The sequence below is a fragment of the Macaca nemestrina genome, chromosome 5 (genome assembly GCF_043159975.1).
Source record: "Macaca nemestrina isolate mMacNem1 chromosome 5, mMacNem.hap1, whole genome shotgun sequence".
Lineage (NCBI taxonomy): Eukaryota > Metazoa > Chordata > Mammalia > Primates > Cercopithecidae > Macaca > Macaca nemestrina.
Window position 1 is genome coordinate 97,851,621 of NC_092129.1, and position 288,358 is coordinate 98,139,978.

Consider the following 288,358-nt stretch of genomic DNA (forward strand, 5'->3'; position numbering starts at 1 on the left):
ACTCATTCCTGGGACCTTTTTCAGCCCCTCAGTTTTGTCTCCCCCTTCATGGTTAAAGCAGTTATTCTTTTCAACCACTGGATGGCAGTGACTCAGCATATCTGTGATACTTGGTTGGTTTGTAGGTTTGTGGAGATAGTAGCTGAGCAAACTTTATTCCCAATATAAAAAAAAAATCTATTTCTAGCAAATTCAAAACAATTTAGAACCAGTCAACTTTCAGCTAGCTGTAAATATGTATCTACAGATTATCTTATATCAAAGAAACCCAAATGGGTACTTGCTCATCAAAAGGCCTTTCTGTTCTTATGGTTCTTTAGCAAGTCCAACAACTTTAAGGATCATTTACAGTGGGAAAGATCTTTATATTTCGGGAATTCCTTCTTCATAAGCTGGACTTAATTTTGGGAGATCATCTCCAGCTTTCTCCTTTGAATATTTGAGATTATCTGCTTTTAAAACTGAAATTATATCAATGTTATGAAATCTATCGCTGTTTTTCTATTTCTTCTGCTTCATTTGATAGCTTGACCCAAAAAGGAATGGTACATATCAAGACAAGCTGTCTCTCCAAGATCTGGTTTCTAATATTATCTTGAAAAACTTCATGTGAAGTCATCCCCAAATGTTTTACTTCTCTGTTTACCAGCCTTGCTTTGAACTCAGTGGAATGAGTCACTAACCTTAGCCCTCCTGGGAAACAACAAACCAGGAGTATCACTGGATTCTTATGATCAAATTACCCCAAACAATACATAAAATTTATATTATCTGAAAAGAGTAGGAATAAATACCGTTTTCTCTATACTAACAACTACATTGTTTGATACAATGAAAGCACAGAATTTGTGTCCTAAATTTCTCTTACTCTATAACAGGACTCAGCAAACTTTTTCCATTAAGGGACAAACAATAAATATTTAGGTTTTGTGCATCATATGGTCTTTGTAATGACTATTCAACTTTGCTGCTATAGTGCAAAAATAACCCCAGACAATACATAAATGAATGAGTAGAGCTGTCTCCCAATAAACCTTTATTTACAAAAACAGGCTGTGGGCCAGTTTGGGCCTGTGGATCGTAGTTTTCTAATCCTTGCTTTATAGTAAAGTTGTTCAATGGAACTCTGAGGATGTGTTGGACTTAAGTGAATAGGGTCAGAGAATAGGTCCTTGGCTAGTGAAATCAGAGAATGGATCTGGGGGTACATCAGGACCCACAGAGTAGGTGTTTGTGGAAGACAGCCCATGTTTCAACTTAGAGAAGCGACTATAAAAATGGAACTAAAACCTAAGAGCAAGAAGGGAAGAGACAGGGGCATGGTGCTGGTTTAGATTCCTTATCTGATTTCCTTGTAGCTGTGAGAATCACACTGCTAATTATAGTGTCTTGAAACTATTCTCAATCCCACTCTTTCCCTGGGAATAATGGATTATGCATAGTGCAAAAAAGTGCATTTTGTCCAGTCAGTGTTTCCCGAGGGACACTCCCCAAAGGAACTACCACCAGAGAATTGGAGTGTGACAGTTTCTTCTCATTAGAGATTCCTAAAGGCCTTGGAATAATCTGCTGTTTATAGTCACTGTTAACCTTTTCACTACATTGAGGGATCCTAATGGGCCTTTCTTCTTTGGGTAGAAGGAGAAAGAGAAGGATATATTAGCCTCTGACACAAAGAGACAAAGGGAGGGTCAGAGGCAAGGGGAGCCAGCATATGGCTCCATGGCTCTCTGGAGTATCGGGGCAGGGATTGCTTAGCCTCATCACTTTTGCATCTCTAGGCCCTGGGTCAATGCTGGCACACAGTGTGTGCTGAACACTGCTTATAGAATGAATGAATGAGTTTGTTCTCAATGGATAAAGAAAAGAGTTAATCGGATCATCCATTTTCTTCTTATGTTCTACAGTAGAGTGAAAAAGAAGGACTTAAGATCAATGATTATACAGGAATTCATTCTCAAAGAATTTTGGGGTCCAGGCCATATCCTTCCTGTAACATACAGACTTCCCTTTCCACTTAGCCCATTAGGAACCCTCTGTCCTTGGAAACGGCTCAGCACTGATTACTCATCTGGCTTTTTTGTGTACTATGCAAGTGTTCAGTTTAGCTTCCTTTTTTTTTTTTTTTTTGGAGCCAGGTCCAAGAGGGACAGAGTTGAATAAAACCGTCTCCACCCTCAAGGAACTCATGGTATGACACTCCTATATTATGTGTCTATGTCTTTTCTCCTCTATGAAGATTATAAACTCCTTAATGTCAAGTACCCCTTCTTTTGAATCTGTCCAGTTACTACTATGAGGCAGAGGATTCAGCTTAATGAATATTTGCTAAATCTATAATATATATACTTATCAGGCCATGTCCTGGGGATAGTTCTGAACCAAACTGGATTATTTGAAAATGGCCCACTCAAGCTGGAAGCAAACTGTAGTCAGAGCAGGATGATTCCAAGTATATGTTCCAAGTGTAAGTTCTACTCTCACTCTCAGCTTTACCTTCAGGTCATCCTCCAGCTCAAAGTGACTTCAACACTCCTCTCTCATCTCTGTTCCTTCACATGAAAGATGGGAATACATGAACCCTGACACCATGTAGTTTTCCCAGTGCTCTGAAATCCCTATATGAAAGGGTTTAGGCAAAATATGAGCACATTCATATGTGAGCGCTATAAGCTTTCATCTCAAAGCCTTCTCAGTCTAGAGTTTCGATTGGGAAATAAAACCACTTCAGGGACAGAGAACTTTTGGCTCCCAGCAAAGTTAAGAATAAGGGAAGTTTTACTTTTGGTGCCTCCTCTTATTGAACTCTTTCTCTACCCAGTCTCCCAATGGAAACTTGTTCTCAGCTAACTGTTGCACTGAAAATTAACATATGCATTTATTACAATTTTAGTCAGGGTTCAATAGGATGTTTTTTGGAGGGGGTGGGCAGAGAGAAGCGAATAGATACACTAATTTTTAAGTTTATATCATAGAATAAAATGGGAAAATTATCAAGGAAATTTTGAAAATTAATAGCTAGGTGAACTTGCCTTAATAAAAATTAAATTATATAGTGATTGAAATAAAAACAGAATAATACTATGATGTAGTTATAGACAAATTGGTCATTGGAAGAGAACAGATAAACAAATCTAAGCGTATTTAAGGAATTTGATGTATAATAAAGGAGGCATTTCATTTTAGTGGGAAAATAATGGACTATTTAATAACTGGTACTGAAAAAACTGGCTATGCATTTGAATAAAAGGATTTTATATTTACCCACGTATTTACCATTTGTGACACTCTTCATTCCTTTGTGCAGATTCTAATTTCCATCTGGTATAATTTTTCTTCTGCCAGAAGAACTTTAACATTTTTGTTAAAGACCTGTTGGTGATAAATTCTCTCTGCTTTTATTTGCCTGAAAAATCCTTTATTTCATCTTCGCTTTTGAAATGAAGAATAGTAATCCCTAACAGACAGGAACCAAACTAGGTGAAACTTACTATTGCTTTAGTTTACTGCCTTGAGTTTTCAGGCCACAGCATGGGGAGGGTAACTCAAGCAGAGCCCAGAGGTGTCCAGAATTGAAGTCCAGGGAGATCACCGTGGCTGGAATGCACAGGACTAGGCCAAAGCCTTGAAGGAGGGAGTTGTACAGAGAGAGCTTCAGAGATGTGTAGACGGGCCTCTAGAGTCTTCAAAAGAGCACTGACCAGCACATGAATTTGAGAAAACAACCCGAGGCCTGAAAGAAAGCACCCAAAAGGATTCTTGAGAATAATGGCCATTGCACACTGTTGCTGTAAACCAGCTTGCAAACCCCCATAATTCATGGGCATTGGGCAGAGTACTCAGAGGGGTCTTGCCTTGGCTGTGGAAGTTTATTAGCCCTAGATTAAATGCTACTCTGAACCCACTTGACGAGTCTTAAGAGTAAGAGCCAAAAGGATCAAATAGTTTCCAAGGAACTTAACTGCATTCCAGAACAAAGCTGCTGAAGAATATTTATAGGAATATAAAAATATACAGTACTCAAATAGGTTTAATTCATAATCTTTGATACCCAGTTAGATATTAGTAAACTTGCAAAGATGCAAGAAAACACAACCCATAATGAGGAGGAAAAGACTCAACTAAGCAAAATGGAGAACGGACGCAAATGGTAAAATCAGCACACAGAGACGTTAAAAACAGTTATTATAACTGTAATCCAGATGTTCGAAATATTAACTGTGGTCATGAAATACATAAAAGAGACCCAAATTAAATTTTTTTTTTGAGACCTTTTTGTTTTTTCTGCCCGGGCTGGAGTGCAGTGGTGTGATCTCACCTCCTCCTCCTGTGTTCAAGCAATTCTCCTGCCTCAGTGTCCTGAGTAGAGTAGTTCTAGAGATGAGAACTACAATGTCTGGGATGAAAAATACATAAGAACTATAACGTCTGGAATGAAAAATACTCTGGATTGAATTAGATTAGACATTGCAGAAGAAAAAATTAGTGAACTTGAAGACATAGCAATAGAGACTATCCAAAATGAAACACACAGAGAAAAAAAACGATTACAATAATTAAAAGAGCATTAGTGAGCTATGGTACAATATCAAGCAGCCGAATATATGTATACCTAGAGTCCTGAAGGAGTGGGGAGAACAGACCAAAAAAATAATGGAAGAAATAATGGCAGAAACATTTCCAGACTTGATGAAAACTGTAAACCCAGAGATCCAAAAAGGTCAGCGAACTCTAAGCATAAGAAACATTAAAAAAACTAAACCAAGGCACATAATATTCTAATTACTCAAAATTGCCAGAAATGAAGATAAGTCATACACAAAGGAATAAAAGTTAAGGATAACAGTGGTTTTCTCACCAGAAACAAAACAGTTGCACAACATCTTTAAAGGACAGAGAGAAAAAACCCTGTCACACCAGAATTCTATAGCCATACAAATGATCAACAAACAATTGAAACACATGCTTAATTTCAAGAATTGTTGGGAGAACATTTAAAACAGTAATTAAATATTTTCCCCGTCTTTATTTCCTAAATTTATAATCAGCAGGGAAGCAAAGCAAAAGAGAGACAGAAATCAATATTGAACTTTTTTTCTCCTCTGTCGCCCAGGCTAGAGTGCAGTGGCGCGATCTCACTTCCACCTCCTGGGTTCAAGCAATTTGCCTGCCTCAGTGTCCTGAGTAGCTGGGATTACAGACACCTGCCGCCATGCCTGGCTAATTTTTGCATTTTTAGTAGAGACAGATTTTACCATGTTGGCCAGGCTGGTCTTGAACTTCTGACCTCAAGTGATCCACCCGCCTCGGTGTCCCAAAGTTCTGGGATTATAAGTGTGAGCCGCTGTACCTGGCCCAACATTGAACTTTCTTATTGATAAAGTTCATTAGAGAATTAAAGAAGGCCTTAGATTCATGACCTGATTAGATTAAGTAGTAATCCTTAACCTCTGAATGAGACAACTTACTTGTGCAGTAACAGATACATCTTGCTTTGATGACTGCCACAGGGTTGCACATAACAGAAAGAGACCCTCTCTGTAGGTGGACAGATCTGAAATGATAATGATAATGCCCAGATGAGACAGTTGAGCTAAACATTTTCAGTTCCTCTTCCTGAACTCACCAATCAGATAACTCATGTAAAGGTGTCAATGAGTGGCATAAGAATCTGGAAGTGTTTTTAAGTATCCTTCCACTTACGGAAACAGAAAGTTGGGGAATAAATGTTCTTCCAAATAATAATCAGTAGAAAAATCATTTAAAAGATTAAAACGTATGGTAGATATTAATTCACAGTCAAGACCTTGGCAGTCTTTGTTTTGGGCTACCTAGCAGACTGAAAGACAAAAGTTTGAGTATAAGGTTTTTTTTTGTTTGTTGTTTGTTTGTTTTTGAGACGGAATTTTGTACTATCGCCCAGGCTGGGGTGAAGTGGCATAATGTTGGCTCACTACAAACTCTGTCCTCTGGGTTCAAGTGATTCTTCTTCCTTGCCTCTCAAGTAGCTGGGACTACAGGTGCCCACCAGCACACCCAGCTACTTTTCGTATTTTTGGTAGACATGGGGTTCTGCCATGTTGGCCAGGCTGGTCTTGAACACCTGACCTCAGGTGATCCACTTGCCTCCACCTCCCAAAGTGCTAGGATTACAGACATGAGCCACCGTACCCAGCCTAAGTGGTTTGTATAGAAAGCAATCTCCGGAAATACTAGTAAGTCATGGGAGAAGTGAGATACAGAAAGGAAGGAAGGCCATATGGGCATTTCTTCAAGCAGTTTACCACTTTGGGCAACTGACATTTAATTCCACTAGAGAAATTTGAGAAACAGTCTAAAACTTACAGTTATCCTGTCTGAGAGGCAATGGAGCTGGGGTATTTATCCACTAGTCACTGGCTGGAGGTTGCTCCTCCAACCAATTATTTGTTTGGAACTTCAAAGGCTGGCCCTCCTATGAGCAGAGCTGACTCCAGCTGCCACAGAGAGTTCTTACAGACAGGCTTGGAGATTTTGGCATTTGGAAACTGGGCCAGTAAGCATGGAAGTCATAGGTGCTGACAATATTTCATTTTCTTTAAATGAGACTGAGTCTGACTCCAAGGTCACACCTAGCTAGGCTGGCAGAAGATTTACCATTGTTTATTATTAGTGCTCTTCCTGGCCCTTTTCAGGATGAGTGAAGGTTCCAGGAGAGTCCTGTAAAGCGAACTACTCAGGGAGCCCTAGGCATCACCCCGCCATTGTTTTCATTAGAGTGATTTGTTTCTGTCTGGAAGCTTTGCTGTGATTGGGAACTCCAGGTTGGATTTGCCTCCCAGGCACATCTTGCTTTTCCCTTTACCCCAGATTCAATCCAGGGCACTGGAAGGCAGTTGGCTATGGGTCTTCATTTGTTGGGACCTGAAAGTTTGTATCCCCTCCTCTCCTGCCAGATGCAGCTATCTTTCAAAGGAATTCTGACAACTCATCCTTAACCCTAATTCTAGTCCCCTCATTTAGTAATTATTAGGTTTTGGCAAACCAAAGCCAGGAAAACTGGCTGACGTCAGGCTACTTCTACAGTTCCTATTCCAATCTCCTCTGAAGCAAGTGCTAACAAAAGAATGTTAGATTAGACCTGTTAGATATTCTTAGATTGGAAGCAAGAGAGAAAAACATTGGAAGAACAAAACATAAATTAATAATGTTACCCGATTCTGCTACAGTGCGTTAGAATGGGCCAGAAATGTTCAGCTTTATGATATGTATGTTTACTGTGGTGTTGGTGGGCCTCTGTCACCCAACTAGAATGTCACCCTTCTGCTGAGGAAACCTCTGACCCAATGCATAATTGCATGATAGCTGGTAGCAAGGCAAAGGTAGCTCTCCTGGTGTATAATTAGAATCTTATCAGAAATCAAGATGACTTCATGCTATTAAAAAATCAGGACCTGGATTAATTATTCCAAAGGTCATTGAAGAACAAACCACATGAGCTTCCTGGATATAAAATGTCACAGCGTCTCGTTGTCTCAATCTATTTCATCATTTCTGTTTTGGTTATTATATATAAAAAGATTAATATACTGTAAAATTGACTTTTGCATGAGAATAGTTCTATAAGTGTAAACACATATATATTAATGTAAAAACAACCACAATTGGGATACAAAACAGTTCTATCACCCAAAAAAAAAATCCCTGGTACCCTTTTGCAGCCACAAACCCCCTCAACCACCACATCTGGGCAACCACTGATTCTCCATCACTGTAGTTTTGTCTTATCTGGAGTGGTGTATAAATGGAATCGTATGGTATGTCAACTTTTGAGACTGCTCTTTTGTCCAGCATAATGAATTAGAGACTTATCTTTGCCATTGTGTGTATCAATAGTTCATTCCTTTTTTATTCAAGCAATTCCTTTGCATAGGTGTAACACGTTGTGTTTATTAATTTACTCATTGAAAGACATTTAAATTGTTCTGAGTTTTTGGTGATTATGAATAAAATTGTGACAAATATTTGTGTGAACGTACATTTTTATTTCTCTAGGATAGATAGGTAGATGTGGGATATCTAGCAATGTAGTGCTGGTGGGATATCAGTACATCCTTACCAGCACTTAATGTTGTCAGTTTATTTTTTAGTCATTCTGATAGGTGCATAGTGGTATTTCATGTAGTTCTTTTTTTTTTTTAATTTATTTATTATTATTATACTTTAAGTTGTAGGGTACATGTGCATAACGTGCAGGTTTGTTACATATGTATACTTGTGCCTTGTTGGTGTGCTGCACCCATCAACTCGTCATTTACATCAGGTATAACTCCCAATGCAATCCCTCCCCCCTCCCCCCTCCCTATGATAGGCCCCGGTGTGTGATGTTCCCCTTCCTGAGTCCAAGTGATCTCATTGTTCAGTTCCCACCTATGAGTGAGAACATGCGGTGTTTGCTTTTCTGTTCTTGTGATAGTTTGCTAAGAATGATTGTTTCCAGCTGCATCCATGTCCCTACAAAGGACACAAACTCATCCTTTTTGATGGCTGCATAGTATTCCATGGTGTATATGTGCCACATTTTCTTAATCCAATCTGTCACTGATGGACATTTGGGTTGATTCCAAGACTTTGCTATTGTGAATAGTGCCGCAATAAACATACGTGTGCATGTGTCTTTATAGCAGCATAATTTATAATCCTTTGGGTATATACCCAGTAATGGGATGGCTGGGTCGTATGGTACATCTAGTTCTAGATCCTTGAGGAATCGCCATACTGTTTTCCATAATGGTTGAACTAGTTTACAATCCCACCAACAGTGTAAAAGTGTTCCTATTTCTCCACATCCTCTCCAGCACCTGTTGTTTCCTGACTTTTTAATGATCGCCATTCTAACTGGTGTGAGATGGTATCTCATTGTGGTTTTGATTTGCATTTCTCTGATGGCCAGTGATGATGAGCATTTTTTCATGTGTCTGTTGGCTGTATGAATGTCTTCTTTTGGGAAATGTCTGTTCATATCCTTTGCCCACTTTTTGATGGGGTTGTTTGTTTTTTTCTTGTAAATTTGTTTGAGTTCTTTGTAGGTTCTGGATATTAGCCCTTTGTCAGATGAGTAGATTGCAAATTTTTTCTCCCATTCTGTAGGTTGCCTGTTCACTCTGATGGTAGTTTCTTTTGCTGTGCAGAAGCTCTTTAGTTTAATGAGATCCCATTTGTCAATTTTGGCTTTTGCTGCTGTTGCTTTTGGTGTTTTAGACATGAAGTCTTTGCCCATGCCTATGTCCTGAATGGTACTACCTAGGTTTTCCTCTAGGGTTTTTATGGTATTAGGTCTAACATTTAAGTCTCTAATCCATCTTGAATTAATTTTCGTATAAGGAGTAAGGAAAGGATCCAGTTTCAGCTTTCTACTTATGGCTAGCCAATTTTCCCAGCACCATTTATTAAATAGGGAATCCTTTCCCCATTTCTTGTTTCTCTCAGGTTTGTCAAAGATCAGATGGCTGTAGATGTGTGGTATTATTTCTGAGGACTCTGTTCTGTTCCATTGGTCTATATCTCTGTTTTGGTACCAGTACCATGCTGTTTTGGTTACTGTAGCCTTGTAGTATAGTTTGAAGTCAGGTAGCGTGATGCCTCCAGCTTTGTTCTTTTGACTTAGGATTGTCTTGGAGATGCGGGCTCTTTTTTGGTTCCATATGAACTTTACAGCAGTTTTTTCCAATTCTGTGAAGAAACTCGTTGGTAGCTTGATGGGGATGGCATTGAATCTATAAATTACCTTGGGCAGTATGGCCATTTTCACGATATTGATTCTTCCTATCCATGAGCATGGTATGTTCTTCCATTTGTTTGTGTCCTCTTTGATTTCACTGAGCAGTGGTTTGTAGTTCTCCTTGAAGAGGTCCTTTACATCCCTTGTAAGTTGGATTCCTAGGTATTTGGTTCTCTTTGAAGCAATTGTGAATGCAAGTTCATTCTTGATTTGGCTCTCTGTTTGTCTGTTACTGGTGTATAAGAATGCTTGTGATTTTTGCACATTAATTTTGTATCCTGAGACTTTGCTGAAGTTGCTTATCAGCTTAAGGAGATTTTGGGCTGAGACAATGGGGTTTTCTAAATATACAATCATGTCATCTGCAAACAGGGACAATTTGACTTCTTCTTTTCCTAACTGAATACCCTTGATTTCTTTCTCTTGCCTAATTGCCCTAGCCAGAACTTCCAACACTATGTTGAATAGGAGTGGTGAGAGAGGGCATCCCTGTCTTGTGCCAGTTTTCAAAGGGAATTTTTCCAGTTTTTGCCCATTCAGTATGATATTGGCTGTGGGTCTGTCATAGATAGCTCTTATTATTTTGAGGTACGTTCCATCAATACCGAATTTATTGAGCGTTTTTAGCATGAAGGGCTGTTGAATTTTGTCAAAAGCCTTTTCTGCATCTATTGAGATAATCATGTGGTTCTTGTCTTTGGTTCTGTTTATATGCTGGATTATGTTTATTGATTTGCGAATGTTGAACCAGCCTTGCATCCCAGGGATGAAGCCCACTTGATCATGGTGGATAAGCTTTTTGATGTGTTGCTGAATCCGGTTTGCCAGTACTTTATTGAGGATTTTTGCATCGATGTTCATCAGGGATATTGGTCTAAAATTCTCTTTTTTTGTTGTGTCTCTGCCAGGCTTTGGTATCAGGATGATGTTGGCCTCATAAAATGAGTTAGGGAGGATTCCCTCTTTTTCTATTGATTGGAATAGTTTCAGAAGGAATGGTACCAACTCCTCCTTGTACCTCTGGTAGAATTCAGCTGTGAATCCATCTGGTCCTGGACTTTTTTTGGTTGGTAGGCTATTAATTATTGCCTCAATTTCAGAGCCTGCTATTGGTCTATTCAGGGATTCAACTTCTTCCTGGTTTAGTCTTGGAAGAGTGTAAGTGTCCAGGAAATTATCCATTTCTTCTAGATTTTCCAGTTTATTTGTGTAGAGGTGTTTGTAGTATTCTCTGATGGTAGTTTGTATTTCTGTGGGGTCAGTGGTGATATCCCCTTTATCATTTTTAATTGCGTCGATTTGATTCTTCTCTCTTTTCTTCTTTATTAGTCTTGCTAGCGGTCTGTCAATTTTGTTGATCTTTTCAAAAAACCAACTCCTGGATTCATTGATTTTTTGGAGGGTTTTTTGTGTTTCTATCTCCTTCAGTTCTGCTCTGATCTTAGTTATTTCTTGCCTTCTGCTAGCTTTCGAATGTGTTTGCTCTTGCTTCTCTAGTTCTTTTAATTGCAATGTTAGAGTGTCAATTTTAGATCTTTCCTGCTTTCTCTTGTGGGCATTTAGTGCTATAAATTTCCCTCTACACACTGCTTTAAATGTGTCCCAGAGATTCTGGTATGTTGTATCTTTGTTCTCATTGGTTTCAAAGAACATCTTTATTTCTGCCTTCATTTTGTTATGTACCCAGTAGTCATTTAGGAGCAGGTTGTTCAGTTTCCATGTAGTTGAGCGGTTTTGATTGAGTTTCTTAGTCCTGAGTTCTAGTTTGATTGCACTGTGGTCTGAGAGACAGTTTGTTATAATTTCTGTTCTTGTACATTTGCTGAGGAGTGCTTTACTTCCAATTACATGGTCAATTTTGGAGTAAGTACGATGTGGTGCTGAGAAGAATGTATATTCTGTTGATTTGGGGTGGAGAGTTCTATAGATGTCTATTAGGTCTGCTTGCTGCAGAGATGAGTTCAATTCCTGGATATCCTTGTTAACTTTCTGTCTCGTTGATCTGTCTAATGTTGACAGTGGGGTGTTGAAGTCTCCCATTATTATTGTATGGGAGTCTAAGTCTCTTTGTAAGTCTCTAAGGACTTGCTTTATGAATCTGGGTGCTCCTGTATTGGGTGCATATATATTTAGGATAGTTAGCTCTTCCTGTTGAATTGATCCCTTTACCATTATGTAATGGCCTTCTTTGTCTCTTTTGAACTTTGATGGTTTAAAGTCTGTTTTATCAGAGACTAGTATTGCAACCCCCGCTTTTTTTTGTTCTCCATTTGCTTGGTAAATCTTCCTCCATCCCTTTATTTTGAGTCTATGTATGTCTCTGCGTGTGAGATGGGTCTCCTGAATACAGCAGACTGATGGGTCTTGACTCTTTATCCAGTTTGCCAGTCTGTGTCTTTTAATTGGAGCATTTAGTCCATTTACATTTAAGGTTAAGATTGTTATGTGTGAACTTGATCCTGCCATTATGATATTAACTGGTTATTTTGCTCGTTAGTTGATGCAGTTTCTTCCTTGCCTCGATGGTCTTTACATTTTGGCATGTTTTTGCAATGGCTGGTACCGGTTGTTCCTTTCCATGTTTAGTGCTTCCTTCAGGATCTCTTGTAAGGCAGGCCTAGTGGTGACAAAATCTCTAAGCATTTGCTTATCTGTAAAGGATTATATTTCTCCTTCACTTATGAAACTTAGTTTGGCTGGATATGAAATTCTGGGTTGAAAATTCTTTTCTTTAAGAATGTTGAATATTGGCCCCCACTCTCTTCTGGCTTGGAGAGTTTCTGCCAAGAGATCTGCTGTTAGTCTGATGGGCTTCCCTTTGTGGGTAACCCGACCTTTCTCTCTGGCTGCCCTTAAGATTTTTTCCTTCATTTCAACTTTGGTGAATCTGGCAATTATGTGTCTTGGAGTTGCTCTTCTCGAGGAGTATCTTTGTGGCGTTCTCTGTATTTCCTGGATTTGAATGTTGGCCTGCCCTACTAGGTTGGGGAAGTTCTCCTGGATGATATCTTGAAGAGTGTTTTCCAACTTGGTTCCATTTTCCCCCTCACTTTCAGGCACCCCAATCAGACGTAGATTTGGTCTTTTTACATAATCCCATACTTCTTGCAGGCTTTGTTCATTTCTTTTTCTTCTTTTTTCTTTTGGTTTCTCTTCTCGCTTCATTTCATTCATTTGATCCTCAATCGCTGATACTCTTTCTTCCAGTTGATCGAGTCGGTTACTGAAGCTTGTGCATTTGTCACGTATTTCTCGTGTCATGGTTTTCATCTCTTTCATTTCGTTTAGGACCTTCTCTGCATTAATTACTCTAGCCATCAATTCTTCCACTTTTTTTTCAAGATTTTTAGTTTCTTTGCGCTGGGTACGTAATTCCTCCTTTAGTTCTGAGAAATTTGATGGACTGAAGCCTTCTTCTCTCATCTCGTCAAAGTCATTCTCCATCCAGCTTTGATCCGTTGTTGGCGATGAGCTGCGCTCCTTTGCCGGGGGAGATGCGCTCTTATTTTTTGAATTTCCAGCTTTTCTGCCCTGCTTTTTCCCCATCTTTGTGGTTTTATCTGCCTCTGGTCTTTGATGATGGTGATGTACTGATGGGGTTTTGGTGTAGGTGTCCTTCCTGTTTGATAGTTTTCCTTCTAACAGTCAGGACCCTCAGCTGTAGGTCTGTTGGAGATTGCTTGAGGTCCACTCCAGACCCTGTTTGCCTGGGTATCAGCAGCAGAGGCTGCAGAAGATAGAATATTTCTGAACAGCGAGTGTACCTGGCTGATTCTTGCTTTGGAAGCTTCCTCTCAGGGGTGTACTCCACCCTGTGAGGTGTGGGATGTCAGACTGCCCCTAGTGGGGGATGTCTCCCAGTTAGGCTGCTCAGGGGTCAGGGACCCACTTGAGCAGGGAGTCTGTCCCTTCTCAGATCTCAGCCTCCGTGTTGGGAGATCCACTGCTCTCTTCAAAGCTGTCAGACAGAGTTGTTTGCATCTGCAGAGTTTTCTGCTGCGTTTGTTATAGTTTACTGTGCCCTGTCCCCAGAGGTGGAGTCTACAGAGACAGGCAGGTTTCCTTGAGCTGCTGTGAGCTCCACCCAGTTCGAGCTTCCCAGCGGCTTTGTTTACCTACTTAAGCCTCAGCAATGGCGGGCGCCCCTCCCCCAGCCTCGCTGCTGCCTTGCCGGTAGATCACAGACTGCTGTGCTAGCAATGAGGGAGGCTCCGTGGGTGTGGGACCCTCCCGGCCAGGTGTGGGATATGATCTCCTGGTGTGCCTGTTTGCTTAAGGCGCAGTATTGGGGTGGGAGTTACCCGATTTTCCAGGTGTTGTGTGTCTCAGTTCCCCTGGCTAGGAAAAGGGATTCCCTTCCCCCTTGCGCTTCCCAGGTGAGGCAATGCCTCGCCCTGCTTCAGCTCTCGCTGGTCGGGCTGCAGCAGCTGACCAGCACCGATCGTCCGGCACTCCCCAGTGAGATGAACCCAGTACCTCAGTTGAAAATGCAGAAATCACCGGTCTTCTGTGTTGCTCGCGCTGGGAGTTGGAGACTGGGGCTGTTCCTATTTGGCCATCTTGCTCCGCCCCCCTTCATGTAGTTCTAATTTGTTCCTCTGCCAGTAAGTTGTCTTTTTCCTATGGCTGCCTGCAAGATAGTCTTCATCTTTGGTTTCCAGAAGTTTTAATAGGATAAACTCAGAGAAGTGTGTGTGTGTGTGTTTACATTTATTCTATTAGATGTTTTCTGAGATTTAAAAATTTGTAGTTAGCGTACGTCATTCATTTTAGAAAATTCTCAGCCCATTATATTCTTCAAGTCTTTCTTCTGCCCTATTTTTTCTATTTTCTACTTTTGGGATTCCAATTTTACCTCTGTTAGACCATTTGACATTATCTCATAGGTCTTGCATGTTGTGTTGCAGGCATTCTTTATGTATGTTACAATACTGTGGTTTTGATTTGATTTGATTTTGATTCTCCTGTATAGTTTCTCTCTGCTGAAATTATCTATGTGATCTTGCATGTCAGGTTTGAACCTTTAACATATCAGTCATTGTTATTTAAATTCTCTGTCTGATAATTCTACCATCTGTGTAATACATAAGTCTATTTCTGTTGATCATTTTGTCTCTTCAGAGTGTGTTTTTCCTTATCTTTTTGTATGTCATCTATATATATGTAAGCTTTTTTTCTCTCTACATATATTTATGAAAGCCATAAGTGAGTTATAGGACAAAAGATACTGAAATAATTATTATTATTTTTTGCTTGTAAATGAGTACATCTTTCCTTCTAGTGTGAGAGTTTGTGTTAATCTAGTCAGGAGTTGGGCTGAATTTGAAGTTTCTTGGGCTGGGTTACCCTTAGTATACCACAAGTTTCAAATTTCTCTCATGGTAACTTGTTTTTAGGATGTGGGCTACTACTTTTCCAGATGACTTTCCTGTTTCTACTCTCCAGAGACAGGCTGTCACCTGCACTTCTTTCAGTTGTATTCCACCGTTATTCTAACTTAGCGCTTGTTACTGTGGTATGGGGTGAAGGGTGTGTGTTGGGTTGTTCTCTGATGTTCTGATTTAGCGTCAGGTGTGGGTAGGCTCTGTGAGCCTGGGGGTTGGGGCTGTGGGCCTCACAAGTGTTCTTGCCCTTCCTCCACTGCTAGAACGTGAGTCTGCCATTCCCCCAGTGGGAGAGCTTTAAAAATTCTGTTCCCTTCTCACTGCTGCAGTCGGTTTCTACCATGATTTAGGTGTTCATTTTCATTGCTCTTCCTCCTGCGGATTAAAGCTTTCATCCACAGGGGAGATGAGGAAAATGGGCCTGGGTGAAATTTTATCAGTGGCCGCTATTCCCCTCTCTGAGCCAGCACCATGGATAGAGGCTTTTTCAGCATTCTCCTTGGCTTTCCCAGCAAGTGTCAGGCGAGGTTTGTAGAGTAAAACTGGCAAGAGGGTATGAACCCCTCTATGTGGGCACCAGGGCCTTCACACTGTCTCACTAGACAACACTCAGCCTTTAGTAACTTCTTAATATTTTAGCTAAATCTTATCAGCTTGTTTGCTATTTGGCCGCATATCGCCAGGTCAGCGAATGCTTGATTTCTCCCCGCACATGCATGTCTTTTCATATTTTAGGTTGGGCGTTTGCCCTGTCAGCTCAGTTCTCTGATGACTGCAGGAAAAGTTTCCATTTGTGTTTTATCCTAGTTTTTCTTGTTGTAAGTGTGGCTGGAATGCTCTCTCCAGCTCTCTGCATTTATAAGGTGGAATGAAAAGTATCCACTGTTTTTGGAGAGTTGTTGTATTTCCAAGCCATGATTTTAGGACAAGAAGTAAGGAAGAGGAGATTCTGTTCCCTTCTTTCCCTCCTCTCTTCTCATCCCCCTCAACACAAGGCATCTTTAGGTCAACTCTATCTATTTCCAGTCACTTTAATAATTCCCACTATCCCTTCTCTTTTCCTCATATCCTTGTTTTAATGTTTATTTACCCATATATGTTTCGTGGATTGGTGGAATCTGTGGGTGCATGTTCCTATCGGTTATCTTTGTTCCATCTTTTTTGTTAGTTATGTGTTGGGTGCCCAGGCACAGTGTACCACCTTCTCCATGAAGATTCTTGGCATTCATGAAAGGAGTTCTACTCCCTGGTGGCACAAAGGTCCCTGCTGCACAGCTGTGAGAGGAAAAAGAGGTGTTGACTGTTTCTCATGCACAGCCAGAGGAGTGCAGATGGAGAATTCACACTTCAGCATCTTGCAGATGGAAGGCAAGAGCCTTAAGTGGCACTGTTCTCTCTGTACTCCTTGCGTGCATATGTGCTTTCCATTGTGAGATATGCAAGTGCATGCACACACACCCAAACACACACATCTCTCCACAAATTGCAATTTCAGAATGACTTCCTGCTTCACATTGACAAAGTAGGAAGCAAAAATAAACTTGCTGTGCTCTTTTTTTAAAATAGAAAAATGTCTTTATTGATTTCTTCAAACTGCCGAAGTAATATAGGATCTTTGCCAAAAAAAAAAAAAAAAAAAAAAAAAAAAAAATCAAGGAAAACCAAAGTGTAGTAAGCGTCTGTTTTCTTTCTCTTCCCCTATTCCCAATCAGAACACCATCGTCCACATTTTGGTGTATATTCTTCCAGTTTTTTCTATTTTTATACAAAAAAGTATACATTCTCATTTTTAAAAAGTTAGGCTAACATAATTGATTAGTAGTTTTGAAGAAATGTATTAGTGGAGGTCACTTCCTTTCCTGTTGGCAGCTCAAGGCTTGCTACTGTGATGGGTGAAGCAAAAGACAGGAAGTCAATAGGAAACCATAACAGCTTTTCTGAAGAGAAAGAGTGTGCCGGAAGGCAAGAGCTAAAGTCATGAAATGAAAATGTGAGGAACTCAGGGAAAGGTTTGCCACCCTTGCATTGAGCAATGTGAGGTGCTTTGATGGCACAACCCTGTCAGCAGAGGGCAGGATCTCAGGACCAGCCCAGAGTCTGCAGGGACAGGCATATTCACTGGCGAGCACCTCTTGGTTCCACCAGCTTCTTTCCTCACTGTCTGGCATTCCCTGGATCTCTGCAAGCCCTGGCTGTCACATCACACAAGGACAACCACAGATCTTTCCAATTGCCTTGTTGCTAAAAGGTCATTTTGCTTCTGTTTTCTTCCCAGTGGTTCTGGATCCCCTGATGGTAGGAGTGCTGACCTTCACTTTGATCTGTAAACATGGTGGCTCCTTGGGGAGCCTTCATGTCAGTAGCAAATGTGTATTTGTGTCATGTCTGTCTGGATAAAGATGGTGCAGGTAAGATTGTCAAATGTCAGCACTCTAAATGTGGCAATTGTGTTCTCAACTGAAAATTACAGCAAGGGAGAGGGTTCTCAAATGTGTGCACTTGCAAAAGCATTCTTTCATAATTTAGAACCTTACTATTCAAAGATGGTCAGAACTCACACCAGTAAGAAATTTGAGATTTGACAAGAGGAGCGATACCTCTTTAAGCCAATCTATGGTCGAGTTCCTAACATTAACATCACACAGAGATCAGTTTGACCAGAAGTGCAGATCTTGAACAATGCCTGAGATGAACCAAGGTCCCTGAAACAAGCACAGATATCACTTTACTGGATTATCTCTGCTTCATTTATGAGGAGAAAATTGGTTTTAATGTTAATGCATTAACACCCTCTGCCATTAGTTATCCTTATACTGATTTCCATAGCAGACCTCTCTACTTTAATTCTTTAATGTGACTAATAATTATAGTGTTGATTCTATGTTCAGCAGCGCCTAGACCTCCAGCTTTCCATCTGGTGAGATTCACTCTGAGCTGGGAGCTCCTGCTGACTTGACTGCAAAAGAAAGAAGCAGCACCAGTGGAGATTAATCCTCCCATCAGCCTTGAGAGAAAGGGCTGCAGGCCCCTGTGGATTTGCTCAGCATGCTACTGACTTTATTAAACAACCTACCGGACAAAGGGAAACAAGGTCTCTCCCTCTTTCCAAAGAGCACTATGCCAAAAATGTGTATTAAATGGTCAAAGGCCACAGGGTCAGGTCCAAATGCAGCTTTTCTAGATACAATGAAGCACTTTCCTATGTTGCAGCTCAATCAAACGTAGTTTTTGTAAGCCAGGGAAATTCATGGGGAGGCTTGTGGTAGTTTAGCAATCGTTTTTCTTACTTCCCCTAGTTAATTTAGGAGGAGGTCACTTGTTTCCTTAACGAACATTGAGTTCTGTGCCAGAGGGTAAGCGAGGGCCCGGGAGCAGAGAGGTAAGAATGTGCTACACAGTCTCTGCCCCAGGGACTGCACGGGGTGGCGAGATGGGGTGTAGAGGCAGCAATCAAGTAAATCCACAGTTCCAGCATGTCAGTGGGAGCCTGGGTCTCGAATTGCATGCAGCGGACTTGGAGTAGATAAGATGTGCCTAGTCAGTCTAGGGAGGAATCAACCAGATTTCACAGAGGAGGTCAGCCTTTGAGGAGTCATTCGCTTATGTGTAAGTTATGGATCCATTTAGTAAATATTATGAAATGCTAATTTCATTTTATGCTAGGTGTCATGGGCTGAGTGGTGGCCACCCCACATCACCAGAATCTGTGTCCTAGTCTTCGGAGCCCGTGAATGTTATCTTCTGTGGTAATAGACATGATGAAGGGAAAGCCTTTGAGAGCAGGCCTTTGTTCTGGATTAACTGGATGGGCCCTAAATAGAGTCACAGGTATTCTGACAACAGAGGCAGAGGGAGTTTTAGACAAACACACACAGGAGAAGGCAATGTGAAGATGGAAATAGGAGTAATGGGACCACAAGCCAAAGAATGCCAAGGAATGCTGGATGTCACCAGAAACTAGGGGACAGGCATGGGACATAGGACAGATTCTACCCATCCCACATCCCAGTCTGGAGAGGGAGTGCATCCTGCTGACACTTGTTTCAAAACATCTGGGCCCTCCCTCAGGCAGCGAGGGTCTAGCGCAGGTGGCACACTGGGGGTGATGAGCGCCCAGGCCCTGTGGAGGCCACGGGTGACCTTGGTGAGCACAGCTACAAGGAAATGTGAGGCAGAAGCCAGAGGGCAGGGAAGGGGCAAGCAAACTGTGTCCACAGCAATGAAGGACCAATTTTGGAAACATGTCTGTCCCAGTATGTTTTGCCGAGGTCAATGCAGCAAATTCCTTTTTAAAAAATAATGTTGATATTATTTTCTGATTATGAAAGAATATATATACATTGAAGAAAATTGGAAAAATACAGGAAGATAGAACAGAAATAAAAATTGCCCATTCTCTCACTATGCAGAGATAATCCTTATGAACATTTGTGTGTATTTTGGTCAATGTTACTTCTGCATGGTTGTGACTGCCATCTCATATTTATGGGTGGGTGACATAGACTTTGGGGTCTAAGGAACAGAAATTCTCTCAGTCTGGAAAAGGGTTTGGGTTTCAAGATGTATTAGGTAGGAGAGCTGATGTTATGTTTCTGTAACCAAATAACCCTGAGCTCCCAAAGGTTCATTTCCTGAATACATTACATATTCGTTGTAAACTGCAGTGATGGTGATTGCTGGGGGACTCTGCTCATGGCTGTCACTCGGCATGTCTGGCAAGGGTGGAATGCCTTTGGCTATTAAGGCGGGGAAAGAGAATGGATGCCGCTCTGGGCTTTTCAGCTCTCCCCTGGAAGTGACACGCAGTATCATCTCCTCACAGCCCAGTAGCACAGCCATGCCTAACTGGAAATGGTTGGGAAGTGTAGAGGAGCAATGTTGTGTCCATTTTTGCACAGGGTGCCTTGGATTGCCCGTGTTCTCATTTAAACATTTGCCCATGACCTGAGGTGGCCAAGTGAAGGTTCTGTGCACCATAGCAGGGGTGATAGTTGGTCAAGTCAGTCAGGCTGCCACTTTCTGGGTCTGCGGAAAGGAACGAGAATGGCCAATGGGCTGCACGAGAGAAGTGAAGTAGGCATGACTACCACAGACCCACGAGAGCAGCCCTGAGGCAGCCACTGCTCCTGATGGCTCTTTGTGTCAACTGATGTCCATTCCACACACACTTTACTCTCTGTGGCAATGTTGGTACTGCTCTCCAAAAGTTGCTACTGCAAGAAACTCACTCTTTCCAAGCTGCCCTCAGCCCTGGCTCCACCAGTGGCTTTATGCCAACTGCCCTACCTCACCCCATAAGGTGATGGCCCACAGTGCTCTGTCTGCCACAAACAGAAGTCAGCACATAGAGAATGCGTTTGGGCTGCCACTCCCTATGTCACAGCACACCCCCTGACCAAAGTCCCAACATTCCTGGAGAGTGAAAAGAAATGTTTAGGTCTCCAAAATGTGTAAAAAAATAAAAAATAGGTGAACTATGCATATGAAATCAAGTACGTACGTTATGAAATATCTTCTATCTATCCTGTGAGGGGACAAATCACAACATTCCTGCCAGGCATTTTTTTTTTTTCATGGATATCTGATCTGACCATCAGCACTGACCAATCAACTGAACCACTGCAGCTTTCTTGTACCCCTACCTGCATTTTCCCTGAAGTCCCCTGTGGGTGTAGTAACCACTGTCTCTAGGGGTGGGGAATAGGGGCAGTTGCCCAGTCCAGACCCTCCTGTGGAAACAAGCTCAAGCTTCTGCCTCCAGTTCTGCTTCCCAGCTAGCAGGGTGGGCACAGACCACCACATGCTCCGGATGAGCTCACAGTGCCTCACTGCTTTCCCACGTGCTTGATAAAAGGTTCTGATTATCTGCCTCAATCTATAGATTGCCCGGAGTAGGAGGCTTTTGAGTGTCCTCAGGCGGGTCCTGAGCCCCATGGACTAGTGATTGCTGTGCTTCCCTCCTCAGAGGTAAACACTTTCAGTAACAAACACTCTAACACTCTGCCTATGCTGTTGCCCATTTGTGCTTTCACAGCTATATTTGATTTGTGATGAGGGCAACCAGAAGACAAGGGACTTTTCATCATAATATGAGTGTGCGTTCTGAAGTGTGCAAATCTGAAAGTGCCTGCATCACTGATAAAGTAGTATCAGTGGCCTCCCCATGCAGATCCTCCCTCAGCCGTCAACAAGGGGTGCTTCAGTGCTGCTTCTCCTGGTAACTCAGGCAGGCCAACCCCATAGGAGGAGACATCTACTTCCCTGAAATCACCTGTCCCTCTGTAGTCGAAGACCGGCAGGACTTGCTTTCTGGTCATAACCCTGATGACCAAAGCAGCATTATGGACCTGTCTGCTCCAGGCAGGATGAAGTGAAGAAATCTGAAGAAGCCAGCAGATGGTGATGTGGGTGCTCTCTGGCTGCTGTCATTACTCATTAGCATGGGACACTCACAATAGTGCCATCACAGTTTACAAATGCCATGGCAACAACCCAGAAATTACCACCCCTTTCCATGGCAATGATCTGGAAGTTACTAATCCTTTTCTAGAAGGTTCTAAATAATCTATTCCTTGATTTGCATTAACCCACCCCTTAATTTACATATAATTGGAAGCTGGTATAAGTGAGTATAAATACAGTTGCCAAGAGCCCTTACATTGCCAACTCTGGATGCACTGCCCATGAGTTTGCCCTGCTCTGCAAGGAGCAGTGCCATTCAATAAAAGATTGTTATCTAACACTTCTGGCTCACCCTTGAATTCTTTCCCGGGCAAAGCCAAGAAACCTCCTGGACTAAGCCCCATTTTAGGGGCTTGTCTGTCCTGTATCACCCCCACAAAGTGTGAGTCAAAACTTTGACTAGGCAAAACTCTCTCAAATACCAGTACTGGGAGGATTTTTGATTCAGACTTTAACCTGGTAGGAGGGTCTCAATTTGATAGCAAAGGGTGCTGTAGGAAAAAGTATTTTTTGGAGTCAAAGAAATAGGAGGAAGCTCATTAATAAAAGTGAATGTTAATTCTTACCTTATATTTGGGTTTCATTTATTTCAAGTTTTGGTGCATGCAAGTGAGTTTAGTTTTAGTACAATCAATATTAAACTAAAAATAAAAAATCATACATATAAAATAGAAAGGAAACCTGTAATCCTTTTACTAACCTTTGTTCTGTATAATACCTGAGTTAATTCTGCATAAAAACTTTCTTATTTGTAATGGTAAGAAATCCAACCTTGCTGAAATCGATTCTAACTTTAAGGAAACGTCATTGGTATATTCCCCCATGGCAAAGGAGGCCCTACTGAGTTCTAGACCCTGGAGTTTTCAGAATCAGGAGAAGATATCCTTGAATGCTCATATACCCGCGAGGGGAGCCTGGGCAATGAAGTGAGGCGAACTCAAATGTTTTCCAGAAGGGGATTAAATGGCTTTCGGAGCTCAGTAAAATTGCCACCTGCCCTTGCCTCCTGCAAGGGAATACAGAAAAGATTTGAGATTAAGCTTTAGCATTGTCTCCAGGAAAGCTGTCTTTGCAAAGGGGACTTTTATGCCAATTCTATTGAGAGCTCCATTTTGATCAGGCTGGGCTTGCGTACTTGCCTTGAGAGTAGGTATGTGATTACACTGGAGGTTTTGTGTTCTTCCCAGCACCCATGCAGGGTATTGTACATGAAAGGAAATTCTGGAATTCTCAAATTTCTAAAGGCTCCAGTCAAAAACTAGAGGATTCCTACTCATCATATCATTAATTGGGCCCCTGCTCTTGGTACTTTGGTAATGTGCTGCCCATGCGTTGGGCATTGTCATTAATGTTTCACAGGTGGGAAACCGAAGATGAGAGAGTTTAGGTAATTTCCTAAGGTCATGCAGTTTGTAAGGGGTGGAGCCACTATGAAAACCCCAAAGTATCAGGTTCCTAACTCATACTCTGTGTCTGCCAGACAAAAGCAAGCTTTGCTTTAAGTTTCTTCAAAGCTAAGATCAGAATGGGTACAGAGATCCAGAGGGAAGAAGAGTTAGGCTGACAATACAATGAAAGATAATTGCAAGATATCTTCAGAGAGAGGACAAATATGGGGAAAAGTGCAAAGGTTTGGGATGTAAGGTTTTTGTACATTTGACAAAAAATACCATTGAAAAGTGAATGATATAGTCTCCTGGGTGTTTGCTGCCATTTTGATAAAATTATTTGTCCATGTAACTAAAATTTCTATTTCTCTTCCCTCTGTGATCACAGAGCTTCATGTTGACAGCATATTTGGTGATACCTGATACTGGTGTTTTTGGTGTAACTCTATAGGAGGTCAAAGTAGAAAGGGCTTCCTGGCAAGTATATGTTTTTTTTCCGAGTTTTCGGTGTCAATAAATTGCGACACACATGGGGGCATGACAATTGGAGAAGGTGGGGTTGAGTTAAGTACTCTTCTCCACTTAGTCACATTTTCTAGTTTCTTCTTAAAAGTATATCTGACTGACGGGTTTTTATTTATGGCATCTTGACAGAATTTTAGCTTTTCTGGGACTCTTACAAGTTTACGTCATGGGAGAAGGTGATGATTGTAAATCGATAGCTTGTTAAATTGGATAATCCTGCTCCCACCTTCTGCAGCAAATTGTGGATTCCCTAATTTTACATCAGAATTACCTGGAATCTGGCAGGGAAAGAGCCATGATTGTGGCTTGGGATGTATGATGTAATCCCAGATTTTGTCTGCTTTGGGAGGCAGTGAGAGTGGTGAGGTATGGCCTGCATTCCTATAAAAATAAACTTCAGAGTAGGCCAACCTGGGGAAATTAACCCACATGATTTCCACAGTTACCAGAGCAATCCATTCCATATCAGCTACTAATATTAAAACCTATAAATATGTACGGTCATCATAAAATCACTAGGCATTTGAGGAGAATCAGGAGTTAGTATAAAAGATCTAGCTGGACCATCAGAGTCATTGCCTCAGGTAAAGAGAATCCGTGGTGGACATTAAGAAAATGAAAAGAAATCCAGGTAACATCGTCACTGGGTATTGAGAACATATGACCTTCATAAAATAAAGAGCAGGTTACCATGAAAAGGAAAAATAAGAGCAAGAAGGAGTCGTAAACATTACAAACATCCCAGAAATTAATAATATAAAAATATAAATTCACTAAAATCATTTTATTTCTTCTTTGTGCCTTTACTTACATGGTCATATTTTCTATAATGTAAATATATTTTTTAGTTAGGACATTCCAATAAAGGTTATTAAAAGATTTAAAGCCTTGGGTTTCATTTCTTTTCCAATTTGTTTTTTAAAATGTGTCTTTATTTTACATGTAGTTTAAATATTTCTGTTATTTAGCTTTCGATTAAAAAAACTCATCAAATGGCAAAAGTTATTTTACTTATCAATTACATTTTTGAATACTATAAAATGGTAAGATTTAGATACTGTAAAACTGTAACACCAAACTTGGCATTATGCATCAAAATGCTAAAAATAAAAACAATGTATAACTTTTTCTGACTCCAAATTCTTATGCCCTTTTATGTTTCTTCAGCTGAGTTGTCAGGAAACAATAGTGTTCTAGAACCAGATCCTGCAAATATTAAGAAATCTTCAGGGCCAGGAAATATGGGTATTCTATAATTCAATATATGGAATGAAACAACACTCTTGCTGTATTTGCTATTTTGAAGGCAAAGGAAATTTGATTCGGACCAAGTAACCACTACCAAAAGAATTATGGAGTAAGTAGCAGGTACATTGTTCACTTTTGAGAATAAGACAAGCTAAAAAAAGAGACTAGAGCTACCATCTTACATGATTTCACTTAGAATCTAAAAACAACCATTCTTAATATTTTTTTCTTTGCCAAGTAAGCAAGTAGAATGGAATCCAAGATGAAAAACTGCAGGATAACAGGAAAGACAGTGAAATGAATACTCTGTTGGGAATTGCAGATAATACAAGAATGACAGACAGGGATGGAGGGGTAGTCTGGAAGTTCAACATGAATCAATAATGTAGTCCTGTTACTATGACAGAGAATACAGTGTGAGGACAAATAAAAGTCTAGCAAGTAGAAATCAAGGGTTCTTTGTTCACTCCATGTGCCATACTTTAAAGCACTGTTTTTATTTATTTCATGGAATACCAAGGCCTTTTGTGGGGGTGGGTCGGAGGACTCTAAAAAGACCAACATAAACATGTTTTAGAAAATAAGAATATTGAAAAGATACGAAACTATTTACTGACTCAAAATCTAATTAGAATAAGGTAAGGGTGTAAAGAAGAAAAAATAAACAAAAATCCCCAAAGAAACAAAGAAAGAATTGTATTAATTCGATAGGAAAAAAGAAGGAAGGCTAATTTGCAAACCACAGGCAAACATATGGGAGTACCTAGAGCTTGTTACAGTGGCCAGTTTTCTCCACCTGAGAACTACAGGGAAGAAACTGAAGTGTAACAAGAGCAGATGTGGGCATGAAAAATCACTTTCCTCCGTGATGTTATGGTATTAGATACTGACGTGGGTCAGACAAGTGGATTGTAGAATTTTGTAAAGCGTCAAAGGAGGGGAGAGAAGAAGGAAAGGAGAGGGAGAGAGAGAGAGGAAGGGGAGAGAGAGTTATTAATGTCTGTGTTTGTCTGGGATAATTTCTTTTAACAAACCAGTTCCTCAAACAAAGGACTCACTCTGATGCTTTTTAGTAAAGAATCCACATACAAAGGACTAGCCTGTTAGGAAGCCAGCTCTTTGGGGATGGTTTAGAGGAGGATGAAGGTGAGCTCTTCGTGTGTGGTCATGTGTGTGCACATCTGAGTGTCCAATGCCCGCGGGAGCTGAGAGGAGCAGAGGGAGAGGAGTGAGGTGTAAAGAAAGGAACGGCTGCGATGAAGATAAAGAGCAGTGGGGAGCAAAGAGCAGCGTGCGTGAGGCCTGCAGCTGCCGGAGCTCAAACAGGGATCAGAGGAGGGCTGACTCCCCTGCCTCTGGGCCCCCCGTCTCCACACATCCTACCCCAATTCAAGAAACTCTAAACCTGGCAATGTGGACAGGGACCATCGTGTTTATCTTAGCATTCCTATTAATAATAGTACAAAGGATTGAGGATGGTAGAATAAAGGTATGAATGGATACATGGAAGGGGCTGCAGCCTCTCATTGTGTAGTGCAACGACATCCAACAGACACATAGTGACAAATGCAAATGCAAGATGAATACATAATTCTAAATTTTCTAGTAGCTACGTTGAGAAAGTAAAAAGAAGCAAGTGAAATTAATTTTAGTAATACAGTTTATTTAACCCAACGTATCAAATATCATTTCAATATGTAATCAATACAAAAGTTAGTAGTGGGCTATTTTATATTCTTTTTTTCATATCGTGTTTCAACTACAGCATGAATTTTGCAATTACATCACATGTTAATTCAGACTAGCCACACTTCAAGTTTTCAATAGCCTTGTGGGGCTAGTGGCTGCTGTAATGAACAATACAGCTCTTTATCTGCATTTATATTTTAATTTTTATAAATACATTGACTCAATAATGAAATTATGCTATTTCTGTCTCTCTCTTTTTTTTTTTTTCTTTTCTTTTTGAGACAGAGTCTTGCGCTGTCACCCAGGCTGGAGTGCAGTGGTGGGATCTCGGCTCACTGCAACCTCCGCCTCCTGGGTTCAAGCGATTCTGCTGCCTCAGCCTCCCGAGTGGCTGGGATTACAGGCACATGCCACCACACCTGGTTAATTTTTTTGTATTTTTAGTAGAGACGGAGTTTCACCGTGTTAGCCAGGATGGTCTCGATCTCCTGACCTCGTGATCTGCCCACCTTGGCCTCCCAAAGTGCTGGGATTACAGGCGTGAGCCACTGCCCCCGGCCAAAATTGTGCTATGTCTAACATGAACTAGCTAACACACTCTCTCATTATATGTCTGTTCTATTTCCCTTTTTAACTGTTTGAAGGTTGTTTTATATGTAAAACTAATAGCTTTCCCAATGATCAATTATTGCAAAATTTCAGTTTACAAAAATGAGTATAGGTACATTTGTATTTCAACTGATTGAATTTCAAGGGAGCAGGTTACTAAAAGGACCTTGCCCCAGCGGGATTCTAATCTAATCAAGTCTCCTTCTTGCTTTCATATATTAGGACAGTTCCAAAAGTAATTTGATTGGTCCCACTAATACTATGTTGTAGGTCATAACAATAATGATGAAAATCAACATTTATTTTTTGTTTTCTTTTTTCTTATTATGTATATATATTTTTATAATACTTTAAGTTCTAGGGTACATGTGAACAATGTGCAGGTTTGCTACACATGTATACATGTGCCATGTTGGTGTGCTGCACCCATTAACTCGTCATTTACATTAGGTATCTCTCCTAATGCTATCCCTCCCCTCTGTCCTCCACCCCATGACAGGCCCTGGTGTGTGATGTTCCCCGCCCTCTGTCCAGGTGATCTCAGTGTTCAATTCCCACCTATGAGTAAGAACATGTGGTGTCTGGTTTTCTGTTCTTGTGATAGTTTGCTCAGAATGATGGTTTCCAGCTACATCCATGTCCCTGCAAAGGACATGAACTCATCCTTTTTTATGGCTGCATAGTATTCCATGGTGTATATGTGCCAGATTTTCTTAATTCAGTCTATCATTGATGGACTTTTGGGTTGGTTCCAAGTCTTTGCTATTGTGAATAGTGCCACAGTAAACATACATGTGCATATGTCTTTATAGTAGCATGGAAAATCAACATTTATTAAGATATGCATTGAGCACGTACTTCTGTGTGCTGTGAACATTATTGCATCAGCTTTCACAATTACAATGTCAGGTAGGTATTGTTACCATCTCAGTTTTGGAGATTAGAAAATTATATAGTCAGTCAAGATTTCACAGATGGTAAAAAACAAAACAGAGCTGATCTAGCACTACAAATGTAGTGGTATAAAACAATAGAAATTTCTTCTCTCCCAGTTCTGGAGTCCAGAAGTCTGAAATCAAGGTGTCTGCAGGGCTGTACTCCCTCCAAAGACCCTAAGGGAGAATCTCTCCTTGCTTCTTCCAGCTTCTGGTGGCTCCAGCCATTTCTTGGCTTTTGGAGATATAAGAGATTGGAAAACCAAATGTTTTTTCCTACACTCACACATTCAACACAGAACACCTCCATGACCAGAGGTGTGTGTGGGAAGTGGGTTTCCCATATCAACTGAGTGTCCTATAATTTAACTCAATTTTGATACTATCTACCTGGAGATAGCAACAGATCTCAAAGAGTAGGCACTCAATCCCACAAGACTGCCCCCCAACTTCAGATGCCAATCACAATAGATTACCCCCAACTTCTGTTCCACCTGACTACAAATTGGAGGTTCCCATGACCCTCTCCTTGCATTTGACTAATTTGCTAGAGAGGTTCACAGAACTCAGGGAATCACTTATGCTCACCATTTTATTATATTAAAAAGGTTGTAATAAAGAATATGGATAAACAGCCAGATGAAGAGATACACAGAGTGAGGTCTGGCAGGATCTGAGTGTAGAAGCTTCTGTCCCTGTGAAGTTGGAGTGAGCCACCCTCACAGCACGTGGATGTGTTCACCAACCTGGGAGCTCTTTGAATCCTGCAGCTCAGTTATTTTTATAAAGGCTTCATCACATAGGCATAATTATTTATCAGTCTCCAGCCTCTCTTCTATTCCTGGAGGATGGGTGTGTTGGAGGCAGTTCTCACATGGCTGTGACAAAATACCTGAGACTGACTAATTTATAAAAAAAAGAGGTTTAATTGCCTCATGGTTCCACAGGCTGCACAGGAAGCATAGCGCCAGCATCTGCTTCTGGCGAGGCCACAGGGAGTAAGCCAATTATGGCAGAAGGCAAAGGAGGAGCAGGCGCCTCACATGGTGAAAGCAGCAGCAGGAGAGAAAATGGAAGGGGAGGTGCCAAACACTTTTAAATGACCAGATCTTGTAAGAATTCACTCACCATTCTGAGGACAGCACCAAGGGAATGGTGCTAATCCATTCACGAGAAATCCACCCGCATGATCCAATCACCTCCCACCAGGCCCCACCTCTAGCACTGGGAATTACAATTTGACATGAGATTTAGAGATGACACAGATACAAACTATATTCTGCCCCCAGCCCCTCAAGTCTCATGTCCTTCTCACATTGCAAAATACAGTCATGCCTTCCCAACAGTCTCCCAAAGACTTGACTCGTTCCAGAATTAACTCAAAAGTCCACACTCCAAAGTCTTATCTGAGACAAGGCAAGTCCTTTCCATTAATGAACCTGTAAAATAGAAAATGCGTTATTTACTTCCAAGATAAAATGGGGGTATAGGCACTGGGTAAACATGGACATTCCGAAAGGGAGAAATTGTCCATAAGAAAGTGGGTACAGGCCTCACGCAAGTCTGAAACCCAAACTTTGAAACCCAGGGCAGTCATTAAATGGTACAGCTCCAAAATGATCTCCATTGACTGCATGTCCCACAACCAGAACACACCAATACAAGGAGTCAGCTGTCAAGGCCTTGGGCAGTTATGCCCGGTGACTTTGCAGGGTTCAGCTCCCATGGCTGCTCTCACAAGTTGTTGAGTGCCTGTAGCTTTTCCAGGGGCATGGTGCAAGCTGCCAGTGGATCTACCATTCTGGGGTCTGGAGGACAGTGATTCCTTTCTCACAGCTCCACTAGGCAGTGCCCTAGTAAGGACTCCATGTGGGAACTCCAACCTCACATTTTCCCTCTGCACTGCCCTAGTTGAAACTCTTTGTGAGGTCTCTGACCTCCGCAGCAAGCTTCTGCTGGGCACCCAGGCTTTCTCATATACCCTCTGAAATTGAGGCAGAGGGTGCCAAGTCTCCTTCACTCCTGCCTTCTGTATGCCTGCAGGTTTAACACCACGTGGAAGCCACGAAGTCTTACGGCTTGCACCCTCTGGAACTGGAGCAGCAGCCTGAGCTGTACCTGAACCCCCTTGAGCCGAGGATGGGGCTGGAGCAGCCTGAATGTGGGAATAGTGTCCAAAGGCTACACAGGCAGGCCCTGGGCCTCGCCCACACAACTATTCTTTCCTCCTACACCTACGGGTCTGTGATGGAAGGGGCTGCCTTGAAGATCTCAGGAATGCTTTGACACCTTTTTTCCATTGTCTTGGCAATCAGCACTTGGCTCCTTTTAATTTTTTAAAATTATTTTTGCTTTTTTTTGCTTCTCCACAGGAGAAGTTCCAAGGCTCCTTTTTAGTTAGGCAAACTTCTCTAGCAAGTGGTTGCTCCATAGCCTGCTTGAATTCCTCTCCCGAAAAAGCTTTTTCTTTCTCAGCCTCATGGTCAGGCTGCGAATCTTCCACTTTTAAGTTCTGCTTCCAGTTTAAATATAAATCCCAACTGTAAGTCATTTATTTTCTCCTGCATTTCCTCCTTTAAGTCATTTATTTCCTCCCGTAGGTTGTTAGAAGCAACCAGGCCACATCTTGAACACTTTGCTGCTTAGAAATTTCTTCTGCCAGATACCCTAAATCATCACTCTAAAGTTCAAACTTCCACAGATTCCTAGGGCATGAACAGAATGCAGCCAAGTTCTTTGCTATGTTATACCTCCAGTTCCCAATAAGTTCTTCATTTCCATCTGAGACCCTGGCAGTGTGAACTGCATTGTCTATATCATTTGTTCACAATAATTTAATCAGTATCTAAAAAGTCCCAAACTTTCCCTCATCTTCCTGTCTTCTTCTGAGCCCTCCAAGTTCTTCCAACTTCTGCCAATTACACAGTTTCAAAGCTGCTTCCACATTTTCAGGTATCTTTATAGCAACACCCGACTTCCAGGTACCAATTTTCTGTGTTAAGCTGTTCTTGCGTTGCTATAAAGAAATACATGTGACCAGTAATTTATAAGAAAAGAGAGTTAATTGACTCATGGTTCTACAGGCTGAACAGCAAACATAGTAGCATCTGCTTCTAGGGAGGCCTCAAAAAGCTTACAATGGCCGAAGGTGGCCAGGGAGCAGGCACATCACATGGTGGACCCAGTAGCAAGAGAGAGACAGCAAGGTGTCACATGCTTTTAAACAGCCAGATATCCTAAGAAGTCACTCACTATCGCGAGGACAGCAACAAGAGGATGGTGCTAAACTATTCATGAGAAATTCACCCCCATGATCCAGTTGCCCCCACCAAGCCCCACCTCCAACACAGGTGATTATAATTTGACACGAGATTTAGAGGGGACACGTATTCAAACCCTGTCAATGGGGGATGGAGCTGAAACTTCCAAGTGTCTAATCATGGCTTGGTCTTTCTGGTGACAACCCCCACCCAGGCACCCCTACGAGTTGACTCACTAGAACAAAAGATGTTCATCCAAGAAATTCCAAGGAATTAGAATTTCTGTGTCAGGAACTGGGGAGGAAGACCAAAATATATATTTCTTAGTATAAATCGCAATATCCTAGTAGGCATAACTCAAACCTGCTTCTGTCTTCATGTGTCCTTTCCTCTTCTTATAAGGGCACCAGGGTGCCAGTCTTTAGATTTAGGATACCCTCTAAATCCACGGTGATTTCTTCACAAGATCCTTAACTAATTACATCTGTAAAGATCATATTTCCAAATAAGATTACATCCTGAGGTTCTGAGTAGATGTGGGTTTTTGGAGGACACCATTTGACTCATTCAGGGACACTTGTGCCATGCAGAAGCTCCTCATGGGGCTGCTATATTGTGCCCCCCAACTCAGTGATCAGCCTTTTAAAAAAACACCATTTTCCCATTGTGTCCTGGCATTCAGAAAGATAAAACAGCCGATGTGCCCTCAGATAGCTTCAGAACAGTAAAAAAAAAAAAAGAAAGTAAATAAAAATAAAAGAAAGCCAAAAAGTCCAGAGACCATGGATGGTTAACATGGAAGGAATAAGCAGCCCTCACCCCCTGGCCCACCATGTCTCGCACAGGACTCATCGCCCAGCCATGCTACCCTCTCACCAACAGGGACTGGAACTAAAACTTTACCTGCAAAAGATTAATTTCAAAGGAAACCTAATATAAATTCCATCTCCCTCAGAAAGACTTCACATAATATTCTTAGTAAAGTGTGTGCTGCCTCCTCTGGACTTCTGTAGTACTTTGTATCTCATTTTATTTTACTTTTTAAGTTAACAACAATTTATTGAGTACATACCATATACAAAACATTAAACTAAATAGGACTACAAGAAGATTGACTGGAAAGGGGAGACTTGGTGGTGGGGAGATATAAATATGACAAAAACACTGCTCTCAATTAAGTTTTCCATCTGGTGGGGGAAACAGGCATAGAAAATTATAGAAGAAGAGGCCAGGCGTGGTGGCTCACGCCTGTAGTCCCAGCACTTTGGGAGTCCAAGGCAGGCAGATCACCTGGGGTCATGACCAGCCTGGTCAACGTGGTGAAACTCCGTCTCAGAATTATCCGGGCATAGTGGCACACATACCTGTAATCCAAGCTACTTCAGAGACTGAGGCAGGAGAATCGCTTGAACCCAGGAGGCAGAGGTTGCAATGAGCCGAGATCGAGACACGGCACTCCAGCCTGGGCGACAGAGCCAGACTCTGTCTCTAAATAAATAAATAAATAAATAAACTGAAAAAGAGAGGGCACTGGGAGGGTTTGGTATGGAAGCAGCCACCTTCTGGCCCCTTATTGGAACTTGGCATTACATAGCACATGCTTCTTCCAAAAACATCTCTCAGAAACAGCCACTGGGGGGAGCACTTCTGGGCCTGAGGGCAAGAGAATCCTCTTGCAGTCTTTTCCCATTTCCACTTTTTACTGTAATCCTTTGAGTACTAGTCTTAGCTTTTCCCTTATTACTAGTTCTTAACAGAAATCATATTGGAATCACTGCGTATGCAGGTTTATCATGGACACACTGAGTTGAGACGCAGCTCCAAGTAATTCTGATTGCCTCCCCCATTCCCTTCACTGAGTACAAATGTGAATAGATGGGGACAAGGACCTTCTTAGCTGTTGTCTTTGCTGCCTCTGAGTGTATAACCCAAGGCATTGCCATGGAAGGCAATGCATAATATTTGCTGCATGAATGGACCAGTGGATAAACAGTATCATGATTCCAACTACAAGCAAATGTCCTGATGAATCTCCCTTAGTTATTGTGATTGGCAGACTCTAAGAGGCCCCACAGGTCTCTGCCTCCCACCCTACAGACCCTTGTGTCACCCCTTCTCCTTGAATGTGAGCCAAACTTATTGACTTGCTCTAATAAATAGAATTTGACAGAAGCAATGAAATGGCCTTCCAAGGTTTGGTTACAAAAAGGCTGTGGCTTATATTTTGGGCACCTTCTCTCTTTCCCGCTCTCTTTCAGAGCCGTCACTCTAGGGAAAGCCAGCTGCCATGTTTTGAGTAGCGCTATGGAGAAGCCCACATTGGAAGGAATAGATGTCTCTGGCCAGCAGCCAGCGAAGACCTGAGACCTTCTGTTCAACAATCCTTGGGGAACTAAATTCTGCCAACAGTCACATGAGTGAACTTAGAAGGGGATCCCCGTCCCCACCCTCGTTAAACCCTGAGATGACTACAGCCCTGGCCAAGAGCCTAATCAAAGCCTTGTGAGAGGCCCCAAGTCAGAGGCTGCCAGCAAAGAGGAGCCTGGATTCCTGATCCACAGAAATGACATTGCTCAAGCTGCTAATTTTAGGGTAAGTTGTTACGCAGTAATAGATAACTAACACGATTGCTGCTCATGCCTATGTCTAGTCCAAATGTCTTATATGAGAAACAGAATTTCTGACTAGATAGAGAAACTTAGAGTCTTTCCATCCAACCCCTTCATGGTCCAGATGAGAAGATTCAGGCTTAGAGAGGAAGCATGACCTGACCAAGGGTGCATGGTGAGGACGTGTAGCAGAGTTGAGACGCCTGACCTTAGCTCCTAAGGACATCAGGGCTCTTTTTACTCCTTGGTGGCTGCCTCGGCTGAAAAATTGGTCTTTGTACCAGGGGCATAACGTGAGAACTGACATTGTAGTGATTCTAGTTATCTACCAATAACAGCTTAATTGTCTACAAGTTGGGAACAATGTATCAAACATGGAAAGATGGAAGGATATTTTATATATTATATACAATATTACAAAATGTATTGGTAATTATATATCATACATCATGTAATTATTATATGTATTATAGGAATTATGATAATAAATTATATTTTATTATTTCTTACATCTAAAATCTTGCACTTAAAGAATCTTTGAAGCAATCTCACAATATGAATAATGACCTCTATTTTATAGATATGTCAAATCATTTGCCTCAGTTCACAGCTGGGACCTGAACCCACCTCTCTGAGCCCAGGTGCCAGGGGTGGCTGCCAACTTGGAACTCCCTGTCAGGACCCTCCGAGTGATCTGGTGCCACCCCAACCCAATGCCACTGTCATTCCTGCTGTTCTTTTTGGCTAGGCTACTATTCTACCTCCCTCCTGGTATAATTGCCATCATTTCTATAAGATTGTGCTGTGTGAAATAAATAATATTTTAAAGATTTTTTGTGTGTCCCAGATCTTAATGGCAAATAACAACAATCAGTAATAATAGTGAAGGAAGAGAAAGAAAGAAAGAAAGAAGGAAGGAAGGAAAGAAAGAAAGAAAGAAAGAAAGAAAGAAAGAAAGAAAGAAAGAAAGAAAGAAAGAAAGAAAGAAAGAAAGAAAGAAAGGAAGGAAGAAAGAAAGATTTTTGTAGAATAGCATTCCCACTGTGGCTTCCACCTAGACTTTTAAAAGGCAAAGAGTCATCCGTCTTCTCAAAATCAGCAGGAAGCTTCCCTGGCTCCTGTTTTTGCTGAAACCCTTTTAACAGGTGGAAGCACCACACAGAGGCTTTAAAATGTACTGTTTGAGACATATTCTACATAGTCTGCTTTACACAACTCAGCTCAAGGATGCAACAACAGACTTTGGCACAGGGGTTATAATATGTACCCCAGGAAGTCTTCTCACATCAACAGACTTCACAATGCCACCAAACTCCTCAAGCCTGAGGTCAAGGGCTGCAGTGTGGAGATGGCTGCACAGGAGAAATGCTGACTCCTAAGAGGATATAACAAACCACAGGCCATGTGGCAGAGTTGGCAGAGATCTCTCACCTTAAAATAGGCTGGAAAGGCAAATGGGCAGATTCTGTAATCATCTGAAGAACCTTTCCATAACGCAGCCTGAGATTTACATCAGCAACAGGGACCTGTAAATATAGTATAATTCTTCCTTCTTCCTCTGTCTTCACCTCCCGCCTCTGCAGCACACTCATGCACACACAAGCACACATTCACTCATCTGCAGACTTGTGCATGTGCACATACACATGCACGTGCACATCTGCATCCTATATTACTCCCACTCTCTGCTCATTTCAAACTTACTTGTGTAAAGCCACCTTCACCTGATTATTTCATTTGCATTTTTCAGTTGCTCTTGGTGTACCCGCAACCTGAATTTATTAATTGCTTCCTTTTTTCTTCTTACAGAATTTTCTTTAAAGTGTTTCTGAAAATCTATCAATTCCATTTTTACCCCTGGAGAACCCCCGAACCATCTGTGCTCCTTCCCCCGCCCCCCGACCAACCCTGCCGACTGTCACAAGGGAACCTCTCTTCAACATCATCCTGGGAATTTCATTCTCGACTTTCCAGTTGAGTTCCCACATTTTCTAGACTCCATGTCTTTTCCTATCTTGATCATTTTCCTTGTTTCTATGGATAACATCCTTCAGTCGTTTCTTAAGAAAGGGCAGATGGGAGGACAATTTTTGAGAAATTTCCTCTCTGAAAATGTCTTCCTTTTACTCTCACGCTCGACTGATATTTTGGCTGGGTATGCATCTCAAGTTTATAAATAATTTGCTTTCTGGATTTTGAGAATATTGCTCTACTGTTTGCCGGCATCACGTGTGGCTATTGAAACATCCAATGCCATTCTGATCCTTGTTCCTTTGTGTGTGGCCTTTTCTCTCTGAAAGCCCTTTAAAAATTATTATTAATCTTCTCTTTATCTCTGATATACTGGAATTTATAATAATATGTGTTATGATGAGTCTGTTTGCAATTTATTGACCCATTCTTTCCACCTGGATACTCACGTAATTTTCTTTAAAAAAAAATTTCAATTTTTATTTTCTATTCTGGGGGGGTACACGTGCAGATTTGTTACAGGGTGTATTTCATGATGCTGAGGTTTGGGGTATGATTTATCTCACCATCCAGGTAGTGAGCACAGTCTTTACCCAATGGTTGGGTTTTCAGCCCTTGCTCTCCTACCTTCTTCCCCTCCGAGTAATCCCCAGTGTCTATTGTTGCCATCTTTATGTCCATGAGTACTTAGTGTTTAGCTCCTATGTATAAGTGAGAACATGTGGTATATTGTTTTCTGTTCCTGCATTAATTCGCTTAGGATAATGGCCTCCAGTTGCATCCATATTGCTGTAAAGAACAAGATTTCTTTCTTTTTAAATGGCTCTGTAGTATTCCATGGCATATATGTACCACATTTCCTTTATCCAATCCACTGTTGATGGGCACCTAGACTGATTCTATGTCTTTGCTATTGGGAATAGTGCTGTGATGAACATGTGAGTGCATGTGTCTTTTTGGTAGAATGATTTATTTCCTTGTGACTATCTACCTGATAATGGGAGATAATCTCACAATTTTCTTAGGGCATTTCTGTGGCAATTTTCTTAAACCTATTTTATCTCTTTTCTCTTTCTGGAACTCAGATGTATTTTCTTGGTTGAAACTATAGTATCTTTGTTCTTCCTCTTTTCTAACTCTTTGCCTTTTTGCTTTATTTCCTGGAAGAGTTTCTTGATTCTATCTAAGTTTTAATTTTCAATGGTACTTTCTGATTCTTAATGGTTCTTTTTTGAAATCTTTCTGTTCTTAGTTTATGAATGCAATGTATTTTCTTATCTCTCTAAAGGTATTTATTTCGGGAAGGATTTTCTTCTGTTTTCTGTACTTACTCTCTTCCCTCTGGGTCCTTTTTATTCTTTGTTTTCTCTTTTCCCATTCATGTTGGGGCTTTCCTAAAATGACAATAATGCTTAACTGTTTGTTTCTAAAAAAATCAAGAAGAAATGAAGACTTTCTGGGAATCTTTGTATGTGCAGGTAAGAATCATTAAGCTGGAAAACTTTTTTGCAGGGTGATCAGGCAGCGAAATGGTCATTTGGGTTTGAAATAGAGCCTAAAACTCACTCTCTGGAATTTTGCTCTCTGAGCATTTAGTTTTTGTGAGAAGAATCCTCCAGTTTTCTGCCTGTGGGCCATATACCTAGCTGCCAATGTCATGAGACCAATTACCATGCAGTATTCAATCTTTAATTTTTTTCATTTAATGTCCCTCACTAGGTCTGCCACCTCTGAGTTCAAAGCTTCTTCATGTGAGTTCTCAGGAAAGTAAATCTCATTTCTCTCCTTTGGAGAGCTTGGAATGTGAAGGTGCTGCATACTTGCTGACAGAACAACATAGGGGAGAGAGCCAGGGGCTCTAGCCAGTCCATACACGAAGACTTTCAACCAATTCTGTTGTTCAACTTCATGCCTCATCCCTTCTTTCTACAATGTCAGATTGATAGTCTGAGAATCACAGAGATTCTCTGGATAAAGTGGTTTGTCATCTCTGAGGGTCCTTCAAATATGACTTCCTTTGCTAAGTCAGTTACAGCAGATCTATGTGCCTTCTGTTGCCCAAAGATGTGCTGAAATTTCTTGTCTGCTGATATCTTAGCTCTCATTCTCTTTATCCTCATGGATAAATACATATGGTCATGTATTATATATAAAATATATATTCCTCGGCCGGGCGCGGTGGCTCAAGCCTGTAATCCCAGCACTTTGGGAGGCCGAGACGGGCGGATCACGAGGTCAGGAGATCGAGACCATCCTGGCTAACACAGTGAAACTCCGTCTCTACTAAAAATACAAAAACTTAGCCGGGCGAGGTGGCAGGCGCCTGTAGTCCCAGCTACTCGGGAGGCTGAGGCAGGAGAATAGCGTGAACCCGGGAGGCGGAGCTTGCAGTGAGCTGAGATTCGGCCACTGCACTCCAGCCTGGGTGACAGAGCGAGACTCCGTCTCAAAAAAAAAAAAAAAAAAAAAAAAAATATATATATATATATATATATATATATATATATATTCCTTTATTTTCATTTTGTCAGAGTCTTCAGAGTGAGAGGAGACATAAGTAGGGAGTCATTCTGGCATATTTGACCTTAAGTCTTAAATGGGCTTGTTGACTCTGATAATAAAACCAAGAGAACTTTCTGGAGTGATGGAGAGTTTCTCTACTTTGATTGCAATGGTGGATACGTGATTGTATTGATTTGTTAAAGCTTGTCTGGCAGTACCTTTGAAAAGTGTGCATTTCTTTTATAAATGGAATTTTAAAAAGCTGAAATAGAAGCAGAGACTAGAATGGTAGTTACCAGGGGCTGGGGGAAGGATTGGGGAGATGGTCAAAGATTACAAAATTTCATTTAGGGGAAATTAGTTAAAGAGATCTATTGTATAACATGGTAACTACAGTTAACAACAATGGATTGTATTCTTAAAAATTGCTAAGAGAGTAGATTTTAAGTGTTCTCACTACAAAATAGTAATGATATATGTGTTTAATTGTCTTAATTTAAACATTCCACAAATGTATACGTATTTCAAAACACCATGTGGTATTCCATAAGTATATAGTTATTGTCAGTTAAAAAATAAATTTAAAAAGTGTGTACTGGAGTGCATATAAATTATACTTCAGTAAAGTTGATTTAATAATGAAATATTTTATGGACTCCCGTTACCTTTAAGATAAAGCACAGAATCCTAGTCAAGATGCTCTGCAAACGATGCTGAAATTACTCTCCTGCTTGTTCTCCTGAACTCTAGTTAAACCTCTCCCCAATCTGAGAAGTGCTCCATTTTCCCCTAACACACAATGCCTAGCCCACTTCTGTGTATTGACCGATGCCCTTGTCCATGCCCAGAGAGCCTCCTTTAAAACTATCCAGTGCATATCTGTTCCTTTTCCAGGAGGCTTTTTCTAACCACTGAGCACTGAAAGATTATTGTTTCTTTTAATCTCTTATTTTTTGTCTATACCAGTTACTTGGCATTTCAAAATGTACTACTTTCAGAAACTTCTTTTATGGTTTTGCATTATTTTAATTTCTGCATTGATATTTCACTTTTCATATGTGCATGTCTCATTGTCCTGAAAAAGATTCATTTTCTAGAGGGCTAGGAGTGTGTATTATACATGTTTACATCTCTCCTAGTATCTGACATAATGTTATACACATAGTTGGCAGTCAATAAATATTTGCTGAATGAAGGATAAGATAATAAATCATGTAGACATTTTAAATAGAAGAAACTGGGGAATTTGGAAACTACAGAGAAAAGGATTCACATTACTAGTAAGAATTGTTAAAACGGAATCATCCAAAGAATATTCCGAATTAACAGAAGGCCCAAGTCATTTATAATCTGCATTTTTTAAAGGATGTACATTATAATGAAATCAACACAACTTACAAAGTGAGTCCATAGGACCTACGGGACTGTTAAGAACAATCTATAATTGGAATATGGCAATTTTAAACCCTAGTGATTCCTGAATTTATTCCCATGGATTTATTGCTAGGAATTCTGACATTGTCCCAGGAGACGATATCTTGAGCTATGTATGGCATTCTTCATGTCATCTTCTCTCCTTGCTTCGGTGCCATCAGGATAACAAGCACTTCTGCAATCCTCGGTAGAATGTATATGCTGCAGACAGTAGGAATGAATTCAGCCGTAACATATGCTGCACATTTACTATGCACAGCTTGTTAGACTCCGATTTCTGATCTGCCATTTTTCCCTAAGGAATATAGACTGCCTGTGTGGCAAAAAATAATACGGGCAACTATTTATAAAAAAGGGTGGACTATTTATAAAAAAAAAAAAATAGAGCCCCAAATGAACTAATTCGTCAGTCATATGTGATCTTTCTTTTACTTACTCATTAGATGAATTTATTTATGATAAGTAAGTTTTCATGGTGTCATATTTATTTCATCACAGAGAGAAAGAGTACATGCCCAGAAATTGGATGCCACACATTCCCACTCAACTTGCAGTAATGAGGGCTGTTCTCACCGATTTACTTTCTGTCTGGCAGACAAGAGGGTTGTTCGTTTTATCATTGTTGCCCACACCTATCAGCCGTCCCTCCAATTTGATGACTACCACAGCACTATATATAGCAAATCTCCTCAGGGGCTATAATTATTCATCTTTCAGAAGGCACAAGATCTGTAATGGATGAGTGCTGTAGACAAGAAACCAGTTTATAGGTTTATCTCCTAAGCGAAAGAATAATCTGTCTTTATTGGAGGAATAGACCATTACCATTTAATAGATGAGTTGTAAGTATTGAAAAAGATTGTATAAATGCATTTGTGGCTCAGGCACATAAAATCTTCTGGTATTTCCACGTAGAAAGCAAAAGCTGACTATTTCATTTCATCAGACCATATCATGATTTGGAAAATTCAGAGAACTGTCATGAAGACTTAGCTTGCTGTCTTGAGTTATGAATTACTCTTAAATTAATATCACTACTGCTGCTATTGGAAGTTCCTGATTTCATAACATTTTTGAGAGGAGTAGTCAATCAAGGCACTCAAGCTGTTATTTCCATCAGAGAAGGTGGCTTAAAATGTCCCCTATGGCATGTATCTTGGTTACTCTTTGAATTTTCAGTTGAACACGCAGTCCGTTTTGCCCTGTATGTTCAGGTGCTGTGGTAGCCAGCAGTGCATTTTTCTCCATTTGTTTTTCAGTATTCTGTTGGTTTTCACTAATACAGCTTGTTTACCCACTGAAGCATTTGAATATTGCTTATGCCAAATAGTAAATTGGTTCTGCTCAATGGTATTCTGATTTGTCTTGGTTGAGGCTCTTTGGAATTCAAAGAAAAAGCCACCCAAGCTACCCTAAGGAAGGGGCTGTTACATGAGAATGTCAGGTCATTGCATGGATATGTATAGATTCAGGGACAAAAGTGAAAAACCAATGCTTTTCCTATATCTGGGGCTACACAATCTCTCTTTTTGCTTTTCTCTCATCGGTCTATTCTTGCCCTTTTCATTAGCTTCTTCTCTTATTCATCTTTCCCAGACCCATTAAGCCCACACCTCCAATTCTATATTATGACTTCTGCTTCACCACAGTTTCCATTGCTAAATTCAAACACTTCTGAAAGCTGGATTGACCTACTCTCTCAATAGCGATGTTCCCTTTGGGATGCTCTGTCACCAAGGCTGGAGTGCAATGGCGTGATCTCAGCTCACTGCGTTCTCCACCTCCCAGGTTCAAGCAATTCTCCTTCCTCAGCCTCCTGAGTAGCTGGGACTACAGGTGTGCACCACCACACTTAGCTAATGTTTTGTATTTTTGGTAGAGTTGTGGTTTCACCATGTTGACCAGGCTGGTCTCAAACTCCTGACCTCAGGTGACCTGCCTGCCTTGGTCTCTCAAAGTGCTGGGATTACAGGCATGAGCCATGGTGCCTGGCCCTGGGATGCTCTTTCAAGCAAGACCCAGGGATAGGGTGGTTTCTCTAGAAGAGGCCCTAGGAAGCATAGGCCATGAAACCCAACAAGTCATGAACGTCTTTCCCATCACACTCTCAAGCCTCTCTATTGTCTCACATTTAAGTCTTCAAGCTGCCTTGGAAATAGGAGCAATTGTATCACATGCCTGTACTCCTGCATACACACCAAGCTACCCTTTGTGCTACAGCTTTTCAATTCTGCAGAAACTATAAAATTAAAGCAGTTTCTGAAAGTTTCTGGATTAGAGGCCATCAATCTGTATGTCCTCTGTTGCAAAACACCAGTACCAGTATCTGAGTTCTCTTTCTTGGCCATGTTTGGGGGCCAAATATTGTAACCATCAATGACTGACTGTGCAATATAGAAAGGAGGTCAGGGCCTGGACATGACTGTTCCACCACAAACTGGAACTCTAGCTCCCCTAATGTAAATTTAGTTAAGGCCTCTCGTTCAAGCAATAGGTGATTGGAATTGTTTCTTTTGCTCTCAGCAAATGCATACCAGTAAAATTGAACCCATGAGTCTGGACTGGAGAACACAGGTCAGATACCAAGACTAAAAACCAGACCCTTAATAGCATGGCCAGGAGATAGGAGAGAACACTGCTGTGGGGAAGCCAGGAAGGGATTTAGTCCTTAATGTACATGCTTCTATCATGCTACACTGTAGTGCATGTACAAATCTATCTTCCTGAAAGAAGATTACAATTCTTGAGGGTACAGATGATATCCTAGTTGTCTGTGGGTCCCAGGACTCAATGTGGTACCTGGCACATAGTAGGTACACAACAGTATTTGCTAATTGAATGAATGGATTGTATAAGGAAACTTCTCTGCTGACATCAGCAAGGCCTTCCTCAAGTAGGAGCCAGCTTTTCTCCTTGTACCTTCCTGTGCGTGTAGAATATTGAGTGGATTAATCATCCTAATTAAAATTTAAATATATTTTCTAATCTTAGGCAATTTCAGGAAGTGCTTTTTTCATTGTCAGCCTTCAAAAGAACTGTTTTCATTTTACATCTTCTAGTTACATCATTTTATTATGAGTTAATGGAATATATCTTCCTGAGTGCTTAGACCTATAACATTTTGCAATCATTCTTTGCTACATTTGCCATGCTTAAACCTTTCCATGCCATTTACTACCATACGTCATCTTATAATTTTTTCTGCTTCTTTCTGATCAAAGGCACCTGTCGGCACAGTGGTATCTACAGCAAAGCACTGATCTTCTGGTGCCCCCAGGTAGGTACTGCCTCCCTGTCCCCAAATGCTGTATTTTATATAATATCTTTGCCTTAGAAAACCTATTGCCAATTTTCTTTTTACAAAAATAAAACATGTGTATTGTAGTCTTTTTAGGCAAAAAAAATAAGCAGAAATAACATGCTAATTAGCCACAGTTTCCATCACCCAGAGATAATCCCTGTTTTTTACCAGGCTTTTCCCTATGTTCATAAGAATGTTATTTTGAACAAAAACAGTGTAACATTTTTAAAAACAGATATCCCAAAATAGTCATGGCCCTATTCAAACTCAGTAAACCTGCTAAATATGGTGAGCAACCTACCTCTCCAAGCATACAAGCCCTTTGTGACAGTTGGATAAAAAACTCACCTGAATTTTACTCTTATGATTTAAGTTGCATTTTGCCACATTAAAACATTATAGCACTCTTTGGTCTGGTAGTTTATTTTTTGGATTCATTTAGCACAAATGAAGCCATTAATTGGCAGTCTTTCAACTCCCTGGGTATGGGTAATAATAAAGACATCATAAAGGGGGTGGTGCAGGCAGATCAGATGCTCTCCTAGGCCTTTCTGATGGGAACTAGTGAAATAATAAATCATTCAAAAAAATCTTTCAGAATTCATTGCTGAGCTGGTACAAAAGTAAGAACTTCTCAGAGGTGGGAGCTAAAGTCAAAGCAGAACCTTGGGTGGCAGGAGCACTGAGACTGGCTTTTGTGCTGAGACCTCATGCTTCAGCTTTGGCAGCAGCACAGACACAGGGAAGGAGAGCCAATGCCAGCTAAAGCTAGGAGAGTCTCAAGAGGCGTCCTCCAAATCAGCCAGGACTTTGCGCACACTTAGTGCAATGGAAAATGAGAAATGAAGGCCACCCCATGGAAGGGGACAGCTAGGTGATTTACTGGACTTGAATTTGGTTTTGAAAATGTGAAAGTACAATGTCTAATATCTTCTCTGATAATTAATAATCATAAGCCAGCCTACATTTGGACTTGAAGACAAGAAAGAGGTAGAGAGGAGAACAGAGAATATAAACACAATTGGGAAAAGAATAATCAGATTGTGAAAGCAAATTAAAATACAAGCATGTATTTCAGAGTTTCCTTCAACTAGTGTGTTTCTAGTAGAACACCTCTTTTTAATAACCAAATATCATGGAACATATCTCTGAATATAATTTTTATCAGCCAATGGTTATATAGAAGTGGTGTCTAATTACATTCCAAATACTCATAGCATTTTAAACAAAATGATGTGCAGGAAAGGCATGAGGTTACATTCCAAATACAATGGATAGGTCATCAGAATCTCACGAAGATTTTCTGAAAAGCATTCAGAGTTCCAGCAAAAAGGAGATGCTGGCCCTAAGCGAGACATCACAGCTCACACTCCATGGGAACTGGCCTTTGCCACTGTAATGCTTGTCGGGAATGTGTTTTCGAACTGCCTTTATATTTAGCCTCTATTTTTGACTAGTGATGAATGAGTCACATGCACACATGCACACACACACACGCAATATTAAAAAGTATTGAAGAAAGTGTGAAGAAAGAAGAAAACAAATGCAAATAATGGGAGTTTAAACAAAGCTCCATTTTACAAATTTTTTTCCTTAAATGTTGGTCACCTCCTTTGACAATTTTTCATGGCCCTTTTGTTCAGGTGCATTTTCAGCAGTGACAAATGATGGAGAGTTTCCATTAGCTTCTGAGTTGGATGGTTGGCTTGAAATTACCCTTTATCATCTCACTCATCCACACGAGCACTTTCCACAACCAGTGAAAATTACTGTCAGCCCTGCTTCTCTCTCAGTTTTTTCAAGTATCAAGTTTTCTCCTCACTCAGTGAGTGACAGTTTATTACAGGTAATTGTCTTGTTTTTATTGAAAAATTTCACTGACTTTTTCTGACAAAATTCATTTATTGCTGTTGTTATTTGCTTTGCCATATTGTAAACATAATGTTCACAGTATGCATGCAGATATTACATGTTTGGTAATCAGAGAACAATGATGTTTTCAAATAATATTTTTTATTTCAATAACTGTCGAAATGCAAGTGATTTTTGGTTACACAGATGAATTATATAGTGGTGAATTCTGAGATTTTAGTGCACCTGTCGCCTGAGTAGTGTACGTTGTACCCAATATGTAGTTTTGTATCTCTGACCCCATCCCAACTTCCCTTTCTGAGTCTCCAAAGTCTGTTATGTCTGCATGCCTTTATGTAACTATAGCTTAGCTTCCACTTATTAGTGAGAACTTGCAGTATTTGGTTTTCCATTCCTGAGTTATTTCACTTAGAATAATGGCCTTCAGCTCCATCCAATTTTTTTATGGCTGAGTAGTATTCTATGGTGTGTGTGTGTACATATATATCACATTTTCATTATCCACTCATTGGTTGATGGGCATTTAGGTTGGTTCCATATCTTTGCAATTGTGAATTGTGCTGTGATAAACATACAGGTGCTGATATAATGACTTCTTTCCTTTTGGGTAGATATCCAGTAGTGGGGTTGCTGGATCGAATGGTAGATCTACTTTTAGTTCTTTAAGAAATCTCCATACTGTTTTCTATAGAGATTCTACTAATTTACATTCCCACCAGCAATGTATAAGCATTCCCTTTTCACCACATCTACACTAACATCTATTTTTTGGGGCTTTATTAATAATTATGGCCATTATTGCAAGGGTAAGGTGGCATCTCATTGTGGTTTTGACTTGGATTTCCCTGATTTTTTCATTTTTAACCTATGAAAAAATGTTGAGCATTTTTTCATAGGTTAGTTTTGGCCATTTGTATATCTTCTTTTGAGAAATGTCTATTCATGTAATTTGTTCACTTTTTGATGGAATTATTTGTTTTAGAAAACAATGTTTTAAGCGTTTTATATCCTAATATAATAGTTCATTTACATTTGAGCATTTTACTTAAGAAAACTGGTTGAGAGGTAGGGTTAACATATAATGCATTGTATGTTATACATTTTCTTATTTAGAATAACAGAAAACAGACTCCTAGTTACTGTTTTTATGCAAAATTATCTGATGTTTTAGGAGTAGATTATTGACATTAAGCAAAAGATGGCTTTATATTATTAATCATAATTAATATAAATGGATTAATCTCTGCAGGTAAAGTATAAAGATGAACAGGCTGGATTAAAAAAACCAATAATAATAAAAATAAACAAATAAAATCTTCATCCAACCCCCCAATCCAGCCATATACTACTTTAAATAGACCACATACATTACAAGAATATCTAAATATCTAGAATCAAATAATAGAAAAATATATATCAGACAAAAAATCAAATGAAATCTGAGGTAGCTATATTAATATTAGATAAAATGACTGCAGGGCAATAATAAAGACAGTCACAATAGAACATTAAAAATTTGTAATTCATCTTAAAGATATAGTGAATCTAAACTTTATGCACAAAACAACATAGTGTCAAAATATATAAATCAAAAGTTGATGGAACTATAAAGAATAAAGGACAAATTTACTACTATAGTACCCTCTAAAATACTAATAGATCAGGCAGACAAATTAGTAAGCTAAAGAAGATTTTAACTGAACAATTAAGCTTGATCCAACGGATCTTTAAAAAACAATACATTTAATGGTTTGAAAGTACACATTCTGCATACTAATGTGTAGCACATATGATTTATAAAAACTGAATTATTGCTAGGACAAGAGCAAGCCCAACCAAATAGAAAAGGCTAAAACCATAGGGGGAAGATTGGTAAATCTTGGCTACATTAATAAGAAGAATGGCTGTTTATTGAAAAAGCAGCCCCCAAACTAGGAGAAATCTGTAAGATGTGTAACTCAAAGGATTATATAAAGAACACCTAGAAATCAACAAGAAAAAAAATACAAGAAGCCAAAACAAAGATAGGAAAAGTTATTATCTGATGAGCCATTCCAACTGTCCCATAAACACATGAGAAAATGCTCAAACTCAGTAATTAGAAAATGTAATTTAAAACCATAATGAAGTATAATTTCATACCACTAGATGGTGAAAATCTCAATGTTGGTCAATACTAATGGTAAGATGTAAGTAAAACAAGATCCCAAATCCACTGCTGGTGTTAAACAATATGCTATCTGAGGATACATACATAGCTGAAAACACTATATACAATTCAGGATGGTGGTTACCCCTGAGGGGGGACGTGAAGGGAGGAGGATGATTATCATTCATTAAACTACGCATGCATATTTGGTACATGTTTTTGTAGGGATACTGTATTTCACAACTTAAAAAAAAGTTAATGAAGGTAAAGACTGGTATTGGGCTGCACAAAAGACATTTTGGTACTTGGTAGGCATTGCCTTATGGTTTACAGACAGGCACTTTGCTGTCAGTTTGTCTTTTATCTTCTTTGTGCTTTTTCTAATGGTTTTCAGTACTAAGCCTGAGCTCTGGACAATTATACCAAACACACACATTAAATTTCAAGACATTGTGTTGCCTGCTTGTCACAAACCCAAAGTACCTTGTTTACTGCAAACCTTTTTAAGACAGAGGGACCATAAAACAAAGACTGTTTAAGCTAACATTCCTGATATGGAATAGTATGGTCTAATATTATTTAAATCTCTGAAACATTTAGTCAGATTGTAGTGTTTGGAGCTTTTTAGTTTTATCTGGCATGATTCTCCCCATAAAATCATGCTGCTAATTCTAGTGTGTATATAAACTTTCTAAATTATTGTGAAGTATTTGTTTTAGATTCCTTTTAAGATGATTTTAATCTTTTTATAAGCCTTAAGGAAAATGAATATCAAACCATTTCCCCTTTTCTTGTGGTGATGACCAAACATATTAAATCCATATCTAGCCAAACCTCAGTTTTTGTAAAGATCCTGTAGTAATTTATTAAGTAAACAACCAGAAGCTTCCTTTACTTGGCTGTAATGAATCACCTCAAATATCTATCTATGCCTACAGACTCCTAGGACCATCTGTCTTCTATTTGAGTTAAATTTATACCGTCTGACTTTATGCTGTATAGAAGTGATGCTGAAAGCAGCCATGGTTGACTGCAGGCTTATTCTCGAATCTTTCTCCAGGACCTCTGGATGAAGGCATTTCTTCCTTTTCCTTAATCAAATATCTTTAACTCTGTTTTGGATTTCCTTTTTTTCCCCTTTGAAAGGATTTTTCTTCTATAATAATTCCCTCCTGTTTCATAACTGTCTCAATCTCTTCTTCTCCCTCCTCTAAAATGTTTACATTTCACTTTTCTTCAAAAACAAACAACAAAACTTCCGGTGACACCAATGAGCCATTCAACACCAGTTTATTGCATCCCTTTTTTATTTCCCTAGCAATTGTTGGAACTATTGTGAACGTCATACCCCTCCCTCTTGGTCACTGGTACCACGGCCAATTGGCCACTGCTCAGAGCTCATCTCTTATCTCTCTTCCTTTGTGAACTGTGCTTTAATCATGCAGGTCTCTGGCTAAGCATCCCCCATGTTTCATGTTTCAGGCCTTTGCATTTGCTCTTTCCTCTGCCCCAGTGCTTTTCCCCCATTGAGTCACATGGCTTCCTTTAGGTCTCTGCTCACATATCCCCTTGGTCATCCTATTTTTGAAAACCAAAATAGCAAAACAGTGTCCCTCACCAGCCTTCTTGGATTGCTTATTTTTCTTTACTGGCTGGCATGTAATTACTGGTTGTCTGCTAACGCAATGAAAAAGAGAGACTTTGCCCCATTTGTTCCCTGTTGGAACAATGCCTGGCACATAGTTGGAGCTCAGTAAATTCCTGTGTATTGGAGCAGTTAACGGATGTTGAAACTGTCCCATCTAGGGTCTGTAATGATTCTTCTGTTTCCTTGATGTCTGATTTATCACTCTGTTTCATTTGGTTGTCCTTGTAGCACGTGTTTCTCTCAGCTTTGGTGGTTCTCATACTCTTTATTCAACCTCTCGTGTTCTTCCTCTGTCCTTTCCAAGAGTTTCTTTCAAATTATGGCCTCCTCCAAGTCTCAGTTCTGGACCCTAGAAATTTCTTTTTCAGTGCTCACATCCTTGGAAATGTATCCTATTTTTTTAAACTGTGGTGAAAAAAACATATAAAACTGACCATCTTAATAATTTTAAAGTATATGGTTCAGTGGCGTTAACTATATGCACAGAGTAGAATCATGCGGTATTTGTGTTTTTGTGACTGATTTATTTCACTTTGCATAATATCTTCAAGGTTCATCCATGTTGCCGCATATGAAAAGGATTTCCTGCTTTTTAAAGTCTGAACAATATTCCATTGTGTGTATATATACCATGTTTTCTTCATCCATTCATCTGCTGATGGACATTCAGGTGGCATCCACCTCTTGGATGTTGTGAATAATACAAATATCTCTTTAAGATCCTGTTTTTAATTCTTTTGGATTTATACCCAGAAGTGGGATTGATGGATCACATGGTAATTCTATTTTTAATTTTTTGAGAGCACTCCATACTGTTTTGCATAGCAGCTGCACCATTTTATATTCCCACAAACAATGTGCAAGACTTCCAATTTCTCTCCACATCTTCACCAATACTTGTTATTTTCTGGTGTTTTTTGATAGTGGCTATCCTAATGGATATGAGATAATATCTCACTGTGGTTTTGATTTGCATTTCCCTGATGATAAGTGATCTTAGGTAACTTTTCATATGCTCTTTGGCCATTTGTATATCTTTTTTTTGGAGAAATATCTATTCAAGCCCTTTGCCCATTTTAAAAATATGTTTTGTTATTGTTGTTTTTGAGGCATAGGAGTTCTTCATATATTCTGGATATTAACTCCTTATCAGATGTATGGTTTTGCAAATCTCTTCCTCCGTTTTGTCGATTGCCTTTTCACCTTGTTGATTATTTTCTTTGCTGGGCAGAGGTTTTTTTCTCTTAAGACTTGTTATAGGCCAGGCTTACAGCTTATGGCTGTAATCCCAGCACTTTGGGAGGCCAAGGGGGCAGATCACTTGAGGTCATGAGTTTCAGACCAGCCTGGTCAACATGGTGAAACCCCATCTCTACTAAAAATACAAAAATCAGCCGGGTGTAGTCGCACATGCCTGTAATCCCAGCTACTCAGGTGGCTGAGGCAAGAGAATCGCTAAAATTCAGATGGTGGAGGGTGCAGTGAGCCAAGAGCTTGCCACTGCACTCCAGCCTGAGCAATAGAAGGAGACTTCATCTTCAAAAATAAATAAATAAAGACTTTTTATACCTCAGCTGGCTCTTGATTTAGGTCTATGGTCCTCACTCTTATTCCACACCCCTTTGTACTTAAGTCTTGCCTTACTGTGTATTTCCTTTCTTCCTTCCTTTCTATGGTGCCAGGTATAGTATTACATATTAAGTGGAAACTCAGTAATTAAGTTACTGAATTGAATGATTTAAAATGCCACATGGTGCCTTCTAGTTTTGACTTCTTATCAGGTCTTCAAGTTCATGTCTCCAAATGCTTTCTTAACATCTCAAAACTGTCTCATTGCCAACATATGAGGCCTTATAATTATCCTTCTTCCACTTTCCTCTTATGTAATAAAACATTAAGTTCTCTCTATTCCTTCCAGACAATAAGTCTTAAATTGAACATTTCTTCCCAGTCATAAGGTCCCTGGGAGGCAATCCTAACTAACACAATCCCTCCAACTGCTACCTCCCATTCTGCTCTCAGCTGCGGACTCAAACAAAAAGTCACTCCATTATTGTCCTATTCAGGAACATATGGTGACTTCCAGTCACCCCTGAGAATAAAATAAAAAATTTCGCTTGGCTTTCATTGTGCCCTATGAAGGTGGGAAATACAGTTTCAACCCCAAACCCTAAAATGGTCTCCCCACTTTAGCCAAATGTACTTTTTCGTCTCCAGTATGACCTCCTCATTCCTACCTCTGTACCCTCACTGTTTCCTGGAAGACTTTCCAACCTGGGTTAAATAATTCAAGACTTACTTTCCTCTAGAATCCTACCTCAATTATGCTTTTAATTTCCTCTGTCAAGTCTAACTCAAATGAATTCTGACCTAACTTTGAATTTCATTAGCATCTCTGTATGTTTTAACATTTAACAGGTTAATGCTTTCATTAATATAATAGCATTTTCTTTTGTGATATCACTACTTTGTACTTTTCTTTGAGCAGTGGGGATGGAGAAAATTGCAGTAATTTTTTTTTTAATTTGGAGTTACAGATTTTTGGAAAAGTCAAGAAGCAATGATTTTTGCTCCATCATAGCCGCTCCTAAAACCAAACCAAAACAAAACAATTAACTTTGCAATGACCTTACACCAACTTTCCATAGATCTAAAACCCAAGGTGGCTGTCATAGTATCAAGTTTTTTGAATAAATTATCAAAATAATTAACTAGCCTAAACAGTCATGACCCAAGTGCAAGTGGAATGCTGGACTCATAAACAGTGTGCTGGTTGAGGAAGACAAAGTCCCTTAGGGACCCATGGCCCTAACTTAGTCTGTGATCTTGGACAATTCACTTAACTTTTTGAAAATCTTCCTTTCTATTTTCAAATGGGGATAAGATTAGTGTCCAAGAGGTATTAATCTCCAGTGCCTTTAGTTCTTGATAGGCCAGACATAAATTATGACATCAGGTTGAAGCAAATTCTCTCTTTCTTTATTAGAAATAGGAGCTTGTCTATGTATTTAGAGTTGATCCATCTTATTCTGAAATAAAGGGTTTTATGTCAGTTTTCAAAATATGTACTTGTAAGTTAAAAAAAGTCAAGGCGAGTGGACAATAAGTAGTAAGAAAAATATGAGACATATGGAAAAAATAAGTAGAAAAAGCCATGATGAAAAATAAGAGTGGGATCAATACACAGAAAGTATGTCCTGAGAAGCAATTCACTTGCTACAGATGGACTGAAAATCTGACTCTGAGATTTCTAACTCAGATAGGAGAACAGGATCAGTTAAATGATTCATGAGGTCCATAAGTAAAAACAAACCAGCTGCTCAAAAGCATAGCTATTCCTGGTACAAAGATCAGAGGGAAATTTCCTGTTCTAAACAATGACACTCAACTGATAAAGGGAAGCAGGCACAACAGTTCAGTAAATGATACAACATTTTCCCTTTTAACATTTTTGAGTTTTTTTCATAGTGTCTTTGCTCCCATTCTATTTTTCAATAAGAAAAGGTTAGCAATAGACTAGATTGGTCAAAGACTTTGACAGGTGAAAATAATTTTTAGGGGGAATTTGAAAGAAACAGCTAGGGAGTAGCAAAGAGACACATCGAGAAGGAACAGGTCAAGAGTATAGAAATGACAAGTTTTCAGGCCAAGTCAAGGACAAATTAGGAAGTTAGAAGCCATCTGGACAGATGGAGTGTGGTGCCAAAGCCCTAAAGTAGCAGAGCCTGAGTTTTATGTAGAAGATAAAGAAAATGAGCTAATTGTTGCAACTATGTGATATTATAGTTATAATGAGTAAAATTATTTTAATAGCAATATTCAATAGCATCTCTTTTGCATTTTTATTTCACTTATACCATTTCTAGAAAAAAAAATATATATGTAATTATTCTGTAATGGACCTGAAAGAACTTCTACATTGAGACTACAATTAGCTTTGGCCTTATTCCATCACAAAGGAAGTAAAGGCAATTGGAAAATGACCAAATGATGTAAACAGAGAATTTAAAAGAGAGAAAATTTGTATTCGTATGGTCAATATCCATAAATATTCTTTATTTTTTGCTGGTAATTATAAATGCACATTGAATCAGCAATGATATACTAGTGTCATTTAACAGTTAAAATCACACAGCAGCTTTAATTTTAAATGATAATACACAGCATTGGCTCTCTCATTCTCAGCTGGTGGCAGAGTAAGCTGACACAATCTTTGTACAGTTTGGCAATATATACCAAATCTTTAACAATCAGCACATACTTTAATTTAGCAATTTCACTTCTAATAATTTATTCATAGAATATAACTAAGGACAATGCCAAAGATGTTCACTGAAGAGTTTTTCAGTGATATTTAAAAATACAGAGGCTAAAAAACCAACAACTAGAAATTTGTTCAGTAAATTATAATTCATGCATATAATAGAGTACTATGCAATCATAAAAACTGCAGATGTCACAGAAATTTTGACCTAGGAAGATACTCATAACATCTTGTTTTGTGCTGAAAGCAGGTTACATCAAGATGTATTGTAAAGCTATAGTTGATCAATATAGTGTGTTATTGGTTTAGAAATAAGTTTAGACAAATAGATTAGTGGAATGAAATAGAGACCAAAAATAGATGCAGATATATACAGTCAGTTAATTTTTAACAAAGGCACAAAGCATTTGAAAGGGAAAAGAAAACCCTTTCAACAAATAATCTTAGAAAAACTAGACATCCATGTGAGAAAATAAATGTACCTTAGCCCCTACCTCACACCATAAACCAAAAAAGTAATTCAAGATTGATCATAGACCTAAACATAAAAGTGAAAATTATAAAGCTTCTAAAAGAAAACAAGGATAATATCCTTGCAATTTTGGGAGAGGCAAAAATTTCTTAGCTAAGTCACAAAAGCACTAACCATAAAACATAAAATTGGTAAATTAGACATTATCAAAATTTATTCTCATAAAAACACAACACTAAAGAAATGAAAAGGTGCACCATAGATTGGGATCAAAGGTTTGCAACCCAAATAGCTGACAAAATAATTGTAATCAGAATATACAAACAATGCCAACAATTCAATATTGAAAAACCAAATAACCCAATTAAAATAAACAAGCAGATACTTTGCAAAAGAAGATACTTTGCAAATACTTGAGGATACTTTGCAAAAGAAGATAATGCAAATGACCAATAAACACATTGAAAAGATGCTCAATAATGTTAGACATTGGGGAAATGCAACTGAAAATTATAGGGAAAGACTACTACATACTTATGAGATTGCTGCAACTTGAAAATGGAGAGCTAAATGTTGGTGAGTACATGTAGTAACTGAAACTCTAATAAACTGCTGGTAAAAGTGTAAAATGGTACTATCACTTGGGAAAATCATTTGGTAATTTTAAAAATAAGATCAAATGTATATCTAGCCTGTGATCTGCAGTTGAACTCCTTAGTTTTTACTCAAGATAAATGAAGACATACACCCATGAAAAAAAGACTTATACAAAGATGTTAATAACAGCTTTATTCATATTAGCTCTAAACTCTTAAGACAACCTAAAGTCTGTAAATAGGTAAATTAATTAACAATTTTTGGTATAGTCATACAATAGAATACAGGCAGCAATAAGAAGGAATGAAGGGGTGGCCTGCCCCTCCACACCTGTGGGTGTATCTCGTCAGGTGGGATGAGAGATTTATAAAAGAAATAAGACACAGAGACAAAGTATAGAGAAAGAACAGTGGGCCCAGGAGACTGGCGCTCAGCATACGGAGGACCTGCACTGGCACAGGTCTCTGAATTCCCTTATTATTTATTGATTACCATTTTCACTATCTCAGCAAGAGGAATGTGATAGGAGAGCAGGGTGACAGTGGGGAGAAGGTCAGCAAGAAAACATGTGAGCAAAGGAGTCTGTGTCACAAATAAGTTCAAGGGAACGTACTATGCCTGGATGTACACGTAAGCCAGATTTATGTTTCTCTTCACCCAAACATCTCAGTGGAGTAAAGAATAACAAAGTAGCATTGCTGCCAACATGTCTCACCTCCTGCCACAGGTTGGTTTTTCTCCTATCTCAGAACTGAACAAATGTACAATCGGGTTTTATACCGAGACATTCAGGTCCCGGGGCAGGAGAGAGTGGCCTTCCTCTATGTCAACTGCAAGAGGCTTTCCTCTTTTACTAATCCTCCTCAGCACAGACCCTTCACGGGTGTCAGGCTGGGGGACCATCAGGTCTTTCCCATCCCACGAGGCCATATTTCAGACTATCACATGGGGAGAAACCTTGGACAATACCCGGCTTTCCAGGGCAGAGGTCCCTGCGGCTTTCCACAGTGTACTGTGCCCTTGGTTTATCGAGACTGGAGAATGGCAATGACTTTTACCAAGCATGCTTGCCTGTAAACAGTTTGTTAACAAGGCACATCCTGCACAGCCCTAGATCCCTTAAACCTTGATTCCATACAACACATGTTTTTGTGAGCTCAAGGTTGGGGCAAAGTTACAGATTAACAGTCTCTCAGGGCAAAGCAATTGTTCAGCAATTTAGCGATATGAATGAATCTTTAGTGATACTGCTGAGTAAGAAAAACACGACAGAAAAGAGTACATACTGTTTGATCCCATTTATAAGAAGTACAAGAACAAATGAAAACGATTATATAGTGAAAAACCGCAATAGTGGTTGCCGCTGGTGAGGTGGGCAGGGATTGACTGAAAGGGGTCATGAGAAAGCTTTTCGGATGGACATAAATACTTTGTGATTAGTGATGGTTGCATGTGTACATTTGTCAAAACTCATCAATGTACACACAAAATCTGTGCATTTTATTTGTGGGAACATTTCTAAGAAGGTCACCATTAATCCCTGCTTCTTGGTATTCAAACTCTCTCACATTCAATTGTTGGTCTGCGAGACCTTGAGGATACAGCAGAAGTGGTATATGTAACTTCTGACATTGGGTGATGGAAGATACCATGGCTTCCATGCTCTTCCTCTTTTGGATCATTTGCTCTGGGGAAGCCAGCTGCCATGTCTTGAAGATACTAAGGCAACCCTGTGCAGAGGAACTAAAATACCAAGTTCAACAACAGATGAGTAGGGAAAACCAAAAACCAGGGCAGGGAGCTTGGAAATGACTAGTCCTGTCTTCAGATGACTGTAGCTTGGCTTACATCTTCACTGCAACTTCATGGGAGATCCAGCACCAGAACCACTCAACCGAGTCACTCTCAGGTTCCTGATCCACAGGAACTTTGTGAGTTAAAAAATGTTTGTGTTTTTTAAGCTGCTAAAATTTGGGGTACTTTTTAATGCAGTAGTAGAAAATCGATGCCCTTTGTATATAAATATTCCTTAATTTAAAATAAAGCAGGTAACATAACATACAGTGTATGTTCTGTTTCTTTAAAAAACATCTTGTACATCAAAATATTGTTAACTGTTGTCCGGGTGGTAAGATTATGCGTGGTTTAACTTCTTTATGCTTCTGAGTATTTTTATTTCTCCTAAATAGTATTATACAAATGTTGTAACTTTTAAAATAAACGTTTAATAAAAGCAGAAAATGAAAATAACCCTTTTGTTTCCTGTGTTCGCCCTTCTACAGATTGTGGGTTGCAAGAGGTCTTACATCCATACTCTTCCAGTGACTAAAGCAAATGCAGCCCCAGGTCTGGCATCCCGAATTTTTGTTTTATTTTTTCATTAGTACATGAGACTGTACTTTCATCTTCTTTTTAAAAGGTCTCTTGCTATCCTTCAAGCAAAGCTATTTCCAAATCTGAAGAAGAGACCAAGAAATAGAAAAAGTAGCACCTTTTGCCTGCTTCCCTGTCTAATATTTGAAAGGGTGGTGAATAGTGATGTTATGATTGCCTTTTCCTTTTTTTTCTATTGATACCAAAGCCATGAGTGTTCTCTTTTTTTTTCTTTCTCTTTTTAAAAAACAAAAATTACTAAACTCAGCTTTTAAATGGGTTTATAACTGTTGGGTCTTTGCTCCCATCCAAAAGCTTCTTCATTTCTAGTCACTTGAAAAATTTGACTTTATGTGGTGAGCCCGAGAAGATTTGGGTTCAGGTGGGCTGAGAAGGATTTGGGTTGAGACCAAAAGCCAGTACCAGGGCTGAATAGTGGCAAAAATTGGGGTCAAAACATATAGCAAGTGCAGAATGATGGGAGTTGCCAGGTGTCCTGTGGTTCTCTTTGTTCCCGGGAGGCTCTGTAGCACCATTTGAACTTCTTGTTCTATAGAATCATCCCCAGCTTTTGCAGTATTCTCAGACACAGCAGGAAAAGCAGCCACGCAGCTTGAACTTAGGGTGCACACTGTGATGCTCACATAGAGCTGGGAACACACTCTTGGCACGCTGCACACACCTTTTAGTGGATGCAGCCGTGATCCACCAAGTGCCGATGACGACAGGCACCCAGCTGTCATAGCTTACATTGCCAGGGCCTTGTAGGAAAGGTACGACACAGAAAACGTCAGTATCCAGGAAGTGATTACGTCCATTTTCTGTGACTCTGGGCCAGATTATGCAGTCTCTGTGTTCTTCATGACCTTTGCTGATTCTCCAGATCCTGGACTGGGGGCCTCATGGTCCTGTTGGTAGGTGATACCGGGGGAAGAAAGAAAGGAACGGTCACATTGTATAGGCTATCAGTTACTGGCCTGGTCAAAACTCTTTGGAGAATAAGGCTGAAATCATGGGATAAAATGAAATTTGTGGATATAAAAATACAATTTGTCCTTTATGGGGGTACTCAGAAATCCACAGGGAAAATGTTGTATGGGAGTTGGGCGTTGTCAGTGTTTAGGTAGGAGAGCCTTTATTAGGGTGATTGGATTTTCTTTTCCACTTTTTTTGGTGGTATAACATACATAACATAAAATTTACCATCTTAACTATTTTAAGGGCACTGTTCTTGGGCATTCAGTACGTTTACATTGTTGTGCAACCATCACCAGCATCCACCTCCAGAATTCTTTTTATCTCACAAAGTTGAAACTACGTATCCATTAAACAGCTCTCCATTATCTCCTCTCCTCCTCCCTGGAAACCAACATTCTACTTTCTGTCTCTATGAATTTGACTACTCCAGGGACTTCATGTAAGAGAATTGTACAGTATTTGTCTTTTTGTGACTGGCTTATTTCATTTAGCAAAATGCCTTCAAGGTTCATCCAAGTTATAGCATGTGTCAGAATTTTCTTCCTTTATAAGGCTGAATAATATTTCATTGGCTGTCTCCATCACATTTTATTTATCCACTCACTCGTTGAAGGAATCTGGGATTGCCTCTCCTTTTGGTTATGAGCATGGATATATCTTTTCTACTATTTTATCATAAGTCAGAAATCAGGCTGGTAATTTTACACATTTTTTTTTCTAATTTACTTTTGGATCTTTTTGTTATTTTGAGGACCTAGGGTATGGTATGATAAGATAGAATTGACAATGGGAATGAATCAGAGGCAAGGAGCATATAAAGTCAGTAGAGCCACCATACGTTGCTAAACTTGAGTTCAAGTCCTGGATTACTATAGATAAGAAAATTACTTATCAATGATCTTTTAATAATTCCTAAAAGAAAAAACCTCCCTTGAATGAAATCCAAATTTGGTTTGTACTGAGTTCTCATTAGAAAATAACATTTAAAAGAAAAAGTGACATTAATATTAAAAGAGCACTTTTATAGAAACATTTAGAATTTTCTTATATGTAACAACTTTCTTTTCTTCTTAATTTTTTTTTTTTTTTGAGATGGAGTCTCACTCTTGTTGCCAGGCTGGAGTACAGTGGCACGATCTCAGCTCACTGCAACCTCCACCTCTCACATTCAAGCAATTATGCTGCCTCAGCCTCCTGAGTAGCTGGGATTACAGGTATGGGCCACCACGTCTAGCTAATTATTGTATTTTTAGTAGAGATGTGGTTTCGCCATTTTGGCTAGGGTGGTCTTGAACTCTTGACCTAAAGCAATCCACCCACCTGGCCTCCCAAAGTGTTGGAATTACAGGCGTGAGCCACTGCATCTGGCCAATAACTTTCTATAAGTCTGGAAATATTAATAAAATATTGTCAACTTGAAATTTGTCAAAATCACTGACATATTTGGAAGTGGTCATTCAAGCAGGTATGTGTAGCGATGGCCAAGAGGAATGTCTTGGTTCTTTAAGGTTATTTTGCATACTAATATAAATGTTGGTACACCAAACAATTCCACAAAAATTATAACATATAAACTAATGTTTATATTAGCTGTGCTGCTCAGTACGGTGGCCACTAGCCACATGTGACTAATGAGACTTGACAAGTGGGTATTCTGAACTGAGATGTGCTGTATGTGTAAAATACACCTTGGATTTTGAAAACTTGGTTCAAAAAAAAAAAAAGGTAAAATAACTCAATAATGCTTTATATTGGTTACACGGTGAAATGGTAACAGTTTGGATATGCAGAAGTTCTCCATTATCTGTGGGGGATACAGGTTTCAAGACCCCCAGTGGATGCCTGAAACTGAGAATAGTGCTGAACCCAACTGCCATCATCAAGACATGTTTCTGTTCATCTTCCACCCACAAATTTGATACCTTTTCAATCTTGACAACACTTATTACATACTGTGGCTGTAACTTGCAGTTTGAGGTGCAACAGGAAGACTAGCAAGCATGAATTTCTTTTTCCTTCCACACAATTTCACAGATTTGTTCTTACTGTAGATCTCAATGATTTTGGCATATGATTTTTTCTTTCTTCATTAAGTTGAAAAGTTTTACCTTTTTACTTAAAGGAAGCACTTAACTGCTTCTCTTTGGCATATCTGAATTGCCAGCATTATTCCTCTTGCACTTTGGGGCCATTAGTAAGTAAAATAAGAGTTGCTTGAACACAAGCACTGTGACACCGTGACAGTGGATCTGATAAGGGCAGGGAGCGTCTACAGCTCCCTCGGATGACTCATGTCTCGGTTGGGATGGAGCTGGACAAGGTGAGACTTTATCAGGCTACTGACTGTCACACAACTTAAAATTTGTAAATTGTTACATTTATGGAATTTTCCATTTAATATTTTCAGACCATGATTGACTGCAGGTAACAGAAACCGTGAAAAGCAAAATCACAGATTAGGGAGGGACTACTACACTGGGTTAAATTAAATATATCATTAAAACTAATTTTAGTTTTCTTACTTTTAAAATGTGATCACTAGAAAATTTAAAACAACATATGTAGCTTACATTATATTTCTAATATACAATGCTACCCTAAAGATTAGTTTATATGTTATAATTTTTGGGGAATTATTTGGTGTACCAACATTTATATTAGTATGCAAAATAACCTTAAAGAACTGCATTTAATTTATAATTTTAATTGAATAGTCATATTTAGATCATGAGTCTTTAAAAATAAAAGCCCTATTTGGGAGTTTTAAAGAAATATCATTTGAGGATAAATATTAATTTGGCCAACTAAAGTTGATTTTAACTCCCAAATTATGTATGTCGGTGATAAATTATCTTAGATACACACATAAAAAGAATTTGAAGAAGACAAAAACAATTATAAGGGAAAAAATTAGGTACCTTAGAAATCTTGCTCTTACATTAACCTCAGTTGAAAGTAAGTGTCTATTCCTATCATGAATATGTACTTCACTGGCTATGGGCGAAATGCAGCAATTGAGAAATTATTGTCTCTAAACTATGGCAATAAACTTTTAAAAATCTGACTACAAAACCTTTTATAATACAATTAAAATAATAATTACATTTTTTAGATACAATTTAAGATTTACTTCTGTTTACAAAAGCATTCTACAGTGGCAAATTAGGTTCCCAGGGCTGCCAAGTAGGTTACCATGAACTTGGTGACTTAAAAGAATAGAAATGGATTCTTTTACAGTTCTGGAGGCCAGAAGTCCAAAATCAGGGTGTTGGCAGAGTTGGTTCCTTCTGGAGACTCCGAGGGAGATTCCTTTACCATGACACTTCTTTTCTGGCTTCTGGGGGCTGTCATGTGGCTTGTAACTGCAGAACTCCAATATCTGCCTCTATCTTCATGGGGCATGGCCTTTATCTCTGCGTGTCTTTGTGCCTCAAATCTTCCTCTCTTTTTTCTTATAAAGACTTCAGTCGTTGGCTTTGAGGCCCATTGCAAATCCAGGATGTTCTCATCTGGAGATCCTTAATCTAGTTACCTATGCAAAGACCGTATTTCCAAATACGGTCACACGTTCAGGTACAGGGAATTAGGATTTGTACATTTCTATTTGAGGGACATGACTGAACCCATTACAGGTGGTATTTAGCTTTAATGTTAACGTTTATCCACTCATGATTGGGTTAGTGACTGTATTCAGAGCTCCAAGAGCTGTAAGAAGAAGGGGATTTATGGCCAATTTACGAGGACATCTTGAGACAGGAGAACACGCACCAGCTACTTGTGCTGCTGCTGTAGCATCTGCTGGTGTTGACCACCAAAGTGCACATCCTCTTAGTCTGGAGAAAAGAGGACCCCAGCTGGCAGGAAACATGCCCATTCCCTTCTATGCCATCAGCGTGATCTGCACCTTGCCTGGAGTAGTGAGAATTGGAGACCCAGAACCCCCTCTCAGACAAGAGATCTCACTTTTCTCCCTGGCTCAGTCTTAAGAAATACCAGAAAGCATTAAAATGTGCTTGAGTTTTCATGTATTCTCTACAAGTTTGTAAGGAAACACTCTTACAGAGAGAATCTGCTTTTACTCCTAAAGTTGAGTTAAAGAGTTCTTGAGAGGTAGGTGGTCAATGTGGAAGCAGGAAATTCTTGACCCCAGGAGTGATGAGGTGAAAATGGTCCTTGAGGAAGTTTTGTTTGGTGATTCGTGTAGCAGAAATCGGAGGGAGCAGATGGAAGGTAAAGATGCCAGTTAGGGAGCTAATACCACAATCCAGGCTCGAGAGCACAAGCTCCAATATTGGGATGGGGTGGTCTTGAGAAGGTAAATTCAGGGAACAGAAACACTGCACAGTGTGAAGTTGAGGGAAGAGTGAAAAATAGGCCCACATCTATATCCTGGAGAGAGGCAGACGTGCTGACAAGACGAGGAAGCCTGCAATGATTGAGTTGTCTTCATTTTCGTTCTTTGTTGGAGGTTCATTTGTTTTTTACTTATTTAGGCTTCTCGTGGGCCCTTTAGCCTGTTAGTGCCTTGTCTCACACTAATCACAAGTGACTGCTATTGCCAAAATGTGACATACCCAATTTAGGATTCTGCCTGTTAGTTCCCTCCAACTCTGCTGGATCATTTCCTTGAACTTTTCTTTCTCTTTTTGCTTATTAGTGTGTCATTTTACAGAGTGTTTCTCAAGCTGCAGAGTTCCATGACAGTCTTCAGACTCTGCAAAGATCCATCTTATGTGTGAAGTTTGTCTAGTTAAGGTTGATTTCTGTGTGTGTATGTTTAATTGGTTGCTAAACTGCAGTGTTATAGTGGTCCAGAAATGCATTTCAGGATGGGTGGCATGTTTTGCGTCTGAATAAAAATGGTTCACTAAATCTAAATTTAAGATACTGTCCTGTGTCTCTATTAGGTAGGAGAAATGAGTCAGACAAGTTGCAATTAACATTTATTCAACTAGTCATGGGGCTTTGTTTTTAAGACCAAATGCAGTGATATCAGATTCAATATATATCTTTGTTGAGGTACTAGTAGTATTTCCTTTTCATGTTATTATGAGAATTCCATGAGCATGAGTATTCTAGAAGATCTTACTAAAATGGGATGGGGGGAGATGCATAGAGAATGGATGCTCAACTCACATGTGCGAAAGTGCCAGTGGCTTATAGCCACAAAGTTGAGTGCACCCACTTCTGTTAGCATATCAAAGGTATAGGAATCCCAGTTACTGAGTATGGAAAGCACAACGGCCTCAGGTTGCTTTCAGAGATTCTGCCCAAGGGGTGACTTGTGAGAGTGTTGGCCTCCACAAGCTGTGGGGTGTATCAATAGGAGCAGAGGCAGAGAGAGGACTAGGATGGCCAGCAATGAAGAGGCATTGCCTTTAGTCAGAGGGCTGTGGTTTGAAGAACCAAGAGGGGAGTCTTTGCAGAATCCATAGAAGTGCTGATGAGAGAGCATCGACTGTGAAGACCTGCCAGGTCTGAAGAACACAACACCATCTTCAGGCAGTGCCAATCAAACAGGAACTGTTCTATTCCCTCTTCCCTTATTTCCTCCATACTCTCCCCCAACCTCCATCTTCATCACTGAGGCTGATGGAGGAAGACATCAAGTTTAGCAAACCTGGAGAAGAGGAAAACTGGAGAAGAGGAACAAGAAGGAGCATTATCTTTAGATGAAAATTGAAGTATGGATTAATATATTGAACTGGACACTTTTAAATGTATGTGTGTGAATGTGTGTTTTGCTTTTAACTTTTTATTTTCAATTAATTATAGACTCACAGAAACGTGCAAAAAATACATAGAGTCTCTTGTATCCTTCAAGCAGCACCCCTAAATTGTGATGTCTTTTATAGCTATAGCACAATACATATGAGAAACTAGGAAATTGGCATTGGTATAATAGTTTTAACTAGACTACAGACCTTATTCAGTTTTTCACTGATTTTTGTGTGCACTTGTGTGTGGTGTTTAGTTCTATGCAATTTGATATCAAGTATAAATTTGTGTAATCCTACCACAATCAAATACAGAACTATTCTAACACTGCAAAAAACTCCTGTGTACTTATAGTCATGTCCGATCCTGATCTCATCCTTGTCTTCCAAAAATCACTAATCTGTTTTCCATATCTGTAGTTGTGTCATTTCAGGATGACATATAAGTGGAAACACATATTGTAGTGTGTTGCTTTATGAATTGCCTTTTTTTCACTAAGTAAAATACACTTATCCTTCCAAATGGTTGGATATATCAATAGTTTGTTCTTTTTTATTGCTGGGTAGTATTCCATTGTGTGGTTTTTCCAGACTTTGTTTAGCCATGTACTTGTTGGAAGACATTTGAGTTATTTCCAGTTTGGGGCTACTATAAATAAAGCTGTAAACATTCATGTACAAGTCTTAGTATGAACACAGGTTTTTGTTTCTCTGCAGAAACAAAATGCCTGAGAGTTGCTGGGTGGTATGAAAAGTGCATTAGTATTTAGTTTTATAAGAAAATAGCAAGCTTTTCCAGAGTGGCTGTACTACTTTTTAGTTCCATCAGCAATGTATGAGACATACAGTTTCTCTGCATCCTTGTCAGCATCTTGTGTAATCACTATTTTTTTAGTGCAGCTCTTCTAATGGGTGTACAGGTGTTATATTGTTGTAGTTTTACTTTGCATTTCTCTCATGGATAATGATGGTAAACTTTTTTTGTGTGTTTATTTGTGCATCTTCTTTTTGGTGAAATATCTGTTCATGTCTTTAGCTCATCCTCTTATTAGAGTTTTTGTTTTTTTATTGTTGAGTTTCGAAATATCTTTATATATTTCAAATACAAATTCTTCGTTGAATGTGTAGTTTGTAAATATTTTCTCCCAGTCTGTAACATGTCTTTTCACCCTCTGATAAAAGATATTTCACAGAACAAAAAAATTTTAATTTTGATGAAGCCCAATTTATTAATTTTTTTCTCATAAGCTATGTTTTTGGCTTCAGGTTTAACACTCTTCATCTAGCTCTAGACTTAGAAGATTTTCCTTTTGGATTAGACATTTAAATATTTACTTAGCACAAAAGACAGTAGCAAAGGAAGAGCAGAGAGACAAAACCAACATAAGACAAATAGAAACTAGATAGCGAAGTTGTCTATCTAATCCAGTGATATCAATAATTACATAAATGTGGACGAAATAAACGCCCTATTCAAAAGGCAGAGATTGTCTGTCTGAACCAAAGAAAACAAGGCTCAATAATATGTTGTTTATGAGAGACATGCCTTTGAACCAAAGACAGAAATGGCTTGGAGGTAAAAGGATGGAAAAGACATATTGAAGTAACTATGAAAGAGCTAGAGTGGTTACAATAATATCAAACAAACTTTAAGACAAGAAATATTACTAAAAATATTTCATAATCATAAAAGGATCAATACAGTAAGGGGATATAACAATTTAAAATGTGTATGTATTTTACAACTGAGCCTCAAAATAAACATGAAGCAAATATTGACAGACTTGAAAGGATAAATAGGTAATTTAACAATAATAGCAGGTATTTCAAAACTTTCAATAAATGATAGGACAATTGGACCAAAAAAACGCGGGTACGTGAGACTTCCACAGGACTATCAACCTACATACTCTAAATGATATTTATAGAACACTTGATCCAAAGAATTAAAATACAGATTTTTGTCAAGTGCACATACAACATTCTCTAGGTTAGACAATATGCTAATCTAGGAAAGAATTAAATTGGAGATTCACCATACAAAGATATCTGGCAAAAACCCAATCTATGTAGAATTAACACACTTCTGAATAACCTGTGGGTCAAAGAATAATACATCAAAAGGGAGAGTAAAAAGATATTTTGAATTGGATGAAACAAAAACACAATATATAAAAGTATATGGAAAAATCTAAGGTAGTACTGAGCAGAAAATTTGTAACTTTAAAAACCTATCAGAAAAGAAGAAAGCTATCAAAAGTCAATAATCTAAGCTTCTACCTTAAAAAGCTAGAAAAAGAACAAAGTAAATTAACAGCAAGTATAAGGAAGGAAATAATGACTGAAAATTATTGAAATACAAAACAAAACTAAACAAAAATAATAAAGACAACCAATGAAAGCAAAAGTTGATTCTTTCAAAAGATAGACAAAATTGATAAACCCTTACCTAGAATGACAGAGAAAATAAGAGGAAAGACACAAATTACCAAAATAAGGAATAAGAGAGGGGACAGAATTACTGGTACTATAGAAATTAAAATGATTAAAGGAGAATATCATTAACTATTTTATGCCAATAAATTAGACAACTTAGATGAAACAGACAAGTTCCTAGAAAGATACAAATTACCAAAACCGACTCAAGAAGTAGAGAATCTAATTGACCTATGATAAGTCAAGAAATTGGGTTAGTGATTAAAAATCTTCCCACAGTGAAAGCTACAAAATATTGCTGAGATGAATTTAAAAAGAGATGGAGAGACATTTTATGGTTGGGTTTGAAAGACTCATGATTAAGGTGGAAGTTGTCTTCATATTGATATACAGAACCAACACATTCCCTTTCAAAATACCAGCAGGCTTTCATTATAGAAATTGACAACCTGATTGTAATTTTGTTTGTTGGTTTAACGTGTCAATTTTGCTAGCCTACAGTCCCCAGCTATTCAATCAAACACTAATTTAGGTGTTGCTGTGAAGGAAATTTGCAGGTGTACATAGTATTAATGAATCGTTAACTTTAAGAGAGATTATGGTGGATAATCTTGATGGGCTTGATTCAGTCAGCTAGAATACTTTACAACTGGGTCTGGGGCTTTCCTAAAAAAAAGAAGAAAATTTTACTTTGGACAGTAGCATTAGCTCATGCCCATGAGTTCTAGCCTGACCTTCTGGACTGCCTGCCTGTGGGTTTTAGTCTTACTTAAAAAGCCCCTACTATTGCATAGGCCAATTTCTTATAATAAATCTCTTAATATATATATTTTCTACTGGTTCTGCTTCTCTGGTTGTACTCTGATTGGCAGATGATCCAAAAATTTATATGGAAATGAAAATGATCTACATAAAACAAAGCAATTTTAGAACAGAACAAACTTGGATGACTTATCCAATTTCAAAACTTAATACAAAGCTATAGTAATCACCAAAGTTTAGTATTGATGTAAGGATATATAAATAGATCAATGAGACAGAAATGAGGGTCCAAAAACTAACCCATCAATTGACTAAGGTCGACTGATAATGAAAATATATGTCCATACAAAGATTTGTAGGTGAAAATTCATAGCATCATTACTCATAACAACCAAAAATGGCAACAACCTAAATGCGCATTGATTGGCAAATGGGTGAACAAAACCATGGCATACTTATAGAATGGAATGCCATTCAGCAATAAAAAGAAAGAAACACAGATACATGCTACAGCATGGATGAATCTCAAAAGCATTGTGGTAAGTGAAACAAGCCAGACACAAAGACGACAAATTGTATGATTCTGCTTACATGAAGTGTCCGCAAAAGGTAAATTTATAGAGACAGAATGTAGATCAGTGGTTCCTGGGTCTGGGGAGGGAGCAGGGATTCATTGTAAATGGGCTTGAAGCAATTTTGGTTGGGGAGTCATGGAAATGTTCTAAAACTGGGTTGTTATGATTGTTGTACGACTCACTAAATACTTACTACCATCATTAAATTGTGCATCTACGATGGATTTCCTTACCATATGTAAATTATACTTAAAAAAAAAAGAACAGAAAAATTATGGAGCTTGTCCCAGTTGTCATCAAAGAAAAAGAAGACGAAAACTTCTTACAGAGCAAATTTGAAGCAACAGCAGAAGATAAAAATAAAGTCACTTTTGGGCACAAGCCCAGCATTTTTCACACACAAGTTATAGAGGTCAATATGGCTCTAGCTAGCTAGTGTGACCATCTCTAAGAATGCCATCCTTTTTCATGACATAAATGCATTTTCTCTTACTGCCATGAGAATATATGAAGATACATGAAAATTTCGATTCAGCAATAGTTATTTTATCTTGCATATAATTTTACAGTTTTTATTTTAATGAGCCATAAACTATTTTCTACAAGATTCCAGTGTAATGGAAAAGCAATGGGAAGAATTACAAGCCAGAAGACAACTATAGAAATCCATGGCTTTGCAGCCTTCATTTAGTTCCTGCATTAGCCAATTGACTTTACTTGGGAGAAAAACCACTTCAAGGTCAAACTCAATCTCTGACTCTGGCCAGTCACCTAAAAAATGGGAGCTTTAGCCCTCAATGGGCTTAACAAAACAATGTGGATGGCTCAGAGTACTTATCTCCAGGGTAGAAAAGGGAGCAATAATTCAAAATTCATAGGAACTATAAAAATCAAAGAAATAAAAGTAGGAAGATCCAAGGCACAAAGTCACACTATTTACCAATGACAAATAATATATTTAATTAATAAATGGGAGAGAGTTTGCTTAGAGGCAAGAGTATTAGATGGGAGAGTCACATTTGGTTTTACTTTCAAGCAGTACCAGTTTGAAAGAGTAGAATATAGGTTAAATGTTTGGACAGCAAACTAGAGGTTCTGCAAAAACAGGCTCTCTCCTTTCGCCAGTGAAGGGACTCTGATTTGTATGCACCTTTTAATATTTGGAGGCACTTTGCAAACTGTAGTTTTAAATTACTGTATGTACCATCTGTCTTTGTTAAATATCCAAAGGCATTTGGCCATCACCCCACATTTGTTTCTGTCTTTGGACCCAGGGTTTCTGAGGCAAGTCATGTTTTAAGGGATGTGCTCAGACACTTCTCTACTTCGCAGATCTCTCAGGCACACCAAAGCCTCATCCCAGTCCAGGCAATAGTATTATGCTGCCCCTTGAAGAAAACCCATGCTAGACTGCTGGGAGCTTTTTGGATTCAGGGTCCTGCCTATTGTGATCTCTGTGGAAATGGGATGAGGCAGCCTGCATTTCATAGACTTTAAGCAAGCATATAGATATTAGATACTGTATTCCGGAAGCAGAACGATTTTCTCATTCCAAATTGTACAGAGAAAATTTGGCTCTGTCTGATACTGAGATTATTGTCTTCAGTGGAGTGTAAAAAGTCCCAGATTCAGATTTTCAAACTCTTCTTTTGAAATGGTACAGATGAAACTTGTTTATCATTGTACTTACTGAATTTCATTATAGGACTGTTGTGTTTGTCAACGGGTGGCCAAAAGCCACAGCTGACTTCTCAGTTATCAGAGTCATCCAGCCTGATGCGCTGCCGTTCCCCTCTGCCCCACACGTATTATCACTGTCCAGCCAGAGTGGGGCCCCGCAGGCCCTCCGCAGCCCTGTTACTCAGGTTAAGCTGGTACCAGTAGTATGAAATTTGCCTCAGCTAGACAATGCTCCCCTTCTCCTGTCCAACCTGCTATTATATTACCCTGACAATGTCTTTTAACAGCATCCTTTTTACAAAGGCAGGTAGGTATAGATCACAAATATTTCAGACAGCTAAGAAACTTATCTGAGGATGGGTTTGAGCGGAGGTGGTGTTATTATGGATGGCATTTCCAGTCATCGGACATAAACTCTGTGATGCGTCAACTCCAGTGCCTGCTTTACAGCCCAGCTGCAGAAATTCAATTGCTTCTAAGGTCAGTTGCTGGGGCAGATACGCCAAGAGAATGTAGTTTCGTTTTCCAACTTTTATTAGAGACAATTAGATGACTATGTTTAAATCTCACCAGCTAAGAGAACTTAATCAGAAAGACCCAGATTTTTAAAAAAGGGATAAAAGAGAGAAAAATTCCTTTAATTTAACTTCTAAAATATGAAATACAGCTCGTGTCCCCATTCTTCACTTTCTAAAAGGTGATGTTCCTAATTTTGTTATTTTAAAAAGAATCTGTGATTTTAATTTTGATGTCCTCATTTACTCAATAGTTACTTAAGACCGAGTTTTTAAAAAAATGTTCAGGTTGTTTGAGATTTTTGCTTAAGCCTTTGTTACTGGCTGTAGACATATGCCCTGTCTGACTTTCTGAGCATGTGGGTCACACAATGTCTGCTTTTTGAATTCAAAAGTTGTAACCACTTTTTGGAAATGAGGAATAGACAATTAAAAAGAAAGTATAAAATAATCATTGTATATTTCAAAATTATAAAGAGTAGATTTTAAATGTTTTCATCACAAAACAATAAGTACATGAGGCAATGTATTTGTTAATTAGCTTGATTTAATCATTCCACAGTGGAAATATAGATCAAAATGCACCCTGTATCCCATAAATATATAATATATATGATTATTATTTTTCAATTAAAAATAAAATTTAAGAAAGAAAGTATATTATCTGTAGAGAACAAATGCTATATATCTGTTAATTCAGGACTGGAATTTAAATTATTTAAAGCTTCATGTCCTTATTTATGTCTACTTAGCCTGTCAGAGATTGAGAATACTGTATTACAGCTTCCACTATAATTGCCTCTGACATTATTCTTTTGCAAAAGGATTTATTCTGTACATTTATTTGCCCATTTTATGTATTTCTTAGTTGCTATCTATTCAGTATGGGGATGCTTCATTATAAAATATTTCCCTTTTACTATAGTCAATATCTTTGGCTTGAATCATCTTTGTCTAATATTAATATTTCTGCCTTTGCTTTTTCTTTGTCTTTGATATAAACTCATTGTGTTAGGCCATTCTTGCATTGCCATAAAGAAATACCTGAGATTGGGTAATTTATAAACAAAAGAGGTTTAATTGACTTATGCTTCTACAGGTTTTACAGGAAGAATGGTACTAACATCTGCTCAGCTTTTGGGGAGGCTTCAGGGAGCTTTCACTCATGGTGGAAGGCCAAGGAGGGGCAGGCACTTCACATGGCAAAAGCAGGAGCAAGAGAGAGAGCGGGAAGGGGTCGGGGGAAGGTGCCACAATGGACAACAACCAGCTCTCACGAGAACTCACTATTTTGAGGACAGCGTCAAGCCAAGATGGATCTATCCCCATGACCCAAACTCCTCCTACCAAGCCCACCTCTACCATTGGGGATTTCATTTCAACATGAGATTTGAGCAGGGACAAATATCCAATTATGTTATTCATTTTTCAATTTTAAAGTTTCAGCATCACTTTTGAGTGTCTTTTGTAAGAATGTTCTGACTAGAATTTATTTTCTAATCTGATCGTAGAGTTTTCGTTATTAATCAAAAGTTTAAGTCATTTACATTGATCTAAACGAGTCACTAGTTCTCATTCCAGTCATCTTGTTTTACGGTTTATGTGTGCTTGTTGCCTTTGCATATCTTTTACTCTGTAGAGAATATAAGGGGGTTATTTTGTTTCAAATTCTGCTGATGGTTTTTTAAAAGTTAAAAAAATACCTTAAGCATATCTTTAATTTTCAAAGTTTAAGAATAAAAAAATAATTTTTGACTTCCTGATATGTCAAACACATGCCAGTATTTACTATGTTAATAGTTATGGATTCAGACTATTGTATTTTCAGAGTACAAGATTTTTTAGAATTGTTTTTATTTTCTAAATTCAACTTGGTAATATTTGTTTAAATTATTTATATTTAATTTCATAAGTTTATTTGGTTTTAAAACTCATTGTAAATTCTTTTATGTTCTTACATTTTAATGCCTAAGGTCTTAGTTTCTATTTCCTGTTTTTGAATTATTTTATTTACTGGTAGTAATGTAAAAAAAATTAAAACTTTTTTGTCTATAATTGGTTTTTGAATAACATTTGAGATGAGTACCTGTAGGGTATATTTTGAGTATCTTTGAATATTTAAAAGTATCTACTGCCATTTCTCATAAAAGGTAAACCAATTGGGACAAGAATTTCTGGGTCACTATTATTTTTCCACAAATAGTTGTTTGCCAAGCTCTAGGTTTTGGCATGTTACTTTCTGTCTCTAGTACTCGTGTGTTTATTTATGAAATGATAATGATAGCCCTTTCCCCAATTATTTCATACAATTCTGTGAGGTTAAAATGAGAGAATGGATAAGAAACCATGCTGAAACTATAAAGGGGTAATGAAATACAACATACGATCATTTCTCACTGAGTTTAACTTGAAGTACAATGTTTTATTCTCGTCTGGCCTGATTCATTTTTTATTTGTTTATCACTCACTCCTACTCAGCCCAGTAACTTCTTTAAGAAGCATTTTCTTAGGCCAGGTGCAGTGGCTCATGCCTATAATCCCAGCACTTTGGGAGGCCAAGGAGGGTGGATCACCTGAGGTCAGGAGTCTGAGACCAGCCTGGACAACATAACGAAACCCAGTCTCTACTAAAAATATTTAAGAATTAGCCGGGTGTGGTGGCTGGTGCCTGTAAACCCAACTATTCCAGAAGCTGAGGCAGAGAGAATCGCTTGAAACGGCGAGGCTGAGGTTGCAGTAAGCCAAGATGGCGCTATTGCACTCCAGCCTGGGCAACAAAGCAAGATTCTGCCAAAAAAAAAAAAAAAAAAAAAAAAAAGTCTGGATTCATCTGTTAACTATGATCTTCTTGGTCTAGCTACCTGATGAGACAGCCTGCAAAGGTCTTACTCTGATTAAAATACTTTAAATTTCCCTTTTAAAATGGAAACATGATCCTTGGTCACCATGAAAAATTGAAAACTGAGAACAACACAAAAAAGAAAATAGTAATATTTAAATTAATTGTAAATTAATTCTTAAGTATTTGTAACATACAGGAACAACCACATTTTAACTCTCTTGTCTTTTTTATACTTACATCACCATTTTCATCAATAGATATGATACTGTATAAGTTGATTTTAGGTAATTTTTTTTTTTTTTTTTTTTTTGAGACAGAGTCTCACACTCTCGCCCAGGGTGGGGTGCAGTGGCGCCATCTCGGCTCACTGCAAGCTCCGCCTCCCAGGTTCATGCCATTCTCCTGCTTCAGCCTCCCGGGTAGCTGGGACCACAGGTGCCCGCCACCACGCCCGGCTAATTTTTTGTGTTTTTAGTAGAGACAGGGTTTCACTGTGTTAGCCAGGATGGTCTCAATCTCCTGACCTTGTGATCTGCCCGCCTCGGCCTCCCAAAGTGCTGGAATTACAGGTGTGAGCCACCACACCTGGCCGATTTTAGGTAACTTTTATAGGGTTGCATAAAACAAAGTACACCAATGGTAAGTGTACATGTGATTAATTTATTATGAATCAGTCCATCTGTGTCACGACCATGCAGATCAGAAGGAAGGCCCCCTGGAAGCCTCTCTTGTGCACTCTACCTGGGCTACCAATTCCCAGACTTAGATGATTGCTATCCTGATGTCTATACTACTGATTAGTTTTGACTACTTTTGAACTTTTTATGTGAGTGACCCATACACTTATATCTCCTTTATCTCAGCATTGTATTTGTGAGGTTCATATATGTTGTTTTTAGCAGTTTGCTCATCTTTATTGCTATGTAGTATTTCATTATACCACCATACCAACACTTATTTATTCTACTATTAATGGGCATTGGGTTTATTTCCAGTTGGAGCTATTATAAATAATGTTACCATAAGTATTTTTGTACATTTCCTTTGGAGTAAATATGTATGAATTTTGGCTAGCTATGCACTAAGGAGTGGAATTGCTGGGTGCTAGGGGCATGTATATGTTCAGCTTTAGAAACAATGCCAAGAAGCTTTTTCTAAATGTTGTTGCCAGTTTACATCCCCAGAAGTAGTGTATGAGATTTTCAGTTGCTCCTCATACTTTTCAATTCTTGATAATTTTAAAACTGCTATTCTAAGTATGTAGTAGCATCTCATTGTGGTTTCAATTTATATTTAAATGATGATTGAAGAGGCAGAACAATTTTTTTTGTCATATATATTTGTGACTTTTTGAATACTTACTTTTGAGAAGTTTTTGTTCAAGTATTTCGCCAATTTTTCTATTAGGTCAGAATTTTAAAATTTATTGTTAGAAATGTTTATATATTTTGAATGTGAGTAATTTGCAAATATATGTGTATTAATATCTTCTATACCTTGGCTTGCCTTTGACTCTTTTATAGGTGTCTCTGGATGAACACAAATCCTTGATTTTAGTATACATAATTATCCATATTTTTCTATTTTCTTATGACTTTTTCTCTGTCTTAAAATAAAGCTATTTAGCCAGGTGTGGTTGCACAGACCCATAGTCCCAGCTACTCAGAGGCTGAGGCAGGAACATCGCTTGAGCCCAAGGGTTCAAGGTTATAGTGAACTCTGATCGTGCCACTGCACTCTAGCCTGCATTACAAAGCAAGATCTCATCTCTTAAACAAAAAAGCTTTGCCTATTCTAAATCATAAAGTTACACGATAATATGATAATCTGGAGCGTTTTTTTTTTTCTGTCTTCCGCATTTAGATCTAACTTCCACACAGGACTGGTTTTCAATTGATTTGCAAGTATAGTATGAGGTCATACTTTATTTTTGAGGGGTCTATATTTAAAAGACCATTATCTCATGCACTAACACATTTCTTATAAATCAAGTGACCATATAACTGTGTGTCTGTTTCTGCAGGCTCTATTCTGATCCTTTGGTCTATTTACATATCTTTGTGCTGTGACTGTAGCTTTACAATAAATCTTGATATCTGATGTTTTAAGTTTTCCAGATTCGTTTTTTGGAGACTGTCTTTGCTATTCTTGGATCTTTAAAAGTACAGTTTAGGACTATTTTGTCAATTAAAAACATCATCACCACCACTGCCACCGCCACCACCACTGCCACCACCACCACTACCACCACTACCTCCACTACCACCACCACCAGCAGCAGCACCACCACCAGCACCAGCACCAGCACCACTACCACCACCACCACTACCAGCACCAAAGCCTGGCTGGGATTTTTTTTGGAATTGAATACATAGTTTAATTTGGAGAAAATTGATAGCTTTGCAATATAGGCTCTTTCAGCTTATGAACATTATATAGCTCTCTATCTGTTTAGGTTTTTTCAATTCATCTCAATTAAGTTTCGCAGTCTTCTAAATAGAAGTCTTCAGTGTCTTTTGTAAAATATATTACTAGGTATTTGGTGTTTTTATCAGATGCAGTTGTAAATGTTATTGCTTTTCACATATTATTTTCTTATTGTTTTGTGTTTATATATAGAATTATTTCTAAGTAGATGGTTTTTGTATGTTGACTTTGTATCGGCAATCTTGCTGAATTTACTTTTAATTCAAATAGTTATCTGTAGATGACTTTGGATTTTCTAGCCACAAAATTATATTGTCTGGAAATATTTCCAACTTTATTTTTTCCTTTCCAATCCTTAAAACTTTTGCTTATATTTCATGTCTTGTGCTGCTGGCTTTGTTCTTCAGTGCAAGTTAAATAGTAGCGGTGATTGTCTTGTTCTTGAGACATTGTTGTCTTATTCCTGATCTCAGGGAGCTGGTATTCAATTTTCACCATTAAATACGATTTTTATTGCTTTATTCTGAGATACACTTATTCAGATTAAAGAAGTTCACTTTTCTTCACAGTTCATTGAAAGTTTTTAATCATAAATTAGCATTGGATTGTGTCAAATGCTAGGTGAGGGAAAGTTTTAATTAAAGATTTGATTTCTTTAGTACATACATAATAACTTATGCTTTCTGTTTCTTCTTTTGTCAAATTTCGGAAGTTGTGTTTGCTAAAAAAACGTTTATTACCTCTAAATGTTTGAACCTATTTGCATACAGTTGTCTATAATATATTCTGCATATATGTGTACATATGTATATGTATGTGTGGGTACATATATTTAGCTTTATTTATTGAGGTATAATTTACAAACAATAAAACCAATTTTAAGTACACTATTTGATAAGCTTTACTTCCATCTTCTTAGTCTGCCATCTTGATTTTGGTTGGCATACTTTAAGACTTTTACCTGTTTTATTATTGTTATTAATATTAATATTGATAAATTGGTATCGTTTAGATCTTAAGTGTAGTTATTTAAAAATTATTTTAACATTTGCATTTATATACCATATTTACAACATTTATTTAGACTTTATTTTGATAGTTTCAAAATTCCCTTAATTCTATTATTTTCTCCTTTCTTAATTTTTTTCTATTGCATATTATAACTTTTTTGGCTTTTGCATATTTGAAAATGTCGCTCTGTTTTCTTTGTACATTCCTTATTTCTACTCAAGTATAAATTTGGGAATATAATTCTTGGCCACAACTTTTTTCTTTTAATATGACATGATTTGTTTCATTTTATATAATAGAAGAAAAATCTGAAAAAAAAAGAACTTATGTTTTTCTTTGTCAACAACTTTTGTATTGACAGTTGTAGATTTTCTTCTGCTTTGTTCAACAATCTGCCAGAATATGTCTAAATGTGAGTCCCTTTTCATTGATTCTGCTTGGCATGCAGGGAATTTTCAGTCTTTAAATTCATGTTCCTTTACCTCTGTTAAGTTTGCTTTTATTATATCTTTGATAACCATTTTGTTCTTTTTTCTGGTGGACTCGTATGAGCACTTGTTACGTGTTTCATTGCCCACAATATCTATTAAATTTGTAAGATATTTTAAATCTCAAATTCCATTTTCTCTACGTTTTAAAAAGACAAACTTCATCTGATGCTAGTGCACTAGGGACCATCTCATTGATCATGTTTTCAATTCATCTCAGTCTCCACTTCAGATACTGAAGATAAGAATATCTGCCTGCTTCCTCATTCTATTATCTACTACTAGACTGGAAAAGCTTGTTGCATTAAGAAGCCCCTCTTATTAGCTTTCATCAGTTTTTTTCAGTAACATGTGAATTATTCAGCAGCAACTACTGAATATGCTTACCCAAATTGTTGAAATGAGTTCCAAAAGAACTGGCTTCTATCTATTCCTTGTCTTTTGCATGCTTTTAGCCAAAACCCCATTATAACATATGTGTGGTGACTTTTCTGATATCTCTTCTTTTTTCTTACAATCTGGCATTGCTTTCTTAGGAAGATAGCTTAATATCTTTCATAATTCTATTTATATCTGCAATATGTCTAGCTGAAATTCCTTGAGGTTTATGGCTTATAGATGATCCACTTTCATTTTACCATGGCTGGGCTGAAATTTCTCCCACATTTCTGTTCCCTACATTCCACTAGTTTTTCCAGCTTGACTATGGTGATGATTTCGAGAGATACTTGATACCTGGGCTCAAATTACCATCTTACCTGGTGACTGCAAGATAAATCCCTTTCTTTCTATTTCTTTCTTCCTTTTCGTAGTGGTGGTTTATATTGTAACTTTATCTTGTTTTTATTTAACTCTTATTGGCTCCTCCCTAGTTTTCTGAGTGAATAATTTACCATAATTCAACAATTTGTTGTTGAATCTTCTGTTTTAGGAGCCACACATATTTGATATTCTTAATATCCTAAATTATTAATGATATTAATAGTAAACTCCAATAGTTAACTCCAAATAGTTAACTCAAGAAAATTACGGAGTCCAGCATAATCATTTTTCTTCATATTGTCCGTGTAAATTACATCAGCATGCTGCAATTCAGAGAAGGGAGAGAGTAATATAGGATGCACAAGAAAGCCTTTATGATTGATAAAGGACCCTTGAAACACATACAATTTAGTCCTTAAAAGGTCTTTAAAGATAATTCAACTCAACTTCTTAATTTTGTAAATGAAGGGGCTGAGGTGGAGAAAGTCAAAGTGACTTGCCCAAGTATGTGATGGTAAGACTTTGAACAGAGACAGAACAAAATTGTCATATAGGAGGACACCCACTTTTTTGGTCTAGCAATAATATTTTTCTTCTTCTGGAGAAAGCTCCTTTTTTTTCAGGAAATTCTTTTAGGGAATTCTCTTTGTTTTATTCTCCAACCACGTAATGCTACTGGGCCCCGCAAACCATACTGGCCTACTCCCATGCACATAGATATGACTATGTGATCAAATTTAGGCCATTCAGTGTCCTTCCACAGAATTTTAAACTTTAACCTAAAGAAGGTCAAATGTTCCTTTCTGTTGGCAAAGCTGGAAAGGGTTGATGTGCAGAAGACCACGTTTCCAATATTATGTGAAAGTTCCTTGTAGAGAATAAAGTTGAATCACTGAGAGTATCACAGATGCACAGATGAAAAGTGGAGATGGTAGGTCTTGACAGCGTTTGGAACCCTGACTCCAGACATCTTATGGTCAGCTAGTTTCTACTCTGCCCTGACCTTGGTCATCTGAGTTCAACAAATGCCCTTTGGCTTAAGCTAGGATGAGTACGATTTTAGTTACTTATAATCAAAAGAGTACTGGCCAATATGTGTGCCTTTAAGAACAGGCAGAAATTAAACAGATGGAGAAGGGCAGGGAGGAAATTCTAGGCAAGGAAGAAGCTGAGCCAAGCTTTGGAGGCCAGCATTTCATGCTCTGCTCCGACAGCTTGGTAGAATTAACACCTCAGCAGGTCAAGGATGACAGGGAGTGGAGAGTAAGAAGAGCACACAGAATTGGCTTCCTGGGGTGGAAACTTCTGGGTATCTCACCAGGAAGAGTGCTGAAAGGGATGGTAGGAGGGTGCTACACCGGGTTATCTCACAGTTTGGTCAAGAACATTTCCTGACATACACGCACTCTAACAATGGTGAATAATGACAAACTAGATCAGACAAATACTGCACATTTTTCTTATCTAGCTCAATCATAGATTCCCTACTGAATTTAAAAGAAAGAAGCATTGACTCATCCACACAGGGATGCAAAACCAAAAAAAGAGAGAGTTCACTATAATTAAGATTGAAAAATTGCTCCAGTATCATCTTATCTTTGGCGGTTCAAGTATTTCCAATTTACTGTTCTGAGATCCTTTTGCTTATCAGTTGTATTTTCAATCTTCTCATTGGAGTTTATTGTACTTGTATTTTATTGCACACTTTACCCTGTACAATATAGTAGACTTTAGTGTGGGGTCCCTGTCAAGAAGGGAGGAAATTACTGATCCATGTAAGCCAATCAAAATTGGAACCCTGGTGTCAGACACTGTGCAAGAGTGAAAGCTCATCTTCTCTAGCTGTCAAGACCCTGCTATTTCCTTAAAATTATTCGGCAGCATAGATTTGACCGTGAGACCACAGGAGGGATTTGGCAAACACAGAGATGCATGATGTGTTAGAATCATGTCAGCCTCTTTTCAGTTCTGTCACTGACCCATTTGTGCTCATGACTGCTTTAGAGCGGGCATTTTAGTCAGAGACCTAGTTTTCCTCTTTGCAACATAATGATAATGAAACCGTTCAGCCTGACCATGGATTTTAGGAGAATAACTGAGAAAAGTGTTTTCTAAAATGAGAGTTATTTTAGTACAAGTAATGGAAGGGAACTGGGAAGCCATTACAAGCTTCCCACGGGCCATCAAGAGCTTTCTCTCTGACTATACTTCTAAGCGAAATGCCAGTCCTTGGAAAATAACTGGCTTTGTGATAGTTGTCTGGTGTCTTCTTTTCCTTAAGTTCGGCTTCCTGGCAAGCCCTTTTCTCAGACTTTGCTGTTAATGCAGTTGTTCTATGATTTCTCTTTAGCTACATCCCCCTACTGCCTTGGCTGTGCAATTTCCAATAGAAATACAGGAAGAAAGGAACCCAGAGCCTTTTAGGTGTTGTTTGATAGTAGAAGAAGTAATGCTCAAACTTTTACAACCACTCACGTAGGCTAACCAACAGTGTATTAGGTGTTTGTTCAGAAACATGGTTACAATTGGGTCGTAAATAGTAAGCAGGCAGCCTATTCATGGACTGAAACCTTAGGATGACAAAGGCTGTATATGGCTGAGGAGGAATGAAGGAGCCTATGGTCTGAAGGGCATGAGAGATGCCAAAAAGAGATTGGACATGAACTGCTGGAATCTAAGGCTTTTTATTTTATTTTATTTTTTTCCCCCTGTACTCTTACTACTTTCTTTTTCTGAAAAGAAAATTCAGCAATAGTCTAGTATGTGTTAAATGCTGAATAAGATTTTCTTTTTAAATTAAAAAATAAAGGAGCCAGGTGTGGCAGTGCACCTCTGTAGCCCTAGCTACTTGGGAGGCTGAGGCAGATGGGTCACTTGAGCCTAGGAGTTTGAAGTTACAGTGAGTTATGATTACTCCATGGCACTCCAGCCTGGGTTACAGAAAGAGACCCTGTCCTTAAAAAATAATAAAATTAAAATTAAAAATTAAATAAATTAAAGAACAAAGGGAAGGATGCACTAATAAATATATTCCCCCCAAAAAAACAGCAATAACAACAAAAAGCCGCAAAAACTATATAGAGAAGATATGCCAACATTTGAGTAGTGCCCAATATTGAGTTCCCAGGGAAATGAGATAAATCTCAGCTTACTACACACAGTAGAAACTGGCAGGAAAGCCCAATGAAGATTTTCTACTTCTTCAGTCTTCATGAGTAAGTTAAGGAGATATATCTAGAAGAGTGAGGTTTTTGTGAGTGTGTAGTGTATCAGTTCAAGTCCTCTGGGAAGCAGACAGTAAAATGGAGTTAGAAGTACAAAAGCATATTTGGAGTAACACTTTTTTTTTTTTTTTTTGAGACAGAGTCTCACTCTGTCCCCCAGACTGGAGTACAATGGTGCGATCTCGGCTCACTGCAAACTCCGCCTCCTGGGTTCATGCCATTCTCCTGCCTCAGCCTCCAAAGTAGCTGGGATTACAGGCGCCTACCACCATGCCCGAGTAAGTTTCTGTATTTTTAGTAGAGATGGGGTTTCACCATGTTAGCCAGGATGGTCTCGATCTCCTGACCTTGTGATCCACCTGCCTGGGCCTCCCAAAGTGCTGGGATTACAGGCATGAGCCACTGCGCCTGGCTGAGTAATGCTTGCTAAGGATAAAGGGAGAGGGAGCAGGAGTAGGCAGAGAGAGTCTTCATATTGCAATGTAGGTTTGGCACCTATGAAAAGAGAGAAAGAAGGAAGGAAGTTTGCATAGGAAGAGCCTCAGTTGGTGGTACCATTTCAAAAGTCCAGGCCAATTCAGTGCAGAGTACTGGTACAAAGACTCCCAGTACTCTGCACTGGTAGAGTATTCTTCTACTGGTAGAAGAATCCCAGGTTGAGTAGAAATGTCCAGGATCTGGTATTTCTTCCATGTTCAGTTATTGACTAGGACTGCACGTGCCCTTGATTCAAACAGTACTGTAGCTCCTGAAGACACACTTCCATAGGTATTTCTTGGGAAAACTGAGTTTCTTCATGCAAAATGTAGTCTTAACATTTGTTGTATGTATTTTGTAGGAGTTATTTCATAATAAGTTTGGGGTAACAATGGTTTCAGAAGAGATATATAGAGCATTATCCTGTGCTACAGCTATCTACGGGAGAGTTGGAGTTGACATGGGAAGGACGGAAGCTGTTACATAACAAATAGTCCATGGAACTGAGGACATCTGCTTCTGGATTTGATGGTGTCATTTATAAAAGAGCAAAAGTTCCCTTGACAACAACTAGAAAGCCAGAAGAAAAAAAAAAGAAGAAAAAAAGCAAAAACTGTTATTTGCATGGATTAGAGGTTGCAAGGCAGCCAGGACTCGAGAGACCAAGATCTAAGACAGAAGAGAAGTTTACTGCAGCGAGAGGAATATTCTGCATGCTGCTCTTCCCCTGGAGGTTTTTTTTGAATTTGTGAAATGAAGAAAGAGGCTGAGGAGCTAAGCAGAAGTATAGGTGATTTCTCAGAGCTGGGGTAACAAAGTGGAGTTTGGGCCTGATAAAGCAACCAGGTCTTGAAGGGCCAAGGTCCCAGAGAGAAGGCAAGTGCAGAGAAGTAAGTTCACATTTGGCACTAGTCTTCCCCTTGAGGCATTTTCTGATTTAGAAACCAGGCAGGGCCAGAGGCTGTGAAGCTAAACAGAAAGCAGCTAAAAATCAGAGTGAAGTGGAGGGGTGTGTGTGTGTGTATGTGTGTGTATGTGGCAGTTTTATGGTGCTAAGGAGATAAAAACTTGAGTCCAACACCTGCCAAGCCAAAAATGTGGATACTAGTAAACACCCTAGGCTTTCAATTCTTGATACCCTAAGGATTAAGTACACTAAATCTTCAAAGAATGTAACAATGATGTGTTCACCCTCTGCCAAAGGATATTGTAAATTCACTATGGAGGGAGGTAACATTGTGACTTTACAATATTCCAAATATGATTTTTGGCAGTCAATAGGAAATTACCACTCATATTAAGAAACAAAACAAAGAGAAAAACAGACAATAGACAAAGACTTATGGGAACCCAAGCTATTAAATTTATCAGTCATACATTTTTCTCTTAAGAATTGCCATTGGTAAATCTGAGAAAACAGATTATGAGATGGAAAATTTCACCAGATAATTGGAATCTATATATCAAAAAAAAGACAATATCAAATTTTAAGAACTGAAAAGTGCCATAGCTATAATAAGGAACTCAGTATCAGATGGACACAGTTGAGAGGATAAGGGAACTGGAAGAGATGATAGTACAGAATATATAGACTGAAGCAGACATAAGCTACATGTTGAAAAGTCTAATACATGTGCATCTGGAATGTCAGGAGAGAGAAAGAGAGAAAAAGAGAAAGAGAGAGAGAGAGAGACAGAATGGAGCAGAAACAGTCTTGAAATACTGATTAACAACTTGCCAAAATTACTGAAAATGTAAACATCAAGCTATGAATTCAGAAGCACTACAGACCCCATCCAGAGAAAACACAAAGAAAACTGCAACTCGGCACATCATAGTAAAACTGTTGAAAACTAAAGACAAAGGAAAAATCTTAAAAGTAGCCAAGGGGCAAAAAAGGATAAACTATCTTCAAAAGAGAAGAAGGAAGACTGATGAAAACGTTCTCAAGAGAAATGTTGGGAAACAATATTACATCTTAAAGTGCAAAAAGTGAGTAAGTGCCAACTAGAACTTTCTCTCCAGTAAAAATATTCTTCTAGGGTGAAGTAAAATAAAGACATGTCGAGACAAAGAAACACTAAGGAAAGACTGTAACCCCAAATGAAAGCAAAGAAATGCAGGAAAAAATTAACAGCAAAAGAGTAAGTGAGAATATGAATAAATCTAGGTGAATATAGATGAAAAACAACAATAATAACAATGTCTTTGAATGTTTGCAATGTATGTGGAAAAATGTAGAGCAACTATGCCAAAATACAGAAGTCAGCATAATAAATTTAAACTGCTTTAAGGCTTTAGCTTTGGCTGATTATGTAGTAAAACTTTTCATTCATATTAGACTGTAGTAAAGAGTGATGTTGTAATTTTTGGGATAATAACTAAAATGATAGTAAAAAAGAAAAATTAAGAAACTAACAGAGGAGAAAAAGTGGAATAAAAATACTTGCTCAATCCAAAAGAAGGCAAGAAATATAAATAAAACAAATACAGGCCAGTTGTGGTGGTTCAAACCTGTAATCCCAGCACTTTGTGAGGCTGAGGTGGATGGATCACCTGAGGTTAGGAGTTTGAGACCAGTCTGACCAACATGGTGAAACCCTGTTTCTATCAAAAATACAAAAATTAGCAGTATGTGGTGACAGGCACCTGTAGTCCCAGTCACTCAGGAGGCTGAGGTGGGAGAATTGCTTGAACCCAAGACACAGAAGTTACAGTGAGCCAAGATTGCACCACTGCACTCCAGTCTGGGCAAGAGAGTGAGACTCTGCCTCAAAAACAAAAAACAAAACACCCAATATATGTATATAAAATAGGTGAGATGAAAAGAAAATGAATATTTAAAATTTTAGGCAGAAACTCAAATATATAAATAATTGCATTCAAAATGAATGGACTAAATATTTAAACTAAAATTCATGCTAGATTAAAAAGAAAAACATGAAGCCCAATCATATATTTCTTATAGGAAACACGCTTTAACTATTAAGTCAAGCATATTTAATCAAAATTGGCTATATGCTGAGATATAAAGCAAGATTTAACAGTTTTAAAAGATTAAGACAATTCAAAGTATGCTTACTATACACCATGGAATTAAGCTAGAAATAAATAAATCACAAAACAAGAAAAACCAAAACAAATAGGACATCCACAACGTTTTTGAAATAAAAAAACTATAGTTCTATACAATCCGTGGCTGAAAGAATAAATTAAATGAAAATAAGAAAATATTCTGAACTTAATGATAATAAAATGTGACATATAAGTACTTGTGGTGTGAAGCTAAAGCTTGTTAGAAGGAAAATTTATGGGCTCATAAACTAATAAAAAGAAAAATGTCATAAAATAAGTGATCTAAGTATCCGGCCTAGGAAGTTAGATAAATGACAACAAATGAAATCTGAAGGAAGTAGAAGGAAGTAAATTATACAGATAAAGTCAGAAATTACGAAAATAGAAAACAAATGTTTAGTAGAACCATCTGCATCTGACTCTTGAATTGTGTCTTATTTTTCTGCACAAATTGACATTAAACATCACTAAAATTTGGCTATGAGATATTTGGCATTAATATGAGTGGAAAGCTAAATTTTATGTGAGAATAGATGTGAATTTGGTACTTTAAAATATATAAATAACAATAATTTTATAATAAAGTTACTGAAATAAAAATGTAAAGAAACCAGCTAATAACTTACGTTTCAGAATCTTGTCTGTAACGTACTTCATGGTGTTCCTATAGTCTTTGATGTTTAGTCCTTGTTGTTTGAGGTTTCTCTTGCTCTGCACTTTTTGTGTGATTACAGAATTTACAGTTTAGAAAATACTAGTTTATGAAAAAAGTTCTGAAGGAAGACAAAAGTTGAAGCATTGAACAAATGCAATTGGTAACTTCCAGTCAAAGAAAAAAGAGAATAGACACAAATAACAAATATAAGGACTAAAAAGAAGACATCACTAGAAATTCCACATGTTACAAGAATAAAAAGATACTATAAGCAACTTTGTGCCAATCAATTAAAAAATTTAAATGAAATCATCAAATTCCTAGAATCTCACATCTTACCAAAAGATCAGAATGACCCTATGCCAATTAAATTAGTTTCCTGAGTTAAAAATTGACTAACAAAGAAATCAACCCTCAAAGGTTTCACTGGCAGGTTTTACCAAATATTTAAGGAAGAAGTAACTTGAAACTTACACATCTCTTCAGAGGACATTTCCCAACTTTTTGGTAAGACTAACATTACTTTGACACCAAAACATGATAAAACCTGATCAACTTTGTCATAAATTTAGATACAAAAATCCAAAGCAAAATAGTAGCAATTCTAATCCATCTATAAATAAAAAGGCAATAAATTTCAACTACTTTGGGTTTATCTGAGGAATGTAAGGTTGGTTTAACATTTGAAAAGCAATCAATACAATTAACCACGGCAACCAAATAAAGGAGAAATATAGTCATACAGTCATTTTAAGGAATACAGAAAAAACATTTGATAAATTCAACACATATTAAAAACCTCTTAGCAAACTAGGAACAAAGGAAAATTTCTTTGATTTGATTAAGAAAGCCCAACAACCTGCAATAAATGTCAAACATCATCGTGAAAAGCATACAGCTTTGTTTCTGAACTGTGGCATGAGATAAGGATGCCGGCTATCACCATTTCTTTTTTTTTTTTTTTTTTTTAATTTATTATACTTTAAGTTCTAGGGTACATGTGCATAACGTGCAGGTTTGATACATAGGTATACATGTGCCATGTTGGTTTGCTGCACCCATCAACTCATCATTTACATTAGGTATTTCCCCTAATGCTGCCCTTCCCCCAGCTCCCCACTGCCCCCCACATGCCCTGGTGTGTGATGTTCCCTGCCCTGTGTCCAAGTAATCTCATTGTTCAATTCCCACCTATGAGTGAGAACCTTCAGTGTTTGGTTTTCTGTCCTTGTGATAGTGTGCTGAGAATGATGGTTTCCAGCTTCATCCATGTCCCTGCAAAAGACATGAACTTGTCCTTCTTTATGGCTGCATAATATTCCATGGTGGATATGTGCCACATTTTCTTAACCCAGTCTATCATTGATGGACATTTCAGTTAGTTCCAAGTCTTTGCTATTGTGAATAGTGCCACAATAAACATACATACATGTGCATGTGTCTTTATAGTAGCATGACTTAGAATCCTTTGGGTATATACCCACTAATGGGATGGCTGGGTCAAATGTTAATTCTAGTTCTAGATCCTTGAGGAATTGCCACACTGTCTTCCACAATGGTTGAACCAATTTACACTCCCACCAACAGTGTAAGAGTGTTCCTATTTCTCCACATCCTCTCCAGCACCTGTTGTTTCCTGACTTTTTAATAATTGCCATTCTAACTGGTGTGAGATGGTATCTCATTGTGGTTTTGATTTGCATTTCTCTGATGACCAGTGATGATGAGCACTTTTTCATATGTCTGCTGGCTGCATAGATGTCTTCTTTTGAGAAGTGTCTGTTCATATCCTTTGCCCACTTTTTGATGGGGTTGTTTTTTTCTTGAAAATTTGTTTGAGTTCTTTGTAGATTCTGGATATTAGCCCTTTGTCAGATGGGTAGATTGCAAAAATTTTCTCCCGTTCTGTAGGTTGCCTGTTCATGCTGATGGTGGTTTTTTTTTTTTGGTTTTTTGTTTTGTTTTTTTTGTTTTTTTGCCCTGAAGAAGCTCTTTAGTTTAATTAGATCCTATTTGTCTATTTTGGCTTTTGTTGCCATTGCTTTTGGTGTTTTAGACATGAAGTCCTTGCCCATGCCTATGGCCTGAATGGTATTGCCTAGGTTTTCTTCTAGGGTTTTTATGGTTTTAGGTCTAATATTTAAGTCTTTAATCCATCTTGAATTAATTTTTGTATAAGATATGAGGAAAGGATCTAGTTTCAGCTTTCTACATATGGCTAGCCAGTTTTCCCAGCATCATTTATTAAATAGGGAATCCTTTCCCCATTTCATGTTTTTGTCAGGTTTGTCAATGATCAGATGGTTGTAGATGTGTGGTGTTATTTCTGAGGCCCCTGTTTTGTTCCATTGGTCTATATGTCTGTTTTGGTACCAGTACCATGCTGCTTTGGTTACTGTAGCCTTGCAGCATAGTTTGAAGTCAGGTAGCGTGATGCCTCCAGCTTTGTTCTTTTTTCTTAGGATTGACTTGGCAATGTGTGCTCTTTTTTGGTTCCATATTAACTTTAAAGTAATTTTTTCCAATTCTGTGAAGAAAGTCATTGGCAGCTTGATGGGGATGGCATTGAATCTATAAATTCAATTACTTTGAATTGAAAAATTACTTTGGGCAGTATGGCCATGTTCACAATATTGATTCTTCCTATCCATGAGCAAGGAATGTTCTTCCATTTGTCTGTGTCCTCTTTTATTTCCTTGAGCAGTGGTTTGTAGTTCTCCTTGAAGAGGTTCTGCATCCCTTGTAAGTTGAATTCCTAGGTATTTTATTCTCTTTCTAGCAATTGTGAATGGGAGTTCACTCACGATTTGGCTCTCTGTTTGTCTGTTCATGGTGTATAGGAATGCTTGCGATTTTTGCACATTGATTTTGTATTCTGAGACTTTGCTGAAGTTGCTTATGAGCTTAAGGAGATTTTGGGTTGAGACAATGGGGTTTTCTAAATATACAATCATGTCATCTGCAAACAGGGACAATTTGACTTCCTCACTTCCTAATTTTGAATACCCTTTATTTCTTTCTCTTGCCTGATGGCCCTGGCCAGAAATTCCAACACTATGTTGAATAGGAGTCATGAGAGAGGGCATCCCTGTCTTGTGCTGGTTTTCAAAGGGAATGCTTCCAGTTTTTGCCCATTCAGTATGATATTGGCTGTTATAGCTCTTATTATTTTGAGGTATGTTCCATGAATACCTAGTTTATTGAGAGTTTTTAGCATGAAGTGCTGTTGAATTTTGTCAAAGGCATTTTCTGCATCTATTGAGATAATAATGAGGTTTTTGTCATTGGTCCTGTTTATGTGATGGATTACGTTTATTGATTTGCATATGTTGAACCAGCCTTGCATCTCAGGGATGAAGCCGACTCAATCGTGGTGGATAAACTTTTTGATGTGCTGCTGGATTCGGTTTGCCAATATTGTATTGAAGATTTTTGCATCGATTTTCATCAGGGATATTGGTCTAAAATTCTGTTTTTTTTGTGTGTGTCTCTGCCAGGCTTTGGTTCAGGATGATGTTGGCCTCATAAAATGAGTTAGGGAGGATTCCTGCTTTTTCTATTCATAGGAATAGTTTCAGAAGGAAAGGTACCAGCTCCTCCTTGTACCTCTGGTAGAATTCGGCTCTGAATCCATCTGGTCCTGGACTTTTTTTTGGTTGGTAGGCTATTAATTATTGCCTCAATTTCAGAGCCTGTTATTAGTCTATTCAGAGATTCAACTTCTTCCTCGTTTATTCTTGGGAGGGTGTATGTGTCCAGGAATTTATCATTTCTTCTAGATGTTTCCATTTCTAGTTTATTTGCATAGAGGTGTTTATAGTATTCTCTGATGGTAGTTTGTATTTCTGTCGGATTGGTGGTGATATCCCCTTTATCATTTTTTATTGAGTCTATTTGATTCTTCTCTCTTTTCTATTTTATTAGTCTTGCTAGCAGTCTGTCAATTTTGTTGATCTTTTCAAAAAACTGGCTCCTGGATTCATTGATTTTTTTTTTGAAGGGTTTTTTTTTTTGTCTCTATCTCTTTCAGTTCTGCTCTGATCTTAGTTATTTCTAGTTTTCTGCTAGTTTTTGAATGTGTTTGCTTTTGCTTCTCTAGTTCTTTTAATTATGATGTTAGGGTGTCAATTTCAGCTCTTTCCTGCTTTCTCTTGTGGGCACTTAGTGCTATAAATTTCCCTCTACACACTACTTTAAATGTGTCCCAGAGATTCTGGTACATTGTGTCTTTGTTCTCATTGGTTTCAAAGAACATCTTTATTTCTGCCTTCATTTCATTATGTACCCAGTAGTCATTCAGGAGCAAGTTGTTCAGTTTCCATGTAGTTGTGTGGTTTTGAGTGAGTCTCTTAATCCTGAGTTCTAATTTGATTGCACTGTGGTCTGAGAGACAGTTTGTTGTGATTTCTGTTCTTTTACATTTGCTGAGAAGTGCTTTACTTCCAATTATGTGGTCAGTTTTGGAATAAGTGTGATGTGGTGCTGAGAAGAACGTATGTTCGTTGATTTGGGGAGGAGAGTTCTGTAGATGTCTATTAGGTCCACTTGGTGCAGAGCTGAGTTCAATTCCTGGATATCCTTGTTAGACTTCTGTGTCATTGATCTGTCTAATGTTGACAGTGGGGTGTTAAAATCTCCCATCATTATTGTGTGGGAGTCTAAGTCTCTGTGTAGGTCTCTAAGGACTTGCTTTATGAATCTGGGTGCTCCTGTATTGGGTGCATATATATTTAGGATAGTTAGCTCTTCTTGTTGAATTGATCCCTTTACCATTATGTAATGGCCTTCTTTGTCACTTTTGATCTTTGTTGGTTTAAAGTCTGTTTTATCAGATACTAGGATTGCAACCCCTGCTTTTTTTTTTGCTTTCCATTTTCTTGGTAGATCTTCCTCCATCCCTTAATTTTGAGCCTATGTGCATCTTTGCACTTGAGATGGGTCTCCTGAATACAGCACACTGATGGATCTTGACTCTTTATCCAATTTGCCAGACTGTGTTTTTTAATTTACATTTAAGGTTAATATTGTTATGTGTGAATCAGATCCTGTCATTATGATGTTTGCTGGTTATTTTGCCTGTTAATTGATGCAGTTTTTTCATAACATCGATGGCCTTTATGATTTGGCATGTTTTTGCAGTGACAGGTACCGGTTGTTCCTTTCCATGTTTAGCGCTTCCTTCAGGAGCTCTTGTAAGGCAGGCCTGGTGGTGACAAAATCTCTCAGCATTTGCTTGTCTGTAAAGGATTTTATTTTGTCTTCACTTATGAAGCTTAGTTTGGCTGGCCATGAAATTCTGGGTTGAAAATTCTTTTCTTTAAGAATGTTGAATATTGGTCCCACTCTCTTCTGGTTTGTAGGGCTTCTGCCGAGAGATCCGCTGTTAGTCTGATGGGCTTCCCTTTATGGGTAACTCGACGTTTCTCTCTAGCTGCCCTTAACACTTTTTCCTTCATTTCAACCTTGGTGAATCTGACGATTATGTGTCTTGGAGTTGCTCTTCTCGAAAAGTATGTTTGTGGTGTTCTCTGTATTTCCTGAATTTGAATGTTGGCCTGCCTCGCTAGGTTGGGGAAGTTCTCCTGGATAACATCCTGAAGAGTGTTTTCCAACTTGGTTCCATTCTCCCCATCACTTTCAGGTACACCAATCAAACGTATATTTGGTCTTTTCACATAGTCCCATATTTCTTGGATGCTTTCTTTGTATCTTTTTCCTCTTTTTTCTCTAATCTTGTCTTCTTGCTTTATTTCATTAATTTGATCTTCAGTCACTGATACCCTTTCTTTCACTTGATCAAATCAGTTATTGAAGCTTGTGCATGCGTCACGAAGTTCTCGTGCCATGGTTTTCAGCTCCATCAGGTCACTTAAGGCTCTACACTGTTTATTGTGGTTAGCCATTCATCTAACTTTTTTCAAGGCTTTTAGCTTCCTTGTGATGGGCTCAAACATCCTTCTTTAGCTTGGAGAAGTCTGTTATTACTGACGTTCTGAAGCCTACTTCTATCAACTTGTCAAAGTCATTCTCCATCCAGCTTTGTTCCATTGCTGGTGAGGAGTTGTCATGCTTTGGAGTAGAAGAGGTGGTCTGATTTTTAGAATTTTCAGCTTTTCTGCTCCGGTTTTTCCCCATCTTTGTGGTTTTATCTCCTTTGGTCTTTGATGTTGGTGACCTACAGATGGGGTTTTGGTGTAGATGACCTTTTTGATGCTCTTCCTTTCTGTTTGTTAGTTTTCCTTCTACAGTCAGGTCCCTCAGCTGCAGGTCTGTTGGAGTTTGCTGGAGTTCCACTCCAGACCCTGTTCACCTGGGTATCATCAGCAGAGGTTGCAGCACAGCAAATAATGCAGAAGAACAAATATCACTGCCTGATCCTTCTTTTGGAAGCTTCATCCCAGAGGGGCAGCCACCTGTATGAGGTGTCTGTCAGCCCCTACTGGGAGGTTTCTCCCAGTTAAGCTATACAGGGTTCAGGGACCCACTTGAGAAGGCAGTCTGTCCAAACACCGTGCTGGGAGAACCCCTGCTCTCTTCCGAGCTATCAGACAGGGACGTTTAAGTCTGCAGAAGTTGTCTGCTGCCTTTTGTTAAGCTATGCCCTGCCCACAAAGGTGGAGTCTAGAGTCAGTAGGCCTTGTTGAAATGCGGTGGGCTCTGCCCAGTTTGAGCTTCCCGGCGGCTTTGTTTACCTACTTAAGCCTCAGCAGTGGCCAATGCCTCTCCCCCAGCCAGGCTGCAGTCTTGCAGATGGATCTCAGACTGCTGCACTAGCAGTGAGCAAGGCTCTGTGGGCATGGGACCCATGGAGCCCGGCACAGGAGAGAATCACCTTGTCTGCCAGTTGCTAAGACCTTGGGAAAAGCACAGTATTTGGGTGGGGAGTGTCCTGTTTTTCCAAGTAGTCTGTCACGGCTTCCCTTGGCTAGGAAAGGGAAATCCCTCGACCTTTTGTGTTTTTGGGTGAGGTGACGCCCCGCCCTGCTTTAGCTCACCCTCCATGGGCTGCACCCACTGTCCAACCAGTTCCAATGAGATGAACTGGGTACCTCAGTTGGAAATGCAGACATCACCCCTCTTCTGTATCGATCACGCTGGAAGCTGCAGACTGGAGCTCTTCCTATCTGGCCATCTTGGTGCTATCACCAATTCTATTCAGGGTTGTATAAGAAGGCCTACCAAGTACAATAAATCAAAGAGGAAAAATAGAGGGAGACTGAATAGAAAGAAAATTATCTAAATATGCAAGTAACATGATTGTGTATATAGAAAATACAAAATAGTCTATGGATAAATTATTAGAATTAATAAATAAATGTATTAATGTTACCAGATATAAGATCAATATATGAAAATCAGTTATCTAGAAAATGAACATTAAGCATTACCACAATAGCATTAAAAACACAAATTCTTATGGGTAAATTGACCAAAAGATGTGAAGGGAAACTTAGTTTCTATACAGAAAACCATAAAATATTATTGAGAATCATTGAAGAAGATCTAAATAAATAGAGAAACACAGCATGTTCATAATTTGGAAGATTTAATTGGTTAAGATGTCAGTTCTTCCCCCACTTCAAATATCTATAGACTTATTGCAGTCATAATTAAAATCTCACCAGGTTAATTTTTTGTCAAATCTGAGAAGCTGATACTTAAATACCTGGAAATAGGAGGGGTAGCAAATGACAATAATGAAGAAAGAAAAAGCTAGACAACTTTTACTTGCAGATGTCAAGACTTACTGTAAGGCAACAGTAATTAAGACAGTGTGATGTTTGTGAAAAGATAGTTGAGTAGATGAATTGAAAGAATGGAGACCAAAAAGAGACACACATGTGTTCACAAAAGTGACATCACAACGCAACAGAGAAAAAGCTGGTCTTTTCAATAAATTATTCAGAGTCATCTGGATATCCATAGTGGAAAAAATCAAATATTGACCCCTATCTCACACCAAAGGCAAATATTAATTCTAAATAGCTTGTTCATTGAAATGTGAAACGCACAACATTAAAGCTCCTTGAAGTAAACTGGGAGTTATCTTCCTGACGTTAGGATGGGTAAAGATGTCTTAAAAGGATATATAGATCACTGAATGTGAAGAGAAAGAATACATTGGGCTACATTAAAATTTAAGAAGTTCTAATTATTAAAAGTCAGCATTAAGAGAGTGAAAAAGCAAGCATGAGAAAGAGAATTTCAAAACATGTAACTGACGCATAATTCATATGCAAAATATATTCTAAAATTCTTAAAGTAAATAAGAAAAAGGCATGCAAACCAGTAAAACAAAAAAACCCAAAACCTTTAAACAGGTCCCTTACAACAGAGACTATTCAGACAGCCACTAAACATAAAAAAGGGTACAGAGTCAACAGGGCAATGCAAGTGGAAACCTCTAGATACAACCACAAGGCTACTAGAATGGGTAAACTTAGACATGCAGACAATGTCATTTGCTGGCAAGGATGTGCATGGTGTCTTGTACACAGTTGAAGGGAGAGTGCCTTGACACACTGCTTTGGAGAACTGGCAGTATCTACTGACACTGAACATGGGCATGTCCTGTCGTCCAGTAATTCCACTTTTAGGTGGGATACATGTGGGGTGGCACCAAAAGACAAGCCCCAGAATGTTCATAGAAATGTCATTTGTAATACCACCCAATTGGAAGCAATTCAAGTGTCCTTTAACAACACGAATGATTGTTTTAATTGTAGTATATTTATACAATGGCATATTATGTCACTATGAGAATGAACCACTACCACTATATCAATAATATGGATGAATTTCATAAGCATAATATTGAGTGATATAGGTCAGACACAAGGGCATTTAAAGTTCAAAAATAAGCAAAATTAATCGGTCATGGTAAAAGTCAGAAGAGTGGTTACCTCAAGAGGAGTTGTGACTGGGGTGGGCAAGAGGGTGAGGACTTCTGGGGTGCTGGTAAGGCTTCATTAACCTGGTGGTGAGTTCATGGAGGTGTTTGTCCTGAAAATGCGTTGTGCCATATACTTAGAATTTGTTTACATTTTCATATGTATGTGTTGCTTCAATAAAGGTTCACTGAAAAATATTTCATACAGTTGGTTTCCCATGGAATTTGTGGACCCTGCAATGGACAATATAAAGTGATGAGAAATGAGATTACTTTATGATACAGACTACTATTGAATTGTATTTCAGAGTTTGAAGGAATGTGACAGTTGTTTGATCCAAATCCTTTCCACATACACAAAGCAGTTACAATGGACACCTGCCATTACTCTATGAAAGTTTGGACCTCTGCCTTTGAAATCTTATTCAGGATTGGTATAAAGGGCACACAAGAAAATGTCCTTTTATAAAAAGTCTAAAAAACCATATGTTTTATTTTTGTTCTATTGTTGTTTACTTACTTCATTAGACTTCAGGTGACTCTTGGTTACTTCCACAAAGTATACAGATTTGCTATCATAAGAATATTCAATAACATTACCTTTGAAATAAGAATATATTCACCTAAGGACTTCTTTGAAAGAGCACCATAACTGGGACTCCTGCGTCCAATTGCCTTTCACAGCCTGTGAGCTTGCTAAACATTAAGGACATTAATTTTTGGTAATGCCTCATTAACCCAACACGTTTCCATCTTTAGTATGAACCCATATTTTATGTATGTCTTCAGATGACATTGGAGAAAACAATGCCAGGTACAATTAGCACTTCGGTCTTCTGAATACAAGGGCAGGCAGCCTTCAGAGAACAGAAGGATGGTAAAAATATATATATATAAATAGAGTGGTAGTTTTCAAAGTGCAATCTCTGGGCCAGAAGCATCAGCATTACCTGGGTACTTGTTAAAAATGCAAATTCTTGGGTCCCACTCCAGATCCACTCAGAAAGAAACTCTGGGGTAGGGCCCAGCATCTGTGTTTTAGCAAGTCCTGTGGGTGATTCTGATGCATGCTAATGTTTGAAAACCACTGGCATAAGGAAATGCTGTAGCAGGAAAAGTGAGGTCTTCAGAGTTAGCCTCAAACTTTGCTTTACCACTTCCTAGCTGGGTAATCTCTGGCAAGTCCCTTGATTTTGTTACTATTCAGTGTTTTCAACAATAAATGGGAGGAATAATTGCTACAATTAATCAAGTACAAAACGGAGGTTTTTGATATATAGTACTATTGATACTATTCCTGTCAAAACTGCTAGTGCTAATACGACGGTTATTATTATTATAATTATTTTATAAGTAAAATGAGTCTTGGAAATCTAGTTTTCACGGGAATAGTAAGAGGTAAAGAATTTTCCTTGGTCAATGTGATATTACAAAACAGTATCATAATTTTATTTGTTTATTGGTGAAGCACATTAAAGAAGTAACCTTGGCATTTTCAATTCATGGGAGGCTTTCCTTGTTGATGAGGTCCTTGCCAGGAGGCAGCTTTCTCTGAATAAGACTCTGTTTAGTGCGGGACAAGTAGCTCATCCTGGGACTTTGAGGATGACACTGCCACATTAAAAGCAAATGCAATTTGAAGAAAATTGCTGAGTACGCATCAAAAACATTTTTTAGACCTACATTTGTGCTTTCTTCTGAGTTTTAGTAGATATAAAGCCCAAAGAATTGCCAGATCTCTCCACTGCTCAATTCTAAGCCATTCTTTCTGGTAAATGGCTCTGCACTTGTGAGATAGGAAGTTGGCAGGACTTGTTTCTCAAGACATAAGTCCCAAAGACACTGCTGATAAAACAGAATGCAGTAAAGAAGCCAGCTGAAACCAGCCAGAATTAAGATGGCGATGAAAGCGACCTCTGCTTGTCCTCACTGCTCATTACATACTAATTATAAAGCATTAATATGCTAAAAGGAACTTTTTCACCAGTGCCATGACAGTTTATAAATGACATGGCTATATCCAGAAGTTACCTTATATAGTCTAACAGGGGGAGAAACCCTCAGTTCTGGGAACTCTCTACCCCTTTTCTGGAAAATTCATGAATAATCTACCCCATATTTAGCATGTAATAAAGAAATAACCATAAATACTGATAGCCAACAGCCCATACACTGCTACTGTCTATACACTGCCACTTCAGTAAACCTGCTTTCTTCCACTCCTGGCTCACTCTTGAATTCTTTCCTGAGCAAAGCCAAGGACCCTCCCACGGTGAGCCCCAGTTTCAGAGCTCACCTATCCTGTGTCACTTGGAGAGCTCCCTCTCTGGGAAAAAAAGGAGCAGAGGAAATGACCTGGCTCTTCATCCCTTCCTTTTTATACCCTGGAGCAAGTGTATCTGTCTCCAGTCTCTTCACCACACTGTAGAACATACGGTAGCAAAAACAGTAGAGAGAAGACATTTTCTAATTCATTTTTCTACCTCCCATTGTTTCTGCTTTAGTAGTAATGGTGTAGGAAGGAAAGTATAAACTAGTCAGGTACACATGTGACTCAACTTGAAAATTAAGTGAAGATGCCATGAAATGTTGATCAAATGTTAGGTGGTTAACAATCATATTGGATCAGAGTTTTTAAATTCATATTCTTTGTCTTGCACAGGCTCTGGGCCTGAAAACTGTCCTTTAGCCTAGTAGACATGGCACTGATGGACAACGACTCTTCCTTTGTTTTAAGATCCCTGTTACTTTTCCTTTCTTCTCTTCCCCTCGCTTTCCCCACAGGCTCTCTCTTATTCCCCACAGGCTCTCTCTTATTCCAATAGAAATGAGAGAAAAAATTAGCCCCCTGTAGCTTCTGCTTTAAAAGATAAAGACGACTTAATTTCCTTGAGATTCTTACTCCAAGAGCAAGTGTATAAAATCTCATGCACTCAATGCGTTTTATTTAATGCATTTAATTCATCAAATTGCTATGTTTACATACAAGTTAATTCATGATACTATGCAAATTAAAGAGCTTGTCAAAAAAAAATGAAGGCTTTCAAATTAGTCTGAGAGGTACCTATTACTCATTGAATCAAGAAGCCAATCATTGCATACTTCAGTAATGTCTTTTATATATTCAACATTGTCGGAGGTTTTTACAAACCCCACGTTACATGTCACTCTCAACACATGGGTACCTTACTACTCACACATGGAAACCTGCTCATTTTCAGATAAATGTGACTTTTATGTTACTAGAATCTCACTTTCAAAGTGTACTGCCATATTGGTTGGCTTTGAATGATTTTAAATGTTTCCCCAAACTTAGCAATCGCACAAGTGGTCCATATTATGGATGCACATCTGCAAACAGACACAAAGTTAGATGTGTGTTGTGACACCATGTTCATGCACATTGATATGTATGTACATTTTTGCACAGGTGGTATGTGGGCTGAAGGTGGCTACAGGAGACAGAGCTTCTGAACATTCATCTAAGAAGACTGGGGTTCTGAGAAGAGCAGGACGGGCAGGCAGGATGACAGTGTGAAAGCATTCAGCTTTTACAGAGTTGGATTTATTGTGTGGCTTTTTCATTGTACTTACAGATGAGCGGTTTCCTCTGTATTTGTATGAAGGATACAGGAGTAGAAGACTACCCATACGCTAGCGCACAGATCCACACACTAGTCATAGCGATTCACACGGCGTATGGAAGATGATACTACCGCTCTAGGGGACGTGGAGAACCATAGGGGGGCATTTCCAGTTGTTGCATTTACTGAAGGATGGAAGGTGCTCCAGCGTTTAGTGCCAGCATCTGGAGATGTTAAAAATTCAACAATGTCCTAAACAGTTCTGAAAAACAAGAAGTGTCATACCAAAAACATAAACTACACTTTCTTTGAGAAACAGCTATTTTTTTTGTTCCTATCCATTGATTGTTCCCACCTTGGGATCTTGGGATCTCAAATAGTTGTTATGAGTTGTAGGAATCTGTAAACTACAGTTGTTATTTTCAATTTCAAGCTTGTCCAGGCTTCTTTACTGACTTCCAGAATCATTATCAAATTGCTTATCTCTATCTGGATGTCCTTGAGGACATAATTCAACACATCCCAAATCAAACTCATTCTCTTCTCCCTCATACCTTCTCTTTATCAACTATCCTCTATGGTTGTAAATTTCACTTCCATGGCAGTCAAGTGAAAAACCTGGGGGTCATCCTAGGTATTTTCCTCTCCTCACCCTCAGATGTAATCAGTCACTGAATCTTGGTTTTCTGCCCCCTTAGTTTCTTTCATTTTTGTCACTCTTTTCTTCAATCCTGCTGCTACTGCCTTAGTTTGGCCTCTTCTTATCTCTCATCTGAACTGTTTTGTTAGAACTGGTCGCCCTTCTTCACTGCGTTAGTTAGGAAACTTTGGGTTGCAAGTGACAGAAAGTTCAACTAAATAAGCTTATACAATTGAGAAGTCTGAAGGCCCAGGGACAGCTCAGTACAGAATATAGAAATACATAATGAGAGCTCTGTCTCACTCCATCCTTATACCCTACGACTTTCCTCTGTGTGACTCCATCTAGGCAGGCTCTCCCATCATGTGGATCATGATGGCAGCTCAGTTCCAGGCTTACAGCCTGTTCTTGCCATCTGAGCTGAAAGGGACAGCCTCCTCTTTAACTGCTTCAGCAAAGTTCCAGGATGGGCCGTCCTTTGCTCTTACCCAAATGAGCCAGGAAAAGAGTTAAGAGTTAAGTCATCTGACACAACCCCTATCAATTGTGCATGGGGAGCAGTTAGTTCCTCAAGAAAAATACAGGTTTTGTTAATAGAAGAAGAGAAAATGTGTACTTGGGAGTACATATTCATTAAACCTCTCTCTAACCCAACCTCTATGCATGGACCACCCCCAGAGTGATCTTTTCATGCATCCTGAGTCATGTCTTTGTCTTGACAAAATCTTTCCATAACTTCCTACTGCCTACATGATAGTCTAGAAAAGCATGAGCAGCACTCCAAAGATCTGACCTCTGCCTACTTCTTATGCCCTTCTCTCACCTGCTCTCTTCTGTGTCTTAGCTCCAAACATTGAGATTCATCAAACACCTCACACTGTGCTGTGCCTTGAATTTGCTCAGAAGGCTACACCCTCTTTTTCCACCTAGAAAAATAACTAAATATCTATTCATTACCTCCTCTCTCCTAATCCTTTTCCCATGCTCTCTCATCTTTGCATCCCCACTAAACCTGAGGCTCATACCAGAGCACCTGTGACCCAGTCCTATCCTGACTGGTCTGTCTTTCCTTTCTAGACTGTCACTCCTTAAGGCCAGGGATAGACATTTGTCTTTGCATCCCAAATACTTAGCAAAGTGCATGGTCCATATTTGACACAAGACCAAATCAGTAAAATATAATAAAAATAATATGTCCATCATTGATAAAGCCAAAAATGAGAGGAATACAATTTTTGACACTCAAAAAATTAAAATACATGGGGAAAATAAATCAAAAGAGGTTCTTAGTGCTGGAGAGGAAGTGACTACTTTGTGTGGAACCTCCAATTACGATATTACGTAGTGGACCACTTTGTTAATTCGTTAAACGATCATTAGTTGAAGGGGAATATTTGGTAACATAATTTGGTGGTAACTGTACTTGAGATTTATGTTTATATAATCATGGTGGCTTGAGAAAGTGTCCTAAAATTACTTGCATTTACTTCGTTAGTATTCCCAACAACTTTAGGCAGAGAGTAGATTGCAGTGTATGTAAGGGCAGTGAAGCTATGAGCATTGATTGCTTTGTCTTCTAAATCTAAAATCTTCCCAGAGTGTGCCGTTTAGATGGAAACAACTACCAAGCACTCAGGCTAATGGCCAAGGTCATTTTTTCAGGGAGGCAGTAGTACAGCTGTGTCCAGTGCCCTAGGCAGGACTTGAAAGAGCCCCGGTGTGCCTCCCCATCACCAGTGTTGGGGGAGCCCCTCCTCCACACCACAGGTCTGCTTTGAACAACGTTCCAAGGAAAGCTCCCCCTTGAAGAGTGAATGCTAAATCATACCTCTTTTTCCTCCCTAGAGGCTCAACTCAAAGAACATTTTTTATTAGGACTTTGCTAAGAATTTAGGGAGAGCTAAATTTGGTTTTTATCAGAACAATGAAAGCTCTAGATAATGGGGATCATGGCTGTATTTCTGAATAATTGTGTCCTGAATTGACTGTCTCTAGAGTTCAAATTCTTCTGGAAAGTGCCAGCCCTCGATTTCCCTACACTGAGCCATCATCTGTGCTAAGAATGGAACTCAGGTTTCTTAATTCCTCAGCCAGAACTCCATCTATTAGAACACTGTGCCTCTCAATTATGTCTTAAATTAGGCATATAAATGAATTCACTCACACTCTTTCTGCCTACCAAGTTGCTGCAAAGGAACTTATCAGTGCTTCATAATATACAGTTGGGAGAATTTCCTCAGCTCTCCAGTTAAACTCCTACAGACTCTAGGAGTGGGAGAAACTGAGATTGAAAAACTCAAGTCTCCTTGAATCTTCTAAGAGCTGCACAGTCACTGCCCCGCCCTCACCCCCATCATCAGTCAGACATGAAACAAAGGAAATCCTCCCAGTCCTAGGCTAAACCCCATCCGAGAAGTTAAATGCTTAATCTGTTAGCCCAGCAAGTTATAAAGATATTTCACAAGTGTGGAAAGGAATATGCTTGCATGCAGCTGCACGTTGCTCTTTGCCATGGCTGAAAATCTAAATGGGGGCTCTGCCTTATCCCCAGGCCTGTCTCTCAATTGCACCTGTCCAATGGGAAGAGTGAAGAAAGGACTTTAATGAATTAGAGCAAATTGCCTGGCACTGCGCTGACCTGAGAGCTGAAGGGAGTTCGGTGGCAGAGTACTTTTTATTTTTGATGAGCTCTTGCCTATCTTTTAAATGTTCTTTTTCTTTTTGGTCACTTGAAGCTCTAGTGCCTGTAGGGGGGAGGGGGAGCCACAAAACAAACTCAAAGGAGAATATAAATAAATATCATTTGGAATCTTGCATAATATCAGCCAATGGCAACAGCAGGTTTTTGACAGGCCTGCGAACTTCCCCAAAACAACATCCTGCCAGCCTGGCTGTGATTCAGGCATGAGTCAACGCTGGGAGATGGGCTGCTGCCAGCCCGCTTCCCCAGCTGAAAACTCTCCCCCAGGCCCGTCAGTCTATTAACATTTAGAATCTGGGCTGGACTGACTTGTTATTAACAGTGCTCGTACCCCTCAAGGTAATCACACAGGGAAATCTTTTCTTCCGGCATTGGGAATAGAACTACAATGAAGAAAGAAAGAAAGACGCCTCTTCATCACAATATGATCTTTGATACAAAGGGGTCATACACAGTTTTTACAGCTGATACAATTATTCTAGACTGGAGAAAAGCTCTTTCCACACCCCCTGGAGTCTTATTATAATGAGGCCCAGGCATGCTATCACCTTTTTGTAATCCCAACGAGGAATGGCGCCTGCTGAACTGGGAGGAGATGTCACCAGGGTCGTTAGAGTCCCAAATGCCGTGGAAATAATTTTCTACTGTTATTAGGAGACTACCTATCACAGGCACATTTCTCAAAGACTGCTTTTCACTTCGAAATTACGGATGTGCTTCAAAGAGCAATTCTCACTCTGTGCACGTGAAGCAACAATCACAAATCCCCCAGAACCCCCGCAAAACCTGCCACCTTGCTGAGTGAGAGATGTGGCCTTCCTGCTAAATGCCCATGGAGTCTTCAGAGCTAAGAAACCACAGTGCAGTTGTAATTTTGCAGACACGGACTGAGAATGGGGCTATCAGACATGAAACTTTCTCCAACAAACTATGCAGCCTGGAGTGAGACATAACGGGGAGAAAACAATATTTGTTGTCAGTTTTTCCCCCATCATTCCTTTGTGCTTGAACTAGGGATCAATTTCTAAAACCAGGATCAGGAGACTTCTCCCTTCTTAAGGGTGAATTATTTACTCTCCTTTAACCTTTCAACCGGCTAATAAACAGTTTATGTACCACTCACAGTGCTTTTGTCAAATTATTTCTCCACTGTGGAAAATGCAAAGTAACTTTTGATATTCTCACATCCACCGAGAATCCAGAGCAGGGAGTTTAGGATGTACGAATCCTGTCTTTGCCTCTGGTTCTTTAGCAATGGTTTTATAACTGTGTTTTCATCCATCCACAGTAGAAAGAACAAAACAAAATGGACTAGCTGGCAAAATTCCTTAAATGGATCATTTAAGCACACCTTAGAAAACTGCAGGTATGGAAATGGAAAGTTTGATCTAGGAGGATATTTTGGAGCTATGGTTCTTGCCCATTCCTTTTTTTTTTTTTTTTTTTTTAACAAAACAAAACAAAAAACAAAAAAACAGCTTCTCTTGGCACCTTGAACGTCTCTTGTCTTGTGGGAACACTTGTCCTTTGTGGTAAAGAAATGACTCAGGTGTCACAAAAAGTTCTTTAAAAAGTGGCAATCTTGCACTCACAGAAGATGGGGCTGTAACTACAAGATCATGCTGGGAGAGATATGGCGGCTGTCAGTGGGCTGTCACTTCGGAAGCAACTTCCCTGCAAGCTATGCCCACATCTCCTGCGCCAGCCAGCGTGTGGGTGTGAATGGGCTTTCTCACAAATGCTGGCCCTAGTTTTTTGTTTTTGAAAATTTAGCCTTTGTTGTTTACTCTAGTTTCAGACATGATATTTTTCAAAACCAAACTTAGGATCTACAGGCTCTTTTCTCTGCCTTTCAAAACCCTAACATAACTTTGGCCATGGAAGTCAACCTTATTCATCAGTAGTTCACAAGCCGTCAGATGGCCAAGAGCACACTGGCAGTAGTGACGCCCAGCCAGTGAATTCCAGCCCAGACAGCGTTATTACTATCGCTGCATTTATCTACAACCTGACTCTCCATCGGTTTTCTGCCCTTGGTCTTTGCAGCTGCCTCATCTTCTCTCCCTCTTGATGGCCGCAGATCTCTGCTTATCACCCGTTTCCATGCTGGCTTTGTCTGCTTCTTTGTAAGCTCTTCTCTGAGCGGTTTCCGCAGCATGCATGGCATTGTCAGGGTCTAGTGGATAAGCTGCCTTGCCTGCTTCAGTCATTCTGGGCCTTCTTTGTCTTGTTTCCTTTTTGATGGCCTAATTTCACACACTTTCTGACAAAGGACTCTTTTCAAAATAAACAGGCGATATGGGTGTGCTATTGTTCCATGCACTGCCAGATTATTATTTTTTAAATGTATTCAGTGCATGGATTTACCATGTAAACTCCTATTGAAAACCATTGCCCCCGGCAAGGATTTGAGCATTTGGGTAATTTCCTGAAATTCTCAAGTGTGTGTATTTGTAGTGTCTTTCTTCCCCTCCTTTAAATGGATGCAGCCATGTCGGAGCAATTCATAAACAATATTGATTGCACAAAAGCACAAAACTGCCAATTTTGATGCTTGCTCCTCATCTCCTGCTGCAGACCCTAATCTCTAAGAAGCACTCCCTTTTGCTAAGGGTTCAAAAGGAGCACAGCATTTGTATTCACATATAACAGGATCTAAGCTTCAATAATATTCTGTCAATTTTGTTGGTGTCAGTGTTATGTCCATTTGGGACTAAACGCTGGAAAATTATTCTACCTATGAAAACACGTGCATTTCTTCCTAACTCAGCAGAGTCAGGCATGAATGCAATAATGCACATATATTCAAGCATGCACTGTGCTGCCTTCTTCTGTATCACTTGATTTGGTAATCTAATACACTTTAGGCCATTAGTAACTGAAATTGTTTGGGAATTTGGTTTATTGCCTAAAATCTGTGCAAGGCAGTGCCATTTAAAGATCTTCTTCCTTTCCTTTAGGGTTTTATCCTTTGAATAAATAATTCAGCTTAATAACGTCTATGATCTGTGAGGTTAATTGACATGAAAAGAAACTTTCTACTGGTTTAATGGAACCCATCTTTGTATGCTTTTCTCTGAGTTATCCCGTTTTTTAAAAAATTTTTTCCTCTTGAGCCTTGTATTTCCCAAAAGATTCATTTTGCTTCAAAAGCCACAACCACATAACAGTGTGGTTCACATCTTGTAATGTCTTTGGAATGCAGGGGTTAAGGTTATTAACCAAAGTTCATTTTTAAAAACTACACTTGCTGTGGGTTTTGGGAAGCTCTGCCTTATAACCCAAGCATGCATTCACATATAAATATACAGTCTCAAATCATCAATGACCTCTAACAAGAGTCTAGTATTTTCGGTAATTGTATATTAATGTAGACAGCAATAAAAATTCTATAGTTTAAAACCAAGACTGTTTGATTCCAGGAATGATATTTTAATAAAGGGCCCACTGAATATAGGACAGATGCTGGGTGTTATGCTAGGCTGGTAGCTGAATCTTGGATCAAACACAACTTTGGGATGACTCATACATTTTACTAATTTATAAGTGTAGCCTTCCTTGAAATCCCAATGTAAAGACCAGCGTCCTGATCTATGAAAGTGGATATAACCTTGAATTCAGAGAAAATAATTCTCTATCCACTGAATAGAGAACCCCTAAGCTTATCACTTCTTCCTCCCACATCTTCCAGCTTTTTATTTTCTTTGAGTTTCACATGGGGGACTATGTGAAGCTGAAAGAATAAATCTGAGGCCGGGCGCGGTGGCTCAAGCCTGTAATCCCAGCACTTTGGGAGGCCGAGACGGGCGGATCACGAGGTCAGGAGATCGAGACCATCCTGGCTAACACAATGAAACCCCGTCTCCACTAAAAATACAAAAAAATTAGCCGGGCGTGGTGGCGGCGCCTGTAGTCCCAGCTACTCGGGAGGCTGAGGCAGGAGAATGGCGGGAACCCGGGAGGCGGAGCTTGCAGTGAGCCGAGATCGCGCCACTGCACTCCAGCCTGGGCGACAGAGCGAGACTCTGCCTCAAAAAAAAAAAAAAAAAAAAAAAAAAAAGAATAAATCTGACTCCTGGAGATTTGTATAGCAATAAACAATGAAACCTTATCTGGACAGCTAACAGAAAATGGTTGGACAGCAAATTTATTTAGAAACAGCATCAGACTACCCAAGTGGGCATGTGGGATTTTGCTCTGAGGCTGCCTAGGATAGAACAGTGTGTGATGGACAATTGGGGGAAGTATTCTCATCCCTCTGCTCACATCAGAAGCTTCCAGTCCTTGATTATTCACTGTGGCCTATCTTTATTCACCTGCCCAGAGCCCTCCTCTCCACCCTATTCCATGGCGATGCCCGAGAGGACCCATCTGTCCATTGCAGAGGTGCTGAGTTCCATTTCATTCACTTTTTCTACTACTAACCTCTGATTTTTTACACTTGCATATGAAAATGATCTCACTATAAAGTTATATGGAAAAACAGGATACAAAATTGTACTTCTGAAAAAAATCCCAAGTATGTAAAAAGTGACTATATTGGAAATAAATACATCAACATATTAGAAGTCATTGTCTGTATTTTGATCTTTATACTTTTCTCTAGTTTCCACTTTTTAACCACAAACATATATTACTTTTACAACTGTATTTTTTTCATATAAAGTATATAAGATACAGGCTGGGCTCAGTGGCTCATGCCTGTAATCCCAGCACTTTGGGAGGCCAAGGCGGGTGGATTACCTGAGGTCAGGGGTTCAAGGCCAGCATGAACAACATGGTGAAACCCTGTCTCTGCTAAAAATACAAAAAATTTAGCTGGACATGGTGGCAGGCACCTGTAATCCCAGCTAGTCGGAAGGCTGAGGCAGGAGATTCCCTAGAACCCAGGAGGCAGAGGTTTCAGTGAGCTGAGATCACACCACTGCACTCCATCCTGGGCGACCAAGAGAGATTCTGTCTTAAAAAAAAAAAAAGTACATAAGATATAGCTTGAGATATATCAAAATCAAATTAAGGAAACAGAATACAAATTTATGATTACAAATTATAATCTTTTGCCTCCTTTAAAGTGCAATGAAATAATTAAAAGGAAGAAGTGAAACTTTTAAGGTATTATTAACAATTTAACATTCCCAGTTTGCATGGATTATGGATTTCACTTAATAAAACAGTGGTGTAGAGGGGCTGAACATGGTCAACGGTTTTCTCTGACAAAATAAGTGTTGGTAGGGGAGTCTTTGGCAGAATCCACACTGCATGTTTTTTAAAAGAGCATCTCAGTGGCCACAGTGGGATTCTCTGATGGTCACACTCACTGATTGGTAACAGAAAGGGGTCACGCTGGGAAGGAGGAAAGAGAACAGAGTGGGAAGACCTGGTGCCCCAGATTCAGCTCTGTTGCTCTTCAGGAAATAGGAAGCTGGCTCTGCTGTCTGTGTGGGATCCAGAAGGTCTGTGTAAGCCTTGCTCAGGACCCTTCCCCTGCCAGAGCTCTGCTCAGCATCATGATGGGGACCAACAAAAGCACTTCCATAGGGACTCACATTTTATAAAATTCTATGTATTCACTTTATAAAGATAGCATATACACGTATATTCAGTATATATGTATATGTATGTAAAAGTCTCTATCATCTAATTTCATTTTTACACCCGCTGCTGAAGTATCGCTTTCCACTTTCACATAATGAATCTGAGCCTTGGAGATGCCACAAGATGGGAAAGGAGCATGTGCTGTGCTAGAAATGAAATCTTTTCACCTAGTCCATGTCACTTTTGGCTAAATCATAGCTAAATGTATTAAGAAGTCATCATTTTACTGCCTGATGCTGAGCTCTAGAAAACATATCTACACTCATCTTTACAGACCCCAAAGTGTTCCCTGCTGTGAATGCAGAGGTGCTCATGCTGTGTTTCACATCTTCCTGGCCACCCTATGCCAGCCATGGCTGCAGCTGCCAGCTGCATGCTGACAATACCACACCCCATCGGCCTGCCTGTTGCCCACTGTGTGCTCAGGGTTCTTTCTGTCATGTTGCGTGGGGAGGCAGCAGGAGCCCATTCAGCCACTCTGACACGTGCTTAAGGGGCAGCCCATGAAGAGTCAGGGATAGAAGCACATGGATGAATCCTCCTCCCTCCATCTCTTGGGTGGGCAATCTTCAGGCACACTCTACGTGGCTCCTGAGATGGTCCCCAATGGGGTCATGTATATAAGGAAAAGCTACATTCCAGTTATAAAAGTAATATGTGTTTATAGTTAAAAAAAAAAAAAAGGAAACTAGAAAAAAGTATAAAGATCAAATACAATTACAGCTCAATAATGACCTTGGATTGGATTTTCCTCCTTCTCTGTTTCACTCTTCCCAGCTATTGAGTTGGGGCCTTTGCCCTTAGGGTTTCATCTGCATGGAGTGCTCTTCCCCATATATCCATAGGCTCACTCCTTCCTTCTTCAGATCGCTGCTTGAGTCATATCTTCTCAACAAGACTTTCCCTGATCTCTCTTTAAAACTGCAATCTTCCTGCCCTCCCCCAGCATTCACTGTGCCCCTCCATGGTGTCTTTTTCTTTCTTTCTGTTTTATTGTTGTTGTTGTTGTTTTTGAGATGAAGTCTTGCTCTGTCACCCAGGCTGGAATGCAGTGGTGCTATCTCAGCTAACTGCAACCTCGGCCTCCTGGGTTCAAGCGATTCTCTTGCCTCAGCCTCCTGATTAGTTGGGACTACAGGTGCACAACACCACACCCAGCTAATTTTTTTGTGTGTGTTTTTAGTAAAGACGAGGTTTTGCCATGTTGGCCAAGCTGGTCTCAAACTCCTGACCTCAGGTGATCCGCCTGCCTTGGCCTCCCAAAGTGTTGGGAATATAGGTGTGAGCCACCGCACCCGGCCTGATTTATTTATTCTATAGTAAAATCATCTGAGATAATGTATATTTGCTTAGTTACACTGTTTCTGACCCATATCTCCTGCCTTATACACATTCCATGATGTTTTGTTCACTCCTATTTCAGTTCTCAGAACAGAACCTGGGACACTGTAAGCACTCATGACGTATTTGAATGAATATATAAATGAACAAATGAGCTTTGTGAGATTGGTCTTGTCTCTATTTTTATAGATACAGAATAGACAGTCAGAAAGATTAAGGGATTTTACCATGTTTATACAAACAGTAAGTGACAGAGTTAAATGTTGTACTAGTTTTCCTCTCTCCAATAATGCTCATGTAAAATAAAGTGAAAATAGCTTTTGGATTTTGTGATTCACCCCTAAACTAGACCTATGAGGATACAAATCTTGTGTGGGGAAAAGCTGATAATAAACTTAATGAAGCACAAGACAAGCAAGTACATTTGGGCCTTACATAGTTTCATCTTTGCAATGCCTGTAAAAAAGCTCAGTACTGGATCTATGACCCATCTACAGGACGTGACAGCATGCATGCCTGGTTTCATTTTCATTTATTCTGCCCTGATTTCTTCTTTTAACATAGTTTCCTCATTTACTTGTTTTTTATTTTGTTGCATTTGATGAATTTTTGTCAGGTAACACCAATCCTCTTTTGGAGTGTGGCAGGATAAAAAGAAAGAAATAAATAAAAATCACATTGTGGTGTTAATCTACTCTTAAGGACTGGTATGGACTGATTACAGGCAAAGATGGAAGTGGGATATAACCTGAATAAAAGTTGGACCCTGTGGCTATAGCCAGTTCTCTTCATCGTGTCAAATCAAATAATAACTATTTGACAGAAAAAAATCATCTAAGTAATTCAAATTTGTGCTTTAGTCTTTCAAAAAGTGGGTGGATAGATGGTACCGTCAGGAACTGTGCAGGGTGGAGATTTTACCCTACTTGCAAGCTACTGACTATGCCGTTAGAAGACATGAGATTACTGAATCTAAGGTGAAGAACAGCTTATCATTTACAGCAGTGACAGTGGTCAGAGTATCAGCATTTTGCTCCACTTCCAATGTTTCAGTTATTACATGGCGGCCCAAAGGGGGCCACCATGACACCTGCACACACAGTGGGTTGCATTACAGGAGAGAAATTCTGAGATTAGGGAACCTGACTGTTATATTTGGGCAGTAAGTATACCTGCTCAATGCTCTGGAGAGAGACGCGATCTCTACTTTCCAAGGCTTTTTGCTAGACGTTCCTTAAAAGACAGTCTGGATCATCTGCAAGAAATGCAGAAATGTGAAAGATCCCTCTAAAACAGTCCCACAACAGGTATATGTTCTAAATGCACAATGAGACATCTTAAAACTCATCTGTATCTACTTCTTTCACACTTAATATCCCCCACTGGCAGGCAGCTGCTCCCTTAATTTCCTTCCTGCTCTCAACTCCCCAAACTAAACTCTGTCCTAACCAACATGGCCTTTGGTTTTTCTTCCTTTTTCTTTGGGCCTGTATTCCTTAGTCTTGATCAAAAATAAATCTCAACACTATGCAGCACAGCATCCCCTCCCTTTCCTCAGTTCTGTCTCTTTCTACTCAATCTCCATTCAGCTTCAGAGGCTCAGGAACTGAGCTCATAGGACTGAGTTTTCTTTAGCAAGGAGGCCTGGATTGATAACCCTTCGGAGACCTTGAGACTTTGGCTGCCCCGAATTGAATATGAGCAGCAACATGACGTGGTTCACAGGGCTGCTCAATCAGGCTCTCAAAATTGCCAGGCAATTTTGGATGCTTTTCAAGTCAGGTATTTTTTTCACCATCCTCAATAACTGTATTATCTTCTCCATTTTCTTCAAAACTCCCAGCCCCCTGAACTCCTGTCTATCACCCTCATCCCCAGTCCCAGCACACTTTACTGCTTTTCTCTTTCTCATGCACAACAGACTTGGCCTCATATTTTATAGAGACAATAAAAATCTTCATATTTCTGCCAGTAAATTGCCAATCCTCCCTGCATCTACTCTGTCTTCTTCATTCTCCTACCAAAAGCTCATTCGTTCCCATGTGCCCTTCTGGGCCTGTTCACCTCCCACTGACTGGCCAGTCCTTTCTAATCCTGCCTCAATCCTCACCCAGAGCTGTGTTCTCAAGCACTAACCAGTCACTCCCAATGGCTGAACCTAGGGCAGTCACTGCAGTCCTCTTATCTACACTCTGCAGTGCCGGAGCTGCTGGACTCTTCCCTCCTGGGCTGCCCTCTCTCCAAGTGTCCTCTTCCCCTCAGACCACCCCCGCTTTGTTTATTCAACCTCTAAAGGAGTCTGTCATGCTTGGTCATGACCTCAAGGGCAATGGAATGTAGAAAATGGGATTCAGAATGAACCTTCACACTCTGTATTTGTTTCTTGACTGTGCTTTTAGTGTGCTGGCTTCATTCTTTTTCAGACTAAATTGATGACATCGACTTTCTCTACCTTACTGAGAATGTGGTTGGCTACAACCCTAGACTCATAGGCTAACAGTCCTAATCAGAGGATAAACAAGGATTTTCTCACTTCAGGCAAAGTTTTTAAAATCCCAGAGAAGACCCCTGGCAAGCCCCTGCTGGGGCCAGTGCCTTCTCTTTAGACGAGTCCTGTGACAGGAGGAGAAGCTTAGCCATAAGAAATCATACAGACTTTGGCATCTGGAAATGCAGTGCTGTTTTAACAGGTACCAAAAGTTTATAAATGGCTTTGGAATTAAATAGCAGCAGAGGCTGGGAGAATTTTCAGGTGCACAACAGCAAGAAAAAAATCTAGATTGCTTTGAACAAAATATTGGTAGAAATATAAACATTGAAGGCACCTCTAATGAAGGCTCAACCTTTTATTGGAAACTGGAGGAAAGGTGACCTTGTTATGCAATGGCCAAAACTTAGCTGAATTGTGCCCCAGAGTTGTGTGGACAATAGCCCTTGTAAATGATGAACTTGAATATTCAGCTAAGGAGATTTCCAAGCAAAGTGGGCCCTAAAATGCCGTATCGAGTGTACTTATAAGTGATATAATAAGATTCACCCATAGAAGAGGAGAAGGAAATGTGACCACTGAGGCAGAGATGGGAGTGATGCAGACACAAATCCAAGAATGCCAGCAGCCACTAGGAGCTGGGAGAGCTCAAGAATGGATATTCCCCTAAACCTCCAGAGGAAACATGACCCTGAAGGCATCTTCCTTTCAGACTTCTGGCCTCCAGCATAGGAGAGAAGAAATTCCTGTTATTTTAAACAACCCAGTTTTGGGTCATTTGTTACAGCAGCCACGGACAATGAACACAGTAGGGGATGGCACAGCCTGGGCCACGTGCCGTCCCAGAGGCCAGCCAGCCGATGCGATGACCACTCTTCACCAAACCATGAGCCTGGTGGCCAGAAGGAAGAATGCTGAAAAGACAGCAATAACAACAGCAACAACAAAATAAAACAGAAGCATTTCTACTCTTTCCTTCACATCTTTTAGTTCTATCTGAAGCAGTGCTTACTAGCAGTGCTGACTCAACAATAACTCCCCTTGGACATTTCTATTCTTCTCTTACTCTCCCCTCTGCAGTGTTTGCTGCTGACTACCGCTCCCTCCTTCCTCAATGCTCTCCTTCCTTGGCTCTGATGGCACCACACCCTCTGGCTTTCCCTCTGCTCTTCTCGCCTCTCCTTCCTTCTCAGTCTCCTCTGTATGTCACCCTCTGTTAACCAGCTCCTCAATGTTGGGGCTCTTCAAGTGTCTGTCTTGGACCTTCGTTTCCTTTCTCTCCTTCTCATTCTATAGGATCTTTCTGGAATATCCATCTCTTTCCAAGGGCTCAATAAGCATCGATGGGCTCCCAAATTTATACTGCCAGCTCAGATTTCTTTTTTGAGCTCCAGATCTATATTTACAACTGCTTACTTTATATTTTTGGATGTCTCATACTCATCAAACTTAGCATGTCCCCTCTGTACCCTCATCCTAATGGTCCCTCCTCCAGTATTCCTTGTCCTGGTGATCACTCCCCTTCTCCCTCTGTGGTTCAGGCCAGCGCCCTTGGAATCATGTGTAACCCCATTTCGCTCCTCACAATTGACTTCACTTTGTTTACAAGATCTAACTGCTCTCCCTCTGAAATAGATCCACCTGGAGTCACATCTCTCCATGTTCACCCACTGCCACCATTCTAGGCCCCACCATGGCCTTGTCTCACCCAGGACTTCAGCCCTGGCCTCCTGACTGTCTCCTCTGCTTCTATCCTGGCTCCACTCCAGTTTCCATACAATAGCACGAGTGAGCTGCTAAAAATGCAAAAACAATCATGTCACTCTCCTCCCTGAAACTCGTTCACGGTCCTCAGTCGAGTTTAACATAAACCCTCATCGAGGTCTATAAGGTCATGGATCAGCTGTATGGTGGATGCCGTCATGTACTGTCAGAACAGCTTTCGGGAATGGAAGACTTATTCCCTCCACCGCTGGGAGTGTGACCAGCTGCCAGCCCTCAGGTGATAGCCCCTTAGGGGATTGTCTTTCTTAAGGAGATAGTGCCCCCTTTCTAGGGTGGCCTTCATCCAATGACGAATGGATGATGAGGGAGGATGGTATAAAAGTTCTGCCTTCTCACCTAAACTTGGTTATCGCCAATTTGTCAACTCTGAGAGACAATTTCTGTCGATCCCGCATCTCCACTCAACTTCTCCCTTCGTCCTGTCACACTTCCATCTCTTCCTTCCATGGGTGTGGATCCCACCTACTAGTCTCTCTCTCAGAGCCTGTTTTCCAGAAACACAACCTGTGGCAATCTATGAAGTGACAGTTGAGATTGAGGGAGTAATAATCCCACTGTCTTTAAATGCTCTAATTATATCCATAATATTGTCATAACTGCAGTCTTTGGGGTTATGTTATAAGAAGGACTTTGACAAAGTAGAGCATAATTGAGGACAACTAGAATGTTGAGGAACTGAAAATAACATCACAAGCCAAAAAGTTGAAGACATGAGCTTGTTAGCCTGTAGTAGTATGTATTAACTCAGTATGTATATAATCATTATCTTCAGATATTTGAAAGACTGCCAAATAGAAGAAAATGTTACCTTGTGTGGCTCCAGGGACTAGAATTAGTAGCAATGAGTGAGTGCTCCTGAATCACAAGTTTAGGCTCAATATAAGGAAGAAGTTTTTAGGAGCCATATGGCATCCTTGTGAAACAGTGAGTTCATTTTACTAGACTTGTGTGATCTCACCTTGAGGGCAAAGTAGCAGAGATTCCTGAGCTTGCAGAAAGCGTTGAGCAGATGGTTAACTTCTCCATGACAGCATTCTATGATGATTTCTGCTGTAGGACAGGGTTTTGTAAAGTACCCGAGGAGGTTGATAGGTATAATCGGACCAAAAGATTCCATGGTCAAGTAAATTCGCCAAAAAAAAAAAAAAAAAAAAAAAAGTTAATGTTAGGCAAGTCTTTTTACTGAATGATTTCTTAGAGTATTAATATGTCAATCATTCGCCATGGAAGTCCCTAGGGGCCATCCAGGACTCAGTATTTTTCAGATCTTGAAATGATTAGTCAAAAGAACAGGGCAAGTTTTCTGTGGAAACTATGTCAAGAAATTCTGCTTTGAAACATTACATTCCTCCGAGTCATTAGTGAGGAGAGGGTAATTCTCAACCCAGAATAATGAAAATATAGATTGCCGAGTACGGGGAATTAGGGCTCCTAAGAATGTATATACAGGTTAGAAAATTGTGAATTTCTCCCTGCTTTACAGAAAGGGTACATTTTGTTACCCTCACTCCGTCAGTACATGAATGTACCTGCTAACCCCATCCTTGGCAGTATTAAGATGGAAAACAGATCAAAGCTAGAGGATTATCAATTTTATTTATACTATTTATTAGCAGCCACATTAAACCCTTTTCAGTTTTACGAACCATTTATACTTTGAGTTGTTCATAAAGTCCCTGGATAAAAAATCTTCCTAAATACATTTGCAGACAGAACACACAATTAGGGGAATACTTGACTACTGTACTCAAAATTCAGATCTTCAGAGAGAAAACAACCCAGTCAATTTTACCAATTTTACATTGACCAGGACCATTTCTGCCTTGTTGCGCTATACAGACACCATTGTCAGTCCCAATTATCCAGCTGCCTAATCAACACCCGTAATTAAATTCTCCACACTCACTCCCTTGTATTCAGTGCTTCCAGTGACAATGTACCCACTCCAGAAGAAAGAAAGTACCAGTACAGCTAGACTGTTGCTTATCCTCATCTCAGTTCTGTGAACTGTTTAATAAAATGCCCGTTCTAAAAATCTGATAGTCGGCTTGATGCTTTTCACTGGAGTGTGAGGTGCTCAAAAAGCTCAGCCACAAAGGTCATGTAGGTTCTATGACCACGAAGGGTGTGGCTCTTCCTGTTTCCGGGCCATGGTGCTTTTTGACTGACAGATGAACAGTTGCCCTTACTTGTAGCTTTAAATAAATCGAAGGGGCAGGAGAAGATGGGAAGAATTGTAGGATTAGTCCATGTTTTTCAGAAATTTTTCAGTTACTATCATTGACAAAAATGTATTAAGTACCCACCACTTTAAAAGAAACTCTGGGCAATAGAATAATTTTAAATGATTCTCTTTGCTATGGAGACACTTTTCAAGGAGAAAAAAAGGTAGCAGTTCAAAGTTGGTGGGTAGCATATTAAAGAGAACTGAGCTATTTAAATTAAAACCTCAAAGTCCTTCTAAATTCTATGGAGGCAAACCAGAGGATGATAAATTAAATATTTAATTAATTCATGTGAGAACTAATAAATCATCTCTAAGCCAAATAAATGATGCATGACTATGGTGTAAGCAAATTGGTTTTACCCATTTTAGGTGCTACCTGTCTATGGCAGCTCCTTTTTGGTCAAGAATACACCCCTCCCCACACACATACACACTCACACACGCACACACACATAACACTGCTGCTAAACTCTAGAGATCATGTTTCTATGGCAACTACAGCCCATTTTATTGCAGTCATCTTTATACAAAATCAGTTTTAGAAATCCACCGTGATGAAAAGGGGTTTCTGTTCATGCTTGTCCAAATGAAGCTTCCTATACTACATGTGATCACATGTCCTAGCCACTGGCTAGGGCTATATCATGTATCAAGAATCACACAGATCTTAGGATTTGATGATTCAGTATTGCATCTGACATGAACCAAAGTCCTCAGACACAAGAGGTCACAAAGATGACTCTCTTAAATTACTCTATGCCCAGCTGTGCCATCTACAGGTTGGGAAATGCTCCAAGAGTGGTCAAAAATGCCCCCATGCGTTTGAATGCATGGGAAGCTTCAGGTCACTCTCGGGGGATCTTGCTGCTTCTATGTACTTGAGTGCTTTTCCTGCCTCCCTGTGAAGTCTCTCTGAAAGAGATTTCATTTCCTCCCCAAACCACTGGAGGATCTTGGGGATATGAGAAGTCTGTTGGCAATGTAATTCGGTGTGTTCTTGTATTTAGTGGAATGACTGTGGGGTTGGGGTCAGTGACCACTTACCCTGCTATTGATTGGATTTGTGACCAGGGATAGTTACTTAACCTCTTTGGGTCTCAGTTTCTTCATCTGCTAAATGAAGGTTTGGACTAGGTGACCTATAATATCTGATTTGGCTCAAAAAAATCTGTGACGTTATGTTTAACGAAATCAAATAACTTGAGCAAGTGAGACTTCACATCTCTGGACATGATCAGAAAGGAGAGTAGAGAACAAGACAGTCTCCATCCCTACAAAACTAAAGCGAACTTCAAAAAATGCAAATATACATGTATATAATTTGTTGTTTTGTTATTAAGAAGAAATGGAACCTCTAGTCAAATGAGACAAAGCTGAGACTATTTTATATTGAGGAACTTTTGACTGGATGGATGTTTATTTTGGTTCTACCTCTATGACCTCATTTCTTAGGGAAGACTATACATGGTCAATTTGCAATAGGAAAAGAGCAGGGCAGGAAAAGCTAGATGTGGCCAGAATTTCCACTGGAGAGTTTTAGTAAGCACATCAGAGCTCTCTCTTACCCAATCAGGGAAGTAACAGGAAAATAGGAAGAAAAGTTTACTGTTTAGGTAGCACTTAGTTCTCCCCAGTGGCTCTCAACATGGCTTCAGATGTTTTGAAAGTCCCCTCTTCTACTCCTCAGTTGCCACAAGGCTTCCTGGCATATAAAGTATTATGGATCTTTTCCTCACGATCGCAGCCATTACCATGGCTGTTAATCAGTCTATCTCCCCTTGGTGTCTTGCTACATGGTGCTGGCACTGCAGAGTTAAAATGCCTCAGCTGCTGCTCCAGTATTTGATTTATGGTGACAGAGGCCACATTTTCCTACCCCAAAGTTAGAAGAACATGGTGTGACAAGTGTACTCATGAGGAGAACAGGACAGAATGTTAAAAACTGAGGCTGTCCTGCAATACTTCTGCTATACCAGATCAAATTGGCAGCTTGCCATTTGTTGTCTTGGTGAAAGAGGAGACCAGTGAGCTTTCCAGTTAGATGATATGATTCCTTCACATTCACCCGGGTTCTTTGGACCACTGTGCCTTGAGTCTCTCTTTGCCTTCCAGATGTATACAAAAGTAGAAGTTTTGGAATCAGGTCTAGTCAAAAGATACTGGAGCCAAAGGCTTGTAGTTCCCTCAAGCACCAGGAGAAAGATGATACTGGCTAATGATCATCACTTCCTCTCATGTTCTGGAATGTCTGCCACACAGGCGTTTCTTACCTGACTGGTCTCTGGACAGTCTTTAGAATGGAAGTTCCACGAGGGCAAGAAAGGTTGTATATTTTATTTTCTGCTGTATTCACGGCATCTAGAACTGTGCCTGGTACATAGTAGGTGCTCAATACATATTTGTGGAGTAAATAAATGATATTACCTGATCAAAGACTGAACTATACCAAATTCTTTCCATAAATGTTTGATAATATTAGAAATAAGGGCACTTTGGCCGGGCGCGGTGGTTCACGCCTATAATCCCAGCACTTTGGGAGGCCAAGGAGGGCGGATCACGAGGTCAGGAGATGGAGACCATCCTGGCTAACACGGTGAAATCCCGTCTCTACTAAAAATAAAAAAAAGTTAGCTGGGCGTGGTGGCAGGCTCCTGTAGTCCCAGCTTCTAGGGAGGCTGAGGCAGGAGAATGGCGTGAACTCGGGAGGCAGAGCTTGCAGTGAGCTGAGATCCGGCCATTGCACTCCAGCCTGGGCGACAGAGCGAGACTCCGTCTCAAAAAAGAAAAAAAGAAATAAGGGCAACTAGGGCACTTTGACCAGAGAAATCTGTGATAGGAAGAAAAAACACGACTCCTATATTCTCATTAGGTTTCAATTTTGGTTGAATCCCCCTTTATATGTTTGGCAGTATTTGACCGTATTTCCTCCTGAATGACAGAATCTCAGATGCTTCTTATTTCTTCGACTTAAACAGCAGTACATGGAAAGAGCAAGAGTCCTTGAGGTATAATGTTCAATGTAGCTGGCGTGACGTTGAAAACCCATTTCAATCCAATCTATAGTCATTGTTGCCTTGTTTGGGGCATTTTATAAGACATGTCTGTACAATTTTATATCAAAAAATAAATAAATAAAATTGCCACTTCTTCCTTTAAGTCACTTTTGTCCTATTTTATTTTCTATTAAAAAACCCAATTCAGCTTCAAGTAATAATAACAGGGTTCCATTTATTTCAAATCACCAAAACCCCAGTGTTATTTCCATAATGTTATTCCCAGAAAAATCTTGCTACTCTACAGTGGCAATTTTATGTTTTTCTAAATGATAAAATAAGTACAACTGCAATAAAATTTGTCTCTTTGAAGTTTCTAATAATTTAGACAAGGACTTGGGCTGAAGTTTAGTTTTACGATGCCTTGGAAAAAAGGATTTGTTAAACTAATTATTATGGCAAAAGATTTGACTTATATAGAACAGTTACTAAGCAACCTAAAAGCACATTAACATTAACAAATATGCAAGTAACACATTCTTCTCTATATATTAAAGTAGGTTCTCCAAGGAAGTACACTAGACAGCATCATTTATCTGCTTTAAATGACTGTGAGAACGCTTCCTGCATGTGTATGATGCTTTGTTGTACAATGTACTAAACCACTGCATGTGATATGTTTTATTGTCATAGCAACCTTGTGAGATAGGCATCATGCCTATTTTACAGAAAGGAAAGCAGTGGCTCAAAGAGGACAATGGACTAGTCCAAGGACACATGACATGGCCAAGCTGGGACTTCATTGAACATAGGTCTTCAGATGCATAATCCAAAGCTCACTCCACTGCAACATAGATGCTGGTAATGGTTTGAATATGTTCTGTAATTTAGACTTTTCATTAATCTTGACAGGCCAATTAGTTCAAATTAATGTGTTCTCCCCAAATCAGTGAATAAAGTCAAGAAAAGGGTTGGATAAAGATAAGAAGTATAAAAGCAATGATTTTCATGATTATTAAACAGTGATGATAAGAAACAATTCTCCTACTAAGAGGGGTTTCAGAATGTTCTTATCTCTATCTTCACAAGTGAACCCAACATTTGGGAAGGACCACATAGATCATCAGTCACTTCCAACTCAGGAGAGAAGCCCAGACCATGTGAGTATCTTACCTGGAGACAAGGAGTAGGAGAATAGTAAGGATGACTGTGACTTGGCTTTGTTTATTTGTTCCTGCTCTCTACAGATGAAGGAGTGCAAAGAATCAGGAATTAGTACAGCTTCAGATTTCTCCACAAAGCCTTTAAAAGCACTAGAGCAATGCTTTCAAAGTCAGGAAGAAAATTATTTTCAACCTAGAATTTCGATACTCAGCTGAACTGTCAGTCAAGGGAAAGGGTAGCATAAAGAGATTTTCAGACATGCAAAAATTTTATTCTCATATTTTCTCAGGAGGCTCCTGGAGGGTGTGCCACACCAAAAGCAGAAAGCATATCAAGAAAGAGGAAGGGTGCAATACAGAAAACAAAGAGAACAAACACAGAGCAGAAAAAAGGATTCCCAGATTTCGGTGAAGGAGGATCCTAGGCAGAAAAGACAACTAGTCCAGATTGGAGAGTTTTAAACATTTGTGGCCAAGGACAACATAAGTTTCCATATTCATGGCCATCCTTTCCAGGTGGGTATAATGAAAGTCAGCGAATTGACGAGGTCAGATCCTCAATGATTAGACAATAAAATACATTTCTAATATTAAATTTACCCTAAAGCCTAGTGCCTCTGCTATAACTAATGTCATAGAGTCTTCCACCCCTATTGAATATACTGCAAAACATAAGTCACCTGAATGTCAAATAAATAGTCAGCGCTCCATATCTGCAGGTTCCAAATCCACGGATTCAACGAATTGAGTATTGAAAATATTCAAAAAATAAAAATCAAAATACAACAATAAAAATAACACAAATAAAAAATGAAGACACTGTAACAATGGTTTATAGACCATTTACATTGCATTAGGGTACTGGATATAATCTAGAGATGTTTTAAAGTATACAGGAGAATGTGCATAGGTTATATGCAAATGCTATGCCATTTTATATAATGGACTTGAGCATCTGAGGATTTTGGTATAGGAAAGTAGGGGGATAAGGAGGAGTGGCCCAGAAACCAATTGCCTGGGGATACAAAGGGATGCCTATGTATATAGTCCTGGTCACAAGGTAAGACATTCACGTGGTCTGTGGGTGTGTGTTTTCATAAAATATTTCTGAAAGGACTCATAAGCTAGTAACAGGTTGCTTCAAGGGAGAGGAACTGGGTGGCTATGGGGTGTCGGAAGGGGAGTTTTCACTATGTGTTGTATATCCTTTTGATTTTTTTGAGTTTCTTATTATATGAAAAAAATAACATAATAAAACACATCTCCTTCTCCCTCAAATCCCCAATTCGACAAAGATGCAGATGGCTGCTCAATTTGATTGGTCATAAGTGAATGTGGGTGCCCTGAAGGAAATGATTCTCATTGCCCTGTGTTTTTTTCTTTCCTCTAGTTAGCCCAGAGGAATCTGTAATGCTAGCTCAAAGATATGATTTCAATATGTATCCCCAGTTTGTCTGCTGAAAGGTGGTTCCAGTATACATAACCACCAGTAAAGGATCGAGAAAACCCATTTCCCTACACCTGCTAGACTTACTTTTTTATTGCTTTTACATTATTACATTACTCGGAGATGAAATTACTGAGCAATACTAAGAAACGTGCTTTCTGTTTGGGGTTTTGGTGTTAATTTATCTGGACAGCCTGAGTTTTTGACAACCTGGTGGCCCACTGGCTCCTCAATGCAAAATCCCAGCTTGTGGCCAGGCTACACCTTAGGATTTTGTGTTGTTTCAGAACTGGCAGAATAGGAATCTCCCCATGTAGTATTTGTATAGTAGAGCTCAACTGCTCTGCAAGATAGACAAAATCAACTTGGCCACCGATGGCAACATTATAAGCATAGCGGGCGTTTATCATCTACTGGATTGCTTAAAACATTCTAACACTGCACAAAAATTTCTACTGCTGCCTTTGCCAGCAGCAAAAGCTCAACAGTGTCTAAATAATGGTTCAGTCCAGGAGCAGTTGAGATGTCGTCGTGAAAGCTCTCAGAGAGTCAGGCATTAGCTGGCTTGTTTTGCATGGCAGTGTGGATTCTATGTAGTATGGTCTAGCAGAGGCAATGTGGGTTTTAGAATCAGCCCCGTCTGATCCACCTCTAACTGGCCATATAACCTGGGGAACTTCCTTTCTTTGAACCTCAGTTTTTTAATCTCTAAAATGGTAATTAAAATAGTTATTTTACCGGGTTGAAGTGAGGATTAAATGAGAAAAGAGACACATATGGAAAGCACCTGGCTCATGGCAAGTATACATTTAAATAAAGTGAGTTAACTCTTTTAGACAACAAATTAATACTTTTTAAAGCACTTAAAACTGTGCCTAGCTCATAAAGAGCCTTCAGTGAATATCAGTAATAATTCCTCTTTTTGGATCCGGTAGTGGATAGTTTCACTGAACTGGAAGTATTCTGTAATGAGTTGATCAAGTAACATCTATATTGAAGTTCTTCTACATGCTCAGACTGTGATAAGGTCAAGAAGTACAGTGCCTTCCTCAGGCAATGTACAGTCTAGTGGAGACAACATATAGACATTAAAGAGGTTTTCCAACAATAAAAAGCATGTTATCTGAAGCAGTAAGGGAATGGGTCAGATCACAGAGACTATGGAGATTCAAAGGAAGGAGAGAAGAAAAGAGAGAAGGAGAGAGACAGAGAAAGAAAGGAGGGAAAGGAGGCAGGCAGGAGACAGGGAGGGAAGAGAAGGAGGGAGTAGAAGAGACAGACATCTGTTTGGCCGAGGCAAGGGCAGGCAGGGAATTTGCACTGCCGTTTGAAAGACTTCAAAGGGAAGAACAGAGGTGAAGAGGAGGATGGTTCTATTCCTCACAGGAGGAACAGTAGGAACATGTTCTGGAGCCTTGAGTGAACAGTCAGAAGGAAGCAGAGGAAAGCAAACATGGTTGCATAATTTAGGACACTCTTGGGGAGGACTTTGAACCTCAACAGCAAGAAGCCACCAAGGATGGCACTCTTGAAGGCAAAATAAAATTCAGCACAGGAATCTTATTTTCTGCTAGACCAACTGGCTGACCTTTAGGAGTTTTTTGTAAAGTTTGATGAATCATTCCATGGGAATCTTCGCAGATAATGAGAATCAGGTCAGCTGAGGACAAATGAAATAAAAAATTGTAGGCATGAACCTGACCGGTGAACTTTGAATTACAATGAAATTACTAAGTATATAATCATCATTTGCTCACACAGTGTTCATTCTACAGAGACTGCCAAAGGGGCAAAAGTTCCTGTATTCAACTGAATTGCAGAGTCCTGGAATGAAACAAGAAAACTTAGAGAAGATTTAGTCAAATTCCACCCAATGGAAGACTTTTCTTTACAACTGTGTAGAGAAAATACCTTGAATTAAGTCCCCACTTAGACACTAGAGCAGCATTCTTTCTTAAACAGATCTGAGATTTTTTGAATGATTTTGGGGACAATGGCTATACTGTGTAACTTTTATTGAGTGCTAGTTAATATGCACTGTCACTGTGCTGAGTGTCTTACTTACTTAACCTAATTGGAATCTCTCAATCCTCACTTGCAAGCATGTTTCTGTTATTATCCCCATTTTAAAAATAAGCCCTGGAGGAGTTGAATAACGTGTCCAAGGTCACACAACCAGGGAGCAGTAGAGTCAAAATTTGAATGTGGGTGGTTCACCCTCACAACTTCAGCTCTTAATCAGCTTCATCTTGCGTTGATTTCCTTTAGTGGTGTTCAGTCATTTCTCCTCCAAACTCAGGGAGCGACGTGTTGCCACCAAGTGGTACCATACAGTGAGCCACACAGTGGATCCCTACAGTAGAGACTCTCAATGGAGTTGGTGTGAATATGAAAGTGTAGTTTGAAAAGGCCACCCTCACTCTCAGAGCACTTTTCTAGACCTCTCTTTCCCTACGACCAAACATTAGGCAACATCAAGGAAGCAAAGTTTAATTTTTTAAAGCTAACTTTTATGGTTAAAATACACAATTATTTTTCCCATGAAAAAGAATTCTGTAAAAACAAAACCTTCTATGTGACTAGTACGGTTTCTATAAAATAACCTGGCATCTTGATATTTTAGGATGTGAAATCAACAGTAACATTGCTTTTTAAAATTTCCCTTGCAAGCAGAAGACCACACTTTTGGGGATCACAGAAGTGTGGTCTTCTGTGATTGATCATATTTCTTCATTTTCAAAAAGGAAACTTCAAAATCTAGCCATTACAAAAAAAGGCACCATTTTGCCTTTTTCTTCTACATTGCAATAACTATGTTGCATTAGGTGTTTGCTCAGCTACAATTTTAAAGACTCTCTCCTCTCTGTAAATTATACCTCTATGTAGAATAAAGAACAGTTGGACATTTACTGAGCAGTTTCGAGTACATTGTTAAGATTGTCATTAGGGCAGTTCATAGCTACCTCTTATCCAAACGCAATAAATCTAATTCCTTCAGAGTTTCTTTATGAGTCAAGGAATGTAGGCAGAGCTCTGCGAGACATGCATGCATGTGGCTCTGGTAAGTTCAGAAGTTCAGTTAGCCTCCCTCTGTTCTCTGCTCCTGACCTTCACCTCTATGCCAGCAGTCAGCTAATAACAACATGACATAGGCCAAAAGAAAGACCCTAAATAGGCCAACACCACTCCTGGGAATGGCATGAAGTTCAAAGCCTCTCCATGGAAGGATTATAGCATTATCTTCATGGATAAGAGGCCCTCCAGGTATGATGTACTTCTGAATTTATAGAGCTACAGATGTAAAACATCATTTTCTATGTTTAATTTGTGAGATTTGCTGTGTATGTTTGTTTTTATTAAATAGGGTACATAGAAGAGTATTACATGTATAGCACCACTTAATACTTAGCAAACGAAAGTAAAAAGGGTATGGCTAAGACATATATAGCTGGAAGCTTGTGTCACATGTTCCACATTCTTAGTTTTCTATCTTATTATCATTTTTTCTTAAAAACAACAAATCATGGTAACTTTTTGTCCACTATTAATCCTATATTTTTTTCTTTGAGACATCCCACGTTCAACATTGATATTTTGATGTCTATTTTTCCCAATAAGGCTTCCATTATTTTTATTGAAATTCTGCACATTGGCTTCTAATTGTTACACATTGTGAGGCTTAATCCTATGCCTTAAATGACAGGTCACCTATTTTAAGTTTAATTAGTGTGATTACTATGACACAGAAGCCACTTATGAATATGTTAAACATCTCGTGGATACAGACATGAGTTCTGCACAATTTCTTTTCATTGCTCAAAGCCACTCAACATGGCGATTTCCTACCACACTATCAAATTAACATATGGCTTGCTTGCCTTTGTATTCTTCAAAGTCCAGGAATCAAAAGTAAATGTTCTTGCTTCCCCAAGTTACTTTGGTATAGTACCTGAGGGATATTTTCACCCTACATTTATACCTTAAATATTTTCTGATACTATCCCCTTTTTTGTCCGTCATATTTCAATTCTATTAGTTAAGTTTCTTCTTAAGCCAGAGACGTTAATCAGGCTTGGTTTTTATCATCAGAATGTATCATTTATATGGCTGTTCAGCATCAGGAAAGCCTTTTTTGCTCTACTTAACTAAATCTGATCTGCCTTTCATGGTGCATGATCATTATTCCAAACCCATCTTCCTCTCCCTCAGCCTGACATGGATGGATATCCCCACACTCAGTAGAAAGACTTTCATTACATTAGTTTTGTGGTGGTATTTGAAAGCAAATCTGTTTCTCACCGGATTGCTTCCTAAGATGAAATATAAGCCCTCTCTTATGGAGTACACTGTAATGTCATTACAGAATATGTCTGCTAGTTCATATATGAGTATAAAGAAATCAAAGACTTTGAGATATGTAGCCTTTCTTTCAAGATTCCAAACACTTCTCTGGTGGTAACTATTAGTTGAAACCTTTGATGAAGGGAAAGAATCTAAATTTGACCAAAGAAACAGTCTCAGAAAGCATTGAAAAGAATTCTTAAATCATGTCTAAAATATGACATTTTATGTTGTTTTCCTAAAAAATAAGTAACACTGGTACACGTTTTAGACAATAATATTTTTGCATGCCAAGAAAGAAAGGATGTTTTCCTAACAATCTAAACGTGTGTGCCACAAGAGAAATACTTCCACAAATAAAGGGTCCTATGTTTCTCAAGCTCTAGAATCTGTATCTTTCTTTTCCCTTTCTTTCTTTTAAGCATAAATATTAAAGGCAAAACTGTAAATAAAACAAATTTCAAACAATGAAACATTTTAGACAAATTTTTGGAACTAATATTAACATAAAAGATAGTTTAAATTGTTAATGTTTAAACATCTTAAAGCACTCACAAATCATTTTCACCTTAACATTATTGTTTATATCACAAATACTTTCTAGTCCACATTATATGAGTGTATAGGTTTTAGATTTAGACGTCTTTTTGCCATTGTAGAATTATGTTTCTGAAAAAGTTTCTAGTTGATAAGACTTCTACTGGCAAAATCACAGTCAGATAGGAGACTATCAGGGATTAGGGGATGTTACTAAAATGTCACTAAACATATATTCTTAAAAATCACATTAAATAAAATTTCTAGAAGTCTTCTAGACATTTCTCTATTATCTATTGCTGTGTAACAAATTACTCCAAAATTTAATGCTTTGAAACAACAGACATTTATTATCTCACAGTTTCTGTGGGTCATGAATTCAGGAGCAACTTAGCTGGGTGATTCCAGCTTAGGGTCTTTCCCGGGGTTGCAATCAAGATATCATCAGAGGCTGCAGATATCTGAAGACTTTTGGGGCTGGAGGATTTTCTTTCAAGCTCAATCACATGGCTGTTGGCAGAAGGCCTCAGTTCTTCCTCACATGAGCTTCTTCTAAGGACTGCTTGAGTGTTCTCATGACGTGGTAGTTGTGTTGCCTATGACAAATGATCTGAGGGAGGGTGAGCAGCAAGCCACGCTCCTTTATGTTCCAATCTTGGAGGTCACGCACCTTCACTTCCACCCCGTCTATGCATTAGAAGTGAGTAACTAAGTCCAGCTCATACTTGAGGGAATTAGGCTCCATCTTCTGATGACAGAAATATCAAAGAATTTGTGGACAAATTTTAAAACCATCACAATTTCCAACACGAACTGGACCTGTTGGCTTTAAGAAGCCATGATCTTTCAGTAGACCACATTTATCTAGGAAACATGTGTGAGCACTGCATACTCTAAAGCTGATTCTCCTTCACGTTATAAAGCAAGTGAAATATGAGGGTCTTCAAAAATTCATGAAAAATGCATATTATGAAAAAATCATGTACAGATTTCAAAGAATTTTGCGCCAAAATAAACTTCTACTAATTTGTTACAACATATCTGAACAGGATATGTTAGTTTGATATCTAGTTTGAGGCACTAAGAAGGCTAAGACCTCAGTTTGAAAAGAGCCCCTATCAGACTAACATGAATTCTGCTAAAATTGAAGCCAGAACAAGCATCAAATTTATGGTGAAGCTTGGGTGGAAGAATGGTGAAATCATTGCTGCCTTACAAAAAATTTATGGAGACAATTCCCCCAAAGAAATCAGCAGTTTACAAATGGATAACTTGTTTTAAGAAGGGATTCGATTATATGGAAGATGGAAGATGAAGTCCATAGCAGCAGATCATCCATATCCATTTGTGAGAGTAAATTCATCTTATTCATGCCCTAATTGAAGAGGAGCAACAATCAACAGCATAAACAATAGCGAACACCATAGACATCTCAATAGGTTCAGCTTATCCAATTCTGACTGAAAAATTAAAGTCCAGCAAACTTTCATTCAATGGGTGCCAAAACTGTTCATTATCCAAGATGAGCAGATCAGCTGCAGAGAGGAACAGAGTTTCCGATGGAAATTTTAGACAGGTGAAATCAATATCTTAAAGAATTTCTTGGAAGAATTGTAACAGGAGATGAAACATGGCTTTACTGGTATGAAGGGCTTTACCCTGAAGATAAAGCATAATTAAAACAATGGCTACCGAGAGGTAGGAGTGGTCCAGTCAAGGAAAATAAGGACCGGTCAAGAGCAAAGGCCATGGCAACAGTTGTTTTGGGATGCTCAAGGCATTTTGTTTGCTCACTTTCTGGAGGGCCAAAGAACAATAATATGTGCTTATTATGAGACCGTTTTGAGAAAACCAAATCTTTAGCAGAAAAACACCTGAAAAAGCACCACTACAGAGTCCTCCACCATAATAACACCCCTGCTCATTCTTCTCATCAAATAAATGTGATTTTCTAAGAGTTTCAGTGAGAAATCATTAGGCACTCACCTTGTTTTGGCCTCCTGATTTGGCCCCTTCTGATTTCTCTTTGTTTCCTAATCTTAAAAAATCTGTAGAGGATACCCTTCAGTTAATAATGCAAAAACAAAAACAAAACTGAATTGACATAGTTAAATTCCCAGGACCCTCAGTTCTTTAGGGATGAACTAAATGGCTGATATCATCACTTATAAAGTGTCTTGTACTCAATGGTGCTTATGTTGAAAAATAAAGTATTTATTTTCAATTTTTATCTTTGAATTCAATTTCTACAAACTTTTTAAAGTCCCCTCATATATCTCTTTAGTACTTTTTCCTAAATTAGCCATTAATTGGCTTAACATTTAATGTCTTTTGCACTTACATGCCCCTTTGTTTAATTTTTATAAGTCTTAGTAAAATGCTGTATGTAACTGCCAGGAATTTTAACACATGCTCAATATACTTATGGGTGTATATTGGGGTGAAGTGAGTTGCTACCATCTATCCTCATACTGAGGTGGTGGAGCAAGAGACTCCTTTGCCTGTTGTACTTCCTAGACCTGCCAGTGTTTTCTAGGAGGGGATGAATCTTGTTGCCATATTATTTTATTCATGACAACAAAAATGATCATTAAACTGTTAAAGGGAAATGAACTAAAATTTTGTTGCAGAAATATAAAATCACACTATTCTAGTAGCATAGCTGGCTAAATTACAGTTGAATGATTGTGCTTTGTTTTTTCTAACATTATTTTGTTTAAAAAAACTTTTTGTGTATCTTCAGCCTTCACATTTATCACCTTAATGGCTCCATAATGGTCTCTGGAGATGATATACCATAGATACATAACCATTCCCTAATTGTTAGCTATTTGTATTGTTTTTGATTTGTCCTTCCACTTTCACAAATTATGTTGCTATAAACATCTCTCTCTCTCCAAATAGCTTTCTTCTTCCAATATTTCAATATTTTCCTTAGGGTAAAGTTTCCCAAACTGAATTATTTAGTCAAAGGATATGTGCTGGTTTTATTTTTTAACATTTTATTATGAAAATTTCAGATGTACACAAAAGTGGAAAGAATAATATAATGCACTGAATGTACCTATCCTCCCAGCCCCAACAACTATCAATTCATGGCCATTCTTGTTCATATCTCTCTCCATCTACTTCTTCCTCACTTTACCCTCTGATATAGTTTGGATATGTGTCTCTACCCAACTCTCAGGTTGAATTGTAATCCCCAGTATTGGAGATGGGGCCTGGAGGGAGGTGATTGGATCATGGATGTGGATTTCTCATGAATGGTTTAGCACCATCCCCTTGATGCTGTCCTTGCAATAGTGAGTGACTTCTCCTGAGATCTCGATGTTTAAAAGTATGTGGCACCTGCCCCTCTCTTGCTCCTGCTTTCACCATGTGATATGCTCGCTCCCCCTTTGCCCTCTGCCATGATTAAAAGCTTACTGTGGCCTGCCCAGAAGCAGATGCCCCTATGCTTCCTGTAGAGCCTGCAGAACCATGAGTCAATACATCCTCTTTTCTTCATTAATTACCCAGCCTCAGGTATTTCTATTTAGCAATGCAAGACCTAATACACTCTCCAAACTGGATTGTTTTGAAGCAAATCCCAGATATCTGTCATTTCAGGTATGATAATTTTTTGAATCAATCCTGATTGTTTAATTGTCCTCCAGAAATTCAAATGAATTTTCAATCTTAAAATCCAAACATGATATGCCACCAAAAGAACAAAACATAAAAGAAAGAATTGGTACATCAGACTTTATCAAAATTGAAAATTATGCTCTGTGAAAGATTCTGCTATGAGGATGAAGAGACAAAATTACATATTTGGAGAAAACACTTGCAAATCGCATATCTGACAGAGGATGTATAGATATCCTATATTGATGTATATAGCATATAAAGAACTCAAAACTCAACAAAAACACACACACACAACTCTAGAAATTCAATGAGAAAATGAGCAAAATACATAGAGACATTTCACAAATGGCAAATAAACAAATAAAAAAGATGTAGCCATCAGGGCAGTGCAAATTAAAAGTTCAATGAACTGTCACTATACACCTATTTGAAAAGCTAAAATAAGAACTAGTGGCAATATTCAACGCTTTTGAGGATGCTGAAAACTGAATCATATACTACTGTTGGGAAAGTAACATGGTGTTTAGTCATTCTGAAAAGTAGTTCACTAGTTTCTTTAAAAAAACAAAAAACCTAAATATACCCTTACCATACAACCCAGCAATCACATTCCTAGGAATTTATCTTAGAGAAATAAAAACGTAAGTCCACACAAAAATCTGTGTTGAATGTTCATTGTAGCTTTATCTGTAATAGCTAAAAAACTGAAAACAACCCAAACATCCTTCACTGGGGAAATGATTATATAAACTGGTACAACAATACTCAGCAATAAACAGGAACAAATTAGTGAGACTTGCAACAACTTGGATGGATCTCAAGCCAATGTCTGAGTGAAAAAAGTCATTCTCAAAAGATCACATACTATATGATTCCATTGCTGTAACATTTTTGAAATGACAAAAGGTCGCATGAGAGAGATTTTCATGGTGATGGAATAGTTTTGTGTAGTTTTGTGTCTTGATTGCCATGGGGGTTCCAAGGTTATCACATGAGCTATTCACACACATTTTACTGATGTCAACTTCCTGGTTTAGGCATTGTACTATAGTTACATAAGGTGTAGCCATTAGGGGAAATTGGGTGAACGGTATATAGTACCTTTCTGTATGATCTTTGCAACTTCCAGTGAATCTATAATTATTTCCAAATTAAAAGTTAAAAATTCACACATAGATTTTTTGTTCATATGTTTGAGTTTGAATGGATTAAATTGGAGCATAAAGACCTGCAGTGCTGAGGGTCTGCTCTTGCCATGGGGAAAACTACATAACAACTATCTCTTTAGAGTTTCTTAAGAGTGTTTTGAAACAGCTCACTTGTGGTAGAAGTTGGAGGACATTGCTTCATACTGAACTGACTTGAGGAACACTTACTTCCCAGGTCTGGCAGATCTTTCTTTCAAGACAGGGATTTGTCAGGGCATTCTGTGAGTGGATGTGGCAGAAATCATAAAGAGTGACTCTTTTCTGGTTGCTGAAAGTCACTAGGAAATCTTTAAGAGAAGGTCCCTGGGGGAGTGCTTTTACTTGTCCATGTTTATAACAGTGGAAGCATTGAAAAATACTGCCAATTAAGCTGCATAGAGTTTGGAACTCAACATATGGATGCTCAGACTATCAAATCAGGCACAGATACATGGGAGACCTAGAAACGAGAGTAGGAGGGAAACATGCAATATAAAGTAGTTAGGCAGTCTTATGAAGATAGCTAACTTAGTTAAGAGGAAATATATATACTGTATGTGCATGTGCATACACACAAACACACAAGAACACACACATGCATACATGTTCACAGAGCACACAGAGATGACTGCATACGCCAGGAAACCTACATATGCAGTTTGGCTCCCACTCTCCCACTGAAACTACCCTAGCGAAGACTGAAGCAACAACAACAAACCCTTAGTCTTCAAATCCAATAGGCTTCTTGTTCTGCTTTTAATGTTTTATACTGATAACTTTCTTGAGATTCTAGACTCTCTGGCTTTTGGTGACACCACTCTGTCTTAGTTCAACTTCTATCTCCTTGGTTACTCTTTCTCAGCCTTGTTTTCAGGCTTGTCTTTGTCTGTTATCACTTATATTTTGGCACTTAGCATTCTTCTTTGCTTACAAAGTCTCTCTGAGGACTCACTATTGGTGGTTTCCATGTCCATTGATATGCTGATAACCTCCAAATCTGTATTTCTAGCCTCACCATTCCTTTGCATTTAAAGGCCTACTGCATATTTTCACCAAAATGTTCTATCAGCATCTTCAATTTACTATATTCAAAGCAGAATTCATTATCTATCTTTCCACGTTTGCTCCTCCTCCTCCTTTACTCCCCACATTGCTGAACATACTTCGAAAGCACTTAAGTCAGGAATAATGGCATCCAACTTTTGTTTTCACTTCTACCCTACCCAATGATCCCAATGTCTTTTCCATCCGACTCTCTTGAAAGCTCTTGAATCTGTGGTTCCCTCTATGCCCATCGTCACTGCTCACAGTTCAAGCCATTTTCATTTCTTGCCTGGTCTGTTTCAACCATAGCTTGACTACTCTCCCTGTCCCCACTCATACCTTTCCCCTGTCCCCTCCATCTATCTTTCATACTTTCACCCATGAGTTTTCTAAAGCATACATCTGTTTATAATGCCCTTTGGTTGAAAGCACATCAATTGTTTTTTCATTTCACTACCATCTACTGTCTTATCTATGTGTCATTAGTTTACAAGTATGCCTCCCTTCATTGAACTGTGAATTTCCTGAGAAAAGGACTAATATCAAACTCGTCTTTGAATTTCCAGCACCCAATGCAGTGTCTGGTACATTATAAAAACCTGATCATTACAGCTAACATTTATTGAGCAGTTACTGCATGTCAGATATTGTTCTAAGCACTCTTCACACACTTACATTTAATCCTTACAACTCTATGAGATAGGTTCTATTTTTGTCCTCACTTTGCAGATGAGGAAATGTTATTTAAAATATAATTAAATGTACTTAAAATGCACTTGACAAATATTTACTGAATGAAAAATAAGAAGTGTATGAATGCCCAGCTACTCAGTGCTCTCCCTGGGAAGAAGACCCTGAAATATTCCTCTGAATTTAGTTCACTGCAGGGAGGCCGCCAGCCCCATATGTCATCCTGGCATAAACGATTGCATTTTATGATCTGGAGAAGGACTACAGCCCATTTCCCTTTATCATTGTCCATCTTCTGATTCCAAAGTACACTCCAAGACATATGCCTATGATATGCCACTGAACAATTTTCACATAAAGGAAACAGATCTTATAGCCTGTTTGGTAGGGTTTTTTTTTTTTTTTTTTTTTCCTGGGCTAGGGAGTTATGATTGCTGAATTCTAAAGCCAGGGATATATTCAAAGCCCTGTATTAAAAAGTTGCTTCTTTTCTGATATAGTATCTTCATAAACAATTCCTCAGGTAACTCTCTTATCTTTAAGTGGACTCAAGTGCAATACTTGGCACACATTTTGAATCTAAAAGAAGGAGCTCCAGAGAGGGGAAAGGGTTTGGAATCAGAAACCTGAGTTTTGAATCCAAGATCTGTCACACACAAAGCAGATGACTTTGGATGAATTAAATAGCTCTTCAGCCGCAATTTCTTCAACAGATCATCAAATATTTGTCAAGCGCCTGTAACATGCTAGCACAGTGCCAGGTCTTGTATGGATGGGGGCATTGTATCTGTAGGAAAGGAGGGTTGCAAAGGTTTATATAGACAGTACATGCTAGAACATAACGTGGCAATCGATACCCAAGGTTTTCAGGGTTTTTTTTTTTTTAATTTTGTACACTGCAAGGATTAAAATGAGTATTTATTATTAGAGGATAACTCAAATTCTCCCCCAAATCAATTTTACTTAACAAATTTAGATGTATGAAAGATTATCAGAATAATACTCAAAAACAATAGTCTGAACATACACGTGTGGACATGTAAATACACACAACGAAAGCTTTAAAATTAGTAAGTACATTTTGAATTTTTATACTTTTAAAAGCTTGAACTCCATTTGGCTAGTAGTTGTGAAAATATTACATTATAAATAAGTCTCAGGGTAAGTAAACAAAAGGTGAAATATAATACTGCCTTTGTATATATTTGCATAGTGTTTTCTAAATGAGGAATGTGGAATTGAAAGGAAAAAATATAAAAAAAGAACAACACAATAATCTAAGCAACACTGCCAAGAGTTTTTTTCCACATTACCAACATCCACCGTTCTTCATCACCATGCCCACCCCACTGTTCATGCTTGTCAAGTCCTTTGGCCTGGACTTGTTGACTGGTAGTTGTCCTTTTTGTTAGCTGGTTTCATGGTAGTCCTAAGTGGTCCTTTTTCATTGCTTTGTCTTGTATCTCACTTAACAGAGAAAATGGTGAGCCCTTCTTTAACACTCTGCCTTTACCACATGCTTCTACAAAAAAAATATACATTTTTAAAGCCTGAGAATTTTCCAATATTAATAACTATTAATTAGTTTTAAATGTCTCACATCTCAAAGGAAGTCCTGAAGTTTGTCTACATAAAAATTCATTGCATAGCTTGAGTAATTACTTACTGCTTTAGACCAGAGCAAAAAAATTATGAGTTTATGGTTTCCTTGCATGCACGCTAGTATCCCTGCCTTTGTACCCTCTGACAGGCACACACACACACACACACACACACAATTTTCCAAATCGAAAAAAGTGAAATTAATTTTGCTATCCTCTGGTGCTACACATGAGATTTCTTTATCCTTGTCTATTTTTTAATGAATTTGTTGCTAAAAATGCCTTTGTATTATTCTTTTGCTTGTGTTTCACTTTTATAAGTAGGTATTATTTACACAGTTACTGTGTAAATTAAAGATATTGCTATTAATGTTGTTATCTACATTGTCTACATAACATGGTTGAGTATAAATCTAAAATTATCACATCGACTTTCTTAAACTGCTTGTTAAAGTGTTATATTAATTCTTATCACGAAAATACTCCTGTATCATATAGAAACATATTTTTTTAATGCTCTGATAATGAAGGCATGATAGCAGAATATAATGCTCTTAACTTGGCAATTCATCACCCAAAAAACAATTTTCCCGGATGATATATTGCCAAGATTCGTGCTGCTGGATGTGCATAAAGAAGAGAACATGTATTGTTCTGCAACCACAATCTAGTATTACTAAACAATAAAAAGACAGATGTACCAACAGCCTTTGGATTGACTATAATTATTTGAATTATTTAAAATATCCTTAAATAACTTCTCCCTAAACTTACTTTCATTTGAGTTTTTGAGACAGCAATCCTTCCTCAAACTCTTTATGTATTGCTTCTCGTCAAATATTAATTTGAGTTCATCCCAATTTTCAGCTTTTCAATGCATTGCATTTCAATTATCCCAGAGAAAGCCCTCTCAGTATGACTCAAAGTTGTAAACCAGCATTCTTTAAAACCCATGTAAATCTACCTTTCACTCAAAAATACTATGGAATGGCAGAATTTCAGAACAATCACAGCTGTGCTAAAAACGATGGGGTGTAGCAGCCACTCACGGTCATGGCCACATGTATAGGCAAAATACTTGTCAGATCTCCCTGAGTAACGGCTGGGTTTTCATACGTAGGATTAGGTAATGTTCTTCAATGAAATACATTTATGTTTGATATTTTTTCACCCCCCCAAACATAAAAGCTATAAACAGCCACAACCCTTTGAAAATGGAATGGTCTCCTGTGACCCTCAGGCTGAAATTTAAGAGTTTTTTTGCCACTGATTTATTCTCATTCCCGTGGAGACGGTCACCAGGAATGATTCTGCTATCATTATTTGTGATTATTTTCAAGCACTTATCCTGGTACCAATGATCTGCTGTTGTGTCCGTGGAAGTCTGAAAGGAAACGAGCATTAGTCTTGTAGAATGAACTCAAATAACGGTCAACTGCTAGGTTGAAAGTTAGATATTTCCCAAGAAATCTGTCTTTTAAAAATAGTATATATTTTAATGTTTCTAATTATAAAAAGAATATATCACATAAAATCTCTGGAAAGATGCATAAGAAACTACAACAAACTACAAATGGCTGTTACCTAGGGAGAACTGGAAATGAGGCATACAGGGGGATAGAATGAAAACATTGTCATTTCTTTTTAAATGTTTATTACAGAAATGTTTTAACATAGAAAAAAATAGAGTAGCTCAGTGAATCCCCTATGCCCTTTATCCATCTTCAACACTTACGAACTCATGGCCAATCTTGTTTTATCTACACTCCTAATACCCAGTGGATTATTTTAAAGCAAATTCCAGACATCATATAATTTAACACACAAATATTAGTATTTATCTTTAAACTTTGAGAACTTTAAAAATTACAAATAAAAATGTGATTATCATATCTTAATATTTTAACAATAACTTAAAATATAAAATAGTTGCAAAATCCCTCATTCTTTGACAGTGGTTTGTTCATACCATGATTTGATGGTGTTTGATTACTAAATCTCTTTTAATCATCTGTAACTTTCCCTTCCTTTTTTTAAATTTTCTCCCTGAAATTTATTTTTTAAGACACCAGATGGTCTTGTAAAGTTGCCAATACTCTGGCTTTTGCTGATTGCTTCCATGGTGTCATTTTGCAAGTTCCACTATCCCCAGTTTATCTGAAAGCAAAAAGTTAGATCTGGAGACTTGAGAAGATATAGTTTTGATATTTTGACAAGAAGACTTCATATACAGTGTTCTATCAAGAGATAGAAAATGTGATGTTAGAAGAAATTGCTGAACATTGCCTAGATCCGTTATTTCAATGGGGATCTGAATGAACTGAATGAATCATCTATTCAAAAAATTAATGAAAGTGAAGTTTTAAAAATGAGGAAAGAAAGTAATGCAGCAAAACCCCATGATGTGATGAGTGGCTCTAAAATAATCAAACATCCAAAATGACTAGAGCAAGCTTGTGTAACTGGCCAACCTGGTATTCTGGAAGTCCAACAAGGCCATGTAAAACCAGCCTGGCCCAGGAGTGGCTTGATGCCAGCTAGTGGTCCATGGCTGCTCTGATGTAAAAATACATCTGTATATTTTAATTATTAATTTTTGTGGATATAGAGTAGGTATATATATTAATGATTTACATGAGATATTTTGATACAGGTATGTAATATGTAATAATCACATCAGAGTAAACAGGGTATCCATGACCTCAAGCATTTATCCTTTGTGTTACAAACAATCCAGTTATACTCATTTAATTGTTTAAAAATGTACAATTAAGTGATTTTTTTTACTGTAGTCACCCTGTTGGAGTAGCAAACACTAGGTCTTACTCATTCTTTCTATTTTTTATACCCATTAACCATCTCTACTTCCCCTGCTACCCTCATCACCCTTCTCATCTTCTAGTAACCATCCTTCTACTCTCTATCTCCACAAGTTCAATTGTTTTAATTTTTAGCTTTCACAATTAAGTGAGAACATACGATGTTTGTCTTTCTGTACCTGGCTTATTTCATGTAACATAATGATCTCCAGTTCCACCCATGTCGTTACAGACGACAGGATCTCATTCTTTTTTTACGGCTGGATAGAACTCCACTGGGTATATGTACCACATTTGCTTTATCCATTCATCTGTTGATGGACACTTACATTGTTTCCAAATCTTGATTATTGTAAATAGTGCTACAATGAACACAGGAATGCAGATATCTCTTCAATATACTGACTTCCTTTATTTTGGGTATATACCTAGCAGTGAGGTTGCTGGTTCATATGGTAGCTCTATTTTTAGTTTTTGTGGAACCTTCAACCTGTTCTCCACAATAGTTGTACTAATTTACACCCCACCAACAGGGTACAAGAGTTCCCTTTCCTCTACTTCCTCACCAGCATTTGTCATTGTTTGTCTTTTGGATATAAGCCATTTTAATTGTGGTGAGATGATATCTCATTGTAGTTTTGATTTGCATTTCTCCAATGATCAATGATGTTGAGCACCTTTTCATATCCCTGTTTGTCATTCGTATGTCTTCCTTTGAGAAATGTCTATTCGGATATTTTCCCTTTTTTTTTTTTGACAAGTCTGATTCTGTCTCCTAGGCTGGAGAGCAGTGGTGTGACCACAGCTCATTGCAGCCTCAACTCCCCCAGGCTGAAGTGATCCTCCTGCCTCAGCCTCCCATGTAGCTGGGACTACAGGCACTTGCCACCACACCTGTCTAATTTTATGTATTTTTTAAAATAGAGATGAGGTTTTGCCATGTTGCCCAGGCTGGTGTTGAACTCCTGGGCTCAAGCAATCCTCTTGCTTTGGCCTTTCAGAGTGCTGGGATTGCAGGCATGCACCACCAACCCAGGTGTTGCCCATTTTGTAATCAGATTATTAGATAGTATAATAATCTGATTTACTATAGAGTTGTTCGAGCTCCTTATATATTCTGGTTATTATTCCCTTGTCAGATGGGCAGTTTGAAAATATTGTCTCCCATTCTGCGGGTTGTCTCTTCACTTTGTTGATTGTTTCCTTTGCTGTGCAGAAGCTTTTTAACTTGATGTGACCCCATTTGTCCATTTTTGCTCTGGTTGCCTGCGCTTGTGGGGTATTGCTCAAGAAACCTTTGCCTACTCCAGTATCCTGGAGAGTTTCCTCAATGTTTTCTTGTGGTAGTTTCATAGTTTGTGGTGTTAGATTTAAACCTTTAATCCATTTTGATTTAATTTTTGTATATGTGAGACATAGGGATCTAGTTTTATTCTTCTGCATATGGATACCCAGTTTTCCCAGTACCATTTATTGTTTTCTTCTGCATATGGATATCCAGTTTCCCCAGTCCCTTTTATTGAAGAGACTGTCTTTTTCCCAGTGTATGTTCTTAGCATCTTTGTCAAAAATGAGTTCACTGAAGATTAATGAATTTGTTTCTGCATTCCCTATTCTGTTTCTTTGTTCTGTGTGTCTGTTTTTTGTGTCAGTACCATGCTATTTTGCTTACTATAGCTCTGTAGTATAACTTGAATTCAGGTAATGTAACTCCTGCAGTTTTGTTCTTTTTGTTTAGGATAGCTTTGGCTATTCTGGGTCTTTTGTGGTTCTATATATATATGTATTTTTTTAGTTGGAGTCTTGCTCTGTTGCCCAGGCTGGAGAGCAATGGTGCGATTGCTGAAACCTCTGCCCCCTGGGTTCAAGTGATTCCCCTGCCTCGGCCTCCTGAGTAGCTGGGATTACAGGCATGCTACCTCTCCTGGCTAATTTTTGTATTTTTAGTAGAAACAGGGTTTCACCAGCCAGGCTGGTGTCAAACTCCTGACCTCAAGTGATTCACTTCCCTCAGCCTCCAAAGTGCTGAGATTACAGGCATGAGTGACCACACCCGGCTGCTTCCACATACATTTTAAGATTAATTTTTCCATTTCTGTGAAGAATGTGAGTGGTATTTGACAGACATTGCATTGAATCTGTAGATTGCTTGGGTAGTATGGACATTTTAACAATATTGATGAGGATGATTCTGGGCCCTATGGCTGACTGGGACTTGCAGGACATCAGCAGTAATTCCAGGAACATTCTAATGAGCTGGTGCCCATTTTGTCAATCCAACCTGGAGAAACCAGATGATACAGTTTGTAAGTTTGTCTTCTCCAAATCTCAGGTTGAAATGTGATCTCCATGGTTGAAGGAGGGCCTAATGGGAGGTGTTTGGGTCATGGAGGCGAATCCCTCATGAATGGCTTAGTGAACTCCCTGAGGTAAAGAGTTAACACAAGTCTAGCTGTTTTTAAAAGAGACTGGAACCACCCTCTCTTTCCATCTTTCTCTCTCTCTCTCTCTCTTTTGTTCTTTCCTCTCTCTCTCAATCCCTCTCCTACCGTGAGTCACATCTGTTCTCCCCTTGCCTTCTGCCATAAGTAGAAGATTCCTGAGGCCTCATCAGAAGTGGAGCAAACACCAGCGCCATGCTTGTATATCCTGCACAACCGTGAGCCAAATAAACCGCTTTTCTTTATAAATTACCCAGCCTCGGGTTTTCCTTTACAGCAACACAGCAAAATGGACTAACACACCGGGCTATGAGAATACTGGGAACGACAGGTCACAGATTTTAAGCTTTCTACTTCTCAAGAAGAGATCGGCACTACCTTAGCAGGCTTTCCCTCCGTTTGATTTTCCTATCACTGCTACCCCACACTCCCCAAATGCAAAAATTTTAGCATACTTTTGTTTGAAAATGGGGACTTAGCTGAGGAGTATAGCCAATGGCTAATGGAATTGTAGCCAAATTTATATTGTTATAATAATAATTTTACTGTGTATACAGGTAATGTGAAGAAAATAAAAGTGACTCATAAACTTGCCACTCATAAACAACACCTGCTACCATTTTGAAGTATTTTCTTCCCATATTCCTCCAACATTTTAATATATACACTCACATATGTGAAACTAAGACTATACACTTTTAGACCTTGTTTTGGAAAATGAGCCTTTTAACATAGGTTGTACTAGGCACTTACTGGAGTGGCTGTCTGTCTTACAAGGCAGTGTTGATGCTACCCACCTTGAATCTTTGCTTGGCTGATTCAGTCACGCAGAGAGAAAGTAACCAAAGCTGCACCAACCAGATCGCCTTCTAGGAACTGAAAGGAGGCGTTAAGAGATGAATGATGGTTAAGTGGACACATCCAAATGGTTGTGCTCACACCAGAAGAATTGAGAGCTTCTGCTGAGGACTTCACAGCAACCCCTAGTTGGGTTCTTGTTCTTCCTCTTCCTCTTCCTCTTCCTCTTCCTCTTCCTCTTCCTCTTCCTCTTCCTCTTCCTCTTCTTCTTCTTCTTCTTCTTCTTCTTCTTCTTCTTCTTCTTCTTCTTCTTCTTCTTCTTCTTCTTCTTTCTTCTTTCTTCTTTCTTCTTTCTTCTTTCTTCTTCTGACGAAGTTTAGCTCTTGTTGCCCAGGCTGGAGTGCAGTGACACAATCTTGGCTCACCGCAACCTCTGCCTCCCGGGTTCAAGTGATTTTCCTACCTCTGCCTCCTCAGCCTCCCCAGTAGCTGGGATTACAGGCATGCACCACCACACACCCAGCTAATTTTGTATTTTTAGCAGAGATGGGGTTTCACCATAGTTGGTCTGGTTGGTCTCAAACTCCTGACCTCAGGTGATCTGCCCGCCTTGGCCTCCCAAAGTGCTGGGATTAGAGGCATGAGCCATCACACCTGGTCAGGTCCTTCTTAAGGCTTCCTCATTCAGCATTTATTTCAGTTCTGTAAAACAGCCCAGTTTCCTTATAACATGATGGTTGTTACTAAAGTAGGATTCTGCTACTTGAACTAAAACTATCTCAACTGATACATCAGTACATTACAACATATTTCCCCAAAATGTGAATTTTAATGGATATATGGTGGAGGTCCCATATATAATCATTCCATTATAACTGATGATTGATTGCTAATGATTTTCAATAATAAAAATAATGCTTTAATAATATACTTAGACAATATATAAGCTGTTTACCACATTTTAAATTATTTCCTTAAAAGTTGTTTAAACTTTTATGATATACACTGTAAAACCTAATCATGAAAGGAGTGATACCAAGTTTTCAAAATTACTGCAATTTTGTAATAAGTGTTAGACTCATTACATCTTTATCACAGTTTACTATAATTTGTGTCTCTACCAATTTAATAAAAGGGGGAAAGTTATGTCAAGGCAATTTCAGTTAGGGTCTGTGATTGTTAGTGATGTTGAACATTTTGAATATTTGTATATTTTGTTTTGCCAATTTAGACTCTTTTTTCATTTCTTATAGGGTTATACATCTTTCTCCTTGTTTGTAAGATATCTCTCCCATGTTCTCTTCTGTAATAAATATTACAAATATTTCTTTCTTGTTTCTTTCCCTATGTTTATGTTTCTAAAATGTATGTATACTTTTCATTTTTAGATTGTCAAATTTCCAGTATTTACTTTCCTACAGTTCTTACTTTGTTTTGAACATTCCTATATCCTCATTTTTATATAAATTTTCATATCATACTTTTATTCCTTTTTTTTTTTTTTTTTTTTTTTTTTTGAGACAGAGTGTCGCTCATCTCCCAGGCTGGAGTGCAGTGGCGCGATCTCGGCTCACTGCAAGCTCCGCCTCCCGGGTTCACGCCAGTCTCCTGCCTCAGCCTCCCGAGTAGCTGGGACTACAGGCGCCTACCACCTCACCCGGCTAACTTTTATTCTTAAACATTTAGATCTCTGAGGTTTACTTGATTTTGTGATATGGAAAGGATTCATCTTTTTTCTCAAATGAGTAGCTAGATATTTCAATACTATTTATTAAATAATCTATCACCAATGGTTTTGAAGTAGAAAATTTATTATATACTAAAATCATATGTTCTATATTGTCTGATTTTTTTACCCACCTCTATACCATTTCTCCTATTATTTATAATTTTTAAATAAAGTTTATATTTATATTTTTAATCTTTTAATTCCATTAACATTTTTAAAATGTTTATTTTATAGGTGCAGGGGGTACAAACGAAGTTCTGGTACATGGATATATTGCATAATGGTGCAATCTAGTGTAGCCATTACACAAATAGTGCACATTGCACCCATTAAGTAATTTCTCATCTCTCACGCCTCTCCTATCCTCTCACACTTCCATGTCTCCAATGTCTATTATTCCACACTCTATGTTCACTTGTACACATTATTTAGCTCCCACTTACATGTGAGAACATGCAGTACTTGACTTTTCTGTTTCTGATTTATTTCACTTTTTCTGAAACAGAGTCTCATTATTTTGCCCAGGCTGCACTTGATCCTGGGCTCAAGCAATCCTCCTGCCTCAGCCTCCAGAGTAGCTGGGAGTGCAGGCACACATCACCAAACTGGACTTACTCATTTTTCACTCTATAATATATGTATTTTAAATTCTGACAAGACAATTCTCATTTCTTATTTTTATTTTTCGAAAATGTTGGCTCTTCTCATTAAGTAATTTTTATTTTACGTAAGTTTAGAAATGTTTGGCTTTTGTCAAATTCCTTTCATGTAAGATTTTGTTTGGAAAGAAGTTGGCACTTTAATATCGTTCAAGCTTTCAAGTACATGGCATCTCTACAATAATTCAAATTTCTCTTATGTCCTACAATAAAATTGATTGTAGCTTAAAAAATATATTGTGGTAGCACATTACTTGATAAGTCTATTCTTCAATATTCAACATCTTTGGTTCCACTTGGAATGACTCTTTTAATCCTTTTAACTGAATTTAATGGTATGTCATAAAGATACTGGTTTCACTATGTTTATGAGACCTAACTCAGCTGACTGTCTGGTTTTACAGGGAGACAGCCCTATCTTCTATATATAGCAGGGATTTTATCTCTTCTCCGGTATTTATGTCTTTCATTTTCTTTTGGTGTTGTTGCATTATTCTTTGATGATAGAGACAGTGGTCACTCTTTTCTTGGTTTTTATGCTTTGGTATTACATATGATGTTGGCTTCGGGTTGAGATTTTATGAATAAATCATACATTTTATCACATTCGAATAGTGATTGGCACAAATTTCTCATTTATTCAATTGGTAAAATAAATGTTATTAATTCAGTTCCCGATGTTGAAGTATTTTGGTTTCTTTTCCTGAATCCTACTAGGCCATAGTGCATTATTTTCATTAAAGGAAAATATCTTATTTTCCACTACTTTATTAAAGATTTTTTTGCTTCCATATTAATAAGTGAGATCGGTTTACCATTTTGGGCTACTGTGATTAAGTTTTAATGTCAAAGTTATGCCACCTTCCATTGGTCATTTTGATTAGCCTTATGTTATATTTATAAATTGATTTAGAGAAATTTCCATTTATTTATTTATTATTTCTCTCCATGTATTCAAGTCTTGATGTTGGATAACTTTATGTGAGGGAGGGCTCTTTCAGCTGAGAGCTGAAGAAAAATCAGAGTTAGTGGGTGAAAGGTTAGGGAGGGCGTTCCAGGAAGAACTTTTAAAAAGAGAAGTGGCACAATCAAATTTGCCTATTGAATGGGTCAGTCGAGCTGCAGTGCAAAGAGTGGATTGTAAGGAGATAAAGAGTGGATGCAAAGCAGTTGCCCCCTGAAAAACTGGACAATAAAACTGACTGTGAAGAGGAAGAAAACTGAGTGGATGCCAATAATAGAGAGTAAAACAGGCCATGCTAAAGGAAGATGTGTGAGTATCAGGATGACACTCAGAGCTTCCTCAGGGCGTTAGAAACCGGTTGGCTATTAATGCCATTTATTAATACAGTGAGCACTGAAAAAGGATCAAGTTTTGGGGTAGGGATGAATTTCATTTTGAACATACTCTGTTTGCACAACCTGTATATATCAGTCAAGTTCCATTCAGAAAACCAGAAACCACACAAGTTCTATTAACATAATTTTAATCTACAGAATTTATTAAATAAGTATTGGAAAATTTTAAAGAACAAAAGGGAAACATTGAAGTAATTCAGAGTTAGTAACAAGATAAAGCAGCTACTACTCATAAGGCTGAGTGGAAAAAGGGAAGAGGCTGGGGTTTTTAGAATCTAGAGCCTGAGGAAGGCCCCTACAGAGATGGGAGGCAGACCACCAAACCTCCAGACTAGCACTGGCTGATGCTGTTAGAGAGGAGGGGTTGGGGAATGAAGCTGGCTTTGGAGTGCAGAACAAAATCTGGAACCAACTGCTGCGGCCAGGGTGAAGAACTGTTAACTATCGCTGGTGATGCTGGGGCATGTCCTGGTAGAACTAAAGACAGCCAGTTGGACAAGGAAGAATGTGAACAGCAGAGTTCCAGTCCTAGCATCACGAGAATATAGAAAAGCTGATCTGAAGCTGAAAGAATATGTTAATAACCACCACAATATATAATATGAAAATGTAAACCTGTAAGCAGTTGGATTTTGTCATCCGGAGCTCAAAGAAAAGGTCTTATCCAGAGTCATAAAGTTTGAAATGGCCAATGTCTATCCAGATTAGTCCACTGCTTGATAAAAATATAATGCAGGCCACATACATAATAAAACATTTCTATTAACCATACAAAATAATACATTTTATTTAATCAGTATATCCAAAATATTGTTTTGACATGTAATCAAGATAAAAATACTGAGAAAGTTTACATTCTTTTTTATATCAAGTTTTTGAAATCTGTGTATGCACTTACAGCATGTCTCAATTCAGATGAGCCATATTTTAAGTTCTCAGTAGGTACATATGGCTGGTGGCTACCTCATAGGACAGTGTAGATCTTCTTTATAAGTTTCAGGTGTGGATAATAAGACCTAAATGGAGATTAGAAAGTGAGAACTGTTATCTGGGCACAAGTTTGAGAAACCCAAACATTTAGATGCCAGGCAAATAGAATGAGAGACCACAAATGGAGGAATGCGGGTAGAGTGTGGTTCCCCGGAAAAACAAGGATTCAAGAAGGAAGTGATCGACAAATGTAATAAAGACTGAAAAATGTTCATTACCTTTAGTGACATGTTGGTTATTGATGGTCTTTAAAACAGTTCCTTCTGAGGAGTAATGTAGATGGAACCAGGTCAGAATGGTTTGAAGGACCAAGTAGAAGGCTAGAAAATGAGGGTGATAAATATAAATAACTATACCAGATTTATGTAAAGAAGAAGGGGCCATGAAGATGAAAAAGAAATAGAATTGGAAGAGAAGGAACAGGGAGTATGGAAAGATGGGAGAGATTTATTATATTTAAGAAGTAATTGGATAGAAACAGGAGTAGGGAGAGGTTGATGTTGTCAAAGCAAGAAGAGATAATTCATAATGTAAGGTTCCTGAGAAGGTGGGAAGGGATGGAAGGAGAAGGGTGAGATCACTAGGATTTTGTGGGAGAAGAAAGAGGATGTGTTCAGATGCAGGTAGGTTGGTAGACTGAGTAGCAGGAAGTTGAGAGCATTCCCGTCTAATGAGAGAGGGGCAGATAATGTACTTAGGCAAAGAAGGATGGGTGGCTAAATGACCATGATGGGAGAGAAAATGAACCAAACAACTGTGATAGGATTACTCAGGACTGTGAATGACATAACAGAAGTTTTTGACCTATAATCAAGTCATCAGTAAACAATAATAAGCTGTCACCTATTTTTTATGTTTTAAAACATTTTATGTTTTGCTTGCTTTATATTTTATTTTATTATCATGAACTCAATGTATGATTTTATATAATAACATTATAGCAGATATTTTTGCTTTGTCCCTGATCATAACAGACATGGCTTTAGTATTTTATCTTGAAACGTGATATTCTTTGGTGATTTAATAATGTTGAAAGTCTTCAACTTCTAGTTTTCTAATCCTTAAAAAAATAAGAATGGGCTGTATAAAAATCTCTTTCAGCATGTCTATTATCTATCACACAATTTTTTCTTATTGAATTTATTTAATAGATCTGAATTCTGGGGATACATTTCACTTGGGTGATTTATAACATATTCTTGAATTTAGTCTGCTAGCAATTTATTTCTGGTTTTGGGATATATAAAAAAGGGATTAGCTTTTCTTTTTGCTTGAGTATCAGAGCTGTGTTGGCTTTATAAAATAAATTATGTAGCTATCTATATCTTTTTGTTCTTTGGAGCAATTTATGTAGCATTAGCTGTTCTTTGAACGCGTGAAAAAACTCTACTTGGTTTCAGAGCCACTACTTCTTTTACACCTTTTCTGTGTTGACTGTGGTTGTGAGTCTATTGGATTTTGAGTCCTTCTTCAGTCAATTTCAATAATTTATGTTCTAAAAGATAGGCTTATATTTCATTGGAATTTTCTAATATTAGCACTGAGTAATACAACACATTGTTTTATAATTTTAAAATTTATGTCTGTCATTACATTATCCATATTATTCTCACTTACATCTATTCACTCCTTGTACTGCTCTTTTCTCTGTAATTGAGTCGGCCAGAGCTCTGTCAACTTTATTCTGCTTCCTTTGTTGCCTACTTGTGTGATTGTTTAAAACACATCTTATTCACTTTAGCTCTTTCTTTAGGTTTTTTTGATATTTTTATCTAAAGAGTTGAATGACTTATTTGTTTTCCTTTTTTTAAACATTGAGACTATTTCCATTTTTATCATCTAAAAACATTAGGTACCTATTGTTGTTCTGTTTTTAAAAAATAGTTTTTAAAAGTTTTTAGAGTATCATTCTGAGGAGGATAACTATGTGTTTGTTGTTATAAAGATGTTTTAAATTTTCATTGTTGCTTAAGCTTTTGTTATTGATTTATTGTTTTAATACAAAGTAGACAGATCATATGTCTAGTTCAGTTTCTTTTTATTGGAAACTATTGAGGTTTCTGGTGGAGAATATACAACAGTTTTTGTAAAATTTGCATGATATTGTGAAAGAGGTTTATAGAGCACAAGATGTGCTTTTAGCTTAACACTCCAATAATTGGTTTTTGTCCATTTTTCTTGGCATATCTAATAGTTTTTAGAATTTATAATGATGCTATATTATACAGGGCTTATAGATTCATACATATAAAATCTCTTTATTATGAATTTTGCCTTTTGTAATATAAAATGATCTTGTTTTACTTGTTCCATGCTTTTATCTTGAATCCTTCTGTATTATCTTTGTGATTCCCCCTTTTTCATCTACTCCACTTATGGTTAGCTTGTTTTTTCCCCTCTCAGTCTCTATAATACATTATTTCTGATCTTTCAGTATTATTTCCTTTACATATATATTTCATAAGCAGATAGAATTGATTACTTTTCCCCCCTTAACCTAAGCAGATTGGTTTTGTTATGTTTAAACAGGACATCTTAACCCAATTAATTTTGGTTCTAACTAATATGATTTCGTAAAGACTTGCCTACTCTTACATCATAAAGATCTTGTCTTCTAGTATGCAATTAAGAGTGCCAGTTTACTAATTTTCTTCTGATTCTAGTAGTACATTTGTTTCAGAGGTATGTTCTTTGTTTGTTTTTGAAATTTCTTCCCCAGGTTCTGCAATATATTTGAACTATTTTTCCTCCTTAGCCTCCATCAGAGAGCTCCATCCAGACCTGGACTTGGACAATAGACAGTTGTTTGCTTGCCTCTGGCTCTGCTCACTCTCCATGGGTGTCTATAGCTGATGATCATCTTGTATACCTAATTCTGGCTTCATCTTCAGACTCAGGCAGGTGCTCATTGCGCAGAGCACTGACAGAGGTTATGAGATTATCTTCTTACCTATTGGCTATTTTTCTGACACCAAAGAGGCCTCATTCCTATAGAAGTATCATATTTAAGAAGTAGTAGAATTGAACAGAAGAAGTAATTGAATTGAATAGAAACAGGAGTAAGGAGAGATTGATGTTGTCAAAGCAAGAAGAGGTAATTCATAATGTAAGGTTCCTGAGAAGGTGGGAAGGGATGGAGGGAGAAAGGTGAGATCACTAGGATTTTGTGGGAGAAGAAAGAGGATGTGTTCAGGTGCAGGTAGGTTGGTAGACTGACAATCTCTTATTTTCTAAGATTTGAGGTACTGATATTTTGGTCTGGATAGCAGTATTTTGACCTCATCAAAAAGAGTGAACTGCTTAGTTTGTTAGTTGGCATAGACTATAATTCTGAGCCAGAGGCCATAGTTTGGGAGGGGAAAATGTATCTTTTGTTTTATTTTTGACCATCAAATTCGCTCTGTTTCTGGCAATATGACATGCATTGAATACAAATTGTTTTATTCAAGTTAGACCACAGGACTTATATTTCATTGTCTGTTCTCTTGGTATTTGCAATAGAGGATATATGTCAGTTTTAGCTTTCAGTATTGATAAGGAATTTTTGCTTTTGCATCATAGATATGTTTTGTCACTGGTGAAGAGATGCCATTGTAAGCCAGAAGCCACAGCAACTGTTGTTGTTTTTTTTTTTCCAAGGATGATCATGTTAATAATGGCCATTTATTAAGCATGTGTTATATTCTAGGCATGGTGCCTTACTGGTAAACATCAATATTATTTGATGTTTTCCCTTCATTTAATGGACCAGTGGACGTATTTTTGCCTGATTCTTATCTAAGCAATAGAATTGCCTCATTTTATGCACACTGAATTGATATGTTATCACCCTGTTCTTTTGACCCATACTGGAAAGACAAGAGCTTACTCATGGCAAGTTTATCAGACTGATGGTGTGCCCATTTGGATTAATCTCAACAGTGATTTCATTTCATGCCACTATTTTTATTTATTTTATATTTTTGTTTATGTCATTTCTAGCCTATTAAATCTTCCATAAATACTTTTTTAATAGTATATAAGTAGCATAAAGTATCCAAATAGTAACAAGGTGAAATATTAATAAACAAGTTCAGGTTCTTACATCTGTCTCCAAAAAAGAATATTGAATCTGAAAGACATGAGACTGCATTTTATATTTGGCTACAATAAGCCTTGTGATCTATAAAGCTCTGAAGATTGCATGGCTTAAACTCTTGCTTTTAGCTGATTTTTACCTATTTCCTTAGGTGCTAAGTGTCCCAGATGTCAGAGATGACACCAGGCATTGAAAACTCTTTGTCCCCAGAAAGCTTCACCTTCCCCTTTCCCTCTCTCTCCTCACCAGGGACATCAATGGCAAGTGGCAAGTACATGAAATGGTACTGGGCCAGGCAGCCATGCCCAGCTTGAGCTCTGGCCCTTGCTAGCACCTCAAGCTTGGGCCAATCCCTGAGCTTTGCTGAGCCTCTGTGTAGGAAGTGATCACACATGGATGCCAGAGAGGTCATAATGTTTTATGAATTTGAATATATAAGATTACTATGGCACATTCCTGAAACATCCTAGGTCCCTCATAAAAGACAGCCATTGCTACTATGTGTGTGTGCTTTGTCCTCTTTGATGCCTCCCTAGCAGTTAGGGTAGGTTCTCTTGGGGCATTCATTGCAGTTTTCCAGTTGCACCTATGCTTCCTATGCTCTGAATCCTACACTCTGACCTCCTCTCCTCTCTTCCCACATTTTGTTAGGGTCATACTTCTTACTAATATAACATGGCAATCTATTAAACACAAATACGTTATCATCTAAGGTAACATTTTTATTTAACAGAAATTTCTGGTGAACATGTTTTGGACAAAGAAATATATAAGCATATTTGTAATTTCAGGTCAATAGGGGCAATATGTTTGTTTGGACAGCACTTTTCAAATAACAATATTGTTAGACATTTTGTGAATAGGAGATTGCAAACCAGGGGAAGACACTTTTAAACTTCTCTGTGATTTTTTATACTTTTTCCTACCTTTTCTATACTTTTAACCCTTTCTAAAACAAAACAAGTAGATCCAAGAAGTTCAACCATGGAGGGAACAGCCTTCCAGGTCCTGGGTGAAAATGAGACAGATTTCACTCAGGTCCTGGGTGAAAATGAGACAGGTTAAAAATGTGGAAAAGCAAATGAATTGTAGCTGTGGATACCAAAATTTAAAATACCTTTAATGATTGATAACATGGTACACCAAAGATCCAAACCAATGAAAGAGAGATCAAAGCTTTGATGATTCAAACACAATCACGTAGGATTTGGGATGTGGGAAATCTCATTTTATAGATGAAGTAAGCCTTAAATCAGGCTCAACTGGGCTCAGACCATCTCACAGGAGGTACAGGTAGGAGTTGGCTGTATGTGAACATTCAAGCTGGGACTGATGAGGCAAAAAGAAATATTGCCAGCACGATGTATGCCAAAAAGCAGCAATAGAACTGGACTAATTTGAACTCCCTGCTGACCCCAATAATGCAAACAAAGAGCAAAAAGATTCTCTGGTCACCCAACAATACTGGCTGATAACAAAAAGGATCTACATTCCTTTTAAAAGCTTGGGTTTATAGTTCTTGGGATGTTCCCAGAAAAATAAATGTGCATTTGTGGCTTAGGATCCATGGAAATAAATCCAGGTATTTCAGCAGTAATTACAAAAATGTTGTGTTTTGCAAAATTCTCCAGAAAATTGCAATATAACTATACACGCTGTTTCACCTACGTATGAAAGAGCCATACAGTATTGTCCATAAGAGAGAAACTATGCTTATCCCAAAATCCAAGTGCTTATGGTCCAGCGTAGTAGCTCACACCTGTAATCCTGGCACTTTAGTAGGCGGAGGCGGGCGGCTCATTTGAGCTCAGGAGTTCGAGATCAGCCTGGAAAACACAGCAAAACCCTGCCTCTACAAAAAATACAAAATATTTAGCCTACTGGGACTACTACATGCCTGTAGTCCCAGCAACCTGGGGTGGGGGCTGAGGTGGGAGGCTCGCTTGAGACCAGTAGGTCAAGGCTGCAGTGAGCTGTGATTATGCCACTGCATTCCAGCCTGGGTGACAAAGTGAGACCTTGTCTCAAAAAAAACAAAAACCGAAAAAACAAAATCCAAGTTCTTAGATTTGGGTTTGAATGTAATGGTATAGTCAGGTTTGGATTCTCATTTAAAATTACCTACTACTTTTCTTGAGAGAGAGAGACAGTCTCACTCTCTTGCCCAGGCTGGAGTGGTGCAATCATAGCTCATTGTAGCCTCGAACTCCTGGGCTCAGGCAATCCCCCTACCTCAAACTCCCAAGTACCTGGGACTACAGGCATGTGCCACTATGCCTGACTAATATATTTATATGTTATATAAATATATATATAATATATAGTATATAAATATATAAAAATATATAATATACTATATATAATATATATTATATATTTATATAAAAATATATTTATATTTATATGAAATATATATTTATATATTATATATATTCTTTTGTAGATGTGGGGGTCTTACTAAGTTGCCCAGACTGGTCTTGAACTCCTACCCTCAAATGATCCTTCTGCCTTGGCACTGGGATTACAGGTGTGAGCCACTGCATCTGGCTACCTACTACTTTAATACTTTGAATTTTACATTCCTTGAACGTATACAGAAATGTATTTAGAATGGAAATATTTTGAAAATATATCACGCAGCTAGAGAAAAAGCTTTCTAATAAGCTCCTCTGGAGATAGTATCTGTAACATGGTCTCAAGTCCCACTACAGTACCCTCTGAGGCCTATGAAACCCACACCTAACTAGAAATGATGCTGTGAAATGAGTTTAAACCTGTCTATAAACCTTTTAAATATGTATGAAATATACACTTAATATTTTTTCTAAAAGATAACTGGCAATATTGGTGAGACTGTAACAAAAGAGGCTTGTCAACTGCTGGTGGTAGGTACATTGGTACAACTTTTCTGAGGACACACCAGCATACAGTTCAAAGTCAAAAATCTCAATATCCTTTTACCTATTAATACATCTTTCAGAAATTTACCCTAAGAAAGCAATCATAGATGTGCACAAAAATGTATTATAAAGATAACCAAGCAGCACTATTTATAAATGTGAAAACTTAGAAGCAACTCTATTAGAGGGCTGCTAAAATTAGAGACAGTTTCTTCTTTGGGTAAGATCATATCTTTTTGATAGACACAAGATGAAAACTACAGGACTCTAGTAGACATAGACCCCTTTGAAAGCTTTCTACTCCCTGTAAGACACAGTGTCTGGCAATACCTAGTAACGCGTATTTCATCCCCATTGTCCCTGCCCTTGACCCAAGGTGAGAGTCCAAATTTCCCTGTGTGGTCCTGAGCCCTAGAAAGCCTCATCTGACACTGGAGGTGACCTTGGCAAAGTTGACTGAGTCAGCTGGTCAACCTCTGGGTAGCCACTGCAAAAAGCGAAAGGAGTCTGATCTGATCCCCTTTATAGAAGACATTGTTTTCCTCAGGCAGAAATTGTGGGAAATTCTCTTATCTCATTTGGGACATTCAAGAGCAGGTTTTGCCCTCTTTTATAAAGAATTTAAGGTAAACAATCAAGCAAACAAGCAAACTTTTTGCGGACATCCTCTTGCTGTATTAGGGTTCTCTAGAGGGACGGAACTAATAGGATAGATGTATATATAAAAGGGAGTTTATTAGAAGAATTGACTCACATGATCACAAAGTGAAGTCCCACAATAGGCCATCTGCAAGCTGAGGAGCAAGGAAACCAGTCCAAATCCCAAAACCTCAAAAATAGGGAAGCCGACAGTGTCGTCTTCGGTCTGTGGCCAAAGGCCTGAGAGCCCCTGGCAAATCCCTGGCGTAAGTCCCAGAGTCCAAAAGCTGAAGAACTGGGAATCCAATGTTTGAGGACAGGAAGCATCCAGTATGGGAGAAAGATGAAGGCCAGAAGACTCAGCAAGTCTGTTCATTCCACTTTCCTCTGCCTGCTTTATTCTAGCCGTGCTGACAGTTGAGTAGATGGTGTCCACCCAGATTGAGAGTGGGTCTGCCTCTCCTAGTCCACCGACTCAACTGTTAATTTTCTTTGGCAACACCCTCACAGAAACACCCAGGAACAGGTCTTTGCATCCTTCAATCCAATCAAGTTGACCCTCAGTATTAACCAGCACTTGCTTTATGGCATGTATGCTGCTTATTTCTAGGAAGAGTTATGCGGTCTATAACACATCTTATTTAAGAAAGGAGACTTATTCTCAGTTTGTTTATTCCATATGCTTCTTATAGAGGAGAATTAGATACATGGCAGCAAAGAGGATTTTCAAAGAAATCTCCTATAATAAAACTCAATAGTCTACTGGGAGTGGTGGCTCACGCCTGTAATCCCAGCACTTTGGGAAGCTGAGGCGGATGGATCACCTGAGGTCAGGAGTTCGAGATCAGCCTGGGCAACATGGTGAAACTCCATCTCTACTAAAAATACAAAAATTAGCCAGGCCTGGTGACGGGTGGTCTGTAATCCCAGCTACTCAGGAGGCTGAGGAAGGAGAATCGCTTGAACCCAGAAGGCGGAGGTTGCAGTGAACTGAGGTTGTGCCACTGCACTCCATCCTGAGCAATAGAGTGAAACTCAGTCTCAAAAAGCAAAGCAAAACAAAACAAAACAAACAAAAAAACTCAATAGTCAACAAGTGACTAATTAAATACCTTATGGTATGGCTATACCATAAAATATTACATAGCCATTAAAATCATGCAGTAGAAGAAAATTTTATTATGTGAGAAACTGCTTACATGTGAAAAACAGATTGCAAGCCAAAATGTGCAGCGTGATCTTAATCAAGGAAAAATTGAGCAAAAACATTGGGTATATTCATGCCACAATATTAACATGTCTGGCTGAGGGTGTTTTTATTTTCTTCTTGGTGCTTTTCTGTAGCTTTGAAAATTCGCATCTTTCTCGTACTATTTTTGCATTCATCAAATGATTATGGAACGATTTTACCTATTTATTAGACTCAGTAATTACTTATTAAGTACCTGTCATGTGCCAGATATTATGCTAATGCTAGGCACAAAATAGTCAACACAAGAAAAAAATTTCTTTACTTTGAGAGCTCATTTCTAGTCTGGCGAGAACATGGAAAACAAACCAATAAATAAATAAAACATATAGTATGTCAGATGGTGAAACATGTTTTGAGAAAAAAAGAAAAGTAAATGAGGGAAGGGAGGTGGGAGTGCTTGGGACTGGAAGCAAGTGCAATTTAAGTAAGGGAAGAGAAGGCTCTGTGCTGGGTAAGTGTGCCACTTTCAACTGAGTGCATTGGAATTTCAAATCTGTATTGGTGGCCACAGGTGACTAAAACAAATTACTATTAGTTATAGAGTAACTCAACTATCATCACACAATCACAGAAAAGGCAGAGTCTCTGGTGCACATGGGAAGCAGCTTAGATGGGGACCTAAGTGCCAAGACAGCCAGTAACACCAGCGGACATCCTGTGGTGGGCCTGGATAGTCCAGTTGTGACTCTATAAAGTAGCAGTCTAATTAAGATTTTTGCACAAGGATCCGTGACAAAAGCAGAAAATTGCACCTTAGCATATATCTCTTGATAAGAATATATATATTTTCCACACATGCATACACGCACAGAGATGGGGGGGGAGAGAGAGAGAGAGAACCAAATAGTCCTCCATTTGTAATACTTACTCTTCCTGGGAGAGTGTGAACATCTCCCTACTTTCTCTTCCCACCCTGAACTCGCCCAGCCAGGAATCCAGGAAGGTGCAGCATGGATGCCCAAGTCTGAGTGGAGGTTGCATCAGTTTCAAATACATTATGCTCTTCCCTGCCATGGTGGAGTGGTGAGCCGGTTGGCATCCAGGAAAAGGTTGTTAGGGAGTGGAGGTGGGTGGACTTAACCATTATGCAATCTATGCATGAAACAAAGTTGAACTTGTACCCCATAAATTTATACAAATAAAAAAGAAAGTTTTTTAGAACCCAGACAGTTTCTCATCCAATAGACACTTTCAGAGAGTGCAATGCTATCGTTTGTTTAGAAGTAATCTCGAATTCCCAGAATAATGGGCGCACTTACATTTAAACAAAAGCACAATGTACATTTGAAACCCAAATATTAGCTATTTTGTGCTAATGTAAGGAACTGGATACTTAGAAGTTGACCAGAGAAAAACAACTTACTTGACTTGAAGAATTTTGCTAAATAATTTAAAATTGTCTTCCCCACGTATAACTGCTATGAATGATTTTAAATTTGTGTTTAAGCTTCTGTGTATTTACCACTTCTATCCCAGATATGGCATGCCTGGAATAAAACAGGCACTCAATAAGTGAGGGCTGTGAATGACAATGATGATGATGATGATGATGAGAGGGATATTGACAAACCAATTCTTGCTAAAGTATAACAGTATTCTGCAACGTTTTGTCTCTCCTGGCGGCATTTGTGTTTAAAAGGATAATCACAAAGACAAGATATGCAGAACTCAAAAGCATAAAGGCTGAATGGTGTCATTCGAGGCCCTGGCATTTAAGGATTTCAGGGCTGGCTCTAAAGCCCTCAAAATTCGATACATAGTCATTTATAATAACTCTGATTGGATATAAACTCAATGCAGATTTTATAATCTTGGCTTCAATCACCAAAATAGTCAGCCTTGTTCTTCATTCCCCAGAGCACAAACCTCTGGGAAGAACCTCTCTTCCCACCCTTACAGGCGGAGAAGATTCACCTCTCTCCAAAGGACATAGTGCAGGAAGCTAACTCTCCTCTACTGACCCAGGCACTTCCTCACTTTTGCCTACAGAAAAGGAAGGGGAGGATAGGGATGAGGGTAATTACATCTGATGCCTTTTAAGGGACATCAAGGCTACTGATTTCAAACCTCTGGACTGGATATTCCTGTGGCTTTTACTACATATTAAAGATGAAAGAGAAATGGACTCAGCACTATTCCACATTAATTATCTGTGGCCCTTTGGCTCCCAGTGCAGTGTCAGAAGTTTAGAGAGCCTCAAACTATATTCTGCTGATTTTAAAAAGAAAAATATAGCAAGTGGGATAATAGCATTTGTCAGTTTCATTTATAGCTTGTTTAGCTTGGCTGAATTAATGAGCATCTATTAGGCAGACTTGCAAGGATCCCTTTACACGTTCTTAAAGAATACCATACAATTAAATATCACTGCGGTAGAATCATAAATAGCAGAAGCAAAAAAATCCCTTAAATTACTCAGATTAGCATTTTTTTTTTAAGAGCAGCTACTTTTTACTGGTTCAGAACATCCTGGGTAAGGGACAGAAAACCAGACATTCATGGGACACCTCTTATGTGCACATCATTGCACTGAGCAGGAATGTGCGAGAATGTGCAGCATGGATGCCCAGGGTTCCTCCTCTCTGAGACCTGTGTGTTGACCCTCCATCCACTAAACTCGCGAAGCATTTTGTATGTGCTTCTCCTGGGTCACTTCCTATTTTCTGTTCTTGGGTCTAGTTTTTGGCCCATGACTTACCCCTCCTTTGAATTACAAACTTTAGTCTGCAGACATTGCATTTTACAGGTTCATATTCCCCAAAATAATTAGCTCAGTGTTTCACACACAGTAAGGTGTTCAATAAACAGTTTTTGATTAATAAATTACAAGAAAAAAAGAGATGTTGCTTCTCCTACAAGCTTATAGTAGCTAATAATGATAAGCAAATACTTTTTTTATAAGTACTTTCTATGTGCCTAACATTATGCTTGACACTTTAAACATTTAATTGTGTCCCCATAGTAAGAGGACAAAACTCACCATTATGGAAATTAAGTGAATATTAGCCTAACATTACACAGCCAGATCCAGGATTTAATCACGAGTGTGACTCCATATCATGTGATCTTAACTTTTATACCATACATTCCCATATTTTTAATGGTTGTTGATATTTTAGCATGACTATTTTATCATTATCACTGTAATATCCAGGATACCATAATTCATTATGAAAACTGCTGAATGCTCTAGAGCCAAAGATCAAAGACATGCACTGAAGTAGGTTGGAAGAATTCAGTATTGCCCTTGAGTTTGGTACTATCGTGGCCTGAAGAATGTTGGCATCATTCTGAATATTCAAGACAAATTTAGATGGAGTAAAATAGTGGGGTCTTGTAACTTTTTCTTGCATATCACGGAGCTTAGTAGAGGGAGAGAATTTTGTGGTACAAGATTACTGATCAACAAAATGTCTCTCAGGTCTTCTGAGTAACTGGGGATGGTAATATATTGTTTAGTAGATAAATTTTTTAAGTATTATTGTACCTCAACTTTACTATTACACACATTGACTGACTGTGAAGGTTCAGAAGTATTTGTAAGCACTTACAATGTAAGATGAATAGAATTCTGTGGCTGCTTCAAGGGGCTCACAGTCTAGCAGGTAAGCCAGCTGGGTAAACAATTTTAATGAAATTTGTTAAATGCTGTGGGGAGGTGAGGCTGGTACTACATGCTCTGTGGAGCTGGGGACAAGTGGGAGCCCCACCCCTTATGAGTTGGGATGGGAGCTCCTGGGGTGCTGCTGAGCCGCCAAAATCGTGGCTGCAGACCCAGGCCTCCTGCTTCACGGAGCAGGAAGGAGCCCCACTCCCACCCCCACCCCAGGTGCAGCTGCAGCTGCTGAAACCACAGTGGCAGGCTCAGATATCCCTGCACTTTTGGGGCTCCAGGAAGGCCCCCCTGACCTGGCAGGCTCAGCAGTGCCTCCTCCTGCTGCCTGGCTTCTTCCTGTTCTCTGAGCCCACTCAGATCTCAGAACATCAGGCAGAGCCCCAGACACCATGAATAGCAGCAGGAGGCAGACAGACTCCTGGGTGGAAGGCAGGTGGGTCCCCGTGAGGTCCCAACTTCAGGCCACGGAAGGCCTGAAGGCTGGGTGCTGGGTTGCCAGTCTCACAGGCCAGAGTGGGAACTTGTGGTGCCTTTCCCGGTGCCTTTCCCATGGCCCAATCCTTTCACACTCCCTCCCCTCCGAGGCCCATACAAGCCCCAGGCTCAGCCAGAGCTGAGGAGACAGTGGGATGGCTAGCTGCAGAGAGGAGCAGCACTTTCTGCTGATAGCAGGAGACATCGGGACAACTGGCAGCAGAAAGAGCAATCCACTCCAGGGCCTCCTCTCTGCTAGGAGCTGGGAGGCAGCAAGACAGCCTACCTGTAGACCCACTCCAGGGCCTCCTTTCTGCTGAGAGCTGGGAAGACAACAGGACAACCAGTCTGCAGAGAGGAGCTTCCAACTCCAGGGTCTCCTCGGAGCTAGGAGCTGAACACTTGTTGCAACACCCTGGTTGTGTAAAGGAGCTACCCACTGTGGGTCTCTGTGAGCTGTTCTATTGCTCAATAAAGCTCCTCTTCATCTTGTTCACCCTTCACTTATCTGCGTACCTCATTCTTCCTGGTTGCAGGACGAGAACTCAGAACCCATGGAATGGTGGAGCTGAAAGAGCTATAACACAAACAGGGCTTAAATATGTCCCTTGCTCAACATGTGGTGGGTGAAGAGAAGGAGAGAAGAGCTGCAGACCCTTGGGGAGCCCAGACCTGGGAACTCCCTGAGCCAGGGCTGTGACTCTGTCTTTGGAGGTGTGTGGTGCCTGGCAAACTTATGGGTTCCACTGTGTTCCCTGCTGCCAACAATGGAAGATGCTTGTGGTGTGCCTGCTCTATCCGCACCCTCACAGCCAGGCAAAGAGCCGGCGCCCATGCTGGCCTGCCCAGCTGCAGCAGCCAGGTAGGTGTCTGTGCAGTGACTGGATCCCATGCTCACTCACACACCCCTCACCACTCCATGACTGATTCACCCTTGGCAGGAATGCGATCAAGGCCAGTAGCGTGAGCCGAGTGCAGCCTGCCAGGTCAAGTGGGCAGAATGAGCCCAATAAGCCTGAGCAAAACTTGGATAAAGGCACCACAGGCCAGAGGTTTCAGGCTGGAAAAGCAACACCCCAAAGGTCCCGTAACAATAGCGCCCAGATGCAACTACCAGGGTTCAGGGACAAGGCTCTGGATCTAACACCAATGGGATTAGGCTGGTTCCTCATCCTCAAGGGCCATGGAACTTTACTGGACCATTGACAGGTCGAGAGCTGAGCCTTAAATATGAAACAAGATGAGAGCAAGAATAACCTTAAAACTGACTTAACCATGAACCTTGATGCTGCTGGTGAGGGGTTTTTAAATTCCCCTTAAACTAGATCAAGAATAGGATTGGCTTCAGAGTCTGAGTGAATGTGGTTTTAAGATGAGGCAAGTATTTTATGAGAAAATAACAAGATCTAGTTACGTAGATTTGAGCAAAAGGGACTAATGAGCATTCATATATTTTTATAGGTAATTCACTGGACTCTTCTTTGCCATCCTAAAGCATTAACTGCTAAAAGTTTTCTTAGCATTTTATTTAGAGTAATGACATTGCTGTAATGATGGTATCACTAGTAAGTCATTTGGCAGTCTGATCTGTTACTATTGAAAAGCTTGTAAGACTTTTCGTATTCTAGAAAATCTCTGATTTCTAATTATGGTAGCTTAATCTAGCGCCTGAAAAAATTTACTACTTAATTAATACATAATTTTAGATAATTTGACAGAGGCTAGCCTGAAGTTTATCTTTGATGGATTCATATTAACTATAATTTACTAGGCTAATTAAGTTGGGCAAGATTGCACGGAAAATGTTTAAACAACTTTCGAAACTAGTTTTTGAGTACCTTAAATACTTTAAAAGCTATAATTTACATAGCAATACTGAGTTGATTATAATAATAATAATCATTACCTAATCATGAAAGTAGTGTTTCTAGTAATATTTACTTGGCAGCCTAGAGATAATCCTCTTTGAATCATTAGGGACATTTATGATAGTTAGATCTTTTTTGGGTTTTAAATGACAAAAACCCAGCTTGATAAACACAGCAAAAAAAGGACAATTTTGTCACCCTCTTAACTGCAGGAAGAGCAAGTGTCTTAGTCTGTTTAGGCTGCTATAGCAAAATACCATAAACTGGGTAGGTTATAAACAATAGAAATTTATTTCTCACTGTTCTAGAGGCTGGGGAGTCCAAGATGAAGACATCAGCAGATTCAATGTCAGGTGACAGCCCCACTTTCTGGTTCATAGAGGTCCCTTCTCACGTGTTCTCACATGATGGAAGGGGCTAGCTGGCTCTCTGGGGTCTTTTTTTATAAAGGCACTAACCTCATTCATGAGAACTCTGCTTTCGTGACCTAATCAGCTCCCAAAGGCCCCACTTCCTAATGTCATTATCTTGGGGCAATTAGTATTTCAACATATGGTTTTGGAGGGGACACCAACATTCAGATCATAGCAGCAAGGGTTCAGCTGGGGTCCTGGGATATTAGAACCAGCAGAAGAATGAATGCTTTCAGGGCTCCCTCTCTCATTGCTACTTCCCTTGTCTTCCTTTCTATGAAACAGAGCCATGTCTGCCCTCAGTAGCAGACCCCCACATCCTACTGCATCCATCACCTCAGAGAAACTACAACTATTTCTCTCTTTTCTTGAATTTTCAAGTTCTTATAAGAGCTATGATTGTCACAGCTTGGGTCAAGTGTCCATCCCTGAACAAATCAGTTATGGCCAAGGGAGTCACAGTATCATTATAGTTGGTTCAACTGAAACCACTCATGTGTAAATTAATTACCATAAGACTAGACTAAATATTTTTTAAAAGAAAACTTAAAATACGTAAGTAAATAGAAAGGCATAACATCTTCCACTATGGGAACTCTCAACAGTACAAATTTCTCATTCATCCAATAATTATTTACCAGATGCCAGGCATTTTATTTAGCAGTGGTCGTTTTCCCCCAAATATTTATAACTTCATTGAAATTCCAATCAAACCCCAGATGAATGTTTTAAGGACACAGACAAACTGATTATAAAGTTGATAAAGAAGTAAATATACATAAAAACGTTTGAACATTTATTAAAAGATGATATTTTTGACATATGTAAGTACAATTTGTAAACTACAACATACAATGGAGGAGGAACCTATATAATGGTAAGATTTCCACATTCCATTTGAAGTGGTAAATCACTGATTCTAAGTACATTGTAAAAAGTTAAGTGTGTACATTGTAGAGTAACCACTAAAAAAGCTACTGTCCTAGTTTGGGCTACTATAAAAAGAAACAATAACTGGGTGGCTTATAAATGACAGAATTTCATTTCTCACAGTTCTAAAGACTAGAAGTCTGAGATTAGGGTGCCATCATGGCCAAATTTTGATAAGGGCCCTTTTCCAGGTTGCAGACTGCCGACATCTCATAGTTTCCTCACATGGTGTAGAGCTGAAAGAGGAAGGATGCTCTCTCATGATTTTTATGAGGGCACTAATCCCATCTGAGGGCGTCACCCTTATGTCTTCATCTAATCCTAATTACCTCTCAAAGATAATTTCCTCCCAATACCACCACAGTGGAGGATAGGGTTTCTACATATGAATTTTGGGGGACAAAAACATTTACTTCATAACAAAGATACAAAAAATATAGTTAATAGATAAATTAAATGGAGCAAGAAATGTGTTTAAATAACCCCACAGAAGGCAGAAAGGGGGAAACAGAGGAATGAAAAACTGAGGAAACAAAAAATGCATAATAAAATGGTAGTTCAAAATACAAGTAAATCAATAATTAAATTAAATGCACATGGTATGAACACATCAATTAAAAGACAGATTATCAGAATGAATTTTTTAAAATGTGACCCATCTATATGCTGGCTACAAGAAACACACTTTGGATATACAATATAGGTAGATAAGAAATGTGTTTGTAATAGTGTTATGCAAAAATATAATAATATATGGTGAAAAGGTTAAAAAATACCATGCAAACACTAATAAAAAAAGCTGTAGTGGATATATTAATATTTGGCAAATAAATAATCCAGGCATAAAGAGAGAAATAATGTAATGAAACAATAGTCAATTTAATAAGAAGACATAATGATCCTAAATATGATTACATTTGGCATCAGTGTTGCAAAGCAGATGAAAGAAAAACAACAGAACTGAAAGAAGAATAAACAAATCCACAGTTATATTTTGAAACTCAAGTACTCCTTTCTCAATAATCAATAGAACCAATAAACAGAAATCAGTTAAGATATAGGGGTGCAGGCTGGGCGTGGTGTAATCCTAGCACTTTGGGAGACCGAGGTAGGTGAATCACTTGAGGTCAGGAGTTTGAGATCACCCTGGCCAACATGGTGAGGGTTAAAATACAAAAATTAGCCAGGCGTGGTGGCGTATGGCTGTAATCCCAGTTACTTGAGAGGCTGAGGCAGGAGAATCACTTGAACCCAAGAGGCAGAGGTTGCAGTGAACTGAGATCACATTACTGCACTCCAGCCTGGGCAACAGAGTGAGACCCTGTCACACACACACACACAAAAAAGATATAGCAGTGCTGAGCAATATCATCAAACAACTGGATGTAATTGACATTTATAGAACACTTCATACGACAGAAGATTAAACATTCTTTTCAGGTATACTTGAAACATTTACCAAGATAGACCATAATCCTAACAAATTAAAAATATTCAACATTGTACAAACTATGATCTCTGACAGTAATAGAACACAGACCAATAACATAAAGATAAAGACAACTCTCCAAACATTTGGATTTTAAACAAAACATATCTTAACAACCCAAGGGTCAAAGAGGAACTCTGAAGGAAAATTAGAAAATATTTTGAATTTCGTAAAAATGAAAACACAAAATATCAAAATGTGTATCATATAGCTAAGAGGAAAATGTATAGCATTTTATGCTTATAGTATTAAAGAAGACTTGTCTTGAATCAATTTCAGCTTTCTCCTTCACAAACTAGAAAATTAAGAGCAATAGAAATCCAAAGCAAGGAGAAGTAAGAAAATAATAAAAACAAGAAGAGCCAACATCAATGAAATAGAAAACAGAAAAGCAGCAAAGAAAATTAATGAAACCAAAAGCTGGTTCTGTGAAAAGATCAATAAAATTTATAAACCTCTAGTAACAATGACAAAAGAAAAAAGAGAGAAAATGCAAATTACTAACATTAGAAATGAAAAAGGGGATATCACTACACCTCATAGATATTAAAAGAATAATAATTGAATACTATTGATAACTCTATACTCATAAATTTGACAACGTACATGAAATGGATCAATGTCCTAAAAATCACCAACTACCAAAACTTACTCAAGGTGAAATAGACAACCCAATTAGTCCTATAACTAATAAAGAAATTAAATTTGTATCTTAAAACCTTCTGTAAAAAAAAAATTTTCTGGCTCAGATAGTTTCACTGGCAAATTCTACCAAATATTTAAAGAAAGAAACACCACCAATTCTACACATTCTATCCCAGAAAATAGAAGAGATACTGCTTCTTATTTTATGAGTATAGTATTACCCTGATACCAGAGCCAGATAAAGACATTTCAAGAAAAAGAAAACTATAGACCAATATCCCTTGTAAACATAGGCACAAAAATCCTCAACAAAATATTAGCTAGTCAAATCCAGCAATACATAAAAAGAATAGTACAACATGACCAAGGGGGTTTATTTGTGAATGCAAGGCTGGTTCAATATTTGAAAATTTGTCAATATAATCCATATATTAACAGTTAATGGTAAAAGATTAAATATATTATTCCAATGATTCAAAAAATTGAAATATTTAAGTATGAATCTAACAAAACATGTAAAGGATTTGAATAATAAAACTACAAAATGCTGATAAAAAATATTTGTAAATAAAGACCTTGATAAATGGTGAAGTACACTGTCTTCATGGATTGAATGATTCAACATAGTAAAGATGTTCATCCTCCTGAAACTAATTTACAGCAGCAATTTTTGGAGATACAAATTGGTCCTAAACTTTGTAGGTAAAGTCAAAGGAACTAGAAAAGTCAAACAGTTTTGGAAAAGAAAATGAAATTGGAGGAATCACACTATCTAATTTTAAGATTTGCTATAAAGCTATGCTAATCAAGACAGTGTGGTATTGGTGAAAATATAAACACATAAATAAACAGAAGAAAATAAAAAAAAGAGATCCAACAATTATGGCCAATTGATTTGGATAAATTGTCAAGGCAATCCGGTGAAAAAAAGACAGTCTTTTCAACAAAATAGAAATATTGAACATCCGTATGCAAAATACATAAAACTTGAGCCAAACTTCACAACTTATAGCAAAAGTTAACTCGAAATGGTTCATAGATTTAAGTGTAAATATCAAAATTATAAACCTTAGGTAGAAAACATAGGAGAAAATCATTGTGAGCAGGGGTTAAGTAAAGAGTTCTTAGAGATGACAATAAAAGCACAATCCATAAAAGAAAAAAATTGATAGATTGGATCATGTCAAAATTTAAAAATTTCTGTTTATTTTCACCCAACAACCTATGCATGAATATTTATAATCATTCTGTTAATAATCACCAAAAACTGGAAGCAACCCAAATGACCTTCAGTGGATGAATACTGTAACTATATCCACACAATGGAATATTGCTCAGCAATGAAAATGAAAGAGTTATCAATACATGCAACATCTCAAATTAATTTCAAAGACATTATGCCCAGTGAAAGAATCAGTCTCAAAAGGTATATCCTCAATGAGTTCATTTAAATGACATTCTGGAAAATATACAACAATAGTAATGAACAGATCAGAGGTGCCAAGGGTTTGGGGTTACGAAAAATGTAACTAAATAGGAATAGCACAAGGATATTTTTGGGGTGATGGAGCTTTTCCTTATCTGGAATGAAGTGATGGTTATGCAAATCTATACATTTATGAAAATTCATAGTACTGTATACCAAGGAAAACAGTCAATTTTAAATTATGCTAATTAAAAAAATAAACACACAAGAGGATTAGGAGACTTTACCTGTTAAATTTCTTTTTTTTAATTTTACTTGGGGTTAGAGAGAGAAAAAGAGTTCTGGTTTGACTTTACAAAATCAGTAAATTCTGTATGCCAGAAAATAACATAAATAATATTAAAAGATAAGTGACACGCCAGGAGAAAATTTTTGCAACATATTTACTAAGCAAAAGATTAATGTATAAAACATATTAAAAGCTCCTTTATATCCAAAAGAAAAGACAAACAAACCAATAGAAAAAATACACGAAAGATCTGAAGAGGCAATTCCCAGAAGAAAAAATCCAAATGGCCAATAAACATATGAAAAGATGCTCAGTCACAATAGTAATCAGGAAAACGTACATCAAAACAACAATGTGATATTTTTCATCCATTAGAATGCCCAAATTGAAAAAGATGAATAATGTAAGCAAGAATAAAGAAACTGGCCCGCTCTTCCACTCTTCCATGTCGGTGGGAGTGGAAATCAGTGGCACTCTTTTGCAAGGCAATTTGCTAGTTTCAATCAAAATTTAAAAGCAATGTCCTTGGACCCAGCAATTCCATTTCTAGGAATTTTTCCTCTTAAAGAAATATTTACACATATGCATAAAGACGTATGTATAAGAATGTATATTGTGACATTGTTCGTGTAATAATAAATTATAAATAAAGTTGAATATTTACTGATAAGAGGTTAATGAATTATGATAATTCATATTCACAAATAATATTCAGCCACTATAAAGAGCAAGATAAATCAAAACACATTGACATGAAAATATTTCCTAACAGAGTAGGAGTAAAAAGGCAAATAACAGAACTATATATATATATAAAAAACATGATAATTTATTAAAATCAAAACAATTACTTGTTTACATGTATACATATACACATATGTAGATGTGTAAAGGCAAGAAAAACAGTCTTGAAGGCTATTGATGTCTATAGTTTTCCCTGTGGTAGGTAGCTGTAGTACAAGTGAGCAGTATGAATGGGCACAGTATCAGCTTTCTAACAGGAAATTAATTACACAGCCTTAAATCAGAATAATTTAAGGAGTGTTTAATAATTTACAAAGCTGCGGGCTGGCTGTATGGAAAGAGATGGGGCAATGCTGTGGGGTTAGAAACTGCTGAAGCCATCCACAGGTCTGAGAAATAAGAGCAGAGAGTAGTTTTTGGAACCCAGTAGAAGAGAGTGGTGGGAAAATGGCTGTTTTGAGAGGGGTTGCAACCTTTGATCAAGAGATACAGTCTCTGATGACTGCTCAGGGAAGAAGTCAGACCTATAAAGGAGAATCTTACCCACTTGCCATAAGAATCTAAATAGTTCATGTTCAGTGGAGTGTGCTTGACACTTTTGGTTACCTACCTAGAATCAATTGCCTCTTCATCATTCTTAATGAACCCTATTTTTGTTTAGGCATTCTCCAGTCTCCCATGTAGCTGAACAATGCCTCCAGGGCAGAGGCCTATCCTGGTGCTGGTGAGAATGGTCTAAGGGTTATCCTAGTGCCCTTTTCAGTGACACAGAATAGTCAAGTGGCCCAATCCAGGCAACAAGGCAAGAGAGAAAGCCCATTGGAGAGCCTCTGAGAAAGTCTTTCTTATTACAGAACCAAACAGTCAGGCAGTCTGTTCTTCTCTGAGGGTGTCACATCTGGATAGAATGGCTGGAGCTTCACATCTGGATAGCATGGCTGGAGCTGCTGCAGCCAGCTTGCTACAAGCACAGGGGATGGCAGAGCGCAGAGACAGGATGACCTTGTGTTCCTGATGGAATCAACCAGTCATGCAGATCCCACTATTTCTGGACTGGCTGTTAGGTGAGATAATGAATTATTTCCACAATGCATGCTTCTTGGAGCACAGGGAGACTCTTACTTGAGGACCGCGTTACTTCTCGCTGGGGCCATGCTGGCAGTGTTCAAGTCAGGCTGCTCTCAGCCTTCTCCAGAAGGACCTCACGTCTCACAGCCACTTTTCTGACCCTATCCTTAACAAGTAGGCCTACTTTATAGGTACTGACCATATATTTTCTATATTAATCTGAAAAACATGATGGTTTTGAGGTGCCTCATTTCCCAAGATATATCTTAGAATTGAAGTTGTGCTTTAATGAATAAAAAAATTATGTTCTTTTAAAATTTATTATTTCTAAGATAACACTTAATTATTTTTGAGGATAACATATTCTTTTTAAATTTTTTATTACACTTTAAGTTCTAGGGTACATGTGCACAACGTGCAGGTTTGTTACATATTTATACATGTGCCATGTTGGTGTGCTGCACCCATTAACTCATCATTTACATTAGGTATATCTCTGAATGCTCTCCCTCCCCGCTCCCCCAACCTCACGACAGGCCCCAGTGTGTGATGTTCCCCACCCTGTGTCCAAGTGTTCTCATTATTCAATTCCCATCTAATGAGTGAGAACATGCTGTGTTTGGTTTTCTGTTCTTGTGATAGTTTGCTGAGAATGATGGTTTCCAGTTGCACCCATGTCCCTACAAAGGACATGAACCCATCCTTTTTTATGGCTGCATAGTATTCCACGGTGCATATGTGCCACATTTTCTTAATCCAGTCTGTCACTGATGGACATTTGGGTTGGTTCCATGTCTTTGCTATTGTGAATAGTGCCGCAATAAACCTACGTGTGCATGTGTCTTTATAGCAGCATGATTTGTAATCCTTCGGGTAAATACTCGGTAATGGGATGGCTGGGTCAAATGGTATTTCTAGTTCTAGATCCTTGAGGAATCGCTTACAATAGTGTAAAAGTGTCCCTATATCTCCACATCCTCTCCAGTAGCTGTTGTTTCCTGACTTTTTAATGATTGCCATTCTAACTGGTGTGAGATGGTATCTCATTGTGGTTTTGATTTGCATTTCTCTGATGGCGAGTGATGATGAGCATTTTTTCATGTGTCTGTTGGCTGCATAAATGTCTTCTTTTGAGAAGTGTCTGTTCATAGAGGATAACGTATTCTATATATCTTTATAAAATATAGAACATGGAGGAAAGTGAAAAGAAGGAAATAAATATTTTGTATTCATAGATAATTACTATTAACATTTGTGCATAGACATATAATTTTAGAGTTTTTTCCAGAAAGCTATTGGAAAAATCAAACCCTGCTTACCACTTTATAAGTTACTGTTCTCATTTAGTCTGTAGCACCACAAACAGCTCACCTTTGGTTGCACAGTGCCCAGTTGAATGGATGCAGCGCAATATGCTTACCTACTTCTGTATTGCTCAGGATTTGGGTTGGTTCTAATTCTTGAAGTCTCTTTGATAACAAAGGAGAGGGAGAACAAAGAGAGGGGAGAAACTGGGAATTTAGTATTCAAATATTAAATTTGAACACCTCTAAACTTGAATAGCAAATTGGAATTGCTCCTCAGAGTAAAGTATCCAAAGAACTAATAACCTACTCTTTTCTGCAAATGGTGTCTCTCTATTGGTTTATCACATTAGCTTGCCTTTGAGTTCAAGCAGGCAAGACACAGAGGCAGGTCCCTGAACCACAGCACTCTAATTTTACATGTCAGAGTTAATACCAGTATCAATGTCAATGTGGGAAGCTGGGCTTTAAAGTAATCACTTCCTACTTATGGTTTGTTGAATAGAATTGAAAATTCAACGTTTTCTAAAGGCTCACCACTAAGACTGGATTGGCATTCCTAAAAGTGGGAGGCTCAAAGACATTTCAAGCATGTTTCTGTCATAGTGATTTGTTGCGGTGGTTCATTAGCAAAATCTCTCTTCTGCCTCACTCTAATAGTAACAATAGAACCTATGATATCTCTAGAGAACTTTACAGTTCACAAAAGGGATTTCACCTCACTCTGATCTGATTACCACCATAGACCTTTGAAATCAGTTGGTAGCAGGGAAACCTCCTACCCCTCCATCTCCTGCCTCTGTCTCCAAATTCCATTCTGACTGGACTATGCTTACTGGTGATTGGGGTAACCGTGTTTTAAAAGACATGTGCATTACACGAATCCTCTCTCTTTGACCTGTTGCATCCAGCCTTGTGTGGCAAGCTTGTCCAATGACTGGATTGGGAGAGTGGGCTGGCATTTCTCTAGCTTTCTTTTCTGTGTGTGTGAACTCTGAATGCTCTGGTCTCCAGGGACTGGCTGGCAGTAAGCATTGGATTTCAAGCAGAAGGAGAAGACCCATTCTGTTTACCTGAGCTTAAGCAACAAGCGGTAGTCCAGATTACTACAGGGTACAGGCACTAGTCCAGCTAGTCATAAAATGGTTTCTGCTCTCATTTTGACACTGTGATTTATGTGTGTGTGTGTGTCCCTGCAAATCTGCATCATCCCAATATCATCAATACTTCTAGTCTAGTGGTTTATGCTCATATTATAGAGAAGGAAACCAAGACTCAGACCCTTGTGTGACTTGCCCAAGGTCACAGGGCTGGTAATAATGGAGCCTGACCTAACTCTCATTCCGATCTTCAGTCACCACGCCAGGCTTCCAACACTTTATCTTTCCCCAGACATGACCCACATCTTGGCCACTCTTCATTTTGTCAATAATAAGCAATGGGCAAGCTCTTCCCCTGGATAGACAGCTTTTCCTGTTATCACCCAGTGACACGCAGGCCTCCCTGTTATCATGTCTTTTCTCCTGCCACAGGAACAAACAATAACGCTACTATAGCTCCCTCTTGTCAAGGAGCAGAAAGTTTTGGTAACTATTGTTCAGCCTCTGCGCTCAGGAGTGACATGGACAATAGGGAGATTTCTGCAGCCTTAGGGAAGTATCAGAACGAATCTGCTGAAAAACCGTGGTTCCAGAGACTCTTTCCTGTAATTCTCCCCAGCATAGTCTTTTATCTTTTATTGCCTTGCATGACTTCTTCTGCTTTCATTAGCACTGAGACAAAGGCATTTTTTTGTACTTACTGAATTTTTTCTCTAAGTATCATATGAGTGGTGTACAAACTCAACTTTCAACCTCCCGCTATTCAACTTGAGAGTTGTTTTATGTGTTTTACCAATTTCAAGTTACTTTCTAACTGACTGCAGGAAAAGTTCTTTATGTCCTTCTGGAGAAGCAACCAATTTTCACTGAATGGTAGTACAATTGAGTCCTTCTTATTTGCTTTCAAGTCTCATCACAAATAGTTAGCATTCTGTTCCTTTTGCCAGAAATAATGGCCTTATGTTTATAATAAAAACAAAATGCATGTGTTGCAATATGATTTAAAAGTCGACACTGAAATATGCTTTCTTCTCTTAGTAATATTATTTTTTATTACTTCTCTCTCTATATTTTTTAAACCCACATGATACAGATATCTGACTCATGAAAAGAAAAATAGAAGTGAAAATTGCCATTTTCCTCAAGAAATAGCCCTTTCATCCCACAATTATAAAGAAGACCACCTGACTTTTATTACTAAGCTTTCCAAACCACTGAGCGTGCCCCTCCACATGCCTGCAGAGTGCACTTGTTGAATTCCAGTTACACATTACTATCACAGACAGATAAGGGGTCAATGAAATACATATTCATGACCCCACAAATAATCCTTTCAGTAGTCTGTTTCCGAGTTACACGATTTCCCTTTTCTTAAATCCTTGAATTATTTGATAAAAGTCTCCACAGTGGTGTTTTTATTGTGGCTGAGCTTTGGTGGGTAAAGAGATAAAAGAAAAATGTCAACCTATGGCCTTGGGACACACATAAGAAATTTGCTACCCAGATGAGGCACACTTGTGGAAGCCAAAGATCTTCATACTTATATCAAATCCATGAATGTTCTGGCTTCTGAACATGGCCCAAGTACGGGAGGGTTATGTGCAGTATTAAACAGATGACTAACTACATCTGATGCCTAAGTAGTGACTTTGTGGTGGACACACAACTTTGTCATCATGCTATCATGCAATCATCTTTAAAACTCGGGATGTCATCTTCCTCCCTTGTAAGCTCAAGCCCCCAGATATGGCTTATCAGGCCACTTGTAATACACGTGCTTTCAAGTTCACGATATACATTGCATTACATTTATAATATCAGGTGAGGTGACACAGTAAATGATACCTTCAACTGTCTCCAGGTCCAATCTTGGAAAATGTTTCTGGTTGTCCCAGTAGCAGGGATAGCAAGCTAAAATAAGGGGGTTACCTTTTAACCCCCAGAACCTCAGAATGTGACCCTTATTTGGAATTAGGGTCTTAAAGAGTTAATCAAATTAAAATAAGATAGGATTGGCACTAACCCAATATGGGTTTTTAGAAAAAGGGGAAATTTCAACCCAGAGACATGCACGGAGGGAGAACTATAAGAAAAGATAGATAGAGTCAGAATGCCATGAGAAAACAAATGCACAGACTAGAGGGATGCAACTAGAAGCCAAGGAATGGCAAAGATTTCCAGCAAACCACCAGATGCTAGAAGAAGCATGGAACAGATTCTCCCTCACAGTCCTCAGAAGGAACCAACCCTGGCGACACCTTCATCTGGGACTTCTAACTTCGAGAACTTTGAGACAATAAATTTCTGTTGTTAAAGCCACCAGTTTGTGGTACTTTGTTATGGCAGTCCTGGGAAACTAATATAGGTGGCAAATGAATCCTAGAAAAATAATTCAGTGCTCAACAAGACCAGTTACTGGAGAGATTTCTGGCATTGTAGAATTGATGGGTGATATTAAGAAGATAGACCCATTTTCAGGGTCATAATCACAGTTTTATGCACAGTTTATAATTGCATCATGTTCAGATAGGATACCAAAGACCAGCCTGTGAGGACAAGCATCTTCAGTTCCATGAGTGTAATAAGAAAATGTTTCCTCTGCTGAAACTATAGCCCTGCCCTTGCGTGGTGCCTGCCCCTTGATTTTTTTGTTTTTCGTTTTTCGTTCTTTTTTTAGTCATCTCTATAGCTTTACTCTCCTTGGAAAGGTTCCATCTGCTTTACAATGATAGTGTTTACTTAGCTGGCTTCCTAGGTTGGAGTAACAGGAGGGAAGAAGAGAAATTATTGTAATTGTTTAGTCTTAAGCTAAATCTTGATATTACTGTCATAACCCTGGCAAGCAGTTTTCCTGTGATAGTGTTATAAGAAATCTCAGCCATTATGTAGCAACCACAATTGTATTCTCATTCCCACTATCTTTTTTTTTTTTTTCCTTCTTGTTTTGGGTGTTTCTCTGCTGGAGGCAAACTGAGCTCTTGAATCATTAGGATGGACACAACATCAATGGAATCTGCTTTTGGTGGAATGGGTCTTTGGATAATCTGTTTTCATCACATCAAGAGCTAAACCAGTCAGTTAACACAGAGGAAATATTAAAGGCAGTATTTTTTCCTTAAGGTAAGGCACCAGATAAACCATGTGCTATTTTTTTTCACTTAAACACTAAAGTGAAAACATTCAGCAAAGTCTTATTGAGGAAGAAATAAGAAGAAAATTGATTTAAAAACAAACAGATGCTGCCAATACGATCTCTGGGAGGCTGGGAATCAGGTCCACTTTGGTCTCATCTTTTTCACCTTCTACTGAAGCACTACCCACTTCTTTTTCCATTCATTTCAGCCTGTCTCCCAATATACCATCTGTCCACCTCATCTGAGAAAGCTTACAGACGAAGAAGTAAATAGGGTAACATACAGGAGGCCAAAGTATGCTAGATGGTTATATAGAGATCAGATAACGTCCTCCCATTGCCTTTCCACTGTGAACCATTTCAAACTGACAGGACAAGAGTGCCGCCATCTTCACAACACGCCCCCATCTTAAGCTTTGAGTTTCTATTTGACCACCTGGCCAAAACCCCGAATGTCATCCCTGCCCATAGCTTCAACAGAGCATAATGGCCCTAACAGAACAGCCAGCACTTCTCCAGCCCCTTCCTAATAGAATCTTCCTTCAAAGCACAGTTCCCCACCCTGCCCTTTGAAAAAGCCTCAGGCTATAAGAGAAGTTTGCTCTGGATCCTGCTGGCCAGAAGCCCTTTTGAGGTTTACTCTCAAAAAACCTGTCTCAACTGTTGAGCCACCCTCTCACCACCTCTTTTCTCAATCTTTCTATTCCCACTTCCATGCCAATTTGGTTTTTAGATGTAGATAATACCAACACAGACAAAGACAGCCAGCCCAGAATAATGATCTCCACAATTCTGAGGACACAGACTTCAGGTTAGAAATTCAACTGAACGTGACCAGAGTTTCTCACTGTAACGCAGAGAAAAATAAGTAAGACTGTGCACACAAAGGTCATAAAATTGTCAGGGATTGTAAAAATGTCTTGGGTGTTCAGATTTCCCTCCTACTCTTTTTGGGGGTGGGTGAGGGAGTGATGCTAACTGTAATAGCAAGAGACCATTGCACAAATGTGGCTATCAAGCTGTGGTAGAAATGACTGGTCCTTTTCATTCCTATATTTCAGTGATCTTAGTAGCTACTTCATTCTACTTCTTTCTATTTCCTCATATTTTCATTGTTACTCACCTCACTCTTATCTAAACAGAATTTTTCATGATCTAATTTCATCTACTGGGGGCAAAATAAATCCATCCTCATTTAGAAACCTCCTTTTATGTATTTCCACAACAGGATGATTTGCTTTATTATCCTAACCTTGAAGGGTTTTCATTCCTTCACCACTCACAACCCCTCCCCTCTAAGTCTTTTGGCAAAGCATTTGACATGTTTCTTCCATCCTACAAAACTTGTCATCTGTCCGTGAATTTAGACATAAATAAGTCAAGGAAAGGATCTTTTCTTAGATGCCTAATGACGGGAATTATGTCTTTTGGAGACACATTTACATTTCCATTCATGATGACATCACATTGAATATTCATCTTTGTTTTTTCATCAGCTATCAATACAGTCTTTTGATGCACGGCTGGGGACTAGCCTCTGGTTTTTAATATCGAGCAGTAATTGGGACTTTCACATCCTCCTTGAATTATTCTGTACCTATTTTTACAAATTCCTTTTTTTCCTACATCTAATCTTTAATTTAGGCTGATCAAATTGCCTTGTCACAAACATCTTTTAAAAAATATCACCTATCTATCTTTTTGTTACACTTTGCACATTCGATCAATGCTTTAAAAAAAAATCTCCCTTTAGAGTTTCTTGTAAATGCATAAAATAGCATCGGGCATGGGAGACAGACTTCTTAATCTCCATGATTTATTTGTGAAATGTCCTGGAGTAGAGGAATCCATAATAGTCCTGAAACAGTGTATTGAAGTAAAGAGCACGCAGGGAGACATTTAGCAAACAGTAATGACAATTATAAAAACAAAGAGAGGAGAAGAGAGAGGCATCTCCTGAGGCTGGGAATGAATTGAAGGTGGGAAGTCACCAGAGTAGACAGACAGGTCAGCCCTTCATAGCCCCCAACTTCCGTCACGGACAAATCTCTCCTTTCTGACAGTAAAGCCAAGGCAGACAAAGGCAAGAATAGCAAGCGTTGTTTTTTGTGTTTTTGTTTTTTTTTTGTGAGAATGTCTTGTTTTTGGTTAAAAAAAAAAAAAAAAGAAAACTGCTAACACATTTGGTGCTGCTCATTCATAAGGAAAGTGGCTGTGTAACATTTAGATATCTTTTGAAATCTATACACGCTCTTCCTACCTGCTGTGCTCAATTTCAGAACCCAGAGCTGTCATTAAGAAAAAAATAGCAACCTTTGTTCTCTTCTCCAGACACATGTTGCACCAGTTTTTTGTTTCCAGGAAAAAAAAAAAAAAAAAATCTCCATTATTTTCTTAGACCAGAGAAGCCAGACTCAAGCTTTCCCTTTCTCTGGCCCTTGTTATGCACCGGTACTGGACACATCATTACTGTGGTTCAGTGGGCAAGATTTTCTTTCACGTATTTTAAAGTCCTTCATGAAGACATCAGACCACTTACTATAACTGATGGTTTTCATTCTCAGTGTAATAAAGGCACATTCCTGAAGCAGACATTTCCATCAGAGATAGCAAACAACAGAAGTTTCAAAGGCTTAGTTCAGATGCGTATCTACACTTTCAAAGCTTAGCTGCATCTCTGGGATTTGCAAACTGGATTGGAAATCTGAATTGTATATATTTTATACTTCTTAATTTAGCCTGAATTTTATACACTTAGTTTTTATGTCTTTAAATATATCAGAGAGACCAGCATTATGAAAAAATGTACATATTATACAAATAAGAAATAAAAGTCAAGCTTTATGTGTTTATTGAGATATGATAAGCATTTTGGTTGTGGAATGTGAAATTTTGTTTTTTATTCTTTTGCTTGTTGTTCAGTGCAGGAGTAATTTAGACTCGTAGAGATCATCTTTCAACATCTTAGATGTATGAAAGATGGCACAAGTTTTGTCAGAGGCATTTGAACCAGAGCAACTCCATCTTGAATAAGGGCTAGGTGAAATGAGACTGAGACATACTGGGTTGCATTCCCAGATGGTTAAGGCATTCTAAGTCATAGGATGAGATAGGAGAAATCACAAGATACAGGTCATAAAGACCTTGCTGATAGGTTGCAGTAAAGAAGCTGGCCAAAACCCACAAAAACCAAGATGGCCACAAGAGTGACCTCTGGTCATCTTCACTGCTACACTCCCACCAGTGCCATGACAGTTTACAAATGCCATGGCAATGTCAGGAATTTACCCTGTATGGTCTACAAAAGGGAGGCATGAATAATCCACCCCTTGTTTAGCATATAGTTGAGAACTAACCATAAACATGGGAAACCAGCAGCCCTCGGGGTTTACTTTTATTCCTTTACTTTCTTCATAAACTTGCTTTCACTTTATGGACTGGCCCTGAATCATTTCTTGCGCAAGATCCAAGAACTCTCTCTTGGGGTCTGGATCTCGACCTCTTTCTAGTAACAGTTTCATCTGTCTGCAGACTAAATACAGGGTTGAAAACCATGTGAGGCCCCACCCTGGGTCAACAGAACAGAAGGGCCTCATTGTTCCACCATGAAATCGGTAGGCCCACCTGCATGTGCCTCGTCTTTCCCTTTCTTTCCTTTTACTGTGGGACTATTGTCTCTCCTCCCATGTTCTGCATCTCAGGTCCCACCACCTTCTCAGGAACTATGCTAGTATATACTAAAATTACGCTCCACAATCCCATTTCTCTCATCAGCTACCATCCAGTCTTTCCCTTCCTTTTATATCCAAATTTTCTAACTTAGCTATATTTCTTATCTCAATTTCGCTACCTCCCACAACATATTGTTCTTTGTGTCAAGATGATGTTCCTTTTTGTTCCTTAAGGTTTATATTTCTCTTGAATTCTATTTCATCACATACGAAACTTGCTAGCTTTCATAATTACTAGGTATATCTTTCATGTCCTTTTATTTTCAACTTTTCCATGTTCTTTTTATAAAAGTACATCTCTTATAGATAGTGTATTACTGGATTTTATTTTTAAATCCAATCTGAGAGTCGCTGTTTCAGAATGAGCTTAACATATTCGTGTTTATTTAATTATAATTATAATGCTTATTTCTTATGACCTTACTTCATATTTTATATTTACTATGTGTTATTATTTTCTCCATTCCCAGAGCCTGCCATTGGATAGTTCAGCTTTCATTCTTTTGGGTTGAAAGTTTATACATTTCATTTTGTCATTCTGATATTTGTACTTACTTAAGATTTATCTTAATTTCTTAATTGTATCTATCTATCTATCTATCTATCTATCTATCTATCTATCTATCTATCATATCTCTGTCCCCAAGCAGGATAAGTGCTTTAGCACATTATCATCTTCTTTGGCATCTCCATCAATCCTAATTCCCAGATGTTATCATGTAAAATGCAAGTTCTGGGTTATGCACATTCTTTTTCTTTCTTTCTTTTTTTTTTTTTTTTTTTGTTCATTTGTGTTTTATTTTTTATTTGTCTGATTTGATCTTTTCTTTTTTAGACAATATATTTTCTAAGTTACTTGATCCCTTTGAACCCCATATCTCTTATAACATCTTTTTTTATTATTTCTCTTCTTATTGTTGTAGTTCTTCAAGAGTATTTTCAGGCCGGGCGCGGTGGCTCACGCCTGTTATCCCAGCACTATGGGAGACCAAGGCAGGTGGATCACCTCAGGTTAGGAGTTGAGCCTGGCAAAAAAAGTGAAACCCTGTCCCTGATAAAAATACAAAAGTTAGCTGGGCATGATGGCAGGTGCCAGTAATCCCAGCTACTCAGGAGGTTGAGGCAGGAGAATCACTTGAACCCAAGAGGCGGAGCTTGCAGTAAGTTGAGATCATGACCCTGGGTGACAGAAAAAAAAAAGAGTGTTTTTGAAGAAAGATTTTATGTAGCAATGTTTGAAGCTTTATGCCCGATATGCCTGATAACTTCTTTATTTATTCTTGCATTTAAATGATAGTTAAGCTGAATATTAATTCTAGGTTCAAAGTTCTTTCTCATTAATATTTTTAAAATATTTGTTCATTGTCCTCTCATATTCAATGTTGCTGTTGAGAAGTCAGATATCCATCTAATTCTTGTTCTTTTAGAAGTGATCTACTCTTTCTGGAAGCTTTTAGGTATTACTAAACTTAACTCTAAAGTGAGAGTATCAAATTTTATTGTAATGAGTCTAGTTATGGGTAAATCTTTATCCTGTTTGAAATTCTATGGACACTTCCAATTTGAGATTTCCATCTTTATTTCTGACAGGTTTATCACTATTTTCTCCCTCTTGTTTGTGTTTTTCTTTATCATTCTTCCTTTTGAGACTCCTTTAAATTGGCAATTGGTATTTCTACTTCTATCCTCTATATCTCTTTAACTTTAAAAAACAATCCATTTTTGCATCTCTCTCTGCTGTCTTCTAGGGTTAGTTCTTCAATCTGATCATTTGGCACCAATTGTAATCATAGTGCTATTTAGCTCATCTATTGTCTTTCTAATTTTATCTATTAATTTTGTCATATCTAATATTTTTATGTTCATCTTTATGATTTCTTGTCATAAATTTGTGTATTTTACACATCAATTTGGACATGACTTCAGTATGTCATTGTCCAAACTGATTACCAATTGATTACCAAAATTCTTCCTTATCTTTTTGAAAATGAAGATGACGTTTCATTTAAATCACTGATCTTCCTGTTTTATTATTTTATTTGGTATGGAAGCATTTACTCACTATACTATATTTCCTTTTTATGTTGGCTATACTCTTCCAGGGTTTAATAATTTTTGTTCATGAACTTTTCCTTCTTTCCTCTGGTGACATCAGCTAATCTTCTGAGTAATGTGTCTCAGTATACATCATTGCTGGTATAGTGCAAGCCCTAGCTTGTGTCTCTCCTGTTGAGGTTAAGAAGGAAGGAGTGGATATACTTCCAGAGAAAGAGCTTTAGGTAGTCAGAACTCATATTGGGTACTATCTTATCTAGCAACCATGTCTTTCATAAAATGCCTACAGGAAAAAAGAGCACAGTATTAGGTGGTCAACTCCTTTGATTGTAATCGGCTAGCACTGGTGATATGGAGGAGGACATGACAATGCTGGATATCCTACAGATAGCCTTTTCTATCAGCTCCTCACCTGAAGCAGTCTGAAATGATGTAAGTCCTCCTCCACTCCAGCACTAAATGATTTGAACTGCTGCTGCTATTGCTGGCTCTTTCACAGAAGTGATGGAGCTGGGACTCACTCCAGGTCATGTGCAATACAAAAAGGAATAGAACTCAAAAGCTTGCCTGCAATCTATTTTCCTCACCTACCAGAGTATTTCTGTGTTCCAGGTGGACATTTTTTCCATAGCCCTCATTCTTACTGCCATCTGGCCCTTAGGCATTTCTCGTATATTCTACGGTTAATTTATAGGATCCTCTTTATCTCTTTGTGTTGTTCCTACTGTTATATGCTTCCATAGAACTTATCCCATGTCCTTAGGCACCACTGCATCACTACTACCACAAAGTAGGTAATCCATAAATTATTGGCAAATAAATAAGAGGTAAAAATTGAAAGTGTCTGGTATGGCCATGGGAAATTACTGAGCAACACTTGGGGTTAGCATATTTCATTTCTTGTCAAGTCCAAATCATAATTGCTGTCTAACTCTACAGATGAGGAAGCTGAAGGCTTGTTAAGTCTTTCTTCCATGGTGATAGACAACATTGCAATTTATCATTACTGCATTATTTTCTAATAAGGTTAAAAATTCAAATAACAGCCATTCATGTGCCACGTGTGCTTTTCGTTCATCTCTATCAGTTTTTTCTTCCTGTATTTTGAAGTTCTGCTGTTGGTGAATACATATTTAGTGTTTACGAGTCTTCATGGTGGGATAATCTTTTCATTATTATGTATATTCCTTACTCCTACTAATTTCCTTCACTCTAAAATCAACTTTAATATTAATATAGCCACTCCTGCTGCTTTTTTATTACTTTGCATGATATATTGTTTTCCATTCTTTTATTTTCAAATAATCCATGTATTCACTTTGAAGTAAATTTCACATAGGTAGGGTATAGTTGGGTCATCTTTTAAAAATCTTCATTATTTTCTATCCCATATGAATTTAAAAAAAAACCACTGCCCAACTTTGTTTTCATTGGCCTATTAGATCACGCACATTTAAAGTAGTTATTGATATTTTAGGATTTGGTATATCATTTTATTATTTATTTTCTGTTTATTCATTCTGATTCTTGTTCCTCTGCCTTCTAGTGAATTACTTGAAAAATTTTTGACTTACATTTTGATCTGTGGAGCTTTTGTATATATTTGTTTGTATAGTTTTTTAGAGGTTTCTCTAAGTATTACAATATACATATGTAACACATCACAGTCAACTGGTATTTCGCCACTATAAGCAAAGTGTGTAACCTTACTTGCATGTAGGTCTCTTTACTTTCCCCACTTAAAAAAAAAAAAACCATATCTTAAGTAATTTTATACATATATAAGCACCACATCAGATGTTACAATTTTTTCTTCAATTATTAAACATAATTTGAAAAATCTCATAAGGAGAAGGGTAGTTTATTGTATTTACATCTATTTTGCCTATTTCATTGTTATTTCTTTCTGAAGTCACAGTTTTCTTCTGTTATTTTCTGTTTAGAGAAATTCCTTTAGCCACTCTTTAAGGGAAAGCCTGTTGGCAACACATTCTCTTTGTTTTCCTTTCTCTGAAAATGTCTCAATTTACCCTTCATCTCTGAAGGATATTTTTGCTGGGTATAGAATTTATGGTTACTTGTTATTTTCTTTCAGCACTTGAAAAATGCTGTGCCAATTCTTTCCAGAGGAATCAGAGTACTAACTATTCTGTTCTCTTTCCATCTTGGGGTAGGGGATGAGGCTCAGCTCCTCATTGTGCCTGGCTGACTCTGCCAAAAAAGAGTACAGTGCAAATTATCCCCACCTTGTACTACCTTGTTCCATTTCATTGATACAAAGTGAGAATGAAGGCTCAGCTGCCCCTTGAACCTTCATGAGACTACCCTGGCAAAGGAATTAGAGCACCACCTGTTTCCACTGAGTAACCATGGTCATTCTTCTGCTTGTGGCCTGCCTGGCTGCCTTATGATAAATTTGCTGCAGATTAGTACATTGACCTGAGAGCAATAGAAGAAGTGAAACAATACTTTACAGACCTAATTAGGGAAGACTGAACTAAATAGATAAAACAACAACAAATTAACTTCCCTTGTTTCTCTCTCTTTTAGAGCTAGATTTAGGCAAAGTGACTAAGTAAGTGAAATTTGACTATAACATGTCTTCCCTATTTATTGCCTTTTACTATTTCCTCCCTTGCCATAGGACACTCAGCTGTCTTCTGGATGTGCCAGACATTTCTTCAAAGATCTCAGTGAAAATTTAGCTGCTCTTCTCAGTCCAAGCCTTTCTGCACTGTTGATTGTTTTTTAACCACATCATGGATTAATTTGATAAAAATTTTTTACTTGTAAATTTTTCTCTTTAGGGCTTCATTCTTTCAGGTCCTTGCTAACTGAATGACTAGCAATAAATTAAAAAGTTAGAGGAAACTTTTTTTTTTTTTTTTGAGACAGGGTCTTACTCTACCACCCAAGGTGGAGTGCGATGGTCCAATCACGGCTCACAGCAGCCTCAACCTCATGGTCTCAAGCAATCATCCCACCTGACCACAGGCATACATCACCATGCCTGGCTAATTTTTAAGAAAAAAATTTATAGAGATGGGGTCTTGCCATGTTGCCAAGGCTGATCTCAAACTCCTGGGCTCAAGTGATCCTCCTGCCTCGGTCTCCCAAAGTGCTGAAATTACAAGCATGAGCCACTGTGGCCAGCAAAGGAAGAACATTTTTGAATATGTTATCCTTGCTAGGGAATAACTGGAAAGGAGTATGGAATCAAGTTAGAAAATGTTTAATTTTTTTCTATATAGTTGCATTTAAACAGAAGCCTTAAGAACCTTAAGTAGGATCATTAACATTTTGGGAATATTTGGGCACAGAGTTGATACAGAAGCAGAGGCATTTGGGATAAAAGATCCTCAGAAATAAATAACATTTTTTACTAACAGGTGGACTGGCCCACCTCAACTTGATTTTCACAGAAAATCAAAGTTTAATTAAAACAGCATGCATGTTTAATTAAACAGCATGCATGATTACTACACTTCTGTATCTTATTGATTTGATCTTGTTTCTCAACTGTCAGAGCTCTTGAATAAAAGCAGTTGCTTTCTGAGACTGTCATTTCATCTTCCAGTCTGCATTTTTGAATGAATTATTTTAGGTTTTGTGGCTGTTATAGTTTATTGTTACTGTTTGGTTTTCAAAATTTATGATTTGAGTTCCACCGGACAAAAATTTAAGATTTTCAAGGGGAAAAAGTCCCTGATACATTAGGGTTATGTAACTTTTTTCTCCCATCAGGATGGATGCCTGATTTTTCTTTTACTGTATTTCTATGTAAGCAGCATATTGTAGAGTTAAATGCTCATTAGAAGTTGGTATTGCTCTTTAAAAAACCACAGACTTCTTTAAATGGGTAGCTGTAACTTGTAGCTTACTTAGAAATTAGCCTTAGAAATTTGCTGGTGAGCAACAGGATATTGACTGTGAAAGTCAGAAGAGCTCCTCTTAGCTTTTCTTAGGACAAGAAAATTCAGAGAAAAGAATCTAAAACCAAGACATATAGGGGCAAATTTTTTTTAATGCTAAGAATAAATTATGGCATGTGAATATGTTTGGATATTACTAACAAATTGGAAATGTTTCTACTACTATGTTAAGTGAGAAAAAAGAATGCAATACCGTACATACAGTTTATCTTAGCCACGTAAAAACATGCATTGGAGGGAGCTACTAAAAAATGTTAGTTAACAGAATTTACCTTTGAGTGGTGGGATTGTGCACGATATTTTTCTTCTTTCTGAAACATAGATGTCAGCCTGAACCCTCTCAGGTTTTATTGACTAGACTTTACCACCATCCTGAGCTCCAGACTTATATGTCCAACCCTCTTTTTAGTACCCTTAACTGGTATCTAATAAGCAACTCAAACTTAACAGGTCTGAAACAAAACTACTGATTTTTCTTTTCATTTCTCTTCTCTCATTTTCCCGTATCTTCAATCGATTACTAAGGTTAAAATATTGAGGAGTTAGGTACGCTTACTTTCATCATATTGTTTTTTATATCATAAATATTCTACATATTGTTAGTTACATGTATAATATTTCATAATTTTAAAGAGAAGTCTAAGGACTTATGAAAAATACACTACCCAACCTAAAGGAGCTCCTAATAGCCAAAGTTGGAATAATTTGAGCAATTAAATAGATAATAGAGTGAATCAGCAAGCTGGCCAAGGGGAATATCATTATTCTCCTGCAGAAGCATAGATTTTGATAATTACTTATGGATGAGACTACCTCTGTGGGAGTCTGTGAATCTAGTGGAAAGGTTTCAGCACATCATTGGACAAATAATTTGAGAATAAATGCAATGGAGAATGTAAACACAAAAGTATCACTTATGCAGATTATCCTTCCCCCAAGGCAGTCCAGCTCAGTGCCAAGAGAAATCCCCTAGGCTCAAGATTTCTCTCACAAGGGGAGATGATACCGTAGTAAGTGTCCAGCTTCCCCAGCTGTGCAGGATGCTGCCAAAGAAGCACATATTTTTCCTGACCTTACCCAGGTTACTAAGGTAATCAGCATAACTGAGAACCTAGAAGAGGCTGGGAACAAGTAAGAAAGGTCTTACCTATTAACTGCTCTGTGGTTTCATCAAGAAGCCTGCCTACAAGCAGCTTGGGACAACTTGCCTGTGGGCTCGCTCCCAACTGGTCCATGGAAATTCCAAAAGTTCTGCATGTTTCATCACCCTCAGGCCTGCTTCCTGAGCATGTTCCCTTAGACAGTGTAAATGTCTTGTGAAGACAGCTGAATCAATTCTGTCGGATTGAGAGAAGGCATTTACACCTGAGCATTTCAGGGCACTGCCCTAGTGAAACAAATGGTAGCATCTCAGCACCTAGCCTGGCTTTGTGGGATTGAGTGAATGAATGCATACAATCCTAAGACTTTCCCTTCATGAAGGAACAGAATGTGTGTAGTGGGCACATTCATAGAAGTCTGAGAGAGCCTGATAATCCCTAGATAGGCTGATTGATGAAGGTGTTTCTCTCCTAAAGCCAGTGAATAAAGACTGAAGGAAGTGACTGTTTCTTCAAATGTGAAGACAGCAACACAAGACTTCAAGCAACCTAAAAAATTAAGGAAACATGGCACCACCAAAGAATCACATTAATATTCCAGTAAATGACCTCAAAGAAATAGAGATCTATGAATTGCCGGACAAATAATTCAAAATAATTGTTTTAAGGAAACTCAGCAAACTACAAAAGAACACAGATAACAAAATCAGAAAACCAATACATGAACAAAATGAGAAGCTCAATAAAGAAATAGAAATCATAAAAAAGAACACAACAGAAATTCTAAAGCTGAAGAATACAATGAGTGAAATGTTTATAATGCAACAGAGAGTGTCAACAACATACTTGATCAAGAAGAAAAAATCTGTGAACTCAAAGACAGGTTATTCAAAGTTATACAGAGGAGAAAAATAAACAATCAAAAAGTGAATAAAGCCTATGGAATTTATGGGACACCGATATGAGAGCTAGCATTTGTATTATGGGAATTTGAAAGAGGGAGAAAAAAGAGAAATGAGAAGGAAGCTTATTTAGAGAAATAGTGGTTGAAAACTTCCCAAATCTGGGGAGAGACAGGGACTTCCAGGTAAATGAAGCCTGAAGTTTCCAAACAGATTTAATCCAAAGAAGGTTTCATTGAGACATTACAATAACTTTCACAAATCAGACGAAGAAAAATTTGAAAACAGCACATACATGTGAACCTCCGTAAGGCTACCAGTGGATTTCCCAGTAGAAACTTTCCAGGGAAGAAAAGAGTCAGACGATATATCCAAAGTGCTGAAAGAAAAATAAACATCAACAAAGAATACTCCACCCAGCAAATCTACCCTTCATAAATACCTTACAAGAAATTGTAAAGAAAATTCTTCAGAGTGAAACAAAAGGATTCTAGCTAGTAGCATGAAAACATTTGAAAGTATAAAACTCATCGTTAAGGTAAGTATATAGTAAAATTTAGAATACTCTAATACTGTAATAGTGGTTTGTAAATACTTTATAACTCCAGTATAAAAGTTAAAAGATAAAAGTATTAAAATAACAATTTTTAAATGAATATACAATATACAAAGATATAAATTGTGACATCAAAAACATAAAATGGAAAGAATAAAAGTGTAGAGTTTTTGTATGCAATCAAAATTGTTATCAGTTTAAAATGGTCTGTTATAACAACAAGATGTTTTAAGCAAGCCTCAGGGAAAACACAAAGCAAAAACCTATAGTAGATACACAAAAGATAAAGAGAATCAAAATATATCACTATAGAAATGAATAAACCACAAAGGAACTGCAAGAGAGATAGAAAGAAACAAAGAATCTACAAAACAACTAAAACACAGTTAACAAAATGGCAGTGATAAATCCTTACTTATCAACAATTAGTTTAAATGTAAACAAATTAAATTCTCCCATCAAGTGACATAAAGTGGTTAAATGGATCAAAATAAAGATATATGTAGAGTGATATATCAGCCCTCAGCTTCCTGAAGACCTGGGACTAAGGATTGTACTACCACACCCAGGTAATTTTTTAAAATCTTTTTTTTTTTTTTTTTTTTTGATAGAGACAGTCTCCCTATGTTCCCAAGGCTGGTCTCAAGCTTCTGGCCTCCAACAATCCTCCCACCTCAGCCTCCCAAAGTGTTGGGGTTATAGGCATGAGCCACTGTACCTGGCCTATAATTTTTTAGATATGATACCAGAAGCACAGGCATCAAAAGCAAAAATAAACAAGTGGGACTACATCAAACTTAAAAGCTTCTACACAGCAAAGGAAACAGTCAACAAAATGAAAAGGCAACCTATAGAATGAGAGAAAATATTTGCAAACCACATGTCCGTTAAGGGACCCATACAACTCAATAGCAAAAAAAACCAAATAACTTGATTTTAAAATGGCCAAAGGACTTGAATAGACATTTTTTGAAAAAGCATATACAAACACCTAACAAGTATATTTAAAAGGCTAAATATCATTAATCATCAGAGAAAGGCAAATCAAAACAGATGTCATTTCACATCTATTAAAATGGCTATTGTTAAAAAGTAAAGAAATAACAAATATTATATTTTGTGTGTGGAGAAAAGAAAACCCTTGTACACTATTAGTGGGAATGCAAAATGGTACAACCGTTATGGAAAACTGCATGGAGGTGTCTAACAAAAATTTAAAATAGGGTTACTATATGACCCAGCAATCCCGCTTCTAGGTATATATATACAAAGAAAATACAATCACTATCACACAACGAAAATGCAATCACTATCCCAAAGAGAAATGTACAACCACATGTTCATTGCAGCGTTATTCACCACAGCCAGATATGGAAACAACCTAAGTATCTCCTGAAAGGTGAATGGATAAAGAAGATACAATGGAATATTATTTAGGCTTAAAAAATAATAAAATCCTGCCATACGTGACAACATGGATGACCTTAGAGGACATTATGCTAAATGAATAAGCCAGGCACAAAAGGACAAATAGTACATGCTACCACATGTAGGAGGAATCCAAAAATAGTCTAATTCACAGAAACCAATAATAGATTGATAATTGCCATGGGATGGGAATTGGGGGAAATGGGAAGATTTTGGTTAGAGGGTGCAAACTTTCTGTTATAAGATGAATAAGTCCTGGAGAGCTAATGTAGGAGATGGTGACTATAGTTAACAAGAATGTATTGTATACTTGAAATTTGCTAAGAAAGTAGATCTTAAGTATCCTCAACACACACACACACACACACACACACACACACACACACACCCCACATGGTAACTATGTGAGGTGATGGATATGTTAAGTAGCTTGATTGTGGTAATCGTTTCACAGTGTATACATGTATCAAAACATAATGTTGTACACCTAAAATACACGCTATTTGTATTTGTCAGTTATATCTCAATAAATTTGGTGAAAGTACTGACAGTATTGGATTTTAACCACTATAATAAAATAAATATCCATGAATCTATACTGATTTAAATGAATAATCAAATGAATACATAAATGGGGGGAAAGGAAGAGCTCTTCCTTACAGAATAATTTCAATTAGTAAATATAGAAGAAATAAGAAAACAGAAAATCAGAGTAGACATAGAAAATGACCACAAATTAGTAAACAGCACAGTAATAATTTTTGCAGACATTATCCACTGACAGAATCTAAAATTGCTGGGTGAAAATTTGAGGAGAAACAGTATTTGCATAGTCTCAAACTGTCACCCCTAAGATGTATTTTAACTACAAAGGGGAGAATAGTAACTTTATAGTAGAGAAAGCCAGAAGACACCACTTTCACCATGTGTTCAAATTCAACATCATGGATATCATATCAATATCATATCAATATCGTATCAATATCATGAACCTATGATGTGTGCTGAGAAGGACACAGAAGCATTTGTGCCAGAAACGCACAACCTCATTTCAATTATGGGAAAATATAAACCCCAAATTGAGTAACATCTACAAAAACACTGATCAATACTCTTCGAGTGCCACGCACAAGGAAGAACAGGAGCTCTCACAGATGGGAGAAGATTAAGGAAAAATAACAATAAAATCAATGTGAAATCCTGGAACAGAAAAAAAGGACATTAGTGGAAAACACTGATGAAATCTGAGTAACACTTGTAGTGTAGTTAGTAATATTATACCAGTGTTAATTTCCTAGTTTTGATCATTGTAGTATGTGAGATGTTAATGTCCTGAAAAGCTAGGTGAAATGGGAACTAGGAATATGGGAACTCTAGTACTTTTGCAACTATTTTTAATATTGTAAGTCTAAAATAGTTTAAAATAAAATATTTTAAAAAGCAATCTAGAAAATAATATACTCAAAATATATTCTAACTACATGTATAGTTAGAAAATTCAGATCATCCATCCATCTATATCTATGTATATCCATATATATATACACATATATACTGACACACACACATACAGACACAGACACACACACACAAACAATGTTGTATACTAAAGTGTCTACAATTCTGGAATTATGAGTAATTTATTTTTCTCTTTAAATTTTTCTGCATTATTTAAATTTTCTACAGTGAACAAGTGTTGCTCTTAAAATTATAATTTAAATCACAAATTATTTATTTAAAAAACCAAGCAAACAAACCTAGGTGTCATTTTTATTCTCTTCTTTCTCTCATATCTCCTATCTAATCCATCTGCAAGTCTTGTCAATTTCTCATTCAGAATACATCCACTCCCACCACCTTCTCTGCCTTCACCCTAATCCATGCCAGCCTCATCATTTTATCATCTCATGTGGTTCTCCTGCTTCCACCCATGTCACCTAAGCCCATTCGCCACACAATACCAGAGTTATCTTCTGCAACAGGAAATCAAATCCTGTTGCTTCTCTTCTCAAATGCCTCCATTACTCTCAGAATAAAACCCAATGGCCGTATTCTTCCCAGGAGGCCCTCGCGAACTGGCTTCTGCCTCTCTCTGGCCTTGCCTCCCACCACTCTCCCCTCCCCACGTCAGTCAGGCACAACCTCTGGCAGACCTTCCTCTACACACATTAGGGGGTTTCTGCCGCAGGGCCTTTGTCTTGCCGTCCATGCCTAAAATACTTCCCCCCAAAGGCATTCACTCTCAACCCCATCGATCTCTACTCTCTTATCCTACCTTATTTTTCTTCATAGCAGCTGTGAAAATAGAACATTAGATCATAGTTATTGTCTGTCTCTGCTTATGATCTGACTCACAGAAATGTGAGCTCCTTTGTTTACATTCCTTCCTTCCTTCCTGCTACTCAGAATGATGCCTAGTGCATAGTAGGTGATCGGTAAGTATTGAACGAATAAATTGCCCTCCTGCCCAATGCACAGCCTGCAGGAGAGCAAAGCTATCCCCACCAGTTTCTGCAGGTTTTCCAGGAAGGGCTTGGGGCAGGACTAGGGCAGGGGGTGCTTGGCTTTACCTCCCAATTGCTCTCATCTGGCACTGGGTTTACAGCGTGGCAATTCTTCCATGTCCTAGGGCTCTTTCCCAGTTTCCTCGAAAGCTACAATAAAAAAATCATTGATAGAAAATGTTGGTGGGTTTAGCTGACTTTAGTGAAGATTTCCTGGAGAAAGAGGAGAGGAAAGGGAGACAACTTGGGACAAACAAAAGTCGTGGTCATTCTCAAAGTGCTGTGCTCTCCTCGCCACCATGAAGTTTCTTACGTCCTTGCAGCTTTCCATCTCACTGGCTTTCCTCCCTTACTCCCCACTTGTCTCTCTTCTGCCACTTTCTTCCTTCCTTTAGAAGTAAAACATCCCTCGTCTTGCCTCACAAGGAGTAGCTTTCCCTCCCTTCAAAGCCATGGCACCTGCCAACACCCAGATCCTGGGGTGAGGGTAGAGAGCACCTTCTGTTACAAACATCTCTGAGAGCACCTTTCCAAAGACTGTTTTCTCCCTGAGAATCCTAGTGCCAGTTATTAATATTTTCTCTACCTCATTACCTCTACTTTTCTGTATTTTTCTATTAGAGCAAGAAATTAGGTTAAAGAGATTATTCTGTCAGATATCCAGACAAAAAAGAAAGTAAGGCGGGCCTCAGATCTTCCTTCTATAAAAATTAATACTTGCAGAAAATGAAAATGTCTGTTTCTCTTTTTCTGCACCAAATTGAATATTGTTCGTTTTCTGAGTCTCTGTTAATGTAGTAGAGGAAAAAAGAAAAACCGGTATCTTTCTTTAAACTGTCTTTATTCTATCACTTACCTACATTCGTTTTAAACATCTTTATACAATTACTTGAACCTTCTCCCTCAAAAAGTGGACAATAGAAAAGCTTGAATATATCCCTTTTACTTGCCTCTTTCATCTCTACCACAGTCATTTCATAAATACCCTGTTTTAATTCTAAGACACAAGTTTTTACATTTGACATCTTACTGCTGATAGTGTGCGGTTTTACTACTCATATTGAGTTTGTGGTTTTTGAATGTATTTTAAAAGATTATAGCATAATTTGACATTGAAATAAAAAGATTTTGTGTACAGAGAAATGAACAGAAGCAAAACAGTGGGGCATAAATTTGATATTGATAAAGCAAATATTCACTGCTGGAGAAATAACCATAACTCCATCTGATTGCAAAGCAACCACCAAGTACTTCATGGAACTTAAGAAAGGAAGACCCCACAAGTGGACAAAGCTGAGTTATGTTCTGCTTCCCCCACACAGATACATACAGCAGAACTGCCTGCCACATGCCAAACAGTGCAACTGAAGGAGGTATTGCCAAGTCCCCTGGAATACATGGGGAAAAAATCAAAGTCAAAAGATGACGAACGCACAATGTCAAGGCATAGTTTAATTGGCAGCATTTTTTTGTTTCTTAACAGAGGGCCTTACAATTGACAGAATCTTGGATTTGAGGAAACACTTTATAACTATATATATACATACATACACACACACACACACACACATATATATATATATATAGAGAGAGAGAGAGAGAGAGAGATGGAGTCTTGCTCTGTTGCCCAGGCTGGAGTGCAGTGGTGCAATCTCTGCTCACTGCAGCCTCAGCCTCCCAGGTAGCTGGAATTACAGGTGCATGCCACCACACCTGAAAAACATGCCAAAACTGAGGCTCAGAGACTTCAAGTGATTTGCCCAAGTAACATAGCCCGTAAGTAACAGAATGTGAGTCTTGTGGTCTTACCTTGAAAAAGTGTGAAAACTCTATTCTCTGCAAGCTTTGTGATATGCCAGATTCAGTAAATGGGCTCTCTGAACCTTGAAAGAAAAAGGGTGCCTATATATTCCTTCAGACTGAGCCTACATTCTCTGTCCCTGTGTGGAAAGAAGCTGATTTAGTAAGGTGCGTTGGTTTGTAATACAGAGGAATCCCAACTCAAACTGGTTCCAGCAAGAAGAAGATGTATTGTTGCACAGGAAATCTAGAAGTAGCATAGACTTCAGGGTTGATAGATTCAACGCCTCAATGACATCGTCAAAGACCCAGGTTATTTTCATGTCCCCATTCTGTTATTCTCAGTATTGGTTTCATCTGCAAATTGCCAGTGAATTAACTACAGTCATATTAGGCGTAATATCCAGACATGACAGCACACAGAGAAAAAGAGAGAAAGTTTCTCCCTCTGGCTCCCTGTCAGGAGGAAGGAAATTCTTCCTGGAAGTCCCTCAGCATAAAGTCCCTTTTGTCTTATTAGTCAGAATTAGGACACAGTTCATTCTTGAACAAAAAATAGGTAAGAAAGATGGAATTACCCTTACACCAAGTAAGGTGATACCTGGAGTTAGAGGTAGAGTCATCTTTCCCTGAGTCAAAACCAACCTCTTTAGGCCATGAAAAGGAAATAGTCACAGATGCTATTTATCAAAGAAAGATTTACCTACGAGGCATGCTATTAGAAATGTACTTACTTTTAAAAAATGGTACCCGTATAATTATTTACTCTAGTGTTTTGTTTTGACCAATAATTAGAAAATCAGGTTCATCTCATAATATACTTGGAATTACACACACACTCACACACACACGCACACACAGACTTATAAAAACATATTGTAGCTTCCTCTGTTTTTATCTTCTGCAATATTACTGCAATGAATGTACATCCCTTGAAACTCCAGGCCCTTAATCCTTTATAATCACAATGGAAATAGCAGAAAAGAACAAAAGTTAGGTTTGTAAAACAAGGGATAAAACCAAGAAGACCTTGGTTGGTTGATAGCTGAATGACAAGATTGTATGTGGCAGTTGCACTATTAGTTCTGAAGTGAAATCATGAGCAGGTTATAGAAAAGTCCTTGTATTCTTTCAGAAGCCATTTAACAAGTAGCAAATAAGAATGAAGTTGACTATGACAGGATAAAAGACTTCTCTGCAAGGAAAAAAAGAGACTATGCAATCATTATCCCAAGGGACAAAAAAGGAAAGGACGAGCTTAAAGCGTGACTTTGTTCTGGAAAGCATTTGTAAGTAAATGCATTCATAATTAAATAAAAATCATGTATGCTATTACCTATGGAATATTGTGCTCTGAGTCTAATACTGAAAAAAACAGTAATTTTGCTAATATAAAGAACACATATGTGACTAACTACTGTCTTCAGTTCACACTAAGTATTAGAAATTGGGCAAGTGGAAAACAGCATATTCATATTTTAGATTATTAAGGAAAGTATTTACAAAACTTCATGAACATGAACTTCACAAAATAGTCTTCTCTGTTTAAAAAAAGCCTTAAAGCACCACCTAATAGAAAAAAAGCCAAAGAATATAGTAGACAATTCACAAAAGACAAAATACAAAGGCTAATAAACATTTGCAAAGATATTCAACCTCAATAGCACAGAAATGCACAACAGAAGAAAACACTTCCATATTTACCCACCATATTGGCAAGTTATTGACAAGATCCACTGTTGTTAAAGAAAAGAAAGAAGCCACTTTTGCATGATTGATGAAAGTGTAAATTGGTATCATTTTGTGAGACAGGTTGTTTGTGTATCTGAAATCTTTTATGTACCACTTCAGATCTGCTTGACAACACTTATGTCTCATTCCAGTCATGACGGCAGTGGTTTAATGTGGACTCAGGTGGGCTTCACACAAAAGCAAGTGGACTTATCTCCTGCCCCACCCCCAGGCTTCTTGGATGACCCACATGGACTCCAAAGGAACGTGTTCAAGGGCCAACACATGTGCAAAAACCAGAGTGCTGAAGAATGAACAACTCACGGGCAAACCTTTGATAAGTGGGAGACAGACCTGATGGATAAAGGCTTCTGCCTTTCCCACTCTCCCCTCCTTACCACAGTGAATGGTCCTGAAATACATTTCATATGGCTTCTCTGACAGTCTTGAGACATATTTCCTTTGGCTTCACAGAAGTTCCTGTGGGATTAAGCAACCAGGCAACTAAAAGCAGCATCCATCCTTGCCTGAGCCTGGACCTGGGAGCCTGGCTGGGGGCTCGCCCATGGCCCCTCCTTGCGTTGCCAATTTATTAACTAATAACCAGCAAAATAACCAATTAAAGACTCTGAAAACTTTATTTAAAAAATAATAGCAATAAAATAAAATAAAAGCAGCAACCAGCTCAATAAGGCCTTTTAGTATTGACTCTCCCTCCTTCCCCTCTTCACTCTTATCTCTCATTCCCGCTCCCTGGGATCATGCTCCTCAGAAAGTAGGCATAAGACCTCATCACAAGCTCTCTGGAAACAGGGCTAAGGCAGATAATAGCTGACATGCTTTAAAGTGTGTGTGCCTGAACAGGCCATCTCACTCTCTGAAATCTATCCTGCAGACAAGCTTGCTAAAGTGTGTCAGAAACACACGTACAAGGATGTTCACCTGATGTATTTTATGTAATAGGTAAAGAGGATCACACTACTATAGTATTAAATGAAAAGGAGGCCAGGCACGGTGGCTCACGCCTATAATCCCAGCACTTTGGGAGCCCAATGCGGGTGGGTCACCTGAGGTCAGCAGTTCCAGACCAGCCTGGTCAACAAGGTGAAACCCTGTCTCTTCTAACAATACAAAAATTAGCCAGGCTTGGTGGTGCACGTCTGTAATTCCAGCTCCTAGGGAGGCTGAGGCAGGAGGATCACTTGAACCTGGGAGGCGGAGGCTGCAGTGAGCCAAGGTCATGCCATTGCACTCCAATCTGGGTGACAAGAGTGAAACTCTGTCAAAAAAAAAAAAAAAAGGGAAGGAAGGAAGGGAGGGAGGGAAGAAGGAAAGAAGGAAGGAAGGAAGGAAAGAAAGAGAAAGAAAAGAAACAAAGAAAGAAAGAAAAGAAAAAAGAAAAGGAAGGAAAGAAGGAAGGAAGGAGAGAAGGAAGGAAGGAAGGAAGGAAGGAAGGAAGGAAGGAAGGAAGGAAGGAAGGAAGGAAGGAAGGAAAGAAGGAAGGAAGGAAGGAAGGAAGAAAGAAAGGGAGCAAGTGTCTGTAGTGGTAGGGGAGATGTTGTAGAAATATATATAAACCTCCTTACACTGCCGAGACTGCCTATGCCCCGCAAGCACAGAGCCTCGCCCTCGCTGCTGCGTCGTCAGTTCACACCCGCTGCCAGCTCACCATGGATGATGCTATCACCACACTGCGCTTGTCGTTGACAACTGCTCGGGCACGCGCAAGGCCCCCCGGGCAGTCTTCCCCTCCATTGTGGAGCGCCCCAGGCACCAGGGAGTGATGGTGGGCAAGGATACCCAGAGCAAGAGAGGCATCCTGACCCTGAAGTACCCCATGGAGCATGGCAACGTCACCAACTGGGGCGACATGGAGAAGATCTGGCACCACACCTCCAACGAGCTACGTGTGGCTGCCAAGGAGCACCGCGTGCTGCTGACGGAGGCCCCCCGAACCCCAAGCCCAACCGGGAGAAGTTGACCCAGTTCATCATGTTTGAGACCTTCAACACCCCAGCCATGTATGTGGCATCCAGGCCGTGCTGTCCCTGTACGCCTCTGGCAGTACCACTGGCATCGTGATGGACTCCGGTGACGGGGTCACACACACTGTGTCCATCTAGGAGGGGTACACCCTCCCCACGCCATCCTGCGTCTGGACCTGGCTGGCCAGCACCTGACTCCCTGAAGAAGATCCTCATTGAGAGCAGCTACAGCTTCACCACCACGCCCAGCGGGAAATCGTGCATGACATCAAGGAGCAGCTGTGCTATGTAGCCCTGGACTTCGAGCAGGAGATGGCCACAGCGGCCTCCAGCTCCTTCCTGGAGAAGAGCCGTGAGCTGCCAGATGGCCAGGTCATCATCATTGGCAATGAGCGGTTCTGCTGCCGCGAGGCACTCTTCTAGCCTTCCTTCCTGGGCATGCAGTCCTGTGGCATCCATGACCCTAACTTCAACTCCATCATGAAGTGTGACGTGGACATCCACAAAGACCTGTACGCCAACACAGTGCTGTCTGGCGGCACCACCATGTACCCTGGCATCACAGACAGGATGCAGAAGGGGATCACCGCCCTGGCGCCCAGCACAATGAAGATCAAGATCATTGCTCCCCGCCAGCGCAAGCACTCCATGTGGATTGACTGCTCCATCCTGGCCTCGATGTCCACCTTCCAGCAGGTGGGGATCAGCAAGCAGGAGTAGGACAAGTCCTGCTCCTCCATCGTCCACTGCAAATGCTTCTAGGTGGACTGTGATTTACTTGCGTTACACCCTTTCTTACCAAAACCTAACTTGCGCTGAAAACAAGATGAGATTGGCATGGCTTTGTTTGTTTTTTGTTTTTGTTTGTTTGTTTGTTTTGGTTTGACTCAGGATTTAAAAACTGGAACGGTGAAGGTGACAGCGGTTGGTTGGAGCCAGCATCCCCCAAAGATCTACCATGTGGCCGAGGACTTTGATTGTACATTGTTCTTTTTGTAATCGTCATTCCAAATATCGTGAGATGCATTGTTACAGGAAGTCCCTTGCCCTCCTAAAAGCCACCCCACTTCTCTCTGAAGAGAATGACCCAGTCCTCTCCCGAGTCCACACACGGGAGGTGATAGCATCGCTTTCGTGTAAATTATGTAATGCAAAAGTTTTTTAATCTTTGCCTTAATACTTATTTTATTTTATTTTATTTTGAATGATCAGCCTTTGTGGCCCCCCATTTTTGTCCCCCAACTTGAGATGTGTGAAGGCTTTTGGTCTCCCTCAGAGTGAGTGGAAGCAGCCAGGGCTTACCTGTACACTGACCTGAGACCAGCTGAATAAAAGCGCACACCAAAAAAACAAAAAACAAACAAACAAAAAACCTTACTAATGGTAATAGGCATAAAAATAAGTCTGCAGGAAGAAACTCCAAATTATTAACAATAGTTATCTTGTAGGAGGTATAGTAATCAGGTTGGGGGCATGCAGTTTCTATATTTTTATAATTATATTAATAAATCCACGTCAATACTCCGGAGGGGTGGAGCAAGATAGCCGAATAGGAACAGCTCCAGTCTCCAACTCCCAGCGCGAGCGACACAGAAGACCGGTGATTTCTGCATTTTCAACTGAGGTACTGGGTTCATCTCACTGGGGAGTGCCGGACGATCGATCGGTGCTGGTCAGCTGCTGCAGCCCGACCAGCGAGAGCTGAAGCAGGGCGAGGCATTGCCTCACCTGGGAAGTGCAAGGGGGAAGGGAATCCCTTTTCCTAGCCAGGGGAACTGAGACACACAACACCTGGAAAATCGGGTAACTCCCACCCCAATACTGCGCTTCAAACAAACAGGCACACCAGGAGATCATATCCCACACCTGGCCGGGAGGGTCCCACACCCACGGAGCCTCCCTCATTGCTAGCACAGCAGTCTGTGATCTACCGGCAAGGCAGCAGCGAGGCTGGGGGAGGGGCGCCCGCCATTGCTGAGGCTTAAGTAGGTAAACAAAGCTGCTGGGAAGCTCGAACTGGGTGGAGCTCACAGCAGCTCAAGGAAACCTGCCTGTCTCTGTAGACTCCACCTCTGGGGACAGGGCAATAACAAACACAGCCGAAACCTCTGCAGGCGCAAACGACTCTGTCTGACAGCTTTGAAGAGAGCAGTGGATCTCCCAACACGGAGGTTGAGATCTGAGAAGGGACAGACTCCCTGCTCAAGTGGGTCCCTGACCCCTGAGTAGCCTAACTGGGAGACATCCCCCACTAGGGGCAGTCTGACACCCCACACCTCACAGGGTGGAGTACACCCCTGAGAGGAAGCTTCCAAAGCAAGAATCAGACAGGTACACTCACTGTTCAGAAATATTCTATCTTCTGCAGCCTCTGCTGCTGATACCCAGGCAAACAGGGTCTGGAGTGGACCTCAAGCAATCTCCAACAGACCTACAGCTGAGGGTCCTGACTGTTAGAAGGAAAACTATCAAACAGGAAGGACACCTACACCAAAACCCCATCAGTACATCACCATCATCAAAGACCAGAGGCAGATAAAACCACAAAGATGGGGAAAAAGCAGGGTAGAAAAGCTGGAAATTCAAAAAATAAGAGCGCATCTCCCCCGGCAAAGGAGCGCAGCTCATCGCCAGCAACGGATCAAAGCTGGACGGAGAATGACTTTGACGAGATGAGAGAAGAAGGCTTCAGTCCATCAAATTTCTCAGAGCTAAAGGAGGAATTACGTACCCAGCGCAAAGAAACTAAAAATCTTGAAAAAAAAGTGGAAGAATTGATGGCTAGAGTAATTAATGCAGAGAAGGTCCTAAACGAAATGAAAGAGATGAAAACCATGACACGAGAAATACGTGACAAATGCACAAGCTTCAGTAACCGACTCGATCAACTGGAAGAAAGAGTATCAGCGATTGAGGATCAAATGAATGAAATGAAGCGAGAAGAGAAACCAAAAGAAAAAAGAAGAAAAAGAAATGAACAAAGCCTGCAAGAAGTATGGGATTATGTAAAAAGACCAAATCTACGTCTGATTGGGGTGCCTGAAAGTGAGGGGGAAAATGGAACCAAGTTGGAAAACACTCTTCAGGATATCATCCAGGAGAACTTCCCCAACCTAGTAGGGCAGGCCAACATTCAAATCCAGGAAATACAGAGAACGCCACAAAGATACTCCTCGAGAAGAGCAACTCCAAGACACATAATTGCCAGATTCACCAAAGTTGAAATGAAGGAAAAAATCTTAAGGGCAGCCAGAGAGAAAGGTCGGGTTACCCACAAAGGGAAGCCCATCAGACTAACAGCAGATCTCTCGGCAGAAACTCTCCAAGCCAGAAGAGAGTGGGGGCCAATATTCAACATTCTTAAAGAAAAGAATTTTCAACCCAGAATTTCATATCCAGCCAAACTAAGTTTCATAAATGAAGGAGAAATAAAATCCTTTACAGATAAGCAAATGCTTAGAGATTTTGTCACCACTAGGCCTGCCTTACAAGAGACCCTGAAGGAAGCACTAAACATGGAAAGGAACAACCGGTACCAGCCATTGCAAAAATATGCCAAAATGTAAAGACCATCGAGGCTAGGAAGAAACTGCATCAACTAATGAGCAAAATAACCAGTTAATATCATAATGGCAGGATCAAGTTCACACATAACAATCTTAACCTTAAATGTAAATGGACTAAATGCTCCAATTAAAAGACACAGACTGGCAAACTGGATAAAGAGTCAAGACCCATCAGTCTGCTGTATTCAGGAGACCCATCTCACACGCAGAGACATACATAGGCTCAAAATAAAGGGATGGAGGAAGATTTACCAAGCAAATGGAGAACAAAAAAAAGCAGGGGTTGCAATACTAGTCTCTGATAAAACAGACTTTAAACCATCAAAGATCAAAAGAGACAAAGAAGGCCATTACATAATGGTAAAGGGATCAATTCAACAGGAAGAGCTAACTATCCTAAATATATATGCACCCAATACAGGAGCACCCAGATTCATAAAGCAAGTCCTTAGAGACTTACAAAGAGACTTAGACTCCCATACAATAATAATGGGAGACTTCAACACTCCACTGTCAACATTAGACATATCAACGAGACAGAAAGTTAACAAGGATATCCAGGAATTGAACTCATCTCTGCAGCAAGCAGACCTAATAGACATCTATAGAACTCTCCACCCCAAATCAACAGAATATACATTCTTCTCAGCACCACATCGTACTTACTCCAAAATCGACCACGTAATTGGAAGTAAAGCACTCCTCAGCAAATGTACAAGAACAGAAATTATAACAAACTGTCTCTCAGACCACAGTGCAATCAAACTAGAACTCAGGACTAAGAAACTCAATCAAAACCGCTCAACTACATGGAAACTGAACAACCTGCTCCTGAATGACTACTGGGTACATAACGAAATGAAGGCAGAAATAAAGATGTTCTTTGAAACCAATGAGAACAAAGATACAACATACCAGAATCTCTGGGACACATTTAAAGCAGTGTGTAGAGGGAAATTTATAGCACTAAATGCCCACAAGAGAAAGCAGGAAAGATCTAAAATTGACACTCTAACATCGCAATTAAAAGAACTAGAGAAGCAAGAGCAAACACATTCGAAAGCTAGCAGAAGGCTAGAAATAACTAAGATCAGAGCAGAACTGAAGGAGATAGAAACACAAAAAACTCTCCAAAAAATCAATGAATCCAGGAGTTGGTTTTTTGAAAAGATCAACAAAATTGACAGACCACTAGCAAGACTAATAAAGAAGAAAAGAGAGAAGAATCAAATCGACGCAATTAAAAATGATAAAGGGGATATCACCACCGACCCCACAAAAATACAAACTACCATCAGAGAATACTATAAACACCTCTACGCAAATAAACTGGAAAATCTAGAAGAAATGGATAATTTCCTGGACACTTACACTCTTCCAAGACTAAACCAGTAAGAAGTTGAATCCCTGAATAGACCAATAGCAGGCTCTGAAATTGAGGCAATAATTAATAGCCTACCAACCAAAAAAAGTCCAGGACCAGATGGATTCACAGCTGAATTCTACCAGAGGTACAAGGAGGAGTTGGTACCATTCCTTCTGAAACTATTCCAATCAATAGAAAAAGAGGGAATCCTCCCTAACTCATTTTATGAGGCCAACATCATCCTAATGCCAAAGCCTGGCAGAGACACAACAAAAAAAGAGAATTTTAGACCAATATCCCTGATGAACATCGATGCAAAAATCCTCAATAAAATACTGGCAAACCGGATTCAGCAACACATCAAAAAGCTTATCCACCATGATCAAGTGGGCTTCATCCCTGGGATGCAAGGCTGGTTCAACATTCACAAATCAATAAACATAATCCAGCATATAAACAGAACCAAAGACAAGAACCACATGATTATCTCAATAGATGCAGAAAAGGCTTTTGACAAAATTCAACAGCCCTTCATGCTAAAAACGCTCAATAAATTCGGTACTGATGGAACGTACCTCAAAATAATAAGAGCTATTTATGACAAACCCACAGCCAATATCATACTGAATGGGCAAAAACTGGAAAAATTCCCTTTGAAAACTGGCACAAGACAGGGATGCCCTCTCTCACCACTCCTATTCAACATAGTCTTGGAAGTTCTGACTAGGGCAATTAGGCAAGAGAAAGAAATCAAGGGTATTCAGTTAGGAAAAGAAGAAGTCAAACTGTCCCTGTTTGCAGATGACATGATTGTATATTTAGAAAACCCCATTGTCTCAGCCCAAAATCTCCTTAAGCTGATAAGAAACTTCAGCAAAGTCTCAGGATACAAAATTAATGTGCAAAAATCACAAGCATTCTTATACACCAGTAACAGACAAACCGAGAGCCAAATCAAGAATGAACTTCCATTCACAATTGCTTCAAAGAGAATCAAATACCTAGGAATCCAACTTACAAGGGATGTAAAGGACCTCTTCAAGGAGAACTACAAACCACTGCTCAGTGAAATAAAAGAGGACACAAACAAATGGAAGAACATACCATGCTCATGGATAGGAAGAATCAATATTGTGAAAATGGCCATACTGCCCAAGGTAATTTATAGATTCAATGCCATCCCCATCAAGCTACCAATGAGTTTCTTCACAGAATTGGAAAAAACTGCTTTAAAGTTCATATGGAACCAAAAAAGAGCCCGCATCTCCAAGACAATCCTAAGTCAAAAGAACAAAGCTGGAGGCATCACACTACCTGACTTCAAACTATACTACAAGGCTACAGTAACCAAAACAGCATGGTACTGGTACCAAAACAGAGATATAGACCAATGGAACAGAACAGAGTCCTCAGAAATAATACCACACATCTACAGCCATCTGATCTTTGACAAACCTGAGAGAAACAAGAAATGGGGAAAGGATTCCCTATTTAATAAATGGTGCTGGGAAAATTGGCTAGCCATAAGTAGAAAGCTGAAACTGGATCCATTCCTTACTCCTTATACGAAAATTAATTCAAGATGGATTAGAGACTTAAATGTTAGACCTAATACCATAAAAATCCTAGAGGAAAACCTAGGTAGTACCATTCAGGACATAGGCATGGGCAAAGACTTCATGTCTAAAACACCAAAAGCAACGGCAGCAAAAGCCAAAATTGACAAATGGGATCTCATTAAACTAAAGAGTTTCTGCACAGCAAAAGAAACTACCATCAGAGTGAACAGGCAACCTACAGAATGGGAGAAAATTTTTGCAACCTACTCATCTGACAAAGGGCTAATATCCAGAACCTACAAAGAACTCAAACAAATTTACAAGAAAAAAACAAACAACCCCATCAAAAAGTGGGCAAAGGATATGAACAGACATTTCTCAAAAGAAGACATTCATACAGCCAACAGACACATGAAAAAATGCTCATCATCACTGGCCATCAGAGAAATGCAAATCAAAACCACAATGAGATACCATCTCACACCAGTTAGAATGGCGATCATTAAAAAGTCAGGAAACAACAGGTGCTGGAGAGGATGTGGAGAAATAGGAACACTTTTACACTGTTGGTGGGATTGTAAACTAGTTCAACCATTATGGAAAACAGTATGGCGATTCCTCAAGGATCTAGAACTAGATGTACCATATGACCCAGCCATCCCATTACTGGGTATATACCCAAAGGATTATAAATTATGCTGCTATAAAGACACATGCACTCGTATGTTTATTGCAGCACTATTCACAATAGCAAAGACTTGGAATCAACCCAAATGTCCATCAGTGACAGATTGGATTAAGAAAGTGTGGCACATATACACCATGGAATACTATGCAGCCATCAAAAAGGATGAGTTTGTGTCCTTTGTAGGGACATGGATGCAGCTGGAAACCATCATTCTTAGCAATCTATCACAAGAACAGAAAACCAAACACCGCATGTTCTCACTCATAGGTGGGAACTGAACAATGAGATCACTTGGACTCAGGAAGGGGAACATCTCACACAGGGGCCTGTCATGGGGAGGGGGGAGAAGGGAGGGATTGCATTGGGAGTTATACCTGATGTAAATGACAAGTTGATGGGTGCAGCACACCAACATGGCACAAGTATACATATGTAACAAACCTGCACGTTATGCACATGTACCCTACAACTTAAAGTATAATAATAATAAATAAATTTAAAAAAAAGAAAAATAATAAAAAACAAATATCCATTTGAAAAAACAAACAAACAAACAAACAAAAAACCTTACTAATGGTAATAGGCATAAAAATAAGTCTGCAGGAAGAAACTCCAAATTATTAACAATAGTTATCTTGTAGGAGGTATAGTAATCAGGTTGGGGGCATGTAGTTTCTATATTTTTATAATTATACTAATAAATCCACGTCAATACAAGTTTTTTTAAAAAGCAAATCAAATCCAATGTTTTTAGTATTACACAAATATTTCAAAAATATGTGACTCAGGTGTAGAATCAAAAGTTTGTTTTCTTCCCCAATTTTAATACAATGCTTATATCTCTTCCCTAACAAATCTCTACTCACTTTTGGCCTGGGAATGACTTACCTCCTATTTTCCTTCTCTCATTCCCAAATCCATCAAAATTTTGCTTCTTTTTTACATTCCTTTAGGGTGTTAAGTTAAAATGGTAATAATCTAGTCACAAAGTCAGAATTTCCTAACTAGGAGAGACCTTTACTATCATCTCATCATTTTAAAGATGAACACAAAGACTAAAGGAGAGAAGTGATTTTCCCAGAGGAGAACAGCCACGGAGCAGGGACTAGAACTGAGAACTCCCCATTCCTAGTTTGCCTCTCTTTCCATTAAATGGTAATCGGGTAAAATAATTAGGTTATAGCATAGGCTGATACTGGATGAGTACCTGATTTTATTCCTCCAGGTAACAGAATTCATTAATCCACTTCAAAAGCACACATCATCAAAAGGAATTGAAGGATAAAACTTCATGAATGTCAGTGAGGAAATATTTGGAGGTGAGGTCTTCTGCTACTGCACAAGTCACACCTCATGTGAGCTCAGCTGGTCCACCTTCAGTTCTACAAAGAAGATGGTTACCAATGTGCAGTAGCCATCACAGGAGGACCAAATGATGGCAGATGCTTTGATATGAGTGTAGAATTTCATGTCTTCTATTAGGCTTGAAATAGCTGTTATAATCACCGAATAGGCCAAGGTTCATTGCCCCTCAATGCCCAAATGTGTACAATTCGGGAGGATTGCCATCAGGTTCTCTCTGATTATTTTTCTTTGATGTTGCTAGCCTTTCTTGATGCAATTTATCTTATTTTTTTCCCTTTTGGGTAATGTCTTTCTAAACATCCATGTTATAATCAGTGCTGGAACTCACCAACTGTGCATGACAGAAAGGAACTTAAAGAAAATTATGCATTCTCTGATCTAGCCTAGGGCACACAAATCAAAGCTTCCTCTGTAGACAAGACACAGTAAAATTGAAAGGAGCTACACTTTATATGGAAATTAGCTGCTCCTAGAATGCAATATAGTTATGCATATATCAAACCAGAGACAACGAACATATGAAATATATTTCCGCACTTGGAATGCTCCCTTCCTTCTTGTTTCATGTATAGAACAATTCTCAGTGTATTATATTACATCAAAAATTAAAATGTTTATTTTCTTAGCATTAACTTATGCATAGTTGGTATATTTGACAGAATTTAGAAATCTTCCTTCTTTAAATAATATTTCATGAAGACTTCAAAAATAATCAGGACCTGAAGCACTAATTTGAAAACACTGTCATCTAAATGCCTTTTGCTGATGTAATCAAGAAAGAAATGAAAAAAGTATATTTTTCCTCCAGAGTAGACATATGCAAATGAAGATCTTACTTTATTTTTCTCTTGATTGCTTTTTCTTTTTAAACTACAAAAGAAAAAAATCTAAAATAAGGTAATGTGTATTTAAAGAAAAATTTAAAGGAAGGAAATTATTTTGTGCAAAAGAGCTGTCCTGATTATAGATCAATCTCCCCCTAGGGTCTGGCACTCAACAGCTGCCATAGGTCAACTCTTTATGTGGAAAAAAAGAGGAAAGAGAGATACCAGTCTTTGGGATTTGGTTACTGCCATGCAGATCGTTACAGATCACAAAATTTGCTGGTGATCAAAATTCTGGGTTTAAATGGGATGAGAACCTGACTTTTAATTCTTTTTATATTCCTCTGTGGTTTCTGCTTGCAAAAACCAAGCTACTCTGACTAGTTTAAGTAAAAAGGGGAATTTATTAAAGCATATCATGTGCCTTATAGAAAAATCTTGGAGAGTCAGAGTAAAACTCAGAGGCCGTGTAGCTGTGGCCAGACACTGAGGTGCAGCTCCCACCACCATGCCAGGACTCCTGCTCCTCTGCTGGGTCTGGTTAAATCTAATATGGCACACCTCTCAACCCAGCTGCTTAGCACTGACAACCATTCTGATTAGCTGCTACCCCATCACACTGATTGTTTAATATTTTTAGTATCACTCATGTCTATAGACAAAATGTCCAAAAAATATAATTAATCCATTATATTAAAAATTACGTACATATACATATTTGCACGTGCCTGGAAAATATGGTGTCTCTGGGGATTGAGATTAGGGTGAGGTAGATGTGAAAGAGAGGACTTAATTTTGACTTTATATATTTCTGCATTGCTTAAATTTACAATAAGCACAGATTCCTTCTACAACAAGCAGCCTAAAATAGAGAAGTAAGTTATTTAGCTCTTTAACATCAAGTTATTTTTATGTTCATGGACTATAGTTTATGAGCTATAATTATTGACTATTAGAATTGGAAGAGGCTTAGACCTGAAGTGCAACTTTCCTAGCCAAAACCCATAAAGGACAGTCTACATTGACTGTCTTCAATGCTTCATCTCCCAGTTACGCTTAAAATAATTTTGATGTCATTTTTATGTTAAAAAGCATCTTTATTTCATTTAATTTAATCTCACTATATTCTATTTACTCTCAGTTGTTTTTCTCCCTTGTGTTGTCATAGGAAAACCAGTGGGCTGGGCTTTGCCCTTTGGGGAGGGATAAACCAGCTTCATCCTGGGCACTAGCCAGAGTGGCATCCCATTTACTCTTGACTCCCTGGACTGACTCCTGCTATTACCACAGCACAAAAACTTTATTGGGAAAGGTCACCATGGTCTTGCAATTGGAAGTTCCATGGAACCTTTCTGTTTCTCAACTTAGTTGATGGTTTAGCAGTAAATAATCAAATTGGCCGCTCCTTTCGTCTTTTTTGGTCTCCATAATGGCATTCCTTCCTAGAGCTTCTCCCTCTCCAGCTGTTCCCTTTCAGTCCCTTTTGTTGGTTCCTCTCTTCAGCTGGTTCTTCTTCAGTCTCTTCTGTGGCTCCTCTTTACACAAGTCTTACACTCTCCCCTCCTCTCCACGTTTATAACCATGATCTCACTCATTCACATAGGACTTCAACAATCTTCTCTCATCTTTTGATCCCTAAATCTGTATCTCTAGTGCCGACCTCCACCCCCACCCCCACTGCCGGGTTATTCACACTTCTTTGGATGGTTATAGCAATGTCCTGACAGGTGCCTCTGACTCTGGTCATGTTCCTGGTACGTTAAAAAATATATATATTGGTTCCTTTGAGTGCAGGAGCAAGAGAACTATTCAAAAGCTACAAAATGGTTGGACCTCACGAAAATGGGAGCTAGAGGGTGGTTCTGCCTTTAAAAAGGTTCTGCAGACCAGAAGCAAGAATTTGCAAATTTGCAGATCTTCATCCTGATATCTTATCATAAATGTGACTTAGCCACACCCCTTTCTAACTCATTAGAAATGCAAACTTTTGCCTTGTTTCTTAGTTTTTAAAGAGAGAATATGACTCTGTAAACTCACATTTTACTTTTCCTTCCTGACCACAAGTATATGGAATTGCATTCATTCTACTCAGACACACTATAATTCGTTTAAACAAGGCCACATTAATTATTTGTTTTTTTCTCTCTCTTATCCTGACTATTTCCCACTTCCATTTCCATCAAAAGCATTGACTGTCATATGTGTGATATATATCCTTGGCTAGTATGTGTTTTTGAAAAATATATAGTGTTGCTTTGTGTAGGTCTCCATTTAAAATCTATATAAATGATGCTATATTATAGCTCTATTTTTTTTTTTACTCAACACTGTTTTCACACTTCATGTTTCTCTGTACACATCTAGTTCTGCTCGCTACAGGTTCTTTTGGTGTATGCATCCATCGTATTTTACTTATCCTTTCTCATAGTGGTAGATGTCTGTGTGGCCTCCAATTCCCTGTTCTCAAAACAATACCACAACAAGCAACCTTGTGTGTGCCCATTTATGGACTTGTTAAGGGAGAATGTCACAATTAGTCGCATTCATCTTCTGCTTTACATATACAGAAACAAGATTGGATTGCTGGATATATGCATAATTAATTGTACTAAATATAGCCAACTTAATCTCCAGAATGGCTTACCAATTTACATTTCTAACCATAGTGCCTGAGGGTTCCCATTTCTCTAGAACCTTATCAATACTCATGATACTGCTCTCTGAGTTTTGCCCAAGTGTGGACTCTCAATATAGCTCATCTTTTTGAGTCACTTCATCCAGAGCTAAGATTTGCCATGCTTGCATTAGGTACCTGTACCTGACCCAATCATGTGTAGTGAAGGGTGGTGTCACATGGTAGACAATATAGCGCATTTGCGTTCAGCAGGGGCAGTGGGGGGGGGGCAGCTTCTCCTAGAAGGGTTTGCGGATAAGTTAAGACAATGCCCCCTTTTAATTGTCCCTTTCAGTATCCTCCATATTTTTTGCAAGAGTGATCATATAAATCTGCTTTGCTTGACCATATTGAAAGGTCGTGCCCACAGACTAAAGGTTACACTCTTAGATTAAAGGCCATGCCTCTAGTCTATGCCCATAGACTGAAGGTTATGGCCATAGATTGAAGCTTATGCCATAGACTCAAGGTCATGCCTATATACTAAAGGTCATACCTGTGCCAAACTCCTTAGTATACTCCACCATCTGGCTCCTAACTTCTGTGTCCCCACTGAACCCTGTGGTTTTCCTATCAGGCCAGACTGTTCTATACCCCTGTGTTTTTCCTCTTAGTAATTCTTGTTCTTGGAAATTCCTTTGGCATCCTCCAACTCACTGTTCTTCTGAGGTCCTCTTGACAAATCCTCTTTTTTTTTAAAGTCCTGACTTTAGATGCACAAACCCTAGAAATTACTTTCTGCCCACTCCAACCAATATGCCTCCTTTGCTTGTCCTGGGTCTCTTCAACTTTCTCATGACAGCATCTACCCTTTCCTGCACTTGTTTATGCTTCTGTCTCTTCCTTCTTGACTGCATGCTCTGTGAAGGCAAGGACAGTGTCTTATTTAGCTTTTTATTTCCAGAGCCTAGCACAGTGCCTCAGTCTACTAAGTGCTTAACAAATGTTTTCAAATGAGTAAATAAGCCACTTATTTTATTTTATAGAGTAATACATTAGAATCTGGGGAGGTTATATGACTTTCCCAATGGCATACAGATGGTTAGTAATGAGTTGGAAACAAACCCAGGTCTCTTGATTTCTACTTCTTTCTACATAGCAGGGAATGCTATGGAGAATTCCCTGCATTTATGCTAACTAATTGCTTCCAATCTGCAGGGTAAGAAGCTGAAAAATTGAGAAAGTCTCTTTCCTAATGCCAGGAAACGTTGGAGCATATAGTGCTATCCGAACTTCCCTTTGGATTTCCTCTTTCCTACTAAAACATGTTGGGCTATATAGAAGCAGAACTGCAAGTATCAGTTTGGATTATAAATTATAGAAAGAAATTGACCAGGGATCCTCAAACTAAGAGTAGATATTCCTCAAATCAAATATTAAATACAGTAATTTTCTAAAAGCTGACATCAATGATGAAAATTTTTCTCTTTTATTTTACCCTTTTTCCTACTGTGTCTTGATAATTTATCTGAGCTCTAGGAATCAAAGTCATCATTTCTGTCAAGAACCTTTGCAGAGGAGTTTACAGTACGGCATGGACTATTATAAAAGTATGTCCCTTTCAGTTTTCAAAGGGCCTTGAAGTGTTCTGCAGAAATTCTCCACCCACTTCAGTTCTCTCCTTGACCTTGAGAGAGTACCATAGACCTCCTGTGAGAGCTGAGGAAGACAGAAATCACTTCTTTATTTTTCCGTCCGTTCCAAGTTATTCAGCTGGAGCTGGCAATGAGTGTGGCCCTTAACTCCAGGCATTTTTCCTGCCACTTTAGAAATAGGATAGACAGGTGTCAGAGAGAGTGTGGGAGTGCAGAAGCTTCAGCAACAAGACAAAGGGACTGCTTTGTTGCTTGTCACTAATGACTTCTCAATTTGCACAGGTCTGCAGAAGGGTCGTAGCTCTCCACAGTCCTGAGAATGGAATTTATTATCTCTCTGATGAGAACCAGGGACAGGAATAACAATGATTCATGAAAATTGAGGGAACTCAGATGCAGAGAGGTTATCTATCCGATCATGCAAATCCTGCAATAGAATTGGAGACTTCTGATTCTCCAAGGAGATTGGGCACACTCAGGGTGGCATGGCCAGAGACCACTTCTGATTCTCAGCTTGTTGTTTCCTGTCACTAGGAAAACAATTTCCCATTGATCAAGAGTGACACACGGGCTGGTAGCACTAACATTTATAACCGTCAGAGAATTGTACTGTTTGTTCACATCAGAGGCAAACTAGAATGCCATTATTCATGTGTATCATTTAAATACATAGGAAAGCTCTTTCTGGTAATGTCCGCGGAGAGTCTGGTAAGAAGGGCCAAAGGCAGAGGAAGTAGGAGGTGGTGGTGGCAGTGGGACATGTGCTCGTAGTTTTGTTTTTAACCTTTAATAAAATGATTCCCAAAGCAAAACATCAGTAAACCACTCCATTAAAAGCAACACATTTCCAGAACAAATTAATGTGCTACCTCATCACGAAAGAATGATCAAAACTATTAAAAGTCTAAAAGATAGACTCTGGAACCCAAAACTCTAGGCAAATATTAATGTATAATTAAATATGTGTTATGTAATAAATTATATAATATGTGATTTGTTTATATCACTTAATATATATTAATTAACTAGCTAATTAGCACTATAAATATCATACATAAAGAAGAATCTTGCCCTTTGCCCTAAATGTAGTATATATAGTTTAAGATATTTGGTAAGGTTTGTTTGTGGAGAAGAACTATTTGTAGATTCATAGACTAATTTAAGTGGGCCAGTTAGCTCTATCCTAACAAAACATTAATAACTATTCAAAACTAATAAAAATATTTCCTCAATTTTATAAAAATCAGTTTTGACCATGGAAATATGTGATAACCACACACACATAAACATTATCTTTAAACATAACAATAAACATAATCTTTAAATTAAGTTACAATCTCTTTTGTGTTTTGCAGGATTTGGTGATTTATAAAGGCAGAGAAAAATGGAAAAAGCAGTTTCTACTTAACCAATATTTTAGTTGTTCTGTTTAGTTACAGTCTGAACCAATAAATCTAATGTAGACATTTTATTTTTGTCTGAACATGGGCAGTTTCCGTGTAAGTGGAATCTTTATATATAAAGAAATGTTCAGAAAACTTTTATTAAAAGTTGGTTATTTCAACTTTCATTTATGTCCTTAATTCCTAGATTACATAAAAGTTGAAAAGACATATTAGGCTCTTCATTTTGGAACCATCTGAGGATTGCAAAGTGTCTACTTTGGGTTGAAATGCATTTCAAAAGAGGGAGTTCATTTTTTTCTCAGGTGAGAAAAAGGAGGCCTTGATGAGATTCTCCATGTAAATCTCCAGTTTCTTAATCATAGATTAATTACGGAATAAGGCAGATTTTGCAAATGTATTTTATGCAGTTCAGTCCAGTACATTCTGGGCAGTACTTTACCGAAATCACCTCTAAATCCTAAGTCCTTTTCAATCCTTAAAATTTGCCAAAGAAGGAAACGTTTTCAGTTCGGTCGGTAATTCATCCTAAAAGACGAGATCTTCTCTGCGACGTGGTAAATCTTCCAGTGTACAAATGCTGCCATGCCAGCTCCCAGAGCCAGCTCCTGGGAGCACTCCAGGCCCTTGTAGACTCTGCTGTATCTGTCAGGATCATGACATCCTCAGTAGGTAGAGTGATCATGTTTCAGTTCTGAGGTCTCCTTCCTGAGAATTAAAGAAGCAGCTCCTTAGCCTCCATTTTCTCCATGAGCCATTTAGAATCTTTCGGTTTGGAGTCTGCCAGAATGTTCTACTTTTTATTTCTCCTCCTTCTTGGATGATGACTGTGGGCCCCAGGTGCCAAGCTGTGGAACATAATTGTCTACTGATGGTGACATCTGGTTCGTTGGCAAGCTTCTTCCTGAGTTGTTTTTTTTTTTTTTTTTTTTTTTTTCCCAGTGAATAAATGATAGCTTAGAGCTGGGTTATAATAGAGCTTTGTCTCCTAACACGTTTGGGCCAGGTTTATTTCAAATTCATTAGCTTATGCTAAGAGTAAACTACGAACCAATGATAACCCTGGCTGCAAGTTACTCTTCATAAAATCTTGTATCTTTAACTAGCTTGGAATATATTCTGCAGCTGATTTTTAAAAAAACGTTTTTCTGTTTCCAGAGATGGAAAAGGAAGGAAGATTTTTCACTCTTTACAAGTGAAAGATCAACATTTACAATTGTTAAGTGCTAATCCAAAGTAGAAAGAGGGTGCTTTTGTGAAATTTTCCCCAGAGAAAAAATTTACAAGAGACTTCTGAATTTACATAATATGGGCACAATCCAGGCATTCTTTGTACAATCTAGCCATTTTTGTACTTATTAAGATACTGTATTCACTATCCATATCATACTTTTAGTATTTCAGGGTTGTCTATGTCAAATCATCATTATCTGTGTCTTGGTCAAATTGGCCAAAAACTGAAGAAAAATCATGGGTGCTTGCAAAAGACAAAATAGTAAAGTTACTATTTAAAAACAAAATTCAAATATTCCTTTTAAAGAAGAGAAAATCAAAGTGCCAACGACTTCAGTAGTAGAAATATTAATCCCAATCTTCCTGGTACTATAATACACAACGCATCCCTTTTTTAGTTTACATAAAGGTCATTTATTAATAGAGAACAATAATTTGAGGAGTCCTGTTCACAGATGGTGACCAGGGTGACCCCCCTTGCTGCAAGTGCTGTCAGAGGGGTTGGGGGTGACATCCTCAATTTGCCCAACCTTTATACCCAAGCAGGCAGGGACTCTGAGGGCTGTCTGGGCCCCAGGTCCAGGAGTTTTTGTCCTATTTCTTCCTGCGCCCTGGAGTTTGATCTGTAGGGCAGTGATGCCCAGCTTGTTGCACATCCTGGGCCACATCCTGGGCAGCCAACATGGTGGCTCATGGCAAGGATTCGTCTTGGTCAGCCTTCACCTTCATCCCACCAGTCATGCTGCAGATGGTTTTCTTGCCAACGAGATTGGTAACACGGACAAAGGTGTCACTGAAGGATGAAAAAATGTGAAAGGATGTAAAGAGCGCATTACATGCGTCTTTTAAAGAAGCGAAACTATATGCTACAAAGCTCAATACTAATAGATTGCCACATTTCTATTTTCCAGAATGCCATGTTTGCTATTCTTTTATTAAAAAATGGATAAACATTACATGGAAAACTAGATAATATTACTCTGTGGTATTATTTGTCTACAAACAATTCTTAAGGAGATAAAGTAAGCTAATTTTAAAAATGTGCAATGCCACAAAGCTTACTACTTGCATCTCTAAGGTTATATTTGCCTAAACTCAATTCCTAGTAAATATCAATTATGCTGGTTCTGTAAAGTCTAGAAAGCAAACACAACAACTAGAAAGGTCAATAATAAATTTTATCACTTTTTAGAGCTTTTAGGCTAAACTGTGAAGGGCTAAGAAGAAGATTTAGTATACAAACTAACCAGACTTAAATAGGCGTATAGTTGTAAGTGGAATCCATCTCCAAAGAGGTAAGCAGATAGTCATAGGAAATAGTCTAGAGCAGAAGAAAATAGTAGATAAAATGTTCAATATTCAAAATGTTGCAATATTCAAAGGAGGAAATAACTACAGAAGAATATCTTGAGGAGGAAGAAAGGAACTTTAGAAATGCTACAGGAAAAGAATAGTAAATGTGGCAATTATCCAGTCACAGAATGGAAGAAAGGGAGATTTAAAGGGATTGTAAAAGACTTTTCAAAAAAGTTAAAGAAAGGCCAGGTGCGGTGGCTCGTGCCTGTAATCCCAGCACTTTGGGAGGCCAAGGCAGGAGGATCACGAGGTCAAGAGATGGAGACCATCCTGGCCAACATGGTGAAACACTGTCTCTACTAAAAATACAAAAATTAGCTGGGCATGGTTGTGTGCGCCTGTAGTCCCAGCTACTTGGGAGGCTGAGGAAGGAGAATCACTTGAACCCGGGAGGTGGAGGCTGCAGTGAGCTGAGATCGCACCACTGCACTCCAGCCTGGTGACAGAGCAAGACTCCGTCTCAAAAAAAAAAAAAAAAAAAGATTAAAGAAAAGAAGACAGCAAACCTTCAGAATGATGAATATGACTCAGGATTCTGGAATAATATCCTTGAGACAGCCCTCAGCTCTTTCCAGGAACCTCTGAACAATCCAAGAGCCGAGTCTTCACATGGTCCTTTCACCTCCTCACCTTTGATTTCCTTGCTTCTCCTTTAGCTTCCATCATCTCCTGAGACAGTTCTGCAGAGGCCACCTGGGTCTCCTTCCCAGTGGCATTTTCTCACTCACTTCCCTGTCAGCCGGCTGCCTAGCAACTCCTGGGCAGCTTGTCTCCCTCTGGCTTCCACGCCCCTCGGCTCTGCTGCTTCTCCTACCGCCTCTCAGATTGCTCCTTCCCTGGCCCTCCTCCCTCCTTCTGCCCTGCAGCATCAGTGTCACTACTGCTCTTGTTTCTGCGCTCTTTCCCACGGCCATCTTCTGCAATTTCAGGAGAGCAGACACCTCAGTAAAGATAGGCCTCACCGCATCATTGCCTCACTCTGCCTCCTTCCCTGAGCTCCGCTTTCACATTTAAAGTCCACTGCCAGATTTTCACCTCGATGTCCCACTAGTACTCCAAGCTTAAGGGTCTGAAAAATAATTCTCTCTCCATCGTAAAAGCTGCTTCTCATCCTACGTTTCCTAACCTAACACTTTCCTAACACTTTTCCCTATTGTGGTCAATGAAGCTCAAAAAGATTGATTATCTTAGATTGTTCCCTTTTTTTTAGGCCCTAGAGTCTATTATCAAGCTAATTCTGCTTTTGCAATATCTCTTTCCTTCATTGGCTATCGTTGTCACCACTTTGTCGCGGCTTCTGTAACAATAACTTCCTTATTGTTTTTTCTGCCTCCAATATCTCTTGTAGTATGAACTGACAGTTTGATATGAACAAATACTTACTGAATTAATAAGTAATGTCAACATTCATTCCATCAAAAACTATTTATCAAATGTCTGCTATGTGCTAGACAACAGTCAATGAAGATGAAGGGAGGATAATAAAAAGTTCTCACATTTAAAAAAGGAATATCAAGTATTTATTTAAAGAGGAACTCTGAATTTCTAATCTGGTAGTCTCATAGATAAAAAGATTGAGAAATATGGTTTTATTTGTAGAAATATAAATGTAATGAAAAAGAGCTTGTTGATGGTAATATTAAATAATGTTAAATAATGGAATAGGTTATTATAATTGCTTATAGATTTTCCTTTCTTGAACATTTTTAAAAAAGCAATTGATTACTCATGAAATAAACACTAGATTCAGGACTAAAACAAAACCATGCTAATCATACTCAGTGTCCCTACTGATCCATTTACTCTAGTCTGTTTTGTTTCAATTGGTTTCCACACTGGGATCCATGTCTGTGGGCGACCTCTTAGTACATTTGCTGAAGGCAAATGTTTCTATTTTCTTTTGTCTATTGGTAACTGTAGAAGGATGTGGATATTGCTCAAAGGGAAGTAAATTACTTTAAGACTCTGTTTAAAAACCCAAAGTTCTTGGTTTAAATGCCGTTTTGAATAGTTCATTATTAAAAACATACTTCTGCTTTCAGAAAATGCCCAGGCTCTGCATCAAAGGCACGCTGCTGATTGCTAAGGGAAGGAGGTGGTGCGAGAGTGAGCCATGTGCTGATTATAAGGAAAGGGGAAGGCTTCCAGTTAGTTAATGAAGCAACCTGCTAACAGTCTTCTGGTTGGAAAAAGTCATCAAGGACTTTCCTTCAGTGAAGCAGCACTATTTGATTTCTCTCGCTCTGTAATGATCAGAAGGTTTGTACAATACAGTGGGATGTTGTGGAAAGAGCCTCATGGCATTTGCCATCGGGCCTGGGATGACTTCCCGTTCTATTCGCTTAATCCTATATTATCCCAAGTAAGCCAAATTCATTGAGCCTCAGTTTCCTCACTTACAAAATGGGAAAAAACAATAGTCACTCAGTTCTCACTGTTGTTGTGAAGACTTCAAATATGTCAAAGGGCTCCATGAACTAAAATACTGTAAATTATCTATGCAAATATTAACTCATATTAATTAGAAGGAAAATGCTGAGAACCAAAAGTTAGCAATTTTGGTTAAACTTATGTCTAAAAACAAATTTGACAGACAAAATGTGTAAGGAATAACAAGAAGATTTGTAATCATATTTAAGTGTTTATTTAATTCCACCGTGAATGGGAATGATTTTTAAAAACAAATTCTGATCTACACCTGTGCTGTGCTCTGAAATCCACTCATAAATTAGTTTTTAAAATGCACAGCATGTTTTCCCATAGAAACAATGCTATAAATGGTGGTTAAGTTCCCCAGCACACCCTGTTAAGGCTGCTTTACCCAAAAGTAACTGAAATGCCAAGTTTTTGCAGGTTAGTCTGGGACCCTAACCACTCCATACAGTGTCTCGATGCAGAGGTTTGGGGACCATTTGTGCTTCTACTGTTGTTCCTTGGAACATCAGAAGGAATTGTGGAGACTCAGACAGTGGCTGTGTTGTCTCCACGTCCCCAGGGCATGCTCAAAAGGAGCTATCCATGTTTGGGAATATCTGCCCACCTGCCTACCCCTCACCTAGCATACATCAGCACTAAGAGTTCACATCTCCTGTCTATTCAGTCTATATTTCCTGCTTGGGTTTTGGTGAATCCTTGAAAAAGGTAAGCCTTGTAGTGGAATGACATTCATTCCTGCTGCTCCTATAGCAACTATCTTTTTCCATAAGGAGATATGACCGTTTAAGAATGTTTCACTCTGCCATAGCTCCAAGAAACTTCAGATCATGTGGGGAAGGGCAAGAGGAAGTAATTAAAGGACTTGGATGGATATCTCCTTCCTCTCAAAAACTTTTTCCCCTGGCACAGACCAAACAGACACATGAGTTAGTATTTTCAGTGGGAAGTTTGTAAATTAGAAGTCCCCATGTAATGTTCCTTCCCTGCAAATTATCGTGTTATTTTAATATAGGGAATATTTTTCCTTTTTATAAGAACAAGTGAAAAGCACACTTGTTAATCTCAGCTAATTCTGGCTCAATTATAAGGCACCATTTTGGTGGCTGTAGTAGTATAAAACGAAAAGAAAAATATCTTAAAAGATACAGTTCCATGATGAGGCAAACGAGCTTGTCTTACAAGACTGATATATATGAGTCTCATAGTTTCAAGTCAACAGATGTAGAAGAGAAGAAACTGTGAAAAATCTGTATGATTAGAAATAGCTGGGCCAATATTTTCTGCATGAATGATGTGATAGTGATAGCTGAATGATAGAAGCTTCCAATCTCCCATTGCTAGAGTGGTTACAGGGCTGCCTTCTGTGGTTGTGCAGTTAGTGCACTGAATAAAGCGGACTCATCTAAGTGCTAGTGATGCCCAAATCCTGTCAAGCACCCTAGTGCAGGGCTGAGCTGGGACAATGAGACCTCTTGATATTTACACTGAGGTGCTGTATGTGCTAGCTACTATCCTGCTTAGCTAAAGCCAAACACTGTATTTATCCGCCTGCCTGCAAGGAGGAAAAGAGTTGCAGCCAGGGGATGTACTAAGGGAATTAGTAAAACCATTAATCTCTGTTTATTCTACATTCAAGTTGATACTTTAAATTTTTATTAGGGAAGGAGGAGGGAAGTTAACATTTTTGAGTACCTGGGATGTGGCAGGCACTGTGCTACTCCATCAAAGGCTGCTGAATTGCTTTAACCAAAGTGGGCAAAGGCAGTGGAAAGAAATACAATCAGCTGATAATTACATTTTAAATGCCTAAATTGGCATATTACTTTCATAGCATTAGAATAGACTTTACCTCATTTATCACAATAGCTCTGTGAAAGAATTGATATTATCTACATTTGACATATGAGGTATAGAGAGGTAAGCAACTAATAAACATTTACTAGTGGAATTACTAATAGATTTGACCCAAGATTCCAGATCCTGAATCCTGAGCTCTTTCCAACATGCCATTAAAAGGTACATTTAAGTAAATTGGAATCTACAGGCTGAATCCTAGAGTGGAAAGTAATGTGTAAGGTTTGGGGTTGGTGGGAGAGAGGCTGCAACTGGAAAAACATTAGTCTTAAAAAATTTGTTTAAGTTAACATAAACAAAGATGAACTATAGCTTGGACTTAAAAACAATTTGAGTAAAATGGTCGGAAATGTTCTTAAATTCTAGGGAGAGAAAAAAGCTCTCTCAAAACTTTTTGTATATCAGGTGCCTCAAAAAAAGTCTTCTGAAGGCAAGGTGGAAAAAGCTGTAAAATGACCCAGATTCAGTCTCAAGGGGAAAAGAAGGGTCAGACATTAAAAGCAATATGTGCATTTAACAATTTAGACTAGATTTCCATATACAATAACAATATTGTTATTCCATAACAATATTTTTTATTATACTTTAAGTTCTAGGGTATATGTGCACAACGTGCAGGTTTGTTACATATGTATACATGTGCCATGTTGGTGTACTGCGTCCATTAACTTGTCATTTATGTTAGGTATTTCTCCTAGTGCTATCCCTCCCCTCTACCCCCACCCCATGACAGGCCCCGGTGTGTGATGTTCCCCACCCTGTGTCCAAGTGTCCTCATTGTTCAATTCCCACCTATGAGTGAGAACATGCATTCTTTGGTTTTCTCTCCTTGTGATAGTTTGCTCAGAATGATCGTTTCCAGCTTCATCCACATCCCTACAAAGCACATGAACTTGTCCTTTTTCATGGCTGCATAGTATTCCATGGTGGATATGTGCCACATTTTCTTAATCCAGTCTATCATTGATGGACATTTCGGTTAGTTCCAAGTCTTTGCTATTGTGAATAGTGCCACAATAAACATACGTGTGCATGTGTCTCTATAGCAGCATGATTTGTAATCCTTTGGGTATATACCCAATAAAGGGATGGCTGGGCCAAATGGTATTTCTAGTTCTAGATCCTTGAGGAATTGCTACACTGTCTTCCGCAATGGTTGAACTAGCTTACAGTCCCACCAACAGTGTAAAGTGTTCCTATTTCTCCACATCCTCTCCAGCACCTGTTGTTTCCTGACTTTTTAATGATTGCCACTCTAACTGGTGTGAGATGGTATCTCATTGTGGTTTTGATTTGCATTTCTCTGATGGCCAGTGATGAGGAGCATGTTTCCATGTGTCTCTTGGCTGCATAAATGTCTTCTTTTGAGAAGCATTCGTTCATATCCTTCACCCACTTTTTGATAGGGTCGTTTGATTTTTTTTTTTTTTTTTTTTTGTAAATTTGTTTAAGTTCTTTGTAGATTCTGGATACTAGCCCTTTGCCAGATGGGTAGATTGCAAAAATTTTCTCCCATTCTGTAGGTTGCTTGTTCATTCTGATGGTAGTTTCTTTTGCTGTGCAGAAGCTCTTTAGTTTAACTAGATCCCGTTTGTCTATTTTGGCTTTTGTTGCCATTGCTTTTGGTGTTTTAGTCATGAAGTCCTTGCCCATGCCTATGTCCTGAATGGTATTGCCTAGATTTTCTTCTAGGGTTTTTATGGTTTTAGGTCTAACATTTAAGTCTTTAATCCATCTTGAATTAATTTTTGTATAAGGTATAAGGAAGGGATCCAGTTCCAGCTTTCTACATATGGCTAGCCAGTTTTCCCAGCACCATTTATTAGATAGGGAATCCTTTCCCCATTGCTTGATTTTGTCAGGGTTGTCAAAGATCAGATGGTTGTAGATGTGTGGTGTTATTTCTGAGGCCTCTGCTCTCTTCCGTCGGTCTGTATCTCTGTTTTGGTACCAGCACCACACTGTTTTGTTTACTGTAGGCTTGTAGTATAGTTTGAAGTCAGGTAGCATGATCCCTCCATCTTTGTTCTTTTTGCTTAGGATTGTCTTGGCAATGCAGGCTCTTTTTTGGTTCCATATGAGCTTTAAAGTAGTTTTTTCCAATTCTGTGAAGAAAGTCATTGGTAGCTTGATGGAGATGGCACTGAATCTATAAATTACCTTGGGCAGTATGGCCATTTTCACGATATTGATTCTTCCTACCCATGATCATGGAATGTTCTTCCATTTGTTTGTGTCCTCTTTTATTTGGTTGAGCAGTGGCTTTTAGTTCTCCTTGAAGAGGTCCGTCACATCACATGTAAGCTAGATTCCTAGGTACTTTATTTTCTTTGAAGCAATTGTGAATGGGAGTTCACTCATGATTTGGCTCTCTGTTTGTCTGCTAATGGTGTATAGGAATGCTTGTGGTTTTTGCACATTGATTTTGTATCCTGAGATTTTGCTGAAGTTGTTTATCAGCTTGAGGAGATTTTGGGCTGAGATGATGGGGTTTTCTAAATATACAATCATGTCATCTGCAAACAGGGACAATTTGACTTCCTCTTTTCCTAATTGAATACCCTTTGTTTCTTTCTCCTGCCTGATTGCCTTGGCCAGAACTTCCAACAGAATGTTGAATAGGAGTGGTGAGAGAGGGCATCCCTGTCTTGTGCCAGTTACCAGTTTGCAAAGGGAATGCTTCCAGTTTTTGCCCATTCAGTATGATATTGGCTGTGGGTCTGTCATAAATGGCTCTTATTATTTTGAGATACGTCCCATCAATATCTAGTTTATTGAGAGTTTTTAGCATGAAGGACTGTTGAATTTTGTCAAAGGCCTTTTCTGCATCTATTGAGATAATCATGTGGTTTTTGTCTTTGGTTCTGTTTATATGATGGATTACATTTATTGATTTGCATATGTTGAACCAAACTTGCATCCCAGGGGTGAAGCCGACTTGATCGTGGTGGATAAGCTTTTTGATGTGCTGCTGGATTCAGTTTGCCAGTATTTTATTGAGGATTTTTGCATTGATGTTCATCAGGATATTGGTCTAAAATTATCTTTTTTTGTTGTGTCTCTAATAGGCTTTGGTATCAGGAAGATGTTGGCCTCATAAAATGAGTTAGGGAGGATTCCCTCTTTTTCTGTTGATTGGAATAGTTTCAGAAGGAATGTTACCAGCTCCTCTTACTACCTCTGGTAGAATTCACCTCTGGTGAATACGTTTGGTCCTGGACTTTTTTTGGTTGGTAGGCTATTCATTATTGCCTCAATCTCAGAGCCTGTTATTGGCTGTTATTCAGGGATTCAACTTCTTCCTGGTTTAGTCTTGGGAGGGTGTATGTGTCCAGGAATTTATCCATTTCTTCTAGATTTGCTAGTTTATTTGCATAGAGGTGTTTATAGTATTCTCTGATGGTAGTTTGTATATATGTGCAATCAGTGGTGCTATCCCCTTTATCATTTTTTTATAGCATCTATTTGGTTCTTCTCTCTTTTCTTCTTCATTCGTCTTGCTAGCAGTCTACCAATTTTGTTGAGCTTTTCAAAAAAAAAAAAAAAAAAACAGCTCCTGGATTCATTGATTTTTTGAAGGGTTTTTTTGTGTCTCTATCTCCTTCAGTTCTGCTCTGATCTTAGTTATCTCTTGCCTTCTGCTAGCTTTTGAATGTGTTTACTCTTCCTTCTCTAGTTCTTTTAACTGTGATGTTAGGGTGCTGATTTTAGATTTTTCCTGATTCTCTTGTGGGCATTTAGTGCTATGAATTTCCCTCTACACACTGCTTTAAATGTGTCCCAGAGATTCTGGTATGTTGTATCTTTGTTCTCATTGGTTTCAAGGAACATCTTTATTTTTGCCTTCATTTCGTTATTTACCCAGTAGTCATTCAGGAGCAGGTTGTTCAGTTTCCTTGTGGTTGTGTGGTTTTGAATGAGTTTCTTAATCCTAAGTCCTAATTTGATTGCACTGTGGTCTGAGAGACAGTTTGCTATAATTTCTGTTCTTTTACATTTGCTGAGGAATGCTTTACTTCCAACTATGTGGTCAATTTTGGAATAAGTGCAATGTGGTGCTGAGAAGAATGTACATTCTGTTGATTTTGGGGGGAGAGTTCTGTAGATAGCTATTAGGTCTGCTTGGTGCAGAGCTGGGTTCAAGTCCTGGATATCCTCATTAACTTTCTGTCTTGTTGATCTCTCTAATGTTGACAGTGGGGTGTTAAAGTCTCCCATTATTATTGTGTGGGAGTCTGAGTCTCTGTGTAGGTCTCTAAGGACTTGCTTTATGAATCTGGGTGCTCCTGTATTGGGTGTGTATATATTTAGGATAGTTAGCTCTTCTTGTTGAATTGATCCCTTTACCATTATGTAATGGCCTTCTTTGTCTCTTTTGATCTTTGTTGGTTTAAAGTCCGTTTTATCAGAGACCAGGATTGCAACCCCTGCTTTTTTGTTTTGTTTTGTTTTCCATTTGCTTGGTAGATCTTCCTCCATCCCTTTATTTTGAGCCTATGTATGTCTCTGCATGTGAGATGGGTCTCCTGAATATAGCACACTGATGGGTCTTGACTGTTTATCCAATTTGACAGTCTGTGTCTTTTGATTGGGGCATTTAGCCCATTTACATTTAAGGTTAATATTGTTGTGTGCGAATTTGATCCTGTCATTATGATGTTAGCTGGTTATTTTGCTTGTTAGTTGATGCAGTTTCTTCCTAGCATCAATGGTCTTTACAATTGTCATGTTTTTGCAGTGGCTGGTACCAGTTGTTCCTTTCCATGTTTAGTGCTTCCTTCAGGAGCTCTTATAGGGCAGGTCTGGTGGTGACAAAATCTCTCAGCTTTTGCTTGTCTGTTAAGGATTTTATTTCTCCTTCACTTATGAAGGTTAGTTTGGCTGGATATGAAATTCTGGGTTTAAAATTCTTTTCTTTAAGAATGTTGAATATTGGCCCCCACTCCCTTCTGGCTTATAGAGTTTTTGCTGAGAGATCCACTGTTAGTCTGATGGGCTTCCCTTTGTGGGTAACCAGACCTTTCTCTCTGGCTACCCTTAACATTTTTTCCTTCATTTCAACCTTGGTGAATCTGACAATTATGTGTCTTGGAGTTGCTCTCCTCAAGGAGTATCTTTGTGGTGTTCTCTGTATTTCCTGAATTTGAATGTTGGCCTGCCTTGCTAGGTTGGGGAAATTCTGGATAATATCCTGAAGAGTGTTTTCCACCTTGGTTCTATTCTTCCCATCACTTTCAGGTACACCAATCAAACATAGATTTGGTCTTTTCACATAGTCCCATATTTCTTGGAGGCTTTGTTCATTTCTTTTTACTCTTTTTTCTCTAAACTTCTCTTCTTGCTTCATTTCATTCATTTGATCTTCAATCACCAATACCCTTTCTTCAACTTGACAAATGAACTACTGAAGTTTGTGCAAGCATCACATAGTTCTCGTGGCATGCTTTTCAGCTCCATCAGGTCATTTAATGTCTTCTCTACACTGTTTATTCTAGTTAGCCATTTGTCTAATCTTTTTTCAAGGTTGTTAACTTCTTTGCAGTGGGTTTGAACATTCTCCTTTGGCTCAGAGAAGTTTGTTATTACTGATCTTCTGAAGCCTACTTCTGTCAACTCATCAAAGTCATTCTCCATCCAGCTTTGTTCAATTGCTGGTGAGGAGCTGCAATCCTTTGGAGGAGAAGAGACACTCTGATTTTTAAAATTTTCAGCTTTTCTGCTCTGGTTTCTCCCCATCTTCGTGGTTTTACCTACCTTTGGTCTTTGATTATGGTGACCTGTAGATGGGGTTTTGGTGTGGATGTCCTTTTTGTTGATGTTGATGCTATTCCTTTCTGTTTGTTAGTTTTCCTTCTAACAGTCAGGATCGTCAGCTGCAGGTCTGTTGGAGTTTGCTGGAGGTCCACTCCGGACCCTATTTGCCTGAATATCACCAGTGGAGGTTGCAGAATGGCAAATATTGCAGAACAGCAAATGCTGCTACCTGAGCCTTCCTCTGGAAGCTTTGGCTCAGAGGGGCACCCAGCTGTATGTGGTGTCAGTCAGCCCCTACTGGGAGGTGTCCCCCAGTTAGGCTACTCAGGGGTCAGGGACCCACTTGAGGAGGCAGTCTGTCCGTTCCAAGATCTCAAACTCCATGCTGGAAGAACCACTACTCTCTTCAAAGCTGCCAGACAGGGACATGTAAGTCTGCAGAAGTTTCTGCTGTCTTTTACTCAACTACACCATGCCCCAGAGATGGACTCTACAGAGGCAGGCAGGCCTCGTTGAGCTGTGGTGGGCTGTACCCAGTTTGAGCTTCCTGGCCGCTTTGTTTACCTAGTCAAGCCTCAGCAATGGCTGATGCCCCTCCTCTAGCCTCGCTGCTGCCTTGCAGTTAGATTTCAGATGGCTGTGCTAGGGGTGAGCAAGGCTCCGTGGGTGTGGGACCCACTGAGCCAGGCACGGGATATAATCTCCTGGTGTGCCGTTTGCTAAGACTGTTGGAAAAGTGCAGTATTAGTGTGAGAGTGTCCCGATTTTCCAGGTACCATCTGTCACGGCTTCCCTTTGCTAGGAAAGGGAATTTCCTGACCCCTTGCACTTCCTGGGTGAGGCAATGCCCTGATCTGCTTCAGCTCACTCTCCATGGGCTGCACCCACTGTTCAACAAGTCCCAGTGAGATGAACCCGGTACCTCAGTTGGAAATGCAGAAATCACCCGTCTTCTGCATCACTCATGCTGGGAGCTGTAGACTGAAGCTGTCTACAAGATTAGGCCATCTTGGAACCCCTCAGTTCTCCATAACAATATTGACTTGACTTAGCTGATTGTAACATATTTGTTTTCATGGACCAAAATACTTAAGATGGCTTCATGATTGTGAATAATAAAATACATGCCTAAACCATCACAAAATTATGGAAGACACCTCAGTAATACACAAAACTTTAGAAAACAGAAGCAATTTAGCATTTCAATGTGGTGTGTAAATTCAGCTCACCAAAGACAGGCTTAGTTAAAAACACAACAGTAGATTAACTGTGAGTTGAATGTTTCATCCTGATTTCTCAGAAACTTTGTTCAATTTCAACATGGCATTTCATCATAATGCTGACCACACTTTGTCACTAAGCATGTATTTAAATGATTATTTGATTAGTGCACTGTGAGGGCAAGGAATGATTCTACATGCTTACAATCATACCTCCATGCACACTACCTGGCACAGTAGACACTCAATGTTTGTTGAATAAAAACAGCAAATAAACAAGCAGATGGATCACTTCAACTAAATAAGTTAAAATACAGGTATAAAACTTTCACAAATGCAGTATATCAATATTGTATTAGACACATTTTTTGAGTAACTGAAAGAAAACAAAGGAAAATGGAAGTTGAAATATTATTGAGATAAAAGTAGAACCTCTGCCAAACCAATGGCCATTCCCCTGACAAAGAGTCAACGAGTTGACTGTCAATCCAATTTTATTATTATAGGAACAATGAACCGTTTGAGAACTGTATTCTATTAAATAATTTTGCTTTGTTAAAATCCAAAGGCTTTTAATTGGGCCGATGTTAATCAGACCCAGCCTCTTTCTATCTATCCTTCCATCTATCTATCTTTTCATCCTTTCATCTATCCACCCTTTTATCCTTCTATTCACCCATCAACCCATCCATTCTTTCATTCATCCACTTTAACACCCAACCACCTTCAATTCATCGTCCTCCTGTCCATCCAGTCACCCAGCCATTCATCCTTCCTGCCCTTCTTCCATCCATTCACCCTTCCTGCCCTTCTTCCATCCATTCACCCTATAATCCCTTTGTTCTTTCTGCCCAGCAAAAGTTACTTGCCTGTTGATAATCGAAAGATGTGAATAAATAACACTGGAAATCAAGCATGCACATAATTACGAAATTTCAGGCAAGTTGGAGAATGTACAACTACATCATTTACTATGGTCCTGGTACTCATGTAGTTAGTTTGTCATATTGTAGTTCCTATCTGAAAATAATCAGCTATAATTACCAAGACTAATTCAATAACATTTCATCTACCCATTGCATTACTTTTATACATTATAGAAACTGCCATTTTAGTTTCTGAAAGTACATTAAATCCACCCTATCTGTCCTGATGAAAGTGTTTTATTATTAATCTTAGAGAAGTTCTTCCCACTGCTGCAACATTTAAGAAACACATTTGTTTTCATTACTCAGCTTTGTGGACAGAAATAATTTTCCTTTTCTATAGTGCTTTACATTTTACAACATTCTTTTTATAGATCCATCATCCTTGATGCTCAATTAAAAGCCAAATTCAATATTTTGCATATGTTTCGCTGCAGTTCTCATTTCATCTCAGGTAAGCCAGCCGACCCCCTCTCCTCTCCTGGGACATGCCCCATTGCTGTGTTCATTAACTTTCCCCTGGTGTTTGTTTGGATATTCAGATGATGATGAAGTGGATGTTGTTCTCATTATTCCTGCCTCAGGATGTGGTGGACCACCATCTGCAGCTGCCGTGTAAGTGATCATCTTGGCGCTGACCCACATGCCACCTTTGTAGTCATGTGTATTTTATCCGAGAGATGCCATCTGGTTTTCACGGAAGCCGGTGGAAAAGTGGGGGTCTATGTTTCACTGCAGAGATGCGTGTTCAGAGAAAAAAACTGAACATTTTCTGCTCCCATTAGGGACAGAGCATCAGCTGTTGTGTTCTTTGCATCAAATTTTCTCATAGCTTATACCTTCCTGGTTAGAGTTCTGTTTCATCAGGCATGCTAAGAAGCTCTCCACACTCTATGGAGGAGGGCTGGGACGTGGGGTTGGCTAGGAGAAAGGGAGATGAGAACTGCTCTAACCACAGAACCTAAAGATCTAACATGATTTAGCCCAATACACTGATCACTAATTGTCAGTTTTTCAGATGCAGACAACTCTTTGAGGTTATACTCTTTATTAAAGTTTTATTCAGAAATAATTCCAAATGATCAAAAAATTGTAAGAACTGCACAGAGAACTCCTTCACCCAGGTTCATTAATGGCTAATATTTTGGCACTTTGCCATATATATATATATAGAGAGAGAGAGAGAGAGAGCGTGCCATATATACACATACATATATAATTTACATGTATACATATACAATATACATATATACATATACAATTTTTTTAAATTGTGCCCCATTTGACTCTAAATACATCAGTGTATATTTCCTAAGACAAGATATTATTTTACATAACCACAGTGCAATGATCACGTTCAGAAGATTTAACATTGATTAATTCTATTATTTAACACCCAGCCCACAATTTTAAGACTTAAAAATCAGTGTTAAAATTACAATAATTCGCCACCATATTTTTTGCTCTTAATCAGGTTGGTAAAAAAAATTTTAATAGCCCCTCTTGTTACATGGCCTCCTCCTCTATAGAAACTTGGCAACTTTTGAATGCCTAGTACACTTGTACCAGCTTATAGCACAGAATAAGAACAGAACAAATAGAGGAACACAATATTACTTGACTCCTTACTGAGCTGTTTGTAGAAAGAAGTTCTTTCTTTATCCTACAAAGTGTTTCTTAGATTTGGACATATGTCCATTTCTTACTCCTCTCCTTCCCTTTTTGGCTCCACTTATCTAGAGCAAGGTTGGAGCCAGAGGAAGAATCCTAAATGTTTTTATTTTTTTCTGCCATACTCTGGTTTTTCTGCCCAGCTCCTACTCAAGCAAGGAAGTGTTGTCTTCAAAATTGTTTCTTTTTACTCAGAAATTCACTCATTCCTTCAATGATCAAAATCTTACATGACAGGGTTTAAGGCAAACAACCAAACATTTTTTAAGACTCCTTACGATAGCATCATTGATTTTCCAAAGGCTTCAAAAGGAAACGCATAGAAATAGGAATTATTTATAAAGGTATCTTTTTCATAATCAGTAACTATTCATCTCTTCTATTAGATTTATCAGTCACAAAGAGAGAAACATATATGAACGTAGCTTGCTGTCAAGAATACTGCAGAAAGCTTGCTTTTGGGAATACATACATTCTTACCTAATTCCTACTTCCTTATGAATTTTCTTCACTTAGTGCATTTGGTTTTAAATTTGTGGCCTGTTTTTACCACTAATTTATTTCCCTGCTTCCTAATTTATCTAGATAAAGGTCTTGAAACTGCAAAACATAATGATGATTCATTCCAAATATTACTTCTTATGTTTACTTTGCAATGATAAAAGCTAATCTCATATTTCAAAAAGAATGTTTTCTAACAAAATACCTTTTTTAAAAATAAAAAGGTGAAACATTAAGATAAAAGACCCCAATTGGCAAAGTAATTAGTTGGTCAACTGCTTTTTTATCACATAAATTACTTTTCTGTCGAGTGACAACAAATGTAATTTGAACTGAGATTAATTACATAGTAATGATGCTTAACATAATTGGTTAAATAGAGGAATTTCTTATGAAATGGTAGATTCTTAAATTTATACAAATAAGACCAAATGGTGAACAGTTAGTTTTAATTAAATTAGGTTTGCTAATTATAGATGATTAATTTTAGATTTGACTCAGATTAGAAAGAATACATTAAGGAAATTATTTTTAGTTTATCAATAGAATGATAATGTATTATGATGATTATAAACACCAATACCTGGGATCAAATTAATAATTTCTAATTTCACTTTGATAAATAAAACCTTGGAAAATGTTACTAAGAAAAGTGATAGGATCTCTTTCCTTGGAGGCCTTTATGATGCAATCAGAATCCTGTGTTTATAAGAGGTTAGGTGTTTTTCTTTATAGAAATGGGGGTGGAGGGGCAGTGTGATAGGGGTTGAGGGATGAACTAAATGATTTCCTGAAGATATTTCTAATTCCTGAATGTGTTAACTAAGCTATTGTAGAATTAGGCATGGTATATGTATCAGACAAAAAAAACCGGCTTCTTAAAAGGATATAACAATCCCACAAAAGTACATATTGTAAAGAAAGGATTTTTCTTCATTTTCTTTTCATTCAGAAGATATTTTCACGTGTCTTAACGTATGAACTCTGGCACTAGAAGTCTGTGAATTGCTTCTAACCACAGGAACTGTGTGTCACTCGTCTGTGAAAAAGTCTGAATCTAAAAGTGCACAAAAAGATAAGGTTGGCTCACTGAGGGGCCTACCCCACACTAGGCAAAATTCATTTTCCTTCTTCATGGATGGCTTTTGTTTATATTTGCTTGTTGGCTCATTCATTTACTCATTCATCAAATATTTATCACATGCAAAGCTCTGGTGTTGGTGATATGATTCTATTAGGCACTTGCTTTCAAAATAAAAGACTGTGAATGCAAGAGTTAGATTTCTATATTTTTATTGTCTCCCTATGCTTTCAGCAACATGTCTTCAGCTGCTTTTACTATTTTCTCAAATAGGAATGCAAATCCTAGGTCCAGCTCAAAATTGACCTCATAATGAAATTGTCTGAATATTTTAAATGGCCCACCTAGGAGAAGAGTGGCTGAGACAAGTCTCCAAATGAAAGCATATACACAAAATCCCATGCATATACTCTTGTGTGTGAGGAGACAGGGTAAGGCCATAACAGGGTAGCTTCCCAGGGAGGCCCCACTGTGGAGCACGGGGAATTAGACCCTGGTCCACTGACTTTTGCAGGCCTGACCTTGGCTGCAGCAGAAATTTACTTTTAAAACGATACTGGTGGTTTTAACTGACCTGAGACTAGATGCCTAAGCCAGCTAGAATAACCTTTTCATTTTGGGATAGGTCCACTAAATCTGCCAGATTATAGACTAGAAGAATGCTTCCATAAATATGAGATTAGAACAAAGAGAGTTGGATTTCTTTTTTCTTTTTTTTCTTTTTAGAGATAGGATCTCATTATGTTCAGGCTGGAATGCAGTGGCTCTTCACAGGCATGATCATGGCACACTACAACCTCCAACTCTTGGGTTTAAGCAATCTTCCTGCCTCAGCCTCCTGAGTAGCTGGGATTACAGGCACATGCCACCATGACTGGCTAGGAGAGTTGAATTTCTTGACATTTCTTTTTATATATTTGTGTTACACAAGTCATACATAAGTATTGTAGAAAATGTATAAGATATCAAGAGATAGAAAGGAGAAAAATGACTTTCAATTCCACTATCCAGTAACAACCACTGTTAACATTTTGGAGAACAAACTTCTAAATACATCCTATGAGTATTTATTTTTGTTGTACAAAGAAGCAGGTGGTCATGTATACACAATTTTGTAACCCAAGTTTTTCATTGGATAACATATTGTGATCATTTTTGTGTGTTAGTATATATATTTCAGAACAATGACCTTTATGGAAGGAAGCACACCATTTCATAACACAACCCTTACTTTATTTAGCCAATCACTTATTTTTAGACTTTAAAGACTCTATTTTATTTATTTATTTTTTTAGCCTGATAAACTCCCCTGTCTACTGTCACTGAGTTTCTGTCCAGAGAACAAGTGCTATTCAACTGTAATTGGATCACCCTCTGGGCAGCATTCATGAAAACAGCAAATCTAAACTAAATTCTTCTCTCCTGCATTCATTTTTTCTGCACACTTTCCATTATCAAGTGATTATAGCTTATGAAGTAAATTGCAAGTTAGTTACCGCCTGGTGACATAAAACAGCACTTTAATCAGTAAATGATATTAAAATCACATGTACTGAAAATAGATTAGTACAGAAAAGATATCTCAGGTCAATGGTTCAAAACATCGGGCTGCATGTTAGAACAATCTGGGAGGCTTTTTAAAATCCCCCTACCCAGGCCTCACTGTAATCCAGTTAAAGCAGAATCTCTGGGTCAGGGTTCTGAGCACCAGTCAGTATTGCCGAGCTCCCCAGGCTCCCCACGTGCGGCCAAGTTTGGGAAGCACTGGTTCTATATTGAGTATCCCCTCTTTCTGAATGTGAAGTTTCTTGTGATTCCCCTGAACCTTGGAATCAAATAGTGAGGAAATGAGATGGAGGACTGGCCTGAAGTGGGAATCAGCAGATGAAGAGGGAAGTCCAACAGAAATGCTGCCTCCTCCCTTCTCCTGAGGCACAGACTGGGGGTGTGGCAGGGCAGCAGCTGGCTCTGAGATTCATAGATAAAGCCTTGCCTTGCAGAAGGGATAAGCTGTGCTTTTGATAGTGACAACAGCCACAGTAGTGGTAGCCTCTACAGTCGCTGAGTCATTGAATATTCAGATCAGTGATATGAGCCTAGTGCTGTGATCATCTCAGGCTATAGAGGTAAAAGGTACTCACTTGGAGCCTGATGTCTGGTTTGCTGTCCAAGCTCAGCCTCCTAAAGCTTTGTAACCTCCAGGAAGGTACTTAATTTTACTGTGCTTCAGTGTCTGCCTCTGTGAAATGCAGATAATGATAGTACTGATCTCTGTGTTGGAAAGAATTGATACAATTAACAGTCAAAGAGATTTTAGAAAATCTCTTGGCACTTATCAAAATAATAGAAAAGTGGTTCTCATCCAGGGGCGATGTTGTCACCCAGGATACATTTTGCAACGCCTGAAGATAGTTTTCGATGTCATACTGGGGATGGGGGATGTTACTGGCATCTAGGGGGTAAAAGCCAGGGGGTACGGCTAAATATCCTACAATGCACAGGACAGCTCCATGACAAAGAAATTACCAGGTCCCAGATGTCAACAGTGCTGAGGTTGAGAGACCCTGCAGTGGGTGTTGGCTATTCAGTCATTTGTACGCGAGGAAAGTAAGGCTTAGTGAGATTAAGCAATTTATCTAAGGCCAAACAGCTGGTGGAGCTAGGACTTGAACCAAGTCAGAAAATACAGATTTGTCTTTATCATGCTATGAGGACGTGGTCCATGGATGTGGGACTTAGCTTCACTTTCCTAAAGTGTGGGCATTTCTTAGCCTTGGCCCTGGATTTTAAGTCGAGGTCAGGGCCTTGGCTTTTGATCTACTCATGACAGTTTGTGTGTGTTTATTTGTATGTGTGACAGAGAGAGAGAGAGAGGCTGTGTAGAAAATGTTGACAATCTTCGCTCACTCGGATTCCCATCACCTCTCACCCTTCCATCTTTATCAAAGACAGAAAGAAAAAGAAAAGAAAAAAGAGAGATGTAAAGGGTGATATAAATGTCATTACAGGCTGTTTAGGATAGGGATGGATGTGTGCCTTCCAAAAATGTAGGGGGTGTACCCAATTTCATCCTTCCCTGGAATTTGCAGCACACTGCATATGTGTCCCTGCACATTTGCTGGTGCAGAAAAACCGTCCTCATGTACTTAACTATAGCTCATGTTTCAATTTCTAGGCTATTTCATTCATTCTCCAAAAACTGAGTAGACAAGAGCTGTAATGAACAGGCTGATGCATTGCAGTAGGTCTCCACAGTTCAGACAATTCAAAAGCCAGTGAAATTAATAAAAGGTACATCAAAGTGTGCCTTTTCCATCTGTTAGAGAAATGGGAAATTACATAACACCTAGCATAGAGACTGTAATAAGACAGCACTAAGTGACAGACTTTCTTTGCAAGTTTATGATCACCTCTGGGTACCCATTATGGACCTTAATGAATTCTTCTTAAACCATCATTTTCACCGGACCCTTCTTGGAGCAGCTCTCAGGTTGAGACAGGCAGAGAGCCCGCCCTGGTCTTCACTGTGGTCCCGCATCCCTTTTGTATGGTACTCATTCTGAAGGGCTCTTTCTGCATTATGTATCTCCTAGTACAAATCTAATTATTCACCCGCTTTTCTGTGTTTTGAAAGCTATGTTCTTCCTATGCCCATTTTTCAGGCATATCAGCAATGTAAATCAGCACATCTTCCTGGATTGATTTTCTTTGTGAGTGAGGAGCCATTTGTGATATTTCTGCCTTGGAGTGTAATTTGAGCTTTTTCACTGTTGAGTATTTCAGAGGCTATTTTAATTTTCATACAGTAGGTATTCTTCCTTTCACTTGTCCCAGATCTCAATTTGTTTCTATACAGAATTCATTCTGTGTTTGATAATAGCCTCACTTGCAGTATTTTCTGGAGTTTCCAAATGCCAGACTTAGTAAGTATGAAATGCATGTACAACATGACAGTTTTTCAACACTTCTGGAAAAGGCATAATGCTTTAACACAGGAGTAAAATTACCTGTCTGGTAACGGAAAATAGAGAACACAATGATCACTGCCTTTTCATCATAAAAACATAGCAAAAAGAAATACAACAATGACACTGCATTGCAAATGGCCTATGTCTTACAAATGTAAAAGGAAAATCGTATGTAAACTAAAATGGTAATATTTCATGCCATAGTATGCTTTTAGTACATTGCAAAATTGTAATCAGTTACAGAGTATTAAACTGATATTTTGGTTGGGCATGGTGGCTCACACCTGTAATCCCAGTGCTTTGGGAAGCTGAGGCAGGTGGATCACGAGGTCAAGAGATTGAGACCATCCTGGCCAACATGGTGAAACCCTGTCTCTACTAAAAATACAAAAATTAGCTGGGCATGGTGGAACGCACCTGTAGTCCCAGCTACTCGGGAGGAGGAGACAGGAGAATTGCTTGAACCTGGAAGGCAGAGGTTGCAGTGAGCCGAGATCGCACCACTGCACTCAAGCCTGGTGACACAGCGAGACTCTGTCTCAAAAAAAAGAAGAAAAAAAAGTGATACTTCATAGAAATGTAAAATAAATGTATTCAAATATTGAGAACACTGCAAACTTTCTTTCCAACCTGGATCAAATATAAAATTAAAGCATATTAGTTTATTAGAGCAATACGACTAGCTTTATTTTTCTTTACCTATTTATTGTGAGGTGAGAAAACATTATCACAAGGATATCATTCTAAGCGTGGGTCTGTATATTTTTATTTGATTAATAATAATTCAAAAAATTATCTTACAGGTTTAAAAACTTATTTTAAAAGATAGGTGCTCTGTTAATTTTATACTTAAGTCAATTTGTACTTTGAGCATTTTACATTATGCTCACTTATTACATGTTTGAATACAGAAAGATTAAAAATGTCATTGTTGGAAAATAAACTTATCTGAGTATTAAAACTAATTACAAATTGTAATAGATTTACCCAATTAATTGAAAATAATCCAACCTCTAAAGTATCTCATAAAAGTAATAAAATATTCAAGAGTAGAAATTTCATTTAAATTAAATTAAATTAAAAATAATGTTAGTTGTGAACAAATGTGTTAAACTTTTACAAATATTTATAAAGGTGAATTTTCCATAAAAATTATTATATGGATGTATCTATACATTGAAGTCACTCAATGCACAAGACTAAAAATTGTTTTTCTTATTCCAAATATAGGAAGAAAAATTTTAAACAAATTATTAAAAGGTAAGTATCAAATTATAAACAAAGTTATAATGAAAAATATTAGTTATAAGGAAAACTATAGATAAAAGGGATATACTTTATCTAATAATGCAAATCAGATTGTTTTAAATGACATTATATGCTTACTTGCTTGTTTAGATCAAGGAAATATTTTGTAAAACAAACAAAATGTTTACAGCCAATGAACTGCAATTTTATTTTAACTCAGGACTCTAAGTTTGGGATAATGAAATACAAATTACATTTTTAAATTAATTTCCTATAGAACTATCCCATATGTCCCCCAACCTTCCTTGTTGATCCTAAACACTTAGGTGTTTATTCTTACTTTTGACTTTGTATACGTGAATGAATTTGCACATATCCTTTATGATTTACTTTTTCATTTGGTGATATGTTGTTGGGACTCATTCATATAGCTATAGTTCATTCATTTTCACTGTTATGTGTTTTGCTGCAAAAATAGATAACACCATGATTTATTTATCCATTTTAATATCAGCTGGCAGAACCAATGACAAAAACCACATGATTATCTCAATAGATGCAGAAAAGGCCTTCGACAAAATTCAACAGCCCTTCATGCTAAAAACTCTCAATAAACTAGGTATTGATGTCATGTATCTCAAAATAATAAGAGCTATTTATGACAGACCCACAGCCAATATCATACTGAATGGGCAAATACTCTGTTCAAAGCATTCCCTTTGAACACTAGCACAAGACAGGGATGCCCTCTCTCACCACTCCTATTCAACATAGTATTGGAAGTTCTGGCCAGGGCAATCAGGCTAGAGAAAGAAATAAAGGGTATGCAATTAGGAAAAGATGAAGTCAAATTGTCTCTGTTTGCAGATGACATGATTGTATATTTAGAAAACCCCATCATCTCAGCCCAAAATCTCCTTAAGCTGATATGCAACTTCAGCAAAGGCTCAGGATACAAAATCAATGTGCAAAAACCACAAGCATTCCTATACAACAATAACAGACAGAGAGCCAAATCATGAGTGAACTCCCATTCACAATTACTACAAAAAGAATGAAATACCTAGGAATAAAACTTACAAGGGATGTGAAGGACCTCTTCAAAGAGAACTACAAAGCACTGCTCAAGGAAATAAGAGAGGACACAAACAAATGGAAAAACATTCCATGCTCATGGATAGGAAGAATCCGTCCTATGGATTCTTCTGGCCATACTGCCCAAAGTAATTTACAGATTCAATGCTATCCCCATCAGGCTACCATTGACTTTCTTCACAGAATTGGAAAAAAAAACACTTTAGATTTCGTATGGAACCAAAAAAGGGCCCACATAGCCAGGACAATCCTAAGCCAAAAGAACAAAGCTGGAGGCATCACACTACCTGACTTCAAACTTCAAACTATACTACAAGGCTACAGTAACCAAAACAGCATGGTACTAGTACCAAAACAGATATATAGACCAATGGAAGAAAACAGAGGCCTCAGAAATAACACCACACATCTACAACCATCTGATCTTTCACAAACCTGACAAAAACAAGCAATGGGGAAAGGATTCCCTATTTAATAAATGGTGCTGGGAAAACTGGCTAGCCGTATGCAGAAAACTGACACTGGATCCCTTCCTTACACCTTATACAAAAATTAACTAAGATGTATTAAAGACTTAAACATAAGACCTAAAACTATAAAAACCCTAGAAGAAAATCTAGGCAATACCATTCAGGACATAGGCCTGGGCAAAGACTTCATGACTAAAACACCGAAAGCAATGGCAATAAAAGCCAAAATTAACAAATGGGATCTAATTAAACTAAAGAGCTTTTGCACAGCAAAAGAAACTACCATCAGAATGAACAAGCAACCTACAGAATGGGAGAAAAATTTTGCAATCTATCCATCTGACAAAGGGCTAATATCCAGAATCTACAAAGAACTTAAACAAATTTACAAGAAACAAACAACCCCATCAAGAAAATGTGGCACGTATACACCATGGAATACTATGCAGCCATAAAGAAGGATTAGCTCGTGTCCTTTGCAGGGACATGGATGAAGCTGGAAACTATCATTCTCAGCATACTAACACAGGAACAGAAAACCATACACCACATGTTCTCACTCATAAGTGGGAGTTGAACAATGAGAACACATGGACACAGAGGTTGTGGGGGTCATCACACACTGGAGCCTGTCAGAGGATGGGGGTCTGGGGGAGGGATAGCATTAGGAGAAGTACCTAATGTAGATGATGAGTTAATGGGTGCAGCAAATCACCATGGCACATGTATACCTATGTAACAAACCTGCACATTCTGCACATGTACCCCAGAACTTAAAGTATTTTATGTATGTGTGTGTGTGTGTGTATATATATGTGTGTGTGTGTGTGTGTGTGTGTATACACACACACACACATATATCAGTGGGCATTTGAATTGCTTTCATTTTTTCTATTACAATCAATGATATAAAGAGCAGTATTGTACATGTAACCTGGTACACAAGGGCGAGAATTTTTCCAGGGTGTACACCTATGAGTGGAAGTGCTGCATTGTAGGGTGTATGCATGCCTCATATGTTTTAGGTAATACCAAACTGTTTTCCAAAGCAATTGTGCCAGTATATGTTTCTGTCAACAGGAAGGAGAGTTACTATCATTCCACATTTATGCCAGTACTATGACTGACTAAACTTTTTCATTTCTTTTACCCTTCTGGTAGCTGAAAAACAGGATTTTATTGTGGTTTATTATTTACATTTTCATGATTATTAATGAGATTTGTCTTTTCATATATATATATACACACATACACACACACACACATATATATGTGTGTATATATATATACACTTTTTTTTCTGAGACACGGTCTCACTCTGTTGCCCAGGCTGGAGAGCAGTGGCACAGTCTTGGCTCACTGCAGCTTCAACCTCCCAGGCTCAGGTGATCCTTCCTCTGCCTCTGGAGTAGCTGGTGCTTAGTTGTGCACCATCATGCCCAGCTAATTTTTATATTTTTTGTCAAGACAGGTTTTTGTCATGTTTCCCAGGCTGGTCTCGAACTCCTGGGCTCAAGTAACCCACCGGCCTCGACCTCCCAAAGTGATAGGATGACAGGCAGGAGCCACAGCGCCAAGTCTTTTTACATATTAATTTAGTGTTTTGTGTTCCCTCTTCTGTGAAATACCTGTTTTTTGCCCACTTTACTATCTGTTTATCTTATATATATGTGTGTGTGTGTGCATATATATATGGGCATTCTTTATATATTCTGTATTCTTGTCCTTTGTTATCCATAGCAATGTTGAGCTATGGATAGTTGAGCTATGGATAGCTAGTGCTGTGATGTGATAGTGGTTTATTGCTGGCATCCCTTTTTTTTTTTGAGAGTCTCACTCTGTCACCCAGGCTGGAGTGAAGTAGCACAATATCGGCTCACTGCAACCTCTGCTATCTAGGTTCAAGCGATTCTCCTGCCTCAGCCTCCCCCGAGTAGCTTCAGCCTCCCCTGAGTAGTAGTACAGGCGTATGTCACCACACCCGACTAATTTCCATATTTTTAGTGGAGACAGGGTTTCATGTTGTCCAGGCTGGTCTCGAATGCCTGACCTCAAGTGATCTGCCCACCTTGGCCTCCCAAAGTGCTGGGATGACAGGTGTGAGCCACTGTGCCTGACCATTGGTGTCCATTTTAATTAATGATGCCTACACTACACTTGTTATTAAAGATTTTGAATAACATCTTTATTTATATGTGCTGCAAATACTTTCTTCCAGTTGGTGCTTATCTCTTCACTCCCCTGTTTGGTGTCTTTCTAGAAAAAGAAATTCTTACTTTTAATGGAGTCAAACTTATGAATCTTTTCCTATGAGGGTTGCACATTTTTTGTAACTTGGTGAAGAAATCTTTTCATACACTGAAATTTCAAATTTTCATAAACATTTTATCCTGTATTTTTTCCAAAAATTTTAAAGTTTGTCGGTTAACATTAAAGTCCTTGGTTCATTTGGAATTTATTTTTCTCTATGTTGTGAGGTAGAGATATGTTTTCAACTTTTTCTATGTACAGATGCTCCTCAACTTATGATGGGGTTACATCCAAATAAACCCGTTGTAAGTGGAAAATATTGAAAGTGAAAAATGCATTTAATACCCTGATAAACCCATCGTAAAGTTGGAAAAAGCCAGGGACCATCTGTAGTTAACAGATGGTCCTAGCCCTATCCTCAAATACGTCCAAGTTGCACCTAACTCCCCGTCTTCCTGCATTAGCCTTCTTTCTACCCATGTTCAGAAGGGCCTTGCCCACTGTCTCTATTGCTATTTCCAACTGACATTGCTATAGCCTTTACTGCTCATTTCCATTGATTTATTTTCCTTTTCACCCTGCTTCTCTCCTATCTGTACTACTTACTTCTGGGCTCACATCTAAAGATCTACCATTTAGAGACGTTGGTCACTGGTCAGGAAATTCCTCCTTTTACTACCCAGTGTTTTTGTAACATTTAGACCTTTGGTTCTTGAATTGGTCATTTATTTCTAGGCATCCAGGAACTTTTCATTTACATTCTCCTCTCTCCTGACTGCTTTTGGAAGGTTGGTCTCCAGAAAGTGGTGGTGTCATTATGATCTCCTGAAAGATTTGAAGGAGAGACCTAATACATAATCCAACACCCCCGCTCTGCTGAGTGATTGACAGGATACAAATGGGCCTGAAGAGGCGAGCACTCTTCTCACTATGACCCCCTAAGTATCTGCCACCAAGTGAGAGATGGCAGGCCCAGCAGCAGATGCAAGGTCCAGTGACTGTGGCCAGGTGATGTAGCATAATAGACAGGGTACTGATTTGCTTATGGCAAGTGGAGTTTACTTCCCAAATTAGGTAGATAGTGACAATGTAACTTCTTCCTGAAATGGTTGGTATCTCCTATCATGGCCAATTTACTATCTAGAAAGATCACAGCTGACCAGCAGGTAAAGGACTAATCTTCTGGGCAGAGGCTGATGAGTGGAATGTACTCAGCAAAACCAATAGGAGGCAGCCAGTCCTAGGGGATCCAGCTGAAAGCCTCAAGAGACAGTCTTGGTCAGAAGGCAGGACAAAATGCCACAGGAGTTTGACCACAGACTACAAGAAGTCAGTTGTCTTCAAGGGACAAGGCAGCAGGGATCTAGGACTATATTTCAGAGACAGGAATCTCTTCCCCAGAAAACATGTGAGAAACAAGTCAAAGTTGAACAGCTAACTGTGCCTGCTAATCAACTCATTCCATGGGAAATGAACATTCTCATGGCTTCTCTCTCCTGCTAGCTCACATGTTGTTGCATGTTTTCTAGAAACATATGTTGCCCCTATGAGATTCACATTTATGCAGTGGTTTCCTTATAATAGTAAAAGAACACAATTATAAAACAGCTCCCTCTGGTACTCTACTCATGTACTCTGCCCCCACTCCCACAAAAAGCCAAGATCAGAATAATTAAATGGTTTCGATTGCTCTGGAAATGATTACACTGACCAAATTATTTAAGTTTCACAATCTAAGCTTCAAGACTTGCCCAGAAACACATACTCTGATTGATATTATACAATGATTTATTTTGTCATGTGTTAATTCAACAATCCTTTAATGGGCATCTTTCCCATGCTAAACAATGTACCAGGACTAGAAAAGGAAGACAAGCATTGGGTGTGGGAAATGGGAGCAAAAAGTCTTCCCAGCACTGGTCATTTAGGGGATGTATAGCATTTGAAGCAATGAAGTCAATTTTTATGTGACAGGAACTCCCTCAGAGCCACAGGAAGACTGATAAAATAAAAAAAAATCTCTTTACTCTCTGTGGGCTACTATATATAAAAGGTTGTCAGGCCAACTTTATAAAACTCAAAGACCTACAAAAGCTGCATTACAGAGTCATGAATTCATTTTTGAAAATGCTAAGATGAACAGATAAACCAGAGAATTATACAAAAGTCACCTAGTGTTATACACACCATTATAAAGAGGAGAATTTCTTTTCTAAACTCTTGAATGACTTGCAAAGTATAGCCACCAGCCCTCTGCACGTGGAATTGTGCTGCACCTTGAGAATGTTTGTTCAAATAGAGTCAGGACAAAATGTGAACTTCATGGGTAGCCATTAAAAGCTCTCCCTTTCCCACCACACTATCTGCTTCATCCCCAGCTCTCACTTTTATTGGCTAGAGTGTTTAATATTGTTCAAGAAAAAGTGCTCTCTCGTTTGTAGGACATGATGTACTACTACTGACTGAATGGTCCTGCTTTTTAAAGACAAAGTACTTGTCTGTTTGAACATGTTTAGTTTTGGATGCATGCCATTCAACGTTCAGCTTGGGGTTAATAAGTGTTGGGGCACAGTGTCCATGACTGAACATTTACATGATGGATATTATGTTCTTTTGGCTCAGTAATCATCTAATAACTTAATATTAAATAATGATTTCCAGGCTGCTGAGCACATGGTGAGTGTCCATTCTTCATATTCAGGGTTTAATATTCTCCTAGTTTTTTTCCACGCTTGAGACCCAACAATATGACTCATGGGACGATAAAACAACATCAGGATTGACACAGTGCATTGAAGAGACAAATGTTCACTGAGTAATTGTGCAGCTCTTGTATACTGATAGAAGCAGAATCTTGCCTTCTTATTATGGCTTCTTCTAAACTATCAAAACACTACCAAAAAAAGCCCCTCTATCTGCTGTTATGTCTTATATTATTATTGGTGCCATCAGATGGTGACATTCTTGTGAGACTAATAATAATAACAATTTTTAAAAGTGAATAACTACTCCACATTTGTAAAATAAATAGTCTTTAAGAGGACATTGTTACAGTTGTAGAAAGTGGTTGACCCAATAGCCAATGTTTATAAAACATCTTGAAAATGAAGGCCACCACACAGGCAATAATCCAGAGGATGTTAGTATTCTTTTCTAGCTTGTGAACATTGCACGTAGGCCTTTAGAGCCAAAATTGTTCCAGGATACCTTTCCTACCGACTTGTCATTGGTCTAGTACCACTATAAATGTAGGAGGTTAAGTAGAGGGCATGGGATATGTTGGGGAAGAAGAAAATGAAGGGTCAAATAAATTTAAAATGGGGATATATGTGCCATAGATAAACCTTCCCTAACAATTTTGCCAGGGCACACCTTGTATTTTAATATTCTTTCATAATTTATTTTTATTAACATAAAAATAGAGTCATCCTCCAGATTAAGGGGAGGTCTCTTCATTCTGTTGATTGTTTCCTTTGCTGTGCAAAAGCTTTTTAGTCTGGTGTGATTTCATTATTCTTTTTTTTTTTTTTTTTTTTTTGCTTTTATTGCCTGTTCTTTTAGGGTCATTTCCAGAAAATTATTGCCCAGACCAATGTCATGAAATTTTTCCCCAATGTTTTCTTCTAGTAATTTCGTAGTTTCAGGTCTTACATTTAAGTCTTTAAATCCATTTTGGGTCGACTTTTGTGTGTGATGTAAAATAAGGCTTCAGTTTTATTCTTCTATGAGTGTGTATCCAAATTTCCCAACACCATTTATTAAACAGACTGTCCCTTACCCATTGTGTGTTCTTGGCACTTTTGTTGAAAATCAGTTGGCTACAAATGTGTGGATTTCCATTTGGGTTCTCTATCCTGCTGCATTGGTCTATATGCATTTTGATGATAGCACTATACTGATTTGGTTACTCTAGTTTTGTAGTATAGTAAATTTTAAAGTCTAGTGGTGTGATGCCTCCAGCTTTGTTTTTCTTGCTCAAGGCTGTGTTGGCTATTGAGGGTCCTTTGTGGTTCTATACATTTTAGGATCTGTTTTCCTATTTCTGTAAAGAGTGTCATTGGTATTTTGATAGAAATTGCATTGAATTCATTGGTATTTTGATAGAAATAGCATTGAATTTATAGATCACTTTGGGTAGTACGGACATCTTAGCAATATTAATTCCTCCAACTCATGAACATGGAGCATCTTTACATTTATTTGTGTCTTTTTCCATTTCTTTCATCAATAGTATTATAGTTTTTAATGTAGAGATCTTTCATCTCTTTGGCAAAATGTATTCCTAAGTGGGTTTTTTGTAGTTATTGTAAATGAGATTATTTTCTTGGTTATTTTTTCAGATAGTTCACTGCAAGTGTATTGAAATGCTACTAATTTTTGTCTGATTTTGTATCCTGCAGCTTTACTGAATTTGTTTATTAGTTCTAACAGTTTTTTGGTGGCATCTTTAGGGGTTTTCTACATATAAGATCATAACTTTGCAAACAGAGACAATTTAACACTTATTTTCCTATTTTAATGACTTTTAGTTTTTTCTCTTCCTTAATTGCTCTAGCTAGGACTTCTAATACAACGTTGACTAGAAGTGGCAAGAATGGACATCCTTCTCTTGTTCAAGATATTAGAGGAAAAGCTTTCAACTTTTCTCCATTGAGTATAATGTTACCTGTGAGTTTCATATATGGTCTTTACTATGTTGAGGTGCATGTTTTCTGTATATAATTTGTTGAGAGTTTTCATTATAAAAGGATGTTAAATTCTGTCAAATGCCTTTTCTACACCTATTGAAATTGTCATATGATTTTTGTCCTTTATTCTGTTCATGTAATGTATTACATTTGTTGATTTGTGTATATTGAACCACTCTTGCATCCTTGGGAAGGTCCCACTTGATTATGATGAATGATTTTTTTAATGTGCTGTTGAATTTGGCTTGTTAGTATTTTGTCGAAGATTTTTGCATCTATGTTCATCAGGGATATTAGTCTGAAGTTTTATTTTTATGTAGTGTCCTTGTCTGGCTTTGGTATTAGGGTCATGCTAGCCTTGTAAAATGAGTTTGGAAGCATTCCTTTTTTGGAAGAGTTTGAGAAGAATTGGTACAGTTCTTTAAATGTTTGGTAGAATTCACCAGTGAAGCCATCATGTCCTGGGCTTTTCTTTGCTGAGAAAGTTTTTAATACTGATTCAATCAGTAATATTGGTCTGTTCAGATTTTCTATTTCTTTGTAATTAAATCTTAGTATGTTGTATGTGCCCAGGAATGTATTCATTTCTTTTAGGTTATCACATTTGTTGGCATATAATAGTTCATAATAGTCTCTTATGATCTTTTGTATTTCTGTTGGGTCTGCTGTAATGTCTTCTTTTTTCATTTTTGATTTTATTTCTCTGAGTTTTCTCTCTGTTTTTCTTAGTCTAACTAAAGGTTTGTCAGTTTTGATTATTTCTTCAAAAACCCAACTCTTAGTTTTGTTAATCTTAATCTTTTCTATTTTTTCCCTTAATCATTATTTCATTTATTTATGTTCTGATTTTTTTCTTTTCTTTTTTTTTTTTTTTGAGACAGCGTCTGGCTCTATTACCCAGGCCAGAGTGCAGTGGCATGATCTCAGCTCACTGCAACCTCTGCCTCTTGGGTTCAAGTGATTCTCATGCCTCAGCCTCCTGAGAAGCTGGGATTACAGGAGTGTGCCATGACACCCAGCTAGTTTCTGTATTTTAGCAGAGTCAGGGGTTCACCATGTTGGTCAGGCTGGTATGGCACTCCTGGCCTGAAGTGATCTCCCTGCCACAGCCTTCCAAAATGCTAGTATTACAGACATGAGCCACTGTGCCCGGCCTATGCTGATCTTTATTGTTTCCTTCCTTCTACTAACTTTGGGCTTACTTTATTCTTGGTTTTCTAGTTCCTTGAAGTGAAACATGAGGTCATTTATTTGATGTTTTCTTTTTTTGTAGTTTATTAACATGAACTTCCCTCTTACAGTTGCTTTTGCTGTGTCTCATAACTTTTGGTATGTTGTGTTTCGATTTTCATTTCTCTTAAGAAATTTTAAAATTTCTTTATTCACACATTGCTTGTTCAAGTGCATATTGTTTAATTTCCATGTATTTATGAAATTTCCAAAATTTTTCTTGTTATTGTTTTCTAGTTTTACATCATTACAGTCAGAAAAGATACCTGATGTTATTTCAGGGTTCTTAAATAGTCTAAGACTTGTTTTGTGGTCTAACATATAATCTATCCTGGAGAATCTTCCATGTGCAGTTTAAAAGAATGTTTATTCTGCTGCAGTTGACAAGAATGTTTATTCTGCTGTGATTGTGTGAAATGTTCTGTATATGTCTGTTAGATCCATTTGGTCGACAGAATAGTTTAAGTCTGTTGTTTCCTTGTTGCTTTTCTTTCTGAATGATCTGTTTATTGTTTTGAGTGTTGAAGTTCCCTATTATTACTGTATTGCAGTACATCTCTCCCTTTAGAACTATTAATATTTGTTTTATGTATTCAGGTACATTGATGTTAGGTGCATACATATTTACAGTTGTTATAATCTTTTGCTAAATTAAACCCTTTAGTATTATATAATGACCTTTTTAATCTCTTTTATAGTTTTTGACTGAACGTCTCCTTTATATACGTACAGGTACCCCTGCCTTGTTATGGTTTTCTTTTCTTTGAGGTATCTTTTTCCATTCCTTAACTTGCAGGCTATGTCTGTCCTTATAGGTGAGGTAAGTCTCTTGCAGACTGAATATAGTTGGCTCTTGTTTTATAATCCATTCAGTCACTCTGTGTTTTTTGATTTAAGAGTTTAATTCATTTATATTCAAGCTAATTATTATTGATAATGACTTACTATGGTCATTGTGTTAATTGTTTTCTAGCTGTTTTGTAGATTCTTTGTTCTTTTCTTACTTTCTTGTTATTTTTTCTAGTTAAGTGATTGCAATTTTCTCTAGTGGCATGTGTGGGTTTTGTTTTTGTTTTTTCTTAGATACAAGGTCTAACTATGTTACCCAGGCTGGAGTGTACTGGCTATTCACAGATATGATTATAGCCCACTACAGCCTCAGATTCCTAAGCTTAAGTAATCCTCCTGCCTCAGCCCCCGGAGTGGCTAAGGCTACAGGCACACACCACCATGCCTGGCTTCTAGTAGTATGTTCTGACGTCCTAATTTTTATTTTTTGTGTAGCTACGGTAGGATTTTGTTTTGTGGTTACTATGATACTTTAAAAAAAATCTGATAGCTATCATAGGATATTTTAAGCTGAAAACAACTTAATTTTGGTTGCAAAAAGAACCTCACTAAATTTTTATTCCACTCTCTCTTTGCACAATTTGAATTGTTAATGTCAAAATTTACCAATCTTTTGTATTGTATGTCTCTTAGTGAATAATTGTAGTTATTTTTATTTTTATTTTTTTTTGAGAGGGAATCTCGCTCTGTCGCCCAGGCTGGAGTGCAGTGGCCAGATCTCAGCTCACTGCAAGCTCCGCCTCCCAGGTTTATGCCATTCTCCTGCCTCAGCCTCCCAAGTAGCTTGGACTACAGGCACCCACCACCTCGCCCAGCTAGTTTTTTGTATCTTTTTTTTTAGTAGAAATGGGGTTTCTCCGTGTTCACCAGGATGGTCTTGATCTCTTGACCTTGTGATTTGCCCGTCTTGGCCTCCCAAAGTGTTGGGATTACAGGCTTAAGCCACCATGCCCAGCCTAGTTATTATTATTTTTAATTGATTGTCTTTTAACATTTATACTAAAGATAAAAATGATTTATACATCATCATTACAGTATTAGGGTATTCTGAACTTGATGGTGTATTTATTTTACCAGTGAGTTTTATACTTTCAGATGCTTTTATGTTACTCATTAGTATTCTTCTCTTTCAGCTTGAGGAACTACCTTTAGTATTCCTTGTAAGACAGGTCTGGTTGTGCTGAACTCTCCAGCTTTTGTTTATCTGGGAAAGTCTTTGTTTCTCCTTCATTTCTGAAGGACAACTTTGCTCAGGAGTGCAGTATTCTCAGTTGTGAGTTTTTGTCTTCAGAACTTTGAACATATAATCTCACTATCTCCTGTCCTACAATGTTTCTTCTGAGAAATGTGTTGCTACCTGTATTGGAACTCCCTTATATGTTGTTTTGTTTTTTTAACATTGCTGCTTTCAGGATCCTCTCTTTGCCTTTGATTTTGACAGATTGATTAAAACATCTCTTTAGGTAGTTTTGTTTGGATTTAGTCTGATTGGACACCTTAACTTTCCTGTACCTGGATATTTACATCTTTCTCCATGTTTGGAAAATTTTATGCTACTATGTCTTTAATTAAGCTTTTAAGGCTTATTTAATAACCCCTTTATCTTTCTCTTCTTCTTCAACTCCTATGACTCAAACATTTACACTTTTGATGTTGTTTCATAACTTCTGAAAGCTTTTTATTTTATTCATCTGTTTTTCCTCCTCAATATTTAAAAATTGCCTGTCTTTGAGTTCACAGACTCTTTTGCTTGATCAATTTCATTGTTGATGCTCTCTGTTATAGTTTTCATTTTATTCATTGTATTTTTCAGCTCTAGGATCTGTTTGACTTTTAAAAAAATTTTTCAATCTGTCTATTAAATTTTGCACACTGGTCACTAATTGTTTTTCTCATTTTGTTGACTCCTTTATTTGTGTTGTCTTGAAGTTCACTGAATTTCCTTGAAAACACTTCTTTTAGATTTTTTGTCAGGCAGTTCATACATCTCCAATTCTTTAGGGTTATTTCCTGGCATTTTATTTTGTCCCTTTGGTGATGTCATGTTTCACTGATTGCTCTTGACCCTTGTGGTCATGCACCAATGTATGCACATTTGAAGAAGTAGGTACTTATTCCAGTCTTCTCAGACTGGCTTTACGTGAGAAAGTCTTTCAACAGTCTGCTTGTCCAGAGATTTTGGGCATGGTACCTAGCAGCTGGTAAGGCTTGTGCAGTGTTGGGGTGTTCTTGAAGCCTGGGAGCACCAGGGCTGACAGTGCTGGAGCATACCTAAGCCCAGGTTCACTGCCGGCAACATGGCACTGGGGTGGACTGGAAGTGTGGGGCTGCTGAGACCTGTCTGCCTTTAGGGCTGTCCAGAACCCAGTGTCACTGAAGTCAGCCTGTTGGTGGTGCAAACTGAAGATTGGTTCCCCTGCACAGGCCTGAAACCTAGGCCTGTGTGTTTACCACTGAGCCATGGTGGTTTGGAGACTCAGTAGAAAAGTACCAGCCTGGAGTCTGCAGCCATGGAGGCCTTCTTGGTGCTGGGTTTGACTATGGCAGGCCTGGTGTTGGGGTCCAAGAAAAAGCCCTATGCTCACTTCCCTGTCTTTCTCCAAAGTGCACAATACCTCTGTCCATACTGCTGCCTGGGACTGGGTGAGGGAGAGATACAGGCAATATAAAACTGTTCTTCCTACCCTCTTCAATGTATTTTTTCTTATGATTGTGCTACAACCAGGTACTATCATCTCTCACCTGGATTCCTTAGTTCTTGTGAAAGTATTTTCAGTGTTTGAATAGTTCAAATTGATGTTTCTGTGGATGAATGATTGCTGGAGAGTCTTATTTCACCACTTGTTCTGTCCTTCTCTTATAATTTACTTTAATACTTCAGTCAAAAAATAGTTGAAGAATTGCGGCAGAATATTAACTGTTGTTAAATCTAGGTGTTTTTCTCTAATTTTCTGTATGTATAAACATTTTCATAATAAAAATTTAAATATTATTTTCCCCATTTTAAAAATAAGTGGTCTAGGCCTCATGTTAGTTCTTTTTACTTGAAGTGGCTTTATAATTATTAACCATTAGTACTATTGTTATTATTATAAAAATAATATGTGCACACTCTCAAGTGTTGGTGAGTATGGGAGCAACTGGAACTCTGATACTCTGTTGACAGGAGTATAATTTTTACAACCACTTTGGAAATTTATCAATATTTATTAAAGCTACTGTGTGATACCATTTACATAAAGTTCAAAAGGAAACAAAAGTAGTGTATGGTATTGAGGGTCAGGTTTGTTGTTACTCTTGGGACAAAGGGTTAGTGACTGGAAGCATGAGCTTCTGGGATACAGATAGCATCCTGTATTTAAGCCTGAGTGCTAGTTATACAGGTAGGTTAGCTTTGCAAAATTCATTGAGTTGTATATTTATAATTTGTGCACTTTTCTATAGGTATGTTGTATGTCAATAAAAAGTTTATACTACAAAAAAGTAAATACTACAAAGAATGTAAATACTATGTGCATTATAAAATTTTCAAATTCAAGTAATATCTTACTTTCCTTTGGGGAATGAATCATATGTCAAGAAAGGGTAAATGACAGCCTTTTATGACTAATTATGGAATCTACTTCCTAACCCCTCTCTTTAAATAAAAAGTTATGGTTTACCTAAAATAATCTTCCCATCTAATAGATCCATGAATTTAAGACTTCTGTTAAAAAAAGCCATTGTCTAATACCACTATTTGAACCTACCATAGGATGGTATTTTAAGGCAATGATGCTTGCTTCGTATTATATTTCCAATGTAATACATTAAAAAATGGAAACTTTAGCATTGAATGTTCACTTTGTATGAATTAGGTTAGAGCTCTAACAGTCAAATTGCAAAGAGATATTTCAGTCTTTTGAGAAAAATGTCATACCCAAGTGAGAATAAGCCATTATGAATTTTGACATTTTCTGAATTATTACTTTATGTACTATTTTGTATGTTAGAGCCTTATATTCAGATATAATTTAAATGTCAACCAAAACAACTGTTTTCTGCTATCAATGTTAGAATATTTTGATGTGCTTGGAGCATTTGTTTTCAGTTAGGCTTCTAACCTCACCAGGGTACCATAGCAGTTCTGTCTTCTCCATGGTCTGTTGCAAAAGTTACCAGATCATAACCTAATTGTGAGAGGCTGGAGTGGGGTGATATGGCTAGAATTTGCGTCCCCACCGAAATCTCATCTTGATCACAAATCATCTTGAATTGTGATCCCCAGGGGTTGAGGGAGAGACCTGGTGTGAGGTGATTGGATCATGAGAGCCGATCCCTCCCATGCTGTTCTCATGATAGTGAGTGAATTCTTACGAGATCTGATGGTTTTATAAGTGTTTGACATTTCCACCTATATACACTCTCTCTCACCTGCCCTGTAGGATGTGTCTGCTTCCCCTTCCACCATGATTCTAAGTTTCCTGAGGCCTCCCCAGACACCTGGAACTGTGAGTCAATTAAACTTCTTTTCTTTATAAATTACCCAACCTCGGGCAGTTCTTTATAGCTGTGTGAAAAAGGACTGATAGAGGAAGACAAAGTAATTACTCATTTTTAAAAAAATTTTTTATCAGTACAATGAGCAAGCACTGATTAAGACTGTGCTGTATGAAGGACAATATACAGGTACCTAATATTACCCCTGACTAAGCCTGTTTATGCTTATTTTCCAGCAGGAATAATGGATTCTGAATTCCCTATGAAAGACAGCAAAGCAGAACTCTGTGTAACTACTGCTTGTCTCTGTCTCCTACTACTTCAATGAAACACATTAGAGAGACTTATATAAGCAAGATAGGTAAAATAACATTTTTGTGATTAATAATAGTTATATTTTATTAAGCATCTGCTGTATGACAGGTAGTAACTGAAATATATATTAGTTTTATTTGAATGTGGCCTATTGTATTGGTTAAAGTAATACTGGATGCTATAAGAGTAAATCCTGGCTGATGCAGTGGCTCACACCTGTAATCCTTGCACTTCGGGAGGCCAGGGTGGGTGGACCACTTGAAGTCAGGAGTTCAAGACCAGCCTGGCCAACATATCAAAACTCGGTCTCTACTAAAAATACAAAAATTAGCCAGGCATGGTGGTGCACTCCCAGCTACTTGGAAGACTGAGGTAGGAGAATTGCTTGAACTCAGGAGGCAGAGGCTGCAGTGAGCCAAGATTGCATCACTGCACTCCAGCCTGGGAAACAGAGTGAGACTCTGGAAAAAAAAAATCCTAAAATTTTGATGGCTTAACATGATAAACAATTATTTGCTTATTACATGATGTCTGATTTGTGATAGAAAAATACATCTGCTCTGCATAGTCATTCAGGAATCCAGGATGATGGATGATCTGCCATTTTCAACACATGGGTCCCTAGATGGCCCTGGGATCAAAACTCAGATAGCACATGGGGAGAGAAAGTAGAGGACCATGCCAAAAGCATTTATAAATCATCACTGCATTATTTCCCCCCACATTCCATTGGCTAGAATTTAGTCATAGAACCTCACCTGGTTATAAGGGAGGTTGGAAAATGCAGTCAAGCAATCTGATCCCAGGAGAGCAGATTTGGTGAGCAGCTAGTTTGTCTTTGTCATGTGGGTCTTTTAGGGAAAGAATGATGTGTATACACATGATTTAGGGGAACCTAAGGTGGTGGAGAAATAATTGGTTTTTCTAAACAATCAACCAATAATCATGTTATGGTTTCCAAAGACGCTTGTGTTACCCAGGCATTAAAAATACCAAAGAATCATCTCTCAGTTATGAACACATGGAAACTATAAAACATATATGTAGAGCAGGGACCAATGAACATATATGTTCAGCAACTGGTGGCATCACTAGTTTACCACAGGTCAAATTTGTGCCTTAGTATTTATGACCCCCTTCATTTAGCACCTTCCCAACAGTTTTACATGCATTGATCATTAGATTTGTATTTTGAGGGTAAAATTGAGGAGAGTAGTGGGGATATAGGAGAAAAGAAAGCATGATGGACTTTCTAGACTCCTGAAAAACCTAGGTTTTTCTGTGGCCTACCTTCTTTATCTCTATGCCTACTAGGCAGAAGTAATAAACATTTTTTCTTTTGGATATTTGGTCACATTGATTGGACTTGCTAATGCTTTTACCAGTCATCAGCCAATATATCAGCTTTAGTGTACACGTTACAGATCACCAAGCACTTTTGCATTGTTCTAACCTTTTAATCAATTGTTTAAGTAAGGGGACACAACATACATCCATTTAGTTTATAAAAGTTTATTAATTTGTTTATGAAAACATATATAAGACATTTGTTTTGAAAAATGGGTTTTTACTACTTCAATATATTCTTAGCAGTAGTAATAGAAACAGAGTGAAAAACAAGAGCTGGGAGGCTGAGGTAGGAGTAGCCCTTGAGCCCAGGAGTTCAAGGATATAGTGAGCTGTGATTGTGCCACTGCACTCCAGCCTGGGCCAGAAAGCAAGACCCCATCTCTAAAAATGAAGCTAGCAAGCAAGCAGGAATGAGAGTCAAATAATACAACAAAGCAACGTTTTCACTTGCCAGCCTACAATGAGATTAAAACAACTTTAATCTCTTTCTTTTAAATGCTTACACACACACACACACACACACACGCACACACACACACTCAATATGCTGGCAATCAGAAATGCATTAGGAAGAAGGCATGTGATCTGTGGCCTTTCCTCTTGACAACTCCACATAGAAAATTTTTTATTTCCTAGTTAACATATATTAATGTGTACATATATTATAATAAGTGAAAAGAAATCCTAAATTAGTAATATTTTCACTGGCCTATATTGAGGACATTTTTTGACCTTACTTAATCCCTGACTTACTGCAGGGATTTTGGAAATATTAGACCAGTCAGTTGTACCACGTTACCAAACAGTACCTGATCTTAGACACTGAAAACTAGGAAGGGTAAAGCCACCAGTCTATGCAATGGCTAAATTGGCAAAATGGCTTACTTTGGTTTGCCTAATGTTTCAAATAAATGCACAGTTTAAGTCGTATTCTCTATTTAACCCTTTCTATAGTGTTCTTTAAAAAAATCTCTAATAAAAAGCTGTGTGCATGTGCTTTCTACCTCAGTTTGATGCTCACTGTTGCATGAAAGCTGAATAGGATGCCACTTGAGATCAGAATAACATCATTTTCAGAAATACAATTTTTAAAGTAAAAGGGGCAATTATTGCTATCAAAAAAACTCTAACGTCTTTAAATGCAGAAGTACATCATTACACTATTTCATGTCATAAGATTATCAATCAATAGTGATTTACTGCAGGAAATAAACCAGAGAATAAGAATTTTAAAGTGACCTATTAGAAGAGTTAGAGCCATATACCACTTAGGTAGAAATTTCAAATAAATATATATTTTAAACAACTATGTGCTAAATTATCTCAACTATCTTTCACCCTGCATGAATAAATTAAATGTCTTAAATATCATACAGTTTGAAGGTGATAAAAGTCTATGATGTTTTATAGGAATATTTAGAACAAATATAAATGTCCTATATACAAAAATATAAATGTGAACAAAATCAGCATGGCTTCTCTGAAAAGCTTTTAGTCCCACAATCTTTAGTAGTCAGCCTTTATATGTTCTTTATGAGATGGAAAAAGAAAGGTCAGACCTTAATATTTAATTTAGACATTGCCTGTTTACTGTTGTTGGGCCAAGACAACTTTAGGCCCAAGGGCATATGTGGAAATGAGAGGAATTCAAGTTGTGACACAAGAATAAAAAATAAGAAATATGAATAAATGGACTCACTGAAGTTATTTTCTTTTAATCGTACATTTAAGTACAATTAAAATGTCAGTTCCAGAGCTTTACATCAGATGTGCACACACAAAACACCACACTACCCACATGCAATCCCCCATTCTCACATGTCACATGTACCAGGCAGACACACACCATAGACAAACACATCACAACCACACAAATGCATATATCACACACAATAGACATTGCATACACACACTACAAGGTTATACACACATAGCCACACACATATGCTATACACTCACACCCTCGCCACCCAGACATTTCTGTACACATTCACTTGCCAGGCTAAAATGAATAGGTGGAAAAGATAAAGCAGAACATTACATTATTTAATTACTTTTTCTCCACTGTATTCATTAACAAAAATTTGGTCTTGAAATTTCCAGGCTGGGCGCGGTGGCTCAGGCCTGTAATCCCAGCACTTTGGGAGGCCGAGGCAGGCGGATCACGAGGTCAGGAGATCGAGACCATCCTGGCTAACAAGGTGAAACCCTATCTCTATTAAAAATATGAAAAATTAGCCAGGCATGGTGGTGGGCACCTGTAGTCCCAGCAACTCGGGAGGCTGAGGCAGGAGAATGGCATGAACCCAGGAGGTAAAGCTTGCAGTGAGTGGAGATTGTGCCACTGCACTCCAGACTGGGCGACAAAGCGAGACTCCATCTCAAAAAAAAAAAAGAAAAAGAAATTTCCAAAGTCTCCACCTATATGCATAGGCCATGGTGAAGAGTAGGGCCTTAGATTTGCACTGCATTTTACTACACAACAAAAACTGTGCAGACCTATTGTTCTATCTTTATCTTAGCCATTCTGTTCACCACTTAGGCATATACTATCTCTCGTAATATTTCTAGAGTGATTTAGAATTTACACAGTGCTTTCACATAAACAGCCTCATGTAATCCTCACATTGAAGTACTGAGGTAAATATAACTACCCCATGCTGCACGTACGCAATCTGAGGCTCAGTGCATTTAAGTTCTTTGCCAAAGGACTAGAAACTAGGAAGAAACAGAGCTACAATTCTAAACTAAGTCAAAGACATTTGCTCTTTCTATGTGACTTTCCTGTCTGTACCCTCCCTACAAAGCAGTGCTGTGGATCATTGGAGACATTTCTGCACTTTGAACTGTTTGAACACTGCATCCTGTTTAACTTCTAGTTATTTCCACAAGACCTCACTGACACTGACTGTAAAATGACTAAAGTGCACAGACACAGTCATGACACCTACAGTTCCCAGTTCCATAGCTGATTCATAGGCGGATTGCTCCAGTTTACAGGATGGTCAGATATCTTTTCTGAGATGCTGATCATAGACAGGGACTTTGCCAGCCCTGGAAATGGTCAGTTTTATACTCTATCAAAGCAACCAATACATTGAAGGAATGGAGATTTCAAAGCTGAAAAATTTTCAGGTCATATACAATTTTTACACTGCCCCACACAGTGCCTACCATACTGGCACTTCAAATTATTTGTTGTATACATTGTGTGTATGAAATTAGGTGGCACTGAAGAAATCAGAAAATTCATTTCATTCATTTTACTACCAAGATTTCTTCATAATGGAAGTTAAGAGTCTTTCCTTCTTCCCTTAATTCATTTCCTTTCTTCCTTTTTTCCCTCCTTCCTTCTTTCTTTTGCATTGGCTAGCTTATTTATTTTATCTTTTAGCAAGGAATTATATGTACATTTACCTTACTTAAGTGATTGACTCTAAAAGTTACAAATGTCTGGGCCAGACGCGGTGGCTCACGACTGACATCCCAGCACTTTGGGAGGCCGAAGCTGGTGGATCATGAGGTCAGGAGATCGAGACCATCCCGGCTAACACGGTGAAAACCCATCTCTACTAAAAATACAAAAAATTAGTCGGGTGTGGTGGCGGGCGCCTGTAGTCTCAGCTACTCAGGAAGCTGAGGCAGGAGAATGGCATGAACCCAGGAGGCAGAGCTTGCAGTGAGTGGAGATCGCGCCACTGCACTCCAGCCTGGGCGACAGAATGAGACTTTGTCTCAAAATAATAATAATAATAATAATAACAACAACAATAAATAAAATAAAAGTTACAAATGTCAATTTCCTCTCTGTGTAAACCACACCATAAACAATGACAAAGATCAGACCATAGCAGAAGTTGTTCAGAAAAGTATTCCTTCCATGCAGAAAAGAATGATCATGCAGTAATTGAGAGAAGTTTCTGCTTAGAATTCACAAGCTTTCTTTCCAGTAAGTCTTGTCATTTATCAAAATGCCAGCATAGAAGTCTACTGTTCCTCTTATAAATAATAAGGAATTTACCACCTCACAATTCCAAATGAAGAAACCTATTATCTTGCGTTCATTTCCTGAATTTCTTTGCAAACAACCTCTCTATTTTGGGAGGCTGGACTCCCTTTCCAAAGTGGCTTTTTTTTTTCTCACTGTAGTGAAGTTATCTAAATTATAATCCTGTCAGCCAGTGAACATTCATATTTGTAGGGTATATTTAGATATCAGGGAATTTCCTTGTTGTCTAATTTCTATACATCCAAATGTTTGTATGAAGTTCAAATTTTTGACAGGCAATCATAGTCAATAAACATAAATAATGTATAAATAAGAAAGTACCACCACGTTTTTAAACTGTGCAAATTTTATTATTTGACTCACTTAAACCAGATGTTCTGTTTGGAATGTTAAATTCAAATGTCATTCTTAATGCACCTTTTACCACTTACTAATTGAGCATATAGAGGTTAGATATGTTCTGGACAATTAGCTGTAGGGAAATGTCATAAGAGGGAAATGCCATATTTTATTTAAAATGCAGAAGAAGAGAAGATAGTGTGCAGTGTTTTATTGAGAATGACTTTAAAAGGGGTTGGCTGAAGAGTGGCTGTCCAGGGTGCTGATATCCAGGAACTGTTAAGGGTGGAGCTAAGTGGAATGTGATCAAATTACCACCTATTCTCACTTTGTGTGTTCTGCAGAGAGATAAAGATTAGTAATAGACTCTAACTCTAGAGATCCTCATACTCCTTCTCATTGAAGCTTTAATGCATATTAGTTCCAGTCTTTCAAAACAAAGACACAAAGAATGTATAGAATTGATGGAGGCAAAAGATGTGTATCTCAGGTGCCAAAAGTCAACTGAAGGTTTGTATTTATACAATTTAGTAATCATTTATTTCACTGTAAGTAATTGTGACTGAATACATAAGAGTTTCAGCTTTATTTTGCCGGTTAGTAACTATATGATCTCGGTAAATTCACCTATCTCTCTGAATATGAGTTCTTTCACCTTTAAAATGGAATAATAATGAGGATATTTCATGATTTCCTTTCATTATCTCTCTCTACTTACCTAAATTAAAGCTTTCTAAGAGCAGAGATTTTAAAGTCTATTTGGTTCATTAAACAATCTGTTTAGACTAGTTTCCCAGAACACAGTAGGTACTCAATAAATATTTGCTGAGTAAATGAATTAGAAAGAAGAAATTTTATTAGCTTGAAACTAAAAATGTCCTTGGGTATCACTAAATTCTAGGAGACATACGGAAAAAGATAGTTAGATAAGTAAAAATAGAAAGTAAAACAGAGAAAGAAGAAAGTAAGAATTTAAGATAAAGGTTATGATGAATAAGGCAAAATTGGATAAAACCAATTAGTATCTGAGTAGCCACTTTGGAGTATGTATTTCAGGGACTATAACTCTCCACCCCAGATACTAATTTTGATAATGTGCACCTGTTAAAAAACTGCGATAACTAACACTATACTCTGCATTACAGTAGGTACTTTGACCATTTATCATGTTTCTATAATTTTGTCAGAGAGTCATGCTTTGCCACCTAGGGTAAATACTTATTGAAGATTTGTGTTTCAGAGAAAAATTATCAATCTATCACTGAAGTCCCACCTTTAATTTTCTATCCAAAAACCTTAGCTTTGCAGACTGTCCAGTGTGACTCTGGCCTCTGTTTTTCACACTGCCCGGGAGAACTCTGGCTCATTCTTGCCTCTGTACTCTACTCATAATGTTTTTCCTTAGCAAGAAGAGTGGCTTTTTTCTTTTCACCTAACTAAATTCTACACATTTTAAGGTACACTCAAGTATCAGCAACTCTTATGATGATATTTCTCAACATCCCTTAATCTCTCCCATTAATAAGATTTCATGTGATTTAACACTGTACTACTCACTTTGTCATTTAAACGTAAATCACTTGATATCATTTAGTGGTTTTTCTTTGCATAAGTGTTTTATTACTATTTGAAGGTAAAGATATTTCTTATATTTCTATTGTATACTTTTAAATGTCAAATATATTTTTCTAATGCATAGATGGTACAAAATAAATACAGATTTGAAACAAACTGATTGTTTGAATTTCTCTTCACATATACTTGTCTTGAAGAACCATGAACAATTACATCTTGTTCTACACATGAGTTATTTAATGTTCTTCTGGTCAATGGGAGGTTCACTGCAATTTGGTATTTTGTTAATGACATATTTGACATGTTGGTGAATTTTCCTTACATATGTGGAAGATGCTAAGATGAACTCATTCTTAAAAACCTGAAGGGAGATGAGAATTTGAAAGGCTCTAAGTTAGAAATAAAGTCATTGAAAGGGAGCTTAATAAATTAAACAATCAAAAATACATTACAGCATATATTTTTTTAAAAATTATATAGGAAATTACTTATATTGAGACACTGAGATAACTAAAATGTCCCCTTCTGGCCCCCACACAGATTTTGACTCCTGTACCTGCCAGTGTGCTCCCTCTTACCCCCTTCATCTATCCTGTTTCCCTACCCAGGGCTTCCTCTCTATGTTCAGTCCGGTCTCTCCACCTCGGTTCAACTCCTTCCTCACATGGCTCTGATTTCTCCTCCTATTCTTCTATGGAAGGGAAATTATTCTTTTCTGGGATCACTGAAGACTTTGCTGATGAGTCCAGGTCACACTAAGCACAATCTTTACCTAACTTTACAAAATATAGTTTCTGTTGAATATGATTTAGCATCAGATTATTCCCATTCTTATACTAATCTCTGCTTAAGCCTTGTCTCTGTAGATAGATGGCAGACTGATCGAATGGATGGAGTGCCTAGCAGAAATTGAGTATGAAATAGGTGCACCAAAAAGAGTCTACATGGAAAAAAAAATGTTCCTGTGCTTAGAATCACTCTCAGTACTATCCAGCAGATAAGGTCAATAGCAATCTTGTAAAGAGCTAAACTTTTTCTGAGAAATAATAACTGCTCCCACCTATTGAGTTATATTGTAGACACCATTTTCTCAAGTAAATTTATTTAATCCTAACAACTTTATAAAGTAAATATTGTTCTTAAACTCCATTTTACAAATGAAAAAAACTGAAGTTAAATCCTGCTAAAACCTAATAGCTAGGAGGTGATGATAATACACTTTGAACTCAGGCAGACTGACTCCAGAGTCCTTCCTGCCTCTCGGGAGCTGATACCAGAGTCAAAAAGAGGAATAAGAGGAAACGAACTTCCTGCAATTGCTGTGCTTTCCAGACACACTATATGGCCATCTTATCCACTATTCAGACGTGAGGCACTCTTAAACTAAGATGTATATCTGATTGCAACACCAATAAAATTTCAAGAGTAGCCAACAACATAAAGATTAATGGTATTTACTGACTAGAAGAAAGGGAATTTTTCACAGTTTGGCAAAACCTTTCAGAGCAAAATTGTACCATTTCAACAAACAAAAGGATATGAGAAAATGAAGCCAAACAAAAGAGTGAGTGAGAAGGAAAAAAAGCAAGAAATTAAAAGGCAGAAAAGTGGAATTAGGAGAAAATATGATGAAGAATAAAGGCAGTGACCAAAAACAATGACAGTGAGAAACTGAGATGACCATGATAAAGAGAAAGGGAACAAAACACTGGGTAAAATAGCATAGCCCCTGAGGACTCTGGCTGTGTCAAGCTCTCTTGAGGATATCACAGGTAAAAATGGCACAAGTTCATGTCAGCAGGAAAGCCGCAACAGTCCAGCTGCACAGTCTAATAGAATTTTGTGATAATAAAAATAATTGATATTGGCACTTCCCAGTATGGTGGCCACTAGCCACATCTGGCTACTGAACCCTTGAAATGTGACTGGTGCAAATGAGGAATTAAGTTTTTAATATTTTGAAGTTGAATTAATTTGGATGTAACTAGCCACATATGGCTAGTGACTCCAGTAATGAACAGCAAAGGTCTATGGCTTCCAAGTGGCAAAGTGATTCTAGGGACTTCTCTAAAAAAGCACGTTCCATAACCCCCTCACTCTCTATATGCTGACCACATAGAAAAACATATGAACGTCTAACACTGAGATTCTGAGTGACCATGAAAAGGCTGTATCTTATTCTGTGTACTAAATATGATGGGTTAAATTGTGTCCTTCTACAATTCCTTTGTTGAAGCTCTAACCCCCAATAGCTCAGAATGGGACTGTTTTTAGATATGGGGCCTTTAAAGAGCTGGTTCAGTTAAAATGAGGCCGTTAGGGTGGCCCCAAATCTCATCTGGCTGGTGTCCTCATAAAAATAAGAAATTCGGCCGGGCGCATTGGTTCACGCCTGTAATCCCAGCACTTTGGGAGGCCGAGGTGGGCAGATCAAGAGGTCAGGAGATCAAGACCTTCCTGGCTAACAAGGTGAAACCCCGTCTCTACTAAAAATACAACAACAACAAAAAAAATTAGCCGGGCATGGTGGCGGGCGCCTGTAGTTCCAGCTACTTGGGAAGCTGAAGTGGGAGAATGGCGTGAATCCAGGAGGCGGAACTTGCAGTGAGCCGAGGTCAAGCCACTGCATTCCAGCCTGGGCGACAGAGTGAGACTCCATCTCAAAAAAAAAAAAAGAAAAGAAGATATTCAGCCACCCAAATGGACACCAGAAATGTGCATACACAGAGGAAAAACCAAGTGAGGACCCAGAAAGAGAGTGGCCATCTGCAGGCCAAGAAGACAGGGCTCAGAACCAAACCTACTGGCATGTTGGCTTGGACTTCCAGTCTCCAAAACTGAAAGAAAACAAATTTCTGTTGCTTAAGCCACCCCAGTCTGTAGTTTTTTGTTATGGCAGCCATAGCAAGTTATTACACTAAAGCAGTTAAAAACAAGTGCAATACATTTTTAAAACTTCAGTGTAATTTAAGTCAAAAGTTTTAGGCTTAGCCTTGGTTTTTTATCAAACCATATTTCTTGACCCACTCTTCAAAACTGAGAATGCACAGAATCTTGTAGTAGAACATTCAAAGGAGGAAACAAATTATAAACTACAATTACCTGCAGCTAAGGAGTATTTTACATGCTACTCAATTTAAATTCTAAAAGCTGTATTGATGACAGTTAAATAGTAGCTGCCTATGCAGGATGACAGGTTTTAAAATGTAACTCCTCCATGCAAGATTGAAGGGAAATTTCTGGTTGCTAGGCCCTGATTTGGTGCAGTGAAGGTCAACATTACTAAGTAGGGAATTTGCATTAGTGTCTGGGTGTTCCAAGAGCTGCATAAATTACCTATGCAATGGTCAAGCTCTTTCAAAGATCCCTGCTGGCAGAGATGGTGAGTGTGGGGAGGAGAGAGGGAGGCTCTCTCTCTTTTGCTTGTCAACAAAATATGTTGTCATGTTTTATCTCATATTTTTTCTTAAAATGAATGTTGTTTTCATACATATTTTGTTTTCTGTGATATGCTCTCATTCATCACATGATTGCTAGGCATGGCCGGACCTATAATAGTACTTAGCATCTTGCAGATTATCAGCACATTATGACAAGACTCACTGTTTCTCTGAAATGTAAGGAGCTTTATAGGCTTGCCTACAGCTACACATTTCAATAGAAGTTTTCTATAAATTAAAACAAGGGCTACATATTTGGCAGCAGCTGATAAATAGGCAAATCTTACCTGGTAGACTAAAAATGTACAAATGTATTTACAGAGACTCAGGATTCTTACCAGAAATTTGTTTCCCCCTTATATCATGTTACTGATATACGTCTCTAATTATGGGGATTTTTCTCAAGAAAAACCTCGTTTAGAATCAGAGAGGAATGACAGAAACTCTTGCATTCTCCTTGTAACCTTGACAGACATAGGGCAAGGGCAAGAAGAGGTATAAGGTGTCTTCAGAACAAAGGATAGCCTAGTTTTCCATGCTCAAGCTCACACAGTCTTCCTGTTGACTCCTCTTTTGGAGTCACTGTTAAAATGGTCTCTTCTCCAGGGTGAAATCATAAGTCGGCAAAATCAGTTTTTCATGTTCCCCGCCGCTCTCACGTGTTACTGTTCACAGTGTGAAGTCAGTTTGTTTGGTCAGTCCCCAGGGGCTGCCTAGGCCTTTAGTGTCTCTTTCTTGAGTTGCAATTTGACAATCAGATATTCTATTGCCTCTATGGTCACAAAATTCTAGCTAATAAATAACTCTTGCTAATATACTAATGGATTATAATGGATTTTTTAACCTTTCTAGGCATCATCTTTGTTATTAGACTCTTCTGGTGACAATGTTGCAGCTTAAATGAGTGATTTTTAATGAATGTAAGTAATTTGACTCCATGGTAAATTGTGTGTGTGTGTGTGAGAGAGAGAGAGAGAGAGAGAGAGAGAGAGAGAGAGACAGACAGAGAGAGAGAAAGGAATTCTCTTTCAGATAGAGCTTTTGTTTCCTGTGAAATCCTGCTTCCTATGAAGCTGTCTGAAGTCTCCCTACCTTTGTGAAGGCTTTGTTTCAATGAGGGGGTACTTCATTTGGGCAGCTGGTCACTGGACATGAAGGGTTCTATTTGTGAGTAAAAAGGTGGCTTACACCCACAGTGGAAAATACCCTTTTCAGGCACCATTTTGTAGGTCAGGTACATAGTCTGTTTATCAGAACTAATATAAATACTGGAACCAGATAGACCTAACCTTTATTTTTAGAATGGGGATTTAAAGTGCAGTTGAGCTATTCAAGACACCTGTATCAGTTAAGATGGGCTAGGGAATGCTTCTGTAATAAACAACCCCAAATTCTTAGTGGTTTGTTGTAATAAAGTTTATTTCTCTCTTGTGCTATATATCCATCATGATGGGATAGGACCTCTGCTCCAAATCTCCTCACTTCCCAGGAACAAGACTGAGAAAGCAGCCATTGTATCAAATGCTGTCAACAGTCATGCCACAGGAAAGAGAGAGCTCTAGAAGGTCTCACATCAACAATTCAATGCTTAGCCCAGAAATGACATATGTTAGTTCTGCTCATAATTCATTGTCTGGAGCTAGTCACAGGGCTCACCCAGCCACAGGGGTCTCAGAAATGCCACTTCCATTTTCTTGTGTCTGAAAATGAGAAAAGCTGGACAGATTTGGTCAACAGTATGAATGACAACCACAGTACTCAAGAGACTCTTCTACTTTGGAATTTTATAAGAGCAAGCATTAGCTGAAATTAACTAGATATGCACAATGAAAGAACTGTATTCATATTACTAAACAGTTAAACAAATGCATAGTAAATTATGAATAAATCCAACAGGAGTGGCCAGAGAAGTATCTTTCTCCTATACCACTTTTAGATTATCTTATTTTGTTGTTCTGTCATACACTGTCTGCTTTGGTATTCTGGGCTACTCTATGTCAAACTGTCAGCTTTTATCAGAGCTGATGTATTACTTACAAAGAATTCCCAGTTTTTTATCTCCCAATGTTAAAACTTTAATTTTTAATGCATGGAAACTTTCTTTCTTAATTATATGCACTTTAAGAGAATATATATTGCTCTGGTGATTTTTCTTATTATGTTACACAATAGAAACATGTGATTATGGGAAGCTCTGCAATGTGTTCCCCCCATCTGTGAATGTCTTCTACAGAAGGAGTTATAAATAAATATGATTAAATCATATGAACTTGCCATTTTTGCAGGTCAAACAGTTGAATATTGTCAATTTCATGTTTTAGTCTCATAAATACCTCCATGGCTTTAGATTTTAATAAACATCTTTTCAAGGATGAATATTGTCTTTCTCATTTAGTTACGATCCCTGGTAGGGGTCAGTGTGTGCATTATGAATTCAGAAAATCTTTTACTTTCATCAAGGTTCTGCTTTTCTTAGTTACATGGTCTTATGTGGGCTCTATAGCCTTCAGTTTCCTTGTGGGCATAAAAATAATATCAACCTGTTGGAGATATCGTGTGGACAGGATGAGATTGGGGATGTAGCACACATAACATAGTCTCTGGCATTTATTGAATGACCCCAAATGGTAGCTTTATACATTTTCTTCTCCCTTGCAAATACTGTATACTGCCAAGCTGCATTAAAAACTGCCTGCTTATAACCAAATTCTGCCTAGAGGATTCCTGATCAACTGTGCCATGTCCTTTTGTATATGCTGCAGGAGCACTTACTGCTATCAAAATGGCCCAAAAAGGACAGTCGGTCTACAGACATGTTCTCACTGGGCCCCTTCACAGCCTCCACATCATGACAAATGCCTCTGAGTTCATCTAAGAGGGAGAAAGAACCTAGAATAAGGGCTAGAGAGGAATGATAGATAGATCTTGTATTTTCCTGGTAACCTTGACAGACACAGGGCAAGGGCATGAAGAGGTATAAGGCCTCTACAGAACAAAGGGTAGTCCAGTTTTCCGTGCTCAAGCTCACACAGTCTTCCTGTTGATTCGTCTTTTGGAGTCACTGAGTCAGGAATGAGGTACGGTAATTTCTCAACTCCACCATTTCTCTTCCTTAAATAATAAATTGCATAGAATGAGTCCGTTAATGAGCAGATGAGAGGACCAGTGTGGGTGGCCAATCACCAGGAGTAATTGATATCTGCTTATCCCTTTCTCTTTCCTACTATCATGAGATACATGTTTGGTAAGAATTCAGTATTCTTACAAGTAACATTCATTCCTTTATTGATTGGCATTTACCAAACTGAGAAAGAACTCTAAGAGAGTTTTAAATTCACATTAATGATAAGAAAACATTAGGACAATTCAATTTTCTCTAATAGCTAACTTGAGACAACACACAGAGTTCGTGGAATATCCATTCTAATTTCTCCTGTCTGAATCATGATTGCTCAGAATTAAAGATCATAGCCGCATGATTTGAGATAAATAGGATGTAACTACAATGGCTATTTAAGACATTGTATTTCATATACTTAGAAATTCATAGCACACAGAGGGGGTATTATTTTCAAATTCCTGAATTCATTAAGATATTTACAAATCCTAATATCAATTATATTGTTATGTAATTGCTTTCTTAAAGAAGTTACAAGTACGTGTGAATAAGGTCTCAGTTTTTAAAACACCCTACTGAGATAGGAAGGGATTTTATCTCTAATTTTATATGGTGTCTAAGTCACTTTTGAAATAGAAATAGAGTTACTTAAAAGTCAGTAATTTTACAGCTTTTATCATGAACACTTATTAGCATTTTTCAACACTTCATGAACATTGAGGGTTATGGAAAATTAACAAATTCAACAGGCAAATGGAAATTGATCAATATTAGAGAAATTGATGATAAAGTTTTCTTTATGCATGAGAACCAGCTTCTCTCCCTCAGATACTCAGAGGCACCAAGATACCTCTCCACTACCTGGGCTGGGCTGCCTGGCCCTGTATGACAAGAAAGGCCCAGGGCCACTACCCCAGAGTCTGTAAATCCATGTGTAGCCAATGCTCCATTGTGTTGTGGTGGAGCCTATTCTCCACCAGGAACAAACCAGACCATGGATATAGATACAGTTGTGTATCGCTTAACATAAGTTCTGAGAAATGTGTTGATAGGCAAGTTCATCAATGTGCAAACATCACAGAGTATACTTTCACAACCTCCATGGTATAGCCTACTATACACTAGGCAATATGGCAGAGCCAATTGCCCATAGGCTACAAACTTGTACAGTAGTTACTGTACTGAGTACTGTGGGCAATTAGAACACATTGCTAAGTATTTGCATATCTAAACATATCTAAACATAGAAAAGTACAGTAACAATATAGTTTTTTAATTATATGGGATTGTGCAGTCCATCATTGACAGAACCATCCTTATACAATGCATGACAGTAACTGAATGCCATACCTGGAAGCAAGTCTTAGGCTATTAATGTTTCTAGCACAATGAGCTTCATCAGAAGAAAGAGTCCATGACAAGCTATATCCTTTTTCAGGATTCCCCCACAGAAGCCTACTGATGGAATCAGATGAGTCACATGATTTTCCCTCTTCCTGGTTCAATAGGAGGCATTGTCTCTCTGCCAGTCTCCCTGTGGGAGTTCAATCAATATTAATTGAATGAATGAATGAACTGACATGAAGTATGTGGTAGATGATACTAAAAGACTTGCCTTGCAATGGTCATATGGACCTACTGGCACACAAATAATAGAATTTCTGGAAGTTATTACTTTCCCTAGCTGGTGGCCAAGACAATGGCTTTGCAATTGACAGTGCTCCTCTCTGTGAGAAAATGACGGTATGTTCTCTGCCAACATTTGTTCTCATTTGGAATTAAATGGGGCTACAAAATGGGTTTATTCACATAGCATTTTGGGTAAAAATATGAAATAATGAAAGGCACACTCTGTCACTTAGTCATAAACTTTTAATAATCCCAGAATCTAGATTATTAAATCATGATTTTTTAATGACTTGTCTTTATTATAATTTTCAAAAATGATGATTGTATTTACATTCATATTTATTTTTATTGTTATCACATACTATTTATTTAAATTATTTCATTATAATAATGAGTATGCCTGGCATAAATACATTTGAGAAATAAACACAACTGACTTTTGGTCAACATCAGCCACAACAAAAACTTAACATATGAGAGCAGAAATGATTCATATTTGGTCCACAGAAAACACTTCAGTGTTTGTTGGTCCAGCAATATTGGAAGTTCAGACTGCTCTCAATACAGCCACTTTTAGCCCTGCTGACAAAGGTATACGTTAACTTTCTAGGCATCCGTCTTTGTGTCTTTCAACTCCCAACACATTCCAAAGTTCTGTCAGTCACCCCAGATAAGCTTCTCTTACAAAGCTTGAGCTGATGGAGCTAGAACCCACTCCCTGTCTTAGGAAGCTCAAAGAGTGGTAACAGCTCTCTGAAAACAGTGTCATCACCAAGTTTTCTCCTTTTTCATGCACTTTTTGTATTTTTATCTCCATCTGGTTGGGGGTTCTTCACAACTCTTTTGTAACTTCAGCAGATGCAGGTTTTTCTCATGTTCATTCTGGCTATATGTTCTATTGGCACTTAAGTCATAACAGAGATTGGAAGAGTTCCTTCTAGCAATCTGTTAAATAATTTTTACACCAATCTCCTGGTGCAGACCTAAGCTGATTCCTACCTTTAAATAAATGATGAAAGTAAAGCAAAAGGTGCATAAGAGATACAGGACAAGTCAAGGCACATCTGGAATGTAAACAGTCTTCTAATCATTGATTTTATTCAATTCATAGCCATTTCCCACTATAAAAAATTGCTAAACTTTGGGCAGGGCATAGTGGCTCATGCCTGTAATCCCAACACTTCGGGAGGCCGAGGCAAGTGGATCACTTGAGGTAAGGAGCTCGAGACCAGCCTAGCCAACAGGGTGAAACCCCATCTCTACTAAAAAAAAAAAAAATTAGCCAGGTGTGGTGGCACATGCCTGTAATCCCAGCTACTGGGGAGGCTAATGCAGGAGAACTGCTTGAGCCTAGGAGGCGGAGGTTGCAGTGAGTCAAGATCATGCCATTGCACCCAGCCTCGGGGAAGAAGCGAGATTCCATCTAAAAAAAAAAAAAAAAAAAAAAAAAAAAAAAAAAAAAGATAACCGTTGAAGAATTCCTTAATCCGATATAGAAGAAGTAATAATTGTGGTCACAATATATTTCTGCAGTTCCACAGAAAGCAACACTAGAAGTTAGAAGTGACCCTTGGTCACACAAGGCCTGTGCCCTCAAGGTCTGGGATTCCCTTTAAATAGTTACACTCTTCTTGGCTTGATTCCTCACCCAGAGTCCTGAGAAAATCTTTCCATTAGAAAGCCCAATACACTGACATCAATTTTCTCCTTTCCCTTTAGAATTACATAAATTCACATGTAAGTATACTGGTACAAAGTAAAAAGAGACAGTGTGATTAAGACAAAGGAAAACCAACAGATATCAAATATTAGACTGCAGAAAGATCATTACAGTCCCAATCCTAAAATGCTCGTAACAGAATTCCCTAAATGTTATTTTAAAATTCTGGATAAAGGACCTTTTCCTACTGGGACTTACTGTCACCTCTGCTATGTTCTGTTGGCATGAGCTGCTGCCATGTGGTTGGTTATTTGCCTCCTGTTGGCAAAATTGGTCCCCCATGGTCCAGCCCGCCCAATACACATGCTCTTCCCTGCAAGGATGCTCTGGCCAGGACCACTCACTTTCCTCTTCCGGAGCCTGATCACTCATGCTGAACTAATTCTTGGCCTGCTCCCCTGGATCCAGTGACCTTTATTGTGCACCTGTTCTGGGGAAAACACTGAAGTGGACAGGACTCTTCTGGTTGCAAATGATAGACAATTTGAACTAGCTAGGCAAAGGGAACAAATGTAAGGCCCAGAATCCAGGATGGAGTATAATTAATGCCATAAGACCGAGGGACCCACTCCACTAACACTCCATCCCATAGCCCCTTACGGCTGTCTCTCTGGCTTTACTCGCTTCATTGACAAACTTTCTTCTTCCTTGTCCTGGAAATATTTTCATGACCAAGATCACACCCACACAGATTTCTGAGAGAAAAAGGTCTTCATCTCTCCCAATTCTAGAGGTGAACAGAAAATTCTGAGAATGATTTTGGCCCATAAGGTATGAGCTCATTTCCTGGGCCAATCACTGGGGCCAGGGAGAGAGGATCACATCAGTGCCCATCGTTGGGAGGGAGTGTGGTGCTTCCGGGAAGATGGAGGTTTGCGGGCCAGTCCAAACAACAGATGTCCTCCAAAGGCATAGTGCCAATCCTGACAGTAATGGGAGGGAAAGATAAAATTCTCCTGATTTAGGGAGTCATTACGGGCAACCTTGTTTAACAAATGTCTGCTTTTACACTGAGCTGCCAAGAGAAAGAACTCCTGATGAGGCCACCAGCTACCTGGATGATGGGGGGCCATAGCTAAGGGGAAAGCCCTTATATGGTTCAAAGATCTTTGTGTCTTGTCTTGGAAAGGAGTTAGGAAAGTTAGGTAAAGGTATAGAGTGCAAGTAAGAGCATTTCTGAGATCTCAATATTCTTCTAATAACTCGATTTTATTTGATTTGTCATATTTTCTCTCACCATACGTCTTGCTAACCTTTGAAGAGTTCTTGAAAATGGCATAGAAGAACTAGTTGTTGACAGAAATTGAAAATACAGATCTCCAGGAGTGTACATTAAAGGTAGAGGTGGCCCTCTGTCAGGGATTCTGTGGTATAATTGCTCTTCAATCTTCTTTGTGGGGAGTTTAGAGCCTGCTTCAATCCTGGCTTCTGACCTTCCCCTCCTCAGGCATCAGGACATGAGGCTTCCCCTAAAGGCCAGAACCTGATTAATCAGAGAATACCAGGCTTCTGATTATTCATGTTTATACCTTTATGGGCTTGTGACATATTATGTATTATCATGTACCACATAAAGATGTTTCAGTCAACCATAGATCACACATACAGCAGTGGTCCTATAAGATTTTAATGGAGCTGAAAAATTCCTATCCCTTTGTGATGCTGTAGCTATTGCAACACATTACTCCTGTGTTTGTGGTGATGCTTTGACGTAAACAAACCTACAGCATGGCCAGTCATATGAAACTATAGCATCTACAATTTTGTACAGTACATAATACTTGATAATGATAATAAATGACTATATTACTGGCTTATGCACTTACTATACCTTGCTTTTTACCTTTATTTTAGAGTATACTCCTTCTACTTATTAAAAAAGTGTTAACTGTAAAACAGTGTCAGGTAGGCCCTTCAGGAGGTATTCTCGAAGAAGGCACTGTTATCATAGGAGATGACAGCTCCATGCATGTTATCCCTGAAGCACTTCCAGTGGGACAAGATGTAGAGGTGTAAGACAGTGATATGGGTGATCTCAACCCTGTGTAGGTCTAGGCTAATGTGTGTGTTTGAGTCTTAGTTTTTAACAAAAAATTTACAAAGAAAAAAGTTAAATAGAAAAAAGGCTTATAGAGTAATCATAGAAAGACAATATTTTTGTACAGCTGTACAATTGTGCTTTAAGCTAAGTGTCACTACAAACAAGTCAAGAAGTTAAAACATTAGACGTTTATAAAGTAAAAAAGTTACAGTAAGCTAAGTTTAATTTATTACTGAAGAAAGGAAATTTTTAATATTAATCTAATGTAGCCTAAGTGGTCAGTGTTTATAAAGACAGTAGTGTACAGTAGTGTCCTAGGCCTCCACATGCACCCCCCACTCACTCACTCACTCACTCACCCAGAGCAACTTCCAGCTGTGCAAGCTCCATTCATGGCCAGTGCCCTATACAGATGTGACACCTATCTTTTACACCATACTTTTACTGTACCTTTCTATATTTAGATACACAAGTACTTATCATTGTGTGACAATTGCCTATAATATTCAGTAGAGTAACATGCTGTACAAGTGTGTAGCCTAGAAGCAATAGGCTATGCCTTATAGCCTAGGTGTGCTGTAGGCTACACCATCTAGGTTTCTATAAATACACTCTATGATGTTCATATAACAATGAAATTGCCTAACAATGTGTTTCTCAGAACGTATCCCTGTCATTAAATGATGCGTGACTGTAATTGAAGGAAATAATTATAGAATTTCGATTGTATCTAATTTCATGTTTACAATAAAAAAAGCCAAACACTACTTCCCTACAAATAAACTTATTTTACTATCAGTTTTTAATTACATAATTAATGCATCCCACTGCTTCCTCCTGGAATTCATTTTCTTCTTCCTTGCATAGATCCTCTAGCAAAAAGGATCTTTGGATAATAAGCTTTCCGAGAACTTGTATGTCTGAAGATGTTTTACTCTACCCCCATATATAAATGGGAATTTAGCTGTATGTAAAATTACAGACTTAAAGCTATTTCACCTCAACTCTTTGAAGTTGATGCTCCACTACCCCATTGTGTCCAATGATGTTGCTGTGAACTAAGGTTGTCTATGAGTCCAGCTCTCTAATTCCTTTAGAAGCAATCTGATTTTTTCCCTCTTCTAGCTTTTAGAATTTTCCTTTTAGGCTTGACATAACCATGAAATATCTGGAATAGGGTTTTATTACTCCTGTTGCTATTTTTGTTATGTTTGTTCTTTGATGGATTCTTTAAATTTTAGGACATACGTCTTTCTTTAGGTCTAGAACTTTGCTGGCTTCTATGTCATCAGCAAGTATGGTTCCTTCTGCATTCTCCACATTCTCTCAATCTGGGACCCCTAATGGAGGATGTTGACTCTCAGGCCTTGTTCTTCATGTTTTGTTTTAACTTTTCTTTCATGTAGTTCTTTTCATTTTTCCGTTTGTGTTAACTTCTGGGATAATTTCTTGTTACAGTCTTTTACATTGCTAACTTGCTTTTCAATTATGCTTATTCTACTGTTCACCCGTTTTTTAACTGTACTCGTTTTATTTTCATAATATATAATTGGTTATTTTTCATAATCATTCATTGTAGTTTTTTTTAATGTGATGTTCCCCTTGTTTCTCTGATGATATGTAATTACCTTATGTGGAAGTCCTATGCTACTTCCACAAGTATAAGTGCTTTCAGTTGTCCAGTTCCTCACTTTTTGAGAAAAATCATTTTTAAATTTTTAAATTTTTACCTTTGTGGGTAAAAATTTTGATACAGGCATACAATGTTTAATAGTCACATCAGGGTTAATGGGATATCTATCTACTCAAACATGTACTATTTCTTTGTGTAACAAACAATCCAATTATACTCTTTGAGTTATTTTTAAATGTACAATAAATTACTATTGACTATAGTCACCTTGTTGCGCAATCAAATAGTAAGTCTTATTCATTGTTTCTGACTATATTTTTGTACTAATTAACCATCTTCACTCTCCCCACCTCACTACCCTTCCCATCTTCTGATAACCATCCTCCTACTCTCTATCTCCATGAGTTCAATAGTCTTAATTTTTAGCTCCCACAAATAAGTGAAAACTTGCGAAGTTTGTCTTTCTGTGCCTGGTTTATTTTATCTCACATAATGTCCTCCAGTTCCATCCATGTTATTGCAAATGACAGAACCTCATTCTTTTTTATGGCTGAATGGTACTCCATTGTGTACATATTCTACATTTCCTTTATTCATTTTTCTGTTGATGGACACATAGGTTGCTTCCAAATCTTGGCTGTTGTGAATAGTACTGCAATAAATGTGAGAGTATGATATATCTTCAATATATTGATTTATTTTCTTTTGTGGATGTGTCTAGCAGTGAGATTGCAAGATCATATGGTACTTCTGTCTTTAGTTTTTTGAGGAACCTCCATACTGTTCTCCATAGTGGCTGTACAAATTTACATTCCACTAACAGTGTACAAGGGTTCCCTTTTCTCCACATCCTCATAAGCATTAATTATTGCCTGTCTTTTGGATAAAAGTCATTTTACCTGGGGTGAGATGAAATCTCATTGGAGTTTTGATTTGCATTTCTCTGATGGTCAACAATGGTGAGCACCTATTCCTATCTCTGTTTGCTATTTGTATGTCTTCTTTTGAGAAATGACTATTCGGATTTTTTGCTTATTTTTAATTGGATTATTAGATTTTTTTCCCATTGAGTTGTTTGAGTTCCTTATGTATTTGGTTATTAGTCCCTTGTAAGATGGATAACTTGCAAATATTTTCTCCCATTCTGTGAGTTGTCTCTTCACTTCGCTGACTGTTTCCTTTGCTGTGCAGAAGATTTTAACTTGATGTGATCCCATTTGGCCATTTTTGCTTTGGTTGCCTGTGCTTGTTGGGTATTACTCAAAACATATTTGCCTAGACAAATGTCCTGGAAAGTTTACCCAATGTTTACTTTTAGTAGTTTCACAGTTGGAGGACTTAGATTTAAATCTTTAATTCATTTTGATTTGATTTTTGTATATGATAAGAGGTAGGGGTCTAGTTTCATTCTTCTACATACAGATACCCAGTTTTCTCAGCACCATTTATTAAGAAACTGTCCTTTCCCTATTGTGTGTTCTCAGGAGCTTTGTTGAAAATGGGTTTAGTGTAGATGTATGGATTTATATCTGGGTACTCTATTCTGCTCTATTGGTTATGTATCTGTTTTTATGCCAGTACCATACTGTTTTGGTTACTATAGCTTTGTATCATAATTTAAAGTCAGATAATGCAATTCCTCCAGTTTTGTTCTTTTTGCTCAGAATACCTTTGGCTATGTGGAGTCTTTTGTGGTTCCATACAAATTTTAAGATTATTTTTTCCATTTCTGCAAAGAATGTCATTGGTATTTTAATAGTGATTGCACTGAATCTGTAGATTGCTTTGCATAGTAGGACATTTTAACAATATTGATTCTTCCAATCATGAACATGAAATATCTTCACATTTTGTTTGTGTTCTCTACAATTTCTTTCACCAATGTTTTACAGTTTTCACTGTAGAGATCTTTCACTTCTTTGATTAAGTTTATTCCTAGGTATTTTATTTTATTTTATTTTTAGCTATTGTAAATGGGATTACCTTCTTCATTTCTTTTTCAGATTGTTTGCTGTTGGCATACAGAAATGCTAGTAATTTTTGTATGTTTATTTTGTATCCTACAACTTTACTGAATTTGTTTATCAGTTCTAATAGTTTTTTGGTGGAGTCATTAGGTTTTTCCAAACATAAGATTATAGCATCTGCAAACAAGGATAATTTGACTTTTTTCTTTCCAATTTGGATGATTCCTCTAGCTAGGACTTTCAGTACTTTGTTAAATAACAGTGGTAAAAGTTGGCATCCTTGTCATATTCCAGATCTTGGAGGAAAGGCTTTCAGTTTTTCCCTACTTGGTATGATACTAGCCATAGCTTTTATTGTGTTGAGGTATGTTCCTTCTATATAGTTTTTTGAGGGTTTTTATCATGAAGGGATGCTGAATTTTATTAAATCGTTTTTCAGCATCAGTTGAAATGACTATATGGTTTTTGTCCTTCATTCTGTTTATATGATGTAACAATTGATTGATTTGTGTATGTTGAACCACCCTTGCATTCCTGGGATAAATTCCACTTGGTCATTATGAATGACATTTTTAATATGTTGTTGAATTCAATCTGCTAATATTTTGTTGAGAATTTTTGCATAATGTTCATCAAGGATATTGGCCTGTAGTTGTTTTTGTTTGTTTGTTTTCTTTTCTAATGTGTCTTTGTCTGGTTTTTCATATCAGGGTAATACTGGCCTCATATAATGAATTTGGAAGTATTCCCTCCTCTTCTGTTTTTCAGAATAGTTTAAGTGCATATTTAAGTGCATAATATTAGTTATTTAAATGCTCAGTAAAATTCAGAAGTGAAGCCATCAGGTTTTGGGCTTTTCTTTTCTGGGATACTTTTTATTACAACTTCAATTTTTTTTTTTACTATTATTATTGTTCTGTTCAGGTTTTAGATTTCTTCACAGTTCAATCTTAGTAGGCTGTATGTGGCTAGGAATTTATTCATTTCTTCCAGGTTTTTCAGTTTATTGGCTTAGAGTTGCTCCTAGTAGCCTAATAGTCATTTGAATTTCTGTAGTATGGATTGTAAAGTCTCCTTTTTCATCTCTGATTTTGTTCATTTGGGGCTTATCTCTTTTTTCCTTTGTCTGGCTAAAGGTTTGTTAATTTTGTTTATCTTAAAAAAAAACCAATGCTTCATTTCACTACTCTTCTGTATTTTTTGTTTCAATTTTATTTATTTCCATTCTAATCTTCATTTCTTTCTACTAATTTTGAGTTTGGTTTGTTCTTTCTCTTCTAGTTCTTTAAGATGCATCATTAGGTTGTTTATCTGAAGTTTTTCTCTTTTTTTTTTCTTTTGATGTAGGCACTTATAGTTATAAACTCCCTTTTGGTACTGCTTTTGCTGTATCCCATATGGTTTCGTATGTGTGTTTTCATTTTAAGAATGTTTAAATTTTCCTCTTAATTTCTTCCTTGACCCACTGGTCATTTGGGAGTGTATTGTTTAATTTCCATGTATTTGCATAATTTCTAAAATTCCTCTTGTTACTGATTTCTGGTTTTATTCCATTGTGGTCAGAGAAGATACGTAATTTAATTTCAATATTTTTGAATTTTTTAAGACTTGTTTTGTGGCCTAACAGATAATCTGTCCTTGAGAATGATCCACGTGCTGAGGAGAAGAATGTGTATTCTGCAGCCGTTGGATGAAATGTTCTGCAAATATCTATTAGGTCCATTTGATCTATAGTGTAGATTAAGTCTGATGCTTCTTTATGAATTTTCTGTCTGGATGATCTGTCCTGTGCTGAAAGTGGGATGTTGAAGTCTCCAACTATTATTGTATTTGGTCTTTCTATCTCTTTAGCTCTAATAGTATTTACTTTATATATCTGGGTGCTCCAGTCCTAGGTGCATATATATTTACATGTACATGTATACTATTGGATACATATATATTTACTGCATATATATTTGAGTGCATATATATTTATATATTTAACGTTTATATCATCTTGCTGAATTGGCCCATTTATCATTATATACTGACCTTCTTTATCTCTTTTTATAGTCTTTGTCTTGAGATCTATTTTGTCTAATATAAGTATAGCTATTCCTGCTTTGTTTTGGTTTTCATTTGCATAGAATATCTTTATCCATCCCTTTATTTTCAGTCTATGTGTGTCTGTATAGGTGAAGTGTGTTTCTTGTAGGTAATACATCATTGGGTCTTGTTTTTTTATCCATTCACCCACTCTATGTCTTTTGATTGGAGAGTTTAGTCCATTTACATTTAATTTTATTGTTGATAAGTAAGAACTTAACTCTTGCCATTTTGTTTTTTGTTTTCTGGTTATTTTATGCTCTTCTCTTCCTTCTTACCTTTCTTCCTGTCTTCCTTTTAGTGAAGGTAATTTCCCCAATGGTATCTTTTAATTTCTTGTTTTTTATTTTTATTTTTTGTATCTGTTGTATGTTTTTTGTTGTTCTTGTGTTTTTTTGTTTTTGTTTTTTTTGTTTTTTGTTTTTTTTGAGATGGAGTCTCACTCTGTCACCCAGGCTGGAGTGCAGTCACATGATCTTGGCTCACTGCAACCTCTGCCTCCTGGGTTCAAGCGAGTCTCCTGCCTCAGCCTTCTGAGTAACTGGGATTACAGGTGTGCACCACCACAACCGGCTAATTTTTATATTTTTAGTAGAAGCGGGGTTTCATCATGTTGGTCAGGCTGGTCTCAAACTCCTGACCTTGTGATCTGCCTGCCCTGGCCTCCCAAAGTGCTGGGATTAACAGGCGTGGGCCACCACACCCGGCCTGTTGTATGTTTTTGATTTGAGGTTACCATGAGGCTTGCAAATGATATCTTATAACCATTATTTTAAACTGATGACAATTTAACAGTGATTGCATAAACAAACTAACAAACAAGTAAAGATAAAGCTAATAAAAACTCCAACTTTAACTTCATCCCTCTGCTTTTTAACTTTTTGTTGTTTGCATTTATATCTTACTAGACTATACATGTCTTGAAAAGTTGTAGTTATTATTTTTGATAGGTTCATCTGAGAAAAGTCATTATTTTATGATATTGATGTCCCTCAACCTTTGAGAAAATTGTCATCTTCTTAACAAATTTTGTTTGGTAACTGAACTTCTCTGTGAGATATTCTGTTAACTATCTTTGCACAATCTGGTGGGGAGAGGCCGGCTGCCCTATTTTCAGAGAGGCAGCTGCCCTATTTCACTGAAAAGTAATTCTTGGCGCACAATGAAGTAGAGATGCTCCTGATTCCTCTGGGACATTGTGGACACCAAGGGCAATTGCCTTTTCACTATGTCCTAAGCTCCTGTACTCACTGCTCACGGCCTGCTGCGTGTGTATGTGGTGGGGGTCAAGTAATTTTCCAATTAAGTCTTAAGCCGTGTGCTTTGCAGTTTTCAAGCATTTATCAATTTCTCATCAAGTCAAAGTCTCCCTTAATTTTTATTATGCATGTATATTTTTAAAATACATATTTTAATTATTCATGTGGTTTTTATGTGGGTGCAGTGTTTACTAGTTCTACCTCCTACCATTTTAAAACCACAACTTTTTTTTTTAAGGAAACATTTATTGAGCCAACTATGTGTCAAACATAGATAGGCATGGGGATTAGAATAGCGCCCCAAAAGGCCCTTTACTTTTTTTCATAAAGCTTTTTTCCTGCATCTGTAGCGCAGAATTCAGCTTGGCAGGCCAAAAAAAGAAACCATTGAGTTTAGGGAACACTCAGTAATCAGTTCAAAAGGCCAGATAAATTATATCAAGGCAAGTAAAGTGTCAAAAAAACAGACAAGAGATACAGGCAAGAAAAATGTTCTCTGGTCCTCCAGTGTCTTCCTAATCCTCTCTGTATAAAGTGACCATATGTCCCTATTTGCCTTAGACTGTTCTGGTTTATACCTATTATCTTGGTGTGAGTATTAATGATACCTTTTCACTCTAAAAAGTTATCTAGTTTAAACTGTAAATTATATGATTACTCTAGTAAGACACCATGTAAAGAAAATCAATGAATGAATATCTCTGGTCGGTGATAATATTTGGAGCACTTCAGAACATAGGGAACAGAAATAGCAAGTCATCATTTATTTATTTATTCATTCATTCATTCATTCAATAAAGGTTTGCTGAAGCTCTACCACGTGCCAGGCTCTGTGCAAAGCTTTGAATGTAAAGTGATGAGCAACCCAGACACACTCATGGACATTTCCCTGAGAAAAGATTAGCAAACTAACAAGTCTATTTCTAATGTAAACCAGAGACAAACTATAATTTCTCAACATTTTTTCCTAGTTCAAGGACTTGAGAAAACATTGTAAACTCTTTGCCTACTCAATCATACACTGTCAGGTAGGTATTAAGTTAGCATATCAAAACCACACCATCATTTGAAAGAGATGTTAAATACTTGTCTACCAAACAAGAACAAAGCAGGGTGCTATGCAGGTAATAATGGATTTGAAGTCACTAGATGGCCTGTTTAGATAATTAAGCAAACAAAAAAAAAGTACTGAAAAATTATCAAAGTTGATGATTAGCATGGTTTGGAATTCAAAGGATAATTTCACTACTCTCTTCTTCACTTAGGCGCTGAGATAATGTATATAATGGATCGATCACATGCAATTTTCTACTCATTATGCACAAACCTGCTTCATCAAATTCCCCATTCAGCATGCATATTGCCAAAAAAATCAAAAGCCAAAAGCAAGGTGCAACCTGCAGCCCCTATTATTCTTTTACTTTTTAAAATACGCAATTCTTTTGCAGAGTTTGAATACCAAGTGTTCTTTTTGTTATTTAGACAAAATTTGCAAGGAATTTTCCTCATTTTCTAGAGCTCAGTATTCCTAGAAAGCTAAATCCCACGGGAACTTCGAAAATGTCAGGAGCTTCTTAAGTGGTGTGAAACCCACTTACAGCTTATTTGTTATAAGCTTTGACATGGAAATAGCAGAGTGGATATATAAAGAAAAAAATCCAGTAACAATAGGAATACATTGTTTATGATATTGTCCATAGTCAATTCCTGGTCAGAGGATACTACTGAAGATTCAGAAGACTGGGGTTCCATCCCACATGGGTAATTTTCTCCTCTGTGGATTATGACCTTCACCTTGGTCCCAGATTTTGCATAGATATGACTATAAAAAGGGAAGAACAGGTGAAAGTAGAAGAATCAAGGCAAATCTGTCTGCATTACAAGAAAAAGAATTCAAAATCAATGGTTGCCAAGGACTATCCAAGTAAATGTAAATGTCTTGATAATATCTGTCAAGATATTAAAGCATATGTTTTCTAGTGTTTGCACACATATTATAAATCATAAGCTTCTTTGTTTCTGCCTCTAAACTCACTCTGCTTCTCCTATCATCTGTCTAAGTTAATGGCATCCTGAACTACCTTAAGTCATCTAATCAGAAAACTAGAGTCAACATCCATACTTCCTTCACCTTCCATATCCAGTCATCTTCAAATCTTTCCATCCTAATCCCTACAGGTTCCAAAATCTATCTTTCCCTTTCCTGTTGTCCTGCCACTGCCTTACCTGGCACCTTCATGTCTTTTTCAGGACACTGTGACAGTTTTTCTTCGATCTCCTGGCTTCACTTTCTGCCTCCTCTACTACAGGGATATTCCTAAGACTGTAAACTGATTATGCCTCTCTCTTTGCTCAGAAATCTTCGGTGGTAGTCCTAGCATAATAAGCAATAACCTAGACCCAAACTCCCTTCCCAGCCTCACACCTAGTCTCTGGGCCTGCCCACACCCAGGGCATACTGAAGCATTTGTACCTCAGACACATTAATTTCCTTGAAGTTTCCATGACTTTGTACACTTTTTCAAAAATCCAGAAAACCTTTCTGCCACTTCCCTATCTAGCAAACTTTTATGCATCCTTCATAACCCTGTTCAGCCAACCCTCTTCTACGAATCCGTCACTGAGTTTCTACGACAGAGTTAAAAACTTGTTTTTCTGCACCCGTAACATTTTTAATTAATTAATTCCATTATGGCATACATTACACACTGTCATAATTATTTATGTCTTTCAGAAGAGTGTGGAAATTATATTCTTCTTTATTATGCCAGCTTCTTGCAGTGTTTGGCAAATGATGTGCTTCTTAAATATTCACTGAATCAATTACTTAGCATTTTTGGCTAAATAATATAATTGATAAGAGTTAATAAAACTCTTGTCTATAAACTATTTCAGTGATATTTCTCTTCTGCTCATTCCTACATGCTGGAATGTATGTATATGTGTGCAGATGATTTGTGTTAAGGTGTCCCACTGCTTTGTGGCATTGAATCAAAGAAAAATCAGAACACTGAGGACCAGGTTCTCTAGCAACAGCACTAGAGTGCTAGAGCAGAGAAGAGTCCCTCACCAGGGCCGGCCCTGAACCAGTGAGAGGACAGATTGTGCTAGCAGGGAGCAGCACTATTCCCAGTGGCCTGCACATATTTGATTAACTTATACAGAGACAATCTCAGCAGTGGCATGTCTAGTCATGTCTGGAAACAATGCCTCTGGAAAGAGCTGCCCCCTGCTGAAAGAGATGTCAAGAAGCCAGAAATTTCCTAGAGGGGACTATGAATCTCCAAAGGAGATTCCATGACCTACATGTAGTAGGCTACCCTGGCTGCCCCCATCCTACCCACACCCCTGGCCAGCACCATCAGCATCCTTGTGACCCGAGTCCATCCTGTGTAGCCACTGGCTAGAGTCTGGTCTCATGGACTTTCAAGGGTTCTTTGCCCCACTCCTGAGTTTACACCACTCTTGGCTAATCTGTAAGTCCCAGGAAACAGAGTTGGAGAAACTGCTTTCTCTTGGTTTGACTGTGAATGCTTTCAAAGTAGTTAGAGATATATTTGCCAAACAAATTGCCTCTTGGCAAATAACACAGTGTCATGCCATAGTTCTCAAATTACTGAGCCCCAATCACTTTCTTCAAGTGAAAGTTGAAGCATACATCCAAAATATGAAACAAAAAGGGCAGGAACACTTGTAGTTATAGTGGGAGTAGGTTCCCGGAGCCCCACTTGCTCAGCCTCCCTCTGCGTGGGTCCCAGGATACATAAGTAGTCCTCAGAAAATGCTGCTGGCCAGAATGTGATTAGATCCCACCCCAACTCTAGAACCACCCCCCGGACCCCTCTCTGTCCCACCCCTCATTTGCTCTTGGCCCTGGCAATCTGCACCCTCTCAAGCTCTCTCCTGTATCATTCTCACGGCAGTCACAGCCGCACTCCAGCACCTCTTGTTCTCTACCTCTCCTTGACTCCAGGTTCCTGCCTCATTTCTCTGTTCCCCTTCACCGATAACTCTACATACTGCATTGACTTTCTCACCTCCTGTTGTTTCTCAAATATACTGGACTCTGTCTACTTCCTTCTCTTTCTATTGCCGCCATTGGGGTCTAAGTCCATATCGTTTCTTGCTCTGACAACTGCAGTGACCTCTTACTTAGTCTTCCTGTCTCCACTCTTGCTGCCTAATACCCATTCTCCACAGAACAGCTAGACAAGTATTTTTAAAGAGTAAATTATATCATAACACTGGATGATTAAAATATTTCAGACGCTGGCCAGGTGCGGTGGCTTATCTCTGTAATCCCAGCACTTTGGGAGCCCGAGGCAGGCAGATCATGAGGTCAGGAGATCAAGACCATCCTGGCCAACAAAATGAAACCCCATCTGTGCTAAAAATACAAAAAAATTAGCCGGCATGGTGGCATGAGCCTGTAGTCCCAGCTATTTGGGAGGCTGAGGCAGGAGAATAGCTTGAACCCGGGAGGCGGAGGTTGCAGTGAGCCGAGATCTTGCCACTGCACTCCAGCCTGGGCAACAGAACGAGATTCTGTCTCAAAAAAAAAAAAAAAAAAAAAAAAAAAAAAAAAAAATTCAGGTGCATCTCAATGCATTTAGGATAGAATCCAGACTCTTTCCCATAATGTAGGAAGTAGGATCTGCCTTCTTTCTATTTCTCCAACTTCAATTCAGGTCATTCTGCACCCTCCCCTCAGGCCTCAGCTTCAGGCATTCCCTGAGCCTGGTGTACTCTTGCCCGGTCTTTTCCTACCTGAAGTCTCTTCAATATTTTTTGTTCTCACTTAAATGTTACTGCCTCAGAGAAGCTGTCCCTGGCCCTTGATGTAAGGGTTCACTTTGTTCTTATTCTTGTTTTTCTCATTCATTCTGTTTATTTCTTCTTGATACCTACCACAGCTTGTAATTATCTTGTTTCTGCACTTCTGAACTTATATGTCTATCTCTCCCATCGAGATTCTGTCTGCACAAGAGTTGGACATATCTTTCCTGTTCACCCACATGGTCTAGCACCTGGCTCAGATCCCGGCACAACATCTAACACCTAGGTCAAATGTTTAGTTTTTCTAACTGCAAAAACAAAGTCCATTTGGGATCATGAAAATAGTCTAAAATTCAGGTGTGCTAATAGATGCACAGCTCTGCAAATATACTAAAACCATTAAATTGTTTTAAATGAGTGAATTGTATGGTGTGTGAATTAGGTTTGGAGTCTTAGTTTCCATATTTGCAAAACTGAATAATAATACCTGAGAGAGAGAAGAGAATTAATTGCAGCTTTCATAAGTTTCTGTTCACCTGACCATAAACACTTGAGACATCCCTCAGCTGTTGCAATTCTCATTTAGGAACCCCTGGAAATCACCTTGACCCTGAAATGTCAAAACAGATACCACACTGACTTTGCTCAGTGGTGATAGGTTGCTGCTGCCCTACTGAAATAGAACTTACAGGGAAAAAGAGAGAGAGAGAGAGAGAGACAGAATGAAAAGAAGGAAAGGAAAAAGAAAAAAGAAAGGTACACACCAGATCACAGAGTTACAGCAAATCACTAGAACCACAACACTGTTTGCAAAGTTGCAAAGATAAATTTATCTACTTCTTTTGGTATTTCTTTCCTTCAAATTTGTGTTTGTTTGCTTCTTGTGTACTAGGTTGGTGTCTTAGTCAGTTCAGGCTGCTATAATAGAATACCATACACTGGGTGGCTTAGACAACAAACATCTATTTCTCACGATTCTGGAGACAGGGAAGTCCAAGATCAAGGAGAGGACAGATTTGATATCTATTGGGGTCCCACTTCCTGGTTTCTAGAGGGCCACCTTCTTGTTTTATTCTCACAGGGTAGAGAGGGAGTGAGAGAGCTCTCTGGGGCCTCTTTTATAAAGGCATTAACCACATTCATGAGGGCTTATCTCATGACCTAATCACCTCCCAAACCTGCCACCTCCTAATAGTACATTGGGGTTAGGACTTCAACATATGAATTTTAGGGGAACATAAACATCTAGTGCATAACACTTGAATTCTTCCAGAAGTGAAGCCTGAGGCAGGAATTTGAGTGCACATTGTTTATTTGGGAGGTGCTCTCAGGGAGGATGGGCCGGGCAGTGGGCACGTGAGACTGGGAAGGAAGCCATCGCAGTGGAGCGAGAAGGGACTGCTGCGGGGCTGTGAGGCTCAATCCTGCAGGGGTAGAACATACCCCAGCAACGTCCCAGAGAGACACAGTTGCCCGCCAGCTTCCCTGCTGTCGCTGTGTGAGAGCTGCTCCCCCAGAGCTTACTCCCCAGCACCGTCAGTTTGCCCTGCATGGACCAAGTGGGCTCCTGTAGCTCAGGCCTGGTCCTTGCAGGAAGACTCCATGTAACGGTGGTCAGGCACCAGTGGGGTCTTCTACATGTCAGATGCAGACTTCAGATGCACACCAGCCCCTAGGCACCATTCAGGAGCAGCCCATCTTCCCTTGTCCTTGGTGGTCAGCCGAGGGTGGGTAGGTGTGGGTGGGTGGGCCTTGCTGAGTTTCCTCAACTTCAGACCTTCTTGTTCCTCTTCATAAATCCCTTCTGAAAGCTGGGGCAAGACAGAATCTCACAGTCCTCCTTATCTAGAGGGTCTTCTCAGTAGCCAAGACAAGCTCTGGATTACATTGTGAAAGTTGCCACTCCGTATGGAACATGTGTGGAAATCTGAGAACTCTGGCCTAATCAATCATGAGACACTTTCCTCCTTTCAATCTTTACTACAACCCCAGTTTAATTCTAAGTTTCCTTACCCTGTGAAACCCACACCTCTCAGCATCTATTATTTCTGACCCATGCATGTGGCACCAAGCTACAGGTTTCTCAGGAACATTGTAAAAACTGTAATAACTTTTAAAAAACATCAGAAAAGGCAAGTGACTTACTACAGCACATAAACATGTACCTAACTTTCAGAGACTCTTTTTTTGCACTTGCTTCTTTAAAATCTAAAGTTAAAGCTATGTTAGTCACGGCCATTAAAATGACCCAGTGATATATTATTGCCTTGAAGAGTCCCCTCGTAAAATTAATGTTGCAGTCTTTCCTCTCTGCACACTCGGAATTTCAGGTTTGCTTTGTTCCATTTTAAAGATTACATGTACATGTCCTTAGCTGTATTAAGTGTCTTTAGAATGATTTTGGTCAAAGGTAATAAAATTCCACTCGGCTGCAGCTTACTTGTCTTACGTCTCTTACCCGTCTCAAATTTCCCATCCCGCTCTACAGAAGGTGCCATAGTGGCAATCCATGCCCCTTAGCTTGATACTTACTTATTTGGGAAGTGCCCTTGAACCTCAGCAGGAGCCCACATGGGAGTGGAAGGGCAGCACTCCAACACCTCTGAGCCCACACCTCGGGGTAGAGGGAGCTGGCCCCACCTTCCCTGACAACGACAGTGACCTCGCAGCTGGTCCCCAGCCCAGGTAGGCAGGGTGCCTTCCACTTTTTAGCTTTATATAGTCTTTGTTAATTCATTAGCCCTGCTTATCTCACCGATGCCAATGTACAGAGTGGGAACTCTTCCATGTCACAAACACATGGGGCCATCACATGAGTGTATCCCCAATCTTCCTGCTGGGCCTTTATTCATGACTGGTTCTGCCTGGAATGCCCTACTCTGTTTGCTTTACCCAATATTAAATTTTCTTTATTCATTTAACAAGGGTTAACTGATATTTGTTATAGGGTAGGCATGTTGCTAGGCCCTAAAGACATAGTGGTATGTGAAATGGACATGTGACCTCTACAGAGCTTAAGTCTAGCGAGAGGAGGGAAACAATGAAAGTGTAAGGTATACATAAGTGAATAAATGTATAATTACAAACTGAGAAGATTCTTATAAAGTATTTTAATGGTGTCATTGAGAAGGTGTATCTGTGAAGGAGTAACAGGGGAGTGTGGGGATATAGCCCAGAACAGAGTAGCAGGTTACCTAAGCATGAAAGACCACAGCTAGCATGGGACCAAATTCTGCAGTTACCACTCTACGTGTGTGTCATCTTGAGTAAGTTGCTTGACCTCTCTAATCCTTAATTTTCTCATCTGTAAAATGAAGATAATACCATCTGCGTCTAAAGGTATTGGGAAGATCAGACTAATTTTTATAAAACACCTGGTACAAAGAATATGCTCAGTAAATATTAGCTACTAATTATCTCTATTATTAAGCTGAGAGTTGAAGACCACATAGAGGGCAACCACACTAAGAGTTTGGGGGAAAGCATTCCAAGAAGAGGGAACAGTATGTTCAAAGGCAATATAGCCCAGTTTGTTGTATTATCTATCCAAAGACCAGCATTACTGGAATTGCATGAGTTAGGGAAAGTCTGCTATGGTATGGGGTGGCTGTGTAATTTCTCCAACAATGCTTAGCTGCATTAGTGCAGCCTAGAGAAGGCACATGTTGGCTACATACAGAATTGGATTTTCCTCTAGAGAATGTGAAAGAGGAAGAGACAAAAGGATGTTGAAAATGTTTGTAACAGAATGGTTCTGATGAAAGACCATAAAATCAGAGCTGGACAGGAGAGAACAAAAGATAACGGTACCTAATTAACAGATAAAATAGAAGAGAGAATGACTTGACGGTATCAACTAGAAAGGAAAACTGTTTCAAAGACACACTTGAGTAAAGCGAGCTAGAAACAAGGGAAGTTAAGGTAGGAAAGTAGGGTCTCTAGATTCGTTGTTTAGGATATAATCTAATAATATCCGGGGGTGACAAAATCCAAGAAGTGACTCTGGGATCATATGCCTGAAGTGAGGTAGTGATCAAGGTAATAGGTGTGGAGGAGGTCAAAGAACAAAGGGGTCAGAACATTGAACGAATTATCCATATGCAGCCCTGCTACCAGCCAATATGGTGACTTTATGCAAATTAGAAAATGGCACCCCCTTCCTCAAAATGTTTTATCATCATCTGCCAGAATCTGTCAAAATCTCTATGTAAATCATTGATGGCGACACAGATGGAGTGGCCTCCTGGACTTATATAGCTGTAAGCAGCAGCCCTGTTTATGTGTGTCTTGAATCCAGCAAGAATCATAGGAGTTCATAGTGAAAAGGAAGATGTCCCAGGAACCCAGTTTGGCAGTGACAGAAGGGGAATCATCAAGGTCTGTTGGCCGTCAGCAACAAGAAGTGGGAGAGGGTAGAAAGTTTGATGGCATGAACCTCAGGGGAACAGAGCTTTTACAAGATAGAGGAGGAGTAGCAGTGTAGAAACAAGAAGAGGGTGCAAGGAGAGGACAACACCCTCATTTCCTCAAACTCAGGTATTTGAGATTTGTGAAACAAGCAGGCTCTGCACAGAAGGGCTGTGGCAGATGGTAGGGTCCCTCAATTTCCTAAGATTTAGCTCAAATGTTTTCTCCTCCGTGAAATATTTCCTGATTTTCCCAGCTGGAAATAATTTTTTTCTTCCCTGAAATCTCTAGCAACTAATTTGTGCCTCTTTTATCTCCAGATATTTTTCTATTTTAACTATGTCATTTCAGTTGGTTCTTATCTACTCTAGCAGAATGTGTGGTCTTTGGGCGTGGGTCTCTGTCTGATGCATCTTTTGTTCTACTATAATACTGTCTCTTCATTTATTTAGTCATAGTAGAGGCATAATGAATATTGAGTGAATTAATTAATATTGCTATTTCTTTTTGCTCCCAAAACTCAGTAGAATTAATTATGTTTTTGAACTAGCTTTATCTATATTGCACTTAGAATCAATGCAAATGGAATTTACAGTTTTGCAATCTGGGTACAAGGTACAATATGAATTGTACTCAATAGTAATGTCTGTCTTTTTCTTTCTTTACCACAACAGACTCTTCCCTTCTTTTGCAGTTTTTGAGTAACAGCAAGAATTTCAGGTATTAATGATAACTATAATTGATATAATTATCTTTTAGAGCTTGTATTTTTATTAAACAACAAAAATCCTATTTTGTTATCTAAAATGATGAATATATACAACAATCAATTGTGAATTGATAGTTTGTCTTTAGTTCATAAAATATTTTTGATTTGTGAATTTAGAGACCTCATGTGTGATTATTTCTTCAGTGAATTCAGCTGTATATTTTATATTAATAATAATATGCATATGTCCCCTTATAGCAATTGAAAAAATGAGATTCCTCACTCTTTTGAAGACCTTGGAATATATAAATAAGTATTTTTGGATTCCTGGGATAGAGGTTATAAATTGCTTTATGTCTAATATTGGCAAATTAAAACCTTATTTGATTATGGTAGGGTGTATTTTTATCCTGGAAGAGTAAATGAAAGACAATTTTAAAATGTCTCCTTTGGTTTCTTAAGATATATATTCTCATTTCTAAAAGTTTTTAAAACTCCTCTTGTCTTATCAACAAATGATGCTAAAATAACTGAACATCCACATGCAATAAATAAATAAATCTAGACAAAGACTTTATACCCTTTACAAAAATTAACTCAAAATGTATCATAGACCCTAATGTAAAAGGTAAAACTATCATATAAACCTCCTAGAATATAACGTAGGAGAAAACCTAGATAATAACCTGAGTTTGAAGATGACATTTTAGATACAACACCGAAGACATGATGTGTGAAAGAAATCATTGATAAGCTGGACTTCATTAAAATTAAAAACTTCTGCTCTATGAAAAACACTGTCAAGAGAATGAGAAGACAAGCTACAGACTGAGAGGAAAAAAATGCAAAAGAGAAAGCTGATAAAAGACTGTAATCCAAAATATTCAAAGAACTCTCAAAACTCAACAATAAGAAAATAAACAATCAGATTAAAATATGGGCAAAAGACTGAATAGACACCTCACTGAAGAAGACACACAGATGACAAATAAGCATATACTCAGCATCATATATCATCAGGGAAATGCTAATTGAAACAACAATGAGATGCCACTATATACCTATTAAAGTGGCCAAAATCCAGAACACTGACAACGCCAATTGCCAGTGAGAATGTGGAGCAACAGGAACTCCCATTCACTGCTGGCAAGAATAAGAAATGGTAGTCTCTTTGAAAGAGAGTTTGGCAGTTTCTTACAAAACTAAGCATACTCTTATCACAGAATCTAGCAATTGTGCTTTTTGATATCACCCAAATGAGTCTAAAACATGTCCACAAAAAATCTGCACATAAATTTTTATAGCAGTTATATTTATAATTGCCAATACGTGGAAGCAACCAATATGCTCTCTTGAGCGAGTGAGTGGATAAACTATGGTACATCCAGTCAATGGAATATTATTCTGCACTGAAGAGAAATGAGCTGTCCAGACATGCAAAAGACATGAAGAAAACTTAAATGCATGTTACTAAGTAAAAGAAGCCAATCTGTAAAGCCTACATACTCTATGATTCCAATTATCTAACATTCTGGAAAAGGGAGAAACTTTGGAGTCGGTAAAAGACTCAGTGGCTGCCAGGGGTTAGTGAGGAGGGAGATATGACTAGGCAGAGCACAGAGGACTTTTCAGGGCAGTGAAACTATTCTATGTGATACTATAACGGTGGGTCCATGTCATTACAGATTAGTCCAGACCCACACTATGTGTAACACCAAGAGCGAACCTTAATGTAAAGTATGAACTTCGGGTATTATAATATGTCAATGTGGGTTCATTGATTGTCACCAATGTACTACTCTGGTGCAGGATGTTGATAGTTGGGGAGGCTATACATATGTAGGGGTAGAGAATAGAAGAAAAATGTCTGTACCTTCGATTTTGTTGTGAACCAGAAACTGTTCTTTTAAAAAAAAAAAGTATTTTTAAAAAGACAATAACAACAAAATCCTCCTAGCCTTCCATATAAAGATTATTTTCCTAGCATGGTATGTCTGGCCCTTCTTGACCTGACCTGCAGGTATCTCTTATTTTATCTCCCACCACATCCCTCAATAACATCATTTGTCCATCCATCTAGCTATGAAATATTTATTTAGATTCTTTGTGTGCCAGATATTGCAAGATGCTAAGGCAAAACAGTGAATAGACAGGCACTATTATAATATTTATAAAAATAAGTTGTAAACATTGATTTTTTTTTATTTTAAGATTTTGAATTCTTTGAGGATAGAAATTTTATCTTGCTTACCAAAAAGATAAGTACTCAGATAAAGCTTGTGGTTCAATATATAAATATACACATATGTAAATCAAATTTTTCTTTATGACATTTTGAAATTTTGAGTTCAGTTTGCATATTTATGTTTCCCTTCGAAAATTTTCCTCAAGTGGGCATTTATTGAAGTGTACATGCACCACTAAATTCTTATCCCTACTGTTCAGTAGATGCGAGTTATAAGCCAGGAGGAAAGAACATGCTCTGTGTCACAGCAGAGCTGGCTGTTGCAGCCCAGCTTGTCTCCCTTTGGAATAGCGATAAAGTGCATATTTTCTCTAACTGCTAGAGTTAACAGAGAAGTCTCGGAAGAAAACTGCCAGAAGTCTTGGAAGAGGAAATGGAGCTTCAGAAACAAGCTTAGTTTTGACTGTTTACCAATTAAGAGAACTAAGATATCTGAGTCGTTTCTATTTGAGATCATAATTGGCCTTTTTAAAAAACTTTAATAAGGATAGGTAAGAAAAGATATTGGAACAATCATTAAGAAAAATCTTCAAAATATTTGTTAAACATTTAATTATAAAAATTTCAAACCCTTACTAGAGTTGAGAAAGTAAAATAGTGAATCTTCCTGGACAAGCACCAGCTTTAATGATCATCAACTCATAGCCAAATTTGTTTCATCTGTAGTCTTACCCACATCTCCTCTTTCTGTTAACCACCTAGATTATTTTGAAGCAAACTCTATCTGTAAATATTTCAGTACAAAACCTTAAAATAACTCTTTTTTGGCCGGGTGAGGTGGCTCATGCCTATAATCCCAGCACTTTGGGAGGCCGAGGTGGGCGGACCATGAGGTCAGGAGTTCAAGAGCAGCCTGGCCAACAAAGTAAAACCCCATCTCTACTAAAAATACAAAAATTTTCCAGGCATGGTGGGGGATGCCTGTAATCTCAGCTACTCAGGAGGCTGAGGCAGGAGAATTGCTTCAACCCAGGAGGTGGAGGTTGCAGTGAGCCGAGATTGCACCACTGCATTCCAGCCTGGGCAACAGAGCAAGACTCTGTTTCAGGAAAAAATAAATAAATAAATAAAATAAAATAACTTTTTTAAAAAATGTAACTACAACATTATTATTACACATACCCAAATTAATGATAATTGCTTGCTATCATTAAATATCCTGTTGGTGTTCAAATTTCTCCTTTTACCCATCATTTCTAAATGACTTAAATGTTTGAATCAGTATCAAATCAAGTTCATGCATTGCAATTGGTTGATGTGTCTCAAATCTCATTTATTTCATAGGTGCATCTCCCTTTGTCTTTTCCCCTTGCAAATTCATTTGCTGAAAATACCTTGGTTTGTGGTTTGTTTGTACTGTAAAGTTTCTAGACTGTGCTGGTTCCATGCCAGTGGAATAGTTTAACATGTTCCTCTATCCTATGTATCTCCTATAATTTGATAGCTGGATGCAGAGGTTGATTGGATCAGGTTCAATATTTGGCAGGAATATTTCATGGACAGTGGTGTGTACTTCCGTCAGGAGGCACATAATATATGATTGTCTCTCTTTTTGTGATGCTAGTAGCTCATGATAATCATTCCCTAGATCCATTATTTCATTCAAGCTTCCAAACTGGTAACACTCTAAGCATATTATTCCTCCTATAACCATTCATTAAAATTCTGTAAAAAGAAAGTTCCCCTCTTCAAACATTTGGTTATCTTGTGGTACAGTTCATTTTGGAAAACCAGAATGCTAGATTCTTTCCCTTTATTTAACAATATCAGAATAATGAATTGATTCCCTGGCATCCTCCAAAGTTGACTAATGACCAATGTTTTTTTCCAATGAGCTTTTGCCCCCCAATGTCATTATGAACTTAAGAACTTAAGTGTATTCGATATGCTTCAATTTGAGCATCACATATATTTGATAATCCACTGATTTCATCTTTGGGTGGGTGGATGCCTCCCCAAGTTGGCTCCTGAGTTTTTTTGACATGACTTCAATTGGCTTTAATAGCTTCCCAGCTTTCACATATGATATGCAAGGCTCATCTTGCCCTTGACCTGAAATCGGCCATTTCTCCAACAAGCTCTAATTTGTTCTAGTGGGAAATGATTGCTTAAAGACCACCATCTGGCTGGTAGAGGAGTTTATTGGTATTGGATTGGTCACTTTCTAGGCTTTTTCAGTAGATAGAGCTAGTATATAAAATATATTTGTTTAAAAAAATATAAACAAATATGATGATAAATGCCCTTCACCTATTTTTTTTTTTTTTTTTTGAGACGGAGTCTTGCTCTGTCTCCCAGGCTGGAGTGCAGTGGCACAATCTTGGCTCACTGCAACCTCTGCCTCTGCCTCCCAGGTTTAAGCAATTCTCTACCTCAGCCTCCAGAGTGTCTGGGATTACAGGCACGTGCCACCACACCCGGCTAATTTTTTGTATTTTTTTTTTTTAGTAGAGAGGGGGTTTCCCCATCTTGGCCAGGCTGGTCTTGAACTCCTGACCTCATGATCCACTCACCTCGGCCTCCCAAAGTGCTGGGATTACAGGCGTGAGCCACCGTGCCTGGCAACCTTCACCTATTTTTACTTAAGCTATTTAATTTATAGAACACAAATACTGTTGGAGCGACATTATTAAAGACTTCTGAATTTCAAACTACAATAGTAGGAGATCATACCTGAGAAAAGAGTTCCCCTGGGAAATTGTTCTTCTGATATAAAGTCCCTCCTTTAAACAAAATGCTCCATTAAAATTTTACAACTGAATCTGTGAAGTGTAGAACTGTCCATAATATCAAATTATTTCAAAATCATCTTTAATATAAAAACAAGTACATAATTATATTTTGTAAAAAAAAAAGTAAAATATAGAAAATGCATATCACATAAAATGATTTTGGCTAAGTATAATGCCACAGAAAATAAATATACTTAAAACACTCTTGAATACTTAATTCAATATCCTTTGTATGAAATGTAAAATTCAGGGAGTATATTAAGGTTTTTGTTCTAAAATTCTTAACACATGGAAAATATATGTATATAAAATTCTAGTATGAATTTTCATCTTACAAAATTTGAATACTCATTTTGAAAAACAGTATTTCCAGAAAGGAAAAAGCCTTCTTTTCTATATCATATACCACATCCTTAGCCTAACTAGTTTTGCTTCTAGAATAATAGGTGAATTAATTTATAATCTTATCAAATGTCCTGGTTATATCAGATTTCTATCAAGAAAAATATTTTTAGACGTTCTTGTTCATGTCTTTAAGATTCCGTTACATCATGTACATTAGGATTTCTGGGTCCGTAATTTTTCAGCATTTTCATTTGCACTAAATGGATGAGAGCAGAGAAGAGCAGAAATAGCTTTACCCCAGAGTCAATTTCCCATACATTCTAATTCAGGAATGTGGAGGAGAGGCAAATTATGACATCCCTATTTTTGTCACAGTCTCTTGCTCCCCACCATTACCTTCTCGCCTCTGAAAGCTTTTTATCCTATCATTAAAAAGATGCCAGCAATGTGTGTCTATATTCTGGCATTAAACTTATAACTACTGAGAACATGCCCATATTTCCCCTCCAGCTAGATGATGAATAAATCTTAAATGACAGGAAAGGAGCCCAGTCACCAAGTTCAGGGCCAACCATTTCCATTTCTATGTGCCTCTGATGCTACCTGCCTCCTGAGGATGCTGCTCAGAACTGCAATGGAACTAACCTTACATAAAGAGCAGCTGCCAGATGCCTGGACTGCAAGCCGCCTGCAAACCCAACCTGACATGGACAGTGAATGCCACACTGATAATGACACCTTGCTCCTGTGTGGTACCCAGCTTTTGCCACTCCACATTAAGTAGCATGGGGACAGACAGAGAAAGTGCCCAAACATATATACCATATGGAAAATGCATCTTGTGAGTAAAGATGAAAGTCATGTGGGTAATATAGTCTGGTAGGAAAATGCAGGTTTTTGTTGATGCCACATATGGGCTAGGGCCTCAAGGTGAGAGGAACAGGAGGCAAGATATCCTACGGAAAATAGATTGAAAGTCTAGTCCTTTGAGTTCTGGACTTTTATTTCTTCTCAGAAGACTTTCCTTCATTCCACTTATGCCATTAGTTTAACACAGATTCACTTCAATGCACAATTAAATTTCACTATAGTGTGAAGGAGTTTAGAGATAAATGACATACAGTTGAGGGAGAAAACATTACAAATATAAGCTTAGGTTAATCAATTCTCTTGGCATAACTCTAATACAATAAATTCTTTCAGGTGGCCCCTGTTGACACTTCACTTTCAGACGATAAGAACTTCATAAATGGGAAGTTTCATTTCTAGTTCAGTGGCTTTTTGTTAGTTTCTTTGGCGAAGGGAGAAGGGGAAAGGGGGATAGAGTTATTGACCCCTTTGAGAATCTGATGCTTGCTAAAGATATGATCTTCTCCCCAGGAAAAAACACAGAGACACATGCATTTTTACACACAATTTCAGAGGCGCATGGACCTCTGCCGTTTTACTTCATTTCTGCTTTCCA

General features: G+C 38.4%; 1 pseudogene; it reads left to right on the forward strand.

Annotated features, from left to right (window-relative positions):
- The first annotated feature begins 182,345 nt into the window (after nucleotides 1-182,345).
- Nucleotides 182,346-192,609, forward strand: LOC105496332 (actin, cytoplasmic 2-like; annotated as a pseudogene).
- The last annotated feature ends 95,749 nt before the right edge of the window (nucleotides 192,610-288,358 follow it).